This window comes from Emys orbicularis, chromosome 1 (assembly GCF_028017835.1).
Source record: "Emys orbicularis isolate rEmyOrb1 chromosome 1, rEmyOrb1.hap1, whole genome shotgun sequence".
Taxonomy (NCBI): domain Eukaryota; kingdom Metazoa; phylum Chordata; order Testudines; family Emydidae; genus Emys; species Emys orbicularis.
The window spans coordinates 113,426,562-113,714,919 of NC_088683.1; the positions used below are offsets into that span (position 1 = coordinate 113,426,562).

The 288,358-nt window shown below is 43.2% G+C and overlaps 2 protein-coding genes across 3 annotated transcripts; both read left to right on the plus strand.

The window, feature by feature from the left end:
• The first annotated feature begins 25,250 nt into the window (after positions 1 to 25,250).
• Positions 25,251 to 208,751, plus strand: TMTC1 (transmembrane O-mannosyltransferase targeting cadherins 1). Of its 2 annotated transcripts, XM_065417021.1 has the most exons (19): positions 25,251 to 25,427; positions 27,213 to 27,286; positions 28,332 to 28,508; positions 30,559 to 30,765; positions 82,679 to 82,760; positions 83,826 to 83,929; positions 98,424 to 98,613; positions 116,279 to 116,400; positions 136,277 to 136,444; positions 147,392 to 147,505; positions 171,565 to 171,708; positions 178,892 to 179,000; positions 198,568 to 198,670; positions 202,297 to 202,432; positions 204,925 to 205,069; positions 205,634 to 205,771; positions 206,404 to 206,526; positions 207,534 to 207,611; positions 208,611 to 208,751. In XM_065417021.1, the coding sequence occupies exons 1-19, from the start codon at positions 25,272 to 25,274 to the stop codon at positions 208,749 to 208,751; spliced, it is 2,511 nt and encodes an 836-aa protein (XP_065273093.1). In that variant the 5' UTR covers positions 25,251 to 25,271. The 2 variants fall into 2 exon arrangements, with proteins under 2 accessions (XP_065273093.1, XP_065273102.1); XM_065417030.1 differs by lacking the exons at positions 82,679 to 82,760; positions 83,826 to 83,929.
• Positions 208,752 to 228,216: 19,465 nt separating this feature from the next.
• Positions 228,217 to 284,676, plus strand: OVCH1 (ovochymase 1). The gene is made up of 31 exons (XM_065407460.1): positions 228,217 to 228,268; positions 236,764 to 236,882; positions 238,080 to 238,177; positions 241,202 to 241,374; positions 243,066 to 243,161; positions 244,856 to 245,007; positions 246,002 to 246,194; positions 247,622 to 247,748; positions 249,234 to 249,344; positions 250,151 to 250,284; positions 251,446 to 251,586; positions 251,754 to 251,884; positions 253,075 to 253,168; positions 255,398 to 255,526; positions 256,654 to 256,831; positions 257,248 to 257,320; positions 258,066 to 258,261; positions 259,138 to 259,295; positions 260,565 to 260,721; positions 271,470 to 271,505; positions 272,057 to 272,195; positions 272,984 to 273,123; positions 274,698 to 274,832; positions 276,093 to 276,128; positions 277,798 to 278,022; positions 279,044 to 279,217; positions 280,452 to 280,641; positions 281,688 to 281,851; positions 283,116 to 283,214; positions 284,142 to 284,275; positions 284,512 to 284,676. The coding sequence occupies exons 1-31, from the start codon at positions 228,217 to 228,219 to the stop codon at positions 284,674 to 284,676; spliced, it is 4,149 nt and encodes a 1,382-aa protein (XP_065263532.1).
• Positions 284,677 to 288,358: the final 3,682 nt, after the last annotated feature.

Sequence of the window (288,358 nt, forward strand, 5' to 3'; positions counted from 1 at the left end):
CCAGGAAGAGCACTGTGCCAGGGAGGAATCGCTCGAGAAGGACAGGCTGGAGCTGGACCCAGTATCACTGCTGCTCAGAGCTGCATGGGGCTGTGAGTACTGAGGCTTCTGACTCTGCACTGGGAATAAGGAGGGAGGCTGCTAGCTAGTTAAGTGGGGAGGTGGTTGCTCTGTGTGGCTTTGCAGAGAGCGGCAGAACAGGGCATCGGAGGGGTTTGTTGGGGGAAGTTCACTGGCGCTGAAGACGACCAGGAGCACCCAAGACTCACCACTGGACTGGAACTTTGCTCAGGATTCCTGAACTCTGTGTGCAGACACATTGTTCAGTGTCTGCCCTTCCAGACCGTGCTACCACTGGGCCTGTGGGGCCTTGGCTTGGATGCAACCCTGTTCTACTGCTCTCCCTATATTTCCCCTTGTTGTTTTTCTCCTCTCATCCCTCTGTAAATAAATATCTCCCTTTGTTATATCCATTGTACTTTTCCTGTTGGTGTTCACTCGGGGGGGGGGGGGAGGGTTGGAACAGGTGCCCTGGGGGTGGAAGGGATTTCTCCTGCTGCATTCCTGCACGCGCTTTCTCTTGGCCAGAGCTGCCTGCAGAGCAGACTCCATCTTGGTCACGAGGGTGCTAAAGTTACACAGGCATCAGGGCTGGCTCTAGGCACCAGCAAAACAAGCTGGTGCTTGGGGCGGCACATTTTTAGGGGCGGCATGGCCGGCGCCAGAATGCCGCCCCTAAAAATGTGCCCCGGCCGCCCTAGCTCACCTCCGCTGCCGCTCGCGCGCCGCTACTCGTCCTCCGTCCCAGACTTGAGAGCCTGGGAGGGAGGGGGAGAAGCGCTGCCCGCGCCGCGGCCACTCGGAGTCTCCCCCTCCCTCCCAGGTTTGAGAGCCTGGGAGGGAGGGGGAGACTCCGAGTGGCCACGGCGCGGGCGCCACTTCTCCCCCTCCCTCCCAGGCTCTCAAACCTGGGAGGGAGGGGGAGATCCCGAGAGGCCACGGCGCCCGAAACAACTGTTTCGCGCGCCGCTGCTCTCCCTCCCAGGCTTGAGAGCCTGGGGGGAGGAGGCAGGGCTGGGGATTTGGGGAAGGGGCGGAGTTGAGGCGGGGCCGGGGGTGGGGGTAATTAAAAAACGGGGGGGGGGGGCGGCCAAAATTGTTTTTGCCTTGGGCGGCAAAAATCCTAGAGCCGGCCCTGACAGGCATCACTCAGCGGGCAGGCGGAGTAGCTGAAGAGTCTGCAGGACTTTAAACAAGAGCAAGCAAATGTGCAGCAGCAAGTAGAAGACAATGTTCGGGGGGGTGGGGGAGGGGGCAGAGTTTGAGAGCCAGAGGCAAGAGAAATCTGGGAGTGAGAGATCTTCTCCCTCATCTATCACTGCTCCAAGGGGAGCATTTATTGTACCTAAGGTGCTGCACAGTGGTGTAAAGGTGATGGAGGAACACTGTAAGTAAACCACCTGTGGTGTTTACGAGTAGAATCTGCAAGTAGTCTGTGTGCACAGAGGATGACAGAAGTGCAGGGAGCACCCTGTTACAACCAGATAGCACCAAATGTCAAGTATTAGTGCAAAAATAAATAAATGAATCCTGCAGGAGGGTAGTTCTGGATGGCTCAGCAAAATCTCTTCATTCCTCCTCCCCACACACACACACTTTTCAAATTATACAAATTGAATGCTGTGGTATAGTCGTATATTTTTCAGCAACAAAAGCTTAAATATGTCCATGCATTTAATTTAACTTTGTTTTGCTACCTGGTATTGCTTGATTGTTTGTGATAGGAAAAGTGCCTTTGGTTAAATAAGAAAACAAATTAATAATTACTAGTGTTTTGCCTTGTGTGTCTGTCTCAGAGGCTAAGTGGGAGAATTTTAATAGGACCCCATCTTAAAATATTGTCAGCATATCACTGGTCTATTGAAAGAGTGCAGCTGTTCTATAGGATGACAATTTAAAAAGATATGGCAGGAGTTTTTTTTTTAAGATGATTTTTGGAATAGAAGAGATTGTCAATGGAACAAATTGATAAATACCGTAGTAATGTGTCACAGTGACTAGATGGCATTCACCCAAGTGTTCTGAAAGAACTCAAATATGAAATGACATACCACAGTTAATAATTCTGCAATGTGTTGCTTAAATCAGCCTCTGTACCAGATGCCTGGAGGATAGCTAATATAATGCTGATTTTTAAAGAGTGTCCAGAGGCCATTCTGCCAATTACAGGCCCATAAGCCTAACTTCAGTCCCAGGCAAATTGGCAGTAAATAACAGAATTATCAGAGACCTAGATAAACACAATAGGTTGGGGAAGAATCAACATGGCTTTTGTAAAGGGAAATTATGCCTCACCAATCTACTAGAATTATTTGGGGGTGTCAACATGCATATGGACAACGGTGATCCAGTTGATAGAGTGTACATAGACTTTCACAAGGTCCCATATCAAAGGCTCTTAAGGAAAGTAAGCAGTCGTGGGATCAGTAACTGGTTAAAAGATAGGCAACAAAGGGTAGGAATAAATGGTCAGCTTTCACAGTGGAGAGAAGTAAATAGTGGGGTCTCCTAAGGATCTGTACAATGTATTCATAAATGATCTGGAAAAGGGGGTTAAGAGTGAGATGACAAAATCTGCAGATAGCTTTGTACTTAACTATCTTGAGTAATTTTCTGACTGCAAGGAGTTACAAAAGTGGGTGACTTGGCAACAACTGGCAGATGAAATTCAATCTTGATAAGAGCAAAGCAATACATGTTGGAAAACCTAATCCCAACTGTACATACATAATGATGTGGTCTAATTTAGCTGTTACCACTCAAAGAGATCTTGGAGTCGGTGTGGATAGTTCTCTGAAAACATCAATGTGCAGCAACAGTTAAGCTAACAATGTGAGGAACCTTTAGGAAAGGGATAGATAAAACAGAAAATATCATAATGCCACTATATAAATTCAGAGTATATCTACACTTTGAATGCAGCGCTAGTCACCGTCTCAAAAATATATAGTAGAACTGGCAAAAGTGCAGAGAAGGGTAACAACAGTGATTAAAGGTATGGAACAACTTTTAGAGGAGGAGAGGTTAAAAAGACTGGGATTGTTCATCTTAGAAAGAGATAACTAAGTAGGGGAGGGGGGAAGGATATAGAAGTCTATAAAATCATGAATGGTGTGGAGAACGTGAGTAAGGAAGTATGATTCATCCCGTCACGTACCACAAGAACCAGGGGTAACAATGAAATTAGTAGGCAGTAGATTTAAAACACACATAAGGAAGTACTTCTTCACACAACACACATTCAATCTATGGAACTTGTTGCCATGGGATGGTGTGAAGGCCAAAAGTGTAACTGGGTTTGACAAAGAATTAGCCAAGTTCATGGAGGATAGATCCATCAGTGGCTATTAACTGGGATAGTCAGGGATGCATCCCAGTGCTCTGGATGTCTGTCTAAACCTACAACTGCAGAAGCTGGGACTGAACAACAGGGGATGGATCACTCAATAATTGCTCTGTTTTGTTCATTCCCTCTGAACCATCTGGTACTGGCCACTCTCGGAAGACAGGATACTGGGATAGATGGACCATTGGTCTGACCCTGTAGGGCTGTTCTTATGTTCAGAGGGATGGGCTGAAGCAGATGTCCAGTGAAAGCAAGTTCCATATGCTAGAAGCCATCACAACAGAAGATCATTCATCTGCCAACAAGAAACTATGGTGGAATTCCTTAAAAGGCAGATGGTGTCACAATGCAAATACCGGTCTACAAGGAGCTTTTGTATGTTGTTGTTCTTTAGTCAGGAGAAATTAGAAGAAATCCAATTAGCAGAAAATGCAGCAGAAAATGAGGCTTATCCCGGGCTGGGATACAACATGGCATCGTCATGACATAAAGAAAGGACCTCAGCAGCAGAGGAGGCTCCTGACATTGAAAAGTGTGAATTCAAGTATGGCCCAATGTAAGTGGGCCTTTTAAAGTGATGGATGTTGAAACACCAACTCATTGGCAGTATCCCATTGTACCTGTTACTGGGTTGTTGAGCTAGCTTGTGTAATTATACAGAAGAACCTAATATTTTATGATCGCCAATAGGGAGGGAGAATGGTGGGATCTCACATTTGACATGTTACCTTACAGGTTTCAATCTCTTGGGCTCTGTTCTTGTCCCAGGTGCTGAAAAGGTTCGATAACTGAAGCATGCCTTGCCTTTTGATACCTCCACCCTCTCATGTATCTTGCAGCTTGTTTGGGTTAAGGGAGATGTGAACATGCCAGCTGAGGAAGCTGATATCCAGACAGTGCTGTGCCTCTGCCCCGGGAGGGACATGGGAGAAGGTCATTATAGAGGTGGGTAAAGTGATAAAAAGATCAAGATGTGGGCAGCATTTCTAAAGGTTAGCGGATGGGGCTAGGATGGATCTGAGGCAGGTTCTCGTCCCAGCTCTGTTGACTTGCTGTGTGACCATGGTCCCTGGCCCAGGCCATGTCTCAGTTTCCCCATCAATAAAATGGGGGTAAGGATAGGAAGGTGCAGTACAGAGCACTGTTTGCGAAGCTCAAACGTTGTCTTCCTCCCCACTCAGGGCAGGCGGGCTGCAGCTGCTGCTTTTCCTTGGCAGGTTGACGCTGTTTCCCCCCCGCCCCAGAGAGGGGTGCAGCGGGCAGATGAACCCCGGGCCTCTGCCCCCTCCCTGGCAGCCGCTCCCCGGAGAACTCAGGTGCAGGGCTGGGGGGAGCGCAGCAAGGAGCATGCGTGCTGGGACGGCGGGAGGAGGCGGCGGCTGTTTATTTGCAGCTGGGCAGGCAGAGCAGCGACAGAGCGCGAGCAGCCAGCAGCGGCTCGGGCTCCTGCCTGCCCCGGCGGCACCATGCTAGCGCCGCTGCCTGCCCGCGCCCGGCAGGAGGAGGGTGCTCCGCGTCCGCGAGGAGCCAGCCCGGCAGGATGGTGACCGCCTCCGCCAGCGGCAGGAGCCGGGACCGAGCACTGCTGCCGCCGTCCCCTCCTCTCCCCGCAGCCTGGGCTGCTGCTGTTTCAGCCCGGCCCGGCTCCGGCAGCTGCGTGGCGGCGGCCGCGGCGCTGCTGCTGGCCGGGCTGTGCGCCCTGTGCTACGGCAACTCTCTGCGGGGCGAGTTCGTGCACGACGACGTGTGGGCGATCGTGAACAACCCGGACGTGCGGGCGGCGGCCCCCTGGGCGGGCGTCTTCGCCAACGACTTCTGGGGCAAGGGCATGGCCGAGAACACCAGCCACAAGTCCTACCGCCCCCTCTGCGTCCTCACCTTCAAGTAAGTGCCCCGGCCCGACCCGGCCGGGCGCCCACCGCAACCTCCCGGCGCGCCCGTGCCCGGCTGCAGCCTGGCGCCTCCTGCTGGCTCCCGGGGCGCGCAGAGCACCCGGGGTTAACCCTGCGGGCGTTGGGGGGGGCGGGAGACGGAGCGCGGCTGGGGCGCCAGCGGGATGGGAGCAGGCGGGTTAGCCGCGCATCCCCCGGCAGCAGCACCTGTGAACGCCCCCTTCCTACGCAGCTGCCGCGGTGACTCGCGGGGTGCAGCCGCCAGGGCGCCCCGAGGGGGGGGGGGCTGGTGGCTGCGCCCAGTTGGCGGGTTTCCCTGTGGGGCTATATGGGGGAAGGAGGGTTACTTGGCGGCTGGGGCAGAGCGGGGGCGCCTGTGGGTCAGCATTGGGTGGTGGTGGAGGAGGAAGCAAAGGGCTTTTCGGTGCTGCGCGGGGCTTGCCCCTAGCGAGAGAGCCGCGGACTGTGCGTGCCCCTCCTGGCTGCAGTGCTCCCGGCGGCGCTGGCCCGAGGCGGTCGAAGCCCGCCGTGCCCCGTGGGGCAGAGGGCGAGGCGGGGTTCTGGGGCACTAGAGCTGCCCGCCCTGGCCCGGGCATGTTTGGGGCTGGGAGGCGAGCTGCGTGAGTCAGCATTTCTGAAGGGAACGCGTGAGCAGTCCAGCCCCCGGTGGGGTGCGCAGAGAGGAGGCGAGCACGAGTCGAAGCCTAGCGGGCTGCCTTCCCCTGAGCACCGGGGCGAGGCTTGTGCAGCCCTTGTGCCCGGGGCTGTGGTGTCTCCAGTCCGCCTGGGGCGCGCGGAGGGGAAAACGCTGGGTTGGCATCAGAATCTGTTTGTGCTGAGGGGACTCGTTCTCTCCGAAAGACAGGCAGCTGTGGGGAAACAGCTTTTGCAGGAACTTCAGGGTGTCTTGGCAGGTGCACCAGCTATGGGGCTGGCTGGTTCCGCAGCATCTGCATACCCCCACCGTTATTCCTTGTTTGTTGGCTTTGTGTCCATACAAGAAGAATAGAATAGAAACAGCTTAGAAAGTGCTTTGTCTCTGAAATGATCATTTAAATGTTCTAATTCCTGTTCAACCCCCCCTTTCAAGAAATCAAACAAACTCCAGTGCCTTTTTGAAATCTCCTTTTCTGCAGTAAGGAAAGGAATGTAACATTTGTCTACTGATCACTTTCAGTTACACTTCTGAGAGGAATATATTAGCAACACTCTTTAAAAGAACCCTACTTAAAGGGTCCGCCTTAAATACTACATTTCTTACTGTCTGATAGCTGCAACTCTCATGTCAGTCACTGAATTCAGACTCAGACAGCTATTCTGCAGTAGATGGCCCTTATGCATCACATGCAGAATAGGCAGGGAACATTTTCTGTTACAAAACAAAAGACAAGTTGGGCAGCAGCAAAGTAATTGACAGTTGTGCCCCACTAATCTGGAAGGGAAAGCTGCCCCACTTTTTAAAAAAGGGCAGCAGATGGAGTTAGTATCAGTGCTTGTAATTAATCAATGTCCTGGTTATCTTATTCCTTTTTTTTTTTTTTACTGTGTTTTGATAAAACTCTTGATAATATAAAATATTTGATATATTGTAATAAAACGCATTTTAAAATTGGGGGTCATGAAGTCAGTATTGCTATGAGAAGACTTATGGTTACACTTTAAGGTTATGTTTATAAATAATAGATTTATAAGCATGTTACAGACAAGCAGTATGTGCTATAGATGGCTATAAGCACATCAGTGGAAGGTATTCTATACATGCTTATAATCAATTTATTGACCTGTTGGACTCTAACAAATAACCATTAATTAAATCAGCTAATAATCATTTATAAAAAAAATCTGCATAAAGTAGTTGAAAATGGTACCTTAATATAAATTAATGAAAACAAAATTTCCAGCTTTTTACAAATAAAAATAAGAAGTGTTCTTGGTATTTTACAGGCAGGTCTGAAGACAAGAACCCTGCCTTAAAGAGGCGCACTAGCTTTGCATAGACAAAACCACTTCTACATGGAGCCCCATTGACTTCACTGGTGCCAGGATCAGCATGCATGGATCTGATAGCAGCATAGGGCCTAAATTATAGGAGATAATTAGTGAAGTGCTTTTGAACTTTAACAGAGTACCTGAAAATAAATGTTTCAGTATGCATTTTTTGTCTTTGAATCTGAACTGGCATTTGCCTATACTGTTTAATTTAAAACATATTTAGGATGAAATCATGCTTGATTTACCTATGCAGGTAGTTCTTTTGACAGTTAGTTGGACTAGTTTCGTTTGCAGGATTTGATCCTGAAGTATATTCATTTCAAAGTGTTTACTGTACAGTTTTAATTTCATCAGTACCTGGGCTGGGTGTTGGATAGGGAAGGAATCATTTTACTTCTTTAATACCTGGCTGCAGAGTGAAGACTAATTCAGCTCAAAGAAGTCTCTGTGGGACCTTTGTGGGGTTTTTTTTTTTCCCCCTCACCATTGCCAGCAGTAGGGGAGGCGGAGGATGACGGGATCTGAGCAGAAGTGAGTCCTCTGGCCCCACTTCCTGAGAATTGTGTCTTAAGGGCTCTCTCGAAGTGGCACTCCACTCCATGTGCGGGATGCATGCTCCCTGCATAAACATCCAGTCTCCCCCTTGCTCAGCAGAACATCACTGGCTCCACTGTGTAGAGGCACACTTCCCCTCTGGAGGAAGGGATGGATTTACCCTATTGGCAATAAAAAGCTTAATAGAAATGGACTTTTTAGCAAAATTGAAATAAAAATAGCATCCTAATGCTGTCCAGAGATGAGAGCATCCACTTAGGATGCTTAAGAAAATGGTGCATTGTGTGTATTTGCAGATTAGATTGAAGATGGAATGTAATGGCTGAGCTACCCATTCAGCCATACTGTGTTGTCGAAGTGAAGATCAAGGGGTTTTAACAGTAGCAAGATCCTGTGTGAGGCACCATTCATTATCCTCCTCTGGAATAAAGTTATAATTCCAACCATGGAATTTGTTCTATGCACATAATTCAGAGACCCTATGGATTTTGGATCATACTATAGCAAGATTCAAAAGAAATCTTTTGGGATTATATCTGCAACTCTCATTTTATTCTATCTCTTATTCATTCTTTAATGGCCATGCCATTATTGTAACTATGAAATCAAGAGGAACAATTCGGGATGCCCTGTAGACTTTGAATTGACACTGAAACAAAGTCTATGACAGCGACTATCATGTTCTGAAAATGATTTTGCTTGAAAAACAACCTTCCCCCCCCACCCATCCATTAGAAGAATTTTAAAAGGACAGTCCTTAATACATTGGACTCAAGTGTTAAAACCAAGCAGTTAAAAACTTCAAAAAGTTATTTGACTTAATTCATATTATAGCAGAAAGACTAAAATAAAAATTTAAAATAAAAATCTTTAGTTACAGATTAATAAATACATATCATGGATATAATTTATTCTGTGTATGCTCTCAATATGAACAGTAAGAGGAGAGTTGAATGGCCTATGTTACTAGAACCTTGAGCTAAAAATAAAATAATCACACTGCATTGTCACTGGTAACAGAGGTTCTGTAGACCAGTTATGTCCTCAGTGGCACTTAAGCTACACACCCTCGCTTCTCATGGATTTGCACATTGTTGCTGATTTGGAACTTAGTAAACAATATTGTGGATGCAAAAGACAAAATAAAATCCTCAGCTCACTCTCTCTTAACTGTTTGTTCTGCAAAGCTAGTAACCAAAAAACAGTAGAACTTGCTTTTGTCACTCAGATGGGATATGACTGAGACAGCAAATCTGTGGAGTAATTAAGTAGCACTTTGATATAGTCGTCAGAGTAGAACTGCTCTTTAAGTAGCAGCAGTAACAGGCTTGGAAAGAAGTCTCTTCTAAATTCAAGAAATAACAAAAAACAAGTTTCAAAGGACATTAAACAGATGTCATCCTGTTTTAACTTTGGTTTGGTGAACACAGCCTGTAAGGAAAATGAAAGGCATGCCCCTAAAGCCCATTTGAGATCCCATCAAACTAACGAAAGGCTCACCCTCTCACAAGATGGAGAGGGGACACAGAAGTCAACAGATTATTTGGGACAAAAGATGGGGGGGAAAAAGGGATTGGAAGTGCAGTTCACAGGGTCCAAAAAAAAAAGGATCCAGAGGGGGACACCCAGCACAGAAACTTCAAAACACCCATTTCTCTTAGCAGGAGTTAGTGGAACTCTTCTCAGATGCATGAAGGAAACAGAAAAAGGCCCTGCAACTGCAGACAACCCCCTGTCCTGCTTCCTCCTTCTGGCCATCTTGGCTAATGCCAGGAGGAGATGGACAAGGAAGTCACGGGACTTTCTGGGTCCATGGATGAGGAGATTGAAGTTCTCTTCCCACAGAACTGGTGTAGAAGAAGGCAGTAGTGCATGCTTCCTTCACACCAACATGCCTTTATCCTGACTGTGATCACTTCCTTAGGTGGAAGAGCAGTTAAATCTTGGCTCATTCATTCACTGGTCTTTCTGCTGAGGTGCACCAACAAAAAGGCTAATAGTGTTGGCTTTTGGGACATGGACACTTGGGAGTTAGACTGAGAACATCCTCTCTTTTCACAAAGAACACTGTATTGCTGTCAGCAGCAGCTAGGAGGGCATGATCCAAGGCCCACTGAAGTCAATGAAAAGACTCCCATTGACTACAGTTTCCTTTGGATCAGACCTTTAGTGACTGTGAACCTCTGGGTTAAATTTAAACAACAGCCAAGAGGTAAGATGTTAAGTAATCCATTACCAGCCCCCCAGACTGTCCAGTTATCTACAGGTAAACCCTTCTGATTTCCAGGTGGATGGGTGGGGACAATGGCAGTGGGGTGGACTTTAAGGTTAGGGAGTTAAAAATAAAATGGAGTCCCCAGATTTGGTTTGATTTGTTTTACTTTTGTAACAATGTATTATTGTATTACAGTTTGACACCACACAGTAACACAGTGAGCTGTAATTTATAAGGCTAAATACTCAGGCTCTCAGATATTATGACTTGCTGTACAACCATTTCATAGCAGCGCTACTACACTTAGGATTATGTCCGTGTTCTCTTTACACATCCTATTTCGGTTGTTTTAAATTTGACTATAAAAATCAGTCTCTGTACTGAAACTTATTATACATGACCTGAAACTGATGCACATTTTAAACTGTTGTTCACCAACGGCTATACTGAGTCAGACCAAAGGTCCATCTAGCCCAGTATCCTGTCTTCCAACAGTGGCCAATGCCAGGAGCCCCAGAGGGAATGAACAGAACAAGTAATCATCAAGTGGTCCATCCCCTGTTGTCCATTCCCAGCTTCTGGCAAACAGAGGCTAGGGACACCATCCCTGCCCATCCTGGCTAAGAGCCACTGACAGACCTATGCTCCATGAACTTATCTAGTTCTTTTTTTATAGTCTTGGCCTTCACAACATCCTCTGGCAAAGAGTTCCACGGGTTGACTGTGCGTTGTGTGAAGAAATACTTCCTTTTGTTTGTTTTAAACCTGCTGCCTATTAATTTCATTTGGTGACCAGTGTTTCCTCTAATTTTTCCCACACATGTGCAGAATGAATTTTATGTGCACCAATATGGAGGTGATGTGTGACACATCACTTTCATATTGGTGTGCATAACAAAATTCATATGGTGGGGGTGGGGCTGAGGGGTTCAGAGTGTGGGAAGGGGCTCTGGGCTGGGGCAGAGGGTTGGGGTGGGACCGGGGATGAGGGGCTCAGGGCTGGGGCAGAGGGTTGGGGTGTGTGTGTGTGGGGGGGGGGGAGGGTGAGGGCCCTGGCTGGGGGTGTGGGATCTGGGGTGGGGCTGGGGATGAGGTGTTTGGGGTGCACAGAGTACTCCGGGGCTACGGTGGGGAGAGAAGGGTACTCCGGGGCTCCAGCTCTCTCTTCCTGCAGCAGCACCTGTGCTGGGGGGGAGAGGCGCCTCTCCCACTGCCACAGCTCTGGGGTGGGGGCTGCGGGATAGGTGCCCCTCCCCCGGCCGTGGCAGGTCCCAGCCAGGCAGGTTCGCTGAGTGCCTGCGCAGCGCTAAATAGGCTGCTGCATGGCCGCACAGCTTACAGGGAACTTAGTTGGTGACCCCTAGTTCTTGTGTTCTGAGAGGAAAATGAACCAGAGTGGAATGTTTAATATTTAGTAGCAGATATTTGGTGCTGTCTTCATTGGTGCGTTTTCTGGTTAGCTTTATTTTTCAGGTGTTTTCTCTGACCTCCCTGTCATTCCATTCCTTTCATACCAATTTCACCGATTATTTCCCTCTTCCTTCCTTTCCTTAAAAAGCTGAGCTTTGGACCAACCTTTTCTCCCAGCTGGAGGACCCCTGTCAATGCTTTTTGAGTACATTAAAATGAATTATGATTGGTGCTGTGATTGTCTAATGGCATTTCTTTGCATTTGGCCTCCTGTGTTTTGGACTGTTATGCCAGGGCTTCTTTTCCCCCTTTTAGTTTGTCTGGCTCTCACTTGTTACACTCTCACCACCAGGCTGAGACTGGAAGTCAGAGCTGAAAGATTATGTAATAAGTTATTCCAAATTCAATTAAAAATTCTAACATCCCTCTGGTTTGAAATCTATTCTTGATCATGCAGAATAACTCTAGTGTAATCTTCACTAGTGCTGTCTGCTGTTGCTGATGACTAAGTCCTTTGAATATGTTTTGATTCTGGTCCTCTTTCAAGTGAGTAGACAAGTAGCCTGATGGGGCTGGAAAGCATCTACTTTTGGAAGTCTCTCTACCAGTGCAGTGATATGTCCTGAAAGATAGAGAGCCTTTTGGTTAACAGCTTTGCTATACATGAATGTCCACTGCCATTTGTTGTGGTTTTGACCTTATTTGAGAATAATTTTAGAGGTAGCCTCTGATGTGTGTTGCCCGCTTCTTCATTGTTCAACACCTCTATAAAGTGTTCCACTGTATTGTCAATTTGTACATTGCCACAGTGGATCAATTTTTTTTAATTGCTAGGCCATTATGTGGAGTCAAAACTTGAAACCATGTGAATGTTGGTTGCATTAGTTTGGTGAATATCAAAAACAGTCCAAATTTTTTGCTGTTTTTGCCTGTGAAGACCTATAAACATTGCACATTCATATTTGTCACTCTTGATGAACCATACCTCCATAGCTTAGTAGAAACTTCTGTTCTTCTTCCCTAAAACAGAGTAGAGATGAAGGGGAAAGTGTTGTTTTCGTTGGAGTACAAACTTCAGTACCTGTCTGGTACATGGTAGCTGTTACATTCCAAGAGGATTAGTGTGGCTGCCTCCAGTTATAAAAGACTGAAAATGTGGTGGTGAAGAAGCCCTTTGGGGCTTACACTCCACTACACTCAAAGTAGAGTAGCACTAAAGAATTACTAATACAGAGTGTTCTACACTCGAAAAATGATACCTATCTTCCAACAATAGTGCAACTGCATCAGTGCTAGCCACAGTGTAAATCAGGGGCGGGCAAACTTTTTGGCCTGAGGGCTGTATCGGGTTTCGTAAATTGTGTGGAGGGCCGGTTAGGGGAGGGGGTCGTGGCTTGGCCCCCACCTCCTATCTGCCCCCCCCCCGGGACTCCTGCCCCATCCAACCCCCACTGTTCCCTGACAGCCCCTCTGGGACCCCTGCCCCATCCACACACCCCTACTCCCTGTCCCCTGACCGCCCCCGGACCCCAGCCGCTCCATCCAACCCCTCCTCTCATTCCTGACGGCCCCCCCCGAGACCCCTGCCCCATTCAACCACCTCTTCTCCCTGTCCCCTGACTGCCCCTGGAACCCCTGCCCCTGACTACCCTCTGCTGCCCCATCCAACCCCCCCTCCTTCCTGACTGCCCCACTGGGACCCCTACCCCCATTCAACCCCCTATTCCCCCCCCCGACTGCCCCGCCCCCTGACCACCACCCCGAACTCCCCTGCCCTCTATCCAACCCCCCCTGCCCCCTTACTGCGCTGCCTGGAGCACCAGTGGCTGCTGGCGCTACAGCCGCGCCACCCGGCTGGAGGCGGGCCACGCCGCGGCCGCCATGCAACACAGAGCACCGGGTCAGGCCGGGCTCTGCAGCTGTGCTGCCCCAGGAGCTCACAGCCCCGCCACTCAGAGCATTGCGCCGGCGGCAGGGCGAGCTGAGGCTGCGGGGGAGGAGGGACAGCAGGGGAGGGGCCGGGGGTGAGCCTCCTGGGCCAGGAGCTCAGGGGCGGGGCAGGACGGTCCCACGGGCCGGATGTGGCCCGCGGGCCGTAGTTTGCTCATCTCTGGTGTAAATGCTAGTAGGGCTTGGGCATTTTTTGGTTACTATGGGTTTTCATGGCATGCTGGAAGACAATATTTTAACCCTGTCTATTTAACACTTTAACAGTTGTTAGCACTGGTGAAGCTGGACCACTGTTGGAATACAGGTGCACATTTTTTTTAGCATATGGTAGATGCATTCTTAGAGTTCATTGTAAGCAGGCTCCACTTTATAGTATAGTGAAATCTTGCACTGGCATACCTAGTTGGCCATTTTCAGATATAACTTCATGATTTATGTGAAGATGTAAAGAAAATGGAAAACCAGAAAAAGCTTAATTGCTCAGTTGGCATCCCCTATTACATTAATTTGTACAAATATATAAAAGCCTGCATCTAAATCTCCGTCTCTCCAAGATTTGTAATGAGCTTTGGGATCCTATAACTGAGAATTTTCATTAAGAATTATTTGCTGTAACAAATTATCATCATTATGCTATGCATTGCCACTTCATACAGTGTTGTATTTTTGTCAGTCTGTTGAAAATAATAAAACAGATTAAACTAAACACAAGCTGTCCAGGGAAAATAACAAGGTCCATAAAAACACAAACTCTCCAATTATGGTTTACAATATCTTTAAATCATGAGAGTTTTAAAAAAAGAAAAGGCTGAATGGGTATTTGTGTGTGTCTAAATGTATGAAAAGCACTATATAAGTGCCAAATGGTGTTGGTGCTTATATATGACATAACTAGCTTTCTCAAACAAATTCCATTTTTAAGTCACTCTCAAGTCTCTATTAGATCTGTGTCAAAAAAAAAAAAAAGAAGCTAATCTGCTGAATTCTATTTAACTTTGCAATGTTTCATAGAGATCAAGGCTGAACACTGGGGTCAAAAGTTATGTGCAACTAGAGGGTTATGCAGATTTTTCTGTTTTTCCCCATGAAGTAAGGAGATGAACAGTAGGATTCATGCGCTTTCATCATTCTGCATGGGAAAGAATACCTTTTCCTGAGGGCAAGATTGTGCTCTTTCCAATTCCGCTGGACAGGGCCATAAGGACAAAGGTCCATCCACACCACACAGTAACATGGTGAGCTGTAACTTACCAGGCTCACTTACATGATAAGGGATCCTTTGGAAACTGTCCCCAAATCAAAGGGATACACCCTCTCTAATGTTGTTCTTGAACAGATTTTATTACACTAACACATCAAGGAATTTCAAAATTAAATGCTGCTTTTCCTTTTCCTTCTGTGCATGGGTTTGGCAATGGTTTCTGAGCAGTGTGTGATGCTGTGAACTATGTATGCTGCAATACTTAGACACAAAGGGATGAGTTGAGGTCAGAGTCTCTGCTTCAGCATGGAATTATCTTGGAGCTCAGCTCTCCTTGGTGGGGGAGTACCCACACCAGAGAGTTCCTACTCATGAATTTTCCAGTGAGTTCTCTCATTAGGGATGGGGTGGTTGGCCATTTCCCCCATAGAAGATTCTAGCAGTTACACCTCCTCATGCTTGTGGATTCTTCCCTCCCCCCCCCACCGCCCCCCAAAAATCTCCTGGAGGCCCTTTGTTCTTGAACTGCTGTTCACCAGTACCTGGATGGCATAATCCCCCACCTAACCCTTGGACCTCCTCTTCCATGAGGGGTACCCAGGTGTATTTCTGAATTGCAGAATGGGTAGCAGTGTAAACTATTGCAGTCTTTAGCTGTGATTCTGCTTCTATTTAGTAGACTGGCAAAGCACCATTGACTTCAGTGGTGAAGGATCAAGCCCTATGTTGCCAGTAACTTCCAGTGGGTTCTTCTATGTATTTCTTCAAGAGGGGATAAGGATTAGTCAGAGCTTTGCCAGATGAGCTGCTCTACTCCAGAGCCACAGGGTCAGGTAGTCCCAGAGATCCTACACAGGGTCTTCTGCAGGGTGGGAGGGATGATACCATGGTGATGGTACTCTTTTTGTGTACCCTCTTCATCCAGTCTGTCATTGGAATGCCATTAGGGGACACCTTCCTTGGCTGATAAGGAGGAAAAATTGGGAGGGTCTGGTTGGCCCGAAGACACAGTTTCCTTATTGGAGTTCCCTTACAGAGCTCAGCCTAGGAGAAGACAGTGTTGGAGATATATCTTTCTAAAAGATAGGCTTTAGCTCAACCACAGACGTTATGGTCTTGATGTAGGAATTCTACTGAGTCAGGTTCTCTGGCTTGTGATGTGCAGGATGGTCAGACTCTTAGACCCTAATGGTCTTTCCTAGCTTAAAAAAACTACGAAAGTATGAATGAAATCAAAGGTTTCTCAGTTGAAGGCCAGTCTACAATTGGATAAGTCAGAGAGAAAACCTCGCACACCTATATGCTACTGTTGATTGGGGGTTTCCAGATGCTGCTTTCCATTAAGCTGGGGTTGGAGAGCCCTTCATTTCAACTAGAAGTTAATTTCAAAGGACTACAAGGATCTGTCTCTTATTTTAACCCTCCCACCCCTTTTCTCTCCCACTTATTGAGCTATGCACAGTGGATACTTAATAGTGTAATAATGCCCAATGCCAAAAGTGAAGCGAGGACTGGACCCAGGCTAGGGCATGGTGGGTTGGGAGGGGAGGCACTTTTGTCAACTTCCCCATTCCTACTCTGCAGCACTCTGCTATGGAGTTTTTTGGCTTTACGTAGGAGGCTGCCCTTTCCCTTGGACAGTAGGTGACCCTACTGCGTAGCCTTGTGAAGCTTGTATGGCTTGGAAGGCCAGGGATGGATTTTTGGCTGATTGAAGTGCTATATTTGTGCACACATACTGTGTATAACCATCACAACCACTATCAACATTTCAAAAGATTTCTAGTGAAATTGTTTCAGGACAAAAGAATGTTTCCTTCACCATTTGGCCTAATTTGTTATGACAAATAATAGCCTTAGCAGAAATGAAGCAACACCTGCACATTTTCACATTTAATGTTCAGGGACCACCAAAGACGGCAAATTATATATAATATGTGCACACACACGTGCATACTCCTACTCAGATTTTACAGTTTAATGGAAGGCTTATCCTAGTAATGTTTTTTTTTTTTTTTTTAAAAAGGAATAGCCAGACTATTAGGTTACTGCTATTTCATACGTAGTAGCTACTCTAAGGAGACAACATCAGGTAAATCTCTCCTATTGTAGGCCAGTGATGCTTGGCCCTTCGCTGGGCATTCAATGGAATGGATACAAGGAGCATTCCCTCCCCAATGTGTTCTCTGCCTAATGGTCAGGTTCTGGTGTACTGTCTTTGCACTCCCCTCAGTGCAAGGACTACATTACCTACTCCCTTGGGGGCACATGGTTCCCACCACTAGCACTGTCTCATCGAGTGGGAATGACAGATGGTGGTGGGGGACAAATACCTCCCCATGAAGGCACACAAAGCAGGCTTGGGGATTTCAAGAAGACTGCCACTCTACAATAGAATGCTCCCTTGGGCCAGGGCAGGACTGCCCCTCACTCTGCTCTGTGCATTGCAAGTACCATTTAGCCCTGCGGAGCATGATGCTACTGTATATTTTAGACTGAAATTTGGTTTGAACGTATTGTTTACTTTTTTCTCATTTTGTGATGGTGGAAATGGGGGTGGGAGGGCAGCTTGTACCACAGGCGAAGCTCAGGGCGGACGTATCTCACAGGGGAGGGAAAAAAGCTTTATTCAAGAGTTCTTGATCATTCACATGAATTGAAGTCCTGTCAAAATATAGCTGAATAAAGCATTACTTCAAAGTCCAGGGTTAGGTTATGCCAAAGTTGTATTTTTCCCAAACTCCTTTAGCTCAGTGACTACCTCCAAAGTGTTCCTGTGGGAACAAAAATGGAATACACAAGTAAGACTCCTTCCCTATTAAAGTTAGATTGACTGGTCAAAATGCAGCCTAGGGTAGATAAAGTTCTATCCGTTGTAAACTGTAGAAAGTATTTATAAAAAACATGTCGTCTGGGCTTCACAAACTCGCCAATTCTCAGCTGATTTAGAAAAACCCAGGTGTTTACATAGTAATAACAAGTCAAGGGCATTGCTCTCAAGCCATGTAAACCATGGGGAACTGCAGTTTGAGCCTTAGTAAAAGCAAATATCGGGATTGTTGCCCCTTAATGTGTGGTTTCATAGAATATCAGGGTTGGAAGGGACCTCAGGAGGTCATCTAGTCCAACCCCCTGCTCAAAGCAGGACCAATCCCCAATTTTTGCCCCAGATCCCTAAATGGCCCCCTCAAGGATTGAACTCACAATCCTGGGTTTAGCAGGCCAATGCTCAAACCACTGAGTTATCCCTCTGCCCCATGGTTTAGTCTACATGCAAAATATTTGAACTGATTTTATTGGGTGTCATTTATTTTGTCATCTTTTTAATAATTTCCTTTAACATTTTAATTCCAACACTTTCTTGTTTGTAATGTGGCATCTAGGTCAGTGTTTCTTAACCTTTTTGATACCAGGGACTGGCTTGCTGCCTTCCTAAACTGTGTCAGGGAGATCTCAGGGACAGGCACCAGTCCGTGAACCAGTTGTTGAAACACTGATCTAGAAGACATAACCAAATGGACAAATATGATTAATTCTATTTTCAACTGTATGTAAAACAAATACTGTTAAAAACTATTAAATAAGTTGGCAGTAAGTACAGTGAGGAGACAAGTTTATGAATATCTTGTGAAAAGAAATTCTTAGCAATTAGTCACTATTTCCTTTTGTGGCAGCCACAAATAATGAGTAGTGCTGTTGTCTCATCAGGAGAGAACTTGAAGGGATAGCAACTAATGTGTCCTGTCGCTGAACATTCTGCAAAAACAATTTCTGATGGTAGAGTGGTTCCTATTGCATCTGGATTCCTGGTGTAGACCCTGATTCAGCAAAGCACATAAACTCAGGCTTAAAGTTAAACACGAGTATTCCTGTTTGACCTCAGTGATATGACTCACATGATTTAACGTGAAACAGGAAAGGTTGCTGAATCATGGCTTTAATTGGTCACAAGTGAAGATACCAGTTCTTCTTCGAGATGTGTTGCTCATATCAATTCCAGTTAGGTGTGTGCGCGCCGCGTGCACGGATGTGGGAAACTTTTTCCCTAGCAGTTACCCATCGGGCCAGCTGGGAGTCCCCTGGAGTGGCGCCGATATGGCGCTCTATATAAGATCCTGCCGGCCTGATCCCCCTTCGGTTCCTTCTTACCGCCCGTGACGGTTGTTGGAACAGTGGTCTCCTGTTATCAAGTGTTCCACTAATCCCTAGCTTTCTCTTATCTTAGTAGTTACCTTTGTTAGTTAATTGTTGAGAGTTACCTTAGTGTTAAGTGTAGTTGGGGGCAGTTCTGCCCTTCAACGACTGCCCTGTGGGGCTCTGGGGCATTTCGGCCCAGGGTTTCAAACCCTGCAGTTCTTGTAACAAGCCTATGCCCACGGGTGATCCTGCCTTAGGTGTCTGGGGGGGGGCCCATCAGGCTGACAAGTGTAAGATCTGCAAAGCGTTCAAGCCCCGAACAAGAAAAGAGAGGGAAATCCGACTCAAGCAACTCCTCGTGGAGTCCGCATTGCGTCCCTCCCAAGACGTGGGACCAAGCGCCTCGGTGCGCAGTGCTCCCCCAACGGTACTGGCCACAGCACCGCAGAAGATCCCGCACCCGCCTTGGGACCGACGATCTCCTGGGCCCCAAAGGCGTCCACCCTGGCACCGCTCCCACTCCCCGGTCGCTCGAAAAAAGCAAGCCTTGGGAGGACTCTCCATTGGGCCCAAAGTGATCGCTGCGGCCCCAACTGAGCAAACTTCGGACCAGGCCTCTAAACCTGACAAAGCCGCTAGGCCCCGGTTTGCTCAAGCCAGTCCTGCGCCACAAGGGACCTTACAAGTGGAGGAGGTTACACTGCCTTCCACTTCAGATAGCTTCGAGGCCGCCAGAGGGCTCATCGAAATGACGGCACCGGTGTCCCCATTCAAGCACCGTCTCCGGCCCAAGTCCCGGTACCGTCTATGGGTAAACTGGCGATGTTCGGACTGTCAGCTCCCAGACCAGCATCTCCAGGCCGCTCTGAGTCCCGGCGTCGTTCGGAGTCCCGGCACTGCTCCACATTCCGGTCTGACTCATGACACCGGTTAGACTCGCGGCGCTGGTCCCATAGCCCCGACCTTCGGAGCTGCTCACGCTCGAGGTCGCCATTCACTGCCAGAACATGGTCCCGCTTGAGGTCCAGATCGCGCTCGGCAACCTCGCGGCACCGTTCGGACCGGCACCGTTTGGGGCACTGATCCCCATGCCGGCTGTCGCCACAGCACCGACCCACGACTCATCGCTGATCCTCTTCACGGCACCGGTCCCCGATGCGGCACCGCTCTCCATCGCGGCATCGCTCACTGGCGCGGCACCGGTATCCACCGTGGCACCGCTCCCTGGCGCGGCACCTGTCTCCATAGCGGCACCGGTCGTGATCACGGTCAACATTACGACACCAATCACCGTACGACCCTCATCTGTCAAGGGACTCAGTGCCCCCCTCGCTCCATTCGTGCACTGCTCCCCCTTGACCATTACGCTCCCAATCCCCTTCCAGTAGATTGGGGAGAGCTTCAGGGGCTTCGGACATTCCCCAGTCGAGCCCGGGAAGCCTTGGTCATGACCCCTCGGCATCCCACTGGCAACCCCAGTGGCAATTTTGGACCCCCTGGGCATATCATCAAGCCCAAGGTGCCCCTTCCGTTGCCCGCCTGTCAACACGATCAGGCGCCCAGCCTCCTCAGGCGACCCTCAGCCACCCTCCTCCAGACTCTGAGCAACCCGTGGAGTCAGCCTCTGTGGTAGAAGCTACCCCAGGCGCCCAGGAAGATCTGGCCACAGCAGACCAAGGGCCACTTCCGATCTGACTCCCCCGGTGGCGTCGTCCTCGTCTTCCCCTGACGAGGCCGTGGCTGGCACGTCCACGTCTGGCCCACCCCCCATGGACTTTAGCGTCCTGCAAGAACTACTTAGGCACGTAGCCCTAAATATGAACCTCCAAGTTGAGGAGATTGTGGAGGAGGAGGATCCTATGGTGGACATCTTAGGCCCAGAAGGACCTTCCAGGGTGGCCCTCCCCATGAACAAAACCATCCAAACCAATGCCAAAGCTCTCTGGCAAACTCCAGCCTCCATCCCCCCCCCCCCCCCGCCAAAGGGGTGGAAAGAAAGTACTTTGTCCCCACCAGGGGATACAAATACCTTTTTACCCACCCCGCCCCATGTTTGCTTGTGGTAGACGCGGTGAACGCAAAAGAGAGACAGGGCCAACAAGGGCCCGCCCCCAAAATCAAAGGACGCCAAGTGGCTGGACCTTTTCGGAAGAAAAGTTTATTCTACCGGTGGCCTTTCGCTATGGATCGCGAACCAGCTGGCGATCCTCAGTAGATACAATTTCAACTTGTGGTCTGCGGTCCTTAAGTTCCAAGACTTTCTTCCAGCGGAGGCTCGTACAGAACTGGGGGCCATTGTCGAGGAGGGCAAGTTGGTAGCTTGAACCTCCCTTCAGGGTTCCCCCGATGCCGTGGACGCGGCTGCACGCACTCTGGCATCGCCAAGCGTCGAAACGCCTGGCTCCAGTCATCGGGTCTTCCGTCTGAGGTGCAACACACCATACAAGATTTCCCCTTTGATGGCCAGGGCCTGTTTGCAGAGCAAACCGATTCCCGCCTGCATACCCTGAAGGACACAAGAAATACTATTAAATCCTCTGGGCATGCATACCCTAGCTACTCAAAGGAAGCTGTTTAAACCCCAACAACCAGACCACCCAACAATGCCCCTGCTCACTTAGACCCAGGCAGGACTTCTCCTGTTGGAGAAGCAGGTACCCTTGATGTAGACCATCATGTCCCCGTCGTCCCCCCCGGCAGGGTCAAGGGCAATCCAAGCCACCTCCGGGCCCTAAGCATCCATTTTGAAGGTACGCTCGAGGACGGACTAACAGCTCACATCCCAGACAGTTATCCTTTTCTGAACCGTCTATCCCGTTTCTACCATGCCTGGTCCCTTATTACATCGGACCATTGGGTCCTTCGCATGGTAGAGGCGGGATATTTTATCCATTTCCATTCCACCTCGCCCTCCCATCCCCCTCCCCCGTCCCTCTTCAGGGACCCTTCTCACGAGCAACTCCTTATCCAGGAGGTACAAACCCTCCTTGCCCTAGGGGCAGTGGAGGAAGTGCCTCGAGAGCTCAGGGGCAAGGGGTTCTACTCCCGCTACTTCCTCGTCCCCAAGGCAAAAGGAGGCCTAAGGCCCATCTTGGACCTCAGGGAGCTCAACAAGTACATCGTCAACCTGAAGTTCCGCGTGGTCTCCTTGGCCACAATTATCCCCTCACTGGACCCGGGAGACTGGTATGCTGCCCTCGATATGAAAGAAGCTTACTTTCACATTTCAATTACCCCACCCCACAGATGTTTTCTCCGTTTCGTGGTGAACAAGACGCACTATCAGGTCACAGCCCTCCTATTCGGCTTGTGCACAGCCCCTCGCGTCTTCACCAAGTGCATGGCGGTCGTGGCAGCTTTTCTTCGCTGACATCACGTGCACGTCTTCCCGTACCTCGACGACTGGCTTATACAGGGCCAATCTCACCAACAAGTTCGGTCTCAAGTGCAGCTGGTCATGGACACGTTCAGTCGCTTGGGCATCATGCTGAACGTCCGCAAATCTGTCCTCTTCCCTACCCAGACAATAGAGTTCATCGGGGCAGTCCTGGACGCAAACCAAGCGTGGGCTTTCCTCCCGGAGGCCCGGCGCCTGGCTCTAGCAAACATAATCACCAACCTCTGCAGGTTTCCCACCACCACAGCGAGGCAGTGTCTCAGGTTGCTGGGCCACATGGCATCCTGCACCTACGTGGTGCAACATGCCAGACTAAGATCAGGCCTCTCCAGACGTGGCTAGCGTCGGTATATCGACCAGGCTGCGACAATCTAGATATGGTGCTCACAGTCCCAAGCCGCACACTCGACTCCCTGCGTTGGTGGCTGGATCCCCGTATGGTGGGTGCCGGGGTCCTGTTCCATCCCCCTCAACCCACCCTGACCCTGGTTACAGACGCATCTGCGCTGGGATGGGGGGCCCACCTCAGGAGCCTGACAACGCAGGGCCTATGGCACGAAAATGAGCTGTCCTTGCACATCAATATCAAGGAGCTCAGGGCAATTCGCCTTGCGTGCCAAGCGTTCCTTCCCCGCTTACAAGACCATTGTGTAGCAGTCCTAACAGACAACACCACGGCCATGATCTATCTGAACAAACAAGGTGGAGCCCGGTCATCGTCGCTCTGCCAAGAAGCCCTTCTTCTGTGGGAATTCTGTTTAGCCCACTCCATCACTCTTCAAGCCTCATACCGGCCAGGTGTCCAGAACGTACTGGAAGACAACTTGAGCAGGTGTTTTCTCGCGCACGAATGGTCGCTTCGCCTGGACATCATTCACTCTGTTTTCCGCATCTGGGGGTTTCCCCGAATCAACTTGTTCGCTTCACGGACCAACAGGTAGTGCCCAGCCTTCTGCTCCTTCCGGGGTCACAGCCCGGGATTGATCGCAGTCGCCTTCCTGATCACGTCGTCGGGCCAACTACTTTACGCCTTCCTGCCATTTCCGCTGGTCCACAAGGTGCTCCTCAAGATCCACTGGGACAAGGCGGACATCTGTGTTGGTACCCTATCCTGCTGGACCTGTCAATTCAGGCTCCTCTACGTCTACCTCTCAGCCCCGACCTCATCTTGCAGAACCACGGTTGTCTCCTACACCCGGACCTTCAGTCGCTCCACTTCACGGTCTGGAGGATCCGTGGTTGAACCAGGCTGAGCGTGCCTGTTCGGACTCGGTAAGGCGGGTGCTCCTGGAAAGTCGCAAGCCTTCGACTAGACTTACTTACGAAGCTAAATGGACAAGGTTTTCCAGCTGGTGCGCTCAGCAGCAGGTGCTCCCGCTCCAGGTTTCAATCCTGAGCATCCTAGACTACCTGATGTTTTTGAGGACCAGCACCTAGCTTTTGGATCCCTTAAAGTTCACCTCGCAGCCATTTCTGCGTTCCACACAGGAGCGGCCGGGCGCTCGGTGTTTGCACACCCGGTCGTGCGACGTTTCCTCAAAGGCTTGGAAAAAATCCATCCTCCAGCGAAGCAACCTGTGCCTACATGGGACCTTAACTTAGTTTTTTCCTGCCTTATGGGCCCTCCTTTCGAGCCGCTGGCTTCCTGCTCACTCTATCTTTCCTGGAAGGTCGCCTTCCTAGTGGCCATCACTTCGGCACATCGGGTGTCCGAGCTACGGGCTCTCACGTGTGAACCGCCTTATACCATATTCCATAAAGATAAAGTTCAACTGAGACCTCACCCAGCTTTCCTGCCAAAAGTGGTGTCCCACTTCCATGTAAGTCAGGACATTTTTCTACTGGTTTTTTACCCAAGACCACACCTCGACCTTCGGGAACAGCGCCTCCATTTGCTGGATATTAGGAGGGTGCTTGCCTTCTATATAGACCGAACAAAGCCATTCTGTAAGACAACCCAGTTGTTCATTGCCATCGCGGAGTGGATGAAAGGCGCACTGGTCTCCTCCCAATGGATATCTTCATGGATCACCACGTGTATCCGTACTTGGTACAAGTTGGCAAATGCCCCTCCACCTGTTGTCATGGCTCACTCCACGAGAGCTCAGGCATCGTCAGCGGCCTTTCTGGCAAACGTTCCCCTCCAGGAAATCTGCAGGGCTGCCACGTGGGCCTCAGTGCACACCTTCATGTCCCACTGCGCCATCGTCCAGCACTCTCGTGATGATGCGGCCTTTGGCAGAGCCATTCTTCAGTCCGAGGTAAGGCTTGGGAGTCACCTATCTGGAATTGATATGAGCAAGCACTCGAAGAAGAAAAAACGGTTACTCACCTTTCTGTAACTGTTGTTCTTCGAGATGTGTTACTCGTATCTATTCCATTTCCCCCCCCCCCCCACCTTCCCCTCTGTCGGAGTAGCCGGCAAGAAGGAACTGAAGGGGGGTCGGGCCGGCAGGGCCTTATATAGAGCGCCATATCGGCGCTACTCCAGGGGGCGCCCCAGCCGGCCTGACGGGTAGCTGCTAGGGAAAAAGTTTCCAACATCCGTGCACGTGGCACACGCATACACCTAACTGGAATTGATATGAGCAACACATCTCGAAGAACAACAGTTACAGAAAGGTGAGTAACCGTTTTTTTTTCCCTCCAAAAAATCAATCTTAGTGGATCCATATCATAAAACTACCACATAGTTTAGACTTCTGTGGAAAGTGTCAGTGTTGAAGGGGCACAAATGTCACAGCTTTCATGTTGAAGTGCACGATTTACCTTGGGGTAAGCATGTAAAGCACCGATCTATGAGATGCTTAGTTCAAGTCTGTGTTGTTAGCCTCTTACTTCATTTGCAGTGAAACTTGCCAAATTCAACCACACATTTCAAAAGGCAGTGGTGGGAGGAGGCTGCAGCAGGGAGTGGTTTCTTTTTATCAAGATTAATCAGATGTTCTGAGCAATTTTACCCTAATTAATTTAATAGCCTATACTCTAAATTACCTATTTCGTCTGGTTTTAATGTGTGTGAATGATGTTCTGCCATTGCAAGGATTCCATGGCCCAATTATATTTATTATGGTTCTGTTTTGTTTTCTTACAGGCTAAACATATTGTTGGCTGGTATGAACCCATTCTATTTCCATGCAGTGAATGTAATTTTACACTGTCTAGTGACTCTTGTCCTGATGTATACTTGTGACAAAGCTGTATTCAAGGATGGTCGACTGGCTTTTGTCACGGCTCTCTTCTTTGCTGTGCATCCTATTCACAGTGAGGCTGTAAGTACATGTGTAAAACTGAGATAGTACCTAAAAGAAATACATGTTTATAACTTTTTTAAAAAACAAACCTTTAATACAAAACATACCATTTGCTGTGACTCAATGTGGTGCTTGCTTTGAAGAGTCAACAGTAAAAAAACAAAAACGAAAAACAAACAAAAGAACCTCAAACCTTTTGCATTCAAAATAATAACATACATTAAGAGTAAACTTCATACTTGCTGTCTTTCCACTTCATATTAGCTGCAATTCCAATTAGCCATCCTAACCAGCAATGCTAAAAATAATTACACAATGTTTCGGTTGAAGAAAATGTGGATCCCCACCGTCTCTCAAAACCAGAAAACTTTGTGAGGCATTTGTCCTGCTGAGACATTGTTCTGTTTCTTAAATCTTTTTTACAGAGTCTTTAATTTCTAAACAGAAAAGGGCCCCTGTAATTCATAATGTAACTTGGTGTGCATTCTGGACAAGATAACAGAAAAATGCTGATACAGGTCGTAGGTCTATATTGACCCATGAATTTACTCACATAGCTCTTAATTAGAAACTATGGATTTTTTTTTTTAATCTAGGAAAAAAGCTTCTTTGAGTACACTTCATGGCAAAGTTGCAGTATATAAGCTTATGTTGCTTTTCTACTAATCACAGGAAAATGCAAGATATCAAAATATATAGATACCTTGTTTTAAAATGACGGCTATTTTAATTCCCATGTAGATAAAATGGTTGTGTGTTTTCTTTCAAATGGGGATGCAGTTTCTTCTGTTTCCAGGTAGACAACAAGTGTATGTCTAGTTAAGATATTGTCAGCATCGTATTTTGTTGTTATGACCTATTGTAAACTAGTGAGAGTGAAATGACTGCCAGTGCTGAGAACTTTTGAGGCGAGAGTGCCTTAATAACAAAAGAGCCATGAGCATTACAGTTACCTCTTGTGTTGTCTCTGTAAGCTAATCAGCCAGGCTCCTTTAGATAATGCTGCTTTATAATATAAGCGAGGTTTTAGAGGAGGCTGGCTTTGAATTTACTCTTGTCTAGATCAGAATTTGGGGAGCTTAAAGCAAATGCCAAAGCATTGAAGATTACATAATTAAGTTATCTTAAAACAGCAAAAGCTTCAAAGGGCCTTTAATTTCCTTTATGTGCAGTTTCTGAATCTTTATTAAGTGGAATGCTGAAATATTTTGTAATTTGAATAATTATAAAGAAACTTGCCAATTAGAGTTTGAAAAACTCTCATATGTACTAAGTTAGCAGTTGCAATTTATTGTCTGTCTGAACTGATTATTAACTAACATTTGAGTAATAAGCTTTCTTATTATGTAGGAGTGACTTTTAGTCTTTGGGGAGGATTCTTATCGAAAATCAGTTCTCACAGTATTAAAGACTATGATTAAACTTCACAGTTTAGTGAATCAGGCATACATTTCTCTTTTTGATCCCCATTTTCATTATTTCATAAAAATCCCAACCACAGTTATGTTTTTATTTTCTGAGCTGTTTCTATAAATGCTTTTTAAAATAATTTAACTTTGGTTTTAGTCAGTCTGTATATTGTTATTATTACACAAAATAGCTTAATTACTCTATATCTATATTAGAAAAACACCCAAATTCCTACTGATTAGGGTGCCAGGATGTGGGGAAGAAGAGAGAGACAGAAAGAAAGGAGGGGAAAAACCCATAAAGCAAAGGCAATTGGTATGGGTCATTGAAACAGTCTCTAAAGGGTTTTTTTAAAGTGTCATTTTCATGTCTTTCTTTTTTTTCTCCTCTTAGGTAACAGGTATTGTAGGCAGAGCGGATGTCCTAGCCTGTCTACTGTTTCTGTTGGCTTTTCTCTCCTATAATAGGTATGGATCTTTAATATTAAATGTTATGAGATGTTGTGAGACATGAGTTTTTTTGGGGGGAGGAATCCATATAAAATCCTAACTATTGTATTTTATTAAAAATTGACAAAGCAAGTCCTCTCAACCCATGCTGTTTTTTAAGTCACTCACTCTGTGTAAAAGTGCTTTTGGACCCTTCTTTCAGTCATGCACACAACTTGCAGGGATATTAATAAATATATGTATCAGAGGGGTAGCCGTGTTAGTCTGGATCTGTAAAAAGCGACAAAGAGTCCTGTGGCACCTTATAGACTAACAGATGTATTGGAGCATTAGCTTTCATGGGTGAATACCCACTTCGTCAGATTAATATAGTGGAAATTTCCAGAGGCAGGTATAAATACACCTCTACCTCGATATAACGCAGTCCTCGGGAGCCAAAAAATCTTACTGCGTTATAGGTGAAACTGCGTTATATCGAACTTGCTTTGATTCACCGGAGTGTGCAGCCCTGCCCCCCCGGAGCGCTGCTTTACTGCATTATATCCGAATTCGTGTTATATCGGGTCGCGTTATATCGAGGTAGAGGTGTATGCAGGCAAGAATCAGTCTAGAGATAACGAGGTTAGTTCAGTCAGGGAGGATGAGGCCCTCTTCTAGCAGTTGAGGTGTGAACACCAAGGGAGGAGAAACTGCTTTTGTAGTTGGCTAGCCATTCATAGTCTTTGTTTAATCCTGAGCTGCTGGTGTCAAATTTGCAAATGAACTGAAGCTCAGCAATTTCTCTTTGAAGTCTGCTCCTGAAGTTGTTTTGCTGCACGATGGCTACCTTTAAATCTGCTATTGTGTAGTAGCCAGTTGCTGCAGATCCTTACTCACAGTCGTTTCACTGAAATTAATGGGAGTGCTCACCCAAGTATGTGTTCGCAGCACTGGGTCCATGGTTATTGAGAATATTTTAATGTTTTAAGAATGATGGACATGCTCTTGGAAAATGTTTAATGAACTAATTAATAAATATGAAAATAACTTAAATTAAAATCTCTACATCAAATCTATTTTGCAGGAGTGTGGATCATTTTTATGTTGGGGAACATTTCCCTCCCACTGCCTCTCCATTCTTCTTGCTGCTTAGTTTATTTCTTGGGACCTGTGCAATGCTGGTGAAGGAAACTGGAGTCACTGTGTTTGGTGTGTGCTTGGTTTATGACTTGCTTTTCCTGTCCTACAATAGACTTACACTGTAAGTAACTTAATATATTCTTCAAACCTTGACACCTTTTATGTGCATAATATGGGGGGGAGGGATAGCTCAGTGGTTTGAGCATTGGCCTGCTAAACCCAGGGTTGTGAGTTCAATTCTTTAGGGGGGATCTGGGGCAAAATCAGTACTTAGTCCTGCTAGTGAAGGCAGGGGGCTGGACTCGATGCCCTTTCGGGGTCCCTTCCAGTTCTAGGAGATAGGATATCTCCATATATTATTATTATTATTTATTATTATATACAGTATGATGGATGGAATTCTGTCCCCATTGAAGTTAATGGGAAACTCCCATTGACTCCAGTAGAGCTAGGATTTCATCCTATATTATATTTTATTTTATGTTTTGCTTGATCCTGTTGCTGGGTGGGCAGCTAGCAAAGGGTGAAGAAATGATCTACGGAAACACAACTCAGTTATAGCTAACTTTGAAAGGGTTTGATTTTTATTTTTGGGTGGATTTTGACTGGTAGTATCAATGGTTTTTAAAACTTATTGGCTTAATTTCTGCAGTAGCAGCAAACTAAAACCCCATAACTGTTTGTTCAAAATGTGATGACATGTGAAGTTGTTTTATATCAGATTTAGTAATAAAATCAGATTTGTTCATTCATTTCTTAATATTTTATTTGTAACATGAATGATGCTTACATCGGAACTCTTCTGAGCCCTCAAGCAATATCTTTAAATGTTTTTTTTCTTTTCCCCCCCTCTGTAAATCTAAATTTGTTAAATATGGAAATATTTTTTTCATCTGTTTTTGGGTGGCTCAAGAATTCAGCAGTTATCAACACTTAGTTCAGAAAAATCAAATCCATTCAAGGGGACTTATCACAGTCTTAGTTCTGCCGGTAGCTATATGGCTCCTTACTTATAGTGTTAAGTTTTTCTCTTTTTGATAGGCACTAACAACATGTAGAGCCTGTTACATCCATCTCTCCCCCAAACATTCAGTGTTTTTACACTTTCTACATCCTTGTCCCCTCTCTCATATTTTATCTCTTTCCATTGACTTTAACGGGACTTAGATATGGTCCTATGAAAAAATCCCTCCCCCCACAAGTAGTACTAATCAGTGGTAAGCTATGATACATCACTAGAGCATTTCTTCTGTCTTGATTCTAATACATAACTTCACAAATGGTCTGCCAGTGGCAAGCTATGGACTTCTTTGGGGTTGGCCGTCAGAATGCTTGTAATGCGTACATTTACAATGGATTGTGTGGAGTTGCAGGAACTCTGTGGCTAAGGATAGCAGAAATCTTTAATTATTCAGGGCAACACCCATGCACTTATTTTATATCCCTCTTTTCCTTGGGTTCATGTTCCAGCAGTCTCTGAACATTCTGTTTCCTTGCTTCAGTGACATTAAGTAATGGTCATGCCTGGGCCAGAGACCTTACGGTAATGAGAGGCTCTGTGGCCCAGATGTGTTGCATTTCAATAGTCATTCTAATTTATTGTGCACTAGTGTAGCTGTTTATGGTGCTCAGAATTTTGTCTTTGTGTTTGCTTGATTTTAAGGGGTAGGAGAGAACCTGCAGCCAAGTGCTGCTGAGACTCCTTCCCGCACCCCCTGTTTGTTTGAACCAGACCTTCTTTCTTTTTTTTTAACAAGTGAGCTGCCACAAAGGATAATTGTCTAATGAAATATACTATGCAATTTCTCCCTCCTGACTCCCCATCATTCTCGCCACTGTAAGCCCTCTTGACGTCTGTAAGAAAGATTAGACTAATAATATACTGTGAGGTTCTTTTACATATTTTTAATACTGTAGTTTGTACAATAGCTAAGAATCCATTTATTCTGCCCTCCATCATGCCCAGTAGCGGTGAAGTAAATGTCAGATCTTTGCATGGAGAACTGAAGGAAATGTCATTTATTGTATTAAGATAGCAGTTCGGGATAACTTTCCAATACTCCTTTTTTTAATGAAGTAAACATGAAACAAAAGAACCATATCTTAAAAGGCCTCTTTCCCCCCTCCTACCCCCCCCCCCCCTTGTGCTTCTCAATTCAATGAGTAATTAGGAGAAATGGAGGGGTGCATCAGAGGTTCGCACGGCAGCCTGCGGCTTCTCCATCTGCTTCGCTGCAGTTTCCTCCATCCAGCAGGGAGAATGGGAAGCACCGGTTTGCTCACAAAGGGACCTGGAACTCATGCCACCCTGCATCACCTGAAGAGCAACGGAGCAGCAGTCTTTCTGTCTCAAACAAAGCCATGTGGGCTATTCTTAGGTACTATACAACCACAAGTGGTTCTGATTTTTTCTTCTTTTTTCTCAACAGGTTGTTTTATATCTTTGTATATTTTAATGACAAGAATCACTTTACTTTCTTTAAACGTTTTTATTTAAAAAAAAAACTAGTATAATTGTTGAGTGAGGAAAAAACAGGGTGGGGGGCCAGGACGGATTAAACGAGTACATTTCTGCTGCTTGAGAAGAAGAAAGGACTGATGTCACTTCACAGCTGAGAAGAATCAGTATTTTTAGAGAAGGCCAGGCATTAGAGAGAGGGCTTTGTCCCCCCGCCATCTTATCTGGTGGAATGGAGTGCTTCCTTGTGTTTCTTATCCTCCCCTTCCTCTTCCAGAGGTAGAAGATGGGGTTGTGATGTTGGTTTGAGAGGGGAGGCACAGATCCTTTTACCTCTAGAACCTGGTGGTGAGCACAGGTGCATAGTTTGGAGCAGAGCTGCCATATATAAACAATCTAAATATTAACTGCCAATTTTTGCCCTGCCTTGTGCCCAAGATTATATATAGGCTTGGCAGAATTCTATTTTTATTTTTTATAATTTCAAAAAGTAGTATCAGTTTTATTTGTAAGCATTTAAAAATGTATCTACTTAAATTTTCACAATTTGGGGAAATTATGGGGTCAGGGGTCAGACAATAATTATGTAATGACCAGTAGATGTTGTGATTCAAGTAGTTGAACCATTAAAACACAAATTGTCAATGTCACATGTACAAAATATCCTTAAATCAAAGGCTAATAATTTCTCAAGCAGCATTTTTCTTACTTAGCCTGTCTGTAAATTTTGATTATTACCAGTTGAAATATTTTTTCAATGGCTTGTGTCTGTGTATGGTGAAATCAACCTTTACAGAAATTTATCAATTAAAAATCTAATCCTTCCAAGCCTAATGATACATGGAGAAAGCAGGGGTGGTGGAATGATGGAACAGTTTTATATCCAGCACTAAGTGAGGTGGTCAGTGCACTACCAATGGACCTCTTCTGCAAGCCAAGCAGCTCCTTTAAGGCTGAACCACACTCTGACCTAGGGCCCGAGTCTGACATCCTTTGAACGGCAGTCAGACAGTAAGAGGGTATAGCAAGATGCATCTCAACGTCCTCTCTTAAATACTTAAGTGTGTCATTTTCTAAATGTCCCAGTCTCTAATAGCATTTAGAAACTTGTTTAATGGCTTTTCCTCCTTAGTAGGATACTGATACTGCCTAGCCATAGTTTTTTCTGATGTTATTACATGCTATATCATTGGTTTTAAGAATAATGCAAATGAGGTAATGTAGTAATGTTTATTTTCAGGCACATGAAACTCCAAAGCTGAAAATCTGAATAATTAGAGAGCCAGGCAGTGGTTTACTTTTGAAAGGAGTTTTTTTCCTGAATACAATTGTTTGAAGTGTTTTTTTTTTTCTTTTTCCCCAAACTGAACAGATGATGACTTCTGCAGTACCTTTTAATTGCAATCTTCTAAGGCAGAATGGCTTTTAAAAAAAGTCTGCTATAAAAAGCTTCTGCTTTTAGAAGCAGTATGTTGTGATTCTTGCTTTAATTGCAAAATATTCTCTGGGTTTTAAAATAAAAGCAAAAATAATTAGCAATTTATGCTTTTTAAATAAAGGATAAAATTTTCAAAGAGACTCGGTGACCTAGTCACCTGAGTGCCATCCAAAGTCAATGGGAGTTAGGCTGTTTTTGAAATAGTGCCCAAAAGCTTGAGACACAGGTAAGGCTTTTTGGTAGTACTTAGACCAGCAAGGGCCAGCCAGACTCTTCCAGCAGACAGTTCCTACATCAGATCATATGCCATCTAAGTCCTTTTGGCAACTTGTGTGCAAGCAATATTTCATAATTATGAAATGGCCCCAGAAAACAGGACACTAATGGAGACTTATGTTTGGCTGTCAGCAATATGTAAATCATGTCAGCAGTGCTCATTAATTGTATAGTCCACAACTATGTTTATATTTATTTGCAAATTCCATATCTTAATAGCAAAAATAGACTCCAGGGTATATGACCATAAGGGGGGCGGGGGAAGTATTTCAGGTCAGGTGACCAGTCTTTGCCTTTGATCTTGTGCCTTCTAATACCATTTATGTCCAGCTATAATTGCCCCAAAATACTCTGCCTGGATTACTAGAGTGTCTTATTGTTTGAAGATGATCTGTAAATGTCTCTCTTTTTTTGGTATTCTATATATTTCTGGTGTAATAGTGTCTAGAGACCCCAGTCAGAATCCGGAATCCCTATGGGGTAAACACTTAGTAAGACACAATCTGTGCTGCAAAGCGCCTACAATTAATTAATTAATTATAATTAATGTATATGTAATTTTAATTAATGGATAACATTAATGTATTTTTCCATTTGTTTTATGCTACAGAGGTAAAGAACTAAGGGCACATTCAACAAATACATTATTTTAAAATTACCTTTCCACCCCACTTGCCACCAGGTTGCCCAGAATGTCCTGGCTCCCTAGTTTACACTCAGAGGCATTATGATAGAGCCACAACTCACATATCTGGACTTCTGGGGAGGAGGATACATTTTAAAATAATTTTTGTATGGCATGCCCCTTTAACCCTTTCCTGCTTTGAGAATTCAATACAAATATATTTTGTCCACATTAACAAAATTACAGGTCACTTTAATTTGTACCCTACGCTGATCCAGATTATCAACTGGCGTAAATTGATTTAGCTCCACTGAAGTCAGTGGAGCGATGCTGATTTTTTCCCCTGGCTGAGGATCTGACCCTTTGAATGTAGCCCCTAACAACATGTGAAGAATCATGACCCAACACATACACTCAGCCACTTGACTGATTCACTTGCAGGAGAAAGCTTGTGTACCTGAAATTAAATAATTGATAGTGTTGTGTGAAGGACAATAGCAGAATGAAGATGAATTATTAAAGTCTCGCAATACAGTGCGGTACACCTGGAATGTGAAACCCTGCTGACTAGAAGTGATGATGGGTTGGAACTTGGGATGGAAGTCCTATGCGGACCATTTGTTGGAGAGAGTTTTGTGGAGTCACTGCTGGCTTTTATATGTTTTGCCTCCCTAAACTAGCTAGAAATTCTCTCTCCCAGTCCTTCAGTCACTAAACAGTTTGCTGCCACTGGCAACCGATCTGTATTTAGGGCAGAACTGATTCCATATAGAGGTTTCTGAAGCCTGTAAGAGAGGATACTGTTCATGGTGCCTCTCGTTGGGCATCCCTTATTAGCCAGTTCATTAAGCATCATTGACTTTTTTTTCTTGAGTGTTGTGTCAATATCCACTGTAAGTACAGGCTATTATATGCAAATCATTAATATGACAGTCCATGGTACCTCTGTGTCATAATCAATAGGGTAAATGGTCCCATACTAGAGAACTTATAGGATGCAGGTTGATACAGAGTCCTGATGGTCTACCTTGACAATGTGAATTTGCCTGTGGTTGTGTTTTGCTTTAAAGGGGGCGAGGGTTTGGTAATCTTGCATTTATGGAAACTAGTTAATTTCTTCCTTCTCTCAAGTGGAAATGCACTGAATCCCAGTTTCGTTTAGCATTGATCTTTCATGTGACAAAACCACAAAATAAATTAGTGCAGTTGGCCAGTCTCTGCTATTTCGGATCTGGCCATCTCTAGAGCAGAGGAGTTGCAGGAAAATAGAACTGTGAGGAAGACTCCAGGATTTTTGGTAAAGATGAGGCTAAATATTGGCCAAGTGCCAGGTGCTTTAAGGGACAGAAAATGTTGGTGGTGGGAAACTGCCTACAAAATTGGTTTATAAATTTAGTTTTTTTGCTGCATCCCAAAAGGTCTAGAACAACTAGTAAGCACAGGTGACCATAATGTCTTATGATATGGCAGGCTGATGGGCTGCCCAAATACACAGTCCGATATCCTGTCTTGGGACCTCCACTCTTTCTGTCCTCTGTTTTCTCCTTTTTTTTTTTTGGTCTGTCTTCTCCATCTGTGTTTGTCTATATTTCATCCTTTCTCTGTCAAATACTATGGTGAAAGCCACCAATGTAAGAAACCAGATAGATTTATTTCTTCTTTATTTCTCTCTCCTCTGTTTTGCTGTCTTTCCTCATTTCTTTATTCCCTGTGTTCTGTCTTTCTCTTTTGCTTCAACCTTTCTTGAACTCCAACTACCTCTCCCCTCCCCCAAAACATCCTTTTTGGAACATTTTTCCCTTCCATATGGGGGAAGCCTCTATTTTTCTCTTTCTCTGCAGGGGCAGCTGCAAAAGTCAAGCGGTGGTGCTCTACATAGAGAATGGATGCAGAGGGAATCTGTCCAGTATGTTAATTAGCATCAGTTTCCCTCAGCTGCCCTTTTGAGTGTTTAAAGTGTTTCTGTGCATAATGAATCAAGCTCTATGTACATAACCATTTTTAATGGAAAAACAGCTATGATTGCGTGACCCTTGCCAGCTTCCCTTTTTAGCCGGCTGTGTGTAAAGCTCTCAGGAGCTGACGCACAGTTTTGACCACTGAGGCTGGCCAGTTGTCTGCTGCTCATGGTACAGCCAGCCCGGTAGCTGAAAGCCTTATAGTATGCATTTGTGTGGTAGATCTATTATCTAAGAACTTCGGGAGAATGCACTGGAGCGGTCCGTGTAAGCTACTTTGATTCAATATATCCTAACATTTTATTATAAATTCCCCCATTCCCCTAATACACCTGTACACACCTAATCGTGAGCTTTCCCCCTCCATGTCACTTTGATACGTTACATGAAGAAGAGGCTCGTTTGCCCGAGACACCAGCTATATTCAGTTGTCCTACATGGGCAGTTTGGTATACTAAAGGCCTGATTCTCTCTTGCCTTGCACCTTTGTTAATTTTACACCAGTGCAAAGTGAGTGTAAAATGTTGCTAAATCAGAATGACAACATTTACATCCACTTTGCATTGACTATGCACTGGAGTTAATGACTGCACCACATTCAAGGCAAGGAGGGTCAGACTTTTTGTGTTTACTGTTCCTCCCCACTTCTGCATGGTGCTCTGTACAATTTGGGATGTCTGTGTCTAGGATTTGCTAGAGAGCTGGCCAGTCACATGGTACCAGCCTTTCTCTTTCTTGTTTCCAGTTGCTAAATCCCATTAAAAAGCAGATAAAATACATGAAATACTTCTCCATATAAGCAATTTTTCTTTAGTTGCCATAGGTACATTACATGACCATGACTAGGGAGGTGTCCATGAGACAGTGTATTAAAATGTTGTCTACACTGTGGAAAACATTGAAAATCCCTGTTATAAGTTAAAAAGATTTGAAGAATAAATTAACATTGTGCTTTTGACAGCACTTAGCATATAGCCAGTTCCATTGTTTCTCCTGTATAGTCATTGTCTGCTTTGGTTTGAATGGGTCTTTCACACAACAACAGGGAGAAGGAAAAGATTGTTGTGAAAAACACAAAAATTGTCAAGGGGAATTGGGCATAGATGTGGCACCTGAAGTTATTTTTAATTTATTCTTCAAAATGGGCTAGGTTTCTAGTTAGTGATGGCCCTTTCATGGAATAAAACAGCTTTGCACTGCTTATTGTGTACTGTAGTTAACTGTACATCAGTCAACTTTCTATTAATAGCTTTATCATATATATTACTGATAGAGCTGACTGAAAAATGCAGAAAAATTTTAGTGGTGAAATTTATGGGCAAAAGTATAATTAGCAATAACTAGAGCTAGTTATGTAAATCTCAGCACATAAAGAGAATAGATTCTTCATTTGCTCCTCTCTTCATCTATCTCAGTGGTTTTAAAACTTATTTGATCGTGTTCCCCCTTCTTTGTGTCTGTAATAGTTTATGCTTCTCCCCCCCCCCTCCCCCAGGCACCCAGTCAGCAGCCACTGCTCTCTGGCTGCCCAGCTCTGAAGGCAGAGTGGAGAATGGCGGCTGCTGGCTGAGTGCCCAGCTCTGAAGACAGCGCCACTGCCAGCAGCAGCAAAGTACGGGTGACATGGCATGGCATTGCCACCCTTTCTTCTCCATTGCTGCTGGCATCAGTGCTGCCTTCAGAGCTGGGCACCCGGCTAGCAGCCACTGCTCTCCAGCTGCCCAGCTCTGAATGTGCGCAGTAAGTTTGTTTTCCCACCCCCCCCAAAGCTTTTCCCGCTCCCCCTCCCGCCCCCCAAAATACATTCCATGCCCAGTACTGGCCTTAGAGTTAGGTGACCGCTGAGGGTGCCATGGTTGGAAGGTGGGGGTGCTGTCCAAGTGCTGCAAACTGGTGGGCCTGGGCTGCCGGAGTGGAGGTGAGTGCTGGCGAGCCTGGGGCTAGAGCCCTGCCCGGCCAGCTGGGTGGAGGGCAGGTAATACCGCCCAGAGCTGCCAGCCTGGCAGAGAGGCACAGGCAGTAGGGCTTACCCTTGCGGAGCCAGTGGGCCAGTCCCTGGGTCGCCCCCTTCCAGCGGGCATAGTGGTCAGGTGATGTATGGCTGGGGGAGCCCCTGGGCTCAGAAAGTCTTCCTTGTACATGCTGCTGTGGGTGGCTGGAGAGCATACCATGCCACCCTTACATCTGCGCTGCTGCTGGTGGCGGCTCTGCCTTCAGAGCTGGGCTCCCGCAGAGTGGCAGCTGCTGGCCGGGAGCCCGTGCAAGAGCTATGAACCTCTAGGCTTGGCAGTTCATATTCCCAGCACCTCTGTGCTCCAAGGTTGGTCAAACTTCGGATCAGACAGATAGTGTTCATTTAGAGTTGCTGAATGTGTGTGCTTTAGCTCACTTCTCAGTGCTGGGGGATCCAGGAACAAAAAAGACGGGTCCAAATTCAATTAAGTCAATGTGATTACTCCAGAGATGCATTTGAGCTAATAAATAAACTGTCAGCAGTGCTGTTCGCTCTTGCGGTACCATGTAAGCAAACTGGGAACAGGCTTTAGTGTATTGTGTATACCAGGCAGTGTTAGTGTATCAATCAGCAGTCCTACCTATCAAGAAAAGTATGATGAGGTCATACTGTATTTTCCTTTATAGCCCAGTGAAGCTTGCAGTTTCTGTTTCAATTCAAACAGATGCCGATCTCCAGCATGCAGCAAGAAGGAAGGGAGAGGGAAACCAGTGACAGTGCGCGTAAAGGTGTATCAGTTGCTTGTGGTTATTTTGGCCTTTCCTAATTAGGTACAAAAGTGGTATTTCTCTTTGCAGTTCATATGTAGCCATAGTTCATCTCAAGTAAGACTCTATAACATGTTTCTACTTAAACATAAAATTCTTGCTTACATTCATTTTGAAAAATAGAAACCTCACTTACTATTCACTATTTTATTACTTGCATTGAAAACCAGTGTTACAATTAGAGCTGTGCGAATAAGTGATTTTTCAGTTTGCTGGCAATTCCAAAAATTGGGGGGGGGAATGGTTCAGACTGAACCAAAACCAAAACTTTTCTGAATTTTTCATGAATTGAAAAAGTTGGGAAAATTTTGTTTCGGATTGAACAGAATGAAATGTTTTATTTCCAGGCATTTTTTTTAACTGCTCTTGCAATTTTTAAAATTTCTTTAAAAATGAAATTCCTTTATGTCAGAAAGCAATTTTATAGCAAGGTTTGGATTAGAACGTCTGACTGTCATGTTTTAGCACAAACAGATGGGACCATAAAATAGCCCATATTGATCAATGAATAGTGATTATGAAAGTGCTTGGAATATAATTACTGCTAGGCTCCCTTTTATATAAAATTATATCTGTTCTATAGTTCTCCCCTCCCTGCCCTCCTCCCTCCCCCCAATTCCACTGAGTTCAATGGGAGCAAATGGAATTTGGTTATTTTAGTTTACATCAGTGTTTCTCAAACTGGGGTCGCCACTTGTGTAGGGAAAGCCCAGTTTGAGAAACACTGGTTTACATGATGAGATGCACTATACACTGTGCTTTTTTATTTAAAGTGTTCATTGTTTTTGGTGCCCAGCATACAACTAAAAAGAAAAACCCGAATGTGTGACTCTACCCTCGAAAGCATTTTGGGTTTTTGCCCATGCAACAACAAAATAGCAGAGGAGGGAATTGAAAATGATATGGAAAGTATGTAACTACATGTTTGTAAGTAGCTATACAGCTGCATATTTTTCTATAATTGAGGCTTCAAGATTCAGCATTTCTTGTGAAATACCTATCTGCCATAACTGTAAGTTATGGGAATAATAACAACCTTGTATGAAGCAAAGGTCCTAGCTCTTAAGTGAATACATTTGGGAAAGGTGTTGCCAGAGTGTTATTCATAACTTGTTCCTAGTGCCCTTGCTACAGTGATTATATGATATTTTTGTGGATGTTTAACTACAAAAATACCTACACAGTTTAAAGAGACCCTGTCAAGGTTGTTGGGTTCAAATTTTAACTTTTTATAGGCCCAGATGACCGCTGTTTTCCTAGTCCATGTGGATCAAATTCTGGGAGTGAGGCCTATCGCAGTAACTGATTTATGTCCTAATACAGGACATTTTTATATAAGAAAATAAAACTGAAAAAACAACATAGATATTGAACCTGCCAAACACTTATGAACACTCATAACTTTGCTCTTTTCAATAGTCCCACTGAAGTCAATTGAATTATTCATGTGAGCCAAGTTTTGCATGTGTTAAATGCTTTGCAGGAGCAGGGTCATAGTATACAATGGCTGTTGTTCATTTTAGCCCGCTGTCTGTAAAGTTACGTGGGGCTCAGGGACAGCTGTATAAAAGTAAATTGTGCCTCTGCCCTATACTTGGCTTCAACACTTTTATACATTGTGATGGACATGGAGCTGCTATGTAATCCGAGTAATGAGATAATTTTATGAATACTGTATATGACCTGGTCAGCGAGATGAAGTTACTGTATGAAATATACTGCTCCAGTTTAATAGGGGGGCTGCATGAAAAACAAGAAGAAAAGCAACATGATGGATCTAGATAAGAAACATCTGAGCAAACACTTGGGAGAGTGGGGGGAATCAATTACAGAACAAGGCCCTATTTCTAGGCCCCAGCCCAAAGTGACACAGCTGTTTTGCCAGGCTAGGAGCCTAGCGATCAAAAGGACATTCAACAATTAAAAAGCCCACTCCTCTGGAGAAAAAGGGGAGTCCGTTGTCAGGGCTGTCCAGGTGGGACAGTTTGACCCAGAGAGAGGCTCTGCAGAGAGAGTTTGAGTCTCCCTTCACCAGACCCAGGGAATGGTAAGCCTCAGGGAGAGGCAATCATACATATACTCTGGCGTATTGTTTTGAGATCTGTTTTCTCCTGGATGGTTTGACTCTAAATAAATAATACTTTGCTTAACAAAGGCTGTTTGATTACTGTTTATCACTGTCATTGCTCCCAGATGGAGCAGAACTGCAGGCACTGAAGGTAAGTCAGGCCTGCTTAGGTAATCACAGTTGATCATAGGGGACTGCAGACCTAGACCCTGTCTGAGGGTGGGAGAATCGCATGATTCCACCCCAGGAGAGGTGATGGCTTGAGGGCCAAGACCAGAGGGGGGATGCCCTCAGAGATCAGGAGAGGTCAGAAGTGCAGTTAGCCTTGAAATCATGACATGTTTCTCCTGTTGTGTTATGTAATCCTCTTACAGTAGCTAGGTTGCAGTAGCACTGCTCTTCTTTCCATTTTAGTGACTGCTGAGGGCTTGCCTACATGGAGATATAGTGCACTGCAAACTGGGGTGTAAATCTATAGTGCAGTAGCTTGCTGCACGCTAACTGGCCGTGCGGACCCTGCTACCACTCACCAAGCGTTCTGTGTTTTGACCTACTGCTGTTTGAAATAGCAATAGGCTGAAGAGCACTGCAGAACTTTAGTGTGCAATAACAGAGTCCACACGGTGACTTAGTGCATTGGTGATTTATACCCTGGCTTGCCAGGCACTTACTCAGGCTCTGAGTCAGGTTCAACCTCCCTCAGTGATCTCTATGCGAATCTCTTCTCTGACCCTGGCTACTGACACTCGCACCTGATCTGTCTTTTTATAGTCCATATTCAGGAAGGAATGGTGCACTAGGAATAACATCTGAATCTAGTTCTCATTTTTTTGCCCTTCAAAAAATGGTGTCTGTTTTTATCCTTGTTATGCTGAGACAATAGAAAGGATTGAGCATTACCATAGTCTAGAAAGATGAGATGAAGGATGATTTTATGATTAAAATGTAGGATTGGGACTCTGAGAGCTGGACTCAATTGCTGGCTCTGCCACAGACGCTCTGTGAGACTTGGACAAGTCACTTAATCTTTGTACCTCAGTTCCTGCTCTGTAAAATGGGAATAATATAATAATTCCTTTCTCCCACCATTTGTCTTGTGTTTTTTAAGACTAATTTCTTCTGTCTTGCTATCTGAATATACAGTATATAGAACAATGGGTGTCGATCTTTGGAGCCTCTAGTTGCTACTTCAGTACAACTAAAATGAAATAATTGATTGCTAATTAAAGTTTGGCAAAAATAATACTGATGTCTGGAAACCTAGATAAGCAATTTTTTTTTGTTTCAGCGTCACTTTGTTTCAGCATTTTCAGTATGAAGATGAGATATTTTAGACAAAACAAGTGCATTAAAAGAATACTATTAAAGTTGCAACATCAGCAGTCCAAAGTTAGGAAATGCCAGAAATGAGGTTGATGGTACAACCTTAATTTGGACCTCTTGTGTGTACACATTATGTAGGGTGACCAGATGTCCCGATTTTATAGAGACAGTCCCGATTTTCGGGTTTTTTTTTTCTTATATTGGCTCCTATTACCCCTCACCCCCATCCCAATTTTTCACACTTGATGTCCGGTCACCCTAACATTATGGTACAGTGTTAATTACACAGTCACATACTATTTATTCCACAGGACCCCTGCCTCATTCAGTCCATGAGATGTATGATGCTCACTTAATGAGCTCCCATTCTCCTCACTTAGCCAATCTTATTCTCTACTTCTCAAGATTTTTCATTTCAGTCTTAACTGCCCTGCCCAGCAGGTCATAGTCTTATCCCTCCTGACTTCACACCCATTCGTTTGTCCTTGCCCAGACAGCTGCTCCTCTGATTTGTCTCTCTTCACCCTCCTACTCTCCAGTCATTTCTTGCCTTAGACACGTTCCCCATCCCCACTGGCTCTCAGTCCCAGTCTCCCTCTCTGAGCTTCTTCTCCAATTTGTGTGCCCGCTGCCTCTTTGTCTCTGGCTCTTTGCCAAGCCAGTCCCAATTCTTCTCTTGCACTCGGCTCATCATCAGATCTGTCTTCCTTCTCCCCGCCCCACTGGTTCCTGGTCCCAGACATTCCCAGTCTCTCCCCTTGTTCTTCATCTGGTCTGTCTGTCCCCACCCTGGTTTCACTCCCAGTTCTAATTTCTTTGCACAGCCAGCCCCAGACTTAGATTCCCACTCCCCTGCTTTCCCCAGGCCCTTTGTCCCAATCTATTCCCCCAGGCCAGGCTCTTGTCCCTTCTGCTTTTGAATCAGGCAGCTTCCTCCTCCCAGCTGCCTGGGTATAGGGGGAGGGGTGTTTATTGAGAGCCCAGGACAGACAGACGCTTTGCTCTCAGTTCTGATGCTTGTCCCCAGCCTGGCGCACAGCAGCCCAGAGATACAATTGCAGGGAAAAAGGCATTTGCTAAGTCTCTGACTGAATCAGAGCCTTAGTAAAGATCTTACAATCATAGGCCTGGTCTACACTAGGGGGGAGGATCGATCTAAGTTACGCAACTTCAGCTACGTGAATACGTAGCTGAAGTCGACGTACTTAGACCTAGACACCGCGGTGAGTCGACTGCTGCCGCTCTCCCATCGACTCTGCCTGCGCCTCTTGCGGCGCTGGAGTGCAGGAGTCAACGGGAGAGCACTTGGGGGTCGATTTATCGCGTCTAGACTAGACGCGATAAATTGATCCCCGCTGGATCGATCGCTGCCTGCCAATCTGGCGGGTAGTGTAGACATACGCTGAGGCTTGATGCTTCACTCTCTTCCACTGTTTTTATGTTGATGTAACACCAATAGGGTATCAAAACTGGTTTAACAGGAGAGAATCAGGGCCATAGCTTTTCTGTGCTCTTAAGGAATGGGAGCTATATCAGTATAACAGTTTAAAAAGAGACCAGCATAACTACAGTTATTTCATTGTTTTATTGGCTATTTTTAATGCTGGCAGTTTATTTTAATTAGAAACAGAGCAGGTAAATCCTGCCCTAAGCTTGACAGCTATAATAATATTAACGTCAACAGCCAAAATCTGTTGCTGATGGAATTATCTCTTCTACTTCTGCTCCTCTTGGCCATGCATTTGCTTAGGCAGTTTACAGTATTTGCACATTTGGATTTGAATTGCTAACCCAATTGGCCTATTTGCGTGCACAAACCCAAGAACTTGTGCATGCAAATGTTCCAGCATAAGGAATTCAATGAAAATGTGCCCCTCTAGTGCTAGGTAATTTGCATTGGCTTTTAGGATAATTATTTTATCTTTATTTGCAGAGATTAAAACATTTTTTTTTTCAGGAAGAGGTGGAAAGTAAATAACATACTCATTGGTCAGCCATGAGTGACAGGGTCCAGAGGCCCTGTTTTTTTCCAGTTAGCAGCAAGTGAACTAATCAGGCCTCACACAGGTGTATATGCCAGGATAACAGGGCAGCACTGGGATTGGTATTAGTTTACCTACCTGTTGATGGTTCATTAGCTAACTTTTAAAATATCATTATACTCAAAGAAACAAAATCTAGGGAAAAGCCTCACGTTGAACAAAACGGCATGAGAAGGCAAAGGTAGTCAAGTGTAGGGAATTTTTTCTTTCCCCCTCCTGAAGGATGTTGATCACCAAGGGTAAAATTCACTCCATTCAGAGGACCAATACAAGTCCTGTACGCCACTGAAGTCCCACTTAAAACCTTGAGTTGCAGGCATTTACTGTATAATGTTACTAAGTGAAAATCTCTAACTTGTAAGTGCAATCTGTGTGTTCCAGTGTTGATTTGTGGGAGGCTGTATGTATTCCATCCACTTCACAGCACTGCCTGCCTTTTCATTGTACATGACAGTCTCATTAAATTGATATGGAAATAGATTCAATGTCCATTTTCATTGGGCTTCACTAGACGTACTGAAATTCAGTGTCAAGGAATGAATGGTGTCTGAGAAATATAAATGCTTGAATAGCATGGAGAGAGGAGTTATCTTTTGAGTGAACTGGGCCAGTTTTGTGTAGGGGTTAAAGTAAGGATTGGAGAGGACTGTCCCCCTCTCTCAGAAAATAAAGATCCGACAGGGATAAGTGGCACCCAAATTATTATGGGCTACATCTCTGTTTCTAGTCAAGTTGTCCAACTTTGCCTTTCCATGCTTGTCTATTAGTCACCTTTTTGGGACACCTGGCAAAAACATTGGCACTGCTCTCACTAGTGGAAGAATCCAGGTATAGCTTCCCACTTCATTGATGGCTGTTGTTCTGGAAACTGTTTAATAACTCCATTGTGTGCCTAATAGCCATAGGGTTGTTTCGGGTGGAGAATGATGGTCTCTGAGGGTTAAGCAGCACAGATTTGGGTTTCTTCTGGATGATTTAAATGATCCCCCCCCCCCCCAAACCAGAAGGGCATCAATCTCCTCAACCATGTCTTTAGACAGATGGCTGGAGTCACATGACATGAAATATTTAGGGTTTTACTGTAATGCAGCAACTGAGGCCTTGTCTATGCTACCAGGGTAAGTCGACCTAAGTTATACTACTCCAGCTCCGTGAATAACATAACTGGAGTCGACATGGCTTAGGTCGACTTACTGCGGTGGCTACACCGTGCCACATCGACGGGAGACGCTCTCCCATCGACTTACTTTACTCTTCTCATTCCGGTGGAGTACCGGAGTCAACCGGAGAGTGCTCTGCAATCAATTTAGCAGGTCTTCACTAGACCTGCTAAATTGATCCCTGCTGCACTGATCACAGCAGCATTGATCTCTGGTAAGTGTAGACATAGCCTGAGACTTTAAATTTATTTTACAAAGGCAAAATCTATTAGTATGCCTAATGCCTCTCCCATCTTTTTCTGTATGAGTTTTACAAGGTACATAGATTCTCCCTTTGGCTATACATTTAATTTGCATCTTGACTTGAGGAGAAAGAACAGTAAACCCAATTTCAGATTTCTAATTCAGTTGCACCAATATCCTCTTCCAACTAATGCATTAAAAGCCTTAATCTTATGCGGTCTTTGAAAATGTTGGAAGACAAATTTAACTCTCAACAGCAGACACTTGAAATGAAGCTTTTGTGACTGTGAATGTCCAGAAGGCTGGGGTGCAGAAGGGAATCTGGTAAATGCGTTCCACGTTCCCAACATCTGCATGGAAATTCAGATAATGACCCAAGTGAGCCTTGAAAGACAACATTTGGGCTCATGCTGTTGGAACACTACTATCAATTGTTTGCTCTCCAAGTCTGACAGGTCTCCTAGCATCTGGCAACACTTTGCTTTGCCTTATGAATTCTCATTACCTGTCACAACTGATCACCAGACAGCTTTAAAAAAGCTGTCTCTTAAAATACGTTGTAATTAATTTTTAACCTCCCCTTTTATGCTAGGTTAAACAGTTTCAGAAAAGCAGCATCACTTACCATCTGAACAATACAGAGTTCCCTCTGTATAAAGCTTCCACTATAAAGTCATTTTATGATGTTTGCTATAGAGCCTCCATTCTGTGGCTGTGTGCTAAAATCTACTAAAATCTCTCCTTTTATGAGCTGTTAATTCCCTGTCTTTGCAAACCAGCTGTGGAGTTAAGGGCATATTAAACCTAGACTGTGTTCTCTAATGAAAGGGGATTGTCCGTTAATTGCCCTAGTACAGCATATATGAAAAAAACACTTCCCTCTATTCTTTAAAAGATGCCAACAAACCTCTCAGGCACTGGCTTTGGAAAGAGAACATAAGGAGCAGGTCTTTCTATTTTCTTTTTCTTTTTCTTTTTTTTAAAACAGGAACATAAAATACAGGGAGAGAATAATCATCAGTCCGTGGGGAACAAAATGTTGGCATTTTTTTTTCATTCAGTATTGCTTTGATCAGGCAACACCACTACATATATCCTACTTGGTAAACTATGCAAGGAATTTCTGCAAATACAGGGTTGCTGTTAAGTTATGTCCTATGGTTCCCTTACGATATTTTGACACTGTTTGATTTTAACTGCATTTAACACTAATCTCTGCCTAATCTGTGCATGGTAGCAGTTTATATCCCTGCTGTGCCCAGTGATACGTTTGGAGTGTTGTGAAGTAGAGTTGTTTCTTCTGTATTTTGTTAATAAGTTCAATTCAATATTGTTGTCTCCTCTCCACCCCAATCCCCTTTCCAGTGCTAATTACAAGTCATATAGATTCTTCTACAAGATAAATCGGTGTAAAGAGCAAATTTTATTTGATAGGAGGAGAAGGGATTTTCATCTTTTAGAAAGCTTTTTATCTGGCCTGTGATGTCTTAAATGGCTTTCAGTGCCCGTCTTTCTAGTCAAAACGAGGAGTCCTTGTGGCACTTTAAAGAATAATAAATTTATTTGGGCATAAGCTTTCGTGGGCTATAACCCACACATCTGATGCAGTGGGTTATAGCCCACGAAAGCTTATGTCCAAATAAATTTGTTAGTCTCTAAGGTGCCACAAGGACTCCTCGTTGTTTTTGCTGAGACAGACTAACACGGCTACCCCTCTGAAATCTTTCTAGTCAATTATAGATTAGCAGTTTTTCTGTCCTTGGGCCCTGATGACTTCCTGCAGATTTCCTACCAGTCCCCTTTAAAGAACACAAATTGTATGTCCTTCATGGCTGTGTGGAACACCGAAGGCCATATCCACTGCACATATAAACCCCTGCATTTGCTTAGGCAGATCAGGTAATTGCACATTCAAATTTGCATTTGCTCAGGCATCTGGTTTAGTGGCATGTACGAACACCGGAATTTTTGCATGCCACTACTGCAGTATAAAGGGCTCTTTCAAAAAAATTTCCATCACGTGATCATTGAATGGGCGTTTTCGATAATCCATTTTAATTCATGCTTCATCTTTTTTCTTTGCAATAAGATTTGTCCATTAAATATTTTCACACAAATATAACAGGCCAGTTTTACACCACTTGAGAATTTGCCTCTGCATTTTTTTGGGGGGGGATCCTGAATGCAAGTATGCTTTGAACATGTACAAAGGAGAGAGACAGCAAAAACTGGATGGAAGGTGGTGGTTGTGGGGGTTTATTTGTTTTTTTTTGGCATGTGGGTGCTGGCTTTGGCTGAAGAATGCCATTGGGGTGGCTAGTCTCTTGGGCCTCAGCTTCAGGGAAGGAGTTGGAAGAGAGGCTGACCTACCTTGAAATGTGCACTTCAAGGCTGATATTACCAGAGCCAAAGAAAACCATTGAGCTGATATTGTACCCGGTGCCTGTTGGCCTTTTAACAAATACCTGGAGAAGGATTCTACACACTTTTTTAAATAGCCAAATTTTGTGGTACGTGTTCCAATGCTGAGGCAGTCTGTTCGCTTAACGCAAGGCCCTGACCAGTAAGGATGGAGTCCAGAGGCTTTTGCCCACTGTTTTGTTAGGTTGCTCTTCTTCCCCGGAAAAAATGCCACCCTCTTCGTTAACATAAGAACGGCCATACTGGATCAGAACAAAGGTCCATCTAGCTCAGTGTCCTGTCTTCCGACAGTGGCCAATGCCAGGTGCCCCAGAGGGAATGATCAAGGTAATCATCAAGTGATCCATCCCCTGTTGCCCATTCCCAGCTTCTGGCAAACAGAGGCTAGGAACACCATCCCTGCCCATTCTGGCTAGTAGCCGCTGATGGACCTATTCTCTAGAAGCAGCTATGATTGCTGTGGTCACCTTATGCTCTCTCCGTCATAGTTATATGACCCCATTACCATAGTATCTAAGTATCAAACAGTTGTGAATGTATTTATCCTCAGAACATGTCTGTGAGATAGGGAAGTGCTATTATCCCCATTTACAGACAAGGAACTAAAGAAGCAGAGAGAGAGACCAAGGGACTTGCCCAGGGTTACACAGGAAGTCTGTCATGGAGCAGGAACTTGAACTCAGATTTCCAAGCCCTCGCTCGTGTACTTAACCCCACTGGACCATCCCTCCCTAGGACCTCAGAAGAGGCACTGACTGCAACATTCCTCCCTAAACAGCTGCTAGAAATGCATGCTGTGCATTTCCCCAGAAGCTGAGCGCTTCACCACCCCTCATGTTTTAGCACCTCAATCCTGACAACCCAAGCCATGATAATCTTTAGCTCCTTCCTTATCCCAGGTCTTTCACATAATAGCTGGTTACATTATTTACTGTGATCTGACTTGATCTTTTCACTCCAGAAAAAACAGCTTTTTAATGTGAATTAGTTAAAAGAACAGTGTTTACTTCCTTTAACTGCACATTTAGGTACTGTGACAGACCCAGACCAGTGGGGTACAGGAGTCTGGTAGAGGGCAAATATCCTGGTCACTGGATGAGTAGTTTTCTGTTCCCTAAGTGACCAGAGAAGGGGCTGCACTAGAGTAATCAGGAACCTGCTAGAACCAGTTAAGGCAGGCAGGCTAATTAGGACACCTGGAGCCAATTAAGAAGAAGCTGCTAGAATCAATTAAGGCAGGCTAATCAGGGCACCTGGGTTCTAAAAAAGGAGCTCACTTCAGTTTGTGGTGCAAGTGTGAGGAGCTGGGAGCAAGAGGCGCAAGGAGCTGAGAGTGAGAGGGTGTGCTGCTGGAGGACTAAAGAGCACAAGTGTTATCAGACACCAGGAGGAAGGTCCTGTGGTGAGAATAAGGAAGGTGTTTGGAGGAGGCAATGGGGAAGTAGCCCAGGGAGTTGTAGCTGTCATGCAGCTGTTACAGGAGGCACTATAGACAACTGCAGTCCACAGAGCCCTGGGCTGGAACCCGGAGTAGAGGGTGGGCCAAAACCTCCCAATTGACCTGGACTGTGGGTTCTTCCAAAGGGGAAGGTCTCTGGGCTGTTCCCCAACCCACATGGTGAATCTCTGAGGCAAGAAAATCCGCCAATAAGCGCAGGACCCACCAAGATAGAGAAGGAACTTTGTCACAGTACCCTTTTAAAAAAAAAAAAAAAAAAAAAAAAGTTCCCATGTAGCAATCTAGCAATCAAGAGGTGAGATGGTTTTCTTGAAAATTGTACTTTTAAAATAGTCCAGAGATACTCTGTACCTTTTTTCCCCCCTTTGGAAATCCATTTTATTACAATTCTGATTTCTGTAAAATGCCAGACTCCAATAAGAGCCGTCAGCCACCCAGGACCACGTGAACAGTTTTCTAATAATAAAGAAAAATTTAATACTGCAACATCCTGTCTCTGTATGGTAGTCAGTGATGAGGTGTGAATACAGAATATAGCAGTTTTCTGAGCTTGCTGATCCATAAACAAGATTATTGCCTAATAGTCCTTCTGCTCTCTGCCATTATTACATGACAATATTCAACCTTAAATTAAAAATGACCAATTTTTAAAGTTTCTTTTTCAAGTAATGTCCCTATGAGTGCTCCACTGTAGGTGTATGTGCGCCCCTGCACCTCTAATCGGAGATTTTTGGTAGCAGTGTCCATTGAGCCTGCACATGTGCTCTCTCTCCCTCCCTCATGGTCTGCCTCGAGGCTATCTAGCACTGCGCGGGCGAACCCTGCTCACTACCTTCTCAACCGCCTTTGGCCTCAAATGGAGCGAGCAGTCGTCCCCCCATCACAAGGTGATGATTTTAAGAACTTTCTGGATCTTACCAAGAGGGTGGCAGATGAGCTGCAGATTCCCCTACAGGACGTGGCAGATACACATCACAAGTTGGTGGATATTCTGCACACCACCTCCTCATCCAGAATTGCCCTCCCAATTAATGAGGTAATTCTAGATCCTACCAGAGTCATCTGGCAGACACCAGCCGCCATTGCACCAACCAGCAACAGAGCCAAAAATAAATAAATAAAAATACTACATCCCTCCCAAAGAGGCAGACTTTGTTTCAACATCCGCAACCCAACTCCATCATAGTGGATGTGGTTAACGCACAAAGTAAGCAACAAATACAATTTTATTAATTATGGGGAAACTCAGTGCGTTTTTAGAACATTTACTGGAGACACAAAAGGAACAGTTTCAGACCTCAAGAGGTCAAAACTCTCACTCAGCTCCCGTAAGGTACATCTTGCAGTGAAAACTGTTTTCCACTGCCAGGTAGATGGATACTTGGTGTTTGCTGACGCGTAGATTCCTTAAGGGCATCGGGAATCTCTTCCTGCATGTGACACCACCCGCTCCAGCCTGGGACCTTAATCTAGTTCTCAGGGCTTTGACTAGACCTCCCGTTGAGTCCATGGCAACTTGCTCTCTCTTACACCTGTCCATGAATACAGCATTTCTAATTGCCAGCATCTCAGCTAGTCACATAGGAGAAATAGCGGTCCTGATGGCACACCCACCATTCATGGCTTTGTCTTTTAAAAAAAAAAGTAAATATAAAGCAGGGGTGGGCAAACTATGGCCCAGGGACCATATCTGGCCCTCCAGCCTGTTTAATCCGGCCCTCGAGTTCTCGCTGGGGAGTGGGGTCTGAGGCTTGCCCTATTCCTGTGCTCCAGCTAGGGAGTGGGCTTGGCAAGGGTCCCGGAAGCAGCAGCATGTCCCCCCTCTGGCTCCTATGTTTAAGGGTAGCCGGGGGGCTCTGCACGCTGCCCCTGCACCAAGTGCCACCCCCGCGGCTCCCATTGGCTGGGAACTGCAGCTAATGGGAGCTGCAGGGGGCGGTGCCTGCAGATGGGGCAGCGCGCGCAGAGCCGCCTGGCCACACCTCCGCATAGGAGCCAGAGGGGGGACATGCCACTGCTTCCAAGAGCTGCTTGAGGTAAGTGCTGCCAGGAGTCTGCACCCCTGACTCCCTCCCATGCCCCAACTCCCTGCCCTAGCCCTGATCCCTCTCCCACACCCCAACCCCCTGCCCAGCCTGGAGCCTCCTCCCGCACCCTGAACTCCTCATTTCTGGCCCAACCCCAGAGCCCGCACCCCCAGCCAGAGCCCTCACCCCCTTCTTCACCCCAACCCCAATTTTGTGAGCATTCATGGCCCACCATACAATATCCATACCCAGATGTGGCTCTCAGGCCAAAAAGTTCTCCCACCCCGCTCTGAAGCCATATCCTAAGTTTCTCCATACTTTCTCTGCACTTTCCATATGAATCAACAGATCCATCTTCCTTTTTTCCCCCAAAGCCACATTGTGACAACAGGAAGACAATTCTGCATATGCTAGATGTTTAGAAGGATACTAGCATTCTACTTGGACAGGAATAAGGACTTTAGGAAATCCCCTAAACCCTTCCTTTCGTCCACCACAGAAAGATCCAAAAGCTCTGTGATATCGGCTATCCAAATGGGTCTCTGGTTGCATTAATCACTGTTATCAAGGGCGCAACCTGCTTCCGTCCAGAGTCCATACGCACTTCACGAGGTCAATTTCTACCTCGGTCCCATTCCTTAAAGATATCCCTATCTCAGTAATCTGTAGAGCAACAACTTGGGCCTCAGCCCATACTTTCGCAGAACATTATGCGATCACTGAAGATTTGGCCCCCAACGCCATCTTTGACTCCACAGTACTCTCTCTATAGTAACAGACTCCATTCTGAAGTCCCAGCCTCCAGTGGTGGGTACTGCTCGGGAGTCACAGGGGAGCCACCCATAGGGACACTACTCGAAGAAGAAGAGGAAGTTACTCACCTTGTGCAGTAATGATGGTTCTTCGAGATGTGTGTCCTGATTAGAAATAATAGAGTCAAATATGAGGGGAAATTTAAGAAGGCAGAATCTAGTTCTCAAAGATGGTGTTTGGATAGAACACGATCCCTATTCCTATGAACACTGTCATGGAATCTTTAATGACTGCAAGTGTTCAGAGCCTCCATTTGATTTTTTTCATCTGAAAGACTGCACCTTCGCCTGCACAGTGCTTCCTAACATCCTACTTGACCCTCGTTGACTAAAATAGAGCCTGAGAAGATAGTGATGGAAAAGTCCTGCTAGATCATCTAGTCCATTTCCTCTCCAATATAGGATTGTTCCCCATGGTACATTTTCTAGGTTGTCATCAGCCGAGTTTTAAAAACAGCGATGGATGTGGCTTGGTAGCTTATTTTTTCACATTGTAATATATCTCTTTATCAGGAAGTATTGTCTCAGAGGAAAGAAAATCATGTCCTGAATCACAAGCAGCACTCACTAGAATATCTAAATGGTCCTTGGGAGTCTCCCATCCAAATATTGACTTAACTCAGCCTTGCTTAGTTTTGTGAGCTCTTACTGGATCATAGCACAAGGAAGTATGTCTGTAACTTTAGTTACAGCTTTAATGAAGTTTTTTTTTAAAAGTATGTTTTTGGACATCCTGGGCCAAATCCTCAGCTGGTATAAATTGGCATAACTCAACTGAAGCTGATTTACACCAGCTAGAGATCTGGCCCAATTAGCAGACTACTTTGTCAGCAGCGTGATATTTCATGTAACAGGTTTCACTTAATTGCATTTCTTTTTATATCATTACCTCCTCGTAAACCCCTTACAAATTTGAGGTGCAATTTGCAAAACTGAGGAGAACAATTGTTGTTCCATTACCGACTAATGAAGTGTACATGTTTGTGGAAAGAATTATAAATCCAAATATGATAAAACGTAGTGAGAATCTCAGAATAATTGCAAAAGAAGTACTTGTGACTTGTAAATTTATATTTAATAGATGGCAAATCTTACTGCTAATGCCTTGTTTAAAAATGTAGGGCAAGAAAACAAAATTAACTCTTAAAGGTGATTGGTGTGTTTTTCAAATCTGAGGTAGGTATTCAGCACCATAAACCACAAAAAACTTGCCATCATCATCACCACTCAATGTGGGGTGTCATTGGCTCCTGCTCTCATAATACCATTGTTATGTCATCAACTGTCAAGTAGTCCTGCTTAGGGCATGGAGCAGGCTTCAGGGAAGGTGGCAAGTCAGGTAAGTCCAGGGTTTTTAGTTTATTGTATTATCTCCCTCCCCACCCCCCAAGTTACTTTAGAATAGTGCCAAAAAAGTCTAATGATTTGGGATGACTCAGGTTCTTTGGGGTTTTAGTTTTTATGCTCAGCCTAGTGCCTGATTTTCAGAGGTTCTGAGTGCCAGCAGCTCCAATTAAAGCTGTGTGGAGTTGTGGGTGCTCAGCACCTCTGAAAACCAGGCACTCTGTATCTTAACTTGGGCACCTAAAAATTGAAGTGCCCAAAAATAACGTTTTTTCCCGAACATTGGAGGCTAATTTTTTAATGCCCTTTGAGTACGACTAACCTGATGATCATGATCCGGCTTTAGTAGAGTTCCATAGTAACAGGGACACATCATCATGATGCATTGCAACAGAGCAGGGATCAGATCCTCAGCTGGTGTGAACTGTCATAGTTCCATTGAAGTCAATGCAGCTGTAAAGATCTACGCCCATGAGACAGTCACTTGCAAATTTATGGAAAAAGGAAGGATAATACTAAAGTTTTAATTATTCATGATCTGGATTCCCCCACGCTTAGTCTGATTCGGGATATTCAGCAGATAAAGGCTGACAACAATGTAATTTTTTTATTTAACTTTTTTAAATTGTTGTTTTGATTTTTATATTATTAAACATTGATATAAAAATTGTTTTTCAGTGCGTTTGAGGTATATCCTCTTCCTCAGCTCGTGCAATGAGAGTTTATGTGCATGTACAAGAGGCGATTTATACTGTCCAAATTATAATATAATATATTTGGAAAATAAGCTACAGTGGTGACTTTTAAAAGTAGTGTTTCTGTCCGCATATCTCATTCTTTTCTTTTGGGGTGTGTGTCTGTGTATGTATATATATATATATATAAACACACTCTTGGTAAGAGAATCAAGCCAGATGTAAAAGTCACATTAAAGCATCAGAATTTAGCAGTAAGTCTTTGTGATATTTTCTTACATACGGTATTGTAAAAATAAATAATTCAGTGACTGGTTATGGCAATTCTCTAATATTCTTCTTGTTACCATTTCATTAAAGGCCTGACTGCATCTCATTTAAGAAGGGTGGAGCCTCTCAAGAGAAGGTTCTTTGCAGTTTGCCAGCAGGAAGGGTATTGTTTGAAGAATTTTTGCTTTTTGCGCCAAATAATACCACAAGAGTTACAGCCTCTCCAATATAACTTTTATGCTTTGCCTGCTGACCCAGAGCCTTTATAGAAAGCTGTGAAGACTGGAATCTAAAATATCTGCAATCTTAATTATATAGCAGTTAAAAATGTCCCCATTCAATGTATTTAAGTTCTATCAATGGAAAGTTCTAGATTTCTCTACTGAAGGAAGAGTGTAGGGCTGGATTCTGCTCTCTCACACCAGTACAAAAACAGTGTGAGACCAGAATAAAGCCTCTAACCCTCACTCCAGAATTCTTAAGATTTTCCTCAACTATTTTATGTTTTCAAGTCAAGATATTTACTTGCTTTTGTTCCCTTTCCACCTCTAATCCCCAGAGGTATTTATTCACCACAGTGCCAAACCTTTCAGAGATTACAATTCTTCTTTTAATGAGGGTGCCGTGGGCTTGGCTTTGCTTATTCATGGAATGCTTTTTATCCATTGCCTCTAAGACTTGATATTGGTGTGAAAGTGATTTGCTTTGTAGGTAGATTATAGAAATTACAGGTGAAAAAGGCCTATTAGGTCATCTTATTCCCCTCCCCCCACGGCATGAAACAGCATGGTAAAGACAGACTGGCGTGAAGTCAAATAGACTCTGTGCCTAGGCCCAGCATGACTTATAAGGATCCTGCTGTTTTGCTAAACGTCTTACAGGATTTTTACAATCTCTGGCAAAATGGTGTGGACCTCCACCATTCCTCTCAATTCCTGTTAGAACTCTGTGAATCCTTTCCCTCCTTGTGGCTTGATACGCTGCCATTTTAGAGGTCCCAAACTGTGGCTACTGTTTTTTCAGCTGAGAATATGTCTACACTGCTATGAAAAACCTGTGGCTGACCTGTGCCAGCTGACTTGGGTTTGCAGGGCTCTGGTTGCGAGGCTGTTTCATTGTTGTATAGTCATGGGCAATTAAACAGCCCCGCAGCCCAAGCCCTGTTAGCTAGAATCAGCTGGCACGGGCCAGCCATGGGTGTCCAATTGCAGTGTAGACATAACCCTGAGGAAGAGGTGTCACTTCTCTTTAGCGTCCATCAAAGTTGTTTCTTAATAGGCTATAGCCTAGGCTGTTACTGAATGAGGAAAGGCACTTCCCTTGCTGCAGGGGCTGAGATGTTGCCACTATAGTGTTTCCAACTCCTACTATCCGGGGAAGCAAAAGACTGGGAGGACTAGCTGTGAAACATGAGTCTCACTTGGCAGTGCAGAGCATTAATTGCTCAGCCACTGTGCTGGACACCTTTTTAAAAAATAAAATAACTTTGGTGTTGTATAAGTTAATACCCTTAAGGGCTACAATCCAGAGGAGACACACTACGTTTCCTTCAAGAACCTGATTCTGAGCCCCTTCAACATTCTTTGACTCCAGTGAGAACTGGAAGTGCTCAGCACCTTGCGGGATTGGGGCCCGTGAGGAGAAGTGGCTTCTCTGCAACTCCCAGGCCTGTAACCATAATTTCCTGGGTGGGGGAAGGGAAGGTTGTTCCCTCCCCCTCCCTCCTTGGCAATCTTTTGTAAAAGGAACTTCTCTTTTAGAAAGGAAATTGGATTTTTAAAATGAGTTTTGAAATGTTCTTTTTCATAACAAAAAGAGGTGATATGGTAGAACCTTGTGTGCCCGTGGCGTTAGTAGATAAGGGGCTCCATGCGTATTGTGCTAGTAACTCAAGGTGGGATCCATTTTGTCCTGAATAGCGGTTACTGGTAAAATACCCTGCCAGTTCATGTGTCAGGATTCAGCCAAGCTGGAAATGCATGCGTGAATGGTTTCAGGCTGTTCTCTTTAGCTTTCTACTTTCCCAGTTCCATGGAAGTATTATACAATTTTCCATTATGGTAAGAAAGAGGGACAGATGGGGGCTTACGTGGGTTAAGGCAAGCTATGGATTTATGCTTCCTTACCTAGTCTGAGCTCCTTCTCTCTCTCACTTACAGGCAGTTGTATGCCTCCAGACTGTTCAGATCAGAACGATCTTTCCTCAAAACATTTGTCACCCTTGTAAAGAAAACTTCTTGTAAAGATAAGCATTGTGCTCTGTATCATGAATCTCAGCTATTTGTAACTTTCAAGGGCCTTCCTGTTGAATGGGTTGAAATACTGTCACTCTCTCTTCTCCCTGTCGGTAAAGTAGTGTTCCCCTAGTACTGAAGCCAGAGCTTTTCAGATGTTTTTTTTCCATTTCTAAAATCTTGATCGATTGACGCTTACATTGGGTTTTATTGCGGGTATTTTTTAATTGATGTAACTGTGTATAAAAAGAGTAAGCATGTCCTCTCTGAATGTTAGTGCCTCATCTTTACTATTTAGCCTTGCCACTTGATTTGTCTCAAAAGTTCACCTGGATAGGATATGCTTTTTATGTTGCTATTTAGCAGAAATTAAATTGGCGATGCAGTTCCCTGTTCCGGTTCCTAGACCCAGTAAACAAAAGGATGTATGTTTATGCATGGTGTGCCCAAAGTAAGGAAATGTTCTCAGAGGATTGTAAAAACTGATATCTACACTACCATGTACGTCGGCAAAACTTTTGTCACTCAGGAGTGTGAAAAAAAAACACCCCCCCTGTGCAATATAAGTTTTGTTGGCATAAGCGCTCATGTGCACAACGCTGTGTTGAGGGGGAGTAACATAGCTACCACCACTCGTTGAGCTGGTTTTATTATGTCCATGGGAGAGCTCTCTCCCTTCGGCATACCACGGCTACACGCGCTTTCTTACCGCTGTGTCGGTACAGCTGTGCCGCTGGCCGCTTGTAAGTGTAGACACATATAGACTGTATTACAAATAGCATTTTAAGAGCTCCATAACTATTGCCTTCACTTTCCCACAACTGAGTGGGAAACCATCCTGGGAAACTGGTGAAAATAATTATTCTAGCATAAATAGACATACAAATGAAACACCCAGATAATGAGGTACAGCAATTAGTAACAGCTTTGTTTAGGGCAAGGCTGGTGGTATGCGTCTTAGCCACTTTGATGTGGTGCTAATGTAGATGTGTTGGGGGAGGCCCAGAACTGGGAGAGCTGGCTTCTAGATCTCCCTGCTTTAAGGAGTTGATAGTCTAATCCTGAAAAGCATTGCACAGTAGGTGTGTTATCTTGGTGGTTATAGCATGGAATGGGAATTGGTATTACTGGGTTTTGTTCCTGACTCTGCTACTGATTTGGGGCGAGTTACTGAACCTCCTTTTGTTGTTTGTTTCCTTATCTATAAAATGGGGATAAGCACTTGCCTGCCTCTCGTTGGTGTTGTGAGGTTTGCGCAATGTTTTTGTAACATGTTAAGATCCTGGGAGGCAGGGCACTATAAAAGTGCAAACTTTATTATTATTTATTACAGTGATCCAATCTCCTAGGGGAAAGGCTTACACGCTATAGAGTCTACAAGCATCAGAGCATAATAGATTTGACATAAAAGTATTTAACGGGGGAAGAGATTTTTTTTCCCCCCTCAACAAAAATAAATTTCTGTGAAACCTGTACTCTGAGGTTCTAGAAACAGAACCGTATCACTTAAATAAATGGAGTGTTTTTCCCCAAAGTTGGTAATCATCCAAATCCCTATTGGAGTCCTGAGAGCCATCCTCATTTTAGCACTGCTTTCGCTCCCACCCAACCCCAGCCCTGGTTGCCTCACAGGGTATGTCTACACTGCAGTTCAGCACCCATGGCTGGCCCATGCCAGCTGGCTCGGGCTGCCCGGCTGTTTAATTGAGGTGTAGACGTTCGGGCTCAGGCTGGAACCCAGGTTCTAGGACCTTGCGAGGTGGGAGGGTCCCAGAGCTCGGTCGGAAGTGCAAGCTGGAATGTCTATACCACAATTAAACAGCCCCACAGCCCGAGCCCCATGTGCCCGTGTCGGCTGGCATAGGTTTTTAATTGCAGTGTAGACATACCCACAGTGTGCCTTTCAGTTTTATGGATGAGGGCTGGAAAAGTCTCCCCTTTGAAGCTTGTCAGTCGTGTTCCTGAGTTGGCCAGAAGTCATCCTTCTTAAGTAATCAAAGGCACTCCCTCCACAGGATTAGCATGATGCCTCTGGAACACTGTCAACCCAAGAGGGAAAAAGATGCAAAAATTGACCCAACTATCATGTGAGAGTACGGGGCTAGACCTCTAGAGTAGGCCCCTTATCTTTTTTTCCTCATGAATGTGTTACTGTTTCCTAAACAGTCCTTCCCTTCAAAGATTCCACCACTGTGGTGAGTGTATTCAATTGTTGTATCAAAACCAGAAATCACCACCAGTTTTGTGATTTAAATAATCCAGATTTACAAAAAGGGTTAAATTGCACAACCGGTGAGTGATTGGAATGTCCTGGAATTTCAGAAAGCAGAGGCTGCTGCAATCCCACAGCCAAAAAATAACCTTGGTAATGTGAGTGCAGGACGATGCAGCAATGTCACTACAGTAGGGGGGGGGAAAGTAAATAGTTATCTATTGTTGCAGGATTCTGTAATATTAATCTTAAAAATTCTGTGCAAATGAATGTATAGACAGCTAGATCTTGGAGAAATGTCATCTGTTGTGGTGCAGTTTTTTTCAGAAGCTTTTCATTTATCTAGTGAAATTATGTTCACTACCTGAATTTTTTTGACTTGAATCAATTTTTAGGGGCAAAGCTGCTGCCTACAAAATATACTTATGACGGGTTGGATCACAGAACCCCCCTGGGAGCTGCCACCTGATGTGCCCAGACTACTTCTGCCCCTGCTTTCCTGCCCTGTCAGCTTAGGACTTCAGTGCCCTGCCTGGTTTGAGCCAGACTCGCTAGCCTGCTGCAAACCCAGACCCAGGTCTGAATCACGTCCCCTAACAGCCGTAGGCTTACCTGAAAGCAACTAATAGAAGTGTTCCTGCCTTTAACACTCAGATGCCCAACTCCCAATGGGGTCTAAACCCAAATAAATCCGTTTTACCCTGTATAACGCTTATACAGGGTAAACTCATAAATTGTTCGCTCTCTATAACACTGATAGAGAGATATGCACAGCTGTTTGCCCACCCAGGTATTAACACATACTCTGAGTTAATTAATAAGTAAAAAGTGATTTTATTAAATACAGAAAATAGGATTTAAGTGGTTTCAAGTAGTAACAGACAGAACAAAGTAAGTCACCAAGCAAAATAAAATAAAACACGCAAAGCTATGTCTAATCAAATTGAATACAGATAAGATCCTCACCAGTTCCAGAATGCTTCCTTTTACAGACTAATCTCCTGTTAGTCTGGGTCCAGCAATCACTCACACCCCTTTGTTCCAGTTTCTTTCAGGTATCTTTGGGGGTGGAGAGGCTCTCTCTTTAGCCAGCTAAAGACAAAATGGAGGGGTCTCCCCTGGGCTTAAATAGACTTTCTCTTGTGGGTGGAGACCCCCTCCTCTCTCCTATGCAAAGTCCAGCTACAAAATGGAGTTTTGGAGTCACCTGGGCAAGTCACATGTCCATGCATGACTGAGTTCCTTACCAGCCAAACCACATTCCTGGGAAGGCCCAGATGTGGATTGGTGTTTCCAAGTTCATTGTTGGCTTAAGTGTTTCTTGATCGGGCATTTACTCAGAATAGTTTTTTCTCAGGAAGCTGACCAACTGCTTCACTACAGCCTACTTAGAATCAAACAAGTATGCAGCCAATATTCATAACTTCGAATACAAAAATGATACATGCATACAAATAGGATTAGAGTAGATCATGACCTTTACAGAGATATGTTACATGGCATGTGTAGCTTAAAACACATTCTAGTTATGTTACATATATATATACATACATAAGAATATTTCCATAAAGCCTTATGGGTGGCACCGTCACAATACTCATGCAAGAAAGCAAAATAATTAGGGGAGTCAAATATTAGGGGTCAGATCCTCAACTAGTGTCAATTTGGCTTAGCTCCATTGACACTAATTAGGGCTCTGTCCCCAGATGCCATATTTGCTGCAAAAACTGGCTGTGAAGCAGCAGAGATATTCTTGTGTCCATGACTCGTCTAGTGAAGTGTGAGGTTTTTGAAAATGGGGGAAGTCACTTGGGACAGAAGGCTTTATATTGTAGTTAAATAAAATGTTAATGTATGTTGGGAAAGGTTCACTGTACCAAACCTAATCACCAGCAAAGAAGTGTGGGGAAGTTTGCATCGTAGATATTTCCTCCCCACTCCCAGCACTGATGCCACTGGGAAATTATTATGTGTTGGGCAGATGGATGCATTACTATGAATTTATTGGTAGAGTGGATTAAATCTGTCCAGAGGCCAGGTTGTTGACACCTCTGATGAAGGGTGTATGATCATGGTGTGAGTCCACAGAGATCCATCCATCTGATGATTACCTTTTGCTGCAAGGCACAAGGCTTGTCTATACATTAAGGGATATGGATAAATGCTTATCTCAACATTTTTGTCTTCAAGAAAAAGCCTTTGTTCAGTGGTGATTAGAGAGAAATGAGTCTCCTAATGAAATTCTGTAGCTGGGAATAGCTGGGACCTCTTGTCTCATGCCTGAGTTGCTCAATGTAGCAATGCCTCATGAGCTGTATCTGTCTGAATTCAACTTCACAGTAACTCTTGGTATTTGGGCTCCTGCTAGAGTAGATGACTGATGCAGGGCTTCGTGTGAGTGAGGCACATGGACAGTCACAAAGCAGATGTCCCTACCTTGTTTTCCCACTGCGTGCCTTTGTCTAAGTGCGTAAGTCAACTGGCAATTCAGTCTCTGAATTAACTCTACCATGGCTTTCTCCTCGATGGCCTTAAACAAGCATTACTATAGCAACGTTATTGGTAGTGCCCTTTTTCAGACAGAGACAAGCTGTCCACATACAGCAATGGCAAGACTACAGATTCCATTATATTGAAGAGTTTGGATCCACCTTGACTTATGGGCAACAAATGAAAGGGCTAGCCCTTCTGTTTCCTGAGCCCACCCAACACTCCTTTCAATCAAAGCCAACATCGACTACTTTATACTGAAGGGCAGGATTGTTTCTGGATGACAGTGTCCTGTACTTGCTGTACCCTTCTGCCCAGAAAATACCGGACACAGAAGGAGGTGTACTTCATGCTACCAGCACGGTTTTCTTTAATAGCCAGTGAAGCTTATCCCTATGCTGTAGTTGTTAAGGACAGGAGCTATGGAAATACTCTCCTTCCACTTATTTCCAGTCGTTTGTCGTGACGATTTTAGTTCACTAGTGGTTTCAAGTTCTTTATTTTAATAAAGTGGAAAGAGAATCTGTCAGGTTTACAGATATCCGTTATACGTGTGATACACATATATGCAAAGAGTAAGGGAGGTGTGGAATAAAATATGCCCTGAGTTATTTTTTTATTGGTGTGAACTTACTTGATATGAACAATGAGTTTCAAGAAGGCAGTTGAAACAAGCAGAGAATGGGCACCTGACGCTCTAGAGTTCCAAAGTGGCTTTGTGTACATCCGTTCTCCTTCTGGCTGTGATTATTTGAGGGTAATACAATTGTCCTCACGCTACACATTGACAGAGGTACACCTACAGGACCCCAATCAGTCATGCGTGTGTGCACGTTATCTGATGGAAACTATGGACTCAATCATGAGTCTTGCTGTATGCCCATGCAGAGAAGCCCCCTTGCTACCGACACTGCTGTAGCAATAGTTGCTGCTTTTGCAGACTGTTAATCTTGTTCTTACGCCGATCATCAGGCAGTGGTTGGAGGCTTAGTTCTGTCCCCCTTCAGTGTGCCAGCTAGCACACGAGATCTGGCTAACAGGGGGAAGTAATCTGTGTCAGACGAAGAACTAGTGCCAATTACTTCCCTCTGATCCCAGAACAAAGGGGAACAGGGACCAGATTGTAATGTTCAGAATTGCTGTCTGCTTCCTGCACTGCTCCTGAGGCTGCTCAGCTATGTGCTGCCCTTCCTGGGGCTGGATCACAGGGTTAAAATCCAGCCCTAGATGGTGAAATAGAAATTTATTTTTTCTTTTTTAACGAAGCTGCTGAAACTCCCCATCTTCCTCAGAGGAGTAAGGGCACAGCCAGAGCTGTGACAAATGAAACCAAGCACAATTCTATTCCAAGACCACAGAACTTACGAACATAAGAGCAGCCATACTGGGTCAGACTAGCCCAGTATCCTGTCTTCCGACAATGGCCAGCAACAGATGCTTCAGAGGGAATGAACAGAATAGGGCAATTATCAAGTGATCCATCCGCTGTCATCCAGTCTAGCATCTGGCAGTCAAGAGGGTTAGGGACACCCAGAGGATGGCATTGCATCCTTGACCATTTTAGCTAATAGCCATTGATGGCTCTATCCTCCATGAACTGCTATAGTTCTTTTTTGAACACAGTTATAGTTTTGGCATTCAAAGCATCCCCTGGCAGTGAGTTCCACAGTTTGTGCGTTGTGTGGAGAAGTACTTCCTTATGTTTGGTTTAAATCTGCTGCCTATTAATTTCATTTCGTGAATCCTGCTTCTTGTGTTGTGTATTCACTTTTGCCACACTATTCATGATTTTATAGATCTCTATCATCTCTATCATGCCTTAGTCATCTCTTTTCCAAGATGAACAATCCCAATCTTTTTAACCTCTCCTCATATGAAAGCTGTTTCATACCCTTAATCTTTTTTGTTGTTGCCTTTTTCTGTACTTTTTCCATTTCTAATATATCTTTTGAGATTGGGCAACCAGAATAGCACGCGGTATTCAAGATGTGGGCACACCGTAGATTTATATAGTGGCATTATGACCATTACTGTCTTATCTATCCCTTTCCTAATGGTTAGCTTTTTTTGACTGGTGATCCATATAGAACAGATGTTTTCAGAGAATTATCCACAATGACTCCAAGATCTCTTTCTTGAGTGGTAACTGCTAATGTAAACCCCATCATTTTGTATGTATATTTGGGATTTTGTTTTCTAATATGCATTACTTTGCATTTATCCACATTGAATTTCATCTACCATTCTGTTGCCCAATCACCCAGTTTTGTGAGATTCCTTTGTAACTATTGGCAGTCTGATTTGCACTTAACTAACTTGAGTAATTTTGTCTCCTCTGCAAACTTTGCCACCTCATTGGTTACCTCTTTTTTCCAGATCATTTACAAATATGTTGAACAGCACTGGTCCCACTACAGATCCTTAGGGGACACCAACCATTTATTCCTACTCTTTGTTTCCTGTCTTTTAACCAGTTACTGATCCATGAGAGGATCCCTCTTATCCCATGATAGCTTAGTTTGCTTAAGAGCCTTTGGTGAGGAACCTTGTCAATGGCTTTCTGAAAGTTCAAATACACTATATCCACTGGATCACCCTTGTCCACTTGCTTGTTGACACCCTCTGATAATTCTAATAGGTTGGTGAGGCAGGATTTCCCTTTTTACAAAAGCCGTGATAACCTTTCCCCCAAACAAATTGTGTTCATCTATGTGGCTGATAATTCTGTTCGTTACTAGTTTCAAAAAGATCTCCATCTTGATACTGAAGTTAGATTTACCAGCCTATAATTGCCAAGATTGCCTCTGGAGCCTTTATTAAAAATTGGCATCCCATTAGCTATTCTCCAGTCATCCGGTACAGAAGCTGATGTAAATGATAGAGGAAGTGTATCATGTAACCTATTTGGGAAGTGTATTATGTAACCTAAGGCCCTGATTCAGGAAAGCACTTCAGCATATCCTGAAGTGATTTCATGAATGAGAATGGTTCCCTGAATTGGGTGCTAAATGAGCAAATTATGCCTTCGCAATGTACAAGTTATATGACACTTAAAATAATAGCCAGAAAAGACTTTGTATTCATACCTTTAATCAGTGCTTAATTACGGATGCAATAAAATACCCCCTCCAAAAGTAATGTGTTTGGGAATAAACTGGGATTTCTACTTCATACATTGTAGCATTCATGGCCAGATCTTCAGGATCCCTCCTCCTCCTTCCCCCACCCCAGTAGTGCTGGTAAAAAAGCCAAAGCATTTAAAATGACTGCAAGATCCTCCAACTGCCACAGTTCTCTAATTGCTTCCCTCCAAACTTGTAAAACTGGTTCTCTCCAGTTTTCTTCCAGCCCCTTTCATTGCAGATTGAGAGAGGGGAAAAAAAAATAAAAGGTCTCCAAGGACCATATGCTTCCCAACTCCCAGAGATGGATTGGATCAGTTTGCCTCAGCATGTTTCAAAGCCTCCATCCTTATCCTGGAGACACTCTCTCTGGCACGCTGTCAGGGAACTGTTTTTAAAGGGCTCTCAAGAAATGGAGACTTCTGGGTCTGATCAGGTTATTAAAATAAGCTCATTAGAGGTGGAAAAGTTGTGGATTACTAGACTATGATAGGTGCCATTCAATTTGGCAGATTCTTTTTACCTGAGGCATACAGCCTATAGGGGTAATGTAGCATGTATGGTTCATTAAGGGTTTTAAGCTTGTGTAGAGGATTTGCAGTTTGTTAATGTTCCCTGAGGCACAGCATGTTCACCATCATTTTTCTTTTGGTGCATGGCAACTATTCAAAACGTTTTCTGGGTCTGTGGATTTTCTGTGCACTACCTGAAAACTGCTCCCTCCGTTATATCCCCGAGTGATCAGTTTAACAGCAAAAGGAGTAAGAGTTGAGAATGCCAGAGGGAAGTAGACTTGTCTCTCTGTAGGAAGCTTCTGTCTGAGCAGCAGCCACTTGTGTGGATTTTCACTCTATCTACTATTTCACTGTTCTTTGTAAAGTATCGTTATATTAGCCCCTGCACTGAGGACGCTTTATCAGCAAACTATGTAACTTTGTTTTAGAAGCTGCCAGTCCTGAACAAGAGCAGCTTCTAAAACAGCTTCATTTAGTAACTGTCTTTACCCTAAAAACCCCAGAAGGAGAGGGACGACCTAAACATAACAAGTTGCTATTGTTTTTGAAGTCATTCCTCATTTAAAGACACAGGGATTAATAATTTAAACTTAATTGAAACCCTGGTTTATATATGAAGGTGTATGCTGGGTCCTCTTCCAAAATGGAGGCTTCCATTCTTTAATGGGTGAGACGTGCTGTACATGGTACAGGACATGCTACATTGCCTGATTGTGGTATCCACACCCACCATTGTATGTAGGGTCCACTATCTTACATACCATTACCTTCCAAAAGTCCCACATTGTTCCAGTTGGTATTGCTGTTGCTTCTGCCAAAGGTTGGACATTCTCAGAAATGCTGGCATTTCCTGGTGAGCATGCAGTAGTCACTGCTTTTGTTGATACTGTAGAACCTCAGTTACGAACACCAGAGTTACGAACTGACCAGTCAACCACACACCTCATTTGGAACCAGAAGTACGCAATCAGGAAGCAGAGACCAAAATAAATAAATAAATAGTGTACCGTACTGTGTTAAACGTAAACTACTTTAAAAAGGGGAAATTTAAAAAGAGAGAGTTGACAAGGTAAGGAAACTGTTTCTGTGCTTGTTTAATTTAAATTAAGATGGTTAAAAGAAGCATTTTTCTTCTGCATAATAAAATTTCAAAGCTGTATTAAGTCACTGTTCAACTGTAAATTTTTGAAAAACCCACCATAACGTTTTGTTCAGAGTTATGAACATTTCTGATGTATTCGTAACTCTGAGGTTCTACTGTACTGTCATTTCTGGTGATCATTCTTGTTGGACTACTCAACAAGTAGAAATGATTGATATTTTTCTTAATCTCTACATTTTTCACAACAATTTTCATTTCACAGGTTTTGAAGAGAAAATTGGTTTTTTTTGTTGTTGTTCAAAAATTTCCCTCCACCCACCAACACTTCCTTTTTTCATTTTGCCACTGAAACAGAGAAAACCAAGAACCAAATGTTTTGGGGGTGGAGGGTGTTGGAATCAAAATCAGCACATTTTGGGAAAAATGAAAAGATTTCACAAACATTTCTGATTTTGAAAAAAAGGCCTTTTCTATAAGCAAACATTCATTCGAAAAATGTTGACCAGCTTTACAAACAAGCAGCCCATACTGACACTTTCATGTCGAATTATAGTTTGAAATATTGTCTCTACTGTCTCCCCACAGTTCAGGTTGCTATAATTTATTTTTGTTTGGCTTGTGGGTATATTGGATGCTTTTCTTGTTTAATTGCGTTTAAACCACTACAGGATATATGACTGGCACTTGGACTAAGCAAGGCTTTATTTCTCCAAGAATGTTAATGGAATAGCAACTCAGATCACTACTTCACAGATGTAACACTTCATCAGTAACTCAACAGCTGTCTGTTTCCAATCCTAGCTGGACATGTAGCCTACTGTGGTTGACTTTCATTATTCAGCCTGCAAGGGCCCATGAAACAAGGCTGCTTAGAAACTCAATACAATAATATGCACAAATGCACTTTGTAGTTAACAAGATACTGTCAGCCCATTTATTTCATACTAGCGTTAAAAATTGCAAAGTACAAATATTTAGCTCATCCATCTTTTTTTAAAATTGGTCTATCTTTGGTGTAAAATTTAATAGGAATATGTGCAATGCCTTTGGATTGCACTTTTTAGCCTGTTATACAGTGGGCACAGTGTAGAACCCATGTGTGCAGGGATACCTTTACAACTAAATTTGGTAGAAACAAGCGCAATTTATTTTTTTAAAAGCTGACTGGATTGAATTGCTATGAAACTGCGGGACAAATAGTACTGGCTGAAGTGGAGTATAATGAGGACAAGCATTCTGCAAACTTCAGCCACATATCTCTGCCAATCTGCCTCATGCCAGATAGGCAACATGCAGAAGAGAGGCTGCCAGTTATGCAAAGCTGTGTGTTCATGTGGAAAAACGTTTGCTAAAATGAATCCAAGCTCCTCTATCTGTGATCTTTCCGTAAATGGTTCGGTGTCCTCAAAGGATGCCCTACAGAAGGTATTTTTTGTCAAGGTCCAAATTTCTTGGTCAAGGTATAGTCAAGGTCCAGACTCAGAGAAATTTTTTTCACACCGCAATAACAATAATGATGATAATAACAAAATAAAAAGATTTCGGGGTCCATCCAAAAGCATCTGGCAGGCCAGATTTGACCCGTGGTCTGCCTATTGATTACCCCTGTTACTAAATCCCCAAACCGGAAAATATACTTGTTGATTTGTCTGATTTCAAACTTGTGTGATAAGCTTTTATGGGGCTAGATGTGCAGGCTCCTTCATGTCTGTCGTACTTTTAAATGTCTGAATTCATACTCAGATTCACTGAGGTGCAAGACTACCTTGATGATCCACTGGCTTTTCTCCCTCTAGTATAGTCCAAGAATCAATCTGAGATCATGAACAGTAATTTTTTTATTCACACATCTGTGAAATAATATGCAGATTCAAAATGATGTAAAGGAAGATTTCAAAAAGGTCTTACTCACTTTAGACAATATTGGAGGATATGTGGCTTTGCTTCTCTGACAATAGATGAGACTGAACTGTGGTCAAAACAGGATTAAGTGTAATTATTTTTAGGGTTTTTTTAATGTAACCCAGTTTTTTAATTATTCTTTTTTGATGTTGCTATTGTCTTTACCATATATTATCTATTTAGGTGATTATATAGAGGATGGCTTTGTAAATAAAATCATCTAAAGTGAGCTCTAATCTTTTACCTGTCATTGCAGATTCTAGTTTATAATTTTTAAAAGTTACCCTGTCATAATGAAACTATGATTAACTGTGATGAAAGAACTGGTACACTTTTAAATCGGAGAACTTGGGGATCTGTGTGTGTGTGTGTGAGAGAGAGAGAGAGTGAAAGAGATAAACAGTTGTTGGAAATGTATTGTTTGGTTCTTCATGCCAAAACTAACAGCACAAATAGAATTGACTCAAAGTGCTGCTGATAAAAGGCCAATTTTTGGATTGTTTTCTTTCAGCTCAGTTGTTACCATGTTTCAATGTAACATTGGTGCAGGGCTGTATTTTATTGTAAATATAGAGAAGCTTCAGTGAAAAGATATGATCTCTTTACCAAGAAATAATAATTGTTACAACTCTGTTGGCAATCTGGGAAGTGTTATCTGTCATTTAAAAGAGAACAAGCCATTACTGAGACTCTGTTAAAAATAGCACAGAACTTCCAAACAAGAAAGAGAGAGGAAACTTGTTACCCTTTATTTTTGTATTTAGATATTGCTGTGGCGTGTCCATGGGCTGCTTTATTTAACCTGACAGAAACAAGGGATCTAGGAGCACAGTAGATCAGAATGTCAGATTAAGATTTTTCCGGAGAGGAAATAACTTTTCCTGATGGGTTTAACATTATTGGCATTCATTTAACTAATTTGAAATGACTTGTAGGTGGGTATTATTTTGATAAAGGAAATGTTTGTGGAAAACAGGCAGGCCCTTCATTTTAAACAATACAAGTGAATGTGGGGCCACTACTACTTTTGTTGGTCATTTTTGGCAGTCATGTCTGGAGCCAAACAATGTGATTTCACCCTCCCTCCCCTGAATGTAAATCTGATGACATCCTTTGGTGAGGTAATATTTCATTTGACGTAAACATTGGTCAGGAGAATTCACACAAACTTTTCTGCATTTCACATTGGATTTTTTTTTAAATAAACAAATGAATATTACTATTTTATCAGTGCTGAGTGGGCACTGCTATGGCATCAGCTGGAATATTGGGTCCAGTTGGGGAAAGATGTGGACAAATTGGCGAAAGTCCAGAGAAGAGCAACAAAAATGATTAAAGGTCTAGAAAACATGACCTATGAGGAAAGATTGAAAAAACTGGGTTTATTTAGTCTGGAGAAGAGACAACTGAGGGGGGACATGATAACAGTCTTCAAGTACATAAAAGGTTGTTATAAAGAGGAGGGTGATAAATTGTTCTCCTTAACCACTGAATACAGGACAAGAAGCAATGGGCATAAATTGCAGCAAGGAGATTTAGATTAGACCTTAGGAAAAACTTCCTAACTGTAAGAGTAGTTAAGCACTGAAACGAATTACGGAGGAGGTTGTGGAATCTCTGTCATTGAAGGCTTTTAAGAACAGGTTAGACAAACACTTTTCAGGGATGGTCTAGATGATACTTAGTCCTGCCTCAGTGCAGGGAACTGGACTAGATGACCTATTGAGGTTCCTTCCTGTCCTACATTTCTATGATTCTATGAAATGCACTGGCTACTGCACAGATGTATTTGTACAGTGCCTAGCACAATGGGGCCTCAATCTTGGCTGGGGCCCAGGGCTGTTACTGTAATACTAAGAGCCATAATAATAATATAGAAAGACATAGTCCTGCCCTGCAGAGCTTACTATCTACAAGGATAGAAGAGGAGGGAAGGGGATACAATAGACAAATGAATGCACACCTACCCCTCTAGTTAACCATTGCTTGTTGGTTTGTTTGTGGCTACTATTTTGTTGTTACTTGTTTTCAATTCCTGCCTGGTTTTTGTTTTTTTAATTATACCTGTTGCCAACTTTGAATTGTTAAGTAAATTTTAACTCTTGCCTATTAAGCCTCGTGAAGTTCACTTTACACACACTTCCCTCTTATTGTTCACCCAGGAAGCCCAGCCTACCTGCTGCTCTGGGATAACTGCTCCTCTCTCCACCCTGCCCAGCCACATAAGAGATTCAGACTCAGTGGCGAGGCAATGGGCTGAAATTCTCTGTGCCAGAGCTGAGCTTCATACAGGGGTCCAATGTGTGGACTGGAATATGCAGAGTTTGCAGATCAGGATTAATGCACACTGATGGAAAGGACTTTATGGGGGAAGCTTGTAGAATAACCATTGTGGTTAGGCATTTAAAAATAGTCTCTCTACTTATGAACAGCTAGCCTAGTCTCCTACTTTCTGTAAACATTCGGGAGTATATTTTCTGGTCACGCACAGTGCTACCATTACTGTGAATGGAATTTATGTAGGTGCCACTACTGTGAGACAACTCTCCAACTAAATATTTATAAACAAGATAAATAGTACTGAAAATGTCTGGGCTTACTGCATTTGTTTTTTGTTGCTTTTCATAAAGTCCACAAAGTACTGTGACTGAATCAAGCTATTGGATCATATTCTGCCCTCTTTTATGCACAGGTAACCCCAAGGACTTAAAAGCAAGTAGTCGGCATTTGGTTAATAATGATTTTGGTATTTTTTCCTATCCCGAGCTCAGATCCAAACAGGCAAAGCTTTTTTTAAAAAATGCATATAGAGAAATTTGTGGTTGTTTCAGCATGGGGGGAATCCCCCCTCAACAGTCTGAAATGCCATAATAAAGCTACCAAAATCAGTGGCTGTGAAGGCTTCATTGTGTTTAGAGTTAGCCCCCCGTGCACAGTGTAAGAGAGGAAAGATATAGTGGTATAAATAGGAAATAATACACTAAACCTCTAATAGCACTCAACCATCCAGGATATAAATTGAGTGCCACAAAAGAATGGGAGGGAAAAAAATCTGTCATATTTCAACAGCCTGCTTATTCCTATGGACAAATAAATGGTGCTGTGCGGGCACCACTTTTCTTGCATGCAGAACCATTTTGGGTAGGGACTGAGTGAATAGTAACACGTTCCATCAATAAATACGTCTAGCAAAGGAAGGCTCCTTAACAACCCAATCCATGGGTAGGAGAGGGAGTGTGTGCGCACATGCACATCAGGAGCTGCTAGAAACCACAGGGAGCAGATGAGGCCATGCAGGTCCCCTGCCCTACCAAACACAGGGAGCCCATGAGAGAAAAGAATCTCTGGCTTCTTCTACAGACTGAGCATAGCTATTTGCTGACAGCAGAGGAGTGTAGAGACTTGGGGATCCTGAGTTCAATTTCAAGTTCTGGAGGGGAGTGGGCTCTAGTGGTTATAGGCCCTTCTTCCCTTGTCTCTGTCCCTCTCTGTTCCTGCCCTCCTCCTCCTATTCACCCCACCCTTCCTGGCTCCCCGCTGCTCCTTTCCTACACCGCACCCCCTGGACCCTGCTTCCCACTCACCCCTCCAGCTCCTGACCCCTCCCTCCTTTTTTAGTTCCGAAACACCCCGCCCCATCCTTTGGATACTACCCCTTCTGCTCCTCCGCACCCTCTGGCTCCTGCACCCTACTCTCCCCCCCTCCAACCGTAATTTCTCAGCTCTCTGCCCTCTAGTCTGGCAACTTCCTCCATCTCTTCTACGCTGCCTGGGTGCCAGCAGGGGAACACAGAGCACAGGAGACAATCTCCCTGCTCTCCGTTCCTGTGCCTAGTGCAGTGCCACAGTGGTCCCGAGTAGCCAGGAGCAGCAATTGTAGTGAAAGCCCTACTCAGCCCCTCCAGACCCAAGTTGGAGCATGCTCACTGCACATGGAATCTTTGGAGGATTTATCTGCCAAACTCTAAGTCTCTACTGAGCATGTGTGACCTGAGATTTTGTCAGAGGTTTGTAACTTGACCAAAGTTAGGTGAATTTTCTTGGGAAACAGTCAAAGGCGCATCCATGATGCCCCGGGCAACCTCCCTGCCAAATTTCAAGTCTCTGCTCCAAAAACTGGAGGTACTGGAGTGGCTCAGCCAAATGGTTCCAAGAATTATTTTAGCATGGATGAAACAATGTATTTTTCCCAAATCTGTTCTTGGAAATGGCTGAATAGTTTAAACTGAAACATTAAAAAAAAATCAAAAATAAAAATTCAGTTAGAGACAAACATCCAACATGGAAAAATTTCAGCCCAAATGATCAAAGTTTGACAAAGTTATAAGCAACTGGAAACCGGGACTACTTATGGAAAATGTCAGACAGCCTTAACTATAGGCAACACTACCTGCGCCACCTATAATACACCCATTTTAAATGTCTTTAAGAGCCCTTAATTGTCCCGTGACAAGGGATCACCAGTTCTTAATAGATGCTAGTAGATTTCCTCTCTTCAGTGGAATATAAGTGTCTGCGTGGTGGGAGTTTATTTTTCCTCTTAACTATCCTCCTCCTTGTCTACTCATCATGTCTATGATATGTCTGGTATGAAGGGAACTTATTCATCCTCTGCCCATCTTTGGCTTATATGTCTGTCTCTCTCTCTCTTTCTCTCTCTCTCTCCCCCCCTTCAAATCTCCTTCCTTCCCCTTCTTCCATACACACCCTGAGGGCCTTTGCAAGAAATGGAATTTATACAAAGTATCATAGAATGGTCATGGGTAAAGGGGGAAAGTCTCCATGTGGCAATGCAGTTTGTTTTCAGACCTTGTGCGAGGGCTGTTTTGGATGTCTTCTATTTGCTGTAGCTGCTGAGCTCTAGTTTGAACCTGTGTTATGTGAGTAGCTGGAGGAGAGCGAGTATGTGCAGTGCTGAAGAGCAGCCTACTGGTTAGGACATTTCCAGGTGATGTAGGCACTGGTGGCTTGATTTCCAGAGGTTCTGAGAACCCCCAAATCTCTGAGATGCCATTGGGAATTAGAAGTGCTCAGTATCCTTGTATATCAGGACACATTTAGTTTTCATGTTTTTTTTTTAAACTTTTCTATTAATATTAGATGTTGAGAGGGTTATTTGCAATGTTTTCAAGAATTAAAAACAAATCAGTGATAAGTTTTCAAACTTTAAAGGGTTCTCTTTCAATATTGATATCCCAAAGATTGCATTAGTGAATGAGAGTCACCAGTAAAAGTTAAACAGAAACTGTAACGGACAAGTTTCATTTTGCAAGCTGAGTTAAGATGCAATTTTGAAAGGGTCTGATTTTCAGAAAGTGCTGAGCACCCACCCTCTAAAAATCAGGGCTCTTTAAGGTGTCTCACGCTGAGGACCCCAGAACCGAGGCACTCAGAATCACTAGTAACTTCTGAAAATTGAGTTCTAGCTGTTAGTAAGACAACGGAGTAAAAATAATTGTGAATTTTTTAAAAGCTGACCATGTCCCTTTAAATTGCCAACAATGACTTTCTGTGTACCTGCCTGTGTGTGTGTGGTGGTGATTGGGGTTTAACAGTCTCCAGAGAGGTAAGGAGCAGGGATACAACACATGTGCTGCAAGGAATGTCAAGTCTAAAGAGGAAAGCAGGAGACCTTTCTTTTCCCCCTCATTAAATTTGTAGCTGTGATTGATATTTTATTTCCCGGCACTGACAGGTATTTTAAGTGAGTTGAAAACCTGCAGGCGTCTGGAATATATTTGTTTATTTTTCAACTTCACTCTGTGTCTGTGTTTGGTTCTTGTTTTCTCACTGGAATGTCATTTACAGCCTGTCCCACAATGGCTCTCTTCATACAGGAAAAATAAGGCAGACTAGGGTGCAAAGATACTTCTTGTATACAAAATTCAGTTGACTGGGTAGATTATGATAAAGATGTGAATAGGTAGAAAAGTAGACAATGTTTTTTTACTGAAGGAATATTGACCATCCCCACAAGAAAACTGCATTTTGAAAGGATGGATTTGTCACTGGATATAAACTTCCCACCCGTTTCCTAATAGTGCTCTTATTTTGCTCTTTGGTATATGTGGGTTTTCATAGTGTTGTGATTGTTTTGCCTCCCCTGCAATTGGGCGAGAGGGGGTTTGGTTTGACAGAGAGGCTGTGGGAATGGAAATGGAAAACAGTGTTCTTCTGGGGATGGAGTCTCCTCTCTCCAGCTCTAGAAGAATAAGACACTAAAGGTGTGTGTGTGTGTGTGTGTGTGTGTGTGTGTGTGTGTGTGTGTGTGTGTGTGTGTGTGTATTTAGCAATGTGTTCTCACCTCATTCCTTCTGGGATCCCTGATGTTACAGTATTTTTTTAATGTTTTAACTGTTTACTGTATTTCTGTAGTGCCCAGTGTGATGGGGAGGAGAGAAGGAGTTGATGTTTTATACAGAAAATAATTACTTTACAGATTGGGGCTGATCCTCAGCTGGTGTCAATTATCATAGTGTCATGACAACTTGGGATGCCTCAAATGTTAAAGGAAAAGAAAAAAGGTCTGTTCCTTAGAGCAGTGTTTTTCAACCTTTTTTTGGGCAAAGGCACACTTGTTTCATGAAAAAAATCACGAGGCACACCACCATTAGAAAATGTTAAAAAATTTAACTCTGTGCCTATATTGACTATATATAAAGTAATTCTCTTGAATAGGAATCAAATAAACACAAAGAAAGTATTTTATAATTACTTTATTATGAAATAGTAAGTAAACAGAAATATGAAAAATTATAAAATACTTTATTCAGTGCGCAACCTGGGCCTGTTTGGCTGAACACAAAGCTGATATTCTGGCTGGAATCGAAGAAAGACACACACGTAGCTCTTCGTCAACAGCTCTCAGTCTCTCTCTGTATTTAGTTTTTATAGCAATCATGCTTGAAAAGCTCATCTCACACAGATATGTAGTGGAAAATGGGAGCAATGTCAAAATAGCTTTGTTTGCCAGAAGGGGGAACTCCTTGGCAGTATCCAACCAAAAACTGTCCAAAGGTAGATCAGCAAATCTTAGCTTGAAACCACGATTTTGTCTCAGTTCAGTTAGTTCCTCCTGCTCCTGTAAAGTCATGTCCTTTCCACCAACTGATGCTGAGCTATAAGGGTCCCTAACCCAGTCAAGGCATTCAGTGGAGACTGAAGAGAAATAAAATGACAACTTCTCCTTGAGAGTTTTAAAATGTTTAACTATTATCTCACACAGTGCAGCAGTGTGAACACCTTGCCATTGCTTGGTGAGTGTGAACATTTCAAGATTGCCACTTTCCACGTGTTGATGCCAGAGTTGCACCTTTGAACGGAATCCATTTATTTTATCTGTACTTGTAAGCAGGTTTTCATTTCGGCCTTGCATTCGTGTGTTCAGTTCATTCAGATGATGAAATATATCTGCCAGGTATGCCAGCCTTGCACACCACTACTTGCAAGCAGCTTTGCGTAATCTGACCTCTCATTTGTCAGAAATACTTTAAGTTCCTCCCGCAGCTCATACACACGAACCAAGACCTTGCCACGCGACAACCACCGGACCTCCGTATGAAACAGCAAGGTTTTATGCTTCGCTCCCATCTCCTCACACAAAGCTGCAAATATGCGACTTTTCACGGGTCGTGACTTTACAAAGTTTACCATGCGCACAACATCATCCAACACATGAACTAGGTCTGCTGGTAAAGTCTTGGCTACGAGGGCCTCACGGTGTAAAAAACAATGCGTAACAATCACATCTGGATTTCTTTCCTTCACTCTGCTTACAAAGCCTTTGGTGCGCCCAACCATGGCTGCAGCTCCATCGGTGCAGACACTTGTGCAGTTTTCCCACTTAAGTCCTCCTTGTTCAAGGTATTCTGATGTGACCCGAAAAATTTCTTCTCCTGTTGTTTTTTCTGGCAATGCCTTGCAAAAAAAGAAGTTTTCTCTAATTGCATCACCATCAACAAAACGCACATTGGCCAAGAGTTGAGCATGTCCACTGATATCAGTAGACTCGTCAAGTTGCAATGCAAATTTCTCACTGATACGGATCTTTTCCAAAACCACACTTTCGATGTCTGCAGACATGTCATTAATACGTCTGGAAATTGTGTTGTCTGAGAGAGGGACTTTGGCTATTTCCTTAGCTGCTTCAGGTCCGAGCATCTCCTCTACAATAGCTTTGCAGGCGGGAAGTATTAATGTCTCTGCCACAGTGTGCGACTTTTTTGACTTGGCTATAAGTTCAGCAACTTGATAGCTAGCTTTAAGAGCTCTTTCATTTACCTTTGTGGTTTTTCTCATGAAAGTTGCCTGTTTCTCCGTGTTTTCACGCAGGCGAACAAAATAGTCCGCATTCTTGTTTTGAAGCGAAGGGTGTTTCGTTTGGAGATGGCGTTTAAGTTTGCTTGGGACCATAGCACTGTTAGCTAGCTTTTCACCACACACCACGCACAGTGGAGTTGGTTTGTTTGCATCTCCGGTGAAAGTAAATCCAAATGAAATATAGCTTTCGCTATATTGCCTTGTGCCAGAGAATTTGCTTGAGCTAACCATCTTTGCTTTCTTTTGATCCCCACTCATACTTGGGCTCTCATCTGGCTCCAAATTTTGTTCAGAGTCCAGTTCTTTCCTTTTCAAAAACTTGTCCATCACTGCAGTATCTCACTGTCACTCAGTACTTACTGCGCTTGTCTCCTCCAGATAGCCGCTGTCCGTCACACTCAGCACTCTTCTGCGCATGTCTCCATCCAGATCCATCAGTCAGCGCTCTTCTGCTCATGTTTCCTCCAAATCCAGATCCATTGGCGCTCTTCTGCTCATCGGCGATCTACTGCGATGTCTCCTCCTGTCCTCCTCCTGTTAGTGTAACAGTGACACCGGAGCTATTTATAGTCCTTAACATCAGTGGTGGGATTCAAAAATTTTAGTAACCAGTTCCGACATTCAAGCATGGTTTAATATTTTTTTCCCACGGCACACCAGGCAACATCTCGCGGCACACTAGTGTGCCGCGGAACAGTGGTTGAAAAACACTGCCTTAGAGAACTTTGTTTTGATTAAAACAAAGTCCATCTGGTACCAGCAATTTTGATGTTGCTATAAACTGCACGGTTTTGCGTTTTACTAGGCTACCTACCCTGCTGTCCTCAGTTATAAAATCTCTGAATGCTGTGATAACGGAATTGATTTTGGGATGAGCTGTACTTTTCAGGAAGCCAAAACTGCCAAATATCTGTCTTGGCCTCTGTTCGAAGTGTGTAAGAGAAATCCTCGCATTATTAAACATTTTTGGATTTATAGTGTGTTTGTGTTGCTTCAGGGAGTATTCCTCTCAGGCTTTTAAAAGACAGCAAGTAGCCAGTTATGCAGTGGATTTTGCTATGTGGGAGAGTTGGCATGAAGGCAAGTTGAAACCTCTGTCCAAATGTTCTTTTTTCACACGTGGTTAGCAGAATTGGCAATCTGGATTTCCTGCTCCAATTTGCTCTGTTCATTCAAATCAGTGAGATCCACATCTTGAAATGTTTACCATATTGTTATGATGAGGCACTAATATTTTGTGAGAACATATTTTTTGTTGCACAGGGGCTACTGGCAATATACAGTTTTCTTCTTCTCTGTGTCCCACCCCGACTCCGGTATGGGGTGTGCATGAGCACTGAGGATCTGTGTTCTTGTGCATATGTGGATGGAGCTGATGATGGGGAGTGATCCTTCTGAACAGAGAGGTGTCTGAGGGTATGTCTACACTGCAATTAAAAACCCATAGCTGGCATGTGCCTGCTGACTTGGGCTCGCGGAGCCGTTTAACTGTGATGCTGGAGCCCAGGCTCTTGGACCTTGCGAGGTGGACAGATCCCACAGGTCGGGCTGCAGCCCAAGCCGGAACATCTACTCCCCAGTAAACAGCCTCTTATCCACAGCTCCAAAAGCGCAAGTCAACTGGCATGGGCCAGCCATGGGTGTCTAATTGCAGTGCAGACATACTCTTAGATGTTTGACGGGGCTGTGTGGCTTGCAAATGAACAGAATTCTGATCTGGGACTGACTCAGTATAAAAGGCAGTTGTTTTTATAAAGGTACAAAACTGTGAAACCTTGCAAAAGTGCAAAATAATTACATTTATTACTTTAAATATCCTGGTTAGCTTACCAAATAAGAATCATTAGCAACTTACAAACCAAACAAGCAAGCTGCACTAGAAAAACAAACCTGATCCAGGTTGTGTCTCTAAGCTGGAATTTTACCTTGTATATGTTGCAAGCTGTGCATGACTACTATTTAGGAAACATACTTTTCCTGCTCTATCTGCAGCTCACTGGAATTTGAGACAGGAGCGCTGAATTGTCCTTTGCTCACATTGGCCACATGTAAGATGTCTTCCTAGTTAGTCTTTCTGAGACCAGTAATACCACCCATAAGACATCCAGAATATACCAGGATTCTGGCAAAACAACATTTTGATGAGCTGAGTTACCCATATGCTTACCCATGGGTTTGTATTTCATATATGCCACCTCTCTAGCTTGGATGGATTGGATGGCCAGGACAGCTGGATCAACAAGCAGAGTATGATGTTATCTTTCATGGTTTTCCTTGTAGATTTCATAGCACAAGCTCTTTTTAAGTCAGAAAAACATATTTCCAAATGGAATCTGCATGAAAAGAAAATTTCTCTGCCTCAGCTGTAAAATGCCAAAAACATTTGGAAAAGAGATTATGAAGTTCAGAAACCCTTGAACTCCTCTGGATTTGCCCATCCCCAGTTGTCCCTCTCATCCCTTCTGGTGCATCCTGGCTTGATGCTAAATCTGTTCTGCAGGTTACAGTGCTGACCACAACCAGGCTCAATACATAGGTTACTTTTCTTTGGGTGTGTTAGTGCTGAATGACTTAAATGCTGCATGAAGGCACATCAGGAAGATGGGGTTTGGTAAAATGCCATGATAAGGCTTGCTCTGTGGTGGGCTGGGCCTCTCATAACGTTGTGGGGCACTTGTAATTAATTCCTGCTTTTAAACAGTGATGCATTGACACAACACTGGATAAAATGTTTGATTATGCTTGGCATGATGAAGATGGGAATGAGAGTGTGGGTTGTAAAGTGCATTTTAATTATACATGTTACAGGCCAAAATGTCAAAATCAATAAGCTTAAAAAGTATGTGGGATATCTTGAAAGGAGAAGAAAGGAGCTTTAAACCATTAATACTAGATAGAAGTAGGATTTGGGCCCTCCAGCATGGGACAGATCAAGCACTTTTCATTTTCTTCCATCTTACTATGATCATCTTAAAACACATCCAGAATATTATAGAAGTGGACAGACTAACGTACTCCTTTCAAAAAAGTTGAATCATTGTTATACTCAACAGACTCCCATACGGTGTACTTTGGAACATCCACCACCAGAAGGGACCAATAATCAAAGACAACTGTCACCTTTCTTGAAATTTCAGGATCTAGTTCCTATTTTAAAAATATTTATCCTTAGACTGTAACTGAGACGGAACAAGTGGATGGTAGGTGGTGGTTGGTTGGTTGCAGCTAAAGACCTTGATCGGGACCATATTGTACTAGGCACTGAAGAAAAAACACAAAAACAGCTCTTGCTCCAGACAATCCACAGTCCAAGATTAGGTTATGCTTTTCCTTGTTTTTAATTAGTATATTGTTTCTAAGGCCATGTCTACAGTATGGATGCTACAGTGGCACAGGTACAGCATTGCAGCTATGCTGCTGCAGAGCCAATGGATAGACGCTTTCCGCAGCAGCAGAAGGGACCTTTCTGTCAGCGCAGGTCATCCACTCTCCACGCCGCGGTAGCTAGGTCAATAGAAGAATTCTTCCATCCGCTTAGCTACTGTGCTCTGGGGCATGAATTTTTCACACCTCTGAATCCCGTACCCATGGCAACTTAACTTTTAAGTGCAGAGCACGCCTAATAGTTATTCCAGACTGGAGCATGCATAGTGTAGATGGAATCTTTGGAGATCAGGAGATTTTATCAGTAGACTCTAAATAGTCTCTACTGAGCATGTGCCAACTGTGATTTCCCCCCTCCCCCCAAAGTTTTATAACTTGGTCAAATTTGGTTGGATTTTCATGGGGACAACAAAAGGTACATCCCTAACACAAAGACCCCCCTTTTGCCATATTTCAATTTCCTGCTTCAGAAGCTGGTGGTGCTTGAGCTTTTGAGAGAAAAGGTCACCAGAATTTTTTAAATGGATAAAACAACATATTTTTTTTCTCTAGTTTCGTTCTCAGAAACAGCTGAACCATTTTGGCTGAAATTTCCCAGAAAAATATCAGTCTAAAGCAGACACTGGGCATGGAAAACTTCAACCAAAATGGTTAAAGTCTGTCAAAATTATAAGCAAGCGTAAACTAGGGTTACCATATTCAAACATTTAAAAAAGAGGACACTCCACGGGGCCCCGGTCCTGCCCCCAGCCCCGCCCCAACTCTGCCCCTTCCCCACCCCCGGCCCCACCCCCGGTCCCGTCCAACTCCGCCCCTTCCCCACCCCCATTCCAACCCTTTCCCCAAAGTCCCTGCCCCAACTCTGCCCCCTCCTCTGAGCACCCCACATTCCCCCTCCTCCCTCCCGCTCTGATCTTGGTTGGGGGTTGCTAAGTGCTTCCCTGCTCCCCACTCGCCCTGCAGCCCCCGCCCCTGCAGCCTCTGCGCCCCCCTGCCCTGCTCCTCCTCGCCCTGCAGCCTCTGCACCCCACCGCCTGCTGCCTGCCCTGCTCCTCCTCGCCCTACAGCCCCTGCACGCCCCCGCCCCTGCAGCCTCTGTGCCCCCTGCTCCCCACTCACCCTGCAGCCCCTGCACCCACCCCGCCCCTGCAGCCTCTATGTCCCTGCCTGCCCTGCTCCTCCTCGCCCTGCAGCCTCTGCACCCCCCCGCCTGCCCTGCTCCCCCGGCAGCCTCTGCCTGGCGGGGGCTTCGGATGCTCAGCGGCGACCGGGTCAGCGCGGGTCCCTGCAGCCCCGGCACACGCCGCACTCCCTGCCCCGCGCTGCAGCCTCCTTCCTGCCGCGCGGGGTGATGGGGCCGCAGGAAGGGTCCCCCAGTGGCCGGGGAGTCCCCGCCCGTGAGGGAAGCCCGAGCCGTTGGCTGGGCCCGGCCTCCCCGTGGTCCTGCGGGCTCGGCTGGGGCGCTGCTGCCCGGCCTGCGGGGCAGCAGCGGCCCCTTCGCCGCCTTCTGCGGCTGCGCCCTCCCTTCCCCTGCCCGAGCTCGCTACAATGTATCTGGGCGGCTGGGCTGCGCTGCGGACCCGGCGGGTCGTGCTGGGGCCAGGCGGACCCTGGCTTATGCTGCCTCCCTATTTCCCCGGACATGTCCGGCTTTTTGGCAGTTCCCCCCGGACGGGGATTTGAGTACCAAAAAGCCGGACATGTCCGGGGAAATCCGGACGTATGGTAACCCTACGTAAACAGGCTCTTATAATGGGAAGTATTAGGCGACCTTAATAGTAGGCTGCGTTACCGGCCCTGTCTATAATAATGTAAACAAAATACAACCAACCACTTCTGTTGCTTACTAAAAAGCATAAGAGGTTTGAATTTCATGAGACATTCCAACTGGCACAAAAGTCCAGGGCCTGATCCAAACCCTGTTGAAGTCACTGGGAGTCTTTCCCTTGGCTTCAGTGGGCCTTGAATCAGGGCCATAGTGAAAACTTGAAGGCCAGTCTGACCTTTCATGAAGTATAAAACCTGAAGACTAGTCTGAGCTTCCTTGTTCTGGGAAGTTGGGGCCTGATTAAAATCAGTGGGAGTTCAGAAAACTTTTCACCTTGCAGGATTGCGGTCTTGAAGACCAGTCTGACATTTAAGTCACCTCCTACTCTTAAATGTCAACATTTATAAATAGGTAGATGACAAGGGCCTGAGGTTATCCAGCTTTCTCTACCGTACATAGTTTGGGTTACTATGTTTTAGGCACGATGCTTACAGAAGATTTTTTTAAAGAGATTCCATTTTCTAGAGTGCATCCAGCTGCACTCACTTTTCTTTGTTGTTGTTAAACTCTAATTCCTTCTCATACAGGTTTTGGTTCTGTTGCTTTTGTCAGCAGTGAAAGCTTTTCTTCTTATTTCAAAGGTGCCTAGCATCACTAACTTCCTGCTATGGAAAAGTTGAACAAAAAGCCACAAATTAAGAATCTCTCTTTCTTGCGGAAGTGTTGTGACCTCATTTTTACAGTGACTTGAAGGGCTAAAGGTAGTTAGAGGATCTTGTGTATTGAGAGATTTGGAGAGGAAATCAAAATTAAATTTCTATACTAGATGTTCACAGGAAAAAGTGTGACTCTTTCCTTGCATGGAGTGCTGACTTGAATACAAGCATTGTAACCTGTTTCATAATCTTTGGAGACTGTATAAACTGAATTTTTTTTTATTCCTTATTTTTAACACATTCTCAAAAGCTCAGCGATAATGTTTCTTCTATTTTCTCCAAGTTAAAAACATTCTTCACCTCCTACATATCCCCCTCAACTATCTTCTCCTGTGTTTAACTGGTTTTTCTTCCTCAGAAAAACGAAAAGTTTGTAGGGCCCTATATAAGCATATTTAGTATTTAGTTACTTTAGTGCCATAGTGACGGTCATTAATTATTTTAAAATGGGTATTAGAATTTGGAGAACACTTCGCTGTTCTCTTTACTGGATTTCTCTACAAATAATTTAGAGAGATCCAGTTTTTGAGCTTTATAATGCTTGACCTCAAGCCTTTAATTTTACCTGCCTGTGGAGCAGGGAGGGTTTGCACAGACAAAGGGCATCCTGTACGTTTGACGCACTTCAATTAATAATCATAACTAACTAGTCAAGTGACTTGTTGTGAACTCTACTTAAAAAGAGAGATGCTTTAAAGAAGCTCAGTTCTTCCTGATTATGCCTCCCTCTCTAGTTTTTGAGCACAGAATTGGATTAAGGAGCTTCTCAGTTTTAATCATGGCCTGATACTGACTTCTTCTGTGCTGGGAAAGTCATACATGGAGATTTGTGAGCATTAAGTAGTTGGTGGTTGTAAATAGAGCTGGCTGGGGAAACAATTATGATAATTTCTGCAATTTTTTTCATTTGAAATTTTTTTAAATTTTAGAAATAAAATGTTGACTAATTCTAATTAGAAAATGCTTTGAAAATGGAAAATGATACAAATGCTTATCATTATAGCTTTAATGTTAACACATTAATAGACATAGGATGGTTAGAGCATTGTGCCAGTGATTTTTCAGTGTGAAAAACAAGCTACTTTCCACTAAGTATTTAAGCAAGTGTTTGTTCATTTGCATTTCAGCTACCTGACTGCAAGTAACAACCAGAATTTCTTGTATACTGCAAGGCCATTTTTGAAGAGGGCTGCTTTAGTAATAAGTTATGTAAGTATGAGTGATTTTAAAAATGTGGTGGTGTACATCTAAATAATATTAACATAAATGTTGCTGAATAGTATCACCAACAGAACTAGAAAGCTGAAATTGCAGCTGAAATTCTATTTTAAGTGGTTTGATTAGATGGTATTAACTCACAGTTAATCTTGAAAGATAGTCCAATAAAATTTCAGCTGGACAGTTAGATGAAAATGCTGCTGTTTTCCACCTCAAATTCTCTTTTAGTTTACATAGGGCGTCATTTAAAAATCAACATTTGCAAATATCCCACCTTTTCTAAATAGTGGGGAAATCTCCAGAGTAAAATATACCACTGTGGGTTAACTGGAAAATACTGACTTTTCAATGGCAATCACTGCAAGTGTAAAGAATGAACCCCATCTCCAGAAAGCAGTTGACCACGCTGCTCCAGCCAGCGGGACAGGTAGTAAGAAGAAATCAAAAGGTTGCTCATTTTAAAGCATAACTTCCCTGTTGCCCCCTACAGGCCAGATTCTGTTTCCCTTACCTGGAACAGTAGTTAATGACACTAGTAATCCCCTTGAAACCAGCTCAAAAATAAATCAGTGGAACTCTCTCAGTATGAGGTATCACTCAGCATGAGGAAAGGTATTAACACATTCATACTCACAAACATTGTCTCTGTTTTGAGAGGGCTTAATATCCCATACAGTCCATGGCAGTAGTACACACTTACACTCTGGCGGAACACTCTGACAGAAAAGGCTAGAAAATTATCCAGATAAATATTTGTGAAATTCCTTTTATGTATATTCATAACGTGGTTTATTTTTTAGTGGATGTTCAAGGATTAACACCCTGTTATGCCACTGTTACTAATAGGAATTGATTCCATAATTGCCCTGGAAATTGATTCGACATCAAGCCCTAGTTTGTGTTGATTTCCCTGCAGTGTTTGCTAAATCTTAAAGAGCCATCTTAAAAAAAATAAAAAATTAAGAGTCTGCACGTTAAAGATTTGGATTTCCATGTACGGTATAATATTGCTCAAATGGTGGTAACCATTTCAATAGATGTTGTTCTTCTCTGAAGGTGATTCTTGTTTTATATTTCCGTTTCTGGATAATGGGAGGTTCCATGCCAATGTTTTCAGAACAGGACAATCCAGCTTCATTCTCACCTTACTTACTTACAAGGTACAGTACCAATAACTGCACAAACTTTATTAACTACATGTAGTTTTCTTGAATGAAAATGTTTTAGTCAGGGAACGAACAGATCTTTGTTTTGTTGGTTAACGTCTACACATAACTACGTTTCCTTATTGCTCTCCCAAGATTAGAAAACAGTTTGCATTATTTGAATCACTGAAGCATGCAACAATGCCTGTGGTATTATGCTGTTGTTGTTGTTTATGCTTTTTTTGTTGAAACTAATGAGCTTATCTTTATAAGGGTAAGGTTTGTAGCCTAGTGGTTTAAGCACAGTAGTGGGAGTCCAGGTATCCCAGCTCTGATGCTAACTTTCTCTGTGATGTGGGGCAAATCACTTGACCTTTTCGTCTCAGATGCAGAGTCTGTAAACTGGAAATAATGGTGCTTAATAATCCCTCTGGCGTGCTAATGAACAGTTAGCACTTTGAAGATATAAGGCAAGATAGGGGTATCAGGTATTATTCTTTTTGCTCTTACAAAGATATGTCTCTAGGTGGTGGGCCTGGCTGCCAGGGATTAATTAAAAGTAAGTAATGGTCTGAAACTTGCAGTTTATGTTATCATTAGATTCATTGGTGAAATAGCATAAAGAAGCTGATATAGCAGCGATGATGTTTCATTGCCCCCACAGTCAAACCAAGGCTGGGGTGTTGTCACTTTCCACAACCTAATTTGGGCTAAGTCAGTACTTGGATTTGAGGTCACACTGGAGCTTCAGGAAGTATTGTTATGATGCAGAAAATGACATTCTTCCCTCTGAGTCTGACCAAACCAGTATTTTAGGATGATGATGGGGAGCTGATTTATACTCAGGGGCTTTGCTTTAATTGATAAAACAAAGAACATGCATGGCTTGATAATGCAAGAAGGATCATAGTTGTGGGGATGTTGTTTTGAAGAGAGGATGTGAAAGTAATTGAAAGGTTTTTGTTCCAATGTCCCCATTGATTCCAAATGAAAGGGGTAGCAGTCCTGTTTGATACCATTTTCCTGGAATGCTGATTTGTTGTTTTTAAAGACTAAAGCTCAAACACAGCTGAGACTAGCAGACTGAGATCAAGAAGCTGTTGTCCAACATCTGGTGCAAAATTGAACTGGATCTCATTTGAGAAACCACTCTAATAATGTGCCAAGAGCTTCCTATTACTAGCAATACTAAAATTGCTTCCAGGGAACATGCTAGCTAATTTGGAAAGTTCTAAATTGTTACATATGATACATGTTTAGAATTTACATTGAAGTGTCTAATAATAACATTTCTTAAATCATAGTATAAAAGACTTAGCTGTTTGTTCCTCTATTTAATGTTTATCCTAAGAGTAAGGTTATATAATATAAACCAACCCAGTATGACTCCAGTTATTAATTATTCTGTAACTGAAAATGTTTTATTATATTTGCAATTAACATTTTACATTTTTTGCAATGACTGGGATAGCTTTTAAAAGAAAAACTAAATTATTTGGTATAACAGTGAATATTTACCTGATAATAGTACAGGGCTTTTTTTAGTGGCATGCTTCTGAAAGGCAACTAATTGATAGTACTGCAGACTGAGCTCCTCTTTCTCTGAAGGACAGGTATGGTACAGAGAGCAGGACGACCTTCCCTGTGCTGTCCCACTGATATGTGTCAGCCCTGACTTGAAGTAACTATCCTTAGAAGGAAAGAAGAGTTCATTGTCCAGGGCCCATTCTGTTCTTAGCCTATGCTATAGCTGCCAACAAGAGTACCCGTTGTAAACATGTTTGGTTTGTAGAGCTATGCAAGAACCAGAATTTCATTCCCACAGAAAATTTTGTGTTTCAGATTCCCCCCCCCCCTGCAAATCAGAAATACACAATTTTTTTGTGGGATGGAAATTTTTGAAAGTTTGGAAGAACCAAAATGGAGGTTTTTTTGAAAATTTCTGGATTGGCAAGCTGGCTGCCCCGCTGGGGAGCCAAGCAGACCGCTTGCTTGTTGTGTAGCCCATCAGTCTGGAGCCCAGAGAGCCAGCCAACCTGCCTGTCTGGTTTCCACCTAAAGTTTTGTTGCAATCGACACATTCTTATGGAACATTTTAATATTTGAATCAGCGTTTTCCAATGGAAAATTTCCATTGGAAAATTTTTGTTAAGCTCTAGATTTTTGTAATGTGATCCACTGTGAGCTGGACATGGACCATAAACTAATTCACCAGAGCCTAATATTTATTGTGTGACTGGTGTGGCTTTCCCAGTCTTCAATAACACAAGCATGTGCATTAACCTCAGTTAAAAATATATTTCCACATTTCCTGATCGTCAGAAGTAGATGCATCCTGTAATTGTGACAATTTTTGAAATCTTTTAAAAATGAATCTGTTGTTTGTTCAACCTCCTAATAAAGTTTCTGCAATTCTGTTGCATGTGCAGGGGTACAAACAAGTAGTTCAAAGGTCAGAGTATGGGCTTCTCTATGTGGTAATCTACAGTGCCCCAGCTTGCTGCGCACTAACTCGCCGTGTGGAGCCTGCTACAGGGCAGGGAAAGTCCCGGAGTGCAGCTTACCATACTGCACTTCGAAGCAGTATTACTCTAAATCACACTCTGGGTCTTTCACTGCACTGTATCACTGCCCACATGGGACATTACTGCACAGAAAACTGGTGCACAGTAGATTCTCACTCTGGCTTGCCACATAGTAACTTGCTGTGTAGACAAGTCCTATGAATTCTTTAATTGGCAGACCCTGCTGTACAGTCTGTCTTCCAGTGTCACCAAAAGAATTTAAACTTACAGTGAGATCTGCAGCATGCTCCATTATGATGACCTGTGCCTCTAACAATGGCCTCCAGTAGAGGTAATGCTAGAATGACAGAATAGGCCTGTTATGTCATCGAGTCCATCTTTCAGCCAAGGCAGAAAATAAAAGGTATGGGAAATCCTACTCTTCTTGAAGACTCACTAGAGGTGGGAAATGGGACCTCTTGTATCCCACACAAGGAACCCCTGTCTAATGAACCACTGGTTATAAAATTCATAAACTTGAGTTCAAGTCGGTGCAAGTTGCTGTCACAAGTTTTGCTATGGATAAGCAACTGCAGCACAATGAACCTCAGCCAAGCCTCTGTGACAACATGCTTAATGGGATTAGGATGAAATAGAGGAAAGTTGTAATAATTATAAAGGTATTGAGCGATACAAAGCTTGATGTAAACATTTTACTGAAGTGCAGTTAGTCTTAGCAGGGCATTCAGCAGTAGGCTTGTTATGCTTCAGACATTCTGCACAACGTTTCTTTATTCTGCTGTTCTTGAGGAAAAATATTTCAGTCCTCTGAATAACGATGAGTACATATTGTATTACGAACACCTTGTTAAGACTGAGGAAAAATATCCAACATACAGTATGTCTCACAGATAGTGTAAGAGACAGATAACAGCAGCAATCTTACCAGTAAGTTCCAAATACAAATATTTTAAAAAATAAGTCTCTCTCCAAGTGTAACTGTATATTAACAATTGCTGGCATTGGCTGTGTGACAGCCATAAATCCATCTGTTGAAGCCATGAATGAGCCCTAATTCTGTCTTTTAATTTGCTTTACAATATGACTGCTTTGATAGCAAGCATTTTTTATGCGGTCAAACTATTCTTTTTGTAATTTGGCTTTTGTGTGTTAAGTGTTTCAATCAGGTATATGAGAATTCAACACAGTGGAAATTCAGAAACCCAAAGAAACACTCATCCACCAAAGTTTACTTCTTTTACACTTAATTTGGATTTATGTTTGTTTTCTAAGTGATGCATTTAATTGTGACTGTTGAGACTTCAAAGGGAATAGAGCTATTGAGCTCAAGGGGCAAACCTCTGCTGTGGAAGCAGATCACTGCGCCAGCTAGATCTGGCAAGGCAAGGGAAGTCAGTTGCAACAATCCCTGTGGGATTTGCACTAGACCCTAGGCTAGTAAAGCAGTATTAAAACCAACCTCTGCAATATACCAGCCCATTAATTAGCCAAACAGAGCATTCTGATTCTTGGCCACACTTTCTGAGTTTAGGAGCTCTTGCTGCTTTCTCAGTGTGTTTCATTTCATCTGCATTTCAGTGTAATATATACAGTAGACTTTTTACTTCAGTGCTCACTTTTGGGTAAGGCAGGAAAATGCAGAGACAGCAAGAAGTCCTGGCTTACTAACATGGGGACCCCCCAGTCCATATACTAAATTTTGAAATATATTTTCATTTCAAAAACGGGGGGAGGAACCCTAAAGGTAAAATTACAAAGCACAGGTCTCTCTTCTGAAGTGGGAAGTTGCTATCCTGAAATATTGGTTGTTAACAGGTATTTATAATGGGGCTGTGGAACCAATTACAAACACTGCTTGTGAAACAGAATATCCTGTGAATGCAAATACCTGGCACCCAAAAGATAGCTTTGGGAAAAGAGGCACAGCTTAAACATTAGCACATTAGCATCGGACATTTATTCCTCTGAGCCATGTGTGTTTCACTTTTTAAATCCATTGCTAACACAGGGCTGGAGAAAGTAGCTTGACCCCTTGAGGCAAACAGCCAGTATCCTTTTGGTATTCATTCCACTTTCTGTTGGCACTGGATAGGTAAAGATAAAGCTGTTTTCTCTGGGGTCACATGGACTTTTTAGATCATTTAAGAATTTCTATCTTGACTGATTTCCAAGAGATCTATGTTTTTAACTTCCTGGGGAGCAGTAATCCATATGTCAATCGTTGCCCAAGGGGCTCACCATTTCCCCCCTACAGTAAACCTTGGTTGAAGCCCTGGTGTGTAGCCACCAACCTGTTAGATTGGCTTACGGTGCCCCTTGAAATCCATTGCTACCATTTTTTAGCTAGGAAAATGGATCACATTTGAACACAAAACTCTCAGGGACTTACAGGTGTGGGGAGAACAAGAACAGCCCCAGGGTTTTGCGTATTGCAACATTATCAGGATGATCCCCAAGAGCTCAGGTTTTATTGGCAGGTCAGTCTGTTTGAATGTCTCATTTGAATGTGCCTCATTCTTAAAAATCTGATATTTTCAACTACTTAGCAGCAAATTTTAGGAGGAGACTTGGAAACAGACCTACTGGATTCAGGAATAGAAAGATCAGTACAGTTTATACAGCATCCTCCTCCACCTTGTAGTAGAAGGTACATCTTACTATTCAGCAAGCTGCAGTTGCTTGTATAGCTCTGTATTTCTGTACTCTGTGTACCCAGCACTGTATTAATAGGCAGCTTTTCTTCTAGTTGCCCCAGCTCTGTGATGATGAAAGGGAATATATAGAGCCATTATATTTTTTGCAGTTGAGAGGGCTTTTTCCCCTCCATTAATGTTTATGCTTACATTTGGATCTTGTCTTCTACTGATGATGTGAAATTGGACTTTGTGAGACCAATCTATCATTTTATTTATTTAAACAAATGTGATTTTACTCTATGTACACAGAATGTACTGGGCAGAGAAAGAACATATTATTTTATGGTTACACTGCTCTACAGCCAAAATGCTTCTGAAATAAATGTAGTCAAACTTTACTAATTCTGGGTCACTGAGAATGAAAATGATGCTTAAAATTGTTGATTGGCTCTAGCTTTCAAGATATGCTATTGGGTCAGTATATACGACCCTTGACTTGGGAATGGCGGAGGATAAGTGAGTTATAAAGGGAAGGGATCTCAATTTAAACCAGAAATGACTAAAATACATCTTTGACTGGATCTATGAATAAATCTATGACTGTGTTTTGACGGTACTTGCTTTTTAGGCAAAACAATGAATGATGCAATCTGAAGCTGGTATTGCGTCACACATGATATGAATTGCATCATGTTATTCCTAGAAGTCATGGATGATGCAATCATAACGAAGCTTACATCACTCTGCTGAACAAATTGCCCTATATCAGCTCTAGAAATCATACAGTGTCGTGCTCTCTTATTTGTCAGTGTTTGATTTTGCAAAGGGACACATTTCTGTTTAGCCAAAGTGAGCAGAGATGCCTCGTACTTGTGTGAACAGTGCAGATAACTTCTGCTATGTTTGTGGTGAAGTGACTTTTGCATCACAAAAGCGCAGTATAAGCACTATGGTTAAGAAAGCCCATCACCTTTATTTTGGCTGCAAAATTGGAGATCAGGACAAGAGGTGGGCCCCACACATCTGCTGCAACACTTGTGCAACAAATCTTCGCCAGTGGTTGAACAGGAAAAGGAAATCTATGCCTTTTGCAGTGCCAATGATTTGGAGAGAGCCAACAGATCATCCCAGCAATTGTTACTTCTGCATGGTGCCTCCAGTTGGGAAAGGTGTGTCAAAGAAGAAAAAGTGGACTGTGCATTATCCAAACATTCCATCAGCTATACGCCCAGTACCCCACGGAGAAGGACTGCCGGTTCCTGATGCACCAGAATCATTCTCACTTGAGTCAGATGAGGAAGAGGATGAAACTTCTGGTCCTGAACCATCAATGTCACAGGACCCACATTTTTTCCCATCCTCCTCCTCTGAACCACACCTCATAACACAAGGTGAACTGAATGACCTTGTCAGGGATTTGGAACTACCCAAGAGTAAGGCAGAGCTGTTGGGCTCCAGACTACAGCAGTGGAATCTCCTGGCAGGTGATGTTAGGGTTTCCATGTTCCGTGACCGTCAAAAGGATCTTGTCCCATTCTTCTTCATGGAAGGTGATCTTGTAGCCTGCAACAACATCGATGGTGTGATGGCAGCCCTCAACATCGTTCACGATCCAGATGAGTGGAGACTGTTCATTGATTCATCGAAGACGAGTCTTAAAGCTGTTTTACTGCATAATAGCAATGTTTTGCCATCAATTCCAGTTGGTCATGCAGTCCATATGAAGGAAACCTATGACAACATGAAACAACTTTTGAGGTGCAACATCAGTGGCAGCTTTGTGGCGATTTGAAGGTTGTTGCTCTCTTGCTTATTCTGCAGACTGGATACACAAAGTACTGCTGTTTTCTCTGCGAATGGGATAGTCGTGCAAGAGATTCCCACTACATCAAGAAAGATTGGCCACTCCGACAGTCATTGGAGCCTGGGAGGAAAAGTGTTCAGCATCCACCACTTGTTGAATCAAGGAAGCTTTTGTTACCACCCTTACACATCAAGCTGGGTCTGATGAAGAACTTTGTCAAGGCCATTGACAAAACACAAGCAGCTTTCAAGTACCTCCGTGGAAAATTTCCAAGGTTAAGTGAAGCTAAGATAAAGGAAGGTGTCTTTGTTGGTCCTCAGATTCGTGAACTTCTTCAAGGTGATGCATTTGACCATGCACTGCGTGGCAAGGAAAAGACGGCATGGAAAGCCTTCCAGTTAGTGGCAATAAATTTTCTCGGAAACAACAAGGCAGACAACTACAGGTTGTTGGTGGAAAACCTCCTCAAGGCATACAAAAGCCTTGGTTGCAACATGTCACTAAAGATACATTTTTTGCACTCTCATCTAGATTTTTTTCCACCCAACTGCGGAGCAGTGAGCGACGAGCACGGCGAGCGATTTCACCAGGACATTGCAACAATGGAGAAACGCTATCAGGGCAAATGGAGCCCATCAATGCTTGCAGACTATTGCTGGACAGTGACAAGAGATGCTCCATTTAATGAATACAAGAGACAAGCCAAGAAGCGCCGAGAAGATACTGAATAGGACTAAACTATGTACAGAATAGTTTTTTGCCTTTTGTTTCATAATAAATTTTATTTATATAACCCTTTTGCTGATTTTTAAAGTGTTACATAAACAGGACAGGTGAAATATTATCATGTAAAGCAACCATAAACACATGAAAAGACCTAGGTTTACAATTTATGATTAAAACTCTACTATCTACACAATATACATAGACATAAAATGTAAAACCTTAAATATCGTAGAAACAGTAGCCAATCAGTTGTTTTAATTGACATATTTGAATTCAGCACATCAAAATACATAATAAATAGCACATTTTATCTCTGAAGCAGACGACTTCTCAAAAATTGTAGACCAGTGTTATCGTAAGAAAATGGCATAGGCTGACAAGATGCAAGTAAATTCCTGCAGAAGATATGACTGGACTGATAAGCTGCTTGAAATATGTGCCTTAGAGGATATGCAAATAAATATAACTAAAATACAATACCCTTAAATAACATCACCTGGTTATAATTGCAGCAGCATGTGTTTTACAACATTATCATGAAGCGGCTCATTATCCACGCTTGATTTAGGGCTTTGCAAACGGTGGAAAGAGCCTAGAGCTGAAATGAGTTCTGCTGTTAATACGTGAGTGAGAAACTCTTCTCCTAATAAAGGACATAAATGAATTCTTGTCACCATTAGAAAGAACTAAAACCCACTTGAGTACCAGGCAAAGCGCAGGGGTTATTTAAACAAGGGAGTGATGAGCTACAGGGTTCCCTGAAATGGCAGCAACCCTCCTCTATGCTTCTGTTTTCTACACCCTCCCTTCCCTGAGAGGAGCCTCTTGTTTTTTTCTTTCCCCAACCCCAGGTTCATCTGAGATGATATAAAAATAAACTATTTATTGCCATTCTTCCAGACATTTCCCGTTTTTGGTGCCCTTTATGAGACCATTTCTCCCCCGACCCTTCTGCTAAAATGTAGGGATAAAGGGTACTTCTATTCCTAGGCCCCCAGGCCCAACGGCTTCTGGGAGCCATAACAAAAGTAACCCATAGGATTAAATTGTGCCACTTAACAATGTTCCAGTTTGTTACACCATCCCTTTGGGGGCTGGCGTGGGGGAATAAACTGCACAATCCCCTGTGACAGAAAGAAGGGGGGTCATGCCCTACCTTCTTCCCATACCCTTTGTAGGGGGGTGCCTGGAGAGAGCAATCCTTGCACTTTCCAGCTGCAGGCACGGAGACTGTCCCTGGCCTTCATGCACTGCCTGCAATAGTGGGCGAGGCTGTAGGGAGGGGGACAGCTACAGTCGGAAACACGCCTGAGTGAACTTCAGAGGAGTCAAGTCAGAGGGGCAGAAATCAACAAAATTTACAAACAGAAGAAATCCTGAGCCTAGCCTAGGGTTGCCAACTGTCTAATCACACAAACCCAAATACCCTTGCCCTGCCCTGCCCTGCCTTGCCCCTCCTCCGGGACCCCGCCACGCTCCATCCCCCCTCCCTCCGTCACTCGCTCTCCCCCACCCTCACTCACTTTTACTGGGCTGGAGCGGGGGTGCAGGAGGGGGTGCGGGCTCTGGGAGGGGGCTCAGGGCGGGGGCAGGGAGGGATTGGGGTGGGGATGGGGTGAGAAGTGCAGGCTCTGGGAAGGAGTTTGGGTGTAGGAGGGGGCTCTGGGCTGGGACAGAGTGTTGGGGTGTAGGAGGGAGTGTGGGCTCCGGGAGGGGGCTCAGGGCTGGGGGAGGGGATTGGGGAGGGGAGAGGATGAGCAGTGCAGGCTCTGGGAAGGAGTTTGGATGCAGGAGGGGGCTCTGGGCTGTGTCAGGGGGTTGGGGTGCAGGGGGGGGTTTGAGGTGCTGGCTGTGGGAGGGGGCTCAGGCTGGGCTCAGGGTGCTGGCTTGGCTGGGCTGCGCTTACCTCAGGGCAGGGAGCCTGCCTTAGCCCCGCTGCACCGTCGGACTTTTAGCGGCCTAAAATCTCCCGGTTTGGCTTCAGTAGCTTCCGGGAAATAGAGCCCAATTCCGGGAGACTTCTGGCGAAACCGGGAGGGTTGGCAACCCTAGCCTAACCCCATGGGTGTTGTTGGGTGTCCTTTTGCATCTGTAGGGGAGAGGAGAGCATTCAAGTGCAGCAGGCTCTTAGCAGAGAAGGCCTTCTCAGGATTCAGGGTTGCCAACTCACAATTTTATCATGTCTCACAATATTTGGTGTTTTTCTTAAAGCCACACCCCCGGCGCATGTGACTAGGCAAGGAGAGCAGCCTTCTCTCTCTCTCTTTTTTTTTTAAATGAAAGTCATTGTTGCAAAGAAAAGCCTGAAAACTTGAACCCTAGAGGTTCACAAGCCAGTCCAGAAGGCAGATTACACCCACCCACGCATGATTTTTTTTAGCAGACTCAATGATTTCTGCATGGTTGGGGTTGGCAATACTGAGATTGTGACTTTTCCATTCTAAATCATTCTCAGTTACTGCCTGGGGTAACCGACAATTCTTCAAGTATTTGTGTCCTATATTGTTTGAGTTTAAACAGTGGCCTAAAATAACACTCTCTGCACTAAAGGCAACCTGTTTAGATAGCGGAATCATGCTCCTGTTTTCTGCAACAGATGCAATAAATGTTGTGCCAAATAAAGCACATGACATTAAATCTAGCCTTAGAGGATTTGAAAGTATGGGTCACCATGACGACGTCTCAGAGCTAAAGAAAGCTTGCAACTTCTGAATATTTCAGAGACTGGGGGACTGGGAAAGCCACATTTGACAACTGCTGAAACTTGTATTTCCATGTTCAATGCGCAATTAAAAATTGATCTCCGCTTCAATGCAAACCCAGTTAACTGACTTGGTGAAGGTGGGAGGGACATGTCAATTGACACTAAGTGATGCCAATTAAGAGGCAAATTCCTCCAGTTGTCTCCTCACCATGACAAGTTACCCTGTTATCTGGGCTGAAATGCAGCAGGCCTGACAGAAAATGTTTTAAGCACTGTACTTTTTCCCCCTCTTGAAATTCCAGCAGAAATGAGTAGTAATACAGGGGCGATGATTACTTTAAAATGTAATTTATTGTCAGCTAATTAAAAGGAAATACTTTAGTTGCTGACTATGGCTAGGCCCCTAAAATGTAACTAGCTCTTGGAATAATTCCAGGAGGTTTCATTTCTGTTTAAAATTGCAAATTATTTCTATCCTATGTCAGCTTTTGAAATAATATTTTTGAAAGGTTGTGCCTGCACTGAACTTTTGTCTTTATTCAAGCATGCTAGGTAAGAGATGCAATTCTGGATTTACAGGAAATCATATGGGTGCCTGAATGTGGCTCCTGCCCACCCCCTCTATTTTTTGCTTCCATTATTTAAATATAAGAAAATTCAAAGTCAGTTCAAGAGATTTATATTTTGATCAGTCATCTCCGGACGCACAGAGCCTGTTCATCGAAAGAATGAGTTGTTGAGGTCTTCATCGATAACGATGGACGAACATCATATTTTATCTAAGACCTGTAGCATATTTAGTCCCTACCTTCCAATACATTTTGCTGGGGTACAGGTTCATACATTGTAAAATTTGTTTGCTTAACATAACAGAGAATGCTGCACTATTCCTTTCTATCTTGATAATTCTCTCGCCTCATTGGTCTGTCTGCAGGCTTTGGAGAAAAGTTTTGAATCCTACATTGCTCTTACAGAAACATTTGCTTTTATAGTCTGAGAGATCACATTGAAGTACAGAGGATAAAACAGCTATCCACTATTTGTGGAAAACAAATCTTTTAGGCCTGGATATTCTGCAGAGTTTCATGCATATTCATGTAGGGTTTCATGGATATTCTGCAGTTTTGCAAAAACTATAAATTTTCCAGTTTCAATATAAAAATTGAAAACCACCAACGTTTTTAGGTACACAACTGACAGAACATTCAAGATTACCAAAATTGAAAGACTGTCCAAATTGTTGGTGATAAGAAACATCACTAGTAGAATTTTTACAATTCAAAAAGGCTTGCTGGAAAATCAATCAGTTTTTTTCTGTTTTGCCATTCTGGGATACGTGGTGCATGCATTCTAAACCAAGTAAGTTAAGTGAGAGCTCTCAGGACTGACAACAGGAGGAATGGCCAACCGTTTTCTATTCTGATGTACGGAGACGTGGGCCAGTCAACTATGTATGGTACATAATGTTTTTTGTAGGCTTTGAAATAGTTCACTGCTGTTGGCAGATTGCATTTAAGGAACCTGAGTGTTGCCATAACTGAACGGAATAATTGCCTACTTTGGTAACCTGCCTCCAGAAGTGGACTGTGCCTGAGGGTTGTGGGGAAGGCAAAAACACTTCAGTGAGGGGGGAAATGGATCCATTCACAAAACCCTTCATCATCAGCACTGAACTAACTTCCCAGCAGAGTGTAGAGCTTTGTATTACACTTGCCTATATATGTATTTGGAATTCCTTTTTAAATCACATTAAATTGCTGTAACAACAAATTCCACATATTTGTTACATGCTGCATAAAGTTTTATCACCTCTTGTATCCTGGAGAGTGGATGCTGAAGGCCAACCTGTCTGTTATCTAAACCCTTTAGCATTTTGCTCGTTTGTATCAAGTCGTTTCTCTCTTCCTCTCTGGAAGATAAATAGTCGAAGTGTGATGAGACTTCAGAATTGCCTGGTAAATTGATGCATCTTCCATCTGGGATGACTGTTGAGATGCTTTTTGAACATACCAATACACAAGTTGCACTAAGGGCCCTTTTATTAACTCCGATAACTCATCCTCTGAAAATTTAAGACATTTCAAGTTGGATACCCAAAATTTCTCTTCACTTCTGAAAATCTTAGCCACGTTTATAACAGTATTATAGACTGACACTATTCACTGAGTGATGTGAATGGTTTTCATTTGGAAATATGGCAAGTCATGCCATACGACATTGTGCTGTATAAACCCATCAGCTCCCGCATGCTGATCAAGGCTGAGCTACATCATTTTTTGAATTGGTGAATCTCTGAGGAACCCCCATATACTGCAGGAAGTGATTTTGCTGGCTTAGAAGGTGGCATTCCTCATTGAGAGTAACGAGCCAATGGCCCAGTGTGACGATGGGTAGAACTGATCAAAATTTTTTATTCAAAACTTTTTCAGATGAAAAACTGGCTTTTTCATATTTTTTTTCCTATGGGAGGAAAAAAATCCCCTTCCTTATACTCTTTTCCTTTCCTTTTCTTTCCCTTTACAATGGTAAAATGAAAAAAGGAGGAAAACAATTGGGGAAAAACCTAAAAATTGTGGGATTTACAATTTTTATATCAAAATTGGAAAAACTACTTTGAAAAACTATCCTGAAAAGGAAATTTTCCCAGTGAAACAGCCTTACGACTTTTTGATCAGCTCGGGTGTTGGGACACTATGCTGCTGGAGATAGTGTCTTTGGGATGAGAAGTAAAATCAAGATCCCAACCACTTGTGGTTATTACATTTTTTTCCACACAAAAGTTAGGGTTGTTAGTCCCTGGGTCTTAGCCAAATTCCAATATGAGTCATTCTATACTGCCTGCCTAAGGTCATTGTTAGATACAGTGTCCTGTACCTCCTGTCCTAAAATTCTGTATAGTATTCTGCATACTGCTGAGTAATTGCTCTGTTTTCACAGTAAGTGGTGGATGAAATGATCTTTTATATATGTTTGTACATGTCTTGGGAGTCCTTTGGGATCACTTTAATAAATCTGTAAGCTACCAGAGTGTAATATACAAAAACCGAGGCAGACACAGATGAAAAAGTGCTATATTGTATACATTTATTATTTATATGCAAATCTCTGTGCTTTCTGGTTTTAAACCAATGAAAATTTATAGTCTATGAATCTCACAGTTCCCCTCAATGGACTTTGTGAGCACTCGACCAATTTCAGCAGCTCACAGAGAAATGTATTTAAACTCTTCTGTAAACATAGTTTGAGAGAGCAGCTTTCCGGTTTGAAAATAAGTAGCTGCCAAGTGGCTAAGGGTCAAATTATTTACTTGGATGCATTCATATTGCTCCTGTTCCAGTCCATAGACGCTTTCACGTGTCCCAAAAAGTAGCATGTTTCCTATGCGCCCACCTCCCAATCCCCTCTGCATTACAAATACCAAATTACAAAGTTAGAAGACTCTTTCCCCCTCCACTTTTGCAGTTCATGCCAACTGCTCATGCCCCCCAAGGGCTATGATGGGAGCCAGGAATCACCTACTTTGGTCTGGGCTTCTTGCCCCCTATGCCAGAGAGCAGGGAGGGGGTCTGATGTAGGAACTGCTGCAGCAGCTCTAAGCTACCCATGAATTCCTCTGCACAGAGGGAATCTTCAGATGGCTGGTTAAGCCAGCGTTAGGGTTGCTTTGCATCGCAGGAGTCCAGCAATACTGCCGTAAGAGACTGATGGGTGGGTCTCTCTTTTATGTATATAATTTTAACTTTTAATTACTTTTTTTGTAGGAATAAAACATTACATAGAATTAAAGCAGGTAAAAAAATAATTAATCACCTCAAAAATATAACATTCCAATAATACATGCAGAACAGTCAAGCCACTCAAAAGTTGATGTACAATTCTCATATAGAGATAATAGATTTAAAGTTTTATGGTGTTTATAAATAACACATGTTGAAGACTTATTTATAGAACAATGTGTTGCTATCTTCATATATATATATTTTTTTCTCTAGTATAAGGGACAATAATTGACTATATCCTGGATCAGCGTGAACTCACTCTGCTCTCAACATAAGAAGAAATTTGCATGGAATCGAGAACATTCTAAGTATTGTATTTCCATTTCATCTTTCAGATTTCTAACTTATTCGTACCTCCTGGCCTTCAATTCCTGGCTTCTGCTAGCACCAATTACTCTGTGCTATGACTGGCAGGTTGGGAGTATTCCTTTAATTGAGTCGATATGGGATGTGAGGAATTTAGCTACAGTTCTCCTGGTGGTGGTTATGATATTACTCAGCTTACATTGCATAACAGCATTCAAGGTAATTTTAAAAAAGTACACTAAAATCTTATCGTTCATATGCTATTTTTGTTACCTAATCTTTGAGGAAATGACCAATAAAAACAATTGAGGTGGTTTTTTTTTTTCTTTTTTTTTTTCCAAACAGAATAGACAGTAAGAGGAAAAATTCTTCCCTATAACTCTCACAGGCAAATCCAAAAGGCTAAATTCTGCCATCGGATGTATGCATGCTGCTCCCATTCGTTTGGTCTGAGACCAGAAGTTAGCCAAAAGTGCTGTATTAAATTACTATTAATGACCCAAAGCCCATTGAAGTCAATTGAAAAGCTCTCCTTGATTTCCATGAGCTTTGGATCATGATCCAAGGGCCCAATTCAATTGCCATTAGTCAATGGGATCTTTGCCATTGGCTTCAAGTGTCGGTCACTAGCTTTTGAGGGTTAAATTGATGTTTTTATCTATTCCTCTAAACCAACTAAAACATACATAGGAGACACAATAAAAGGGACAAATTTGAGTGTAATAAGTTGAAAATGATCTGGGAATCATTATTTAGCATAAATGACATGTTGTTTAAATACAAGTTGGTCCAATAAAAGATGTTATCTCACCGCTGTCTCTCTAATATCCTGGGACAACATGACCACAACCATACTGTGGACAATGTTATTTAAATCCACTTTCACAGATCAGTATTGCAGATACACGTTACTTGCACTGCAAATGTGTAAATGAGATTATACTGGATTTGTGTGGGACAGAGATGAAATAAATGTCTAAAATAAGAGGCACCCCCAGTAATAAGGGGTAGTTACAACCAGTGAAGTCATATCTTATGATAAAAGTGAGAAGAAATAATTACCTGGTTTGTTGATCATTTTTAAAAGAGTTCCTTCCTTAAGTGTACAGATAACTAAGCCAAAAAACCATTATATGGTAACAGACAGCTCTTGAATTATGCTAAAAAGTGCGGGTCCCGCTCATACTGCCTGCATGCCAAGAGTTCTGTATGTGCTCTTGATAAGAGGATAAAAATGACAAAGACTTTTGGACTGTTGAGTTCTTAATTTGGATTCTTTAAAATGTCAACTGATGCCATATGGAAATCATGGGAAATCAGTCTATTTAGTGATGCTGTAGTTCTGGCTACAGGTCATATGTCTTGTGTATTTTTTATTGCTAGCTACTTTGATGTAAAATCAGAATCTTTGGAGAGGATTTTCAAAAGGGCTCTGCTTTGATCTAACTCTGCTCCAATTGAAGGCAATAATAAAATTTCCCATTTGCTCAACACTGAGCACTTCTGAAATCCCACCCTTTATTCCTTGAGGTTTCACTAGCTTCTTATCTTTTACCAGTTGTCAAAATTAGGGTTGTGTGCAATGCAGTGATTTCATTTCCCAGGAATTTGCTTGTTTGCTACTTTGAGCCTTGTGTAGTTGGTTCCCCTTCCACCCCCCACCCCCCGGTACCCCTATTTTTGCTTGGAGTTCCTGGTTCAAATGAACAACAAAACACAAAGTAAAATGCATCTCAAACTATCTGGTTTCATGTCCAACCTCTGTTAAACCGTAAATGTCAGAGGTTTGACATGGAACAAGGTTTACCAGCCTTATAGCAAACCTGCTCTGAACTTGGCGTTAGTAATGAATCCTGGATTAAGGGGCGCCACATGTGAATTTGTTTTATTGTGAATGCTTCACACAGTTCTAGTCATAATTAGAGAAGGCTGAAATATTCTGAATTTCAGTAAGAAAAAAGGATTTTTTGATAAACAATTTTCCCGTTTTTTTTTACTGGCTTTTGCAAAAATTTGCATCATTACATGCTGTGGAGAGGATTATGATGTCCCAGGCAGTAAGAGTTAAGGTGGGGAACAAACAATAAGAGCAGATGAATTTTGTAGAAACAAATTATCCTGTTTTCATTTGTATGTTACTATTTATAAAGGCAGAGAGGTGGGAAAGGAGTACAGAGAACATGACTTGCAGGCGCAATTTCTTTTTATTAGACTTTAAAAAATCGCATTTCTAAATGAGAAATCAGTGATTTTTTAAGATGACACTACTCACTTGTAAAGGCAAAGACCATCGTTCTACCAGACAAATGGCAGGCTGTCCGGGCTAGTTTGCTTATGCTATTTAGCATGAGGCATATCAAGTTATTTCACATTGAATCAAATCTTCGGTTTTCTTTTTGAAATAGTTCCATGAATTCACATTTTAATTATCTGTTGCCCTTTCTCCTCTTCCCATAACACAGTATAACCTGGAAGTGATCATTTACAATTTTGCTAAGGAATGGGTTTAACGTTAATAAGGCAAGGATTATATATATGCTCTATTAATCTCTAGAAAGACAAGGTGGGCGAGGTAATATGTTTTATTAGATCAACTTTTGTTGGTGGAAAAATACAAGCTTTCAAGCTTACACAGAGCTCTTCTTCAGGTCTCCGTGTAAGCTCAAAAGCTTGTCTTTTACACCAACAGAAATTGGCCCAATAAAAGATATTACCTCGCCCACCTTGTCTCTCTAATATCTTGGGACCAACACGGCTACAACAATGCTGAAAGCTGCTATTCTCTTATCACATGTGCAAACACACATATATACACTCTGGTTGCCAGTAGCATTTTCTGTTCTGTGGTACTAAGAATAGAAAATCCTGTGTGCAAATGATTGTGGCAGAATCAAAGATATCAGCACAGTAAATGTTGAATTGTTTTCCGTGGTGGTGGTGGGGGTGTGTGTGTGTGTGTCTGTAGGGGTGCGTGCTCATGTGGCATGCACACACGGAGAATTATAAAATATATTACATGGACTGTAATTACAGAATGCGTGTGTTGGATTGATGGCTTTGTTGCCACTAAATTTTAAACAGGACTAATTTGTTGTTGATGCTTGTGATTAGGGTAATCACACTGTTGGAATATATGTGCTCTGCTGATAAAGGACATCTAAGCCATGATGGTTGATTGTTCCATTTAATTTTATAAATGCTCTATATTTATACCCCAGAAAGAGCATAGACTGATAGCTCTGAGGTTTCTTCTCACTAGTTTTGCATATGCCAAGCTTGGAACAGGGCCACACATTTCATTGGAGAGAGTTTTACAATGAAAACTGCACGAATTGGAAAGGCAGCTGTCCAGTGTTTGATTGTTTAGTAGAATGAGTGTCACTGCTTCTTTCTCTTTTCCTTTGCTCCTGTTGGTTTCAACTTTGCTACTCTTCTTGCATAACAAGGAAATGCATCAGTAAACTCTATTTCCTAATAACCTGTTTAATAGCCTTGATTAAATGGGTTCACATAAGGTCTCCAGTTTTCTGCGCATCTGTAACCTACTGGTGACTCTGTTACACACTGACCATAGTTCCTCTTTCTGGAAAGCATGCTGTCTAGGCCTCCAAGGACAGAAAGAACTGCACCACCACCTGAGTAGACTTGCCATTCCATCTATACCCTTTATATCTGCAGGCTCATTTTTCAGCTGTCACAATCTGCCCCATTACACTCAGCTGCCAATGACTATAGTAAATAATGCCTGATGGGATTTAATAAGCTTGTCTCCTGTAGTACTTCTGGATTCCCCTGTACTGCGAGTGAAGAAAGACTCAGCTACAATCGCAGGCCAAGGTTTTCAATAGTGACTAGTGATTTGAGGTGCATCTGTTTGGGGGTGCCCAGTTTGAGACTGCTTAATGAGGCCTAGTTTTCAGAAGGGAGGTGGTTAACTTTTTCTGAAAATCTGGCTCTTTTCAGGTGTCTCAAACTGGACACCCCGAATTGCTAGTCACTATTGAAAATCTTGGCCCCAAACTCCAGTCCCCAATGTGGAAGTGTCCTGAGTGGCTGTTAGAGAGAAGAACTTTGTATAAACAAGCAGACTAATTAAAAAGGGTATTGAAACTGATTGAGGTCTGTGTGTACGGGAAGGGGAGGAGAGGCAGAGGGGAAGGGTAGAGAGACAGAAACACTATTGTTAACCCCTATATTTTATATAAAACGTAATGAAAAGAGACAGGGGCAGGAATAGAACACTGTAAACCCAACCTTAGCGACAAAGAAAGGAGCTGCTATATTTTCTAGATTTGGGGCTAGGTGAATTACAAGAGAGTCACTGAAAGTAATTATCCAGTTTTAAATTCTGGCTACCAGCTAAATTAGTCAAAGCATACTGTCCCTCTGATGCTAGAAATGGTCAGTAGCAAAAGCAACTACTTATAGTTCCTGGTTTTCCATGCAGAAGGGAACTGTACCTGCTGAGACAGTGGGGAGAAAAGAAGCCTGGCATACTGTCAGGATGACAACTTTTTCATTGGTGTATCACAATTATTCAGGGAGCATGAAAGGAATACCCTTTACATGGTTGATCTGCCACTCTCCTTGGCATTTTAAGGCCATTGTTTTATTAGTAGTATGATTAAATTGCAACTTGTCCTCTACTTCTAACTGTAAAATTTGCAGAGCATACAGTGGGTCAGATTCCATGCTCCTTATGCAAGCAAAACTCTTGTGTGCTTAGCCTGAATAAAGTCTAGGATTGGGCCTATGTTGATGTGGGGGAAGAACCGGGTAGGGGCGTCATTCACAAAATGAATGTGCAAAAATAACAGGAGTACTTGTGGCACCTTAGAGACTAACAAATTTATTAGAGCATAAGCTTTCGTGGGCTACAACCCACTTCTTCGGATGCATATAGAGTGAACCATATATTGAGGAGATATATATACACACACATACAGAGAGCATGAACAGGTGGGAGTTGTCTTACCAACTCTGAGAGGCCAATTAAGTAAGAGGAAAAAAACTTTTGAAGTGATAATCAAGATGGCTCAGTACAGACAGTTTGATAAGAAGCAAGTGTGAAAATACTTACAAGGGGAGATAGATTCAATGTTTGTAATGGCTCAGCCATTCCCAATCCCTATTTAGCCCTGAATTGATTGTGTCTAGTTTGCATATCAATTCCAGCTCAGCAGTCTCTCGTTGGAGTCCCATCATCTCAGGCATTGGCACCCTAACATCAGGCTTGTCTGGTTATGTGGACTCTCTCCTCAGACCCTACGCTACCAGCACTCCTAGCTATCTTCGAGATACTACTGACTTCCTGAGGAAACTAGAATCCATCGGTGATCTTCCAGAAAACACCATCCTGGCCACTATGGACGTAGAAGCCCTCTACACCAATATTCCACACACAGATGGACTACAAGCTATCAGGAACAGTATCCCCGATAATGTCACAGCTAACCTGGTGGCTGAACTCTGTGACTTTGTCCTCACCCACAACTATTTCACATTTGGGGACAATATATACCTTCAAGTCAGCGGCACTGCTATGGGTACCCGCATGGCCCCACAGTATGCCAACATTTTTATGGCTGACTTAGAACAACGCTTCCTTAGCTCTCGTCCCCTAACGCCCCTACTCTACTTGCGCTACATTGATGACATCTTCATCATCTGGACCCATGGAAAAGAAGCCCTTGAGGAATTCCACCATGATTTCAATAATTTCCATCCCACCATCAACCTCAGCCTAGATCAATCCACACAAGCAGTCCATTTCCTGGACACTACTGTGCTAATAAGCGATGGTCACATAAATACCACCCTGTACCGGAAACCTACTGACCGCTACACTTACCTACATGCCTCCAGCTTCCATCCAGGACACACCACACGATCCATTGTCTACAGCCAAGCTCTAAGATATAACCGCATTTGCTCCAATCCCTCAGATAGAGACAAGCACCTACAAGATCTCTATCAAGCATTCTTAAAACTACAATACCCACCTGCTGAAGTGAAAAAACAGATTGACAGAGCCAGACGAGTACCCAGAAGTCACCTCCTACAAGACAGGGCCAACAAAGAAAATAACAGAACACCACTAGCTGTCACCTTCAGCCCCCAACTAAAACCTCTCCAGCGCATCATCAGAGATCTACAACCTATCCTGAAAGATGATCCTTTACTCTCACAGATCTTGGGAGACAGACCTGTCCTCGCTTACAGACAACCCCCCAACCTAAAGCAAATACTCACCAGCAACCACACATCACTGAACAAAAACACTGACCCAGGAACCTATCCTTGTAACAAAGCCCGATGCCAACTCTGTCCACATATCTATTCAAGTGACACCATCATAGGGCCTAATCACATCAGCCATACCATCTGTGGCTCGTTCACCTGCACATCTACCAATGTGATATATGCCATCATGTGCCAGCAATGCCCCTCTGCCATGTACATTGGCCAAACCGGACAGTCTCTACGCAAAAGAATTAATGGACACAAATCTGACATCAGGAATCATAATACTCAAAAACCAGTGGGAGAACACTTTAACCTGTCTGGCCATTCTTTGACAGACCTGCGGGTGGCTATCTTAAAACAGAAAAACTTCAAAAACAGACTCCAACGAGAGACTGCTGATCTGGAATTGATATGCAAACTAGACACAATCAACTCAGGGCTAAATAGGGATTGGGAATGGCTGAGCCATTACAAACATTGAATCTATCTCCCCTTGTAAGTATTTTCACACTTGCTTCTTATCAAACTGTCTGTACTGAGCCATCTTGATTATCACTTCAAAAGTTTTTTTCCTCTTACTTAATTGGCCTCTCAGAGTTGGTAAGACAACTCCCACCTGTTCATGCTCTCTGTATGTGTGTGTATATATATCTCCTCAATATATGGTTCACTCTATATGCATCCGAAGAAGTGGGTTGTAGCCCACGAAAGCTTATGCTCTAATAAATTTGTTAGTCTCTAAGGTGCCACAAGTACTCCTGTTATTTTTGCGGATACAGACTAACACGGCTGCTACTCTGAAAATGAATGTGGACAGCAGAATCACAAAACTGAGGATACCATACCTGAAAGAGTTGGCGGTCATTTTAGTGTAAGCGGGGGAATGGTCCCGCTATTGTGGGGAACTTTCCTGGCTTCTGCACTACCCCGGTGAAGTGGGCTAGCGAAAGGATCCGAGTCCTCGCTCCCACTTCCTTTACCCAGAGGCCTCCCTGCCCTTGAGGACTCCCCTTCCACTCTCCTGTCTGGCAGAGTCCTCGTAAACCCCGACAAGGCTGGGCCCAGGATTCCTGGGGGGCTTGACCCCCAACCCTGCTGTGGTCACCTAGGACAGGGGCTAGGGTGTCCCCACTCCGGGGTACTCTCTCTGCACTGGGCACCTCCCTGACCCACTGATCATTTTATACAATTTAAAGCAAATACAAGTTGTTTAATTAACAATTACTTTTAAAAAAGAATAAGGAAAAATGGAAAAGGTTAAAGGAAACACATCACCCTGCTCTGAGGCAGGGAATATCACAAGCAGTGTCTCTGGAACGTCAGGGCAGTTCACAGTCTGTTCCTTGTAGGTCCCGGGCCTCCTTCTCAGGCCCTGGCTGTGCTGCAGAGACGCTGTGGGTTGGACACTTGCTCTGGCGGTGGCCACACGCTCTCAGGCTCTAGGTGGCAGGACCCTTCTTCCCAGCGTCGCCCCCACCCTGTCAGGGTTACGATCCCCCTCCAAGTCTGGCCTGCAAGGCCTCTTGGCTGAGGTATCTCCCTGCGCTGGGCCCACTGCCAGGGTCCCCCTCACTCTCCCCAGCTGCTCACCGCACCCAGCTCCGGACTGCTCCAGCCCCAGCTCCAGCTCCACTCTGCCTCAGCACGGCTGCTGCTGCTGCTCTGCCTCCAGCTCCCTGGGCTGCTTCTCTGGCCTCTCTGGCTCTGGTTGCTACAGCTCTGCCCCCAGGACAGGTCTGCTCTGCAGGCTGCTTCTGTAACTCTGCTTTGGGGCTGCAGCTCTGCTCCCAGCAACTTAGCTCAGGCCCCTGCTCTCTCCTGGCTGTGCTCTGGCTTTGGGGCTGCAGCTCTGCTCCCAGCAACTTAGCTCAGGCCCCTCTCTGTCCTGGCTGTGCTCTGGCTCTGTGGCTGCGCCTCTGGCCCCTCTGGATCTGGCACGGTTCTGCTCTCCAGCTCAGCTTGGGCCCCTGCTTTCTCCTTAGCTCAGCCCCACTCAGTCTGACCCAGGCAATTCCAGCTCACACGGAGGACGGGACCTCCCTGGCCTCCTGACCCTCTGATTAGCCTGGCCGCCCTGTCAATCAGGCTGATCTGGAGCATTGGCCTCTCCCCATTGTTCCTGGGGACTGTCAGTCTCAGGCTCCTGATTTGCCATCGACCCTTCCCCTTTTAGTACTGGGAGCAAGCCAATCAAAACACCCCCACTGAATGTTAGTAAGGGGGCAACAGTCCCCTTACATTAGGGTGAATTCAACGTGCCTTGTCACTGACTTTATTCCCTCTGCCTTACCACTGAATTCTCCTTGGCCTTTGTACTCATGACCAACATTGCCAAAGCACCTTATGGCAGTTTCTGCTGCAAACAAGCATAAAGTGTTATAAATATTAGCTAAAGAGTAAACCCCCTTTTTTGTGCCTGGCTGAGAAGGAAGCATTATTTATGTTTTTAAAACCTAAACATCTCTCATGGTCTATGTGTTGCTTTTAGAGTATTTGAAGTGCTGCTATATGTAATATAGCTACATATGACGCAGGAGGGTTTGATGCTTTTCAGATTGTAAGTACTGTAAGCAATTAAGGCAAAGTATTATTATCAAACCATTTTATTATATATAGTTGTCCGGTGGCTTTTACTTCACATCTAATCTTAAAATAGAGCTGGTTCTCACATTTCTGTATGTATGTTCCTTAGTTATGGCAAGATATTTAATACAGAATTATTTATTTCTTCCAGTAAATTGCATGATATTGCCCTTTACACAGTGGTTTATAGGTAGGGAGAAAAGCCAGGGAGATTCCTCAGTCATCCCACAAACTATGAATTCCCTGGCTCTAAATGTTTAATAACTTCATATTTTATATATATATATTTTCTATGATTTTCACCGGCACTTGTTGAGTATATTCTGTTGTGCTATTTATCTTAGTCTACAGGTTTTGAGGCCTTTTCATGGTTTCCCATGCTTGGCATCTCATTAGTAAATCACTGTCTGCAGATCTTTCTCAGAGCAATTACCTTTTAAAATATCCTCTAATGCTAACAGCACAGTCTTTGAAAGTATGTCTAGCAAAATTCTTCTGCCTCAACCCTCCAGAACAATGCTTTTGTTCCCAAGTGCTTCAAAGACACTGCAAGGTGAATAAGGCTATTTATCGACTGCATATATCTGACTAGCTGGAAACCACAGTCATTTTCATAAAAGGTCCATTTAAAATAAATCTTGCTTTCACTTTCCTGAGGGCCCCCATGAATTCGTAACACCAAGTTAAGGTCAGTACTGATGTTCTTAATGTTTAGCAATGAGGTTTTCTGTGCCTCATCTGTTGTTAACTTTTGCTTCAGGGAGGGAGCAATAAGCCATAAAGACCTTGCTTAGCTAAAAATGAAGGAAAGGGAAGAAAAAAAAGCACTTGGAGGAACTCTGCATGTCTTGCTGTCTGACTTCTAGGAGTATGGAAAGCTGCAGGCTGATCAGCTAAGTATCCTTGCTGTTGATGGAAAATACCATAGAACCCTTCCTGAGGTTATAGGTATGTCAACCAGAAAATGCAAGCAAAAGAAGAAAATGACTGTAATCTCTCTGTATGCAGCTGCCAAACTTGTAAAAATACTTTCTGTCCATGTTCTTTTATGCATGGTGGTAGCTTTAGTTGAAAGGAAAAGCAGGCTTGACATGTGCTAGGTAGATATAGCCCAAATTAATTTTCATACATATGAGCATACTCAGCACGTCACAGCACAGAATCCTTAGCTCCTGCAGGATTTTTTCATGCATGTAAATAGTTTTGGCATTTCCGTCCTTTTTTGCACTCAGGAATTATGTTTTAGGGGTCTTCTCTTTGTTTATTAACCTGAAGAAAAAAAATGTAGACTGTCAAGGCCCATTTAAAGTGACTGGAAAGACTACTCTTGACTTCTGTGGGCCTTGGATCAGGGCCTCAGACAGTGAATGAAATCAATAAAACAGATGGATTAATGATTAAGAAATGTCCAGGCTAATGGGATAATGTTTCCCGTTTTGAGTTGGTTTGCGATATGGTTTCAGGGTCTGTCTCATTATTTTTATTGGGATTCCCCTTCTCACTCGTTTAGGGGGAAAACGATTCCACCCTATATTGAGAACAGTGTCAGTTCTCCAAACCAGATTACCTGTATACATATAACAAACACTGTCTAGGCTAAGTTTTACCTTCCTTCTTTCTTCATGTACTATAGCAACTTGGGGTCTGAATTAAAAAATAAATTCATAAAGGTCAACGTTTATTTTTTTATTTTTTTTAATTCTTGGAGCCAAATTCGTTTGGATTTCCTTTCAGAATGCTCCAGGCTATTTAAAGGATGCACACCCTCTTGCATCCTGGTCAGAGAAGGCCATGAAGTGTGCAACTCAAGGATATAGGGGTTGAGGCAGATAAAATGAACCCATTGCTTCAGAGAGCCATTGGAAGACTTAATAATGAAGACTCAGATGTGATGGATTGCCCTGAGTTTGAATGTGCCTTTATAGTTAGGGTTACCATATTCAAACATTTAAAAAAGAGGACACTCCACGGGGCCCCGGTCCCGCCCCCGGCCCTGCCCCAACTCCGCCCCTTCCCCGCCCCCGGCCCAACCCCACCCCTTCTCCGCCCCCATTCCAACCCCTTCCCCAAAGTCCCTGCCCCAACTCTGCCCCCTCCTCTGAGCACCCCACATTCCCCCTCCTCCTTCCCGCTCTGATCTTGGTTGGGGGTTGCTAAGTGCTTCCCTGCTCCCCACTCGCCCCCCCGCCCCTGCAGCCTCTGCGCCCCCTGCTCCCCACTCGCCCTGCAGCCTCTGCACCCCCTGCCTGCCCTGCTCCCCACTCGCCCTGCAGCCTCTGCACCCCCTGCCTGCCCTGCCCCTGCAGCCTCTGCACCCCCCCGCCCCTGCAGCCTCTGCGCCCCCCTGCCCCTGCAGCCTCTACACACACACACACACCCCCGCCCCCGCCGCCTGCCCTGCTCACCCGGCAGAGGGAGAGCTGCGGGCTCCACGTGGACTCTAACACTGCCAGCTGCTCTGTGGGGGAAGAGGGAGCGGGGGAGGGGGAGGGACTCTGGTTGCTAGAGGCCCTAGTGGCTGGGAGCGGCTTTCAATCAGGTCAGGCGTCCAATCAGCCGCGCCGCACTCCGCAGGAGGGGAAATCCTGGACATTTCTTCTTGATTAGAAATCCCCCCCGACGGCCATTTAACACTGAAAAACCCGGACATGTCCGGGGAAATCCGGACGGATGGTAACCCTACTTTATAGTTAGCTATAAGAAAACACATTTGGCTGTGTAAAAATGAAAGGGAAGCTGATAGATATAGCCTATTGGGGGAAAAAAACCAATATTAAAATAAAAATAAATCTCAGTAAGTTAAATTTCTGCCTCTTTGTTGGGTCATTGAATTGTAAATGCTCTGCATACTGTTTTGTTCCATACTGAAGACCCTAACTTTCAGAGGTGCTATGCAGCCACATCTCCCATTTACTTCAGTAGCAGTTGTACTTACTTAGCACTTCTGAAAATCAGGCCCTAGTTTCCATTATGGCGTATTAATTCCCCTTTCTTAAAGCAGAAAGTGAATAGCAACAGACTAGTTCCCAGTGGCTGTGATCAGTGCTGAAGATTTCCTGAGGGGCACTCCCTGGTCAGGTAGCCAATGAGGCTGGATTGATTCCAGCTTTATATGTGTACTTGTTCTGCTGAAATACAGGGAAGTAGTTTTTTGGTGCTGCTCAGTGCTACTGAATGCTAGGAACAGGGACAGACACTACTAGGCAGTTAAAGCGCACTGAATAGCGACTGTAAAAAGACAACTGTGTGGTTCCATACATATGGTTTCTCAGTGGTTCCATGTCAGATTTGCCCACATCTAGTCAATAAAAAATATTGATGTTTTTATTAGTACTTAGAAGGGAGATAGTCAGAGAGAGCCTAATTATTGAAGGCGGGTGTTGCTAGTGACTTGCTGAACCGAGGACTGGTATTTAAGGGGCATTGTGCTCTTTGGATGGAAAGTAAAACAGAGTTCCTGACCGGAGATTAAAGAACTCATGCTGCTTTCTGTAAATGTAGGGCTGTTAGAACTTGGCTAGGACACCAAGCTTAACTTGGGTAACTACATTTTCACTGAAAATTTCACTTGCAGTTTCAACTGGATTGTACTATTTTCTTTACTGTTGCATATGGAAGGTGCAGTTAGACATTTGCAAATCTTGCCCCCTTGCAATATGCAATGTGATGAAATGTTAAGGAGTGTGATGTTGACAGTGACTTGGCATAGGCCTGGTGAATAGTGAAGTTAAAAGATTGTTGAGAATTGTGATGAGCAACCAGTATTATAAGCACATGTGAAGTTACCTTCTGAGTTTGTATATGGTTTAGAGGTCTAAACACATCCATGGGTGCCAAAAATAAACTGCAGAGTTGTAATCCTGTCCTGTCTTTGACTGATTCCTTTTGTGGTCACTTAACCTCTCTGTACCTCACTCTGCTCATAGATAGATTATTTACTTACCTCTTAGGATTGTAAGCACTTTGAAGATGAATAGCATTTATTGCTACAGTCATATGCATCCATCCTCCTAATGGTACTAACTTCTCTGTGCCTGAAGTCAGATGCTTGAAACATGGGCCATCTGAGACTCACTGACAGAGAATGATTCAGGTCTTTGTTAAGACGGCACAGATTGTTAAAAAGGAGGCGAGATGGTTCTTGTCTTGTCCCTGTAATAGAGTGGAGAAAGAGACATCCATTTAATAGCCACAGGCGAATCTTGAGTTTCAAATAAGCAAACATGGGTAAACAACTCAGGAAATGTTCGAAGAAAGAAAGAAAGGAAAACCTCTTGCAGTTGCTAACCAGCCGCTATCTTATTGCCAACTCTAGCTGTGCATGCCCAGAAAGGGGTTCTAAAGAGTTTTCTCAGTGAAGGGATGTGGACTTTCAAAGTGCAATACTTACGCCAGGACACAGATTCATCATGCTGTGTCTTATGACAGGTAGCTCAAGCTCAGTTTAGAGAGACCCTACTTTTTTCCTCTGAGGTCTCGCTTTGAGAAGAGTATTGTGATTTAATAGCTCAGGAATCTGAGGATACAGAGTATGTCCTTCTGGAAGTTCAGTCTCAGGAGTAAACCTAGTAGTTTCTGCCCCTCCCTCTTTTTTTTTTTTTTAAAGTTGCCAGACTAGCAATTTAATAAACTTATTTCTCCTTTCATATATTTTGGCCTCGGAATGAGTCAGAGAATTCTCTTCAATTTTGTTTGATAGAGTGTGACTAATTCTTGTCTCGCTTATACGAAAAGAGCTTAAATCTTTTGAATCTTTGATAAGAGAGTGAAGCTTTGCAGATTTTTAAAATCCTTCTTTATTGATTTTTGATTAGAGTAAAGGAGACCAAACCTTCAAGTAGCAATAATAGGCAGACATATGAAGAATAATAAATCACATTGGATAAATGATATTACTTTCATTCAAAGAAATCTGGCGTGTTGTCAACAAACCAGGGAGTTCTAAGGTTAATTCAAAGGTCTCTTCCATGCAAAGAAAGTCATTTGGAGTGCCTATAAAGACCTCAGCATTATATTTCCAAACGGATGAAATGTCTTTATCCCGGCAGAAAGAGCTGGCTCTTGTTAGAACGAAGTGATTACTAATGTCCAGCCCAAAGTTTGCATTTTAAGAAAACAGGAAAAATAAAGAATCACATATCTGCCCTTTTCTGAAGCTTCAAATAGTGCTCTAGGGACATGGGTGAAGCTGGGGGTTCTACCATGTTCTGCAGCCCAGTTTGTCCCTAAATTGGCCCATGCTACAGAGTAATAAAAACTGTGTGTTCTAAACAAACCGTCAGCCAAATAAATGGTCTAAATATCTGAAGTCTCCCACCTCAGAAATGTAACAAATGCCTTGTTCTTTTGCAATTCATTATGTTTTGGGGGCAATTTCTTAAGAACTGTTCTTGAAATAAGGTCCCTCTCTTCCTACTTTCTAAAGATCTGCAGTGTTGATTTCTGAATCCTCTGACTCAGTTCTGTCTTCAGTTGTTGATTCACCAATAAATCTGGCAGCCTCTCCTGAGGAAGAGAGGATGACGGTTGGGCATACTAAACAAACTTGCTTGGAAAAGAGAGAGAGGCTGAAATTCTGGCCCTGTTGAAATCAGTGAGAGTTTTCCAATTAACTTAATTAGGGCCAGGATATCACCCATAGTACATAAGCTCCTTTCAAGTTCTTTAGTTATTTGTGTTCCTTCTCTTTCTCTTTCCTCTTTCATTTTTCCTTAAGTCTGTAAGAGAATTTTAGTGCTCATTAAAGTCATCTAAAGACACCTAAATTCTCAGCTTTTAAATAGTGAGTTTGTTTTAAGATAGACCGAGTACAGCCGGGCAATGAGTCCTGTGCTTAGCCCACACAAAGCTAACGCATGTCAGATGGCGTGCAGCCACACCAACTATTCCAATATTTGGCAATCTGGTTTCTAGACAGGACCATCACATCAAACTTTGGACCCTGATTCAGGATTTGAACCAAAATTTCCCAAAGTGAAAAGCCAGTGCTGTAACCCATTAGATCACCTTAAGTCTACTCTGACTTATCCCTCTTATTTGCTTTTGTTGTTTTTTTAAATTAGTGCCATGCTGACAGAGAGATAAAAATGTTCTTCGGTTCCTCTGCAGAAAAGTAGACTGATTCATTACTGCCTTTGGGGTGTTATTCCACAACACTAGGGTAGAACAAGTGAGTAGAAGAGTTTAAAAGAGTTTTGACCCTATGTTTTGCCTTGTAAAGAGAGTGTTCAGATGGAGTCAAATAGCATTGACTCGAATACTTTCAGACCTAAAGGCCTTCAGGAACCAGCCTCTCAATGAGCTCTTCAGCCTGAGCTGACTTCCTTAAAAAGGGCACTGTCAGCTGTCGAATAATGTTGTTTATTTTAGAAGTAATTAGCATCATGGTGTTTTCATGATATTAATGCTAGTGTCACTGGGTTCTTTTGCACATGTGCTGTGCCCCTCTGTGATGGTAGATGCTTGTTTTGCCACTCTTTGTGAACCCTGCCAGAGGAATTGAATGACCAAAGCTCTGTGGCATCTGGATAGTGCTGCGATACTTTATACAGAGAAGTGAGGAGATTAGATCCCCCACTTCAGCCTAACTGATTTATGTATCTTAACCTTTTCGGTTCAACGTACGTTTGATTTATTTGTTTTCTTCTTCCTGTGGTTTGAATGGAATTCGATTGTTCTTGTAATTCCATGTCCTTACAATACATCTCTTTGTTCATCAACTTTATGGACTGATCTCAGTCTGAGCTCTGTGAACAGTCTATCTTACTTTGCTGCTTGGCTGCAAAGAAAATTCATAATGTTTTATTGTGGGCCCTATGCAAAGTTCTTTCAGGATGGTGGTGGTGTCTGTTTAAGTGTATTAAAGAGAGGGTAAGATGAGTGTGCACTTTAGTTTTTAGAGATTATTTTTACAGCTGAGGCCAGGGATATGAGTTGTACTCTGAAATTTGCCTTTGGCTTCCTTTCTGAACCTGGGCAAGTCACTTCACCTCTCTGTGTCTTATCTGTTCAATGAGGATAACAAGATTTCCCTTCCCTACAACGAAGTTGCGAACCTTAATTCAGTGGTTCTCGAACGTTTTTCATAATTGAAAAATCTTGATGGAGAGGTTCTCATGGACCACCTTCCATCCTGTGGACAACTGCACAGACCACTTCCCCTCCCATTTGTGATTGTACAACATCCTTGTGGCAACTGCTGCTGGTTGGCGTTTTTCAAACAAAAAGTTTTATTGTTGATAAATGGACTTTTTGCTAATATGAAAAATTTTACAAAAAAACTTGATTTTTTTTTTTAAAAGTAGTGATATTGTACTGCTTTCTCTTGCATCTGTGGCAAGGAAAAGTGTATAATTCAGACTCCTCATCTTCCTCTTGGTTACTTATTTAGACAGTATTTATTTTTTTCCTCCTGCATTGCACAATGCATGCTAGTCCTGTGGGGGTTCTTTCTTCAGAGATTTCTCACCAGTTTTGCGAAGCGTGGTAACTGCAAATTTCATGAATCTAAATTTTTTGTAAAAGGTAGAGTCTGTGGGAAGTGTAATCAGTATTGTGCTTGACGTGGTGTTTACTTCTACTTGCTAGTATTGTTGTATATGGGAGCTTAGGCACTTAACATAAGGAACCGTTGTTAAGTGCCTAATTTATTTGTAGCTCTGCAAGTGTTATACACGCAATAAAGATACTTATAATGCATATGTGGTGAAATCTAGCAGTTACTGTTATGCTGTGGACCAATGTCTGTTACAGCAGTGCAGTGCCAAAGCAGATTGCACTGGTGTCAGTGAGAGCAGAATTTGGCCTTACATCTTTTGCTGGGCTGCATACTGCTACCTATGCCTTGTTTGATATTTCCATTTTTAGATCCCTTCATGTAAAGCTTTGTAAGGCAAATAGGCTCTCCAGCACTGAGAAATAGACCAAAATGATTAGAAAAGCCGAAAAGATTAAGTGAGTCAATTTGCATCTGCCTTTAAATGTTACAAAGCTAGACCTCTCAAAATGAATTCCCCATCATTTAGGTATGGTACAACAAGGACTGATTAAACTAGGGTATTATTGGCCAGCACAAGAAAGCACAAATGTCTAGGCTGGATGATTTAACAAACTAAATGCTGTTCTTTCATCTAAAGAAACCTAAATTCTCAGGTTTTAAATGGTGAGTTTGATTACCTTAATTTGATCTGTAGTGAGCAACAGCAGACATTACAAACTGATTCATCCAGTTGGACTGGAGCTAGTAGAGAAATGGAATTAGCTTTCATCTCTAAAGGCTGTGGTCCCTCCAGATGAGGACTGAGGCCTTTGCAGTCTGGCAATATTTGGAGCAGCTGTGCAAATCACAATAGTTTTGACAAAATCACGTGACAATTTCATTTCTCCTCTCATAGCAAGCAAACATTATAAACAGCAATATGGACCAAAGACATTATATATTAATGTATGGAATGCCTCAAATGTTGAACACTGTATTGGACATAAGTATCTTGTGTGATAAAGTATAATTTAAATTTTAGATATTTTCTACAAAGGGATAAAAAGACTATATTAATGTGCAGTTTTTAGTTAATTTTCTTCATATAGAACATCGCAGATTTAGCTGCTGCTTCTTAATTGTAAAGACTTGAGACTGAACACAGACATGTGTGTCTGTGTGTACACCCACACTATTTTTATATATAATACTTCAGTTGCAGATTGCCTGTAAATTACCTCAGATAGTTACAATCTTAAGTATCTATGTACAGTAAAACTGACCTCAGAAAAGTTGCCAAGAGTAATACACACTGTGTTGTATCTGATGCTTGTGTAATTCAAACAATAAACATGTGTTATGGGTATGTCAGATGTACAATACACAAACAATATGTAAATGCAGAGGAACTGCAGTGTGGAATAATTCCTGTTTTCAATGCAGTATATTGATCAATCATTAATCTGAGTAATTTATTTCATTAATAAAAATCTGAAAATGGAAGAGGGGCAACTTAATGTTGATTGGAAGTTGGATTTCTTTTTCATTCACATGCGTTTCACTATTGTGTTGTTGCAGAAACTCGAACATAGAGAAGTTTTAGTTGGCTTGTTGTTCCTGGTTTTCCCATTTATCCCAGCCAGCAACCTCTTCTTCAGGGTGGGGTTTGTGGTGGCAGAGCGAGTCCTTTACATGCCAAGGTAATTATTGCAATTGAATTCCTTTATAATGAGACCCTCTCACCCATTTTGTAAAAGCAGGTAAGATTTTTTTATTTTTTGCCTGTTATTGTGATTCAGACATTATATTTTATTTATTTTTCGTCCAAACACAATATGCCTTTGAATTTTTGAGCAGCAACATCAGAAAAAGTATAGCTTGTCAAGGCAGGCTACTTGGCAGAATCAAAGCTAGTTCCATTCCATTGTTATGAATTTTTTTGAATGTGGTTGAAAGTATCTGTATAAAGGGAAGCAGCGTGTTGTTTCTTGTACATTGTCCTTTTGTGTTTGTACGAATCTTGCTGTTTCCCTAAGCAATATTGTCAACATAAATTGTCCATGTTCTCTAATTTAAGCACAGTATTTATAGGGTTAACCATTATTATTACTGTTTATCTATTATTAATAGCCAAGGGGGGTCCATTGTGCTAGATTCAGTACAATCACAAAGGAAGACAAGGTCCATCTCCTAAAAAGTTGACAAGTCTCTGATTCTGCAAGTGGACTGTTTCACCCACACAGTCCCATTGCCCGTGCACTATCAATTGCAGGATCAAGGCCTATGAAAGAGTTTATAGTCTAGTTGGTGGGGGTGGGGAAAGACTCCCACACGTTCCTCAACTGTAACTCTAAATTTGAGTTCACCCTAGTTTCCACCTAGATACCATTTACATTCTGGACTGACTAGCTGCTAGGGGGTTCTGGTGCTTCTTGCTGCTCTTGCAAGCAGCATAGTTTTGAACTGCTCCTTGTATCTCCATCATATCCAGCTCTAAGGCTGAAGCAGTAGGAAAGGCCAACCATCCAAGATTCAACTGGTGATTGCCTGCTTGATCCAGCCATAAATATAATTACATTTTCATAGCACTGTAGCCATGTTTCCATTCTAAGAACTAAGTTTTGCCATCAGGTGCATACTCAGTTCCCATTATCTTTCATGATGATTGAACTTAGAGCTGATGGCCCTAAGCTTCACCCCAAATTGCTTTATGCTGTCTGAAATAACTGCTCTATTCCCCCTACTTTTTAAAATTAGATTGCTGAAAAAGCAAACAAAAACAGAAAACCTAGAAAAATATTCTCTGTGGTCCTGATCCTACAAAGGCTCATGTTTCTACTTAATTTTATGCCCGTAAGTAGTCCCATGGACTTCAATAGGCCTACTCTCTGGTCTTCGCTAGACTGGGACCAGAGTCTATAGTTTTACATAGCTGAGATGTATTCCTGCCTCCTATTATATCAGTTTGTTTTATGGGCCAAATCCTGCTTACCTTATTCACAGAAGTAACCCCCTTGAGTTCGATGAGACTGTTCACGTGAGTAAGGTGAGTGAGATTTGGCCCTCTGAGTTATTCTGAGAATCATCACCACAGCTCGTGATTCTCATTACTGTCCATCATTTTAAATGGAGAAACACAGCAAAGCTGTTAAAATAGATATTGAGAAACAGCCAGCCCAGCTTCTAACACACTGCTTGCTGTTCTCTCACTTTTCTGGCTGTGGAAAGAGCAAAGACTTGGAGTGCTGCAGACGCCAGCATCTAGCTCTTCTCCAGATGAGATTACCGATATCACGACATGCCTTTTGAAGTTGGTGGTAATGAAGGAGGAAAAATGGGCAATGCTCCAGGAGGACTTTGTGGAAGGAATATTAACATATTTAATATGTGCATAGGAACACTGCTTATATAATGTTTTTCATCCTTCTATGGGCTTTACAAACATACAACCTGTGAAATAGGTAATGAAAGTGACTCCCTTTTTTAGGAGGAGATACTGAGGCAGAGAGGTTAAATGGTAAATGCTAAGAGTGAGTATGTGTCAGAGTCCCTGGGTCCTGTTCTGTTTTCAGACCACTAGACCATTCATTTCCTCATTCATGACCTTTTTTCACCCCAAGGTGGCAGGCCACTGAACTGAAATTTAAAATTAAAAACTAACATGGCCATTAATTCTCATGTCAAAGAAAGTGTGTGGACAGCTCTCACTCTCTGTCACCAGGTTCTTTGTAGGAGAAGGAGGGACACTCAAAAAATTATATACACAAGAGTGTTGAGAACTAAATTTACTGCTTGCAAAGTTATTGAATGCCAATGAGCACTCTTTCTGTCTCTCTCTATAAAACAGATTGGGTGGGGGAGTGTTAGCCTTCCATGAGCATTCATAACTATTGTGAAACCACAATGACATCTCTTTATTCCCCCCCATCTCCACCCCCCTGAGGAACTTGGCACATAATATTGAGGATATAAGAGAAGGAGGGGCAGTGTTCTTTATTTGGAACATTCTTTAGCAACTGTTTCATTGCTTGCATTTTGCCAAATGCAATATACTTTTCTTGAGTTTTGTTCTATTTTTGCTCTAACATCAATTACTAAATTGGAATATTTCACTCCATTTGAAAGATTTTTTTGAGGTGAGAAAGCTGACTCAATGTGTGGAAAACACATTGATGACTGTATTATTCTTGGTTATATTTAAAGGTGCTCTTCCACCCCCTTTTGAAATGAAAGCCTTTTATAAATATTTGTGTGCATGTCACAGTTGTGCACATTGCAATCTGTGGATCACATCCTGAACTCCTTACTCCATTTTATTCAGTCCTTACATGGGCAAAATTTCAAGTGTAGTGAATAAAGACCTGAGGATTTAAGTAAAAGGTTTGTAAACCAAAAAGGAAATGTTTTAGGATTTTTACCCCCACATTAATTTAATTTGACTTAGAAAAATAGGGAATTGTACAACCTTTTGATCATGCACTAGTTGTAGAACTTGACCCTGCCTTCCAGGACTTTGTGTACATCTTCAAAAGCCTGAAAAAAATCAAAAAGATTTTTTAAATTTTTGTTAAAAATTTTCACAGGATAATAGTTTCCCAACCAGCTGTAAACATAAGTGGAGATTGGGGCAGGATAGAATTCATAGGACAGATTTTCAAAAAAGCTCCGCTCCCATTTAGGCACCAAAATAAGTGACCAGATTCTCAGAAGATTCAGGACACTGAATGCTGACCTCTTTTGGAAATCTGGCTCTAACTGCAGGTGCTGGTCACTTTGAAAATCTGGTCCACTTAGTGCAAAACATCACAATTGCATTTAAAATGAAAAGAACAGTTAATCTTATTGTTCCTAGAACCTAACTGAACATAACCGGGATCTTTAGCTCCTGACTGCAATTGCTCCTCAGGGGAACAATTAGACACACAAAGTGTGACGGTGACCACCTCTGATGCAATGCTAAACACTCTGACCTCCCATTTACTGTAATGGGAGTTGGGGGTTCTCTGGACCTCTCAGGACTGGACCCTTATTGTAGGAGCTATTTCTCTGGTTTGCTCAACTTTTTGCACAACTCCCATTTCAGTGGCTCCTGCCTGAGGGATAGCTCAGTGGTTTGAGCATTGGCCTGCTAAACCCAGGGTTGTGAGTTCAATCCTTGAGGGGGCCACTTGGGGATCTGGGGCAAAATCAGTACTTGGCCCTGCTAGTGAAGGCAGGGGGCTGGACTTGATGACCTTTCAAGGTCCCTTCCAGTTCTAGGAGATGGGATATCTCCATTAATTATTATTATTATTATTTACTACGCATTTGTTTTCTAATTTGCTTCCAGATTTTTAGAGAACCGCCCTGCTAAAAATAGCCAACCACCTGAGCCTGCTAAGTGCATGCACAGTTTCCGGATCAAGTGCCTGTGTGTTAAATATTACAATGTTTAAACTCCAGAAGCAATCAGTTATTCTTCCTGGCTCAGATAGTTATGTCACTGCTTATTTTTACCTTTTTACCTTATTTAAACCTTCCCAGTTTAACAGTCCATGGATTTTGCAACCATGACTGACAAAAACAAAGATGAAATTAAATGAAAGTTGCACATATTTATTGCAGAGAGTGTGATATGATCAACTAAGGGTCAATCAGGTCACCACTAGTTCCTGAATATGTGCTTTGCTTTCAGACATATATTTGCAGAAATTTAAGTGATGAAAGTTCTGTTAGAAGTAAACATATAGCCAGTCAGGAGGAATGCAGATGATAGGACAGGAAACTGACCTTTTACATCAAAGGGAGAAGTCCTATGACCTGATGCATCAATTATAATAACAGTGTCCTGTGTGCAGATTTTGATTACATCACTGATTCAGTACATTCCCAGGCAACTTTTGATAGTGGAGTTCTGTGTGTTGGGGTCCTAGGGAGCCCAAGATGAAAATAAAAGCTGCTGTCCAATGGTTGAACCTCAGCAGCACAGTGGCAGAATTACTGCCATCTGACTATGCATCCCTCTATGCGTCCCTCCGTCCATTGCAAATACCACCTTAGGCCCAGCAGGGAGTAAACTGTACCCCCTTATAAATAAATGCCCAGCAGGGAGTAAACTATACCCCCTTATCCCTGTAGCGGTGAATCAATATGATGCTGTCTGTTAAAGAGCAGCACTCTCTGCCTTGCAGGTTACGTGTTTCTGCCAGAGCCTGTGCATTGCTTTTAGCCACGTTTGTTTAGTGAATCAGAAGTACACCATGGTAAGTTGTAAGATCAATACTTGTAAATGTCTCTGCCACCTTACTTGATTTCTAAATAGGAATCAGTAAGAAAGTCAGTATCTAGACAGAATGCTCTAGGTTTCTCAAAAGGATCAATCTCTTTGTATCAGCTTCTTCTTAAAAATTCATACAAGACCAAGTGCCCCACGAAGCTTTTGTTTTTACATGCTGTACTTTAAACAACAAAACAGCAAATTGCTGCCTATCCTTGCTAATGTGTCCACTTCACTTAGTATAACCCCATCCATTAACATTTGCAATATACTAATTAAACACTAGAAACTGATCCATATTATGGTAATGAAGTCTGCAATTTTCATGAGATTGTGACCCTGAATAATTCTGAAGAGAACTTACCTTCCTCCACAAAGCAATAATTTGAAGAGAGGGTTTTATAATATGCCTGCCTTTGGCATTATTCATTTTTCACTGGATGTAATGTTATGCATTTTCACTCCCCCTGCCACCCTTTTTCACTTTTTTTAAACCTATATGTCAATCAAGCTTGAGGATCTGAATTCCCACTTACCTGTCTCACATTCCTTTAATACTAGATCAGATACTGTGGGTGTTGATATAACTTCTGCTAATAGAAGATCTTTCCCCCTCCCCCCCACAATTAGAGTCAAATCCTGGCCCCAATGAAATCAGTGGCAAAATTCCCATTAACTTCAATGGGGCCAGAGTTTCACCCAACTGATTCAGCAAAGCAGTTAAGCATTTCAGTGCCTAAAGTGAAGCAAATGCCTGCGTGCTTTGCTGAGTCAGAGGGCACGTCTTCACTACGGAGCTAAATCAGTGCTGCTGCAATCAATGCGGTGGTCTGGTGAAGACATGGAGAGCACTCGCCCGTTGATTTCTGTTCTCCACCTCCCTGAGAAGCGTAAGGTAAGTCGGCGGGAGAGCATCTCCCATTGACACAGCGCAGTGTAGACACCGCAGTAAGTGGATCTAGCTATGTCGACTTCAGCTATGTTGTTCATGTAACTGGAGTAGCATAGCTTAGATCAATTTAAATTAAACAGATACAGTTGGGAATACACACTACCGCGGTAAATTGATCTAAGCTATGCTATATGTGCTTGCTTCGGCAGCACATATAGCATAGCTTAGATCAATTTACCACGGTAGTGTGTATTCCCAACTGTATCTGTTTAATTTACTTACTTAAAAAAACGTTTTTAGTGCTTTTATGCTCCTGTTAGCTGTACGGAGCTGATAAAGTTAAGAGGGAGTGAGCTGGATTCTATTCCTTGTGATTCATCAGTCAACATGATTACAAGGGCCAGTCAGATACACCTCTCTATACCCTGTGAAGGCAGTGGCATTGCACAGGTGTCACTGACAGCAGGTAATCTGAAAATGGGCCAGATCCTCAGTCTCAATTGGTGTATCTCCATTGACTTTAATGGAGCAATGCTAACTGCTCCAGGATTTCAGCGGAGGCTGTGATCTGGAGGAATACGCACAGGGTTGGGATTTTGATGGTCCTGAATTCTAATCCTGACTCTGCCAGTGACTCTGTATGTAGCTGTGGGCAAGTCACTCCAGCTTTCTTTCTCATTTTCCCCATCTGTCAGATGTCGATAATACTTACCATCTACCTCAAAAGGGTGTTGTATTAATTACTTCACGTCTTTACAGTGCTTTGGGTGAATAAGGTACTATAAAATGCTAAATATTGTAAGCATTCAACCTTTCAGATGTGTGTCCAAATCTGGACTCCTAACTTTCGGGGTTTGCCCATTACTATTAAACATTCTGACGAGAAATCAAAATAACACAAGCAAGAAATGATGAGATGCTAGTGCCAAATATTTTGGTGAAAGCCAATAAATATATAGGAATAAGAGCCAAGTAATTTTGCAAAGATGAAAAAGATTACCTCATGGTGCTTTTGGTCTAGACTGCAGTCTTAGCTGCTTTAACTGAATATGAAACATGCCTTTGAAAAACACATTGCACTTTGGCCACACACAGATGGTTTCAGGGAAAGGCTGAACTTACTATGATTACTACCACTTGCATGTTAACTTTAATGGGAAAGCTAAAAAGCGTTATTTTATTGTTATTGTGCTAAATTAGGTTAAAGAAACAAATCTTAAAAAAAACATTTATTGTGATCAAAGATGATTTTTAAATAAAATAATCTGGAGGTCCAAATTATGTATGGAAATTTTAAGTGAGGTGGAAAAAAAGTCAGAATTTTTTTTAAAAAGTGTAATTTAATAGAAATAATCCACTCAGGGCTTGTCTACACGTATAGTGCTGCAGCGGCGCAGCTGCACCAATGCATCCGTGCTGCTGCAGCGCTTCTGGTGAAGACACTCTATGCCAGGAGTGGGCAAACTTTTTGGACCGAGGGTCACAGCGGGGAATAGAAATTGTATGGCGGGCCATGAATTCTCACAAAATTGGGGTTGGGGTGCGAGCTCTGGGGTGTGGCTGGGGATGAGGAGTTTGGGGTGTAGAAGGGTGCTCTGGGCTGGGACCAAGGGATTTGGAGGACGGGAGGGGGACCAGGGGTGTGGGAAGGGGTGCAGGTTCCGGCTGGGGGTGTGGGCTCTGGGGTGGGGCTGGGGATGAGAGGTTTGGGGTGCAGGAGGGTGCTCCGGGCTGGAATCGAGGATGTTTGGAGGACGGGAGGAGGATCAGCACTGGGGCAGGGGGTTGGGGCGTGGGGAGAGGCTCAGGGGGTGCAGGCTCCAAGCGGCGCTTACCTCAAGTGGCTCCCAGAAGCAGTGGCATGTCCCTTCTCTGGCTCCTACGCGGAGGCGCGCCCCAGGCGGCTCTGCACGCTGCCCCATCCACAGGCACTGCCCCTGCAGCTCCCATTGGAGCGCGTAGGAGTTGGAGCGGGGCCATGCCGTGGCTTCCGGGAGTCTCATGGTGCAGCCCCCGACCCTGCGCCCCGGCCGTAGCGGGGCCCTGCCGCGTGGTGCAGTCCCCGACCCTGTGCCCCATCTAGAGTGGGGCCCAGCCGCATGGTCTGGCCCCCGACCCTGCACCCCGGACGGAGCGCTGGAGCACGGCTGAGCCGCATGGTGCAGCTCGCGGGCCGGCTTAAAACGGCTCGGCCTGCAGGCCGTAGTTTGCCCACCCCTGCTCTATGCTGACACGTGAGAGCTCTCCCATCAGCATAATAAAACCATCTCTGCAAGAGGTGGTAGCTATGTCAGCAGGAAAAGTTCTCTCACCAATATAGCGCTGTCCACACCAGTACGTATGTTGGTGTAACTTATTTCGCTGTGGGGGTGGTTTATTTACACCCCGGAGTGATATAGGCTGTAGTGTAGACATAGCCTCAGTCAAATTGATTGGAATTGGAATTTTTATTTGTAAAGGAATATAAAATTAATATAGAATGATCTCCGTTTTGTTTCTTTTTGAACCTTCTTATAACATTTAATGTAAAATTATATCCTTACTATAGAATTCTACAAGGTGGTTATAAAAAAAAATAGAAATAATAATTACCTGCCAAATTATGTAATATTTTAGAGTAATTTCTATGAAACCCTGCTGATTTAATCCCTATTAAATTCTGTAGGCCTTTTTTCTTTATAATGCTAAATAATAAACACATAACTGTTTCCTTTCCAAAATATCTGTAATGAAGGCATGCAAAAGTCCATGTTATCTGGAAGCACTTCAGATAGGAATCTGCTCAAAATGAAGTCTTGGAATCAAAAAGTGTAATGAAGTGAATCTGTACAGTACATTATTTTTATGGTGACAGCAAGGGAGAGAAGGAAAATGGACCCAAATGTTAACCAACCATTGAATGATTAGCTGAATCACTTATTTCAAAGTTAACACATTTTCTGTCAAAGAAAATAGAGTTTTTGAGCTCATTAAATTTTATCTAGTTGTCTCATATTGTGAATAGAGAACCAGATGCTTAGCTAATGTAAATTGGCTTAACTCATAAACCTGACCCAGTGCCTTTGGGGGTCCCTTAATGTAGCCTGAAATAAGAAACCAGCTTTTCATTTGGAAATAAAGACCAATTATGTCATCAATCACCTGCTCAGAAGGTCCCTTTTCAAATTAGGTCTGTCCTGCTGGAGTTTGGGATTCTCTTTGTACTACTCCCTGCAGTTCTTACTCAGGGACTGCTCCTGTTGACTTCAAAGGCAAAACTCTTTGTGGAAACATATTAGTTTTGAAGTTTAATCAGTCGGGAAGGTTTCTCATATCCAGGATGGGATTTCTGGTCAACATGAGGGAGAGTGATACACACACACACACACATGCGTGCCAAGTGGTTAGGACAAGCTGGGATGTAGGAGACCCATGTTCAAGTCCCTACTTTCCCTGATTCAGAGCAGGGACTTGAACCTGGCTGTCCTACATCCCAAGTGAGTTCTTCTGGGGTGGATCTCTTTCTCACACATTGTTTGTGAAAAAAATTCAAAAAGTCAAGTTTTGGTCTGACGTGAAATGAAAACAAATTTTAAAACCTCAATTTTTTTCACAAAATGGAACTCTAGTTTTTCCAGCCCACCCTTCTGCTCATGACAATTCAGCAACCCAGGCCTGGTCTACACTAAAAATTTAGATTGATATAACTACGTTGCTCAAGGGTGTTGATAATTCAGACCCCCAAGTGCCAAAACTGTGCCATACTAACCCCAATGTAGACGCAGCTAAGTTGATGGAAGAAGGCTTCTGTCAATCTAGCGACCTTTGCTCAGGCAGTTCCTGCAGCGATGGAAAAACCCTTCCCGTCACCATAGGATGTCTACGCTATGGGGTTACAGCGTGCTGCTTTGGCCCCTGTAGTACAGACACGCTCCCAGTCAGGTGTTTTCAAAGCCTCTCTAGCAGAGTGAATCCATTCTTGGGGCTTGTCTACACTTAAAATGCGACAGCTGCATCGCTGTTGCACTTCACTGTAGACACTACCTACGCCGATGAGAGGGGTAGCTAGGTTGACGGAAGAATGCCTCCGTTCACCTAGTGGTGTCTGCACTGGGGGTTAGATCAGTATAGCTGTGCCTTCCAGTGGTGTGGATTTTTAACTATACAGATATAAAATCCTAGTGTAGACCAGGCCTTGGTGTGCTTCTGTTTCCCAGTCCTTCCACCTTCTGTGTCTGAATTAGTGCATACTGAAGGAGAAGTAGTTCAAAAGACATGCCAAGCCCTCTTTCTACAATCAGTTGCTTCCCATTAGAAAAGTGATAGTACAGCCATTTATGTCAATACGGATGAAGTGACTTTAAAGGTCCCCCCCCACACACACACACACAGCTGCTGTGCCTGTGAACAGAGTGTTTTAAATCATTTTGATTCTTCTTGTCAGTGTGTGTTACATAGAATGTCAGCTCAGTCTCTAGAACTAGGAGAGGAGTTTGTCTATGTTGTATTTGGAATAGCAAAGAGGTTTTTTCAAGACCGGGTTGGTGGACCCTGGCTCAAATGTAGGCTTGATGTCCATGCTCAAGTCTGTTAGGCCCTGATCCAGCAAAGCACTTTAAGTCTTTGACTGGTCTCCTTGATCTCAGTGGCACCACTCAACAGGTACATCTACATTGCAAAGACAAACCTGCAGCACTGACTCTCAAAGCCCGGGTCAATTGACTCAGGTTCGCAGGGTGCAGTCTAAAATTAGCAGTGCTCCATGACCCTCCTTCCTCGCTGGATTTGAGAGCCCGGGCTCCAGCCAGAGCAGGAACATCTGCACGGCTGTTTTTAGCCCTGCAGCCTGGGTTCTGAGATTTTTTTGTCACCGTTTTTTCTTTACAGTGTAAGCATCCCAAAGGCTTTAGGTTAAGCACACACTAAAGTGCTTTATTTGATTTTGGGCCTTATTCCTTAGGCTGGGCAGGCCATGTGAATGCTTGAGGTTTGTGGGACTTTTTGGAGGACTGATGTGTGCACCCTGTGTATTTAAAATAAAATATAATGTATATGTACAGCACCTTGATGCATGTTACAGGTGCTTACTAAAAATCCAGTAAAACTGCAATAATCTCAAATAACTAGGAAATCTGAAAACATATGTTGCCTAGCAACGAATATGTGCAGCTGAGACTTGGAAACTTGTAATAAGTTTTTAAAAGCAGAGAATTTTAAAAATTCATGCTCATGTTGTCAGTCAATACTGACCTCAGACTCCATCCTTTCACAATACTATTCTCACTACTCTCTGAAGGGTAGCAAAATAAAAATGTGTAGTTAATTGATGTGATGCACAAAGTGGTTAAACTTAATTTGGAGTAGCTTCAGTGCAAGGTTTAATAGAACAAAATGGAGTCATCTAAACTAAGTGCTGAAAATCAGCAAGGTTAGTAGCCATAGAAAAATCCTCCTGGGTGAAATGTCAATGTTAACTGCAGTTTCTGTTCTCAATATGATTTTAAAATAATCCCTTTGTTCTGCTTATAGCAATGGGTCTCAAACTTTTTTACTGGCGACCCCTTTCTCACAGCAAGCTTCTGAGTGCGACCCCCGCTGATAAATTAAACACACTTTTTTATATATTTAACGCCATTATAAATGCTGGAGGCAAGCGGGGTTTGGGGTGGAGGTTGACAGCTCGCGACCCCCCATGTAATAGCCTCCCGACCTCCTGAAGGGGCCAAACCCCCAGTTTGACAACCCCTGGCTTATAGACACTATACTGATCCAGTAGCCCTCACATGTCCTGACATACTGTTTTCAGATGGAACTTTTCCTAATTAATATGTATGGGTCAAAATTCTTATCTCAGTTCCACTGGTTTACATCTGGAGTAACTCCATTGAAAGTCAGTGGATTAACTCCAGATTTACACCTATGTAATCTAGATTAGAATCCACAGGAAAAGGAAACACAACAATTTTAAGATCCTGAAAATTCTTCCAAAAAAAATTTGGGGGTGGGGTGGGGGGGGTCATCTTTTACAGATAGTTTCTTCCACTCAGTTTACAATCCAGCCTCCACTGGTTAAAAGCATATCAATACTTCTAGATTGTCCAGAAAGATGGGACTTGCCTACCCCTTCCCCAAGTTTTTTTATTTTGTGTCCCAAATAGTTCTAATATTAATGGAACCACCTTTGACCAATTTGCCGAGACTAATAGAAGTATATTCAAACTTATTATTTATTAAATACCTAGCTCTTTAGATCAGTAGATCTCAATGTGCTTTACAAAGGAGGTAACTCATACAGGGTACTCACAAACGTGCAGCTTGCTATAACAGAATGTAATGACGCTCTAGCGTTGGGGTGGGGCAACAGCTACCCTGTCTCAAAGGAAGCAACGTAATCAAGAAACCAGTGCAGCAAAACCACTCCTAATGTTTGATGTAAACTGGTGCAGTGTGATGCCACACATCGGGGGAAAATGTTTAAAATGTTTTCAGTAGTAAGTAGCTCTGGCTTCTGAAATTAGACACAGTGGTTAAAGAAAAGACTGAGAGTTATTAGATATAATTACTGAACACTGAATAAGTAGGCTGCAAATATTACATATCTGCACTCTGGCTCTTATTTAAACCCTGCAATTTGTCTGTTACACCCTGGGAAATGTGGCCTTCCTGTCATCTCATTCCTCTCTTGTTTGTGCCTCACTGCAGTGCACTTGCTCACAAGGGAAGTGCTGTTAACAAATTGCAGAAATTATAGAAGAAAATCATTCATCCCACATCCCTCTGAGTGAATTCTGCCAAAATACACATGTGAATGGTGCACAACAGTTGCCTACTAAGTGTAGCCCTGACTTCGTTATAATTCAGGACATTCCTAAGATACCACTTTTGTACAGCAAGAGACCACAGCGCTAGGAGTCAGGAAACTGTCAACATGTTGATGCATGTGCCAAATAGGAAGCTCGTATGTATACCCCCCTGCAGGGCTGAGGAATTTGTGTAGCCGCTGGTTCTCCCATAATGAATGTTCTCATCCTGAACCTGTGGAAAAGCTATTAAACATTAAATTGTGTTCCTACTTAGGGGGCTGCTTCACATTTGAGTCTGCGTACAGGATTGTGGTGGGGCTTTCACAGTTGGAAATGGTCACTGTTCCATTATCCCAAAGAGAAAGCAAAATCTGTTTTGGTTTGGTTTTTAAATAATCCGATTGGAAACTAGGGCTGGGTGGGAGAAGGGAAATTACCTTCAAAATAAAAACAGCTGGTGCTTTTCTCTTAAATAACTGTTTTGGAAAACCACAGTTTGATCCAAATGATTATGGTCAGCACAAAGATCCATTAAGATAAAGACAAAAGCTGGCAAAAAACATTAGAATGGCGGTGAGGGGTGGATCGTATCTGTATGTGTGTGCATGTCAAGAGAGAGATTTTTTTCTTCAGAAGCAGGAATACTAAAAAAAAAAAAAATCTGCCAATGTCTTTTTGAGGAAAGAGATTTTTGTGAAAAGTCCATTTTTTCCTCAAAACATTTTTGTGAGGGAGGAAAAAATATTCCCAACCAGCTTTAATGTTAAGGGCAAAATTATCCCCTCTGACAAAGTGAGGAGCCAGGTTAGTATGTGTGAGGGGGAAAGAGCACAGGGAACCACTAACTTACCCTCTCACTGTCCCCTCAGCACCCATCCCCAGGCCAGAATTAGGGCAGAGCTCCTCCATAGTGCTTAAGGCACAGCTGAAAGTTATATCCATATGTGCTGTCTTGCACATAAGGGGCAAAATTTTCCAACTTGAAAGTATAACGTCAGTTGCCTGAATTAGTAACCTGATGTTTTCTCAGCTCCAGTTGAAGATAATGTGAGCTGGGAATGTTCAGCATCTCTTTTAAGCAGGATCAGGAGTCTAATTTTGGATTTAAGGGCAAAATTTTCAAAATCACTTAAGTGAAACAGAAGCTTAAGTCTCATTGCTTTTCTGTGTGTACCTAAGTTTGAAGTATTTTTCCAGAGGTTGGATCTGTGTGGGTGTAGGAGCATACCTGCTCATGGTGGTGCTACCCTCATAATAAATTACAGAGCCCCTTGATATATTATATTCATCAAGAACCGTAAGCCGCTTCACCTGTACTCTGCTTAGCAATTCATCTCTGCCTGGACAGTTTCTAACATTCCAAAACTCTGAACACTGTCAAACAACTCCCATACATTTAAAAAAAAATCTGAAAAATGTTTCCTTCTGTCCTCACTAACTGGAATTCCCACTCTACCCTCCCCAGGTTCCATTGTCCTGAAGTACAAGACAGGCAATATTCAATCCAGGACTAGGGACAGGTTTGATATCTCATGATGAGCAATCAGTGCTCATTTCCATTACAGTATGCAGTGTTATTGTAGCCATGTTGGTCCCAGGCTATTACAGAGGCAAGGTGGGTGAGGTAATATATTTTAGGTGGCCTAAAGACGAGCTCTTTATAAGCTGTTAGCGAAAGAGACATATTTCAAGAAGTTGGTCCAACAGAAGTTATTACCTCACTCACCTTGTCCCTCTATTTCCATTACAGTAACCAGGTTGGGAATTCTCATTGTGCTAGCACTGTACAAACATATTAAAACAAACCCCAGCATCAGGAGCTTTCGGTTTAATTTAAGATGAGACATAACTGGTGGAACAAACAAGTATGTGTTTGTGAGAAATGCAGTGGCGGGGGGGAGGAGAATGGTTAACAGTAGTACAAGCATTGCTTTTGGTAGGATAGCTGTGTGCACAGATTGTAGAAGTTTGTTTGTTTTGTTTTGTTTTTAATGGAGACAAATAACCAGATTACTAATAGTAGTCTCAGCTCCCCACCTGCTTCCCTATTAACTTCTGGCAGGGTGCCGTAGGCATCACAGTGGAAATTAATCTTAAGGAGGGATGTGCAAAAGGCTAAAGGTAGTGGGGTTAAGTATTAGTCGGAAGGGATGTTTCACAAATAAAAGGTGGCATAGGAGAAAATATAAAATTGCTTATGGCGAGAATGGATTTGTTAGTGTTCAAAGGTATTTCATACTCATTGCTCTGTAAAGAACCTGGAGTTAGAAACTTTAAATCAAACCCCTGAAATAAGCAATACTGGGTATGAAATAACCACTAAGAAAAGCTGTGTGATGAGATGTGACTGTAACAGACAGCCCCAATGAAAACTCTCTGACAAGATAATGGGAGCTCATCTTTCTCCAGCCGTTTTTGTTGTTGTTGTTTGTTTGGTGAACAGAGACAGAGCATTGTTGTCTGTAATTTTATGTCAAACTCTTACGATTTTTGTACTATAAAAGCCTCAAGTAAATAAATGCTCTGTTTAAAAAAACATTTTTTTTTTTGGATACACTTCCTAACACAGATACATTAATTACAGTGTAGTTACAGAACAGTCCTAGTTTGTTACAGTTGCCACTAATTCATTTAACTGGAAGCTATACTTAAAGCCTACATTACTTAGTATTACCCCTTTTAGTCTCATACTTAATACATGTATTATTTTGTAGAATTCTGGTACATAGCCACATTGTTGTTATAGTGTAATTACTATGAAGTTCTACTTTGTGATATATGTATTTGTAACAAAAAGCTACAATCAGAAGTTAAATTATATGGGTGCACTTGATTTATAGTGTAGCTTTGAATTACCTTCTGACTGCATTTTCATGGAGTTACAAGGAATTTTTAGGTAGATAATTCAAAGTCCTGATGAAAGTTCAATGTATGTCTCTGGAACTCTCTATGTAGTGATTAGGGCACTTGGCTGTGGCTCAGGAGACTTGGTTTCTAGTCCAAGTTCTGCCACTGGCGTGCTAGATGACCTTGGGCAAGTCACTTCCCTTCCCAGTGCCTCAGTCTCCCTATCTGTAAAATGAAAATAATCATGCTGACCTCCCTTGTAATGTACTTTGAGATCTATGAATGAAAAGCACTATTCAAGAACTACTTGGAGGTGTTATGATGTAACTACCCCTGTAGTTCCCTCAGATGTGTACTGTATTTTGAAATGAACCCTTATTTCTGTGTAATACCACATTTATCCATGTAACTACCATGAAGCTTAATCAAAAGTATATAAAAAAAGCCTCTTCCCAGCAGCTGTATAAACTGTAATACAACTGTATCTGTATTCAGCACAAGCATACTGAATACTGCTGGTGAGAACAAGAGTATATTAGCAATTCCCAACAGCTGGGAACTGGGTCCGTCCTGCTTCTCCCCTTCTGTAATATGAGCTATTGGAACTGTCTGAATATTTCCCAAATGTTTCCACTTGTTCTCTGGGCACGTGCAGTAGGCTGTTTGGAGAAGGTGTGTGCCTAAAACTGCAAAGGTGAAAGGATCTTCCTTTTGATACTGCTTTGTGATAAAGAAATTCACCTAAATAATGTTCACGTTAAATAGGTAATTCCTAGGGCAGGATTATACTGCTGAAAGACAATATATCAATCAGAGTGGAAACTGTCTGCAGGTTTTTTGAGGAGTTTCTTGTTGGCCTGATTATTGAGATTAACTTTTCAGAGACTTGAAAACGCAGTTCAGTCACCATATGGACTGGATGTTTTGGCTCAATAGAAGCACCAGATATTCAGTTTGTATCTGCAAATGTCTTTTTGCAATTAATGCAAACAGAAATAGTGTCAATTCAATAAACATAGTGCAAAAAGTTTGTGGAAAACGCAACTAAGAAAAGTAACAGTAATGTATCGCAACAAATTAGAGGCATAAATTAAGCATTCAAATCCACCTCTGAAAAGGGTAGGTATAACAAAAATATTGTATCCAGGGTATACTTGAATGCTAATATTGCAGCTGGCATTCTTTTTGTTTTTATTTGTTTTGCAGTGTTTGTGCAGAGCTATTGCAGTGCTTATATTTTGTGCTTTTGGGAGGTACTTTTTTTTTCTTTCTCTCGGTTTCTGAAAAAAGTTGCATTGTGAATTTCAATGCTAAATATTCTGTTTCCTAAATTCTTTTCCAGGGTTTTTCATTTTTAAGGAAATGTTTGACATTTAAAAAGCTATTTTAGACGACTTCTGTGTAATTTTATTTCAGAAGTGAATTTTTGGAAAAAAAAATTTGTTGCAGTTGCTAACAGTCTGATCCTGAAGATTTTATTACTCGCAATGCTACAGGTTAAATTATATCTGGAGACCTGGCTATAATGCATTTGTCCATTCTCAGACACAGTTAAAGCATCTTTCTAGTTTGTTATATAGAAAGGACCTTAACCATGTTTACAAACCATGCTATTTTCATTCTGGAACGTGGGAAGTTCATATCTGTGGAGTAAGGCTTGAATTCTGCAGACAGTGTACACATGCTTAATTTTAAGCACAGAAGTAATCCCACTGAGGCCAAACTTCAATTTAAGCATGTGTCTAAGTGCTGGCAGCACCAAGGTACATTGGAACAATCACGTTGTAATTGCATCCCCTGCCACAGTTATGCTTGTAGTGTAGACAAGCCCACGGTCATGTTAATGGGTCTATGCACATGAGTAAGAATTACTGATATGACATGGGCGCCTCTATACTAAAAGCCCTAGCAGTGTAAGTTGGCATAACGAGGAGTGTCTATTTTGAGATGGTTTTTTGTTTGTACCCATAGCCCACAGCACTGCTCCGTAACAATGATCCAGGGATACATTGGCAGGGGGGAAGCGGGAGAGAGGAAAACACTTGTATCTTCTGAGTGCTGATGAGGCAAACTTGCTTCACTCACAAATAAAGCTCCACCCACTGGAGATGCCAAAAAACCCAGAGAAGAGCAGAGAGGGCCCTCCACATCCTGTAAAAAGCAGAATTCAGATAGCCGAGAGACAGCCCCCTGGGCATTCAAGCCTCACTAAAAGGGAGCTAAGTCAAAGCACCCAGCAGAGCTCTTACGTGTATCCAAATCCCACAGAAAGGGAGCCAAGTCCACAGAGCTCAGCAGATCACACGTAGTCATATTTAGGACATCTGCACGATGTATGGTGCCTGGCATCTCAAGAGGGCAGAGCTTGAGAAATCTGAAATGAAACACATTAGGAACTCCTCAGAGAGCTGCATGTTCCATTCTGATTTATATATTGATGTTTGCCATCCTATTTCTTCCACTGGGATTACAAAGGATGAATTTTTTACGTGATTTCCCTCACCATAAAGCAGTTTAAAAGGGATGCTCCTTTCCTCTTAAGCATTCTAGGCACAATCCATGTGGGTATTGCTCTCTGGGCTGCCTGGAAAACAAGAAGGGGAGAGTTCTCAGAGCTGTAGTTTTCCTGTGTTCCCAGGTAAACATACTTAATTGTGATGGGTGAGAGTGAGGATGTGGTAGCTACTGGGAACAGCTTTGCTTCCCTTTATGGATAGACTATAACTATAGTTCCAGAATGCTCTACTTTGTTTTCTCTTCTGAGAAGCTACATGGGCTTGGACAGAGTAGAGGGGTCTTCATTATTAAATTATTTCTTTTCATGTGTCATTACATGTGCAGGTCCATGAATATATGTGTGTGTGGGGGGAGGGGATTTCTGAAAATTCCATGTAATCACCAGAATGTTAAGAAAGCAATTAAAGATGCTCCATTCCCAGCTCAGAAATATATAGCATAATACAGTCTAATTGCATACTTAAGTACTTGAATCAGTTTGGTAGTACACAGGAATAAGGGTTCACTTGAAAATATGGGAGCTATTTGACCATTGCATATACAAATCCATGTAAGCACACAGGAAAGTGAACCTGAAAATTCCATGAGATAGCAGTGGTCAGGCAATTCAAAGATGTTATAGTATGAACTATGTAATTAAACTTCAGAGTCTTGGATTTTATAGTAAGTATGTGTATCAAAAAGTATATCTTCATAGTTGTTACATTAGTGTTACCATGGAGTTTGTGTACCAGGATTCTTTTAAAAAAAAAAAGAGTGGTAATTACATGTAAAAAATGAGAACTGTACTGTAAATACAGTGTAACCACACTGTAGTTAATATATGTGCATGATGAAGCATATCTCACGTCTCTACTTTTGCAATTAGCACTTTTTTTAGCAATTCTAAACATTATGGGCCCAGTTATTATCATTATTTGTGTGAAGAGGCTGCAGTCAAGATTGGGGCACTATTGTGCTAGGGGCTATACAAACACATAGTAAGAGACAGTCTTTGCCTCCAGGTTCTGCCACCTTTAGGCTGAATAGCACCTTACTTAGGGCTTGTCTACACTGGCAATTTACAGCACTGCAATGAAAGTGAAAAAACACTCCCCTGAGCGCAGCAAGTTTCAGCACTGTAAAGCGCCAGTGTAGACAGTGCACCAGCGCTGGGCAAGCCCCCTGTGAAGGTGGGTTTTTTTCAGAGCGCTGCACTGCGACCACACAAGGCACGTTAAAGCGCTGCTGTGGCAGTGCTTTAGCATTGCTAGTGTAGACTAGCCCTTAGTTACTCTGATTCTTACAGAGTAAGATACTACTTAAGGCCTTGTTTATACTACAGGGGTAAATCGACCTAAATTATGCTACTCCAGCTACGTGAATAACATAGCTGGAGTCGACGTAGCTTAGGTCGACTTACAGCAGTGTCTACGCCACGCTCTCCCATTGACTTACCTTACTCTTCTAATTCCAGTGGAGTACCGGAGTCGATGAGAGAGCGCTCTGCGGTCAATTTAGCGGGTCTTCACTAGACCCACTAAATCGACTTCTGCTGCATCAATCGCAGCAACGCCGATCCCTGGTAAGTGTAGACATGGCCTTAGTGAGAGAAGGTGGCAGCATGGACTTTATATATGTTGTTGTTCTCAATTTCAACCATAATCTGGTATCATTAATGTTACAGCACTCTTACGGTATCACTCACATTATACTTCTGTAATTTATGTAAGCTTCCAAAATAATAATTACATTTAAATTCCTACATGTAAGAGGGAAATAATCTGTGCACAGGACCTTAAAACTGTGAACTCCTGACTTCTAATCCTGCAGTGGCCTTGGATAAATTACTCAATCTCTCTTGCTCAATTGTAAAATGGGCATGAAAAAAGCTACCTAGCAGAGGTGTTTTGAGAATTCATTAGTTTGTGAAGCACTTTTCAGTTGTAATCGGCTGTATTCTTGCTGAGTATTATTATGTTATGCTTTCTTAGATTTTTGGTTAAGAAAAATAACCTGCCTTTCACATATAGTGCCATGTACACATACGAACTGTTATGCTATATGGTACTATGGTTACTACTATATTTATAGTAGATGGGTGTATAATTTAGAGCTTGTCAATTCATAGAAGCTGTAAATTGATTTCAGGAGGAGAAAGAGTTTGAATTTGTTTACCTGAAAAATGAAGTTAGCTTAAAACCTTATTGTGCAAGAGATAAAAATGCTGAGATAATCTTGTACATGAAGTACATACAATACTGGAAATAGCAACTTTTCCCCCCTCCTGTTTGTTTTTCCAGTATGGGGTACCTTATCCTTTTTGTCCATGGTTTGAAAAAGCTCTGTGCCTGGTTAAATAGATGGGGAGCTACTGCCCTGACCCTCTCTGCTTTGCTGCTGCTGCTGCTGTTCTCTTGGAAAACTGTGAAACAGAATGAAATCTGGTTGTCAAGAGAATCCCTCTTCAGGTATGATCAGCCACACGAAAATATTTGCTATATCTTTGTCTTTAAATTTATTTATAAAGAAACAAGAAACACATGGCATGTTATTGTTGCATGGAACAAATCATTTTTATTAAGTAAAAGGAATAATTCTACTATTATTGTATTATTATGTTGTGGCTTGCCATGATATAGTGCCAAAAAGTGCATGCTTTTTTATAGGGAGAAGGAAGACAAGGTTCCTGCCCTGAGGATCTAGTACAGTGGTTCAGATTATACATTTTAAATATCATAATATGTGTTTAAAAGAGAAGGGTGGATAGAGGAATTTTACATAAAACTAACATAAACAGCAATATTTTAATGAAATTATTACCAACAAAAAAAGTCAAAGCCGTTTTTGTGGGTAGATTTGAACATTCCCCTGCACCACCATGCCTCAAACTGGATTATGTTAAAGCAGGGGGTCTCAACCAGGTCTGGGAGGTGTGTGTCCTGAAACTTTTTTCAGTTATGAGGTTGCAGTCTGGAAGATATTGAGAACCACTGTGCTACGGTGTGAGAACCAGAAGGTGAAACTGCCTGGAAATAAAAGTGACATGAACTCTTCAAGCTGAGTGAAATGCAAAATGTAAACAAAAGGAATACTGAGAAGGAAATGTGATCTTTAACATTCTTTCTGGTTAAGTAGGCTACATTTCTCTTAGTAACACAGGTAAAGAAATATGTCCTTGTGGGATTGTTTTGTTTTTGTTTCTCAAATAAAGTAAATGGAACACTGCTGAGGAGACTGAAAGGTTTTATAAAAGAAGAAAGTGACTTAATTTTCTCTCCTAATGTCTGAAATCATTGTGCAAACACGGATACCAACACTGTATCTGCATATGAACAAACTTTGATTTTGGCAATATGACTATTTTTTTAGAAGTTTTAGTTAAAAAAAAAACCAACAAAATCTTTGACTCAATGATAATTATTGCTGTGCCTTTATTTAAAAAATACTATCATATGCTATAGGTATGATTCAAAACATGGTAGTAGCACAATTGGAAAGATGTAGAATGTATTTTAGCAACATTTTTATAATGGTAGGAACTAGGACTGTCAATTTAATTGCAGTTAACTCACTCAATTAACTCTAAAAAAATTAATGATGATTTTAAAAATTAATCGCAATTAATCGCAGTTTTAATTGCACTGTTAAACAATAGAATACCAATTGAAATTTATTAAATATTTTTGGATGTTTCTCTACATTTTCAAATATATTGATTTCAGTTATAACAGTATACTTTATATTGTTATTTTTATTACAAATATTTGCACTGTCAAAATGATAAATAAAAGAAATAGTATTTTTCAATTCACCTCATACAAGTACTGTAGTGCAATCTCTTTATGGTGAAAGTGCAGCTTACAAATGTAGATTTATTTATTTATTTATTTTGTTACATAACTGCACTCAAACACAAAACAATGTAAAACTTTATAGCCTACAGGTCCACTCAGTCCTACTTCTTGTTCAGCCAGTCATTAAGACAAACAAGTTTGTTTACATTTACGGCAGACAATGCTGCCCGCTTCTTATTTACAATGTCACCTGAAAGTGAGAACAGGTGTTCGCATGGCACTTTTGTAGCCGGCATTGCAAGGTATTTACATGCCAGATATGCTAAACATCTGTATGCCCCTTCATGCTTCGGCCACCATTCTAGAGGACATGCTTCCATGCTGATGATGCTCGTTTAAAAAAAATACATTAATTAAATTTGTGGCCGAACTCCTTGGGGGAGTATTGAATGTCTCCTGTTCTGGTTTACTCGCATTCAGCCATATATTTCATGTTGTAGCAGTCTCGGATGATGACCCAATACATGTTGTTCCTTTTAAGAACCCTTTCACTGCAGATTTGACAAAATGCAAAGAAGGTACCCATGTGAGATTTCTAAAGATAGCTACAGCACTCAACCCAAGGTTTAAGCATCTGAAGTGCCTTCCAAAATCTGAGAGGGACGAGGTGTAGAGCATGCTTTTAGAAGTCTTAAAAGAGCAACACTCCAATGCGGAAACTACAGAACCCAAACCACCAAAAAAGAAAATCCTTCTGCTGATGGCATCTGACTCAGATGATGAAAATACACATGCGTCGGTCCGCACTGCTTTGGATCGTTATCGAGCAGAACCCATCATCAGCATGGATGCATGTCCTCTGGAATGGTGGTTGAAACATGAAGGGACATAAGAATCTTTAGTGCATCTGGCACATAAATATCTTGTGATGCCGGCTACAACAGTGCCATGTGAATGCCTGTTTACTTTCAAGTGACATTGTAAACAAGGAGCGGGCAGCATTATCTCCTGCAACAGTAAACAAACTTTTGTTTGTCTGAGTGATTGGCTGAACAAGAAGTAGGACGGAGTGGATTTGTATGACATGAAGCGTCAAAGACTTAATGTTCTACTTGACTACTGTTTGCAAATCTGTCTCTTTTACAGCCTTATTTATATATTTTTCATTGAAACAGACCAGTTTGCATTCAGTTTTGTTGGCAAACTTATTAAATTTATTTCCTGATGCTTTTTCAGCAATTGTCTAGTTGAGGTCATCAGGGTAATGCAGGTGATTTGTACATCAATTGTTTAACTTGATTTCCAAAGCTATTCACCAAAGCAAAGTTTCCTTTTCTCATTATTAATGGGGATGACATTACTGCTAAGTCTTTTTATATATGCCTTTAAATCAGTCCCATGCTATAGAAGCAGATGGAGCTCTGGTAGAGAGATATTTTTGAAAGATATGGAATAGGAGTTGCTTCAGTATAACACAATTCATTGCCTATCTCCTAAAACATGTTTACTTCTTAAACAATGGAAACCATGGTGATGAGATCCTGGGCTCAGATGCCAACTCATTTTAAGAGCTGGATTTCAGTCCAAACCTTCCAGGGTTAATGCCAACAATTCAAAAGAAAGCCCTGGCCTTGCAGTTTGGAAGACTCCCTTCCTTTTGAAGGTGGGGGGAGATTGTAATTGCTTGTTTGGTGCTCAAAAAACACCTGGTAGCAACTGCACATGAGATGGATTCAAGAGATATTGTTGACTGGATAAACAGTTTCGCCCCCACCCCTTCTGAAAAACAAAGAACTCCTGGACTATTTCATATGCAGAATTAATGAGCTGAATTCATTCCTAGTTTAACTGGATTGAACTCATTGGGGTTACATTAGCATTGAGACATCTATTCCTGCCTGACAGTCTTCCAGTTTGTAATATTTGCTCATAGAACACATATAACCATCCTATCAGTGTGGTTTCAGCAGCCCAATGACTTGTGGTTTATATACTCTCTCTTCAAAACTGCACTGTTCCAATCTGCTGAGTAGACCGTGGTGCACATGCTCCTGGCATCTGCACCCCTTTGAGTGGAAATGCAAGCACGAGTTTCGGCTTTTCTTTCATTGTGATCATGAGTATGACCATATGTGCAGAGATGGCTGGTCCTGGAGAGACATTGCCAACCTTGATTTGGGTGCCAAAGCAGATCTACCATTGGCAACATTTGGAAGAGGCAAAGAAAACCAGAAGAACTTAAGATAATGGGGACCTGGCCCCCTACCATCTTATTCTCAAAGAAAATGCTGTTTTAGTAGTCTGAGAAGGTGGAAGATCAAGTCTCCTGCCTCCTAAATTCTTGTGATTTATGTTGCCTCTTTCCCTTGCTCTCAGTGGCCTAGGGAGCAGACTCAGTGCCTCTTCCTCCCTATTGAATCTGCAGGCCAGCATAAGCAAGCAGGTTTGAGACAACAAAGGCTCCCTCCCTGCTGCCTGCCAGAACTCCTCCGTCATCTCCCTTCATGTGGGAGGCAATCTTATGGATATGGGGTCTACTCTGGAGCTGGAGGTGTTTGGTAGCTGCTCCCTGGTGCTAGGGTGCTGGAGGGATATCTTTGTGCTGAGGCTTGGTGAGCAGGGGCACACAGTAGCATTAATAGGGAATGGGACTCTGGGATAAGAGTTCAGATTGGGCTTTTAGGGAGCAGGCACTGGGAGGGAAGTGAGAAAGGTGCATTGACAGGGAAATTCTGTCCTAGGAGAAAGGGGGGAAAGGACTCTTGACTAGGGTAGGTGAAGGGGAGACTTGTGGCTGGCAGAGCCCTCTGGGAACGGACCGCAGGGGAGCCTTCCCAGCACACAGCCCCTAGATACCCCCTTTCTTGCACCCTGAGCTGCACTCATGCCCGCACACAGCCCCTAGCTACCCCATCTGCGCCCTGAGCTACCCCCTGCCCGCACACAGACCCAGCAACCCCCTCCCTGCACCTTGAACTACCCCCTGCCTGCACACAGTCCTGAGCTACCCCCTGCCCGCACACAGCCCCTAGCCATCCCCTCCTTGCACCTTAAGCTGTTTTCAAAATTTTTGAGCTAAGCCCCCACCTTTGAGTTATAATTTTTGGTTGCACACCACCGCCCCAAAACCCAGACAGGCTGGGTGGCCTTCTGAGGTGAGTCAGGGGGCGGAGGTGGCACTCTCTCCCTGGACCCCACCATGCGGAGTTGGCGCGAACCCCGCTGGCCCCTGCTCCCCCACAAATAGAAGTCAAACTACATCTATGCCCAAGGCCCCTGTCCCGAGTCGACTCCCCCCCCCCCGCCCCCCCACACTGGATCCTGGAGTTTTTATAGCATGTCGAGGGGGGCCTCAAAGAGAGAAAGGTTGAGAACCCCTGCTCTAGAAAGTGTTTCCACATCATCCACAACTTGGGACAGTGCTTTAAATTGGAGGTCTACCCTGAAAAGCATCTATGTAAAAATGGCACTTTTTTTTAAACAAGCAAATCTTTGTCCTGAGATTTTGAAAATCTTTAAATCACTTTAGTCAGGTAAAAAAGAAGAAGAAGGACAAAGCAATTTGTTTTACTCCTGTTAATTCTGCAAAGAGTGAGTTGGCTTCTGTTCCATTTGTGCATCATCAACTGCATGTTTTAAGTTCCAAGCATTTACGCTTTTGAAAATCAATGGGCTAGGGCTGCACATGTGTCACTGAGGGAATAATTGGCCTGGAGATCCTTTATTAGTGGTGACGATTCAGAAAGCAGAAAGAACTCAGCACAGCTTGCCTCCCAGAGCCCAGGTTGGGTGTGCAGGACTGATAGTAGAAAATCTTTTTGCTTATAAACTGAGCACAATTGATGTGGGCATCACTGAAAAGCATTAAAATGGTGCCCCAGAGAGACTGACTTGTAAGAATAGAACCTGTGCTTTAGGACACAATGGAGGCTACTGAGAGGAAGTTGTTTCCAAGCATTGGCCAAGTAGGATTTGGCTAACGATGATATTTGAAGTTGGGAGTGCTACTGGTAGTTAACAGGGTGTTATATCCCACCAGGATGACTTATAGCTTTATCTCAGAGAGGAAATATGTGCAAAATGGCTTGCATACATTTATCTTTTATTTATGGCAGTTAAAGGTACCAGAGTAGTCAGTAGGGAAGAAAATCCTTCTGAGAAGTGAATTTCATGCTCAGTGGATCTGTTTCTTTCTGAAGTTGGCTCGGTTACAATAAATTTTGAGAAGGGAAAAAAAAGAGAGAGTGTTTGGAAATGCATATCGGAAAAATGTGTGTGCAGTGGTGGGAGAGGGGCTTGGTGGGAACAGAAATGGAAAAACATTGTGTGCTGCTTTGTTATTTATACTCCACCCTTTCCCACTTGGCTTTGGTTATGAACATGATTGTTTCCTCTTTCAGTTAGAGAACAGTGTCCTGTTCTAATCAAGAACCATGTTTCAGAAGTGTTATTTATTTACCTAGGCTCTCATCCTACAAGTATCTGATGTAGTGTCTGTTCTTGAGGCATTCAGTGAAACTACTTATACTGTGTCATAAGTATTTGCAGGATCAGCCCATCAGTTTCTATATGAGAAAAATAAATAGGTCAACAAGAATTATTGGCTGAGCACAGAGGAATAAAAAACAAAAAACCAGCACCAATACAAATATCCTTCCTTCCTATTCAACACACACACACACACAGAATGTTTATTTAGGGAGGTCTTAATAAATGGAACTATAGTGATTGATTAATTATACTTAAAGGGAAACTGTCAAAAGAAAAATACTATTTAAAAAATGCCTGTCTCACTAATAAAACTGTGGTTCATTAGAACTGAAATATCATAGAATACACTGCTCTACAGCCAAAATGCTTCTGAAATAAATGTAGTCAAACTTTACTAATTCTGGGTCACTGAGAACGAAAATGATGCTTAAAATTGTTGATTGGCTCTAGTTTTCAAGATATGCTATTGGGTCAGTATATACGACCCTTGACTTGGGAATGGCGGAGGATAAGTGAGTTATAAAGGGAAGGGATCTCAATTTAAACCAGAAATGACTAAAATACATCTTTGACTGGATCTATGAATAAATCTATGACTGGGTTTGGACAGTACTTGCTTTTTAGGCAAAACAATGAATGATGCAATCTGAAGCTGGTATTGCATCATACATGATATGAATTGCAAAATGTTATTCCTAGAAGTCATGGATGATGCAATCATAACGAAGCTTACATCACTCTGCTGAACAAATTGCCCTATATCAGCTCTAGAAATCATACAGTGTCGTGCTCTCTTATTTGTCAGTGTTTGATTTTGCAAAGGGACACATTTCTGTTTAGCCAAAGTGAGCAGAGATGCCTCGTACTTGTGTGAACAGTGCAGATAACTTCTGCTATGTTTGTGGTGAAGTGACTTTTGCATCACAAAAGCGCAGTATAACCACTATGGTTAAGAAAGCCTATCACCTTTATTTTGGCTGCAAAATTGGAGATCAGGACAAGAGGTGGGCCCCACACATCTGCTGCAACACTTGTGCAACAAATCTTTGCCAGTGGTTGAACAGGAAAAGGAAATCTATGCCTTTTGCAGTGCCAATGATTTGGAGAGAGCCAACAGATCATACCAGCAATTGTTACTTCTGCATGGTGCCTCCAGTTGGGAAAGGTGTGTCATTATCCAAACATTCCATCAGCTATACGCCCAGTACCCCACGGAGAAGGACTGCTGGTTCCTGATGCACCAGAATCATTCTCACTTGAGTCAGACGAGGAAGAGGAAGAGGATGAAACTTCTGGTCCTGAACCATCAATGTCACAGGACCCACATTTTCTCCCATCCTCCTCCTCTGAACCACACCTCATAACACAAGGTGAACTGAATGACCTTGTCAGGGATTTGGAACTACCCAAGAGTAAGGCAGAGCTGTTGGGCTCCAGACTACAGCAGTGGAATCTCCTGGCAGGTGATGTTAGGGTTTCCATGTTCCGTGACCGTCAAAAGGATCTTGTCCCATTCTTCTTCATGGAAGGTGATCTTGTAGCCTGCAACAACATCGATGGTGTGATGGCAGCCCTCAACATCGTTCACGATCCAGATGAGTGGAGACTGTTCATTGATTCATCGAAGACGAGTCTTAAAGCTGTTTTACTGCATAATGGCAATGGTTTGCCATCAATTCCAGTTGGTCATGCAGTCCATATGAAGGAAACCTATGACAACATGAAACAACTTTTGAGGTGCATAAACTATGACCAACATCAGTGGCAGCTTTGTGGCGATTTGAAGGTTGTTGCTCTCTTGCTTGGTCTGCAGACTGGATACACAAAGTACTGCTGTTTTCTCTGCGAATGGGATAGTCGTGCAAGAGATTCCCACTACATCAAGAAAGATTGGCCACTCCGATAGTCATTGGAGCCTGGGAGGAAAAGTGTTCAGCATCCACCACTTGTTGAATCAAGGAAGCTTTTGTTACCACCCTTACACATCAAGCTGGGTCTGATGAAGAACTTTGTCAAGGCCATTGACAAAACACAAGCAGCTTTCAAGTACCTCCGTGGAAAATTTCCAAGGTTAAGTGAAGCTAAGATAAAGGAAGGTGTCTTTGTTGGTCCTCAGATTCGTGAACTTCTTCGAGATGATGCATTTGACCATGCACTGCGTGGCAAGGAAAAGACGGCATGGAAAGCCCTCCAGATAGTGGCAATAAATTTTCTCGGAAACAGTAAGGCAGACAATTACAGGTTGTTGGTGGAAAACTTCCTCGAGGCATACAAAAGCCTTGGTTGCAACATGTCACTAAAGATACATTTTTTGCACTCTCATCTAGATTTTTTTCCACCGAACTGCGGAGCAGTGAGCGACGAGCACAGCGAGTGATTTCACCAGGACATTGCAACAATGGAGAAACGCTATCAGGGCAAATGGAGCCCATCAATGCTTGCAGACTATTGCTGGACAGTGACAAGAGATGCTCCATTTAATGAATACAAGAGACAAGCCAAGAAGCGCCCAGTAGACACTGAATAGGACTAAACTATGTACAGAATAGTTTTTTGCCTTTTGTTTCATAATAAATTTTATTTATATAACCCTTTTGCTGATTTTTAAAGTGTTACATAAACAGGACAGGTGAAATATTCTCATGTAAAGCAACCATAAACACATGAAAAGACCTAGGTTTACAATTTATGATTAAAACTCTACTATCTACACAATATACATAGACATAAAATGTAAAAACTTAAATATCTTAGAAACAGTAGCCAATCAGTTGTTTTAATTGTCATATTTGAATTCAGCACATCAAAATACATAATAAATAGCACATTTTATCTCTGAAGCAGACGACTTCTCAAAAATTGTAGACCAGTCATATCAGGGTTGGAAGGAGGTCATCTAGTCCAACCCACTGCTCAAAGCAGGATCAATCCCCAGACAGATTTTTACCCCGGTTCCCTAAATGGCCCCTTCAAGGATTGAACTCACAACCCTGGGCTTAGCAGGCCAATGCTCAAACCACTGACTTCTCACCACTTACTCATTTTGTTGTGTTCGGGCCGGGACTATAATGAGATCAACAACACATTAGAGTTAGGCCACTGAATAGCTCTGAGATGGTAACAGTTTTGAGTCACTACCTATGTTTTCACATAAAACATAGTCATTGATGTAATGATACAATTACCATATAAGAATTAATATTCCATTAATGCCCAGAGGGTTGTAAGTGGGTAGTTAATAGCTTCCAAGGCTAATGGAAATTAACGTAGCCATAGCATTCACACATTACTTGCTGCTGGTGTACAATATCTTTATAAAAACTAATATAGAGAATCATTCTCTTAAGAATAGCATCAATTAACTGATTTAGTTCAATGATTAGTCACAGAATGGCTTGTGCCCTAGTGCCTCCTGATAAATAATTTAGAAATACCTTATGGTTAGGAAAACAAACAAGTAGTCATTTCTAACTCCTATAGGCAAAGCACAGATCTGTTGTGCTGAACACTAAGTTACGGTGGATAAACCTAGGTTTCTCCTTCCTACCATGCATGCACATCCGTCTGCATTTCCTTTTCTCACCTCCACACACGCTGATGTCATACTGCCGCATCCTCATTCCCACCAACGCCCAATATGTCTTCTTCCCCTTCTTATCCAGGCCTCCTATGAGACATCTACATCTGCTTCTCTCCCAGTCCCATCCTGGCCTAATCCCAGTGTGGGTGTGGGTCTCAGAAGTAGCTCTTTAGTCTCTCAGATGGGCCAAGACTTGGCTTCTTCTTTGGAAACTAATATGTCAGCACGCTCTAAGATTGGAAAGGAGGAACAAGCCAAAGCCTGGCAGAAAGGCTGGAAATGTGCTGATCTGTGCAATTGCTTACTATAGATAGGAGGGTCTGATCTGGTGGATGGGAAGGAGGAAGCAACAGTGAAACAAGTGTACCTTAACCAAATTGTGTGAAAAGAAATAGGGCTGAGGTTTGAGCCAGTTCTTATTCTTTATGACATGAACCAATTCGCCCATCTCTACTCCTGATAACCCTTAGAGATCCTCTGGATATCTGGAAGCTGTGTTTCTCTGCTTTATGTGACAACGAGAGCGTGCCTAAGTCTCTAGGTCTTTGTAGGAGAAATGATCTATGATGCATCTTCTGTTATTTCTTTTAGTGTCCAGCATCATTACAGCATTTCTCTTAGGGCATGTCTCCACTTACCGGGGGATTGACGCACAGCGATCGATCCACCAGGGATCGATTTAGCAGGCCTAGTGAAGACCTGCTAAATCGACCGCCAATCGCTCACCCGTCGACTCCGGTACTCCACCGGAACAAGAAACATAAAGTAAGTCAACAGGAGAGTTTCTCCTGTCAACCCAGTGCGGTATAGACACCACAATAAATCGATCTAAGGTACATCGACTTATTCCTGTAGTGTAGACCTAGCCTTAGAGTTGCACAGTTTTGCACTCTCTTATGTAAATCTGGTCATCAAACAGCTGCTGCATTTTATTGATTTGGCAATGGGTGGGCATTTGTGTGTGTTTTTCTTCCTGTGTTCTAAGTGATAATGCCAATAGTTCAGCTCCTTTTCAGCCCCATGTACCCTCCATTCAGTTTTTCTGCTATTTATAAATACCTGTGTAACCCACAGTGCAGTGTGCATCATGCATCCCCCTCTAGTGGCTGATTCAGACAGACTACCTACCTACTGCCACTTCCAGCTAATGGACTTAGGTCAAGATGTTTAAAAGTGACTAGTGATTTTGATGCCTCGGTCTTTGGGTGCCCAACTTGAGAAGCCTTAAAGGGGCCCAATTTTCAAAAGTTGCTAAGTGCCTGCCCTCTGCAAATCAGGCCCCTTCAGATGCTATAAATTGGGCATCCAAAAGTTGGTGCACCTAAAATCACTAGTCATTTTTGAAAATGTAAGCATTAGTCCTTCAGCTCCAGCGGCAGAGGTCTTTGGTGCTAGAAACCCCATGCTCAATCCCTGGTGCTAGCCTGTGATGAGGGTGTTGCGTCTACACATTGATGTCTGTACAAAACTGTGACTGATTTGAAGCTCTGAATCTGTGGGGACCTGTCTTAACAGTTAACCTCTTTCCATTTTTTATTTCTCATTTGTAGCTCAGGTGTGCAGACTCTGCCCCATAATGCCAAGGTGCACTACAACTATGCCAATTTTCTGAAAGACCAGGGTCGTAACAGTGAAGCCATCTATCACTACAAAACTGCCCTCAAGTAAGTTCCTTGAAACACCTATTAAGATTGTTTACTTAAACTTTCCTCTTCTGGCACATGAAGTGCTCTGTTTTCTCTTTTCCTAACAATAGACAGCTCCCTGGTAGCAGTTATAGCTTAACTTGAAAGCTCTTTGGCTTAGTGTTTCTATGTCATTAAATGAGGTAATTTGGCATCTCTCCCACAGTGTGTGTGTTAGTTAAGTATGTGGCATTCAAAAGTTTCCATAGCTACACATTGAGCAGTGAGGTGTCATTTACTTGGCTGAATGTACACTGGTAAATGGGAGGGAGTTGCCATAGCTGTATTTGCAGGTGCTCAGGCCATTTATATTAATAAATTATTAATTGTGCATGTATGAAAAATATCAAGTCTGTAACCACCAAGGTAGAGTAGTGATAATACTTAACACTTATACAAAGCTTTATATCTTCAAAGCACCATACAAACACTCGCTATTAATTTATCCTCAGAACATCCCAGCCTGATAGGTGGGTAAATAGTATTATCCCCATTTTACAGATGGAGAAACTAAAACAGCAAGATGAGTTGACTTGGCCAAAGCCACACAGTAAATTTGTATCAGAGCCAGGATTATAACCCATGGCCTCATGACACCCAATCCAACACTTACTCCTACAGACCACGCTGCCCATAGGTATGGGTGCAGCAGCGCAGCATCACTGTGGTTTAGGTTGCATCCTGAATTCTGTTTAAAGATTCATCTTTCTAAATCCTCTAAAACTGGCATGCTTGATCAGATTCCTTTGAAATTTGGTGTGCCTCAGCATCGTGGCTGGGTCATGGGTGTCCAGACCTAGTAGTCAGAGCCAGACTCTGCAGTCACGAGACAGGAGTCAGCTGGGTCAAGATACCAGGAGGTTAGAAGTAGGAGACAAACTGGAGATCACGACAAATCAGATGCCATGAGTGAAGCCAGAGCAGGTAGCAGGACTTGGGGAGGGAGCAGAAGGCACACAGAGCAAAGTGGAGCCCAGCTATTCAGACAGCTTCCTGTTCCTGCTGCCGGCTTAAGTAGGGACAGCAGGCCAATCGGCTGTTCTGGGATTCCACCAATTGGACCTCAGGGGGTGGAGCCTCACACTGGGGCTGGGCTTTGTGGATCCCAGGTAAGCTATTGTCAGCAGGTTGCCAGGTGGAGGGCTGGAGCGTGGCTGCTCCCATGAACTGTAGTCATCTTGGGATTGAGACCTGTGTGGGTCAAGACACTCAGGAGGGTGAAGGATAGGGTTATTGACCCAAATTTGGGGTCATTTGAGCTAGGGATTGTGGAAATATGCTTCCCCTTCTCCAGATAGCCAATTTTCAAAAAGTTTCTCAGGTGTATGTAGTTTTTTTTTGTGCTCAGAGCTAGAGATCAGGCTATTGATAAGATGACGGTCAGAATAGTCTCAATCTGTCAAGTTTTACCAAAGGTAGTTCGTGGTGCCCGCTAAATCTTTTGGGGACCCAAACTAAGAACAGTATTTAAGAAAAGGTATGTTTTTACAGTGCATGTGCACTAATCCAGAAAAATGGATAGAGGGCTTCCATTCCCACCAATTTTTACATTCTTGTCAAGCTAGACTGTTGTTAGTGCTCTAAAATCTGAATAAAGAACAGGAGTACTTGTGGCACCTTAGAGACTAACAAATTTATTAGAGCATAAGCTTTCGTGGGCTACAGCCCACTTCTTCGGATGATTTGTTAGTCTCTAAGGTGCCACAAGTACTCCTGTTCTTTTTGCGGATACAGACTAACACGGCTGCTACTCTAAAATCTGAATGGTTACTTGGATTGCTTGGAAATTTGTTGTGCCCCGTGGAGGCCTGGGGTAGTGTTCATGATCCAAATTTGTGGTCAATTGATCAATGGGTTCCTGAATTTCAGAACTCCCCAAAACAATTTCCTTCTGTTGCCTTGTGCAGCCTGGCCCTACAGCTCAATGAATGGGCACCCTTGCAGCATGTAGCCTCCTTCTGAGTTGTAGAAATGGGGAAAGGGAGCCTCTCCTAGAGGAGCGAACACAAGAAAAAGAACAACAATAAAAGACTGAGAGAAAAACAGAAAGCAAAAGCCAAAGATACAAAAAAAAAAAAAAAAATCCCACCAGAGAGGAAAGAGACAAAGACAGAAAAAGAGAAAAGGTGGACAGAAAAAAGGGACAGAAGAAAGGCATGTAGGACATAGCTTGGTGCAAGGGAACATGTGCATATAGAGGGTATCATCCCTTGCAAACTAGGGGTTCTGACAGAAAAATGGCTGGGAACTTTTTCTTATTGATCTGCAGCTGGCTTAGTCCCTAAATGTGGGGGAAGGACAGAAATTACCTCAGTCCAATTAGATTGTGTCTGTGCTAATACCCTCTGGCCAACTAAGGAATAATATTGATGGCTCTGAAACGGAGCCCCACCCAGTCATGATTAGCTGGAAGGATGGTGTTTGCTGCCACCCACCATGTCTGGAAAATGGATGTGAGAGGCATTGGACAGCATTTTGGATATGAACAGGGATACTGAGGACATCACAGTTTTTTTTTTTTAAAAAGTATTAGCAAACGCTACCCTTCTGTAAAAGTGAACTTACTGGTACCCATGACTGCTTAGCCCCTCCCTCCTCCCCACGTTGACACTGCCACTAGTGCAGGCATCTGCTTGTGTGTTACTCAGAGTTTATAGTATTTGCTGACTAGATTTTGCTCAGCTGTGTCTCTAGCTCAGCAGCACCCATTTATCATAATTATGGTGCTATCTTCTGCTCTGCAGTAGTTCAAATATACAGGAGGCTATTTTAGAATTGATTACAGGCCATGTTTATTAAACTTTATTAGCTATGTAGCCTGTGATGAGGATGATATCTGTAGTACTTGTGCCATGTAAAAGACTGGATTTTCAAAGGAGCTGGGTAGCTTCAGCTCCCTTTGACTTCAGTGGGAGCTGGGTTTGCTTGGCACCTTAGAAAATTGAGCTGCAGGTGCTCATCCTGAGGAGTTAACATTCTAATCCTGCTAAATAAGATACCTAGGAAAACAAGTGTTGTCTAGTGCTTGGAGCTCAAACTAAGAGTAGGCTCTCATAGGTTCTGCTTCTGATTTTCCCACTGACTAGAAATGTGACCTTGATCAAATCATTTAATCTCTCTGTGCCTCAGTTTTCCACATCTGTAAAATGGGGATATTAATATTTATCTATATAGTGCCACTCCTACTCCACTTCTCTGTCCATCTTCTCTCTTCTCCTATCTCTTTTTCCTCCATGTTGTCTCTTCTGCCCCAGCACCCGCTCCCTGACTGTATGTCACAGAATGTTGGGGGCCTATATACTAAAATATAAAGCGGTGTAGGTTCAAAATTGTAAATCTACTTTCTTTGCATAAGGAGCAGTGTTGGTGGCCCATTGATCATTTTAGCTTGCTTTCAAAGTTTTATGGCAAATTGTAATTGATGTAGTTTTTGTTGCATTTCTAATGAATATGAGATTAAGTATAAAAATTTGCTAAACAAAAATTATCATGATGTCACAGTGTACTTGGCTGTCTTAACTACTCACAAAATTACTATTAATAATAATAATAATAATTAATAATAAAACTTGGCACTTACAACACCTTTCAGCCAATGTCTAATTACTGTGCAACCATTTAGTTAAGTACCATAATACCCCGGTGAGGTAAGTAATATTATAACTGTTATGCAGATGAGTTGATTGAAGGGCACCTGGGAGACACAGTAAATTGATGGCAGTCAGGACTAGGTCTCAGGAATCCTAGCTCTCAGTGCTTTAACTATTTGTTTACATTCCTATTATTCCCAGATCCTCAGCTGGCATAAATTGGTGTTGCTCCATTGATTTCAATGCAACTAATCAATGACCCAGAAGAATGTATTTTCTGATAATAAACCTGCAGGACACTATATTTCCAAAGAACAGAAGTCCCATTGATCACCTCTTAAAATGAATGTTTGTTTGAAATGGTGGCAGATCACCCTTTAGAAAACTCTTTAAGCACTCAATGTGGAGGACCCAATCATGAAACGTTCTGGTTTATCTTGGCTTTGTGAATTAGTGTGTAGCCTAATTATATACAGTGCTAGGGCTGGGGAACATGAAAACTGAGACCAAATGTAAAAATATAGAGGAACATGATCATTTTAAAGAAAAGCTTAACTCTGTGTGTGCATAAGTGTGCAAAAGTCTCTCCTTTATGTCCGGTTCGGAAATGAACATTAAATCTAAACTGGAAGCACAGCCTTTTGGGGGTGCAAACTAAACTATGTATAAACCAGATTTCATGAATCGTTGGCATTCTGGAATTGTAGTAGTGGGTGTTAAACCTTTTAGCTGACCTGCAATGGAACAATAAACACATCACTGTAATCGACCTCTTTGGTAGTTTCTCAGTCATGCCATAGTGGCCCCAGAAGAAACGTGTTGCTTCACAAAATAAAAAAAATTAAGGTAATAAAAATGCTATATGGTAATAGGGTAGAGAAAATTATCTCTTAAGGCTAGTCTAAAGGCTTGCTGTTGTTGCTGATTTTCTACTTCCGCTAGTTCTGCTTGAGAACCCTGTTGACAGAAATCAAAAAATATTAGTCTTACATGAAATAAATCTTGTCTTATCACCTGCGTGAGAGAGAGAGAATATCAGGACACTTAATTTCATGCTGATGTGATGAATATTTACAATGTGCTAATGAATATTTCTTGTTGTTGTTGATGGCTGTTGAATTTTGGTGTTTTTCCATTCTTCCTAAGCCTTGTGTTGCTGAGGAGACCTTTTTATTATTCATCAGGAATGAATGTAAGCTGATGCGCATGGATGAATATAGCAGAGTTTTAAAAATCAATTCCAGCAAAATGGTATTATCGCTTTAATATGCGTTCTGGCAACAGAGGAAAAAATGCAAACTTGAAAAATTGTGGTAATTCAAAACTAAATTTTCAAAGTGGCCTCATCCCATCTGCTGTATTTCCAGGGCTAAAATTGTGGACACAAGTTTTTAGGCATGAAGTTTTTGTTGGCTGAGTTTTGCCTCCCCTGAATCTTCGGGTTGTGTGTATCAACACATTTGTGTTAAGGAATTGTTATGTAATTAGAGGCTTTGCTCAATTTGGTTGCACAAATTACATTTTGTGCAGCCCAAGCTAAGTTTTGAGGTAGGCAACAATTTTGGCACCCAAAATTGAACACCAAAATTTTGGGGCATTCAGATTTGGAGGCTGTCTCTGAAATTTGGTCCTTACCCTTTTTTAACAGAGTATATTGTTGTTTTCAAATTAAGTTATAGACACAGGAGAGAATTATCTTTGGGTCAGAGACGATACAATGATCTGGAAACGGACAAAAATAATTTATTTATAATTGAATGCATTATTTATAACTAATTTTTGCTGCTGGGTGAATACTCACAAAAATGAAATGGGGGAAGAAAATGGGGAGGGAGGGACAGAGATGATATTAGCAGGCATAGGGAGTTAGGCATCCTGAAGCAATCCAGAGCTGCTATCTCCCATGGGAAACGTGGACAAAGAAGTGAATTGGTTCCTGTTTCCAATCTGAACTTTAATTTTATATATATGTATGTATATGAAATATTTGGTATTTGATATTATATAATACAACATAACAAGGGTGGCCAAACTTACTAGCCCTCCAAGCCGTATCTGACAATCTTCAGAAGTTTGAGAGCCAGGGCACACCTGCCAGGGGCCAGGGCTCAGGGCATCAGCCCCGCAGGAGGGCCTGACAGGGCTTGGGGCTTTAGCCCAGCTCCTGCCGAAGCCCAGAAACCCCCTCTCCACTGGGCAAACGCCCTTACCCCACCACCCTGCTGAAGGGCAGAGGTCCTGAGCCTCCCCCTCCAGTCTGATAGGTGGAGAATGGGGAGGGGAGGAGCGGGGGGGACTCCGCGAGCCACAGTTTGGCCACCCCTGCAATATAAAGTATTTATATCTATATACATAGTGTGTGTGTGTGTGTATACAATAATTATTTTTGTCCATTTGCAGATCATTTCAAGCTTGTCCCCCTCCCGGGAGGGGTGTATGTGTGTGTGTGTGTGTATACATAAATGTAAAATGGGGAATATACACACATACACATATGGGGTGTGTGTGTGGGGGGGGTGTGGGTGTGTGTGTGAGAGAGAGAGAGAGAGAGAGAGAGAGTCAGACAGCCCTTTTGGGCTTTCTTTTCTGATCTCCTCCCATCAAGTGAAGCACCTAGGGAACATCTGGGGAGCAAAGAGGTCTCCTGAGGCAGTTGTCCCATAGGCCTTTGGGAGAACGTCTGCCCCGGGGGGAGAGTTCCCGGCGGAGGAAGAGCTAGGAGGCAAACAGGCTGGTTTACTGGTTGGAAATACTAGTATTGCAGGGGAGGAAGAATCTGGGCCTTGCAGAACACAAGTGCAGTCACTTAAGGCTTCATTCACATAATGGAAGCTGGAAGTTTCAGTAGAAATACTGACTTGCATTACCATGAGATCTTGCAGGAGAGAAGCTCAAACAAAGGGGGCATAGGTATATGTGGCATAGCCACATTTCCTGCTGCCCCATGTTGAGAAAAAGCTGTGCCATAACATCATTTGTGATGGGTTGACATTAACCAGTCACACGACTCTATTCCCTCCCCCACTTAAAAATAAAACCCTAGGGAGTGTTAATGACACTGTTTTTTTTAGCTAAGCTTTCCCACAGTCTTACCGACTGACTTTTTATATATTTAAATCAACAGTATCTGGGGTTGTTTAAATGGTGTTTAAATTGCACTCTCTGTGTATTAAAACAAAATCTTGTTCGCATGACCTTTTATTTTAAATATAATATGTATATAGAAGAACTCTTTTCAGCACAAACTGCAGGTGGCCTGGAACACCAGCTGCGCTTTATTTTTGGAATGATTTACAATACCAACACCGTTTGTTAGCTTGTTTTTACAATGAGTTAGAATTTACACTGCTACCCTGTTATAGACATGGTTGTGTTCACTCCTGATGCTTTGAATGTCCTTATGACACCCAGAGTAGTCACTTGTGGCGATCCCTTTCATTTGGGGTTTGATGAAGCCATATTTGGACAGAATAAACTAATAGACTGCATTAGTAAATGTAGATAACTTGAGATAATTGCTGAGTGATGTAATAACATTTGCTGGCTGAAAAGGATGCCTGATAAAAACCTGAGCCATAGACTTAACGGATGTCACAATAAAGTGCAATGGAGTGTTAGGCACATTGCTTTAACCAAGGGAGTTTATTTTAAAATGTATTTTGTGGAAAGCGTGCAATACAGTATATTCCACCTCCACACTCTTGCTCTGCTTCGTACTGGCCAAGTATCAAGCAAGGCCATAGTTTTATTTATTCAGAACAAAGGGATATACATGGGACCATGAACAACAACACAAAAGATCCTTCTGCAGGGCCCTGTAAGAGGATATGTAGCGTTCCAAACACCTCTGCTATGGCAAGGCCCCATCTGGTACAGGAATGGCCTGTTGCCTTGTGGCAGTGCAATAAAAACTAAAATGTCACTGCTCTATTGATTTTATTTTCAGTGGAGTAAACATCTCTACATATTAGGACTTGGTGCTTAAAGACCATTCCATTCTCCCGGCGTCTTATTATAAAACAGTCTCTCTCTGTGCAATAATTTGATTTTAAATACAGTGTGCAGGCAATGGGAAATAAGAGAATCATTGAAATGTAGGGCTGAAAGGGACCCCGAGAGGTCATCTAGTCCATCCCCCTGCTGTGAGGCACGACCAAGTATACCTAGACCATCCCTGACAGTGATGGTGGATTCCACAACCTCCCTTGGAAACCTATTCCAGTATTTAACTATCCTTGTGGTTAGAAAGTTTTTTCCTTAATCTCCCTTTCTGCAGATTAAGCCAATTGCTTCTTGTCCTATCTAATTAGATATAGAGAACAATTGAACCCCATTGTCTTTATAACGACCCTTATCATATTAGAAGACTGTTATCCGGTCCTCCTTCTGTCATCGTTTTTCAAGACTGATGTCCAGTTTTTTTAACTTTTCCTCATAGGTCAGATTTTCTAAACCTTTCATCGTTTTTGTTGCTCTCTTCTGGACTGTCTCCAATTTATCCACATCTTTCTTGTGGTGCCCAGAACTAGAGAGAGTACTCCAGCTGAGGCCTCACCAATGCTGAATAGAGTGGGACAATTGCCTCCCAGGGCATAGATGAGACACTCTTGTTAATGCACCCTAGAATGATATTAACCTTTTTTGCAACTGGATCACATTGTTGGCTCATATTCAATTTCTGATCCACTATAGTCCCCACATCCTTTTCAGCAGTACTACCACTTTGCCAGTTATTCCTCATTTTGTATTTGTGCATTTGATTTTTTTTCTTCCCACATGTTGTAGTTTGCACTTGTCTTTATTGAATTTCATCTTGTTGTGTTCAGACCAATTCTCCAATTTATTAAGGTCCTTTTGAATTCTAATCCTGTCCTCCAAAATGCTTACAACCCCTCTGAGGTTGGTGGTGTTCACAGATTTTTGTAAGCATACTCTCCACTCCATTATCCAAGTCATTAATGAAAATGTTAAATAGTGCTGGACCCAAGATAGACCCCTGCGGGCCCCGCTGGGTATGTCCTCCCGTCTTGACAGCGAACCATTGATAACTACTATTTCAGTATGGTCTTTTAACCTGTTGCAAGTTATTTCATAATTACTTATAGTAATTTCGTCTGGACCATATTTCCCTAGTTCGCTTATGAGAACGTCATGTGGGACTATGTCAAAAGCCTTACTAAAATCAAGTTAAATCACGTCTACAGCTTCCCTATCATACACTAGGCGCAATAAGCCTGTCAAAGAAGGAAATGAGGTTGATTTGGCATGATTTGTTTTTGACAAATCCATGTTGGTTATTACTTATCACCCTATTATCCTCTAGGTGCTTACAAATGGATTGTTTACAAATTTGTTCCAGTATCTTTGTATGTATTGAAATTAGGCTGACTGATTTATAATCCCCAGGGTTCTCTTTGTTCCTCTTTTTAAAGATAGGATGTCTGTCCTTCTCCGGTCCTCTGAAACTGCACCTGTTATCCATGAGTTCTTGAAGATTATTGCCAATGGATAACAATTATTTTGGAGAGACTCAAGTTCATTTGTGATTTTGGGTTCACATGCGTTTCCCCTGCTCCCCACAATCATATTTTCCCCCCTCAACAATCCATGAGACTTCTGTGTTTTACCTTATGAAGTTTTTTGGATCACTCCCAGTAACGTCTTTGAGTGGACACTCCCTCTTCAGGAGTCACTGGGTGGCCATGGATTCATACTATATCATCATAGAAGATGTTTGCTTCCTCCAATCTTACCAAGGCTCCTCTAGGGACAATGGAAGACTTGCTTCCTGTCCAGCTTTTGTCTTGTGAGGACATGGGGCCAGGACTTTTGAACACAGTTGGCAGTATTAAGCAGATACTTGGCTCAGTCTGCAACCCTGGCTATTTCCAGGTTAGGGTTACGGTCTCATGGAGATGTATGTATCATAGAGTAGCCCCAGGGCTGCTCCAACATATTCTAACTCATGCTAAGGGCTGGGGAGGACCCCAGTCAGCCCCAGAATATGGGAAGGTGCATAAGTGGCTTACCTTTCTCTCCTCTTCCTTCCTCTTCTGTTCCAGCACTGACTGTAGGCTGGCCAGAACAGATAGGCAGGATCACTTGACTGACAGACCACTTGTCTGTCAAGTTGAACTAATTCTGTCTGTGTATAGGATTCCTACCCTATTGGGTCTGTTTGGTGTAAGAGCTGGACCAGTGCCAGATAGGTTGGATGCCCACACTAACGCCACAGAGATGAAGTGGGTGCAGAATAACTGATAGAATAGGAGTGTGGATGGGACTATGCTATGTTCTAACCAAAGTTACAAAACTGTGCTACAGTCCAAGTCTTTCCAGGACTTCATCACGTGAAGTCACATGAGTTTCATAACATGACAGTCATGATTTGGTTGTGTCTACACAGGCAAGATGCAAGGAGCTAGATTTGGAAAACCATTAATCCTATTGGGATCCAGGAAGTGGGCGGGCAAAGCCTGCCCACTACTAAAGGATCCCCCCCCCAGCCTAAGGGGGGGACCCACAGGACCTGGAAACCAAATGATTACGGGGGACAACTAATGAAATAATAGGGGCAGGAGTGCAGTCAAAGGGTCAAACAAAGGGAACCAGATGGGGAACCATTAATGCACTGTGATTAAAGAGACAGAAGATAGGTTACATACCACAGTTAGTATAATTATCATTTAAATCAGCTGACTGGAGGATAGCTAATGTAAAGCCAATTTTTAAAAAAAGGCTCCAGAGGCGATCCTGACATTACAGGCTGGTAAGCCTAACTTCAGTACCAAGCAAATTGGTTGAAACTATAGTAAAGAACAGAATTGTCAGACACATAGATAAACATTATTTGTTGGGGAAGAGTCAAAATTATTTTTGTAAAGGGAAATCATGCCTCACCAATCTACTAGAATTCTTTGAGGGGGTCAACAAGCATGCGGATAAAGGTGATCCAGTGGATATAGTGTACTTAGTTTTTAAGAAAGCCTTTGACAAGCTTTCACCAAAGGCTCTTAAGCAAAGTAAGCTGTCATGGGATAAGAGGGAAGTCCTCTCATGGATCAGTAACTGGTTAAAACATAGGAAACAAAGGGTAGGAATAAATGGTCAGTTTTCAGAATGGAGAGAGGTAAATAGTGGCGTCCCCCACAGGTCAGTACTGGGACCAGTCCTATTCAACATATTCATAAATGATCTGAAAAAAAGGGTAAACAGTGAGGTTGCAAAAGTTGCAGATGATACAAAACTACTCAAGATAGTTAAGTCCAAAACAGACTGCAAAGAGTTACAAAGGGATCTCACAAAACTAGGTGACTGGGCAACAAAATGGTAGATGAAATTCAATGTAGATAAATGCAAAGTAATGCATATTGGAAAACATAATCCCAACTATACATGCAAAATGATGGGGTATACATTAGCTGTTACCACTCAAGAAAGAGATCTTGGAGTCGTGAATAGTTCTCTGAAAACGTCCACTCAATGTGCAGCAGCAGTCAAAAAAGCTAACAGAATGTTGAGAATCATTAGGAAAAAGATAATAAGACAGAAAATGTCATATTGCCTCTATATAAATCCATGGTACACCCACATCTTGAATACTGCTTGCAGATGTGGTCGCCCCATCTCAAAAAAGGTATATTGGAATGGGAAAAGGTACAGAGAAGGGCAACAAAAATGATTAGGGGAATGGAATGGCTTCCATATGAGGAGAGATTAATAAGACTGGGACTTTTCAGCTTGGAAAAAAATGACTAAGGGAAGATATGATAGATGTCTATAAAATCATGACTGGTGTGGAGAAAGTAAATAAGGAAGTGTTATTTACTCTTTCTCATAACACAAGAACTAGGGGTCACCCAATGAAATTAATAGGCAGCAGGTTGAAAACAAACAAAAGGAAGTATTTTTTCACACAACACACAGTCAACATGTGGAACTCTTTGCCAGAGGATGTTGTGAAGGCCAAGACTATAACAGGGTTAAGAAAAGAACTAGACACATTCATGAAGGACAGGTCCATCAATGGCTATTAGCCAGGATGGGCCGGGATGGTGTCCCTAGCCTCTGTTTGCCAGAAGCTGGGAATGGGCAACAGGGGATGGATCATTTGATGATTACACTGCTCTACAGCCAAAATGCTTCTGAAATAAATGTAGTCAAACTTTACTAATTCTGGGTCACTGAGAACGAAAATGATGCTTAAAATTGGCTCTAGTTTTCAAGATATGCTATTGGGTCAGTATATACGACCCTTGACTTGGGAATGGCGGAGGATAAGTGAGTTATAAAGGGAAGGGATCTCAATTTAAACCAGAAATGACTAAAATACATCTTTGACTGGATCTATGAATAAATCTATGACTGGGTTTGGACAGTACTTGCTTTTTAGGCAAAACAATGAATGATGCAATCTGAAGCTGGTATTGCGTCATATATGATATGAATTGCATCATGTTATTCCTAGAAGTCATGGATGATGCAATCATAACGAAGCTTACATCACTCTGCTGAACAAATTGCCCTATATCAGCTCTAGAAATCATACAGTGTCGTGCTCTCTTATTTGTCAGTGTTTGATTTTGCAAAGGGACACATTTCTGTTTAGCCAAAGTGAGCAGAGATGCCTCGTACTTGTGCGAACAGTGCAGATAACTTCTGCTATGTTTGTGGTGAAGTGACTTTTGCATCACAAAAGCGCAGTATAACCACTATGGTTAAGAAAGCCTATCACCTTTATTTTGGCTGCAAAATTGGAGATCAGGACAAGAATGAACTGAATGACCTTGTCAGGGATTTGGAACTACCCAAGAGTAAGGCAGAGCTGTTGGGCTCCAGACTACAGCAGTGGAATCTCCTGGCAGGTGATGTTAGGGTTTCCATGTTCCGTGACCGTCAAAAGGATCTTGTCCCATTCTTCTTCATGGAAGGTGATCTTGTAGCCTGCAACAACATCGATGGTGTGATGGCAGCCCTCAACATCGTTCACAATCCAGATGAGTGGAGACTGTTCATTGATTCATCGAAGACGAGTCTTAAAGCTGTTTTACTGCATAATGGCAATGTTTTGCCATCAATTCCAGTTGGTCATGCAGTCCATATGAAGGAAACCTATGACAACATGAAACAACTTTTGAGGTGCATAAACTATGACCAACATCAGTGGCAGCTTTGTGGCGATTTGAAGGTTGTTGCTCTCTTGCTTGGTCTGCAGACTGGATACACAAAGTACTGCTGTTTTCTCTGCGAATGGGATAGTCGTGCAAGAGATTCCCACTACATCAAGAAAGATTGGCCACTCCGACAGTCATTGGAGCCTGGGAGGAAAAGTGTTCAGCATCCACCACTTGTTGAATCAAGGAAGCTTTTGTTACCACCCTTACACATCAAGCTGGGTCTGATGAAGAACTTTGTCAAGGCCATTGACAAAACACAAGCAGCTTTCAAGTACCTCCGTGGAAAATTTCCAAGGTTAAGTGAAGCTAAGATAAAGGAAGGTGTCTTTGTTGGTCCTCAGATTCGTGAACTTATTCGAGATGATGCATTTGACCATGCACTGCGTGGCAAGGAAAAGACGGCATGGAAAGCCTTCCAGTTAGTGGCAATAAATTTTCTCGGAAACAACAAGGCAGACAACTACAGGTTGTTGGTGGAAAACCTCCTCAAGGCATACAAAAGCCTTGGTTGCAACATGTCACTAAAGATAAATTTTTTGCACTCTCATCTAGATTTTTTTCCACCGAACTGCGGAGCAGTGAGCGATGAGCACGGCGAGTGATTTCACCAGGACATTGCAACAATGGAGAAACGCTATCAGGGCAAATGGAGCCCATCAATGCTTGCAGACTATTGCTGGACAGTGACAAGAGATGCTCCATTTAATGAATACAAGAGACAAGCCAAGAAGCGCCGAGTAGACACTGAATAGGACTAAACTATGTACAGAATAGTTTTTTGCCTTTTGTTTCATAATAAAATTTATTTATATAACCCTTTTGCTGATTTTTAAAGTGTTCCATAAACAGGACAGGTGAAATATTATCATGTAAAGCAACCATAAACACATGAAAAGACCTAGGTTTACAATTTATGATTAAAACTCTACTATCTACACAATATACATAGACATAAAATGTAAAAACTTAAATATCTTAGAAACAGTAGCCAATCAGTTATTTTAATTATCATATTTGAATTCAGCACATCAAAATACATAATAAATAGCACATTTTATCTCTGAAGCAGACGACTTCTCAAAAATTGTAGACCAGTGTTACCTGTTCTGTTCATTGCCTCTGGGGCACCTGGCATTGGACACTGTCAGAAGACAGGATACTGGGCTAGATAGACCATTGTTCTGACTCAGTATGGCCGTTCTTATGTTCTTACATTTTGTTATATAGTCCCCAATAATTTGGCTGTGTAGCTGAGCCTATAATGTCCTGCACTTCATTGTATTTGTATAGTTTTCTTGGATTACATAGTGATACCTAAACTGTTCTCGCTTTGTATTAGGCATATCATGGCTGCACAGCCTTTTGTTAGAGCTCAATTTTTTAGAAGTTTTGTATGGATTCTTCAGGAGCTGGAAATGATCAAAAATGCATTTTCATTCATGTAGTGGATTACTTTGTTTAAAAAGGGGGCTAGAAAAAAGTTAGACGTGCTCCTAGGATTGTCAGTGGGCAAGTGTGATGTGTCTGCATTCTTGTTGTTTATGTACAAATGAGAGGACCTGAAGAACTGTTCTTATTACAGCACATACCTAACAGCTCAACATCACTGGGAACTTAGAGTTTAGCAAATTCGTTTTTATTTTTAGCCTCAGCGCTGTTTGACGTAAAACCCTTCTTTTTTATCTCCTCTGTACTCAGTCTGCAAGTTCTTTTTCCCCAGCAGGTTCTTAGAATGTCATGAAAATTCATAAAGTGAAATGGGGTTTAGTGTAGTACACACTTGTTTGTGTCATTTAATGCTCTCGGAGATGCTTGTCATGGATGCCAAGCTTGAAGAATCATGCTGCTGCTGCCTAATTTAGATGACATCTATTTTGCTTCTCTCTTCTTCTCTTTTCTTTCTTTTGGGAAAAACATTCCCCTGGATATTGGGGTGCAGTATGGCTGTTCTGTGCTGGCTGCTGGCAGGCTCTGCCAATAAATGTGGTATAGCCAGACATGAAAGGATCATTCCAGGAAAAGAAGAATTTTCTGGTGGCATAGAGCCAGTGTAGATATTCCTACACCACCCCCACTTCCTGCTGCTGGCATAGCAGAGGATAGTTGGGGGGTGGAGGGAGGCAGCATGGCCATGGCTTCTCTACACCCCACTGATCCCTGGCTATAGGGTGACCAGACAGCAAATGTGAAAAATCGGGACGGGTTGGGGGGTAATAGGAGTCTATATAAGAAAAAAACCCAATGATCGGGACTGTCCCTATAAAATCGGGACATCTGGTCACCCTATCCGGCTACCATGTTGGCACTTAATTAAATTTAACACAACAGCACATAGAAGTCCCAACTGCTATCAGAATCCCATTGTATAGGACACTGTACAATACACAGACAATCCCTGCCCTGAAGAGCTTGAACTCTACATAGAGAGACAAAAGGTGGGAGAAAGATGAGGAACCAAGACAGAGAGTAATGACTTATCCAAGGTCACACAGGAAACCTGTGGCAGTTGAACAGAGATCTGCACTAGCTGAGTTCAGTTCCTTACCTACAGAGCCTTTTTCCCTTGCAACTGCCAGCGGCTGGTGTAACTTACACCTGAGAATGGACCAGTGCATGGCTTAGGATCAAGCGAGCAGACAGGCCACCTTTGCACACACAGTTGCTGCAGCCAAGGATCTGACAGATTTAATACATCCACTGAAAAGAACTATGGCTGGAATTTCCAAAGGAGCCTAAGTGTGTTAGACACCCAGCTAACAATCATCAGTGGGGTTTGCGTGCCTAATTCCCTTAGACTCCTTTGAGAATACTGGTCTGCAGTGATTTTTTTTTTTAAAGCTGGAAGGAACTAGATTTGGAAAACCATTAATGCACTGGGGTTAAAGAGACAGAAGATACCTCTGAATATTTCAATATATGCCTTTGTCCTTTACAAAAATATTAAAATGTTCCTAGAAGACAAAATTGGAAAAGACCCTGATCCTGTGAATTGCAAACTTCTGTGCCCATGTGACAGTCTGTTGGGTTGAGACCATACTGGTGTTAGGTCATACTTAAGGCTACGATTTAGTCATTGAGGTTGTGGAAGCCATGGAATCCGTGCCTTCCAGTGACCTCCGTGATTTCAGCCTGCGGAGGTTGGGAGCTGCAGGGTCCCCCCACCGCCAGCGGGGGCCAGGAGCTGTCAGGTATCCCCGCCGCTTCTGGTGGACCCACAGCTCCCGGCCCCCGCAGTCAGAGGGGGTACCGCACAGCTCCCAGCCACTGTGGGGGAACCCAGCAGTTCCTGGTCCCTGCAGCTGGTGGGGGACCTTGGGAGCTGCAGGCAGCAGGGGCCCCCTCAGCTCCCAGCCGTGGGCGGCGGGGGACCCTGGAGCTCCAACGCCCAACCCATGGTGGGGGCTCCCGGAGCTCCTAGTCACCCCGCAACTGCCCCACTGCAGGCTGTGTGGGGACCTGCAGATCCCCATTTTGTCACAGATATTTTTAGTAAAAGTCATGGACAGGTCACGGATTCCATTAATTTTTCTTTATTGCCCATGACATGTCTGACATTGCCTAAAAATATTCGTGACAAAATCTTAGCCTTAGTCATATAGCATCTCCTTGCCAGAAGAGGATTGTTCCATGTAGTACCCTTGCTCCTCAGATTTTATCCAGTATAGTTTTAAATCAATCTGTCACACAGTTTTAATAAGAAATTACTTAGGTGCATGGAAGTGAATGTGATGTAATAGAATTGGTTTGAAATAATATGCTGGTGTGTATATAAATGTGTAATGTAAAAATTTGGCACGATTGATATATTAATGTAACATTTTTACTTTTGTTGGCACAATGATGTCAATAAAATATTAAGGTGAGTATAGGGAGAGGGGGGGAAGCATGTTTAAAAAGACTTGCCATCCTCCCAGCAAATGTTTTTGCTTATTTAACTAAGGCCTGATTCTACCACACTAAAGCACGTTGAAGTCAGTGGTACTCCCTCCATTCTTACTTGTGCTGAGTGTTGACTTCAAGGAGGTTATGTGTGGATTGGAAGAATCCAGTCCAGTGAACTGGGAGAGAAGATACAAAGGGACATCCTGCAAATCTAAGACGTGACCTGCCACCGGCTGTCCCTTAAACTCTACCTCAGTTTCCCTATCTGTAAAATAAGGGTAATAATACTTAGTTACCTCGCAAGAGTGTTGTGGTGATCCATTAATCATGGCTGTTTTGAAGATGAAAAGTTCAAGTTTTTGCTAAGTTCCTTAGTCAAAAGGAGCATATAAAACAGGGCAACCCAGAATTAGCCAATGAAATTAGTTGCTGATTTCTCCCACTGCCTATCATGATAAATGGCTGAATCTGAAATCCACTGAAATATTTTTTGTGACAACACAAATAGGCTTCACACAATCACTAGTGCTCTAGAGCAGTGGTGGGCAACCTGCGGCCCGTGGGCTGCACGCGGCCCATCAGTGTAATCCACTAGCGGTCCATGAGACAGTGTTTACATTGACCATCCGCAGGCATGGCCGCTCGCAGTGGCGTTCCCAGCCAATGGGAGCTGCGGGAAGTGGTGGCCAGCACGTCCCTGTGACCCACGCCGCTTCCCGCAATGTAAACATTGTCTCACAGCCCACCAGCGGATTACCCTGATAGGCCGCAGGTTGCCCACCACTGCTCTAGAGTCACCTGTAGGCTCATCAGGTCCATGTTGGCCAACAATTTAAAATGTTTTCAAGAAATATTTTTTGTAAATAAGTTGGTAAATGGAAAAGCACTAGGACTCCAGGTGCCCCAGAGGGTTTTCTGTGAACTCGATTGAATTTTAGCTTGGGGGGGGGCAGTTAGATATTGAAAGGAAAGGGTGGAACCCAGGGTCTCCACAGGGCTATCAGCAGGTGCTTCTGAAGAAAGCTGAAATGGCCAGCAGAGAGGTGTGGCTAGAGTTGCAGCTGAAAGACACTTAACTAGGTAGTTGGGACCACTGATCACCTGGAAGAGGCACTGCAGTCCCCTATTGCAACAGCATTGCAGGGCCAGGTTATTGTTTGGGACCGAAATTATCTTAGACTCTGATCTCCTATGACAGGTCTCTTTGTCATACTTGAGGCCACTGGCAGCTGTGAGATCACTGAGACCCTTGTGCTTCTGCCTTACCATTCCCCTAGCTGCCCTTAACTCATTGTCTGTTTCCTTGGGCAATTGTGAATAGTCACATTTCCTTTTGTTTTCTCCCCTTTCAGGCTTATGGCCATGGAAAAATATAAAGAACTCAGTAGAAGCGGGTAGGGAGTTGTCAAGCTAATGCCCTTTCCCCCTTTAATACCTTTGGTGCCAGATCAAGAGCCCTTTAAATGCAGTACCATGAACAGGACTTGTCATTTGTTTAACTGGTTTCCCAATATTCAAATTAAAAGTTAAATTAAAATTCTTGGTGGATTATAGATTGTATCCATGATAACAAACTCCATTTTCCCCCTTCCCTTTCAGAACTGCCTTTTACCACAGAAGTAAGTGAGTCACTGAACAGTTTTTAATAATATGCTAGGTAATAACTACATTAAATCAAAATTAAATGGTCATTGGTATTTAAAGATTGAAAATCTGTTTGCGTTTTATGCTCTGTGTCTTCTGTGTGAAAGTAGAAATCTCTTGTCTACGCCAGTCAATGAGGCTTTTGTTCGACTGTATTAGAGGGAATATTGCTAGCCTAAAAGAACTGGAGGATAATTACTAGCAGGAGTTTTATGTAGTGTATACCTGTAATAGTTAAAGGCACGGCTGCTTAAATTTATTCTGACAATTGCAGCAGCAGCACTGGAGGAGCTATCTGAATTATTCATTTTGCCACAAGAAAACATCCCACTTGTTTTTTCTTCAGAAATCAAAGCCCAACCTTATTTAAAGTATACTTTTATGGGGAAGGTTTAAAGTGAATTGTGCTGTTTCAGGACTTCTGCTGTAATTGCCAACGAAAGCAGATTCTTAAAGAAAATACTTAGGGTTTCTAAAAGAAGGGGAAAATTGATTTTTCACTTGAGCTGCTTGTTGTAGGGAGAAGTTTAATGAAATCAGCTTTCTTTCATAAATAATGCAGCACTTGCATTTGATTATGTGAAGCCTAGAGGAATTTCTGCCTAATCAGATACATCGCAAGAGGGATGTTGCCTGCAGACTGTTGCCATTACCGATGACGTGTGGGTAGAGGGGTCCATCCAGATGGAACGCTCCGTTTCATAAAAGAAGCTATGGGACAGTGTGTAAATTTGAACCATTGACTCTCTGCATCTCAAACTGCGATAGCTATTTATAAAACAAAGTCTGTGTTCTGTGCGTTATTACTACTACTGGAGCACTGAGAGGCCCCAACTGAGAGTAGGCACCGTACAACCATTGTAGGCCTTGTATAAACACCTGGGACGAGAAAGCCGCTGCCAGGAATAACTTACATTCTAAACAAGACAGACAGACAAAGGGTGACATTGGGCTACATTTTGAAAATCTTCTTTTTTAAGAAATGCAAAATGTGCAGGTGTCTGTTTAATTTAAAAAAACAACAACACCCCAGCCTAGAACCCTTTTGTACATGCAAATGATTTGCAAACTTTGTGGGAATGTTTTTAAAGGCCTTTAATCGATTAAGCCATAAGGTGTAACCTGAGTGCAGGCTTATTGTGTTCTGTCAGTCTAGCTCAGGGCTATGTTCTAACCTCTCTTTTACTCCCCTAACATTGATACTGACAACATTGGAGTTCATGCACAGAAGTCAGATGGAGTGAGACCACGGTCCCCTTAGGGCCTGATCGTGTCCCTCCCTGCCCCCTTATTGCATTGAGTAGCACCTTACTCCTTGACTTCAATGGCACTACTTGCCGAGTAAGGTATTCAACATAACTAAGAGTGGCAGGATCAGACCCTTTCTCATGAACCCATTGAATACCATGTCATCTCACTACACGTTGGTTTTTCTCTGCTGCTGCCTCTTCTCCTAATGATTGTTTGCATGTGGTGTGTGTGACAGTTCTTGTTTTCTATTGCTGGTAACATTACAAATGGCTTCGACAAAAGTGCTTTAAATTTAGGACCAAATCCTCAGCTGGTATAAATTGGTAAAGCTCCATTGACTTTAATGGGGCTAAATCAATTCACACTGGCTCAGGAGCTGGTCCTCAGGGTATATTATTTTTTGTAAAGGGTCATATGACCATAAGTAAATCTAAAGCACATGAAGTACAGCACAGAACAGCTGGAAGAAGTGTATGCATACTGTAATTTACTTCATTTGATGGCAGAGGCTTTAACGCAGAGTTCAAGTCCTTTATTTATGGAGCCGCTGGTAGGAGTTAAAGAGTTTAAGGATGAAACCAGCTCTGTATTTTTAACTTGGGTTTTCATTCCCTTCTAAATTTCCCCAGAAAATTCCCTTGGGGCTAAAATTTCATGTGAACACTCCTAGGCCAGAGGAGAATTTATTTCTGAAAGTTTGAGGGAAAAACACTAGTTAAAGGGCTGTAAAATGTTAATATATTTCTGACTTTTCCAATAATTGTCTTAAGTGCTTTTGCCCACTCATAACGCAAACACAACTTGGTGTCAGGCGTTAAAACCGCCTCATGCTTCGTGAGTACTGACTGTAAAGTAATGCACAGGTTTGTTTTGAAGCAGAAATCGAAAAAAAAAAAAAATTGAGACAGAAAGTCCCTGAACTTTTTTCCAATGAAATCAATGGCAAAATTCCCATGGACCCGTATGGAAACAAAACTGAGCTCTAAAATGTCTGTCTGTTTGGTGGCTACCTTGAACCTTATCCCAGAGCCCCCTGTATGGAGTGGCAGCATAGCTGTGCCATCCCTGAAGCAGCCCAAGAAAATTGCTGTGACTTGATTCATCCCTACTGCCCCATAGTTCCTGGTGCGAGGAATTTCCTACAGCATCTATCATCTTGTGTCCGTTCAGTTCTGCTGGCCAGTGCATTTGGGGGATGGACTCAGGGCTTCACTCGTTTTCCCCCTCCCCCCCCCATCCCTGCCCACCTGCTCATGGGGTGGATGTAGCAGCTCGGTGGAGCCTGCCCTTCCTCCCACACCCAGAGGGGGACTCCAGGCTGGTTGTGTGGGGAGATAGAATCATAGAAAATCAGGGTTGGAAGGGACCTCAGGAGATCATCTAGTCCAACCCCCTGCTCAAAGCAGGACCAATTCCCAACTAAATCATCCCAGCCAGGGCTTTGTCAAGCCGGGCCTTAAAAACCTCCAAGGAAGGAGACTCCACCACCTCCCTAGGTAACGCATTCCAGTGCTTCACCACCCTCCTAGTGAAATAGTGTTTCCTAATATCCAACCTAGACCTCCCCCACTGCAACTTGAGACCATTGCTCCTTGTTCTGTCATCTGCCACCATTGAGAACAGCCGAGTTCCATCCTCTTTGGAACCCCGCTTCAGGTAGTTGAAGGCTGCTATCAAATCCCCCCTCATTCTTCTCTTCTGGAGACTAAACAATCCCAGTTCCCTCAGCCTCTCCTCATAAGTCATGCGCTCCAGACCCCTAATCATTTTTGTTGCCCTCCGCTGGACTCTTTCCAATTTTTCCACATCCTTCTTGTAGTGTGGGGCCCAAAACTGGACACAGTACTCCAGATGAGGCCTCACCAATGTCGAATAAAGGGGAACGATCACGTCCCTCGATCTGCTGGCAATGCCCCTACTTATACAGCCCAAAATGCCGTTAGCCTTCTTGGCAACAAGAGCACACTGTTGACTCATATCCAGCTTCTCGTCCACTGTGACCCCTAGGTCCTTTTCTGCAGAACTGCTACCTAGCCATTCGGTCCCTAGTTTGTAGCTGTGCATGGGATTCTTCCGTCCTAAGTGCAGGACTCTGCACTTGTCCTTGTTGAACCTCATCAGGTTTCTTTTGGCCCAATCCTCTAATTTGTCTAGGTCCCTCTGTATCCGATCCCTACCCTCTAGTGTATCTACCACGCCTCCTAGTTTAGTGACATCGGCAAACTTGCTGAGAGTGCAGTCCACACCATCCGCCAGATCATTAATAAAGATATTAAACAAAACCGGCCCCAGGACCGACCCTTGGGGCACTCCGCTTGAAACTGGCTGCCAACTAGACATGGAGCCATTGATCACTACCCGTTGAGCCCGACGATCTAGCCAGCTTTCTGTCCACCTTACAGTCCATTCATCCAGCCCATACTTCTTTAACTTGGCAGCAAGAATACTGTGGGAGACCGTATCAAAAGCTTTGCTAAAGTCAAGGAATAACACATCCACTGCTTTCCCCTCATCCACAGAGCCAGTTATCTCATCATAGAAGGCAATTAGGTTAGTCAGGCACGACTTCCCCTTGATGGGCTTCCATGCCCCAGTTCAGCTGTGTTAGGGCCAGCCACAATTAGATCCTTCATTTGTAACTCATTGTTTATACACCTCTACCCCGATATAACGCTGTCCTCGGGAGCCAAAAAATCTTACCGCATTATAGGTGAAACCGCATTATATTGAACTTGCTTTGATCCGCCAGAGTGCGCAGCCCCCCCCCCCCCCCCCGGAGCACTGCTTTACCGCGTTATATCCGAAGTCGTGTTATATCGGGTCGCGTTATATCGAGGTAGCGGTGTATGTTAGAAGAAGCATTAGGGAAAAAGCCAACTGAATGAGAGGTAAATAAATGTACTGTTGGTGAATGGTGGTGCTGATGGACTATTTAGCTGTGCAAGATATAAGGGCTTATACATCCATGAACTGTCAAGTAAACTTTCGCAACTGAGTAGTTGCAGCAACCAAAGTCTCTCATGGATGAACACAAGATGCTGATCCGAACATGAGGAATGGTGACAGAATATTTAGCCATCAGTTATAGTATGGCGGCAGTTAAATGACAGACTACGTTTTAAAAATGCATATGGTTGCGTCCAGGAAATACTTAGAGATCAATTACACAGCTATTAGTACCTGTACATTAGGGATTGTGGTGAAGGAATAAAATGATTTTGAGACATTTGATGATGCTTATTCGTAGAAAGTTACCTGTGTTTTCCACCAGAACCGCATCCCTAGTTGTTTGAGTTCCCTCATACCTTTCCAGATCCTCCCACAAACAGGCCCCTTGCCAGAACTGTTCATATGCCATAGACCCAGAAGAGACTGGTGTAAAACTAGAATATAAAATCAGTGACAAAATACAAAAATGTTCCTGGTACTTAAGAAAAGAAAATCCCTGGGCTGTCATTCATGACATCATGAGAAAAGATGGGGTGAAAAATAGCACTCCTGTGAAGTTAGAGAGTAGTATTACCCCTATTTTACAGATAGGGAACTGAGTCACAAAGAGACTAACCACTGTGCCCAAGGTCATGTTGGAAGTCTGTGGTGGAACTTAGAATTCGAGCTGGGTCCCAGGCCAGCATCCTCACCCTTGGACCATCCTTCCTCCTTAGGGTTCATAACAGGGTTACCATATGTCCGAGTTTTCCCTGATATTATCTCTTTTTGGATTCTCTGATCTCCATCCAGGAGAATTTTTGAAACATGAACAAATGTCTGTGATTTTGAGCTGGGTGGCTGGAGAGCGGTGTCTGCTGTCAAGCCACCCAGCTCTGAAGGCAGCACCACTGCCAGCAGCAGCGCAGAAGTAAGGGTGGCATGGTATGGTATTGCTGTACCTTCTCCTTTCCCGCTCACCCTCCCTCCAGCAGCGTCCTCTATTTTGGGAACTTGAAATATGAAAACCCTGGTTCATAAGTGATACCCCACTAGCAAAATCAGTTGTGAAAGAACTAGAGAGGGCAGGGCTGGAGAAGCAGCTGTGCATTGTTTAAACTAAACTTCAGTTTATCTGGATTAAAGCTCCCAAATCAGATTCTTATGAATTCAGGCAAAAAGGTGAGAGGAGGTAAGCAGAAAAAATAGTCAGAGATGAGAGAAAAAAACTATCTGGAAGAACTGTGCCCAGCACAATAGGGCCCTGAAGTTCTATAAGAATAGGTCAGATTTGCATTTTTCTCTGGAGACTGAGCACATTTCCCCCCATCCCTTCTTTAGAACGACTATCTTGCACATGATGATTTTGCTCCAAGACTCCCAACTCTTTCTCAGCTGCTGCAGGGGAGGAGAAATACATCAGCATGGTTCAGAGGTTTATTTTCACTTACAGAAAGAAGAATAACTGCAATAACCTCGTCTGGTGTTGGGAAGAGAGAGTATTAAAGCTGATAGCAATGTTTGTCAGTATCTGAATGACTGTGATTTGAAATGTCCCCTTTCCCAGATTGTATCCTCGTCATGCGAGTGCTCTGAACAACCTCGGCACGTTGACCAAAGACTTGGTGGAAGCAAAGGAATACTATAAAAGAGCTCTTCAGTTAAACCCACAGCATAATCGAGCTCTCTTCAATCTTGGAAATCTGCTCAAGTAAGTTTAACATTGAGGTCAAATGGCTTCAATAAAATTAAAATACTTCCCCCCCGCTTCTCCCTACTGCCCTGTTACAGCAGCAGATTGTCTACCCAATGGTAATGAAGAGTGATGTTAAGTTCTCACCGGCAGGCAGGACCTCTTTGGGTTTTAGGGCAGGGGTGGTGGCTGTTTTTTGGTTCTGATGTGCTGTTTACTTTTTTTGCTAGCTGTGAGTTTACTTTTTGGGAAAACATGCCACTTTGGCTCAGACAGTCTTGCAAAGAAGCTAGCCAAAGAAAGAAAGTTAGCGATATTAGGCCAGATCCTCAGCTCCGTTAAGACGCCTTTACACCAGCCTGCTGGCCTAGAGGTGCTCGAAACCCAGTGTCTCCATCCATCTGGTGACAGAGTGACAGTTGTGATCTGTATGTCACTCAGTCCCCCCACTCCCATCTTTGTGGTCAGCAAGTTGTGGGGGACATGACTGGTGGGAGGAGGCATGGTTGGGACTTCCTTGGCTGCTGGGGCAGCTCAGTAGGGCTATCAGCTGCTTGTACAACTTAATACAGCCCCTAGGCTGTTCTAAATTGCACCAGGGAACTGGGGATCCAGAATCAAGGGAGCAAAGTTGGCTTAAGGCCATTTTTTGCCCCATTTGTTGCACCAAATGCTCCTCAGCCACAGCTCAGAGTCTGGCCCCTTGTTATGTTTTACATAACCCAAAAAGAGAGTGAGAACTGTGTTTTTCTCTGACACATTAGAACATAGGCTAGGAACAAAGAGGCCAACACTAGAAACTTTTGCTAATATAGTAACGTCAGTTAATAGTGTGACTCTTTTTTAACAGCATTTCTATACCAGCAAAAGCTCTGGTGTAGCTGTTGTTTATACTAGCAGAAAAGTGCTTTTGTCAGTATAGCTTGTGTCACTTGGGGAACCAGTATAAACTATAGTGGCAAAAGCATTATTTTTTTTCTCCGTGTAAGTTGCATCTACAGTATGAAGGTTTGCCAGTATAGCTATACCAGCAAACCTTTTCTAGTGTAGACCTGGCCTTAGTATTGGGTTGGTTACAAAACATCATCATCTTACCAAAACGTATTTTAGCTGTACTGTTCTAAATGTTTCTTTGAATAAGGCTCTGTATCAAAGGTAACAAAAGGCTACAGTACTTAAATTCTGCCTTGTACCGGCTGCACGTTATTGGTAATGGAGAATTCACTATGATAACCTTACCAGTCAGTGCCATTGGTTTGGACTGATATATGGAGAACAAGTCATTCCTGAGAAATAAAAGAGTAGGTCAATATTATATAGAACCATAGAAAGCACAAATTTGATCCAAAAGGCAAAAAGAGTTCTTGCATTATTCATTACAGTTGGCTGAAGTGCTCCTGAACTTCTCTGATCCCCAATTAGTGGGGACCATTCCTAAACATCCTAACATAGAGAAGCGCAAATCAGCCTCTAAGATCAAAGGGGGTGCATAAAGCCACATTTGCCCCCCCACCCTCAAATGCCCTAAGTCAGCCCATTATCTCCTATATCCTGACCAAGTTCTAACATGGGTAATTACATTCTTTCTGTTGTGGTTCACATCCCCTCTTAAAAACCATTGCACCGTGCAGCTGTTAAACAGGTGCTGTGTTCCATCCCAAAGGCAGCTGCTTTAAAGCAGTGGCTATGTGAGTTCTGTAAAGTGCTTTTGAATCCTTCAGGTTAAGAAGTGCTATAAAAAGACAATTATTACTAAGACCATAGCCTTAGAGATATTGCAGCCTGTAATAAAGTTGCACTTAGATACACAGACTGATTCTCTGCTGCCTTGCACAAAGTACAGACATTTAAACCTGTGCAAAGTGGGTACAAAAGTCTGCCGCTGGTATAATGGAGAACTCCGATTTGGTAACATTTTCTGCCCACTTTGCACAGGCAGAAATGACTACACCAGGGAAGATCGGTGGAGAACCAGGCCTGCAATATTTAAAACATGGCCGTTAATAGTATTATTTACACTAGGACATTTGAAAAATGATTCTGGGGGAAGTCCGAGTCAATTCTACAGAATTCCTTACGTTTATATCTACTTGTTTTGGAGGAATCCTGCTGTGCACTTCATTAGATTGCACTCCCGCTGGAGTTTTGAGAAAAGGGAACTTCAGCATTTTGGAGGAATAAATTTGCTGTTAACATGTGGGAATCTGCCTCCCCTTCCCCTTTGTCTGGATAAACAGGTTATTTCCAGCTGTTCCTAGTGACCTGGACTTGAGTAAATTTGTTTTGGAATCCACAAGATGGAATCTTTTGGTTTTTCACAGTGGTCCCATTTAAAAAAAAACTTTCCATTTTCCGTTTTGGCCAGAAGATGAATTTTCACAGGAAGCACTGCATGATAACAATGAGTTAATGAACCCCTGGTTTTGTTTACATACTCTAAAAGAAACTTGAATGGCATCATTTTCTTGCCTTGTATAAATATCAGACAGAGGATAGCTAAACCGTGCAAACAGCTTTCTCAGTAAAAAAGCAATCACTAATAGACTCCCCTCCAATGAAAAAATCACATCCCCATCCTTTTGTAGCTCAAAATGCCTCTTCCTTTGGGCTTAATATTTCTTTTAAAGCTCTGCATCATGTAAATATTTAACTCGTGTCTATGGATTCAGAACTGGTGAGATTTAACTTGAAAAATCAGAATAATATGTATGGATTATTCATACCAGAATTTCTTATACAGATTTTATGAAGAATTCAGATAAAAAAGGATATAAAAAATTGGTAAATATATCAGAGAAGTGAATATGCATGAACACACATGTGCACACATAACCTGAGTTTGTTGCAGCAGGAAGAATAGGAGAGATTGTCCTCTTTGCTGTATCCCTTCAAATGTAAGGATTTATAACAGGCAGTACGGCACTTCTGTCTAATAAACACTTCCATACTCTGTGCACTGTAAGTATGTTATGGCTACACTTTCAAAGAAAAGATTGAATGCCTTGAGGCCTGTTAACTGAAATCTAATGTTTATTCCCAGGTCAGACTACACAGTACATAGAGGAGCATACAAGATGTCTAGTACAGTTATTGCAATGATTTAGCCCAAGTTTGCCAAGACCACCTATCCTGAGGAGGGAGAGATGTCAGTCTGCCCTCTCTTCTGAATTTCTCAGATTCAGACTGTGGGTCATAGGTGTGAATGTGCTGAAATAGCTCTGTGTGTTTGTCTGAAAGAGGCAGAGAGTATCATGGAAAAGTTAAACTCATCAGAAACTTTGCAATATTAATACCTTTTGGAGACTAAAACATTTCCCCTTCCCACCAAACAACCAAACGAAATGCTGCTACATCTTAGGGACATCAGTCCAGAGTTTGGGTAGGGTCTCTGATTTGAAACTCTACATTATACATAGTGCTGACACTATAACCATGCTTCTTGAACCAAGTTTCATATATTACTTGTTGGCTACAGTACTGTGTACATAGTTTTACCCCTTTCAGAAAAATATAGCTATTTTAAAACTGGAAACAGGAAGATTCTGTATTGTAGATGGATGCCAAAGGAGTAAGTTGTCCATATTCATTTTAACACACATCGTCCAATTTGTTTAGTTATTTATTTACAGATGAGGACAGCTAGAGACAGTAAATGTCTTTTGCTTATGATGCTAAACCAAGATCCTTTCTCCTGGCTTTTGGTAGCTATCCAAGTAGAAGTTAAAAGATTCCGTGGCATTTTGTTGGTGAGAAGAGCATAACCCCTGTGGCTTGGCTGGTATATTTTCTATTGAGGAAAACCGGTTACTCTGTTAAGGTTGTGTGTGAGCCCCTACTGAGCGCACAATGGATCCAGTGTTTGTGCAGACATTGTTCTACCAGTATCTAATGCTTTACTTTATAAAGTCATTTGGGATATTTTGAAAGTAAAAAGTGCTATAGAAAACCAAACCCTCTGCTATTCTTTTCTCTGCCGGTGAAATTTATCCCAGTGCAGAGACCCCTCACAAGGCCCTATGAATCACTTACCCTCCATCTTATGGGTTTACGTGGTACCTCGGCCACTGTGTGGGATGAATTTCACCCTCTCTGTATAGCAGTGAAGGTGTCCATTCATCTGGCTTTTGCCGTGATAGATAACGAATGCGTAGAAAATAAGCATATCAAAAAATCCTCCCTTTGCACCGTACAACATGAGATTAAACAAATCATTTTTAAAATTAAAAAATTCATATGGCCTCCATCCTGTAAGAGTCTGATCACTTTGGCTCTGAGCCAGGAAAGCATTTCAACACATCATTGACTTTCTACTCATGTGCTTAAAGTTAAGCAGGTGTAAATGCTTGGCTGCATCGGGGCCAGAGTACGCTGCTTCTTGCGGGGTTGAGCCCTGTTAGAGGTTGTTGTATCTGTTCTTTTAATGTAATTCGGTCTGTCACAATAAAAAGATTCTGTAATCTTTTCCTCCTCCCCTATAAGGAGACGCATTGTTCTGGGATCAAACAAAAAAGGGCTATTCAGAAAAAAAGAGTAATTAAGAGTGCATGCTTGCGGTTAATGGGGACTTTTTACTGCTGTCAAGTGGATCACTTAATCCTTTTATTTCTGTATCTGGCATTTCCTACATTCCTGCCAAACCGTTGATAACTTTACAAAGCAGTCGTCTGTTTTCAATTTATATAAATGTGTCACGAAACTCCAGCCAAAGAATCCAAAAGTTTTCTAAATTGACAAACTACCTAGCCTTTAATTAGTAAGAGGGAAAGTGGTTCTTTATTTGGTTTTGCTTATTTGGGTAATTTAGATTGAGTACCACTTTAAGAAGGAAAAGACTAGCCCAACTGTTTTTACTTAACTTAAAGCACAGGGAAAATATTCTCTCAGTTATATAACTAGAAAGGAAAAAAAAATCTGAAAGGCCACAAATATTATCAGCTGAAATTTGCACCTTATAAACAAGATCTGGTTTCTTGGCCATGTCGCCCAGATGAAATCCAAGGCTAAGGTTGCAAGCTTTTCACATATTTCCCATACTTCAGAGTCCTTTGTTTCTTTTCAAAGGCTATGATGTTCATATTACTTTGTGCACCCAACACAAAGAAAGCTTGTTGGCTCAGTCCATAGCACTCACCCAGGGAAGCTGCTCCCTTTTCCAAGGCGAGAAATACAGTAAACCCCTCCACTGCAACATTAGGCTTTCCACAACCATCTCTGGCCATGCCCTTCCTAGGAGCAGAATCAGGGACTCTCCCCAGCCCAGCAATGGTCAAGATGCTTGAGAATGGAGTTAGTGATATTGGGCCGTCAAAAACATGAAAATATATTCCACTTAAAATGTATACGTTGTTTAATTAAATCGTGACACTGTGCCCATATAACACATTTTTATCGAAGGATCTCAAAGCACAAACAGCTTTAAGTTCGTAAAGCCCATATGGAATATGTAAGTTTTATTGTCCCCATTTTGTGGATGGGGGAAACAGAAGCAGAGAGAGGTTTCCCATAAGTGACCTATTCCAGGTGAGTCAGCGACAGACATGGGAATAGATCCCAAGAGTCCTGACTAGCAGCCCACTGTTCTAACCCTAGACATTTCTTCCCATAAGGCAAGTGACTTCCTAATGGCTTCTGTGGGAGAATCCCATGTCAGGGGTAGTTCATTGGGCTCTGATGAAATTTTCATTAGCTTGCCTTTGACTTATATCTAACTCGTGACCAGGGTTCTGCTGGATGAGTCAGAGTTTCACAGATTTGTCCTCTTCATAGACTCCAGAATTAAAGACAAATGTGGCTGGAGTTCCATAATTTTATAAACAATTATGTTTGTAGTTTTGCAAGTTGAGAATCTGGCATGTACTGATCACTGTGTAGACAGAGTGAAATGTTTTCATGCCATGTAGAGTACTGCAGGGTTGGCTATCTGCAGTATGACTTATCTGTTTTGCCTTCATCTGAAGCATCAGATAATGGCCACCACTGTAAGCCAGACTACCACAGTAATGGAGCCAAAGGTCTGATCCATTAAGGAAAATCCTGTTATATGAGAGTAACCTGCATCGGAGAGAGGAGACGCTGTGAGTTGAAACTCTCAGAATTTCCGGGAATATTTTTGTCCATAGTGGGCAGATTTTCTGCTCCCACAGAAGAAACCAGAGGTTGGGTTCCCTTAACCTAAAGATCTTGAGACCTACACATGATGTAAAGGATATCTGAGTGGATGCCTCTTGCCTCCTCTCTACCACATGGCCTCACTGGATTATTGGCCCTTATAGAGCTGACTCCTGAAGAGTCAAAGTCGTGTTTTGCGTGGCTTCCTCAATCATGGCTGGTTCTAGAACCTTCCCTGGCCACCCCACCTAAAGAGAGAAGGCAGTTTTATACCATGGAAGGGGAAACAGCACAAATTAACAAAGCATCATGCTGTATTTTGGTTTACTCCACACCTGTCAAGAGGGGAATAACCAGAGGAGCTCAGCCAACTCTCATGCCCCTCCCTGCCAACTCCAGAGCTGGAATGCTGCAGGAGTTGCCAGTGAAGGGCTGCTGCAGAGGTGAGACCCTATATTTCCATTTCTTAAAGTGATTCTCTTATCTCTTCTCAAATCCCTCGGAGAGTTTCCTGGTAGGTTTGTCCAGTTGATGTCAGCAATTACTGTGAAAACAGGCCCTACTAAAGACAACGTGTTTGGGGGGGGGGGGCATGCAGGGTCATGTGCCCCCACTTTTGCTGCTCACACAGACTGAGCGTGCTCAGTAACATCTTGTGAAGTCACTGCCCTCATTCTGCCCCCCCACCCCCAACGGCACGTACGAGTTGTCTCCCCCCTTCTCCCCTGCCTCCCCCCACCCCAGATATATAGAGAAGTGCTGTAGGCGGAGAAGAATCTTTGTGTTGAACTTGTATATTTCCCAGCAAGCTATAGAAATCCATACAAGGAATCTGCAGGTGCCAAGGTACAAACTTACCATGTCGCCGATAACTTCAGTACTTCACTTCTCCTCCCGCTGACAGAGAGGCTATGGAATTCTATATTGCCTCGGGAGATTCTGGTTACCGAGACTGTGGCTAGAAGCCAGAGTTAATTAGTTAGTCTTTGTTGAAAAGAACAAGACAGGGACTTTCAAGTCTCTTTAAAGTATTTAATCAATAGGTGACCTAAACATGTTGTTAAAAGAACTTTGTTTCTTTTATGACTTGCAGGTCCCAAGGGAAGAAAGAGGAAGCTGTGTTCTTATTGAGAGATTCCATTAAATACGGTCCAGAGTTTGCAGATGCTTACTCAAGCCTTGCTTCCCTGTTGGCTGAACAGGTAACCAGTAACATTTAGACTTGGGTAGCTCATTCCTTCTATGCACGATGCATTGATGTTACCTTTTGACATGTCTAATTCTCCTCTGAATACAATAAAAACTCTCTCACCAATACATGAGCACGGCCATTCTGGGTCGGACCAATGGTCCATCCAGCCCAGCATCCTGTCTTCTGATGGTGGTCAATGCCAGATGCTTCAGAGGGAATGAACAGAACAGGGCAATTTCAAGTGATCCATCCTCTGTCATCCTGTCCCAGATTCTGGCAGCTGAAGGTTTAGGGACATCCAGAGCATGGGTTTGCATCCCGGATCTATCCCATCCCTATCATATATCTATTTTAAAAAAATGTATTCTTCTTCGAGTGATTGTTCACATCCATTACACATTAGGTGTGCGCGCGTCGCGTGCACGGACGTCGGAAACTTTTTCCCTCAGCGGCTCCCGTCGGGCCGGCAGGGTCCCCCCTCCCGCCAGAGCGGCGCCCCGCTCTAGCGTATATATATCCCTGCGGGCCCGACCCTCCCTCAGTTCCTTCTTACTGTCCGTGGCGGCGTTGGAACAACTCTGTCTCTCGTCTGAGAGTGTCCCTTAGCGTAGTAGTTAGTGTTAATCTTAGCAGTTATCAGATCTTTAGAAATACTTAAGCTCCTCTGTCACGAGGCGCTCCTCCTATGGGACTTCTGTATAGCCCATTCAGTCCACCTACTCGCAGCATATCTCCCAGGGGTCCAAAACGGGTTAGCGGACCGCCTCAGCCGGTCCTACCACATGCACGAATGGACGCTGAGAGAGGACGTCCTGCATTCAATCTTCCAGAGGTGGGGGTTTCCCCAGGTGGATCTCTTTGCCACCAAGGACAACAGCCAATGCCCTCAGTTTTGTTCATTCCAGAACCTCAGCCCGGGCTCAGTAGCAGATGCCTTCGCGATTCCGTGGAGCGGGAGCCTGAGGTATGCCTTCCCACCATTCCCGCTCATCCACAGGGTCCTGCTCAAGACCCGCAGGGACAAGGCGACAGTCATCCTCATCGCACCGGCGTGGCCACGCCAGCACTGGTTCACGACCCTGCTGGAGCTGTCCGTGACCGCCCCGATCGCCCTCCCCCTCCATCGCGACCTCATCACACAGGACCAGGGTCGCCTACTCCACCCGAACCTACCGTCGCTACATCTCACGGTGTGGTATCTCTCTGGCTAAACGATACGGAGCACAGGTGCTCCCACCAGGTCCAGCAAATTCTTCTAGGTAGTAGGAAGCCCTCCACAAGAGCGACCTACCTTGCCAAATGGAAGAGGTTCTCCCACTGGTGTGAGCCTCATCACATACAGCCTCTGCAGGCCTCCGTCCCATCAATTCTGGACTACTTGTTGCACCTCAAGCATCAAGGGCTCGCCCCGCCTCGCCTCAATTAAAGTGCATCTGGCTGCCATATCGGCGTTCCACCCTGGAGAGTTGGGAGTTTCGGTGTTCTCCAACCCCACAGTAGTCCGATTCCTCAAGGGGCTGGAGAGGGTGTTTCCCTACTTGCGCCCGCCGGTCCCTGCATGCAATCTTAACCTGGTCCTAACTAAACTCATGGGGCCGCCCTTTGAACCCCTAGCCTCTTGCTCCCTCATGCATCTCTCATGGAAGGTAGCGTTCCTAGTGGCCATCACATCGGCTAGGAGGGTATCGGAATTAAGAGCCCTCACTTCAGAACCTCCTTATACGGTTTTTTATAAGGATACGGTGCAACTGAGGCCGCACCCCAAATTCCTTCCTAAGGTGGTCACGCAATTCCATATGGGACAGGACATTTGTTTACCGGTGTTCTTCCCTAAGCCCCATACGGACCCAAGCCACTGCAGCCTACATACCCTCAATGTCCGTAGAGCCTTGGCATTTTATCTAGAACGGACCAGGCCATTCCGCAAGTCGACGCAACTGTTCATTGCCATTGCGGAGAGAATGAAAGACCAGCCTATCTCGGCGCAACGCTTGTCAGCATGGATTGTGCTTTGCATACGCACATGCTATGAGCTAGCCAACGTACCAGCCCCGGAGGTCAGGGCTCACTCGACTAGGGCCCAAGCGTCCTCGGCGGTTTTCTTGGCGCAGGTTCCACTCCAGGAAATCTGTAAAGCGGCCACCTGGTCGTCAGTGCATACGTTCACAGCCCACTACGCGATCCATCATCAGACCAGAGAGGACACGGTGGTCGGTTGGGCTGTGCTTCAATCAATTGTTCCTTGACTCCTACCCTCCTCCTATGGTAAGCTTGTGAGTCACCTAATGTGTAATGGATGTGAACAATCACTCGAAGAAGAAAAAATGGTTACCTACCTTCTGTAACTGTTGTTCTTCGAGATGCGTTGTTCATGTCCATTACACTCCCCACCCTCCTTCCCCTCTGTCGGAGTCACCGGCAAGAAGGAACCGAGGGAGGGTCGGGCCCGCAGGGATATATGTACGCTAGAGCGGGGCGCCGCTCTGGCGGGAGGGGGGACCCTGCCGGCCCGACGGGAGCCGCTGAGGGGAAAAGTTTCCGACGTCCGTGCACGCAACGCGCGCACACCTAATGTGTAATTGACGTGAACAACACATCTCGAAGAGCAACAGTTACAGAAGGTAGGTAACCGTTTTATTCTGTGAATATCTGGGTATGACAGCTGGTGTATTCTAGAATAAATTGCTTCAGTATGGCAAACCCACTTTGAGATAGTAATTTGATTGAGCTGATTTGAGGTTATGTTAGTACAATGTGAACTCTTTTAATGTAATTTGAAAGCTTTCCAAGTTATTGAAGTTATAGAGAAATCATGATCTATTACATAGTGCATCTAGAGTGTGATAATAGGCAAACTATATAATACATTACATACAAAAAACCACAGCATTTAAAAGAACATTATTAAGGGTGCAAAGTCAAGCACTCAAAAGTTAGGAAGTGTCAGAATTAAGGTTGCCTGGGCAACCTTAATTCGGTCCCCCTTCTTCATCTGTATTATGATTCAGTCTTTAAATACATGATCACGTACTGTTTTACACAAGACCCCTGCCTCAGGGTGCATGGTCCTCACTTAATGCGCAGCTGTTCAGTGTTTTGTTTTCTCCCCAATGCGTGGTCCTAGGCCTGCTTATTGCACATTGTTCAAACCCCGTTTCGAAGACAGAATTATTAATTTCCTCCTGGGCTTTTCTACTGCGCTCATCACTATAATATCTGAGTGTTTCACAAATATTTACTTTTTTTTTTGCAAAATACTCCTATGACATGAGTGGGTTTTATCCCCATTTTACATATGGGGAGCTGAGGCACAAAGAGATTAAGGTCAAAAGTATCCACTAATTTTGGGTGCCGAATCTGAGACTTTCAGTACCTGATTTTTTAGAGAACATAGCATCATATATCACTTTATATGTTCAAAATGCTGCTCCCATTGATTTCACTTGCAACTGAGAGTGCTCAGTGCTTCTGCAAATCAGATCCCAGGATCTTAAGTTGGACACTCTGAAAATGAGAACACGCAATTAGTGCCCATCTGTGAAAAGTTGAGTTTCAGTGACTTCAGCATCACATATGAACTCTGTGGCAGAGACAGGACTAGAATATAATTCCCCAAGGCAGCATTCAGCTGCCTTAACCATGAGCTTGTCCTTTGTCTTCCTACAATCCCTTGCCTCATTCACTACACACCTTCCAACTTTTGCAACAAATAAGGCAAGGGTACAACAGACAACAATTTCCTTCTCTCTACAGTCCTCATTCATCCCTAGGGCAGGTCCATCCTGTGCACTGAATAAAGCAGGGGTCCTGTGGAAAAAGTAGCTTGTGACCATGCAATTAAAGACGGTCTCATAATGTGTACAGAAAAGGGGGCCAAATTAAGGTTGAAAGGGCAGCCTTAATTCAGGCATTTCCTGACTTTTGAGTGATTGACTTTGCAGCTTTAATGATGTTCTTTTAACAGAGCTTTTTGTGTGCAATTTTCTAGTTTTGTTTTTTTTAAGCAAACTGAAAAAAACAAAAATTCTATCATGTGGCATCATATTGACACCCACCTGGGTCGTTGTCATTGTTGGAAACTTTACATCCACAGAACAGAGCTCCGCCATCTGAGTTAATGGAGTAACTGATAGCAGTAGTATATTGTTGTCCTCTACGTGGACCAAGAATAGAGGGAAATGAAACACACACTTTGTCAGTGGGTTTTGCAGAGATTTGCTGACAGCAGAGGAATGGTGAGACTCAGGAATCTTGGGTTCTGTTCCTCTCTGGAAGGAAGTGTTCTCTAGTGGGCACAGACTCTTCTGCTCATTCTCTCTGAGCTTGACCCAGTCTGCTCTGTTCCCTCTAGCCTTTCCCGGCTTTGACCAGCCATTCCCACCCACCAGTACCTTGTCCCCAGTCTCTTTGCCCATCCAGTCTCAGTTCACCCCCTCCAGGCTCTTATCTGATCTATCTCTTCCCCCTGTCTCAGGTCTTCAGTTGCCCTCACCTCTCCTCCCCCCATTCCCCAGCCTCACTGATTTCCAGCCCCAGTCTCCTTCCCTGGGCTGCTCGTCCAATCTCCTCTCTGTGCCCCCTGCTCCCGTTTCCCACCAGCTCTATCTCCCAGTCTCTTTGCCCAGTCAGACCCAACTCTGTCCCCCCAAACTTCTCATTAGATTTGTCCCCTCCCTCCATTTCATTTCTCCTGCCCAACTGGTTCCCAGTTCTAGTCTCCCACACCAGCTCCTGTCCTGGTTCTTCTCTCCCTCCCTCCTCCTCACTTTTCCCTCTCTTTCTCCCAGTGCTGGTCTCCTTTGAGGTCAGACTAGATCAGGGGTAGGCAACTTATGGCTTGCGTGCCAAAGGCAGCACGCGAGCTGATTTTCAGTGGCACTCACACTGCCCGGATCCTGGCCACTGGTCCAGGGGGCTCTGCATTTTAATTTAATTTTAAATTAAGCTTCTTAAACATTTAAAAAATCTTATTTACTTTACATACAACAATAGTTTAGTTATATATTAAAGACTTATAGAAAGAGGCCTTCTAAAAACGTTAAAATGTATTACTGGCACGCGAAACCTTAAATTACAGTGAATAAATGAAGACTCGGCACACCACTTCTGAAAGGTTGCCGAACCCTGGACTAGATGATCCAATGGTCACTTCTGGTGTTAAAATCTATGAGTCTATAAAAATCCTCCCCCCCTGTCCTGGCTCCCAGTCTCCACACACACACCCCAGATCCCAGCCCCTGCCTTCTTGCCCAGCCACTCCCCCCTCCCTCCCACCCCACAGCTACCAGTCCCAGTTGTTCCCCTCTCCCCTTGCCCTGGCAGCCTCCAGTTCCAGTCATGTCTCCTCCAGGCTCCTTGACCCAATCTACTCCACCTGCATCCCTCCCCCAGGATTGGCTCTTGTCCTCTCTGCATTTGAATCAGGCAACTTCCTCCTCCACATTACCTGGGCTTGGGTGGGTGGGGGAATCACTGAGAGCACAGGAGATATAAATTCCCTTCTCTCAGTTCCAGTGCCCAGCCTCAACCTGTCCCACAGCAGCCCAGAGCTGCAATTGCAGGGAAAGTCCTACTCAGCCCTCTGCAGATACAAGCAGCAGCATGTTCTGAGCATGTGCAAACTGTTTTTACAGAGGCTTATAACTTGGACAAATTTGGGAGGATTTTCTTGGGCACAGCACAAGGCACATCCCTGACACAAAAGCAACCCCGTGCCAAATTTCAAGTCCCTGTGACAAAGCATGGGGGCGCTACAGCTTTTCGAAGAAAAGATCATCCAAATTCTTTACCATGGGCCAAAAAATATATTTTTCACTAGTTTTGTTCTTGAAAACATCTGAACCATTTTAGCTGAAATTTTCCAAAAAGAGTCATCTTGAGGCAGACATCCAGCATGGAAAATTTCAGCCAAAATGGTTAAAGTTTGAAAGTTAACTGCAAATAAAAAGAGGGTCTTATAATGGGAAGGGTCAGGCAGTCTTAATATGTGCTGTTACCAGCCCCATCAATAATAAATATCAGTTGCTAAAATGTATTTTGCTATTTTATTTTCTTCTCCTTCCATCTATGGGTGAGAGTAAAATGTTACCAGATCTGTTCAGGTAGATGAAAATCTCTATTATGTCTGATATGATAGGAATTTCAAGGCATGGCCTTTAGATTTCTATTAGCAATATATTTGCATATACACACATACAGTGGGTTTGTTGCATTGAAACTGTGTTTTGAATAAGCCCCTCAATGGGCACAAGAGCAAACTATCCCACTGCATAGGAAAAATAGGAAGTACGGCAAGAGACCACCCTGGCTTAACCAGGAGACCTTCAATGATCTGAAACTCAAAAAAGAGTCCTACAAAAAGTAGAAACGAGGTCAAATTACAAATGATGAATATAAACAAATAACACAAGTATTTAGGGACAAAATTAGAAGGGCCAAGGCAAAAAATGAGATTAAACTAGCTAGAGACATAAAGAGTAACAAGAAAACATTCTACAAATACATTAGAAATAAGAGGAAGGCCAAGGACAGGGTAGGCCCATTACTCAATGAGGGCAGAAAAACAATAACAAGAAAATGTGGAAATGGCAGAAGTGCTAAATGACGTTTTTCTTTTAGTTTTCACCGAAAAGGTTAGTAGTGATTGGACATTTAACATAGTGAATGCCAGTAAAAATGAGGTAGGATCAGAAGCTAAAATAGGGAAAGAACAAGTTAAAAATTACTTAGACAAGTTAGATTTCTTCAAGTCACCAGGGCCTGATGAAATGCATCCTAGAATAGTCAAGGAGCTGACTGAGGAGATACCTGAGCCATTATTGATTACACTGCTCTACAGCCAAAATGCTTCTGAAATAAATGTAGTCAAACTTTACTAATTCTGGGTCACTGAGAATGAAAATGATGCTTAAAATTGTTGATTGGCTCTAGTTTTCAAGATATGCTACTGGGTCAGTATATACGACCCTTGACTTGGGAATGGCAGAGGATAAGTGAGTTATAAAGGGAAGGGATCTCAATTTAAACCAGAAATGACTAAAATACATCTTTGACTGGATCTATGAATAAATCTATGACTGTGTTTGGACAGTACTTGCTTTTTAGGCAAAACAACGAATGATGCAATCTGAAGCTGGTATTGCGTCATACATGATATGAATTGCATCATGTTATTCCTAGAAGTCATGGATGATGCAATCATAACGAAGCTTACATCACTCTGCTGAACAAATTGCCCTATATCAGCTCTAGAAATCATACAGTGTCGTGCTCTCTTATTTGTCAGTGTTTGATTTTGCAAAGGGACACATTTCTGTTTAGCCAAAGTGAGCAGAGATGCCTCGTACTTGTGTGAACAGTGCAGATAACTTCTGCTATGTTTGTGGTGAAGTGACTTTTGCATCACAAAAGCGCAGTATAACCACTATGGTTAAGAAAGCCTATCACCTTTATTTTGGCTGCAAAATTGGAGATCAGGACAAGAGGTGGGCCCCACACATCTGCTGCAACACTTGTGCAACAAATCTTCGCCAGTGGTTGAACAGGAAAAGGAAATCTATGCCTTTTGCAGTGCCAATGATTTGGAGAGAGCCAACAGATCATACCAGCAATTGTTACTTCTGCATGGTGCCTCCAGTTGGGAAAGGTGTGTCAAAGAAGAAAAAGTGGACTGTGCATTATCCAAACATTCCATCAGCTATATGCCCAGTACCCCACGGAGAAGGACTGCCGGTTCCTGATGCACCAGAATCATTCTCACTTGAGTCAGACGAGGAAGAGGATGAAACTTCTGGTCCTGAACCATCAATGTCACAGAACCCACATTTTCTCCCATCCTCCTCCTCTGAACCACACCTCATAACACAAGGTGAACTGAATGACCTTGTCGGGGATTTGGAACTACCCAAGAGTAAGGCAGAGCAGTTGAGCTCCAGACTATAGCAGTGGAATCTCCTGGCAGGTGATGTTAGGGTTTCCATGTTCCGTGACCGTCAAAAGGATCTTGTCCCATTCTTCTTCATGGAAGGTGATCTTGTAGCCTGCAACAACATCGATGGTGTGATGGCAGCCCTCAACATCGTTCACGATCCAGATGAGTGGAGACTGTTCATTGATTCATCGAAGACGAGTCTTAAAGCTGTTTTACTGCATAATGGCAATGTTTTGCCATCAATTCCAGTTGGTCATGCAGTCCATAGGAAGGAAACCTATGACAACATGAAACAACTTTTGAGGTGCATAAACTATGACCAACATCAGTGGCAGCTTTGTGGCGATTTGAAGGTTGTTGCTCTCTTGCTTGGTCTGCAGACTGGATACACAAAGTACTGCTGTTTTCTCTGCGAATGGGATAGTCGTGCAAGAGATTCCCACTACATCAAGAAAGATTGGCCACTCCGACAGTCATTGGAGCCTGGGAGGAAGAGTGTTCAGCATCCACCACTTGTTGAATCAAGGAAGCTTTTGTTACCACCCTTACACATCAAGCTGGGTCTGATGAAGAACTTTGTCAAGGCCGTTGACAAAACACAAGCAGCTTTCAAGTACCTCCGTGGAAAATTTCCAAGGTTAAGTGAAGCTAAGATAAAGGAAGGTGTCTTTGTTGGTCCTCAGATTCGTGAACTTCTTCGAGATGATGCATTTGACCATGCACTGCGTGGCAAGGAAAAGACGGCATGGAATGTTAGTGGCAATAAATTTTCTCGGAAACAACAAGGCAGACAACTACAGGTTGTTGGTGGAAAACCTCCTCAAGGCATACAAAAGCCTTGGTTGCAACATGTCACTAAAGATACATTTTTTGCACTCTCATCTAGATTTTTTTCCACAGAACTGTGGAGCAGTGAGCGACGAGCACGGCGAGCGATTTCACCAGGACATTGCAACAATGGAGAAACGCTATCAGGGCAAATGGAGCCCATCAATGCTTGCAGACTATTGCTGGACAGTGACAAGAGATGCTCCATTTAATGAATACAAGAGACAAGCCAAGAAACGCTGAGTAGACACTGAATAGGACTAAACTATGTACAGAATAGTTTTTTGCCTTTTTTTTCATAATAAATTTTATTTATATAACCCTTTTGCTGATTTTTAAAGTGTTCCATAAACAGGACAGGTGAAATATTCTCATGTAAAACAACCATAAACACATGAAAAGACCTAGGTTTACAATTTATGATTAAAACTCTACTATCTACACAATATACATAGACATAAAATGTAAAAACTTAAATATCTTAGAAACAGTAGCCAATCAGTTGTTTTAATTGTCATATTTGAATTCAGCACATCAAAATACATAATAAATAGCACATTTTATCTCTGAAGCAGACGACTTCTCAAAAATTGTAGATCAGTGTTATCTTTGAAAAGTCATGGAAAACGGGAGAGATTTCAGAGGACTGGGAAAGGGAAAATATAGTGCCAATCTATAAAAGGGGGAATAAGAACAACCTGGGGAATTACAGACCAGTCAGCTTAACTTTAGTACCCAGAAAGATAATGGAGCAAATAATTGAGCAATCAATTTGCAAACATCTAGAAGATAATAAGGTGATAAGTAACAGTCAGCATGGATTTATCAAGAACAAATCATATCAAACCAACCTAATAGCTTCTTAGACAGGGTAACAAGCCTTGTGCATAGAGAGGGAGCGGTAGATGTGGTATATCTTGACTTTAGTAAGGCTTTTGATACTGTCTCGCATGATCTTCTCATAAACAAACTAGGGAAATACAACCTAGATGGAGCTACTATAAGGTGGGTGCATAACTGATTAGAAAACCATTCGCAGAGAGTAGTTATCAATGGTTCACAGTCAAGCACAAGGAAGGGCACATCAAAAGAGGTCCCACAGGGATCAGTTCTGGGTCTAGTTCTGTACAATATCTTCATCAATAAGAACATAAGAATGGCTATACTGGGTCAGACCAAAGGTCCATCCAGCCCAGTGTCCTGTCTACCAACAGTGGCCAATGCCAGGCATCCAGGAGAGAGTGAATCTAACAGGTAATGATCAAGTGATCTCTCTCCTGCCATCCATCTCCACCCTCTGACAAACAGAGACTAGGGACACCCTTCCTTACCCATCCTGGCTAATAGCCATTAATGGACTTAACCTCCATGAATTTATCTAGTTCTCTTTTAAACCCTGTTATAGTCCTAGCCTTCACAACCTCCTCCGGCAAGGAGTTCCACAGGTTGACTGTGCGCTGTGTGAAGAAGAATTTCCTTTTATTTGTTTTAAACCTGCTGCCCATTAATTTCATTTGGTGGCCCCTAGTTCTTATATTATGGGAACAAATAAATAACTTTTCCTTATTCACTTTCTCCACACCACTCATGATTTTATATACCTCTATTATATCCCCCCTTAGTCTCCTCTTTTCCAAGCTGAAAAGTCCTAGCCTCTTTAATTTCTCCTCGTATGGGACCTGTTCCAAACCCCTAATTATTTTAGTTGCCCTTTTCTGAACTTTTTCTAATGCCAGTATATCTTTTTTGAGATGAGGAGACCACATCTGTACTCAGTATTCAAGATGTGGGCGTACCATGAATCATAGAATATCAGGGTTGGAAGAGACCTCAGGAGGTCATCTAGTCCAACCCTCTGCTCAAAGCAGGACCAATTCCCAACTAAATCATCCCAGCCAGGGCTTTGTCAAGCCTGGCCTTAAAAACCTCTAAGGAAGGAGGTTCCACCACCTCCTTAGGTAACCCATTCCAGTGCTTCACCACCCTCCTAGTGAAAAAGTTTTTCCTAATATCCAACCTAAACCTCCCCCACTGCAACTTGAGACCATTACTCCTTGTTCTGTCATCTGCTACCACTGAGAACAGTCTAGATCCATCCTCTTTGGAACCCCCTTTCAGGTATTTGAAAGCAGCTATCAAATCCCCCCTCATTCTTCTCTTCTGCAGACAACTGAACAATCCCAGTTCCCTCAGCCTCTCCTCATAAGTCATGTGCTCCAGCCCCCTAATCATTTTTGTTGCCCTCCTCTGGACTCTTTCCAATTTTTCCACATCCTTCTTGTAGTGTGGGGCCCAAAACTGGACACAGTAGTCCAGATGAGGCCTCACCAATGTTGAATAGAGGGGAATGATCAGTCCCTCGATCTGCTGGCATATATAAGGGCAATAAGATATTCTTTGTCTTGTTCGCTATCCCTTTTTTAATGATTCCTAACACCCTGTTTGCTTTTTTGACTGCCGCTGCACACTGCATGGACATCTTCAGAGAACTATCCATGATAACTCCAAGATCTCTTTCCTGATTAGTTGTAGCGAAATTTAAAGCCCCCATCATATTGTATGTATAGTTGGGGTTATTTTTTCCAATGTGCATTACTTTACTTTACATTTATCCACATTAAATTTCATTTGCCATTTTGTTGCCCAATCACTTAGTTTTGTGAGATCTTTTTGAAGTTCTTCACAATCTGCTTTGGTCTTAACTATCTTGAGCAGTTTAGTATCATCTGCAAACTTTGCCACCTCCCTGTTTACCCCTTTCTCCAGATCATTTATGAATAAGTTGAATAGGATTGGTCCTAGGACTGACCCTTGGGGAACACCACTAGTTACCCCTCTCCATTCTGAAAATTTACCATTTATTCCTACCCTTTGTTCCCTGTCTTTTAATCAGTTCTCAATCCATGAAAGGATCTTCTCTCTTATCCCATGACAACTTAATTTACGTAAGCGCCTTTGGTGAGGGACCTTGTCAAAGGCTTTCTGGAAATCTAAGTAGACTATGTCCACTGGATCCCCCTTGTCCACATGTTTTTTGACCCCTTCAAAGAACTCTAATAGATTAGTAAGACATGATTTCCCTTTACAGAAACCATGTTGACTTTTGCCCAACAAATTATGTTCTTCTATATGTCTGACAATTTTATTCTTTACTATTGTGTTTCAACTAATTTGCCCGGTACTGACATTAGACTTACCGGTCTGTAATTGCCGGGATCTCTTCTAGAGCCCTTTTTAAATATTGGCATTACATTAGCTATCTTCCAGTCATTGGGTACAGAAGCTGATTTAAAGGACAGGTTACAAACCACAGTTAATAGTTCTGCAATTTCACATTTCAGTTCTTTCAGAACTCTTGGGTGAATGCCATCTGGTCCCGGTGACTTGTTACTGTTAAGTTTATCAATTAATTCCAAAACCTCCTCTAGTGACACTTCAATCTGTGACAATTCCTCAGATTTGTCACCTACAAAGGATGGCTCACGTTTGGGAATCTCCCTAACATCCTCAGCCTTGAAGACTGAAGCAAAGAATTCATGTAGTTTCTCCGCAATTACTTTATCGTCTTTAAGTGCCCCTTTTGTATCTCGATGGTCCAGGGGCCCCACTGGTTGTTTAGCAGGCTTCCTGCTTCTGATGTACTTAAAAAACATTTTGTTATTACCTTTTGAGGTAATGATTTACATAATGGCATAGAGAGTACACTTAAAAAGTTTGTGGATGATACCAAGGTGGGAGGGGTTGCAAATGCTTTGGAGGATAGGATTAAAATTCAAAATGATCTGGACAAACTGAAGAAATGGTCTGAAGTAAACAGGATGAAATTCAATAAGGACAAATGCAAAGTACTCCACTTAGGAAGGAACAATTAGTTGCACACATACAAAATGGGAAATGACTGCCTAGGAAGGAGTACTGCAGAAAGGGGTCTGCAGGTCATAGTGGATCACAAGCTAAATATGAGTGAAACAGTGTAACACTGTTGCCAAAAAAAAAAGGAAACATTCTGGGATGTATTAACAGGAATGTTGTAAGCAAGACACAAGAAGTAATTCTTCGGCTCCACTCCACGCTGATTAAGCCTCAACTGGAGTATTGGGTCCAGTTCTGGCCACCACATTTCAGGAAAGATGTGGACAAATTGGAGAAAGTCCAGAGAAGAGCAACAAAAATGATTTAAGGGTCTAGAAAACATGACCTATGAGGGAAGATTGAAAATAATTGGTTTGTTTAGACTAGAGAAGAGAAGACTGAGAGGGGGCATGATAACAGTTTTCAAGTACATGAAAGGTTGTTACAAGGAGGAGGGAGAAAAAATGTTCTCCTTAACCTCTGAGGAGAGGACAAGAAGCAATGGGCTTAAATTGCAGCAAGGGCGGTTTAGGTTGGACATTAGGAAAGACTTTCTAATTGACAGGATAGTTAGGCACTGGAATAGCTTGCCTAGGGAGGTTGTGAAATCTCCATCATTGGAGATTTTTAAGAGCAGGTTAGACAAACAACTGGTCTAGATAATACTTAGTCCTGCCTTGAGTGCAGGGAACTGGACTAGATGACCTCTCAAGGTCCCTTCCAGTCCTATGATTCTATGGTGACAGCTGGTTTTAATATTAATTAATTTTCAATAATTAGAAGTACTGGTCATAAGATTGTCAGGACAATTAAACAGTATAGTGGTGTAAGGCCATATGTCCAAAGGAAATGTCCTTAGCTGTAGTTCTCTTGACTTAGAAATGCTAAGTCCACTAATAATTGATCTACTCCGCACACAGTTTGTCCATCCTCTTGTGGGTTGACTAAGTGGAGGGGGAAAAAATGGTCTATACAGTTTCCCCAGATGGTAACAACTTCCTTTAGCTTTTTAACACCTCCACATTTCAAACCACACAAGATTAATAGTTGACTCTGCAGCCCTTGTACTGCATACCACTTACACAAACAGACCTGTTGACTTCCATGGGACCACTCATGCAAGTAAGCACTATTCCACATGATTAAGGGCTGCAGAGCCAGACCCTAAACGTGCAAAGCTCCTTGAGGAATACATTACAGGAAATTCTGCCAGCATTGGCCTGATGATATATGTGTGGGAAGGAGAAACTAGATCTCATTTTTCAGTTGCAGTCTGATTTCTTCCTTTTAAAGAAATGTATTATTTGTAGTTCTTAAAAGGAATTAAGTTCATGGCCTTTGTTCTTTCTATTGGAGCATAGTTTGGATCACACATTTTTGCATTGTTGGATACTTTTAACACACAATATGCAAAACTTATCCCAGTAACAGTTTTTTTTTTTAAACTGTGTGTAGCTGTGGGGGAGCGACTATTTCAAGAATTTTATCTCGCACATGTCTGAAAAGGGGGCTGGAGTTGCTAGAACTTGCACACTTAATTAGCTCTCATGAAGTTACCATGCTTATGACAAACTGCTGTGTCTGAGGTTGTGTGTGATGGCTAAAGAAGGAGAGAGCAGGTGGGAGTGACACAAAGAGATGGCATCTTGATTGCCTTGGTCCTACACAGTATGTTCCCCAGTAATTTGAGAGCTGTGAATCTGAAATAGGGCTTAAAGTTCCTTTGCTCCTGGCTTTGTAAAAGATGCTCTTAAGAAGAAAGTCTCATGCTCAAGGGAATTAGTACAGACTTCTGTAATTCAGTGTCTTCTAGTCCCTTGCAAGGTGACTTTCAAACCAGAGCAGACTCAATAAGAGAACACTTCTACAACACACAGTTTCACTCAGTCAAAGCTTCCTATGTTCCCTTTGCTGTTTATGAAGATATTTGCGCCTTTAAGCAAGGATGCCTCTCTCACTGGGAGCCCAACTCCTCCCTCTGCTTGGTCTCAGCTGCAGCTCGGTGTTTGTGCCATGATATGTTGCCATGGAAATGTATGTGATATCAGAAAGTGTGATATCACCAGTTTTACAGTGATGCAACTCTACTGCTTTCACTGGAGTTTGTCCTGATTTACTCCAGTCTGAGCAGGGTTGCCAACTCTCATGGTTTTATCCTGTGACTCATGATATTTGGTGTTTCTTCTTCAAACTTCAGCTTCCGGAGTCAAGTTGTTTTGTGAGAATCTCAGCTTTTATCTTTTTTACAAGGAGATTAGCTCTTGTGGTTGCAGAGAAAAGCCAGAAAATGTGACCTGAACGTACCCTAAAGGCTCAGAAGGCAAATAAAAAGCTCCCAGAAATTTTTTGTTTAAATCTCATAAAAATCTTGACAAATTTATCAGTTAATCTCCTGAGTTTGCGGGGCCTGCCTCATGATTTTTGAAGGGTTGGGGTTGGCAATATGGAGTGCTATAGGACAATCAGGCTCCTGTGACTGCACTGCAGTACCATTTAGGAGAAGATAAGCGGTGTGGGAGAAAGTTCTGCATAATGCCCTGGGCATACCCTTCCAGATTCCTGACCAGGACTTTGGAACTGCCAAAGAGGTCTTACCAGAGAACTGTGCAGTGAACCCAGCGCACGCTGGGACAGGACTCTGCGAGTTGTCAATGCTTTATGGATACCTGTGTAGTACAGACATGATAACATCCCATAGTCGTATATGTCATTGAGTTTGATTGATTTGAGACCCCATTAATCCAGCATAACATAACCGCTTCTTGGTTTAAACACAGCTTCTATGATCAATAAACTCAACAAGGAAAACTTGCCCCACTCAAAAAGAAAACAAAAGTTATAGTCAGTTGAGACAAAAAACAAGCATGTCTCTCTGAGGCCTGGTCTGCACTAGAAAATTAGGTTGGTTTAACTACGTTGGTCAGAGATATGAAAAAATCTGTTAAGCTGACCTAAATTCCTGTGTAGACAGTGCTAGGTCAACAGAAAAATTTGCCTCTTGGGAGGAAGTGGATTACCTGTGCCGCTGGAGAACCACTCCCATCGGCGTAAGGAGTGTCTATACTGAACTGACACTAAACTGGGAGGAGTGGTAGATACGCTGGAGAGTAGGGATAGGATACAGAGGGACCTAGACAAATTAGAGGATTGGGCCAAAAGAAACCTGATGAGGTTCAACAAGGACAAGTGCAGAGTCCTGCACTTAGGACGGAAGAATCCCATGCACTGCTACAGACTAGGGACCGAATGGCTAGGAAGCAGTTCTGCACAAAAGAACCTAGGGGTTACAATGGACGAGAAGCTGGATATGAGTCAACAGTGTGCCCTTGTTGCCAAGAAGGCTAACGGCATTTTGGGCTGTATAAGTAGGGGCATTGCCAGCAGATCAAGGGACGTGATCGTTCCCCTCTATTCGACATTGGTGAGGCCTCATCTGGACTACTGTGTCCAGTTTTGGGCCCCACACTACAAGAAGGATGTGGAAAAATTGGAGGGAGTCCAGCGCAGGGCAACAAAAATGATTAGGGGGCTGGAGCACATGACTTATGAGGAGAGGCTGAGGGAACTGGGATTGTTTAGTCTTCAGAAGAGAAGAATGAGGGGGGATTTGATAGCTGCTTTCAACTATCTGAAAGGGGGTTCCAAATAAGATGGATCTAGACTGTTCTCAGCGGTACCAGATGATAGAACAAGGAGTAATGGTCTCAAGTTGCAGTGGGGGAGGTTTTAGGTTGGATATTAGGAAAAACTTTTTCACTAGGGGGGTGGTGAAGCACTGGAATGGGTTACCTAAGGAGGTGGTGGAATCTCCTTCCTTAGAGGTTTTTAAGGTCAGGCTTGACAAAGCCCTGGCTGGGATGATTTAGTTGGGAATTGGTCCTGCTTTGAGCAGGGGGTTGGACTAGATGACCTCCTGTGGTCCCTTCTAACCCTGATATTCTATGATTCTATGAAGCACTGCAGCAGTGCTGCTGTAGCATTTTAAGGGTAGGCAAGCCCTGACACAGGATTTTCTCCAAAAGTTGCCCTTTGTTTTAGTTAAGAATTCATGATGCTAACTGTGCTCCTTATTTTCCCTGGTAGAATACAAGGGGGTGGTAATTCCATAGAGGGATATGCAAACTGTCCAAACGGAACATTTTTAAGAGTGTTTGTGTGTTATCACACCCTATCTTTTCTGCTGGCTGACCTTTATCATGTAAATGTGAAAGCACTTAACCATGACAGTCATTTGCTTTCAAGTCATATTTTTTCAAATGCCATGAATTTCAGCTTCCCATTTCTTAAATGAATATGAAGAGGAGAGCTGGTGCATTTAAAAAAAATTAATGGGCCATATTCTACTCTCAGTTACACCACTCTAGATCCAGAGTAAGTCCAGTGAATAAGCTCTGGGATTCACTGGTGTAATGACTGAGAGCAGAATTTGAATCCGTGTTAAGAAGCAAAACCATTCTGGTCCACTCCAGGTATTAGGAAATTCCTCTGTAAGAAGATACTACAGCCAACATTTTTCAGTGCCCAGCTTGGCACCCTACAGCAGCCTCATTTTGAAAAGTCCTGAGCACCCAAAATGAGGCCCCTTTTAGAGTGTATCAACTGGGGCACCCAAAATGGCTGGTCACTTATGAGTATCTTGGTTTAAAGATCCTTGTAACAAAGCATAATCAGTTATTTGCAATATATATATATATATAAAATTGGGACTAAAGTGGTGCAATGGGTTAATAGCCTTTTGCTATTTTAAACTTGGATTCAAATCCTGGTTGTGAAAATCCCTCTTGGTGGTCTCACAAGATTATCAAACAGCTGATCTCATTTGGGAGTCTCAGGAAAAGGCCGTGGTCTGTCATTGCAGTGTTGTTCCAGATCATTAAGGTGCAGGAACAGCAACAGAGTTGGGTGGTAGAAATTTGCACAGCATCTGCCTGCACCATGTTTGGCTCTCACCATTAAAATACCTCCCTTTCACAAGCATTAAATAATATCACCCACAGCAAATGTATGAACTGAGAGGGGAGAGAAAAAACAGTAATTCTTTAACACTCTTATGTATGAGCAAGCAGGTAGTTTTCTCATGCCAGCTGGACTGCTGTGGGAAGTGGAAAACCTTATAATTGCTGTTCGATCAGAATTACAGACCCTATTCCCCTCATAGTGTCTGGCTGCATACTCATGAAATTCACACTAGCTAGAATGTGGGCAATAGAGTGCCTTTCGTACGCAGTATGTCGCCAGGTGCATTACAAAACAAAGAGTTATAGCCTGATTTTCCAGAAATGCTGAATACCTACCCACAGATCCCACTGAAATCTATGGGGAGCTACAAATGCTCCTTCAGGTCATTTGATATTGGTAATGTAGTTACAGGGGTGTGCAGACGGAATAGCAGCATGTATTCAACAATGACATAGAGCAGCCTTAGGGTGTGTCTACCTACAATAAAGAGGCTGCAGCAGCGCAGCTACGGTGCTCTAGTTGTGCCACTATAGTGCAGACACTTCCTGCGTCGATGGAAGGGGTTTTTCAGTTGATGTAAGTAGTCTGACTCTCCTAGAGGCAGTAGCTAGGTCGATGGAAAAATTCTTCCATCGATCTAGCTGCATCTACAGTGGAGGTTAGGTCGACCTCACTACATCACACAGGGTGTGAATTGTTTCACAGCCCTGAGCAATGTAGCTACAGCAACCTAAATTTGAGGGATAGACCATGCCTTAGACCAGTGATACTCAGACTGCGACTCACGAGCCGCAAGTGGCTCTTTAATGTGTCTCCTGTGGCTCTTTGCAGCACATGATATTAAAACAGTGTGTGATTTAATTATTAACCAGTCTAAGTTATTAACCAACCAGGATGCTTTTACTATGTTATTAACCAATTAAGTTATCAACTTGCACTAAGTTATTCACTTATTTGCTGTGAGAATTCTATCTATGTACAAAAACTAAATATTTCCCCTGTCCTGCTGTTGAAATATGAATTGTACTGTAGTAAATTAATTCACACTATTGTGGCTCTTTGGGGTAATATTGATCGCTAATTTGTCTCCTGAACCACTGAGGTCAGAGTATCACTGCCTTAGACCCCATTTTATTCAACAATCCACACCAGGCACTGCAGGGATTTCAATTTGAATACTTTTGGAGGGGCACGTTAAACACACACAAATGAAAGTTTCATGTGCCCCGCCCCCATTTCTCTGGAGACCTCTGGCGGGGACACCCAGCAGCAAGGAGGCAACAACTCCCCCAGCAGCTGCCCTCTCCATGTCCCTGCAGCCCAGGGAAGGGAGGAAGCAGCAGGGTGGCTGGCTGCAGGGTCCTTCCCCCACCCTATAGCTGCAGCCTGCGGCTTCTCCTTCCCTACTGCTGGAGTCCCAGCGCTACTGCCTGCTTTGCAGGTGAGGTGAATCAGGGGCTGGAGGCAGAGGCAACACCTGGGACTCCCAACAGCAGGGAAGGAGAAGCTGTAGCTGTCGGGGGAGGAGGAGCTCGGCTGGCAGCCAGCTGCCCGGTTGCTTCCTCCCTCCCCGGGGCTGCAGGAACACATGGGGGCAGTGCCCCTGGTTCCCCCCCGCCCGCCCCTTTGTGCATGCCCCTGACACCAGGAAACCATTCAGGACTGGAACTGAGTGAATAATTGATTTTTGGCAACATTTACCACAACTACCTCCTGTTGTGACTGTATGGGGAAGTGGAGGTAATTGCTAGTACCCCTGTGAGGTAACAGTTGGGAAACATTGACTCTGTGGGTGAAATCCTAGCCCCACTGAAGTCAATGGAATAACTCCCATTGCCTTTAATAGGGGACAAGAGTTCACCCTATGTGCACAGCTCCCTGAATACTGAGATGAAATGACATGGACTGTTGAAGTTCTGTGTGATGATAACAAGGCATTTCCATGAAATATCTGTATGCAGTAACAAAGCTGGTATTACCACTAATAACAAATCTTTGTTTGTTTAAGGAACAATTTAAAGAAGCCCAGGAGGTTTATCAGGCTGGGATAGAGAATTGTCCAGAGAGCTCTGATCTGCATAATAACTATGGTGTTTTCTTAGTTGATACTGGTAAGTGAGATGGAGCTGGCAGATTTATGTTGCTGGCTTATTTGCTGTGTTGAGTGGGTCTGGTTTATTTAGTAGGGTATTTTTTAAAGATTGTCAAGGGCTCCCAGAGCAGAGGATGGACACACTTACATTGTAGTTTGTAAAACTCCAAATAAATAAATACAGACTGTCCCTGCTCTCTTGAGACTGACCACAGTGCTGCGGTTTGAAGAGATTTGTAACAAATGCTAACACTGTACAGCAGTGCTTCTCAGTGTGTTTCCTGCCACATTTGTCTCACCATACCAGTGCCTGCAGCTATATTCTCGAGGATGAGCAATGCATCACACAGTGGCCTGACGACCGTGTGATAATTTCCCCAAGAACGCATGACCACTCAAAGCCAAAGAGAGACAGACAGACACACCCATGTCACTTTCATGGCTGTTTGTGACTCTGCTCAGTGACAAAGTTGCTCTATGAGAAGCTGAATGCCACTGCTGTAAAATAAACAAAGCTTTGAAACTACAATCATTTGGCAAAACAAAAACGTACGACTCTTGTGGGGAGAATGGATTTCTCAGCGGATTGGTAATGGGATACAGAGCCTTTCACTTCTATGCTATTGGTTCAAATCCAGCTTCCATGGCCCCAGGCAGTTCCTGGCATCCACATAATAAAAATCACCACCCCAACTGGATCTTTTATTGACAGTTTTAGAAGCAAGGCCAAGTTTAGACAGACACAGAGACTAAACTACCCTCTCGCTACTAGAGGTGGTCCCTGCAGAACCGGGTTGAGACATTGATGAAGTACTGCAGCCTAAGCTGGCATAGCCGACACCCATTCTGTGCTTCAGGCTATGCTGTTTTCACAACTCAAAGTTAAAGAGGGGCAGACTCAGTTAATACTTGGAAGGGAGTCCTTGGAAAGCCAGGATCTGGCAAGAAGTGGTGTTCGTGATTCTGGCATTCTTCCCTCTGAGTTAGTACTGACTCCTCACTCTTGTCTGATGGTAGTGGGCACTGTGCTGCTGCCAGTAGAAAACAAAAGTGCTGAGTATGTGGGGCCATGAAAGAAATCAGGGTGTTAGGTGCAGAAGTAAAGATTTTACCCTTGTGTCTTGGCAAAGTTCAAACTTCCCTTCCAGTCCTAAACTGTTGTGTGAAGCTGCCAAAATGCCCTATTCCATCCTTGAGGTTCCATTTCAATTTAGCATAAATCCATTTCTCTTTGCACTTGTTCATTCTGCAAGGGGAAAGGGTAACTTGTCCCTGTTCTGTACACACACACACACACACACACACCTACCTACCTACCTACCTTAAAAAAAAGGGCTGAATTTTGAAACTTGAAATGTAAATCATTCTGTTGAGGATATGACCAAGTCTGAAGACAACTGGACAATAAAGTTATGAATGTTTGAAAAATGGCTACTGCACTTATGCAATGGAAAATTCTGTTAAGTCACAGGTTGTGTCCTCACTGAGAGTTAATTTGAGCAATCTACCCTCACGTTTACTCCTCTCCAAATACCCTACCTTGAGTGAGAGTAGCCAGGCTGCAAATAACATGCGAGCTGTATAGAGTGATTGGATTAGCAGCTGATGAGATGCGCTAATTTGAATTCTCCTTCTCGGGCCAGCCAATTCAAATTAGAAGCACCACTGGCCTTAAACTACAGGTTTTTGTGTGTGGGTAGGGCTCAAGTTAGGGACAACACTAAAGTTAAAACTCACATTATCTCTGCAGTGAAGACAAGCCCTCAGTGGGGACACCGATAATGAGATGCACTCCTCCCTCCTGTGTAAGTGTGTACCTATTAAATGTGCACCTAATATGTAGGCATTAATTGGCCTTAAAGACTTAAGTTCTCTCACTAGCTGTGGCTTAAGTACTTATGCCACTGTAAATATTAAGGCACTTTGAAGATGGTCATCTGCTCATCAATGGGGGCAGAGCTAGGCCATCACTGAATATTCTATCCTGAAGGGCTATGTCCTCTTCTGGCTTTGAAGTATTTTAAGTGCTTATGATTCTCACTATGGATTTCTTTCTTGCTTTCCTTTAAAAATTCAAGGAAATACATTAACATTTTTTTCTGTTCTAAGTTTTATGTGGTACAGATAGGTATTCCCTACCTTTTTGTGACTAAGTTTAGGTTCTAGCCCTGTTGCACATGTGTACTGTTTTTGATTCCTGTTGTTTTTTTTTCTGGCTAAAAATGCAGTTTAATATAGTGCTGTTCATTGTGAAATGGTTTGTCATAAAACATGTGAAGGGACAGAGCTTCAGCAGCTGCAAATAGACATAGTTCCTCTACAGTGATTTACACTAGCTGAGAATCTGGCCCAAGATATGCAACATAGCTGAGTTAACATCTACTGAAGTTTTCATATTTGCATTGCTGGGATGTTGGTGATTTCAACTATGCCTATGCTTATTTTGTAGTTAATATGCAGTGTGTATGTACATAAAGTATGGTGAGATCCTTCAGTATGAAAGGCTAGACATAAAATTATTATAAATACAAATTCACTCCCCAGGATTAGCAATCTGGCACCTTTCTTCAGCACAAAATGAACTTCAGCATTTTTTTTTAAACATAAGGCACAGAAGAATGATTATAGTTTTTCAAGTAACTTGCACAATATTTTGTTTTGTATTTGTGTTTGATCTAGTGGATTTCAGAATCGCATTTGTTATTTCGTGTGTAGATAGGTAAAATACAGTGACACAGTGCCACCCAATGGTTCCTCTGAAACATAGACATCTTGATGATATTCTACAAAACAAGCATTTTCTACCAATACATTCTAAACCCTGGAAATAACTGCAGCAGATCACTAATCTGTTGGAGTCTGCCTCAGGTGCCTTTTGAGTCCTGAGTGCAAAGGCTGTGCGTGCCCTCAGCCACCCAAAAGGGAATCAGTAGCCTACCGTTGTTGCAAACTGCGGGGTAGGTTATTGTTATTTGTGTATGGCTGCTGGATTTGAATCTTTTTTGCCAAATATTAAAAATGTGTGTTTGTCCCATGTAGCCTTCACAACAGTAATTCTGAGTGGAAAGAAGCGATAACACTTTAGGGGAAGGATTGAAATACCCTTTCTCTAAGTTTTGACTATATTTATTGTCAAATTAGTTTTTAGTTACTGTTTTTCTTTTTCCAGATTACCTGGATTTGAGAGACGACTTCTCTCTGTTCCCATCCTATGAGCCTAACTGTCCTTTCAACTGCTGCTTGTAACCCAGTAGCCACTTGCTGCTCCCACTTTCTATCAGAAAAAAATTATTTCCCTCAGTAGCCAAATTCATTTTAAAACTGGAGCTGTTTGTCCTGTCTACATTTGTTTGCAGCCTCTGTCTTTTACAGCTGGCTAAATTTGTGCCTAAAGTTAACTCCTAAATCTCATTTCCCCCTTACTCTTTTATTTGAATGGCAATTTCCCTTTGTGCATAATTTCAAGAAGAGCTGAGACAGGATTTCTCTCTCATGATGGTTCCCACCTTCCAAGTGCACTGAAGACTGATGAAAGGAGCATTTTGCAACTGATGATGATGATTCTAAAGAATCAGAAGCCTGATTTAGTGCTGAAACTTTTGAGACTTCCATAAGGAAGCAGCCTAACAGCCTTTTGCTTTGCAGGGGCTCCTGAGAGAGCAGTGTCCCACTACCAGCAGGCCATCTGGCTCAGCCCAAACCATTACGTGGCCATGGTGAACCTGGGCAGGCTCTACCGCTCTCTGGGGCAGAACAAAGAGGCTGAAGCTTGGTACAAACGGTAGGTAATAGAAATAGGATGAAACTTAATAGTGCAAAGTGGTCATGCACTTAGGGACTAACAACAAGAATTTTCCCTCTAAGCTCGGGATGTATCAGTTGGAAGCAACAGAGGAGGAAAAAGACCTAGGTGTACTGCGCGATCACAGGATGACTATGAGCTGCCAATGTGCTGCGGCCATGAAAAAGGCTAATGCAGTCCTAGGATGCATCAGGCGAGGTATTTCCAGTAGAGACAGGGAAGTGTTATTTACATAATACAAGGCACTGGTGAGACCTCCTCTGGAATACTGGGTGCAATTCTGGTCTCCCACGTTTATGAAAGATGAGTTCAAACTGGAGCAGGTGCAGAGAAGGGCTACTAGGATGATCTGAGGAATGGAAAACCTACCTTATGAGAGGAGACTTAAGGAGCTTAGCTTGTTTAGCCTAACCAACCAAAGGCTATGGGGAGATATGATTGCTCTCTCTAAATAAACATCAAAGGAAAAACACTAGGAAGGGAGAGAGTTCTTTAAATTAAGAGCCATTATTGGCCCAGGTACAAATGGATATAAATTGGCCATCAATAAGTTTAGGCTTGAAATTAGATGAAGGTTTTTAACCATCAGGTGAGTGAAATTCTAGAGCAACTTTCCAAGGGGAGTAGTGGGGACAAAAAACCTAACTTGTTTTAAGACTGAGCTTGATAAGTTTATGGAGGGGATGGTATGATGGGGTTGCCTAAAATGGCATATGGCTCATCCATGACAGCTATTAGCAAATGTCTCCAATGGTGGGAGATGCAACACTAGAGGGGGAGGGCTGAGTTACTACAGAGAATTCTTTCCCTGGTGTCTGGTGGTGGGTCTCACCCACATGCTTAGGTTCTAACGGATCACCATATTTGGGGTCAGGAAGGAATTTTCCCCAGGTCAGATTGGCAGAGACCCTGCGGGGGTTTCACCTTCATCTGCAGCATGGGGCAGGGGTCACTTTCTGGTTTGAACTAGAGTAAATGGTGGATGCTCTGCATCTTGAAGTCTTTAAATCAAGATTTGAGGTCGTCAGTAACTCAGCCAAAGGTTAGGTACCTAGTACAGGAGTGGGTGAGTGAGGTTCTGTGGCCTGTCATGTGCAGGAGGTCAGACTAGTTGAATACGATGGCCCCTTCTGGCCTTAAAGTCTATGGGTACATCTACACTGTGATAAAAGACCTGCTGCATGGCCGCAGCTGGCCCAAGTCAAGTGACTTGGGTTGCAGAGCTATACAATTGCAGTGTAGAGGTTTGAGCTCAGGCTGGAGACCGGGCTCTGAGACCCTGTGAATGGGGAGGGTCTCAGATCCTGGGCTCCCGGCAAAGCCCTAACATCTACACTGCTATTTTTGGTCCCGCAGCCCCAACCCCGCATGTCCGAGCCAGCTGACCCCAGGCTCTAAGACTTGGTGCTACGGGTATTTTATCGCAGCGTAGATGTACCCTTTGAGTCCGTGATTCAGGACGGGAGGCTAACTCCTCACTTGTCTCCACCCACATCCAGTCTTTGTTACAAGACCTTACGAAGATTGGTTAGCCTTTTAATCTTCCAGTGCAATGTTGGGTTCTTCTGTCACTCAGCTGGAGGGAGTGAATATGTTCACCATTGTTGCTGCGTCTGGCTGGTTTTTTGAGAGTGCGCAGAGCCCTATAATTCAGTTGACGATCAGCCAGCCTGGACTGTTCAGCAAGTGCCTTGCTATGCTCCTCTTGAGCCCAGCCCCAGGACATCCTCTGCTACCTTCAGCTGCAGGGGTGTTCTGTTTATGAGCTCAGTGGTTTCTGGTTGTTATCAGTAATCCGTTAATGCCGTTCACATGACACTAAAAGCATTCCAGGGAGGGACGGTCACATCTGTATTAGAGTATGTCACTGCCAGGCAATCCAGGAATCCAGGCCCTCTTCAGGGAATCTCCTGTTCTGCAATACAGCACTGCACTGTGTGCTGAACAAACAGCTTCTTGGAGATTTTCCTCCCAATGGGTCAGAGGGGATGGACTTTCTTTTGCCTCCTTGTTGGAACACCCTCCCTTTTCTTACCTGCATTGCCACCCTCATCCCACAGCCAGTGGTGCTGGAACAATTTTTATAGTGTGGGTGCTGAAGGCGGAAACTATGTATTGGGGTTGATAACACTACTTCAAGCCAGGGGCTCTGGCAGCACCCTTAGTTCCAGCACCACAGCTGCAGATTTCCATTCCCTTCAGAGCCTGTCCCTTCTGTTCATTAACAGGCCAGCGGGATTGCTGTTGGGGGCACTCCCTCCTCCCATCAGGGACTATGAATGCTGCCTCTACCGCTCTTCCCTTCTGGGCTGGCTTGGAGCAAAAGGTCAGAATGGGACCAACCCTCAGGCTCTGGTCTGGCAGTGCAGAGCACTAACCTTTCCAAGGCAAATCCCACAGCCAATCCCACTCTTGTTTTACGCTCTGATCCCAGCATCATCTGAAGACATTTCCTTCTTCCCAACATGTAGAGCGTTGAAAGTATCGCGGAAGGCGGAAATTCTGTCCCCACTGGGAGCTCTCTACTACAACACGGGGCGGTATGAAGAAGCTTTACAGGTTTACAGGGAAGCCGCAGCACTGCAGCCTTCAAACAAGGAGATTCGACTGGCCCTGGTGAGTGTATGACGAGAATGTTGGTATGTTAGTATTTAGAAATATTATCCAAGGCGTGGAGGTTTGAGGGCGTTCAGCCTCAGCCTGGCTCTCTTTCCACGTGGATGATAATTACTGTGAGCTTTCCCTAGAACAGGCAACTGAGCATGTCTTGGTTTTAATTTTGTCCTGAGGCAGGAAGGGGTCTTCCCCATCTGTGTCAAAGCCCAGAAAATTGGCCTCCAACTCTTTTTTCTTCTCACACTGTTAGGCCCCACATTCTAGCTGAGGAGGACCAGAAGTGACTTGCTCCAGAGCCAGCCAGTCATTCCTTCTGTCCTCCAGGTGCTGCTGAACCATTGCCTGTTAGCACTCCCACCTCCTGCCTTGCCAGAAAGCAGGAGGCCAGGACTAGACGCTGGGTCCCGGGCTTAGTAGTGCATGCTAGCTGGGCCACTGTATTGACTCTGATCTTACCAGCCAAGCAGGCTAGCCTAAGTTTTCACAGCTCTTTTGACATCAGTGTGTGACGAGAGAAGAGTGTCATAAAAAGGGATGAAAACTCTGTTTTCCATTGATCTCTAGGCACAGGTTTTAGCAATGATGGGACAAACAAAGGAAGCTGAAAAAATGACTAACCATATTGTGACAGAAGAGGCCGAGTGCCTAGAATGCTACCGCCTTTTATCAGCAATCTACAGCAAGCAGGAGCGTTACAGCAAGGTACCGTGAACTCCGTGTGCTGCTGTCCCACACACACACACAATCAAAGGTCTTGGGATGAATTTTAATCTCTGTACAGCCAAAGGCTAGATCCTGTCCTGAGACGTGTGTAGCAAGGGGCGTGTAGCCACATCATGACTGATACAGTTTGTGCAAGCACAATAGCTGGATTGCTTTATACGATGCTTCCGTTCAGCTAGGTCAGTGTTTCTTAAACTTTTTGATCCCAGGGACTGGTTTGCTGCCTTTCTAAACTGTGTCAGGAAAATCTCATGGACCGGCGCCAATCCACAGATGGGTGTTGAGAAACACTGGTCTAGGAAATAGGATTGAAGGCCAAAGGCTTGATTTTTTTTTTTTTTCCAGAGGTGTTGAGTACTCAGTTCCTACTGACTCCAGCTGCTGGGGTCTGGTCAGCATCTCGGAAAATCAGGCTGTGAGGTGCTAGAATTTAGGTTTCTGAATGTGGTAAAGGTCCACGAGCAAACAGCAATTTGGGGAGCAGGGTGGTGATGCTGTGTATTGCTCAGTGGCTCATGTGCTCCAATATCATAGTGATGGGCACAGCATAAGAACCTGGATAGAATAGAATATTGTGTCCCCTCTCTCTCTCTCTCTCTCTCTTTCTGCAGGCCCTTGAAGTTATAGATAAAGCTCTGCAGCTAAAACCAAAGGATCCAAAAGTCATATCGGAGCTCTTTTTTACTAAAGGAAATCAGCTAAGAGAACAAAACCTTCTTGACAAGGCTTTTGAGGTATAACAAGTAACCGCTCTAAAGCACATGGCTAAGTTTATAGTTCAAGAACTGAGCTCACTAGCTGTAATTAATAATCTGCAGAGAGCATACATGGTGCTTGTTCACTTATATAGCTCATCTGGTCACCATATAGGACAGCTGGGATTATGGAAGGGTAGTATCAATTCCATAGTTAAAGTTATAACAGTGTTCTCTCCCCCTCCTTTCCTTTTTGAAATACTCCTACACAAAAAATCTCCCTCCAATTTGGTAGATTACTTATGGAACCAGGGATAGCTCTCTAGCTATTTGAGATCATAAGTTTAAGTCCTGAATCATAAGGTTTAACACCCTGTCCAAATATTCTGTTATAATTAATTAGAACTCTGAGTATACTTGTTATCCATATAAATGTCCAGACGCTCTTTGAATCCTCCTCAGTTATGATGTCCCAAAAATAGAGGTGATCCTCAGAGTCCAGAAATTCTTTTAATGATTTCCCCCCACCTTTGTAGAAGCAAAATAAAGGGGTAAGGGGGAAGCTACCTACAGTCCTTGTTAAATCTGCACACAGGTATCCATGTTGTAAGAAAGACTGCAGCCATTCAGATGTTAAAACCTTGCCAATGTTCTCTCCCTCCCTGCACATACATGCTGATGTGGAGTTATGGAGATGCTTTTCTTATAAGGTAAATACTGTGTGCAGAAGGTAGCTGTGAAGCGCAGAGCATCCCTGCAGGTCAGGATCAGCAGAAGAGAATGCACTGTCCTGGAAGTTGCCTTGATTCCCTGCGGGATTCTGCAAACAAAGCAAATTCCCCCAAATAGGCCCTTTTGGGGAAATGGTCGCTTCATTTGTCTCCACTTAAGACTCTGAAACAACGCACATTTTGTATGTAAGAAAAATCAAGAAAGAAGACAACAGTCTTTTAAAGGGATTGGTGTGGGGAGTCATTTCCTCCCTAATGTGGCTTTTAGACAGGGACACAAGCATCTTAACCTGAAGACATTTCATATTTATTTAGAGCTATAAAGTGGCTGTGGAGCTGAATCCAGATCAAGCTCAGGCATGGATGAACATGGGAGGGATTGAGCATATCAAGGTAGGAAAATCTCTTGCTTTTCTGCAGGCTGTCAAGTAAAGGGACTATTTCTGTCCTTCGAATACATTGCTGAACTTGCTCTCAGGCAGCTAAGAAGTGCGTGTTCAGTGTGTCTTTTTTTGTCGCCCGCTGAGTTGGATCCAAAGAGGGTGCGAGTCTGTTACAGCCCCAGCTAGAGATCCTGGCTCTAACTCAAGTTGTAGAGATTTGTGCCTTTAACTCTGGAAATCTCTAGTTCAGTCCCTAGTGTGTTGGTCAAAATGGCTGTCATCACACAAGTATCAAGTAGATCTAGACACGACATGCGGGGGGGGGGGGAGGGCACCTGGACTGAGCAATACATCAGAGGGAAAAGCAGCAGCAATATGGAACCCTGAAGGGCTGTCTCCCTTCAGAGAAAGGTTGATAATTCAAGAAGTGGTCAGGAAAACGTTGGAGGTGGAAAGGCTGGGAGCATAGTCTGTCTTTTGAAAGGGGCGCGCCTTCATTAGCGAAGCTGTGCTTAGCCCATAATCTACAATGTGTGTTTTTAAACTGGTGGATAAGTATTCCCAGTCTATGCAGTTGAGAATCAGCCCTTTAAATTCCGCCTTACCTAATCCACTTGATGATAGTGTCTAATGCATAATACTGACACCAGTTGATGGAAATATGGTGACAAGACATGTGATTTCATACTTGATGATTACTGTAGTATAATTATTCTGAATGTCCTAAAGATATTAGTTTAACTCATATTATACATATCTTCTACTTGGACATTATAGCCTTCTTTAAATCTGCTTCTTGCCATGTCCCTGTTGATCTAATTTAGGCACAGAGTGAGTTCTTCTGAAATACCAGTTGACCAATTTAATAATGAGTGGAGTGTTGCTGTTTCAAAACATGTCAAACGCACTTTATAAATTGCTTTCTCCATCCATTATGGAGCTTGCCGGTCTCAGGCAATGATGTTTCAATGTCAGAGAATATGAATGACTCTTTTTCCCCCTTTTATAGGGAGACTACATCAATGCACGTAGCTATTACAAGAAAGCTTTACAGCTGGTTCCAAACAGCAAGCTGCTGAAGGAGAATCTGGCTAAACTGGATCGCTTAGAGAAACGATTGCAGGAAGTCCAGGAGAAAGATCAGACGTAGCTAGTGGAAGGAGCTTCGTGCCCCTTGCAGAAGAAAGAGAAGTGGAAGCCCATTGGCAGAAGTGACACAGAAGGAGCTATGATGTGACTCAGAATTCAGGAGGGCAAATTTGAGGCGCACATTTGTGCATCACCAAAGTTTCTGGAGACCCTTCATTTCTATAGGGTATGCTGAAGAATGAGTGAAACCCCTGTTTTAATCAAGATTTATGTTTGGGTTGGATGCATATCACTGCCATTAGTGCTGTAAGTGGGAGATGCACCTTTGATGTCCTGGTCTCTCACTTCCCAAGCTGGGTGGGCTGTAGAGGCAAAGTTCTCATCCACTGGCAAGGGATGGAGCAGTGCCTCTTGTTAGTCAACATTCACCCACTTAAGGAGTACTATTAATGGTCTCTAAAGCGTGCCCCATAAAGTCCTCCTCAGCCAGGACGATAGTGACAATGATCAGCAGAGAGAGTCAAAAGTCGTTACAGGGTTAAAGCTGGGAGAACTGGTGGCCATTTTTAGGTCTCCAGCGATGACTTGAAAATGATCCCAAGGAAATGGAGAATTATGTCTGGACATGGCTGTCTCTGAAAGTGATGATTCTCTGTCTAGGGCTGCTAGTCCTTTGAGGAAAAACCTCAGTTGAATGTTTTACTCAGAAGATAATCATTTTTGTAACTATTCAAATTCATGATATCACAGAATTGTCAGAAATCACATGACTTTTTTCACCCAATCAGAATTATAATTTCTATGAAAAAATTGGAACTGTCCGATGGAAATGTGGAATTCTTTAATGGGTCCACCTCCTCCCCCTCCCCATAAAAAAATCTATATTTTTAAATATTGAGTGGAAAGGCAAGTTTGCTTCAGAATATGGACATTTATTTTTGAGTGTTATTTATTTTTAACTTATAATAAAATGTTTAATATATTTTACTCTGTTTATAAGAGTTGGACAACATCCCTCACAGTTAGCAATGTGGCCTGTGATTGTTGCTTTTATTGTATAAAGTTAGAAAATACGGCACCACAAGGTTGTGTTTGAATAATTCTCCCTGCTGATATTTCTAAAGCAATTAGATGTTGGACCAAATTTTCATTACAGCAGTGCCACGCCCATTGATATGTAGGGTTGCACCAGTTCAGCTGAGATGAGCATTTGATCTGTTGTCAATAGTAGAGGTAGCTGAGAAGGTTGGATGGGGCAGTGTAGTGATATCCTGCCCTTTCACCCTGGACAGCAGCTCATCTCACAAGTTTATTGTTTTCATCTTAGCCCCCATCATGAAACCATCATACAGTTTGATTGCCATGTCTTTGCTGAAGAGAAGCCCAGGTCATGGAATTAATAGCGGGTGGTTCAGGTTGGGACTGAAGTGCATTGATACAGCTCTGTCAGGGAAATCTTGCATGGCAATGGCCCATGGCTTTAACCAGTGCTAATAGGGTGTCACTATCGTGAGCTCTAAATGCACTCAGCAGTAAATTAAAGAAGTCTCCATAGTTAAGCATAATCATGTGATGATGTTGTGGGTCTGTCTGCTTTATTTAAGGGGGTTGATTTCTAATTGCCACTTTTTGTAGGTAAAATCACAGACAAAAAATAAGAGTCTAGAAATCAACAGGGTACCACCCAAGCACAGGGCGGGTTCAGTGGATCCAATGGCAGGATTGAAGCATAACCACATAGGGTTCTATTCAGTACCCAGGTGATGCTGAAGAGTATTAATTTGGTTTCTGCACGTAGCCAGGTGATTCTTTTTTGAGTTCTTGCTCATGTACATTCCACGTTAGATTTTTCCCTCAGTGGTATCTGTTGGGCCAGCTCTAGTGCCCTCTGGTGCCACACCCTCTCAGTTCCTTCTTACCACCCATGATGGTTGCTGGAACAACTCCTCTTGCTTCGGCAAGGCATTTTTCAATGGTTTCTTCTCTGTATCCTTGTTTATTAGTCTTAGTATAGTTGTAGTGTAAATAATACTAATGTAGATAGTTAGAACCGCTCCTTTATCGTTGAGGGGCTCCCTTCGCCCCGGGCATGCCCCTGTCCTTGGGCTTCAAACCTTGTGCATCCTGTGGCAAGCCTATGCCTGTGAGAAACCCCACTCCAGTTGTCTGAAGTGTCTGGGAGAGGCTCAGATAAGAGATTTGTCAGAACTTTAAGCCTTGTATGAAGAAAGACAGGCTAGACTGAGGACTATCCTAATGGAAGCCACTCTAAGACCGGCTTCGGAGCCAAGCTGCTCAGATTCGGCACTAACCACTTTGGCCTTGGTGCTGCGTGTATCCCGGCAACATTCTCCATCTCCAGTGCCAAGGAAGAAACATAAAAAGCAGTGCTCCAAGAGAGGGCGTTTGCCAGTGCCAAAGAAAGGCAAGCAAGGGGAAGGCAGTGGAGTGCGACCCAGGTTGGGCCACTCCTCCACCCCCGGTTCCATGGCAGAACCATCAACTCCGCGCAGAAGGTTGAGTCTAGTACGGGACTCCCCGCCGACACCAAGAAGTCATTGTGGCACCAGCAGAATCACAGTACCTTCAACCCAGGAGGCCTTTGCAGCGGCCAGGGACTTATCATTCCCAGTACCGCTGACTCTGATGGGACAACCACTGGCGGCTGGGACAATGGCCTCTGCAATGGCCATGAGGCGACGCTCTTGGCTGCAGTCCTCGAGGCTACCTCAGGAGGTCCAGCAGTCGATTCAGGACCTCCCTTTCGAAGGCTCCTTGTTTTTTTCGGAGCAAATGGACACAAAGCTCCATGGCCTGAATGACTCAAGGGCTACCCTCAGGTCCCAGGGCCTCTGTGCTCCGTCTACTTCAAGGAAGCACTTCAGGCCTCAACAGCCAGCCCACTTTTTGGTTCCACCACCAAGACACAGGACTTGTTCAAATGAAGAAACAGAGGTTACAAGTGCCTTCAACTGCTTTCATCCACTCAATACCAGGGTTGCATAGGTACTCCAGTGGACCCAAGCAGGCCTTTTGAAGGTGTGCCTGAGGGCGCTATACCAGTTCCCGCTTCGGATCCTTCCTACCCTTTGTTTTTGGACTGACTTTCCATCTTCAGCCCGGCGTGGTCCCGCATCACATCAGACCAGTGGGTGCTAAATACATTGGTGTATGGTTATACTCTTCAGTTTTCATCCACCGTTCCTTCCTGCCCCCTATCCTGTCCCTCTTCAGGGACCCTTCTCACGAGCAACTCCTAGCCCAGGAGGTGCAGACCCTCCTACGGGTGAGGGCTGTGGAAGAGGTACCTCAAAAATTGAAAGGGAAAGGGTTTTACTCCCAATATTTCTTAATCCCAAAGGCCAAAGGGGCCTTCGTCCCATCCTGGACCTGCGTCGCCTCAACAATTATCTCAAGAGACTGAGGTTCCACATGGTCTGCCTGCCTCCATCATCCCCTTCTTGGATTCAGGGGACTGGTATGCTCCCATCGACTTAAAAGACGCTTACTTTCACATTTCCTTCTTCCATGTCCTCAGAAGATTCCTGAAGTTTATAATAAACCAGACTCATTACCAATTCACCATTCTCCCTTTTGGCCTGTCCGCAGCCCCCTGGGTTTTTATGAAAAGTATGGTGGTGGTAGCAGCCTTCCTCAGAAGGTGAGACATTCAAGTCAGTATCTCGGGACTGGCTGATCAAAGGTCGCTCAGAGGCCCAAATAAAGAACAGCTGGTTTGCTGGTTTGAGATACATAGGCCGAGCACTTGGCCTGTTGATAAACAAACAAAAGCCGACTCTCATTCCAGTATAGAGAATACAGTTGATATGGGGCAGTGCTCAACTCAACCCAGACCAGAGCCTTCCTTCCAGAGGCTCAATTCCAGAGAGTGTTGGAATTGATATCCAAGGTCAGGACCCACCCAATCACAACAAACTGGATTTGCCTCAAGCTCCGGGGACACATGGCCATGTTCACTTATGTGGTCTGGCAGGGGTGCCGACTCCATGGGTGCTCCAGGGGTGGAGTACCCATGGAAAAAAATTAGTGGGTGCTTAGCACCCACCGGTAATGGTGGTGCTGCAGCCCCAGCCATGGATCAGCAGTTCCTGAGCAGCCCTGTCTCCACCGATCAGCTGGTAGGCTGCTGCACTAATCAGCTGTTTGGCAGGCTCCCCTGCCTATCAGCTGTTCTGCGACCCCTGGGCTGGCTGCAGCAGAGGCTGACCCAGTCCTACTTCAGCCCTCAGTAGAGGGTGGGGCCCCTCCTCCAGCAGTCTCAGGGAGCTTCTCCAGCCAGGGTTAGGGGTGGATGAGGGTGGGGAGCGCAGGGCTCCCTCTGGTCTGCAGAAGCCCAGCCTGATCAGCAGCGGTGAGACCCTGCTCATCTGGGTCGCCCCGCCTCCTACGTAGATCTCCTGGGCAAGTTCCAGCTCCCAGCTGGCTCCACTAGGTGAGTTCAGGCAGAGGGAGCCTGGCTGGGGGTGGGAGGGGCCCACTGCAGTGTCGGGGGGGGGGAGGGGAGTCCACCATGGGCACAGTTTGGGGGGTAGGCTGGCATGTGGCGTCACTGCCACTGCCTTCCCCCATTTCTGCCAGTGCTGAGCTGCTCTGCTCCGCCTGGGTGGGGAAGTGTCTGTCCTCAGGGGTGCCATTTGGGGGTGGGAGGGAAGGGAGGCTGTCCTGGCCCCCCAGGATAGTAAAAATCCGGGGGCAAATTTGTCTCTCTCATCCCTCCCTTGCACCCATGCATCTTTCAGTGCCAAATGAGTATTTTGGATAAAGTTAAATAGGCGTTGACAAAATCAGACAAAACAGAGTTTTTCGATGTTTGATTTAAAATCCCTTCCCCTCTCCATTGCTCAGTTTTCTGTCTCTTGACCCTTGTGATGTCATCATTTCACTAGTTCTCCTGTTATCGTAGGCTTTGTCTGGACTAGCATTTGTCCTCCTGTTTAACTGATTGCCAATTGCTTGTTACGTGACTGTAAATGCTAATCTAGACGCAAACATGTGCAGAGTATCAGGACATGGGGGCTCAGCCTCAGGCAAACCACAAAATTGTGCGCTCCAGAACAAACATTTCTGGAGAGCCTCAGTTAACATAATTAGCATTTATGATCAATTAGCTCAAATTATAAGAGGACAACCAAGTCTAGTCTAGACAAAGACAAAGCATGAGCCCCAGGCTAGACAGGACCTGGATTTTTAATATAAAAGGAGGCAACATAAATGTATCTTCCCTCCCCAAAACAAACAAACATATAAACAAACAAAAAACACCTAGGCCCCCAAATCGTCATGCCTTCTTTACACATCAGAAGAAAATCAAACAAAGGCACAGTCTCAATTATTGCCCCTTTACGAATGACCCTTAAAAATGAAATGATCCTTTACATTCCTAATTCCCCCAAATCAGGGTAACTGCCGACTAGGTGGGGCTGAAAGACTGGATCTGGATGTGAAAATTTGTCCCTTTCCACTGTTGCATGTACATATAGAACAGAGAGCTGGGAGCACAACAGAATAGGTTAGGGTAAGAGAAAGCTGATTAGGGGAAAGAGGCCCTCAAAAAAACCTTGTCTTGAAAATAGCCACAGGGTTAATCAAGATTTTTGTGGTCGTTTAAGTGAGATACAGTCTGACTGAAAAAATAATGTAACATCCAAATTTTACACTTCTTAGAACTTTTTTTTTTTTTTTTTTTTACACATACGTGGGGCTCAAACTATGGCTCTGATGCTGATATTATTCTCTCGGGGTCAATCGTGGATAATTTCCACCACCCATTTCCCTTTTGGGGAAGCAATAATTAAAAATCTATTCAAGGACTGGGGTGCAAATTTAGGCCATTTGATCAAGAGGCTCCCAATATATGTCCCTCCCCTGCATTATGAGCTTCTTTTAATTTTCATAGTACTCTAAAATCCACATGCATAATGAGATTATCTAAGATATTGGTACGCCACAACAGGGGCAATGGTGCAAGTTTGGAATAATTTGGTTCAGGCATTACTCAGATACTGTCCCCCCTCCCCCCCAATAAGAAGAAGATTTTAATATTCCAGTTGCTCTAAAACTGACATGCATAGTGAGATTACCTTGAACAATGGTATTCCACAACCGAAACTGAGGTAGAGGGGAACTCCCATTGAGAGGAATGGGTCATTTCACACACCCAGAGCTATTGTGTTAGACTATTCATCTCTTTGGAGAATCCTAATTCATCTGAGTATACCCCACTGAGGTGAATGGTCCATTCCACACATGAACAGTACTCCTGTACTGCAGAGGGCTGTGCAGAGCCCCTTCGTTTACACTAGCTCCCTGAAGTAGATACAAAATCTGGGGCTCCCTGCTATTCCTCTTGCTGCCTCCAGCTGGTAGATGTGCTCCTCACAGCCCATCAGTTACCATCCTCCTTTCTTCCCATGTCCCTTCCAGCCCTACCAGGGGCATGGTGGGGCCAGGAGAGCTGGTAGCTAAAGTGGCAGATCATTCCCCTCCCACAGGTGCCCTCCAATCATGCCCCCTCACTAAAACCTCTTCCTCAAGAAACAAGGGAAATGAACTGCCCAAAAACGTGGTTAATGCAGGCCTTGTTTACCCTACAGTGCCTTTGCCAGTATAGCTATGCCAGCTAGACTCACCCCTGCTTTGTACCCTTTCAATTCAAGAAGTGCGTTTCAGATTCTTACTGGCACTGCCAGTCTGACGTGCATTCTCTGGCTTGTCAGATTGGGTTTACATCTGCTGGTGAACCACAGCGCCACTCATTAGACTGCTTCCCAGGCTGGGGACCCACCTGTGGTTCATTAATTTTATACCAGTGTAACTCCACTGATTTCATTGGTGTTGCTCCTGATTTACACTGCTACAAGTGAGGAGACAATCAAGCGAGGCACTGATTCCAAGCACCCATGGAAAAAAATAGTGGGGATGGTCAGCATCCACCAACCACAGCCGTTCAGCTGGGCTGCCATTCAGCTGTTAGGCAGCTGGCATGAGACCTTGAGGGAAGGGGCAGAGCAGGGACAGAAAGAGGTGGAGCGAGGGTGGGGCTTCGGGGGAGGAGGTGGAGTGGGGCAGGGCCTTGGGGCGGAGTGGGGGTGGAGCACCCACCAGGAAAAATGTCAGCGCCTATGTGGTATGGCATGCAAGGCTGCGCCTCCGATCCCCGGAAGGCGTGGTTAACTTCAGTGTACTCACTGAACAGATGCCACTTAGACTCCGTACTTACAGTTCCACCCTGGTCCTCGCCTCCCTCGACTGGTGGAAGGATCCCCGGTTGGCAATGGCAGGTGTTCCCTTGGTCACCCCCCAGCCATCAGTGTCCCTAGTGTTGGATGCTTCAGACCTAGGTTGGGGAGCCTACCTCAATCCCCTCAGGACACAGGGCCTGTGGTCACAAGAAGAACTCTCCCTGCATATGAATGTCCGGGAGCTCAGAGTGGTCCACTTAGCTTACCAAGTGTTTCTTCCCCAGATCATAGGCAAGGTAGTTCAAGTACTGACAGACAACACCATGGCCATGTTCTACATCAACAAGCAGGGAGGAGCAGGCTCCTCCCCCCATGTCAGGCCATGTCTACACTACCGGATAAATCGTCACTGCTGCAATCAATGCAGTGGTGTCAAATTTAGCGGGTCTGGTGAAGACATACTAAGTCGATGGCAGAGCGTTCTCCTGTTGATATCTGTACTCCACCTCCCCAAGAGGTGGAAGCTGTGTCGACGGGAGAGCATCTCCTCTTGATATAGCGCAGTGTAGACACCACTGTAAGTCAACCTAAGTTATGTCAACTTCAGTTCTGGAACTTACGTAACTGAACTAGCGTAATTTAATTCGACTTACAATGTTTGTGTAGACCAGCCCTCAGAAGGCCACCCATCTATGGGACTTCTGCATGAAGCACTACATCCACCTCAAGGCTTCCCATCTTCCAGGAGCGTGGAACACCATGGCAGATCACCTCAGCAGGTCTTTTTCCTCTCATCACGAATGGTCCTTTCACCCAGAGGTCACCAGTTTCATCTTCCAAAGATGGGAATCTCCCCAGGTGGACCTGTTCGTGACCAAGCAGAATACGAAATGCCATCAATTTTGCTCACTATGCCGGCATAGCCCACACATCTTCCTGCTCCATGGACAGAGCTCCTATTCTATGCATTTCCTCCAGTTCCTCTGGTACACAAGGCCCTTCTAAAAATCAAGCGAGACAAGGCGAGAGTTATTATAGCCCTGGCATGGCCACGCCAACTCTTGTTTGGCACACTGCTAGACTTATCAGTAGCACCCCCGCTATCGCTCCCACTTCGCCCAGGCCTGATCTCACAAGACCATGGCTGTTGATTCCTCCCAAACTTCGGGTCCCTTCATCGACTGCATACAAGCTCCATGGCTGAACCCGGAGGAGCAAGCCTCTTTGGAACAAGTTTGACAGGTCTTGCTGGGTAGTAGGAAGTCATCCACTAGGGCTACCTACCTCACCAAATGGAAGCGTTTATCAATATGGTCGTCCTAACAAGGCCTTTCTCCAACTCAGTCTATTCTGGACTACTTGCCCCACCTAAAACAACAAGGTCTGGCCCTTGCATCTATCAAGGTGCACCTAACAGCAATTTCAGCCTACCACCCGCCAGTGGGCAGTAAGCCAGTTTTCTCTCACAAGATGACAATCCACTTTCTTAAGGGTTTAGAGAGACTTTACCCTCAAGTTCGTGAACCAATTTCCCCATGGGATTTGAACTTGGTCCTATCGAAACTCACGGTCCCTCCCTTTGAGCCACTAGCATCATGTCCTGTGCTGTTTCTCTCCTGGAAAGTCGCCTTCCTGATAGCGATTACTTCAGCCAGAAGGGTCTCTGAAATCCGGGCCCTTATGTCAGAACCACCATACATGGTGTTCTTCAAGGACGTGGTTCAACTATGCCCCCAACCAGCCTTCCTGCCAAAGGTGGTCTCGCAGTTCCGTACCAAACAAGCCATTTTCCTCGCAGTCTTCTTCCCAAAGCCACACAAGAATTCAGAAGAGTGGCGGCTTCACTCATTGGATGTTAGGCATGCCCTCACCTTCTACATCGAGAGGACTAAACCATTTCACAGCTCCACGCAACTCTGTGGTACTAGCAGAGAGGATGAAAGGCCTACTGGTTTCAGCCCAGAGAATCTCATCCTGGATAACCTCCTGTGTTCAGGCATGCTACGAGCAGGCGAATGTTCCACCACGTGCCATTTTGACAGCTCGTTCCATGAGAGCTCAGGCCCCGTTTCTGGCCCAGGTTCTGATCCAAGACATCTGCAGGGTCGCAACCTGGTCGTCAATGCATACCTTTTCATCCCACTGTACCAACAACGAGGAGTCTGGTGCCACCTTAAAGACTAACAGATTTATTTGAGCATCAGCTTTCATGGGTAAAAAAACCCACTTCTTCAGATGCATGGAAGAAGTGGGATGCATCTGAAGAAGTGGGTTTTTTTACCCACGAAAGCTTATGCCCAAATAAATCTGTTAGTCTTTAAGGTGCCACCAGACTCCTCATTGTTTTTGTGGATACAGATTAACACGGCTACCCCTCTGATACTTGATCCCACTATACCATCACCCAACAGGCTTGAGATGACATCAAGTTTGAGAGAGCAATGTTACAGAATGCATGTCTATGAACTCCGAGCCCACCTCCTTGGGTACTGCTTGTGAGTCATCTAACGTGGAATGGACATGAGCAAGCACTCAAAGAAGAAAAAACAGCTACTGATCTTCCGTAACTGTTGTTCTTCGAGATGTGTTGCTCATGTCTGTTCCACAACCCACCCTGCTACCCCAGCACCAAATGGTGCTAGAGCCCACTGAGGGGAAAATCTCTGGCAACAGTACATGTGGTGCATGCACACAGCTAACATGGAATGGACATGAGTAACACATTTCGAAGAACAGTAGTTATGGAAGATCAGTAAGCGTTTTTATTTTTTCCAGGAGCTCAGTCGGACTGTGGAGATGTCCAGGGGCTTGCCTCTAACAGCTGGATGGGGACTGATGGAGACTTCACATTCCTGTGCTTCTACCTCCTGATCATCTTCACTTTATAAAGTGAACAGTTCAAACCAGGGCCAAGTAAACTGCAAGTGTGTGTCTGGGTTCGCATTTGGGGACCCATTCACACCTGGTAATAATATAATTTTGCCATTCTATCTCCTCTACCTGCGTTCTTGCTCATACTTGTCTTTTAGGGACAGATCAGCAGCAGTTCTCTTGTCACTCATCCTTGGATGATTCTGCTCCCCAGCCTGGTCCTGGCTGTAGACTCATTTAGCATGTGACTTCTGGGTTTCCTCCAAGACATCTTCCACTTGGTTCCCCAAGAATCAGTCCGACTCCAGTCTTGTCACTCAGGTTTCTTTATTTGGCAGCAAAGCTATGCTGAGTTGATCAGACTCAAGCGTATGGCATGGGTATAGGACATAGCACACATCCAATAAGTTACACAGCAAGCCTCTTCCTTTATATACATTTACTATACATTTTGGGATTGACTTGGTCACTTTGTAGGAACCAATACCTGTACAACCAAGCGCTGTCCACGCACTGTCCATGCACGACTGACTCTTTACCTAATCTTCCAGGCTTATCTTGCCCATTGTAGATGGTTCCCTAGGTGTTGCTCCCTATCTTAGCTTATTCTGCTTCCATCCTGCTGATCCATTTGCCTCCCTAATCCTTTCTCCCAAGAAATGAGGCCTCACCCATATCCAGTTACTCATGTCAAGGCAGGCCTACATGGTGGATTCCTAGTGAAATTGTTATTCTGAGGCTATTTGCATGAAGTAGCTACAGCGTGTCAGGCTTTCCCTAACATAGTGAAGGAATTGCCAGGCTCTCCGACTTAGAGTTGCCATGGGACAGCCAAAATTTTTGGTACAAAGTCAGAATTGGCCTGCCTGGGAATCAGGCTGGCAAAGCCCCATGGAAGGCTATGCAGGCAAAATGAGTGCTAAAGTGGTCTTTGAGGCCTACCAGTTCTCCCACAGTAGAATTATAGTTAGTTCATAACAAAGTTTCAGAGCTCAGACAACGTGCATATACCCATAGAAGCCCATAGTACTTTAAACCATTGGAAGACTACCATTTAGTGAGAACCACTGGTTTTCCATCGATATGTATCATGGAGGGAGTGACTCCATTATAGTGGGGGTATGTGAAAGAGTTGAACAGGAGGCATAATACAGGTGAAGCTTTCTCCCCTTTGCCCTGCAGAACCTAATTTCTTGGCACCAGCACCAAGGTTTCCCGTTAGAAGTGCAACTTTTCAAAGCAGAGCACGGAGATTAACCCACTCAACTCCCCTTCAAGCTCAATCACGCCCTGATCCTGCAAAGGGAAGATCCTTAAAAGAAACGACTAAGGGGGGAAATGATAAAGGTCTATAAAATCATGACTGATGTGGAAAGTAAATAAGGAAGTGTTATTTACTCCTTCTCATACACAAAAACTAGGGGTCACCCAATGAAATTAATAGGCAGCAGGTTTAAAACAAAGGGAAGTATTTTGTCACACAACACACAGTCAATCTGTGGAACTCCTTGCCAAAGGATGTTGTGAAGGCCAAGACTATAACAGGGTTGCAAAAAGAACTAGATAAGTTCATGGAGGATAAGTCCATCAATGGCTGTTAACCAGGATGGACAGGGATGGTGTCCCTAACCTCTGTTTGCCAGAAGCTGGGAATGGGCAACCGGGAATGGATCACTTGATGATTACCTGTTCTGTTCATTCCCTCTGGGGCACCTGGCATTGGCCACTGTCAGAAGACAGGATACTGGGCTAGATGGACCATTGGTCTGACCCAGTATTTCCATTCTTATGCCCACACAGAGACTCACTGAAGTCACTGGGGCTCAGGATGAGGGGCAACGGGCTGCTATGTGGATAACTTTGTAGAACTGGGGTCTTAGCGCCCAATCCTGTGAGGTGTTTGGCACCCTCAATTAACTTCCACTGAAATTAAGGAGGGTACTCAGCATCTCACAGGAAGGGCCCTTTGCGCGTGGCATGCTAGGGTCCTGAGTGAGAAAGATACTATTGAACAGTATCACGTACTGCACGTTGGCAGAGCTATTGTTTATAAAGATGCTTGTATCAATGCTGCAAGCTATCCCATGAGCCAAAGCTTTCCGAGATGAGTTTCCTGTAGCCCAACAGTACTTTGAGACCTAGCCGAAGACAGCTGAGAATGCAGGCAGGAAGGTGTTAGGGGGAGGGTGGATGGGAGAATCTTTTGTTTTTAAAAATAGTATAAAATAGACACTGAGCCTCAGAAAAGTAAGCCAGACAGAAATAAAGACTATATATTCTCCATGCCCCGCACATGTGTGGCTTTAAAATGTGACCAATTATATTATTTTTCAAATGAAAAAAAAAAGTTTATTTTTTTAAACAATACTTTGAGAGGGGAAGGGAGTTTGTTTAGCTGAAAGTTTTGTGTGTCCTTTCTGATTGACCTAATAGGAGGGCTGTATCATTATCACAATAGCATTCAATCAAGGCCATCCCATCCTGCTAAAACTTGTACTTGTGTAAATGTAGAATAGATTTCTCATGTCCCTCCCTGATCCAGGAAAAGATATTGGCCCTGACCAATAGGAGACATGCAGTACTGTTACAATGCTAGCTTCTCAGATGGGCAGCCCAGGGAAACCAGCCCAGCATGAGATGGTTGGTTTGGCTAGAGGGCATGTTTGTGCTCATTGTATTGTCATCTCTGCCTGTCTTCCGTCTTGTAAATTTCAGGTCCCTGCCAACGCACAAGAATAATGCTCTTGTAAATTTGGCTGGCAACATGTTGATATGCAAAGCGGTTTAACCCCAGCCTATCACAGCTATGAAAGGTTGTGTCATAAAACAGGTTTAAGGCAACCTTTGGGAGAGGAGGAGCTCATTTAAATAATCCCTCTTTCCCTAACCAGCACTTTATGGCCCAAACCCATGCCAAATAATAGTGTAGAAACTGTGTATTCTGCATCCTGGCAGAGTTCTTGGGGAATTGACTAAAGCCCTGATGCTGCAAAGCAGTTAAGCATGTGCGTAGCTCTAAGCCCACGAGTAATCCTATTGGCTTCAATGGGACTACTTCCATAAAGTGCTTTGCTGGATCAAGTATCTTGTGAAAGGCTTACCGTAGGTAAGGAACAATAATGGCCCAATAATATGCAATAGGTTACCTCAGCCAAAAGGAAATTTTACTGTGAAGACAAATAGAGCAAGTTAACCTGTGATGAAATGGATCTTATTCGAATTAATAGTAGAAAACATCCTCTCCCTTTGGTTTTATGTAGTTCATAAAATAAACTATGAATACTTTGGTTTCTGCCTACTGCAGTACTCAGCATGCTTACTACAAATTATGAATGCATATTTTGCTGAAAACCTTAACAGGTGGTGGCTAGCTCTTTCCCTTATGAAGTGGCATTATCTAAACACACCTCTAAAGATGCACATCAGCTTAATCCAAAGTGGAGAATTAACCCAGAGCTGGAAAGATAGGACTTTTGTGCTAACTACATTTCAATCTCAAATGGCAAACTAAAAAGCTGTCATTATGTTTTGTTGGGGGGAGGGGTTGGTTGTATTTTCTCACCCAGAATAATGTTCTGAACTAATGGGTCTTTTGGAAGTTTGGAGTTTTTTTATTACATCTTATTTAAAATCCAGCACTCTTTGCTCCTCCCCGACTGCCGTCTCTCAAAAGAAAGGATTTAGGAAGGACACTTTTATATTTCACTTGGACATTTTGGGCTAGATTTTTATAAAAATGTGTAGGGAAGTCATTTTGGCCAAGCAACACGTATGTGCATCAGATAAAATGGCTTTCATTTCAGACTGAAATAGACCACAAATAAAAGATGAGAGAGCGAGGGATCACACAGACGCCCACGCAAAGTCATGCCCGCTCTCATGCATATAAACTCTAACATTCAGAGATTCTGAGCACCTACAACTTTACCTAAAATGAACAGGAACTGTAGCTGCTCAGCACCTTTGAAAATCAGGCCAATATTGTGTAAACAATTTTTCTCGTGATTTAAGACACACGTTTTAGTTACTAGCTCATACTTTGAGCTGTTTTATATATGCTCCATAAGCCCCTGGTTCAGCACTTAGTGCATGCTGAAATTCTATTGAAGTCAATGTGTGTGTTTGCTCCTGCTTGAAATTTCTGTGCGTTTTATTGCACACCCTATTCCTGCTTTTCACGTGTGAAGATGACAACCTTTTGAAAATCTAGCCCTAAGGGATTTTTGCTTTATGGGGACTCATGCAATAGTTTTATAATGTTGGAGTTTTCTTTCATGTACACTTCAACGGAGCAGCAAAAAGAAAAATTGCTTGGTCTACAATAGTGTTTTAATGTGGCAAAGCTGCGTAAGGTGACCTTTATAACTTTGTGCAAAACTTCCTTGCCATGTTTATACTGACTTGCTGAAAACTTTTCTTCTGGGAAATTTGCCCCAGCAGCATCCTCTGCGAAAGTTACAGCTTCTACAAATTTATTACTATAGAAATCTCTTTGCCTGAAGTGGCTGTCATGCTGCTTTCTCCTTCTGTCATGTGGGAGTTATTTGCATTGACTGTTGTTCATATGGTTCTTATTTCCGTACCTCTGTTTGTATCAATTATGCATATCTTATTTTTTAAAAGCCCACCAATTAGAAATGTTTGAAAATTAAATTCACACTTTTAAGCAGCTGGATGTATGTCAGTAGTACAGTATTTTGAAAAACCTTTGCTTTTTCACTGTGGGATACATTTTTGCCTACTGGAGTTATGATCGGAGAAGTCTTTCCAAAAGAAAATGTATGTAAATGTCTATTTTATATAAAAGTGAGAAAACAAACTACTGTGTCTGGTTTTGTTCTATCAGGTGGGGTTCGCCTACGTCCTACGATAACCCACCAATGGATTCTTTTACTTAGGATCGTGTTCTACCCCCTTACTCTGCTGAGTAGCACCTTACTGCACAAATAGTACCATTAACTTCAATGGGACTGCTTATAGAGGAGCATGCTCTTCAGTAGAAGTATCAGGATCTGGTCCATAATAAATAGCAAATGGGACAACAATCAAAGGCTGCATGTGGGAAAATGGCAACAGCTGGTATGTACTTAAGCAACATCATCAACAATTAATCTGTTAATAAACACATTACTACAAGTGATAGGTTTATGTATTAGGAGATACCTGGAGGAAATGTATCCGATTGGCTTAGGACTACAGAATAGAAAGAAAAAGAGATGGAGGAGGGGAAAACAGGAAATAAAATCTCATCTCATCTAAACTTCTTGCCTGAGGTTGTCCGCTTTTCAGGGCAATGGCCAGGCCATTGCATATGTTTGTAGAGCACCTAGCACTATGGGACCCCTTGCTAACGAGCACCTCTGGGCACTATCACAATACAGATGATAATAGGCATCTTTGCTGAAAGCCTATTTCCAATCAGCCCAAAAATCTAAAGCCATGTGCACAAGCTATGCTGTGTTCTGCCCTCATTGTGTGTGTGAATCCCCTTTAGGGAACTTGCATGTGCATTGTGAAGTCGGAATGTACCCCTTTACATTCTTCAGTCCTTAGGTGGCAAAATATTTATTAATGGAGCTTGTTGGCTAAACCACTCAAGAAGTCAACATTGTGCCTATAGACCTTCCTGGCTCACTGCACAGCACTACACTTCAGAGAAAACATGCTCCAGATCCTCCCAAGTGTATCTGTGTGTGACTTTCCCCCTTTAGCACAGGAATGTCTTCCCTCTGTTTTCTGACAGGGGTCTGAGGCTCCATAGACTTCACGTGGCAAAACCAGAATGGGAGGACGTTGAAAAGGGCACAGAGCTGTTTCACCTCCCTTTGTATCCCTTTCATGGCCACTGCAGAGCAGCCACTGATGAACCCATCCAGTGGTATTGCTGCTTCTGCTGATGTCATACCACCATAGATGGAAGGGGTTGGGGGGAGCACTAAAGCAACAGCCATCTTGTCAGGATTGCTCCTGTCCCTTCACACACAACTGCTGGGTTGAGGGACATGGCCTCCAAAATCCACAGCCCCCTTAACTCCTCCCACCAAAGGGGACACTTCCAGGTAAAACTCCACAAGAGTAACTTCTGAGACCTTTTTTCCACAGAATGTTCAAGCTCCATGTGCAAGTCTAAATATATAATTCCTACTCTGCTGAGTGGTAGCAGATATTGGGGCCTTGCAGATTGACTTCCTGTTGGAGACATCAGTGATGTGGAGTATGGGTATTCTTTTTTTAATGCAGTTTATTTTATGCTAACTACATCAGTCCTGGAACAGAGGTGGTCACAGACAGCATGCACACAAACTCTCCTTTCAAGAATCTCAGCCCAAACGTGAATGCCCAGTTCCCAGAGAATGACTCTCTCCCCAGAATTGGCTCCAGTTAGAGATTGAGGCAGAGAGCAAAACTCCCTTGCCATAGCCCACCTAAGAAGAAACTACATCACAAAACTAACAATTCACACATTTCCTCAACAATTGTATACTGCTCACATGCTAAGGCACACGTATAACAGCATTCCCTGGTGACTGCTGCCATAACTAATAGGCCACTTCCTACCTCCCCCCCCGCCCTTTACTAACGTTAAAGTAGTACCTTACTCTGCAAGTACCCAAGTGAAATCAAGGATACTATTTAGCAGGAGGAGTGAGAATGGCAGCAGAATCCAGCCCATTTAGAGCAAAATATATTTTCTTTGTCCTTTAAATGCTTATTGTAAAACAGATGAGCATTTCAAAGCCCCCTACTTTTGCAGCTCCTCTTTGTAAAGGTGCCTCAGCACATAAACTAGGGAAGCCAAAGGCTTCCGGGATGGGTAAGCCAATGCTGGGGAAGCACATGTTATTTCTGGATAATGAGCTGCAGGTGTGTCTGTATGCTGACTAACCTACACTAATTTCTAGATTTACTATGCACAACTGTGGACAGATTATATCTGAATCCCAGGGTGCTGTGCAGTTAGGTCTGTTGTTTGTTGCTATCCCAGAGCTATTATCCAAAACAGAGAATTGACTCGCCACACCTGCACAATATATTATTTTCTTTCTACATATACTGTTGCTTAAGGCATGAGATTATTAGTCTCGCAACGATAGTTGTTCTGACGTGGGCAGATAAAATACAGCACCTATTTCCATAGTCTGGAAAGTTTACTCAGAGCCTGAGATAATAGGTCCTGAGTACACCTCGTAGAACTAACTACCAGACTCTCCCAAGGGTTGGGTACGATGGGATCCAGATCCAACCCATGCCTGCTCTTGATTTATTTAACACAAATCAAAGCCAGCTCTAGCATTCTCTCTGTATCTGCTGAAGCAATGCATTTTTAATCTGCAGTTACGCAGAGGGGTGACAAGATGGGATTTTCAAATAAGGAAACATGGAAGTGAAACAGCATTGTAACTCTCACAGACTGAAATGAATTAGGGACTATAAATCTGAAAATGGCCCAGGAAGGGAACTGAATCAACTTTCTGACTCCATCAAGTCTGGGGGGGAGGTGTCAGTGTCACACTGTGGTGTTGACATGTGGGTTGTCTCTGGTACAACCAGGGACAAGATGTTAATAAACCCCCTGTTCACTGTTACAACTGTTCAATAGTTTAGTGTGGTCTGGGCTTTATGTTATCACTGGCTTACTTCGACAGTAACAGCCACCATTCCAAATCTATTAACCTTTTTATTAAATACACAAAAATAGATTTGAAGCATTTGAAATGCATTAAGTAAGGCATTCATTTTAACACTATCCCCTATTCCCTTTAGTTATGTAATGTCTTTGCAGGGGAACAGCCCCCCGCCCTCCGTTTGACAGGGTTTTAGATGGTATTAAAGATGTCCTTTAATGTACACTTCATGTATTACCTGGCCTTTTATGGGGAGGAAATAGAAAAAGTTAGTTGCACTGGCCTGGAGCTGATGTGGTGGTTGTATCCTATTTTCTTTGGCCATTCTTCAAAATGAGGCAAACGCACACAAGGGGAGGGGAAAGAATAGCAAAATTAGAAAGTGCAGCATCTGTGTCTTGTGCTTTCACTTGCAGCATCACTGCTGGAGACACACAGGCCCAGCACACAATCTTATCAGCACAGCAGACCTGGCAGACTTTTATCAGTTTTGGGCTGTTTAAGGTATTATACCTCTACCCCGATATAAAGCTGTCCTCGGGTGCCAAAATCTTACAGCGTTATAGGTGAAACCGCATTATATCGAACTTGCTTTGATCCGCCGGAGTGCACAGCCCCCCCGGAGCGCTGCTTTACCGTGTTATATCAGAATTTGTGTTATATCGGGGTAGAGGTGTACCTTGAATGCCTTTCTGGTCACAGGCTCACAGCAGATCTTCAAAGGTTGTCTTGGCCAGGTAAGCCAGACTCTTCTTAGAAGACAAAAGGCCTGAGCTAGGCAAGAGACGAAATAAGTTATTGAAGGAAAACAACATGAGGGAAGGCTTATGACCTATGGGTCACATCCTGGATGTTGTTCAGAATTTAGCTGAAGCCAATGGAGGTGGTGATATTAGCTGATTCCCTCTTGCTGGCCTGGTCTGGTAAAGATGCCTTTCAGGATCAGAATAACGAAGGCCCAAGGGTGTCATGGTGAATCCTGGTGTTCCAGGAGACCGTGCATGTGCAGCCCTTATGGTAAAGCTTGCGTCTTCCAGCCCAAACATCCCATTTAGTGACACCTGGACAAACAGTGTCCAAGAAGGGAGGGGACAATCTCAGCCCATTAAAAAGAATCAAGCAAACTACATTTTGCTGACTTTAACTCTACACATTTCTTCCCATTTCTAGAACTGTTCAGCTTATTTGTTATGCCAGCCAATGATTTTATCAGGGGCCTGGAATAGCCCTTATCACAGGTTCTTCTAACTTAAACAATCTAGCTTGCCCCAGTCTGATTGTTTCCAGCATTCACTGACTTTCATAAACAATGCTATGGAAGCCGAGTTGGCTTTTTGTTACCCTCTGGTCTCTGCACAATAACGACAGACAGACACCCACATAAAATTATAGGGCCAGATCTTTAGCAGGTGTAAACTGACATAGCTCCATCAACTTATCAGAGTGGAGGGAGGTTACTAGTGGAGTCCCTTAGTGATCAGTCTTGGAACCAATCTTACTCCACATTTTGATTAATGACCTTGGCACAACAAGTAGGAGGGTGCTAATGAAATTTGCTGATGCTACTAAGTTGGGGAGGCATCATCAAAACAGAGGAGAAGCAGAACATTACGCTGGCAGAGCTGGCTGGCCTTGAAGACTGGAGTGACAGAAATGGGATGAAATGCAATAGTACAAAGTCTATTGGGGTCAATAATAAGAATTTCCAAGCTGAGGATTCACCAGTTGGCAGTAACAGGAGGAGGAGAGAGAACTAGGGGTGTGGGATGATCACAGGATGATTCTGAGCTACCTATGCGGCTGTGAAAAAGGCCAATACAATCCTAGGATGTATCAGGGCGAGGCATTTCCAGTAGTGAAGCATAATGCCATTGTGCAAGGTACTGGGAAGACCTCATCTGGCATCCTGTGTACAGTTCTGGTCACCCATGTTCAACGATGAATTTAAACTGGAGCAGATGCAGAGAAGAGCTATTATAATGATCAGGGGAATGGAGGGCCTGTCTTCTGAGGGGAGACTGGAAGAGCTTGGCTTGTTTAGTCTAGCAAAAAGCAGGCTGAGAGTGTCTATCAATAAATTAGGGTGATAAATACCAGGGAGGGTGAAGAGCTATTTAAGCTAAGGGCCAAATGAGAACTAAGCTGGCCATGAACAAATCCAGGATGGACATTAGACAAAGGTTTCTAAGACTGAGGGTCTGGAACAGCTTCCCAATAGGTGTTCTGGGAGTAAACTGTGACGGGTTGGATCACAGAAACCCCCTTGGGAGCTGCCACCTGATGTGCAAAGACTACCCCTGCTTCTGTTTTCCCTGCCAGCTCAGGACTCCAGTACCCTGTCTTGCTGAACCAGATACTCCTGTCTGGCTCCAGACACAAACCCAGGGTCTGAATCACTTGTCCCAAAGCTGCTAGTTTACCTGAAAACAGCTCATAGAAGTGTGCTTGTCTTTAGCACTCAGATGCCCAACTCCCAATGGGGTCTAAACCCAGATAAATCCGTTTTACCCTGCATAAAGCTTATGCAGAGTAAACTCATAAATTGTTCGCCCTCTATAACACTGATAGAGAGATATGCACAGTTGTTTGCTCCCCCAGGTATTAATACATACTCTGAGTAAATTACTAAATAAAAAGTGATTTTATTAAATACAGACAGTAGGATTTAAGTGGTTCCAAGTAGTAACAGACAGAACAAAGTAAGTCACAAGCAAAATAAAATAAAATGCGCAAATCTATGCCTAATCAAACTGAATACAGATAATCTCACCCTCAGAGATGCTTCAGTAAGTTTTTCTCAGACTGGACACCTTCCAGGCCTGGGCACAATTCTTTCCCCTGGTACAGCTCTTGTTCCAGCTCAGGTGATAGCTAGGGGATTCTTCATGATGGCTTCTCTCCCTCTCTGTTCTCTTCCACCCCTTTATATATCTTTTGCATAAGGCGGGAACCCTTTGTCCCTCTGGGTTTCCACCCCCCCCCCCCTCACCGGAAAAGCACCAGGTTAAAGATGGATTCCAGTTCAGGTGACATGATCACATGTCACTGCAAGACTTCATTACTCACTTGCCAGCACACACATATACAGGGAGACTCACAGGTAAACAGCCATCTGCAGACAATGGGAGTCATCAAGATTCCAAACCATCATTAATGGCCCACACTTTACATAATTACAATAGGCCCTCAGAGTTACATTTTATATTTCTAGTTTTAGATACAAGAGTGGTACATTTCTACAAATAGGATGATCACACTCAGTAGATTATAAGCTTTGTAATGATACCTTACAAGAGACCTTTTGCATGAAGCATATCCCAGTTACGTTACATTCACTTATTACCGTATTTTCTCTAAAACTATCCCAGTTACATTATATTGACTTATTATCAAGTTTTTATAAAACCATATAGACTGTACAACGTCACATAAACAACTCACTTTTAAGAGCAAGCTGAACAAATTTATGAGTGCAGTTGTCTGATGGTGGTGTATCTGATGGTAGGGGGCAGGGCTCAATAGCCCTGTGGCTCACTATTATGTTCTGTAACCCACACGTCAGGGTTTCAGCTAGCCACCGTCCAGGGAAAGAAAGGGATTTTCCCCCTGGGTATTCTGGGAGGGTTTTTTAAAAAACCCCTTCCTCTGACACCACAGGGATGGCCATGGTTGGAGATGGGACAATGGGGGGAGGGCCAGGGATCCGAGATGGTACCGAGCAGGCTCTCTCTCTCAGGTGCTTGGCTGGTTGGTTCTTGCTCACATGCTCAGGGTCTAACTGAAAGTCATAGAGGGGGTTGGGAAGGAATTTTCCCCCAGGTCAGATTGTCAGGGACCTTGGGGTGTTTTCACCTCCCTCTGCAGCGTGTGGGTGCAAGTCACTTGCCAGGATTATCTGGGTACAGCTCACTTAATCATTTCCCTGCCATTGCAGGGGCCTTGGGCACTGGTGCACCTCAGTCCCTCCTATTCTCTGCCTGTGGCACATCATAGTAGGGCTGTAATACTTTGGTCTCATTTCGTGTGCTGGGTGGTATTGTTGGCCTGTGCTATATAGGAGGTCAGAGTAGATGAGCTAGTGGTCCCGTCTGGCTTTAAGCTTTTTGACTCTGTGATTTAAATGGAACTATTTAGACTGACGCTTGATGCAGATTAGGCCCATAGTGTTACTGTGCTTCATGAGGTGGAGAGAAGGTGAGGGGTTGAAAGAGTTTGCTTCTATTTTCTTTGCTTGCTGCTTCTCTAGGCATTCACCTCCTCCCAGACTCACGTGGGAGGAGGTGAATGCCTAGAGACAGGCAGCCTTGCGAGGCTACTTGGCAATCCTGATTAACACAATGTTGGACACCATCCTCCACCTTCAGTCCAATTTAAACCAGTGGAAGATGGGTACAGCGAAGGCCAGCTGAGGTGAAGATGAGACTGATGACAGCCTCCCAGACTCTGCAATCGGAGTTAGGAGCCTAAATACCTTTGAGGATCTGGGGATGATGGTGTTTCTACAGCAGTAGCACCCAGAGGACCAAGGTGTATGTCAGACTGGATGCTGTACAAACACATAACAAGAACAGTCCTGTCGCTGCGTGCCTCTGTTTCCCCTGTAAAAGGTGGATAGTTATGCCCACCTTTATACAACCCTTAATGATTCTCAGCTGAAACATTCTCAACACCATCCTCAGAGCTGGAATTCAAAAACTACCCATGGAGCTCTTAATTTGTGTCATGAACAGGTAAGTTGTGTAAAAAGGTTAGTTTTCAAAAAGATCATTTCCTGTTCTTCCAGAAGGGCGGGCTAAAGCCACCCCGATGCCTTCATACCTTCCAGGTAGCTGTGAGTAAAGGAGGTAACTTCGTTAGAAAGTGCCACATCCCCACGCTGCACCGTTGCCCCACACCCCTTCCCACCGAGCAAATGGTGACTAGCATCATTAGGGGATTAGGGCACAGGGTTATTGGAGTCCTGGGAGCTAAATTATTTCTCAGTCTGCTACTTAGCATGAAAAGGTAAAGAAGGGGCATATTTCAAAATAGGAGGGCTAGTGCCTGGGGGTGATAATGACAGGGAGAAAGAGGGGGATAGATGCAGAAAGCAGTCACTACTGCTTACAGTGCAATCTCTGTAGAGGGGCATAGATCCTGCAGGAGTATTCTGCTACTGCTAATGGGGTCACCTACTTAATAGGGCTTCCCATGAGGCCTAATGGAGAGGGAGAAATGGAGGGAAAGGGGGCAGGCCTGAGAGAGGAGGGTGGAGTCTAGATAGAAATTGATTGGGACCTTCTCTACAGGTGGCTGGTTTGCAGCCCTGGGACTCCACCTGCTGAGGCTGATTCATCCCCTCATCTATTAAGGAATCCTGGCATTGGAGCTGCAGCTGTGGGAAGGTATGGACTTTTTATAGGGGGGCAGTGAAAAGCAAAACAGTGTAGAGGGGAAAGACTAGTTGTGGTAGAGTCTCTTTTTCTACACCCCCCCCCCTTTTTCTTCTTTGGTTTTTGCTGGATGGGGGTGGCAACTTGGCTTTAGTGTACTTTCATGTGGCCATGGGAGCAACTGTGCAATTCCTCCTGTTTGTTTTTCTCTTCACTCAATGTGGTAAGTGAGTCCCTCCTTGTTCCAGCTCAAGGGCATGAAAGCAGAGACTGTAAGAAGCCGTGGTGCTGGGCTAGGCAGAGCTCTGCCCAGGAGGCTGTACTGGGATTCTCATTGAGCCCCTGCATAAGGCCAGAGTGGAGTTGAAGGACTTTAGAGGGTTATTTTCTCAGTCTAGAGAAGAGGCAAGAACCCCATGCCCCTCTGCATGGACCAATTTATGCCTCAGAACATAGGGTTGTGCCATGTGACTTTATAACTTGTGAGCCAAGTTCCAAATGAAGTGAGAAACTTGGTCAAAGCTTAAAGTTTGTGCTACCAAATGTCAGACCATGAAGCAGACACCACTTAAAAATCCCCTCTGGGTGGTTTGCTTCACAATTGTTCCCCTTTCCCTGCCCCTTATAACTTTGTCTCTTGGTGGCTGATATCAGTGATGAAATGTAGTCAAGTGTAATAGGAGTGGGCTGTATACTGTGTGTCTTCTTGGCATCTCAACCACGTCAGTCCCTGATCTCCATGTGCAATGGTTAACTAGAGCAGGGGTTCTCAAACTTCATTGCACTGTGACCCCCTTCTGGCAACAAAAATTAGTACATGACCCCAGGAGGGGGGACCAAGGCCTGAGCTTGCCCAAGCCCTGCTGTCCTGGGTGGTGGGGCCAAAGCCCCACGGGCTTCAGCCCCAGGCAGGGGGCCTGTAACCTGAGCCCCATCACCCAGGGCTGAAGCCCTCAGGCTTCCGCCCTGAGTGGTGGGGCTTGGGCTTCCACCCCGGGTGGTGGGGCTTGGGTTTCAACTTCGGCCCTGGGCCCCAGCAACTCTAAGCCAGTCCTGGAGACTCTGTTAAAATGGAGCTATGACCCACTTTGGGGTCCTGACCCACAGTTTGAGAACTGCTGAGCTAGAGAAATTCTGCATGATCAATTATATAAACTGCTGTAATTTGAGCAGGAGCAGCTGTTACCCCTTCCCTGTACTACTTATCTGCTACAACACCTGTTCTTTTTCTTCTTTCTTCAGGAGAGCTCCCCAGTCAAGTTAAACTGTAATGTGTACAAATGATGATAAATAGGCTGAATCCACTAAACTTAAACTGGAGACCTAAGAAAGCTCTGAACGAGCTGGGGCTCAGAGCAATGTTATTGTTTGTGTTCATAAAGCCTTCCTACCTGTCCTCCTTTATTAGTTAAAATACTAATGAACCTATGCCTTGACTCCCAAGACCGTCACTAGATTATAAGGGACTCTTCTTCCCAGAAACACTTCCGGGGGAGAAGGGTAAAATGGTGCATGTTGGAAGCACAGTAAATTCTCCAGAGCAGAGGATGTCAGGAAGGTAACATTGTACAGGGGAACCCCGTGGCCCTCAGAGCAACTTACAAATGTTTTTCACATAAAGATCACAATAAATAAGCTTGGAAGGATTAGATGTTGGTTTCACTGTACACACACAAATAATGAAAAATATTTCCATCAATAACTTAAATTTACAGATAGGCAAAATAAGAAAAATGCTCTTTGAGAGCTGAGTTTGATTTGATATTTACTTCGTATATTTTGACATGGGACGATTTGTGTTTTTAATGGTTATAAAGCTTTAGTTTTTGAATCTGGTCTACTGTCCTCAAATAATTATCTGACTTCCCTGATAATTTTGGGAAACTGAAAATTTTAAATGGATAAAAATTAAAAATATATTTTCTGTTGAAATCATAAAAAAAAATATCAAATTCTGCCAAATCTAACACTAAAAAGCCTGGCTGGAAATGATGTAATTAGCTGTGAGACTGTCTAGCATAGCTAATTCTCTATGGTGCTTGCTATTCCTCCCTTGTTAGCATTGCCTCTCTCCCCACCTAGCTCAATGGTCATCTCCCATGAAAGCCTGTTTATTTTCCACTGCTTACAACAGTCCTGACATGTTGCTAAGACAACAGTGCTCTTAGGCATATGCATCCAGGAGTCCCTTATCTATACATCCGACCCACCAAGCATGGGCCTAGTTCTAAATAAGAGGGATTTACCCCAATCAGAAGGCTTTGAATGCTGCTACCTCTTTCTGAGCTTTCTGGGGTCATTCAGGGCCTTTAGCCTAGTGGTGGCAGGAAGCGGAAAACATTTTTCTGGAGACTCAGTGGTAACAAAATTCAGTTTAAAAGCAAGAAGAAAATATTTTTATGCTCTGGGTAGGGACTCCAGCTTGTTTCTCTGTAGAAAACATTGTGGGAATGGAAGCTTCTTCTGGAGAGATGCTGATTCCCAACTATTTACTATCCTAGTCTCAATTCCACAGGACAAGTTCTCTATATGGCTCACCACAAAAGTCATAGATGAGGAAATGTGGGGCTTTAATTTGGTTTGAACTCATACAAAGCTTTCTAAAACCTCCATGGCGTGATCCTTCATTTCTGATGCCGATGGTGATTAGCCAAATTAAAGAATGAGCAAACACAACCCCTTCAGGTTTGTGTGGAACCAAGATAAATATGGGGTCTCCAATGAGTGACATTCGTCCACATTGCAGGGCAGTGTTAGGGCTAAAGGAGTATAGAACCCTGTTCCATAGCATCTGCTTGTGAAAGAGCCAATGACATTTAGTAACAAGATTCTGGTCTCTGTTGGACCAGCATTGATTGGGAATGACTTCCAAGGAGTTACTTCAGGCTGATGCCAGTGAAAATGAGATCAGAATCCAGCCTTTAATGTGTGTGTGTATATATATATATAAGCACAAAGCTGTGGCAACTTGGCATTCTGTCTAGGCTAGAACTGAACAACTATCCGGTACTTTTAGGTTTCACTTTGCATGTGTTTCATTTGTGGTGGTGGTGGGGAAATTCCACCTGTCAGGTGTTCCTGTGGGAAGTGTGTTGGCCTTGAACTAATGATGTAGTGCTTACAGCCCACTCAGGTGCAGGAACAGACCAGCTGAGTGGTGCAGAAGAATTGCTGTTGTCCCATCAGGGGAGGAGCCAGAATGCTGAAGATCTATCTGTCTCTGAACCATCCAGCCTGGGGATACGGGACCCTGGTATGAGGAGTTACCATTCAGTAGCTCTTTTCTTTGTGTCTCAGATCTTTACAATCACTTGTGTATACTGTTAACTGTGATTAATAACTTTCTGCAGTGGATAAGGTGAAGAGGGGTTTCTTCAGGCCCCAGCATGTCTTCTGCCAGGTCTGTGAAACAAGTACGTTATTTTCTGCTGGGTGATTTCCTTCCTCTCCCCCCCCCCCCAAAAAAAAACATAAATGAGATTGCAACAGATTTATTTTGAACTTCCTGGTTTATTACAGTACCTAAAAGCAAACCAGACACAACTGGCCACAATCCTATTTTCCCTCTGTTTGTCCCTCAAGTTTCAAAGGTACAATCGCTTCTCAAATGGTTTCAGGGAATATATGTCTCTTTGGACTGCTTGTCAACCTGAAGCAAAAGATTGCAAGCTGAGCCTGTTCAATTCAGCCAGAGAGAGAGGATCTTTCATAACTGACTCTAGCTGGCCCCTTTGTGTACTGCACAAGGGGCTTTTAAAACTTGAAAGTAGTAAATACTCAATTAAATATTTAATATTGCAGAGCCCTCTTGAGTACTGAAAAAATAGATTAAACAGGCCAGCACTATATCCCATAGCACTTGTTAGGTAACTTTACAAGTGCCAATAACATTTGATCAGTAATAGTTTTGTCATCTTTATTCTTTCTTCAACTGCTGAGTGACTGAATAGCTTTGATAAATTTGATGGCAGCTGAATTAACTATTAAGCACCATCACACTTAAGACAAATTGACTTCAGTCTCTCGCACATTCTGATTTATTCTCTAGACACACCATTCCTGTGCACTCTATGTATTCTACACCTGAGTTCGCTTCATTTTGGAAGTCAAACTTAGTACAGTAGAACCTCAGAGTTACGAACACCTCGGGAATGGAGGTTGTTCGCAACTCTGAAATGTCTGTAGCTCGGAACAAAACGTTATGGTTGTTCTTTCAAAAGTTTACAACTGAACATTGACTTCATACAGCTTTGAAACTTTACTATGCAGAAGAAGAAATGGTGCTTTCCTTTTTAAAAAAAAGTAGTTTACATTTAACACAGTACTCTACTCTATTTGCTTTTTTGGTCTCTGCTGCTGCCTGATTGCGCACTTCCAGTTCCAAATGAGGTGTGTGGTTGAGTGCTCAGTTCATAACTCTGGTGTTCATAACTCTGAGGTTCTACTGTTGAAGGCAGTCGTTCTCAACCTTTCCAGACTACTGTACGCCCCTGATTCGTCTTGCATACCCCCAAGTTTCACCTCAGTTAAAAACTACTTGCTTACAAAATCAGACATAAAAATACAAAAGTGTCACAGCCACACTATTACTGAAAATTTTCTTACTTTCTCATTCTTACTGTATAATTATACAATAAATCAATTGGAATATAAATATTGTACTTAGAGCAGTATACACAAGTCATTGTCTGTATGAAATCATAGTTTGTACTGACTTCACTAGTGCTTTTTATGTAGCCTATTCTAAATCTAGGCAAATATCTAGATAGGTTGACGTATCCCGGGGGGGGGGGGGGGGAGAGTGTACCCCTGATTGAGAACCACTGGTTTAAGGCTTTGTAATCCAATACTTAAACATGCAATACCCAGTATTGGCCACTAGGGATTCTGTTAGAGGTTGATTACAAAATCAGCTTTATGTCCTACTGAGACTCCCGAGGCTATACACTCGTATGTATCAATGTCGTTTCAGTGCATAACATTTTCCTTTCTGTCTGGTGTAGGATTGAAATGTGGAGTTCGTCCTGTTGACTTGGAGAACCAGAAAAGTTTCCTGCTGTCTGGATTCTTTTCTAGAATTGTTGGAGGCAGAAATTCAGTGGCTGGGGGGCAACCCTGGCAGGTCTGTGACACAAATACAGTAACTTCTTGAGGGAGAGGTGATTTTTTTCCCCCCAAGGCATAGACGATAACTGAGAGGATGCCTTCATTCAGTAAGGAGCCAAATACCCTTTCTCAACCTGTATCTTAATTTAAAATCCCTCTTCTCCCTTAATCCCTGAAGTTACTAAAGTACAAGTTGCTCACAGTTTTGGGGACCAGAGTTTTAGGTGGAGTAAATTCACTGAATTCAGTGGTGCTATGCTGAGTTACATCAGCTGAAGATCTAGTCCTGAATGTTTAATGTACATAGTATTTTTGTGTCTGAACTGGTCCCCAAAAGCACATCCCTGTCACAAAGGATTTGGATGTAATCTGTGGGGTGGATTAGTTTGAGGGATTTTTCCCCTATAACTGATAACTCTGAGGTTATGTCTGACCTTCAGGGAATAAGTTCCGAACTGTTATGCCTCTAACATACAAAAATTGTCCCGTTCATATAAGGAAACAGCCCACATTTTAATAACAGCATTGCGTACTGGCCTTCTGTTGGCTGTAAGAGTCCTAACGTTCATCTGTCGCTTCTCCATAGTAGCTCAAAATGCTGGATTAGCTGTATTTGTGGTGGAGGAATTCTTGCCTAATTGGTTCTTCTGTTGGCAAAGTCAGGGAAGTCTTACTTCACAGAAATGTTCTCACTCTGCAAACTTAAATTCATGTAATAAAAGGACTGGGTCACTGCTTCCAGACTTTCATTTTGAAGCAAATTAGCAATTTTTGACACTGTAACATTACTACTTCCTGTTACTATGGTCCTATCTTCACCCCATGAAACAATTTCTGGTGTTACATAACAGTAAGAAGGAAGAACAAAATTCTCCCTCTAGGCACTTCTGCATTTCAGGGAATTCCAAGTTTCGATCCACACTCTGCTTCTTCAGCTCTTCCCAAATATCTGTGAAATTAGGGATAGCTATCAAGGGTGAGTCCACAATTTAGACAACATTTCTCTGGACACCAGTCATCTGGGAATCCTTGTCTAGAAATGAGAGGGTTCAAAACCTCCCTTTTTTTTTTTTTTTTTTTTGAGCACTGCCATCTGTCGTGATCTGGGGGAGGGTGAAGAACTTCCTCAGATCTTTGTGAGATTTCAGATGCTCTTTTGGAGGGCAGTATAACTAGCTCCACCTTAAATGTGTGTGACTTTCTTTTTGTAAAGGTATCTCTCAAGTTGGGTCGTTTCCACTTCTGTGGTGGCAGTTTAATACAAGAAGATGTGGTTGTAACTGCAGCTCACTGCGTATTCACCCTTGAGCAGTAAGTTAGAGAATGCTGTTTTTGTCGTTAGCCTTTAAGTTACTTCGTTAAAGCCCCTGTCTATTAGTAAGGAAAGCTCCATAATGTTAGTGTGTGCTGCTTCCCAGCTGGAGAAGAAAATGGCATTAGAATATCTGAAGTAGGGCCGTGCTATGCTACACTCACGTTCTCTTTGTGGAGCAATAGCGTCTAATCCAGGGGTCCTCAAACTGGGGGTCAGGACCCCTCAGAGGGTCGTGGGGTTATTACATGGGGGGGTCGCGAGCTGTCAGCCTCCACCCCAACCCCGCTTTGCCTCCAGCATTTACAATGGTGTTAAATATATTAAAAAATGTTTTTAATTTATGGGGGGGGCGGGGGTGTCTCACTCAGAGGCTTGCTATGAGAAAGGGATCACCTGTACAAAAGTTTGAGAACCACTGGTCTAATCCATTGGGTTTTTCCAACTGTTTCATTCTGCAAGCTACTTCAGGAGCTATAGATCTTAATGGCTCTTCTGCATGGCTTAATTTGTGCTGGGGCTTGCAAGGGCAGTTCATAGTCCCAGCACCTCTGGGCTCGCTGAACCTTTTATGAAAGTAAAAAAAAAAAAAAAATTGCTTGAGCCCTGGCGCCTCTTTCATTACAAATTAAGCCCTGCTCTTCACCCCTCCCTAAACCCTAGCTGCCCACTCCATGGTTCTCAGAATATTTCACCTGATTACTGGTGGTTTACAGATGGCAATTTAAAACCTTCACCATTCTCTACATGGATTAAATAGTAGTAGAGCTCATGATGGCTGGGACTCTGACTTTGCTAGCTGAGTATTGTACTTTGAGTGAACATACTCTGTCCAAAGAAGGAGCTTTTACTGAGGGCTTGTCTACACTCCCCGCCAGATTGGCGGGCAGCAATCGATCCAGCAGGGGTCGATTTATCGCTGCGCCTGATCTGTGACTAAATGGGGGATTTCACTCTCCGGGATTGGAAACCTGGTACCTTTCAGCAGCACTAAATCCACACAAAATAGGAGGGAGTTAAATGCTGCACTGCAAGGGAAAGCACCTATATGATTAGCTGTTGTCGTCTGCTGTACTTCTCTGCCGCACTTTAAAACATTCTTCCATGCTGAAAGTAACTGTAAAAGGTCAGTTGTTAAAACCCAGCAGAGGGAGAGGGGTTTGAACCCCTTAGTTAATGGTTCTGAAATCCTTCAGCACTGAGTCGGGGGTGGGGATGGGGAGTAGTTAGGAACGATGATAGCTATAGATATGAGAACTGATGACTGTAGGAAACAATCAACAGTGGAACCTACTGTGGTTTCTCCTTTTTTCCTCACCTATTCAGTATTTGAGCTAGAAAGAATTTTTTGAGCTTCCCAAAAAATTTAACTTATTTCTGGAGATTGCCTAAAAGATTGGGTGGGGGAATTTGTGAAAACATCCTTGACGTTTTTTCTTTATTGAAATTGTGACAAATCTTTATCAAAGTTGAAATTTAGAAAACTTTAGTCAGCTCTACTCATCTCCTAAGAGAGACGCACAATCTCCATAGTTCTGAATCATTTCTCTGTGGTATTGAGAGACAGTTAACATCAGGAAGAGGAAAGGACATTGTTTGCACAACCTGCTTATGGGAGACCTGCTGAATATATCAAATCTTGTTCACTTGTGTATCTATAAAACAGACATACTTTGGAGTGGGAGAAAGGCAGTATTAGGGTTCCTATGGATAGGTTAAGCAATTCCCCTGAAGTCATACAGGGGATGTCTACACAGGAAAAAAACCTCCACGGCTGGCCCGAGCCAGTCAACTCATGCTCGTGGGGTTCGGGCTGCAGGGCTATTTCATTGTTGTGTAGACTTCTGGCCTCAGGCTTGAGCCCAAGTTCTGGGACCCTCCCATCCCGTAGGGTCCTCCAGCCCGAGCCCAGAAGTCTACTCAGCAGTGGAATAGCCCCACAGCCGAGCCCAGTGAGTCTGAGTCAGCCGGCGCAAGCCATCTGCAGGTTTTTCTTTGCTGTGTAGAGATGGAGCTGGGGATTGAATCCAGACTTCCAGAGTCTTAGTCCAGTGAAAAACCATCCTACCCCTCTGTCTATAACTTCCTGATCCATTACCCTCCTGTACAGACTAGATCAGGTTTGTACACAACTTGGATACTACTTGTCCTTCTCAAGAGAATATAGTAAATACATTGCAAGTAAAAATAAGGGGATCACTTGTAAGTTTAGTGTACGATAAAGATTAAATGTAGCTTACTAATTAACATGGTAAATGCTAAAAGAAGTAACCCAGTGTGATTGATTGTCCCAGGCAGCACCGAAATACCTGAGTTCATTAAGCACAATGCCACATTGCTGTGTTCATAAACTGCCAAGAGCTGTACCAGAGACATGACTGTTTCCAAATAAATATTAAACATTCGTCTCAAGTATATGTAACCTCCTAAAGCCCCCTCAAAGGTTTTATTCTCTTGGGCTCTCCTCCTCCTCCAAATCTTCTCCTCTAGGTGCCCCCTTCTCCCAAACATGATGAATTAAAAACAAGCAGGGGATTTTTTTTAAAGGGCCCTAAAGAACTTAGGCACTCATCTCCCACTGATTTAAGGTGCCTTGGAACTCTCTAAAGATCCTAGTCTAAAGGCTGCAGATGATCCATCATTGCAAGCAGAATCCAGGCCAAAGCTTATGAGTCCTTGTATTACTGAGTGGGAGGTAGAACAAAAAGCCAGTCAATTAAGAAATAAAATCTCACAACAGTATTCTAGCACTCTGACTCTGAGGCAATGCGGCCCCTTCAGGCGTAAGGCCAAGAGAAAGTAGCATAGCTGGAAAAAGCCTGCTATTGAAGGCTAGATTCAGGTCCTCAGCAGGGAAGGATGTGGTAAGGTCACATTTTCCATGTGTTGAACTTCTCAGTAATGAGAGAATTGCTTGTACATAGCTGTTTCTTATAGGAAATTATCAGCCTTGGCTCCATGCATAACAGGCTGAAGTGTGTTGGCAAACCTCTCCGTCATTAATCTTGCCCTTTGTTTGTCAGGAAACTAGTGAAGAATCTCATTGTGACTGTTGGAGAACATAACCTCAGAAAGGCAGACGAGCAAGAACAGAACATTCCTGTCTCACAAGTCATTGTTCACCCTGACTTCAACAGACTTGGCTACATGCATTCTGATATCGCTCTGCTATATCTGAAATACAGAGTAAAGTACGGTAAGGGAGGAGACTGAGTGAAAGTGCTTCAGAGCGGATCCTTCACTATATATAACTTGCTAGTTTAGAGCAACCTTTTATTCTCCTATCTCTCTGTAATGCTCTTTCCAGCATATAAAACACCATCCTGGTAGTGTCTTTACTCCTGCCCACGTAGGTTACCCATGCTAAATCCAGTCTAGTCTTAGTGACCTTGTCCAAATAATTGTCCCTCAAGTCAAGTCTTTGTTCTGGGGCTTCTCATGTTTTGTTCATACTACTGATCTTTGCAACACTAGAGAGCACAAAAAGTCAAATTGTCTTCCGGTTGTAGTAATTCTATATTTTCTTTACCTCTCGGAAAGTTCTCTCCTCGCTAATTAGCTTGCCCCTCTTGTCCGCTTCATTCAGCACCACCAGTCTCCACTGTTTGTGATAGTGGAACTTTTCACTGTAGGAAGAGATGTGATGCCACAAACAGCAGATTGTTCCATCATTGAATGGATCTGGCAAAATGAGAAGATGGCTTAAATTTAAATGCACATCACCCTGTTTTAAACACACATAATCCAATATCTGTCATAGTGGCAAAGGTGAACACAAGGGAAATTTTAAAGCCATTTTAAAAGGCTTTCTGGAGTGTGGCTTTTTGCATACAGATTCATAGAGGGTCAGGAGACCACATGGGATACGTAGATCCTTTCACTGCTTTATCAAATCCCACCCAAGTCGGCTGTGATTAGCTACCTGATGGTAACAATTCCAATCAGTGGCTCTTCTAAAATGACTTTGGTCTTAGTCTAGCTCCCAGTGGACAGGTGTCTGCGTCACAAAATCATTGTGATAAATAGCACTAAAGTTGCACCTGTTTGCTGCTCTGAGTGGAGAGGATTGAATGGGTATGGAAAACCAAACTACGCTTGTTAGCCAGGAAGTGATCGGTTGAGGCCTGTTGATGGGGCAGTGAGAGGAAGCTTGCTTTACTACTACCTATGTACCTATTTTGTGGATAAAGAAACTTAAGTCTCCAGTCATAATGCTTGAAAACAGCTTTTGAGTCATCTGGATGATCCCTCCAGGAGAAGGTGGGCCTGTCTTCTACACTGGTAAGTGTTCTTTAAGGTTTGTCAATAAATGAATTAGGCCATGACAAGTCAAGTAGCTTTGATCCCTTTCTCCTCTGATCCCCAAAAAGAAACCTACAAAGGTATTCGCCTAGTTCGAGAACAGAGCTGAGCATTTGAGTTTTGAATGTCCTGTGTAAATCAGAACTCCACTTCTTTTGACACATGGTCAGCATTCTTGTCTTCAGAGAATAGAATGCTCAACAGGATCTACAACTGGACACGATTGCAGGCTGTATGAGAATTGTACATAGGACAGTTCTCTTCCCCCACCCCCCCGGTCTCTTTCCTCTAGTCTTGTTCTTGCTGCTTACGTTTCACTTGAATATGGCCGGCCAAAACATTGTTCACATTAGTTTCTCTAAAACAATGTGATGTCTCAAGATTACCTCAATTTAAAAGTGATTGACTTGACTTATTTTTAGCCGTTTGATTGAATTGCTTTAGAAAAATGTATAGTTCAAAGGTCCTTGATCCATTCTGTTCACACAAAGGACATTGTTGCTTTTATCTGGTTGGTGCAGAGAGAATCGCTTCCGAACAGCCTGGAGTTGATGTACTCACATTTGTGTGCACTTTCCTTCTTAGGACATAGGGTTCAGCCAATTTGCCTTCCCCACAAAGATGATAAATTTGAGGCCGGGACTCTTTGTGTTGCTAGTGGCTGGGGCAGAGTGTCTGAGGGTAAGTAAAATGTCAGGTTCTTACGATGACAACATTGATGTGTGGGTAATGAGATAAAGAAAAGGGAGCCGCCTTGTTTCTGCAACAGAAATGCAACATCTGCCAAAGGGAAAAGCCAATCCGTGGTTCTCTATTTTGCTGATACCATGACGAACCATCCTATGCTCTGGAAGTCTCTTCCAGACATGATGTGCAAAGGACCAGTGTGCCAGAAGCGCTGTCCTAGGCAGAGCCTTGGAATCTCCATACCTGTTACTCTGCAGCTCCATAGCGCTAGTCCTCCACCCATCTCACAACTTTTTGTAAACAATTAATTAAGCTCCATAACACCCTTGTGAAGTAGAGAAGTATCCTCCTCTCCCCTCGCCCCATCCCAATCATGTGGATGGCGAAACTGAAGCACAAAGATGACTTGGTGAAGGGCTAGATATAAAACCCAATCTTCTGATGCCCAAGTTCCATGATCTAGTTGTAATCTTTGTGCGTTACATAACCACTAGATGATGCATCTCTGCCTTCTTCCTAGGTTTTTTTAAGATATATAATGGGATCACTTGGGCCTTAATGTTCTTTTAACAGTTTGTGTGTGTAAATTATTAAGGTTGCAAAGTCAAGCACTCAAAAATTAATCAATGCTAGAAGTAAGGTTGCTTGTGCATAGCATTATGTAGCCCTTTATATGTTCAAAGCAAAAATCCCATAGACTTTGCTGCAGCACAGAGAAACAGGCCTTCTGATCTCAATTCCAGTGCCCAGAATCAACCGTACTCAGGCCAGTTCTAATGGTGAGTGAGCAGGGCTGTCATCCTGGGTGCCAACTACCAGGGGGTTCTGTACCAGTGTGCTGCTTGGCTCTTTTTTGCTCCATTCTCCTTGGCTGGCCATTTTTGTTCTGCTGATTGCCTGGCCTTTTTTTGACTCCGCTGCTTGGGAGCACCAGAAACATTTTCCATCCTGGACGGCAAAATAGGTAGGGCAGTAGCAGCCCTACCCGAATCAGCCATTACAGGAAATGTCCTTCTGAGCCCGCATAGCCCTGGGCTGGAGGGAACATGCTCAATCACTGTGCATGCATAATCCAGTTGCATGGAGAAATTGTGAGGGGATGGAGGATGCAATCATCAGAAAGTTTATGTGGAGAAATAAAAAAAAGTCTCTACTGAGCATCTGGAAGCTGCAGTTCCCCCCCCCCCCCAAGACTGCCTAAATTTGTTATAAGACTTTCATGAGGACAGTAAAAGGCACATCCCTGATACCAAGGCCATCCCCCTGCTAAATTACAGGTCCCTGCTCCAAAGCTGGGAGCACCAGAGCAGTTAAGAGAAAATGTCACTAGAATGATTTTACCTGGGAAAATCAGTGTATTTTTTTTCCCCTAGCCTTGTTCGTGGATATGGTCGAACCATTTCGGCTGAAACTTTGCCTCAGGCTGAATTGTTTCCACCAACGTGGAAAATGTTAGCTCAAAGGGTTCTAGTTTGGTGAAATTGTACAAACCTGAAAACAAGGTCTGTTAACGAGAGGTCTCAGCTAATCGAAATAAGAGGCGGCATTGCCAGCCCTGCCTGTGTGATACTGAATGAAATCATGGTAGCTAGGATATGGCTATAGATCTGCAGCGTAACTTCCTGCTCTGTGCAGCAAGGAGGGGGGTTCTAGAATGTCTGATGTTGCCTGTTTCCTTCCTTCTGCAGCTGGTGAACTATCTAATGTTCTACAGGAGGTGGAGCTCCCCATCATTGATAGGGGAACCTGCAGTGCCCTGTTAAAGCAAATGAATCTGCCTCCAGTAGCAAGCTCCATGCTGTGTGCTGGCTTTCCTGATGGTGGGAAGGATGCTTGCAAGGTAAAAGGTCATCATTCCGCAGGGGCTTCCTGTATAGTGAGTTCTGCAAATGGAGGCAGACTCCAATCCTTCCCACCAGCCACTCCTGTATTCTTGCTTACCAGAATGGCCACCTGCCCTAAAGAGGGAAGGGAGGAGGAGGAAGGAAAGGAAACTTGACCATTACTACTAGCACATTCCTACTGAACTGAGGCCTTAAAAGGAGGTTTAGGCTAATGAAGGCCTTGTCTATCCTAGCCTTTGGGGGGAATTTTCCCACTGGTAGGAGTGCTGCTATAGACAAGGAACTGGTGTGTTTAACCACCTTTTTGTCTAGACCTGGCCTGAATGGGATTAAATGACATGGTGAATGATATGCCTGATCCCTGTCTAAGCTACTGTTGCTACCACTGGTGAAATTGCACAGATGGGAGCACAGTGGCGGCAGGCGGCCCAAGAGGCTACAGGAGACACAGCCTAAGGGGTATGTGATACCACTGTACTGGGAGAGAGGAGGCTGAAGTGAGTTTTTTTGCCTTCTCTTTAGGTTTTAAAAAACATACCTTGACCATTTCTACTTGGTGTATTCATTTCTCTTGTAGTCACCTCTCCTCCCCATATCTATCAAGCTGCTGGCAGCTGTGTCCATCAGAACACCAGCCTTTCCCATGCTTTCTCTGGTAGAAGGGTGCTTCTACTGCCAGGAGACCAAGTCATTCTCCCCTGCCCCCTGCAGTGCACACACAGTCCACTGTGCTACCGTTGCGGGAGGGCCAGGTGTATTCCGCTGGTTGAGGTACTGCCGCAATGCGGACGTTAACATCTTAGTGCGAAGGGGGCAGAAATGGTTAACAGACGTATAGTGACGCTGAACCTTTCTGTCAATCTTCCAAAGAGCGGCAGCTTCTTCTCTGAGAGGTGAAACCATGAGGTGATTCACTGAATCTGTATCATCGCATTTGAACAAATATCTGCTCTTTTTTCCTGTCTCCTCCCCCAACCCGTGCTGGGCAAGGGCGATTCTGGAGGTCCTCTCGTGTGTAGAAGAGCCAGTGGCATCTGGACTCTGGCCGGCGTCACATCATGGGGAGTTGGCTGTGCAAGAGGCTGGGATGTCCTTGAGAAAAGCATCAGTAAAAGGGGTTCCCCAGGCATCTTTTCCAATGTAGCTGAACTGATGGACTTCATCACCCAGAACATTATCCCTGGTGGGTACATTTACCAGCAATTTTTCTCTTTTCCTGCTTGTTTATCATGAGGTTCTAGAAGATACCTGCCATGTGCCCCACGGACCCGGTTAGGCTCTAGAGTGTTTCTATCAAGGTGCACATAGTGTGAAGCATTTCTCATTTTAGAGCAGGAAGTGGGGAAATGAAGGTTAAACCAGAACTACCACCTCTCTTGGAACAGCATCTGTATCTAGGTCCCTCTGCCATAATGCTTTGAGGGCAGCTTTGATCCACATGCCCCACTAAATGGAATGTTGATGGCCAATCCAGCTAGCATTTCCGGGTGCATGTGGTTTTGTTGATTTAGAGAAGCACTTCTCTGGCCTAGAACACTTGTCCAGTTCCAATAAATTACATTTTCTAATCCTTGTCAACTGGGAATCTGTAAATTGCTATTGTAGAATCCCTGAAATGGTCCACACTATTGATTTGGAGCAAATATGACTTTAAACACACACACGGAGCAGATCTGTGGAATAAGCTTGCCCTTTTTTTTTTTTTTTTTTAGTTGATTATCAGAACTACACATTTAAAGCTATAAACAGATCTATGAATTCCCTATCGTCCAACCATACACTTAAAACTGCAGTTCAACTAGAACCTATTGAATAGAGGGCATTATTTATGACCTACACTTCACCTGTGCTGTTACTTATTTGCCACAATATCTTGTTGGGGCTGATCTCCTCATAAAGGGAAGAACCAGTCTGCAACCATACAGTGCCTCTTACTCTGGAATAATATTAAGTAGAAGCAGAATAAAAAATGTTCACATGAACCCTGCAGAGCAGAACTTGGAAGATTCCTGCAACTCAAACTATGAGCATAGTTGGAGAATGAGCAGAATTAAACCGTAAACCATAGAAATAGCATTAATAAAATAGTGCATTTAGAGCCTCAACTGGAGTAAATCTGTGTAGCTCTATTGACTTTGATTCACACTTGCAAAGGATTTTGGCTCATTTAGAAGTAGGACTCTAAGGGCAGGCCTACACTTTAAAGGCTGCACTAATGCAGCTGCGCCGCTGTAGTACTTAAGATGCTCCTATGCGTCTCCCGTCAGTGTAATTAATCCACCTCCCCAAGAGGCAGTAGCTATGTTGATGAGAGAAGCTCTCCGCAAACATAGCATTGTGAACATCAAGGATTAGATCGGTATAATGACGTCACTCGGGGTTGTGGATTTTTCCCACCCCTGAGCGACAGTTATACCGATAATAGTGTCTAGTGTTGACCTGGCCTCAGAAGAAGTGTGGTTACCACCTGAGACCCATCTCTGGGTCTTTCTCAAGCACTCAGGGTGTGAAGTGGCATTAATCGAATGGCTTCACGAACTGTAGACCTGCCTCTCCCAAACAATGCCAGTGTCAGAATTGTATTTTACCTTTTTGTTCTTCTCTTTCTAGCTGCAGAGCCAGATCACCTTCTCCCGCACTTTCCTGAAGGATGCAGCTCCCATGGAATGCTGGTCTTTGGAGAAAGTGGCCGTATTCAGTATCCCCAACCCAGTGAGAGTAACTACCTAGATAACAGGTATTCACGGTACATCATCAAAAACACCTGTCCTTTTGTGAAGGGCCACTTTTCAGAGGGCATTTTGTTTGTGTCTGTAAGGTCAGAAGGGGTGACTATCTCCTCTGACCACATGCATCGCTCTAGCCATAGGACTTCAGCCTGCAAATACATGAATTCTTACTCCTGACTTAGTCAGTGAACGCAATCAAGTCAATAGTTTGTGGCTGAACTTGCGGGTATGTATCAACCTTAAAAATTAGTATCTAGAGTTAAACATCTCTGTAGTGATGTTTGCTTGTGTGGGATTGGTACTGGGCAACAATAGTTACCCAGAAATAGCACGTTAGAATGAGAAACACAACTCTTGTTGGTCTAGTTCTTATATGAACTGTGCTCATAAAATTGATGCCCTTGGATTAAGCCTGTGAATTAGCTTAATATTAAAATTCTTAAACTGTTCTAATGTCAGGTTCTGCAACCAGTGAAGTCTTTAGGACTTTCAGTGGGAACAGATCCATCCCTTAATGTCTTCTGAAGATGCTTGAGAGCTGGAGATGTGCCAAAAGAAACCTCCAGATGAGATGTGCCTATTGCAGATCCTACTGGCCTGGCCTAACAAGGAGATGCCATTTTGTCTCTATTACTGGTGCCTGTGTGTCTATCCACAGTAGGATAAAAGGTGGTTTTGTTTTCAAAATGTGTGAACTCCAGTATATACCTGGCAAGTTGTTCTTTAACATGTTCATGGGTTGAATAACGAACTTGTTCTGTATACTGTAAAGCAGGGGTCGGCAACCTTTCAGAAGTAGTGTGCCGAGTCTTCATTTATTCACTCTAATGTAAGGTTTCATGTGCCAGTCATACATTTTAACATTTTTAGAAGATCTTTCTATAAGTCTATAATATATAACTAAACTATTGTTGCATGTAAAGTAAATAAGGTTTTTAAAATGTTTAAGAAACTTCATTTAAAATTAAATTAAAATGCAGAGCCCCATGGACTGGTGGCCAGGACCCGGGCAGTGAGAGTGCCACTGAAAATCAGCTTGTGTGCCGCCTTTGGCATGCGTGCCATAGGTTGCCTACCCCTGCTCTAAAGTTTTGAGTTGTTTGCTAACAGATATTAAAAGATCATGTTTTGTCCTAATGCGGATATGTCCTGTAGGTCCCTGTATAAGTTTTAGCTTTGCAATGTGGAGGTTGTGCATAGAATGGGCCAAATTCAGTGCCAGAATAACTATTGACTTGATTGGATTTATCCTGGGCATGAATTTAGCCCAGTGAGCCCAGACACTGGTTGGGGAATGCTAATGGTTAAGGTCTCAGTAACACTGGCCATAGGCGCCGACTTCCCTTCTTTCTAGTGGGTGCTCGGCCCCACCCCCACACCACCCCTTCCATGAGGTCCTGCCCCCATTCTGACTCCTTCCCCAAATCCCCACCCCAGTCCCACCTTCTCCCCTGAGTGTGCCACATTCCCACTCCTCCCCCTCCCTCCTGGAGCGTGCTAATGCTGCCAAACAGCTGTTTGGCGGCGGCGGCCGAGCGGGAAGCGTTGGAAGGTAGGCGGAGGAGCGGAGACATGGCGCACTTAGAGGAAGAGGAGAAGGTGGGGTGAGGGGAGCTTGGCTGCCAGTGGGTGCAGAGCACCCACTAATTTTTCCCTGTGGGTGCTCCTGCCCCGGAGCACCCACAGTGTCGGCGCCTATGACACTGGCCATAAGCTGGTAGAGGCTTTTGCATGTGTGAGTATTTTCCTGGCTTCCTCTCTTGCCATGAATTGCCTGGGGACACAATCCATTTGGCAGCACAGCACTGATCCAAAGTCTGAGCACAAAGGAGAGAACTGACAGTTATCTCTTGCAATAAAGCACTTTGTGTTGTGCTAACCACTATTAAAAACCCAGCATATGTTTCTTATTACTTCTTAGCTGGAGCTGGTGACATCCTAGCTTGAGCTGATCTGGCTATGACTGTGAGCTGATGGATATAGGGTTGTAAATGCACACACACCTGGTTTAATCCATGCATTCTACATTCTCCATCCGTAGATGGAGAAAGAGTATTGTCAACCATCTGAATTTCCCTACATTAGAGTCGTGGAAACACATCTGGAGTGAGCTGGAGGGCTTTAAGAACACTTAATGCTGAGGCCAGACCAAGTTAAAGTGGGTGGATAGGTGGTGGTGCAGAGTGAAGGAGGAAGGTGATAGTTCTGGGAAGAAGCTAAGCCCCTCTCTGATGAAGCATAAACTACTTTGCTTTATGATAATGTGCTCTGTCCTTGGTGTCTTTTAAACTCCCTCTAGCACTCCAGCATGCACCCCCGCCCCTTGGAGCTGCTTGGGAGGGAAGGGTGCAGTCACACAAATTTCACTCTAGCCCTGATTCTGTTGTCTGACTTGTTTCTTTGTTTTGAGCCTGTGCGTGTGGAATATAATTGTGCCAGAAGACAAGATTATATTGATACAGTTCACCAGATTAGACCTAGAGAGCCAGATCACGTGTGACCATGACTACGTGTCCTTCTATTCAGACAAAAGAGAGCTAATCGGTACGTAGAATGCCTTAATCTCTTATATCAATACTTGGCATGGCGGGCAATTAGCAATCTGAAACGTGAACATTGATGATGTTCGAGCCCTTTCGTGTCTTATTACAAATCAAGGAACCTTTCACTGTCATCTGCCCTGCGGGGCCAGCTCCAGGCACCAGCTTGCCAAGCAGGTGCTTGGGGCGGCCACTCCGGAGAGGGGCGGCAGGTCCAGCTATTCGGCGGCAATTCGGTGGACGGTCCCTCACTCCCGCTCGGAGCGAAGGACCTTCCGCTGAATTGCCGCCGCAGATCGCGATCGCGGCTTTTTTTTTTCCCCCTTTTTCTTTTTTGGGCTGCTTGGGGCGGCCAAAACCCTGGAGCCGGCCCTGCTGCCCTGGCACTGAAGCTGTCAAAGCAAAGCTAAGTAAGGGAGGTGGGGGGGGGGGAAGGTAGATATTCATGTCCATTCTGACGGCTAGTGCGCGACTATAGTCTGAAAACTGTCTGTGTAAAAAAAGTCTCTCCACTGTGTTTTTCAAACTCCTATTTCTGCCTTGTATAAAAAACAAGTTTTTACTCCTACTAGCCCCATATAGCTGAACTGTCATCTAATTTGCCTCGTACATCAACAAAACTGCCAGCCAGTTTCTGATGCTGGAGTCCTTACTGAAGGATGGTCAATGACAATAGTACAACACAGAACATGCAAGATAAAGACATAATTCTGCCTATCTGAAAAATCTTGTTGACTCAAACTTTTTACTTATACAGCACAATAAATATGTCTGTTTTATGGATAAATGATGACAGGGGACTTTTCCCTTGCAGTCTAAATTTATTATCCATTCTTGAGACTGAATTGCTAAAGAATAAATATTTCATGCAAATCTTTGCTCCTTCTCTATTCTGAACAGTACTAGTGGCTATGTGCCAGTACTAGCCCACCATGAAACCTTGAGCTGAATCGCCTCTGGTTGTTTTGGATGCAGTTCTGTCTCCAAACATTTTACCTTATAGGCAACCGAAACTGATGCTGGAGTAGTCTTTGCAGAGTCTGCCCTGGAATATGTGACTTTCCAATATTGTATACAGTTTAGTGAATCTGAAAAAGTAAGCTGTCTGACAAAGTGTGTGTGTATGCTACCACCCTAAACAATAAGTCTAATCTTTTCCCTGTAGGTAAAATCTGTGGAGATGTGTTACCAACCCCCCTGCTGATAGACTCTAACCGAGCAATGGTTACTCTCGTTTCTGATGGAAGCAACACCGGCAGTGGCTTTGAATTCACCTTCACAGCTATACATAAGGAATCGGAAGCAGGTGACTTCAGACATACCATTTGTACATACTTCTCTGCCACCTGACCCCCTTTAAAACCAAAGAAACCATCCCTGGTGCACGTGGTGGTAGTAGTTTGTTTTTTTGTGTTTTTTTTTTTTTAATTTAGCTATTAAATCTGACTTTTTCTTCTTAACCCAATGTGATAGGTTCTGGTTGTGGAAGTGTTGCAGTGCTGGTGGAAGAGGGAAAGATTGATACTGCTAATTACCCTGGCTTGTATCCCAGTAACGTGAAGTGCCATTGGTTCATTGAAGCCCCAGTAGAGAATGTCATAAAGGTAATCATAGAAGATTAGGGTTGGAAGAGATCTCAGGAGGTCATCTAGTCCAACCCCCTGCTCAAAGCAGGGCCAACCCCAACCATCTCCCCAGTGAAGGGAGATGCTGCTTTTAAACCTCTGCCATTGACTGCTCAGGGAAGCAATTCAATAAAATCCTGCTGGAAACATCTACAATGCACAAGCCTGTAAGATGTAAGGTTTTCAGCTTAGGCTTCTCACAGGGTGTGTTTTAACCAGTTTAGATGGTGTGTATAGCCCTGTATGAACTGGCATACTGAACTGCTGCTGCTGTAGATGCTTGAAGCTGGTTGGTATCAGCCCTTCCAATTAATGTAACTGCATCTTGGGCAGGGGTGGCTCTAGCTTTTTTGCCGCCCCAAGCACGGCAGGCAGGCTGCCTTCGGTGGCATGCCTGCGGGAGGTCCCCGGTCCCGCGGATTCGGCGGCATGCCTGCGGGAGGTCTGCGGATTCGGCGTACCCGCCGCCAAATTACCGCCTAATCTGCGGGACCGGCGGACCTCCCGCAGGCATGCTGCCGAAGGGTGCCTGACTGCCACCCTCGCAGGGACCAGCAGGCCGCCCTCTTTGGCTTGCTGCCCCAGGCATGCGCTTGGAGCGCTGGTTCCTGGAGCTGCCACTGATCTTGGGAAAGATAGTGCAAGGTTTCAGTAGGGTGGGGTGGGGATGTGGAGGACAGAACCTGACCACCTGCCCTCCTTGCTCTCTATCTAGTCCCCTTCTTCCACCAGAGTGTTAAACATGCAGAAATGGTACTGAGCTAAGCAAGCAGTAGCTAGGACCGACACATGTGATGACTGTTCCTACTGGGGGTGCTGGAAGTGACATTTTGCTGTTGCGGTTTGATGCCTGCCCTTCCTCCTGTTGTCATTGCAATTGTGCCAGCTAAAGTGAGGTTACCTGTTGGATTAACCTCACCCAAAGATAAAAATAAAGCTACTGTATTGTACCGTCCAAGGCAATGTCTGTCCACTGCTGCCTTTGTGTAAAAGCAAAGAATCATTAAACCCATGTCTGTCTAAGTGCATGCAGGTTTGTTGCTCATGGGCTGGCCTCTCACTAATGCTCATACAGTTCTGTAATCTGCTGTTTGTATTAAGACACTGAATACAAAGGGGGTAAAAAGAGAGACCCCCAGTTATTAATTTTGTCTCTCTTCTCTTTCCAGCTGGAATTTGAAGACTTTGCTGTTGAATTCAGCGAGGGCTGTATCTATGATGCAGTTGTCCTTTACAGCGACACACAAGATGAGCACCAGCTGGGTATTTGTTCAGTCTCACATGCAGAATCCATTACAGAAATGAAGACTTCAATAGCTTGCTGCCAAAAGAGTACAAGCTACATTAGTGACACTTCGGTGGTAGAATTAAACCACTTTAGTCAGAAAATGCAAAATTAAGGTTCCTACAACCGCCTTAACTCCGCCTCCTTGCACATCTCAGTACAGCAGGGTGTTCCAGTGCCATCGGGGTTCCCAAACCATTGGAGTTCTTGCTGGTGGACTGCAGAGATCTGACTGCTCATGTTGGGCTTAATCCTGCCCGGTGCCGAGCACTGTGCTGCTGATCCAGCAAAGCACTGAAGTATGTGCTCCCGTGCTCTGTGGGATGGGGACAGAGTGCTTGGCACCTTGCAGTCCATAGTGCTGGTTCTCCACTTTGTTTCTAGCTGCTTTGTTGCATTCAAAGAAGGTAAAAATTAAAGCTGGTCAGGGAGACTGACAGAACCATAGTCTGCTGGACTATGCAGGTCTGTCAAAATTGAAACACTTCATGAAATCTAACCAATTTTGCTGGACTTTGTTTCATAACAAAATCGGGGGCATATAGGGGAGGGGGGGGCAAATCTACCAATGTCGAAATGAAACATTTTGTTTACAAACATTTTTGTTTAGAATCTTGATTTTATATGATATAAAATTCTAAAAGTCTCTAAATCAAAATAATACCTACCTTATCTTTCAGGGTGAAATGTGAGGGGATATAATTTATTGAACCAACTTCTGTTGGTGAAAGAGAGAAGCTTTCAAGTTACACAGAGCTCTTCAGCTGGAAAGCATCTCTTTTTCTCCAATAAAAGATACTACCTCACCCATCTTGGTCCCAGGATAGCGGAGAGACAGCACAGCTGTAACAATACCGCGAACAACATTTCACTCTCAAATTTTCAGTTCAGAATATTCCCTTGAGAATTTTGAAATTTGGGGCTTTTGTTCCAAGTAGAAATGAAGCCAGACTTCAAAATCGCAATCCTTTGTGACATGGAACTTCTTTCCTCCACACAGTGTGAGTTAAAACACAATTCACTGAGTCACATTTCCATTCTGAAGAAAAATAACTCTGTACTCAAAGTGGGAGACGCTTATTACAAAATTTCAGGACAACTTTTGGACAGCAGACTTGTACTTGACTCAAGGGGGAGGAGGGGAAACCAGTACAATGCGGAGGAATGAGAGGCAAGAAATTCTGAATTCTGATCCTGGCTTTGACACTTGGCCTTGGCCAAGCCACTTCCCTTCTGTTTGTCCATCTGCAACCTGATGGTCATCGTACTTCATGTCTTTAGGGTTTTTAAAAATAAATATTAGCACTAGAGTGGACCAGAAAACAGATGTTAGTTACCACACAAAAATTGTGAACTCTTGAAAACGTTTTCATTCTGAATCAGAACAAAGTCACAGATTAAAATACATTTTTATGGGAGCTAAATTCTATATTTTTTTTAAAAAGTCCATTTGGGGAGAACCAAAACAGAACTTTTCAGCTTTTTCCCCAGACTGCCAGTCTCCTCCTACAGTGATCCTTGCAGCTCAAAGAGCTCTCATTTAGATTTTCCTGAGGAAAATCCAAATTTTCCAGCAAACTTTTTTGGGGTTTTTTTTATTTATCTATTTTTTTTTATTTATTTTTTTCAGAATCCACATGTTCTGTTGGAATATCATTCTGGTGGAAAATTTCCTAGCAGCCGGGCAGTAGGGAGACTGGGTGCTTTATATAGGCAGAGAGAGAGAGAGAGAGAGAGAGAGAAGGGGAGCTGCCCGTTGTGCTCCAGATCCTCAAAATGGTGGCTGACGTGTGTGTGCAGGTTTAAGAGGCATTGAATGCCCATCGTATATAGATGGCAAATGCAACTTTTTTAAGAGGCTCTCTTGGTGGGAGGCACTTACGCAGCTAACTTGTTTTTTATTAATTTTTCCACTATAGGAACTAAACTAGGACGTTGTCTAATTCCTGAGAGTATATAGTAGCTTAATTTAGGCCACTACTTCCTTCTCCTTGGATACCCTTCGATTGTACCTGGCCAAAGTGTTTGTTTCAAATTAAAAAAAAAAAAAAAAGTCCCCCACAAAATGGCTTTTTGAGCCAAGTGAAAATGACAAGTCCCTGTTTGGTTTTTCCCTCCTATGGACAAAGTTTAGCAAAGCTGGAGATGAGTTTAAAGTGATATTCTGAATTTTAAAAGCAAGGGGGTTTCCTTGTTTTTTCTTACAGCCAATCTGTGTGGGTTCTCAACCCCCAGCCCAATTCTGAGCCCTGGCAATGAAATGTTGATACATTTTGAAAGCGATGGGGAGAACAACTTCAGAGGGTTTAAGGCCAGATTCACCTTTGTTCCTTCAGGTTGGTGGAAAGACCTTTGGTATGTGTTCTGAACTCTTGATCTTATTTTTGAAATAATCCCCTATCACTATGCTGGGGGAGTTCAAGATGGAACAGTTTCTACTGGGAGAATTCAGTTCTTTCAACAATGGTAAGGAATCAGAATTCCCACACTGGGAACACCGATAGGACACTGACACTTTTTTGATACCTGAAACTTGCAGACTCTGTGGCATTCTGAACTACTTCTAGAAGTATCCCATCCAGGGACTGCTGCCCTATTACAGCAGTGGGCGTGGGAAATTGGGGTAACAGTCCCCTGAATGACTGCTGTTGCTTCGCTCTCTTATATGCCAGCTGCTAACATTGAAGGATCTGGCCTTCACTTGTAGGAGTTCCTCCTACAGGATTGGGGCTTTGGTGGAGAGGAGGAGGAAGTGGGGCTATGACTGATGCCTTGAGAGTAAAATAGGTTCCATTCATTCTGTCTTCAGCAGAAGAAGCTGAATCAGTAGTTGCAGAACCAATTGTTCTACAGACGACCACTCCAAAGAATATCCCCTTAGGTAAGTTGGTAACAAACTCATTGTAATGGGCTGTGTCAATAGTTCTTCCTGTCTTATAACCAGAGGATCCTTAGGAAATAGACTTCAGTGGTGCAGGTGCACATGGGCTGTAAGGTATACACAGTAAGGAGGTATAAAACATATTCAGAGTGAAGAAATGGGGAGAAATGCCCACTTATCTTTCAGGGGTTGTGCCCATCCAGTGCCACATTATCCATCTAGTTTAATCCTTTCTAACCTGGATTGGGGGAGGAAAACTTGAAATTGATCCATGTATTTATAGGGTGGGAGAAAGATACAAGCATCTGTCTGGGCTTTATTTGTTCTTTTGAGGTATAATATGGAACCTCTGTCCAGGATTCAAGTTCTCAGCCACCTACATCAAGCTTGCATTTCTTCTGCTCAAAATAAGTAACCACACCAGCTGCTACCCCTCTGAAGGGAGCCTGCTGTACTGCATCTCTTTGGGGTGTATCTGCTTTATAGTCTTCATTGCAAACAAAACTAATGTGATAGGTGCAAAGGAAGAGAGTCTCGGAAGTCAGTATGTCACTCACTAGCTTTCTGGCTGTTGTGTTGCAGATGTCTGTGGCTTTCCCCCATTTAGTCCACAGTGGCTGTCCAGACGTGTTGTCGGGGGAGAAGAAGCATGTCCCCATTGCTGGCCTTGGCAGGCAGGCTTGCAATTTTTAGGTGACCATCAGTGTGGCGGTGTCGTCATCAGTCCAACATGGGTACTCACAGCAGCCCACTGTATACAGTCGTGAGTAAACCTCTCTGGCAAATGCTTCCCTGTGCTTCTATGTGCACAGATATTCCTTTTGGGACAGTGTATGTCCCCTCCTCTAGGATAGAGAAACAATGCTGAAAAGTACCCGCACTCCCACTTATAAAACTCTCCTTTGCTTGTTTCCAAGGCTGTATTTTAGCCTTTTCCTGTGGAAAACATTGTCTCAGTGGGGGAGAGGGGGTTCACATAAAATTAGACCTGGTGTATTTCAGCAACTTCCACTTGTAGAAGACTTGGTCATGGTGAAACTCTGACTCGTCACTCTGGGGGATAGGTGACTAATTAAACTGGCATTGAAGACCAAGCAAAAGATGGTCAGTATGCTGAATAAGGAATACATAAGGCTGGTTATACACAGATCCAGTGCAGTTATTTCTATTTTACAGAACAAACAGACCACTGCATTGGACTGTCATCGTGGGAGACCATGATAGAATCCTGAAGGAGTCAACAGAACAGGTAGAGACTAAACAAAACAAGCTAAAATGTGGATTGTGTTGATTCCTCTTCCCTGCTTCTTTGTAATAGATCCATGTGCACTAAATAAAACCCGGTGCTAACAAATAAGATGAAATAACCAAAGAAAGGTGGGTGTCTTGGGTGACCAAAGGGAAGAAGAGCATTTGAAACAATATAGTCTGTGGACTTGCATGGCAAACCTAATCCTTGATGATGCCTTTTAAGGCTTTCTCTTGTTAGTATCATTTTTTTTTTTTTAAGTTTAGTAGTTGGCAAAACACAAGCTGTAGTGCTTTCAGCATCTTGCTGTCTTAATGTTGGGCAATACATCTTCCTACAGAATCACTTGTTGACCAGTGCCTTTCTATGCATTAAGTTGAGTCAAGGGAGCAAAATCATAGGGGTAGTTTATGTTGGTCTTCTGCAAAAACATATCCGCTTAGATTAGCAAAAGGAAATAGAATCCTCGCTCCTAAATTCAGGGGATTTTAATATAGTCTCTTCCATTTGTGGCCCATCTGTAACCAAGAGTTGGGGGATATACTGAGGTGACCTCCAGAGTCCTGAATCTTCCCTCTTTTAATCTGTTTTGACTCTTCTCCAGCCTGACCCCGATTTGTGTCTCTTCCAAAATATACTTTAAACCCATCTCCCTTTAATGTCCATTTTCAGTTGTATCTTCCCTGGGCCAACCTCTTTGATCTCATCATTTTGCTTTATTAACGTTTGATCCTGTTTGGTACAGGTGAGAAGGGTGAAAACTATTGTGGTGCACCCTGACTTTGATACAGTGAGCTATGACTCTGATATTGCACTGATCCAACTGGATGTCCCTCTGGAGTATAACACTGTTGTGAGGCCAATATGTTTGCCCAACAGCACACAACCGTTCTCTTCCTCTGTTCTGTGCACCATGACTGGCTGGGGGAGCACCCAAGAAGGTATGTAGTATGTTCTTCTTCTCTAAATGGGCAAACAAGATGGAAATGTCTGTGAAGATTCTACCTCTGTCCTGCATCTCTTAGTATCCTTGTCGGGTGTGCTGAGCACTATGCTAGGTGGGGAGTGGATGGCAGGATCCACAGCTCTTCCTACGCACAGGTGATTTTAGCATTTAGGAGCTTTCTGCTATCTCTGTACAAATAGATGTATTTCTTACATGTTGCTTATGGGCTGGCTGATTTGCAGCTGTCTAGCTATAATTAGAATCGTGTCCAGGATTGCAGGCCTAGCAGTTGCTCTTGAGTAAAGCTCCCGTGCTTTTGCTTTTATGTTCTGGATCTTACTTTCTGGTTTGTAGGGAGTGGGAAGCCTCACAAACCATCAAAGGGTTAAAATGATCAGGGCACTGAGGAGAGGCTCCTCAACAAGAGGTATGTTCATTCGGAGACAAACTTGGGGTAGGCTGGGGAGACACTAGCTAAAACCTTGGCTTTTTCCAGCAGGAGCTGGGTTTGAATCCATTTGCTGAACAAAGCCAAACTGAGCATCTGCTTCTGCTCTGAAATAGCTATACTGTACTGTTGGCAAAGGGGATCCTCCACAGTCTGACATAATGTGTACAGGCACCAGCCTGTATTATTACATAACCAGAAGGTTCAGATAACCTGGAGGAAAGTTCAGTTCCCATACTCAGCTGCCTGGTTGGATTAGAATTGTGGCTGTTAGCAAGGGGACATGAGGAAACGTTTGTGTGTTTTTAGCCGACGTCTCTTTCTGTTGGTTTCCGTCTCCAGTTTTGCATTCTCAGCAGGTTCTTTAACCCTGCAAATAGCTTGCAATGTGATAAATGTTCCTCTGCCAATTTCTCCTCCCAGCAGATGGGAGCCTTGCTAGTCGACTGCAGCAGACACAAGTACCCATACTTGAGAGTGAAGTCTGTGAGAAAAATTACTATTTTAATCACCCCGGAGGGATCACAGCTAGGATGCTTTGTGCTGGTTTTGCTTCCTCTGGAGGGCAGGATTCCTGCCAGGTGAGTTGCTACTAAATGCAAGTACCATTGAAGATGAGTCTTGGTGATTGTTTTTCTGCTGTATTTTAATGTGGTAGAAAGCGTTGGGAAAACTGTGGTAGACCAAATCCTACCAACAAGGCAGCCGCCCCCGATAACTGTCTACAGCAGGAATGGGCAATGCACAGAGCATCAAAAAACAATAAACACAATTAGCCCAAACTAGAACTGAATTCAAAACATGGAGCTGGAGAAGCTTAGTGGCAAAAACAACCAGTGGTGTATTTGAGCTTTCAGCTGTAACTGTGATCGGGCCTGAGTAACTCTGGGCGAGGGGAACGTTCTTCCTTTTATGTTTCTTGAATCCCACCCAGTGAATAGATGACAAAGCCAGGTTAGAATATTGGGTTGCATGTTTTATATTAGTTATATGAGAGAGTAATGTTTAATAATTGTTCTAGAATCCAACTGGTCAATAGGTTGCTTATAACCGTCTGTAACACCTACTGGTGTGCTTATCTCTAGAATACAAAATATTCATGCCTGTAACACATTTCATTTCTATTTACCTTTATTAACCCTTGATAAACTAGTAGCTGAAGGCCTGTTCTGTTGCATGGTTATGGCAGTTGAGCCAAGTAATATACTATCTGTGCAGTCTCCCTTGCACAACCAATGAAATCGATGCATGCAAATTAGCTGTGGAGTAAGAGTGGTGGTTGGTTATCTATATCACAGTGGTCTAGGAGTCCTGGCAGGGCATAGATGCATGTCTTATGGTCGCTGACACTGCACAGGTGTCATTTGTAAAGTCAGAATGGCTGAGAACTTTAAAAAATGGACGGTAACAGACTGCAAAACCCAGTGATGATTGAATCTGGTGGTACTTTAAACACACAGAGCTACAACCATTGTTGTTGCTGTTTACATCACTTCACACTGATTCTACAGGTGTGCAACATTTCAGAGTGACAAGCTTGGAATCTAATACAGATTATAAATGGAATATTTATATAAAATGTGACTGAATTTAGTACCTCCTGATTCCCAACCCTGTATTCAGTCTTCCAGACCACTTTGTTAGTAAGGCAATCTGATTTATTGAATTAGCCATCCCAGTCCATGACTAAGAAACCAGGAGCATGAGCTGGGCACACTCAGTTCTCCTATTCAAACTTTTCCCCTTAACTATGGTCTGTGACTGCTCTTCACTTCTGTGACTAAGATTGTAGAAGATGAATGTAGGAAGTTTCTACTAATATTCTAAGAAGTCCCTCTGTGTGCTTTCAGGGTGATTCTGGTGGCCCATTGGTTTGCTATAATGAAAAAGAGCCATTTATTCTTTATGGCATCATCAGCTGGGGTGTTGGTTGTGCCAGGCCAAAGAAACCAGGAGTTTATACAAGGGTGAGGGTCTTCCTGGATTGGATCAAATCCACAATTAGAGGTAAATATCTTCTTTCTTCTAAGCAGTGTGTGTCCTAAAGGAAGAGCTTGCTGGAAATATTCAAAGTATTTTGTGGACAGCAGATAGAACATTTTTCATCCAAAAACAAAAATCTTTTTTTTTTAACCACTTTATTTGATTTTGAACCAACAAAAAAAAAATCAGAAAAAAACCCCAAACTTTTTTAAACCAAAAATTTTCCAGTTTTCAGGGAGGGGTGTGTGTGTGTGAGAGAGAGAGAGAGAGAGTGAGAGAAACCTTACAGGAAATTTCAGACAAAACACTTTTGTGCATTTTTTTCCACATTTCTCATAGAAAAATACCATTATTTTTCCATCAGCCCAATTTTAGAGATGCAGAACTTCCGGAATAATCTGAAATGAAGTACAGTGCACCAGTACACACCAAACTCTAGACAAGTGCATTTTGAACACTTCCGAGTATGTACTATCGAAAGAGTAATCAATAACACAGCTCACTAGAGAATGACTAAAATACAGTCTGTGCCTCTTAAAAGGAAGTGGACCATGTTCTTTACAATGCAAGGAATACTTAGAGATGACAGGAAGAATGTTTTAAGGCAGTGTGTGTGGTCTCCGAGTCCTACTTAGTATCCTCACAAACCGCCATGCCTGTGGAATTGGGATGTCTTCCTAACTGAAGTAGAGCAAACCACTTATTTCTTCCCCACAGCAATTTCACTGCTGATGTGGCTGCCATCCATCCCAAGGGATATTCCTAATTCTCCATCCTGTATCTTGTCAAGCTAGTTCAGGAGGATGCAAAACTAAAACCTACTCTGGTTAGCAAAAAAATCCTTTTGATATTCTAGCTATGTGTGACTCCGCATAATGCTTTTATATATAGATATATTTTTAAAAAATTGTCTACCAGCAGAACTGCAGTGGTGGCAAATGCAGCTCTGTTCCCCATCCTGATTTCTGGCATAAGGGGTTAAAACTATTCACTTGTTGGCCTGCTTAGAGCAGTTGTTATCCAGTGCCTTTTCATAGATTAAGCATGACTTTTAGACCTGCTCTTAACTCAAATGAGGAAGAAGAAATGAATTTCAACATAGTCCGGGACTCAGCGTGAGCTTTTTTTTAAAGCCTTTTTACAATGGTCATTACTAATGCAGGATTGCTAAGTGCGGTTCATGAGGGTAGCAGTCTCAGTCATCTCCCCCAGATGAATTAGGTGGCTAGAGGTCTCTTCCATATTGGAAGATCTAGTATCGATGGTTGTTGGGCATTAGCTTTCTATAGTTTCGCTTTTTCATGAGTTTACCCTAAGATAACCAATCTCAGGAAGAGAAGTGCACAGATCTTTACCTGTAAATCAGTTTCTATGGTGGAGGTTTTACTATCGCTTGCTCATGTTCACTTCTGCCTCTATAGATGGCTTCATTTGAAAGGTTTAGCGTTCCATTATCACTTCACAAGCAAGGCTATGGTCAATCTGACTCTTGGTGGGATGTCTTAATCCTGTGGATGGGTACTGTCTGGTTTCCCACAAAGCTGTCTCTCTACAGATTATACATAGCCCAGGACATCTTTATTAAACTGTCCTAGTAATAGACATGTTGTATCTCTCTCTACAGAGATTGAACCAAATGCGCTTCAGGTAAGTAATAATGGACATGAAACCTTAACACAGACACCAATGAAACGGCCTACAAAACTAACAGGAGCTGCATACAGACAAGGTAAAAACTCTCCTGCAGCTACTTTCAGTTAATAGTGCTGCTGGTCTGTCTCTTGCATACCCTTGTATCCTGTGTAAGGTGGTGGGCCAAGATTCAGCTTGGTAGTACCGTACAGGGTGCCAAGCTAGGCAACTGTTGTCAAAGTGTGTAAAGGCCAAAAACTTTGTAATTACAGTGGATTTCTTGGAATTGCCTATTGATAAGAGATCTTAGGGTTAGATACAAATAATCCTCTTTTAACCCCCAGACTAGTGCAGACAAGCTAAGAGAATCTATAGTTGTAGGAGTCTAAACTGGGGGCAACAAACAAAATTACTTGTTTTCTTTTGAATTCCATCAACCATAAGCTATTTTCCTCAGTGACTGTTTTTTTGTTTCTTTTTTAAAACAAACAACCTTCTTGCTGTTAGTTTTTCCTTACATTGCCCCCACACTACAATCTTAAGCCATTTGATACCAGCCACCATGTTCTCGTGCCCTTCCCAGCCCCATACTACTAGCATAACTGCCAATCAGAAAACAATTTCCATCCTCTTTTTTAATATTGCTTGAACTGTTGGCCAAGGGATTCAATATATTTTGATTATTGGCTAGAGAATAATTCTCCATCGTCTACTTTCATAAGAATTTGGCCCTTAACTAGCAGGTTTTCTCACAGGATTATGACTCGCTTGACTTAAAATATTAATTAACCCTCATCCTTGTAAGTTAGGGAAATGTCAGAATGCCCTTTTCACAAACTGGTAAACTAGGGAGTAACCAGCCCTGCTTGGGCCAAGAGCAGGGACTGAACCGGATCCTCTCGGAGCTAAAGGCACGGAATGCGGCCACTTGAGTTGACGGACCAAGTCCCTACCTGAAAGTGGTAGCAGACTTTCATAACTCTTATATGGACCAGCCTCTACTAGAATGACCAGTTTCTAACGTAGGTTACCTACTTTCCTTAATGGAACTTACTCAGTACTGTAGGTGGTCTGAAAAGTAAGTGACAGCACTGGGACTAACACTTGGCACTCCTGAGTCAGCAAGGATTTCAGAAAGGGGCAGGCGGGTAATAGGTGCCCATATAAGAAAAAGCCCCAAATATAGGGACTGTCCCTATAAAATTGGGACATCTGGTCACCCTATAACTAGCACCCGTGCTGATAATTTCAGCAGAGGTCAGGGATTTGAATGGTCATCGAGACTGAAATATCCCTACAGAATGATGCCTCCAGGACAGTGTGGGGGACTAAGGGAGGATATAATAGAAGTGTATAAAATCATGACTGGTGTGGAGACAGTGAATAAGGAAGTGTTATTTACTCCTTCACATAACACAAGAACTAGGGGGTCACCAAATGAAATTAATAGGCAGCAGGTTTAAAAACAAACAAAAGGAAGTATTTTTTTTCACACAATGTACAGTCAACCTGTGGAACTCCTTGCCAGAGGATGTTGTGAAGGCCAAGACTATAACAGGGTTCCAAAAAGAAGTAGATAAGTTCATGGAGGATAGGTCCATCAATGGCTATTAGCCAGGATGGGCAGGGATGGTATCCCTAGCCTCTGTTTGCCAGAAGCTGTGAATGGGCGACAGGGGTTGGATCACTTGATTACCTGTTCTTTTCATTCCCTCTGGGGCACCTGGCATTGGCCACTGTCAGAAGACAGGATACTGGGCTAGATGGACCTTTGGTCTGATCCATTATGGTCGTTCTTATGTAGTGGGTGGGGATGCTCACACAGTTGTTAGCAATGCTGTACCTCTTCCATACAGAGAGCATCAGTTACCAGCAGAGCAACCTCCGCATAGGATTCATTTAATTTGCTTACATATAGAATAGAGATGGGGTACACACTCCTTCCTTCGGGTTCCTAGCCTAACCACCCAGCCTACTAAACTGTGAACTGCAGGCTTTTCCCCGTTGTCAGCATCCCGTGCTCATGCATAATGTCTGGGGTGAGGGGTGGTGAGGTCAATGCTAGCTTTAGCAGGGATTTCACAAATTTCAGTGGTGGAGGAAATGACTTGCAAAGTACTAACGCTATTACAGAGAGATTATGGCTTTTAAAAGATACTGCTGTGGTATGCAAAAAGCCCTATTGTATACAGGATTAAAGGGGGACACAGATCTCACTAGCAGTTTTGTTTTCTCTCCTCCTGCTTACAACACTCACACAGATGCTTCAAAATATTTCCCTATTGATTTAGTCTCTTTCCACTTGGGAAATGCTGCATTTGATTCCCCTCTGTGTGCATGGAGCACAAGCCAACACAGCTCTGTTCTTCTTGTGCCCTTATCTGTGTGTTTTCTAAGCAGGGAAAGCATTCTTTGCTTTCCCAGAAAACATCCACTAACTTGCTGAGCCTGTTGCCTAAGCCTGGACAGGTTGGTAAGAGACCAGTGTCAGATAAAGAATAAATCATCACACTGGAAAATTGTCCAGATTAATGTACATGTGAAAGCTTGAGCTGGATAGCTTTGTTAGGTTTCTCCCCATTGAATACCCAGTTCACTCTGGAACTGTCCAGGGTCATTGGCTGTTTGGATGGGCTGTCAGGCCAGTTTTACAAACTCTTTTTTGGTCTCTCCTCTTAAAAGCCTGGCAGACTGGGCACTCGGTCACTTTGGGGATGTTGCCCATCTTGCTTCCAGTAGCTGGATTGCTGGGGCTTTCTCAAAGCACTGTGCTTGCCTTTTAGCACTGGAAACTCATCCTCTGTCTGTACTGGAGTATTTCACTTCTATCATTCCAGGCACTGGAGACCTGGGGATTGCTTAAATACTAAATTATGGGAACTATACCATATCTTTATTAGGGAGAAGCAAAAGTTTGCCCTCGGTTACACCTGTGCATTTCAGAGGACTGCACATTTGTAACTGAGGGCAAACTTTTGCTCTTTGTCTTACTAGAGAGACATTTAGTGCCCTGGGTCTCAGTGATGACTGAAGCAGTTACATGCAGTACTAACAAGCTATTTCCCATTGGCCATATTGTCCTCTTAGGATCTCTGATCTAAGACTTAATTAATAGGCATTGTAGAGCAGTAAAAGCTCTTTCCCAATGCTTCTGTGACCAGCATGTGCTCTTCTGTGCAGAATGTCCATCGGAAGTGGAGTTAACAGAGCCCAGAGGTTTCTTCTCATCCCCTTGCTCATCAGGCTACATGGGAAGCTTGAATTGCTCTTGGGTGCTCAGAATGTCCCCCAGAGGCATGGCAAAGCTCACAGTAAAGCATCTGTCAATACCAGCCTCACGGAACTGCCAAGTGGAGCTCCTAGGGATATATGAAGAGAGCCAAAGAGGAAGAAAAGTAGTAGGTAATCAATAATCTAACTGAAGCTTTTCAGCACTTACTTTCTCCTCTGTGTGTTGAATTTTTTTTAAAACTGGCCAGTGTCCATAGAGTGACTGTGCCATACTGCAGGCTGAATTTACTTTAAGCTACATTTTAAGGCCAGATTCTCTGAGTGTATATTTGACTTAGTTCTGTTGACATCAGTGCATCTGTTTAAAGCAGCAGAGTCAGGCCCTTAATCAAATTGTATGAATGGCAAGGGAGGGTGTGTGGAAATCATGGTGTAGTATTTGGATAGATATGCAGGTACTATACATTAGACATTCTGGCCTAAATCAGTGTTTCTTGACCCTTTTTTCAGGCGATGTACCCCTTACCTGACGTAAAAACATTTTACAGTCCCCCTTACAGGTCACCTTTTCAATGCTAATGATAGGGTTATATATATAAATAAATAAAATATGGCTTCTGATTATAGTTTTTAACTGATAAAACACCCCTGATTTAAAAACAAAAAAAGCCCAGTGATTTCATTATTCAACAAACATGGGAAATGGCTACCTGTATCTAAAGGTTTGTCTATACTGAGCAGTAAATTACTCCTGGGAGAATTCTGTGCCACTGCATATGCACAGAATTTGTCCCTTGAAGAATTTTTTTGCTTCCCTGCAGAAAAATGACTTTCTGATGGGGAAGCAAAAGGAAGCCACAAGATTAGTCATGTCACCCTCCCCAGCAGTATGTTTTGGGTGCCCAGGGCAGCCAGCAAAGAGGGAAATCACTGTGGGGCAGGAGGTGGGACTGGGGAAGATGCAGCTGGTGGCTCCTACCCTGCACCGAGCTCAGCTGCTAGTCCCAGCTGGGCTGAGGAGGACGGAACTTCCTCTTCCCCTGCACAGAATCCGGGGTCAGGTCAGACCCACCCCCAGATTTCTCCCCCGGTTGTAGGAAGCTCTGCAAACTACCCCCACCCCCCATGCTTCCTGCACCCATCACTCCTCAGATGCAAGCGGAGGGATCACTGTGCAGGGAGGTGCTCCCCCATCTGCCCAACCCCTGTGCATCCAGGTACCCCATCATACCCAGACCCTTCCGCTGAGCCTCACCCCCTCCCCTGCACTCACTACCCCCCAATGAGCCCCACTCCCTGTCCGTGGAGCCTGCCACTGAGCCCCCTCCTGCTGAGCCCCCAACTACCTTCACCTAGACCCCCCCCGCAGAGTCCCATTGCACCCCACCCCCACCCCAACAAGCCCCTGTGCATTCAGATCCCGCCCCCCCACTCAGATCCCCCACTGAGCCGCCTGCACCCAGCTTGCCCCACACAGAACCCTCTCAACCCACACCTGGATCCTGCCACACTAAGCCCCTTCACACTGGGATCCTGCCTTGCTGAGCCTGTCTGCCCACACCTGGTGCAGAGGGGCAGGGCCCTGGTGTGCTTCTGGGGCAGGCCCAGTCCTTGGATTGTGTCAGAGTTGGGTGCAGCCTTGTCGCTGAGTCCATGTCCTGGGGGGAAGCTGCGCAGTGATTTCCCACCTCTGTGCAGCCAGTGGCCTGTGCTCCCCAATGCCATGCTGGAGCCTCCATGTTTATTTGACAAATAAAATTTGCAGAATTTTAAAATATTGTGTGCAGAATGTTTAATTTTTTGGCACAGAATGCCCTCAGGAGTAAGGGCAGACTACAGGGATTTGATGTGTGGTGTTTATCCATGTAGACCCGCTGGTGCATGCTAAAAGTTTCCTACTGCACTTCAATGTAGTGCTGTTTGAGGCAGTACTATGTTAACACCCATAAGGGAACATTGCAAAGAGATCACTTGTTTCAGTGTATACTAGTGTAATGAGTAAGACTGTCTACACTACAAATTACTTCGGTATAACTTATGTCGCTCTGGGGTATGAATAATCCACACTCTGAGCAACATAAATTACTGACCTGAGCACCAGTATGGACAGCACTACGTCAGCGAGAGAGCTTCTCCCAGTGACCTAGCTACTGCCTCTCGTGGAGGCAGGAGTTCAGTTGATTGGAGAGCTCTCTCTCATTGGCTTAGAGCGTCTTCACCAGAAGTGCTACAGTGGCATAGCTGTGGTGTGGACAGTATAGACTGTCCTATAATATACTGTTACCCTTTTGGCCCAAGCAGCTACTAAAAAATTTGAGGTCTAGTAGGCTGTTCCAGTTGGAAGTAGAAATTGATGGAATCTTGTAATTTTCTCTTTGAAGCAGTTTTGGTGGGGGGGGGGGGGGGAGGGTTGTGTGTTTGGTTTGGTTTTTTTACAAAGAATGTACTAAGTCCTGTGCCTCTGAACACAGAGGGAATCCAAATAGCAGAAAACAGTTTCTTTTGTGCAAAGCACCAAGAACACACTTTTTTTTTTTTTTTTTTTTTTTTTTTTTTTTTAGCCTGCATCTTGACCCAAAAACCTCCCCAGGTTTCTTCCAGGGTCAACCACTGTGCTTTCAGCTGCTCCTTCGGGCAGTCTTCCCCCTCTGTGTGTTCTTGTCTGGCCTCTGTTTCTGTGTGATTTCTTTCCCCATTACCCCTCCCCCCACTTACCCAAAAGAACACTCTGCCAAAAGTTCCTGGGTAGGTTCTCAAGTACCTTCTTGTCTTAGTCATGTTAATAGAAGGGAGAGCTCACGCCTGCCCATTTCAATGGGGTTTTAACTCAACCCATAAAAAGGTTTCACCCAGCTCCTTACACATTACGTTATACAAAAAGAAGGCCCTGAAAAACCTATTTTTTGGCATCTACATAACTCAAAAATTCCTAAAAATACCCCCCCCGCCCCAAATTTAATAAAGCCCCCCAAAAACCCAGAAGACCTAAATATATTTAAGTGGTTGTTTTGAGAGGTTGACAGAGACCCTGGAAGTGTAAGGGAGCATGGGGATGGAAAAGGGAAACTTTTTTTTGCTTTAGATTTTAACAAAATTTTCAATTCCTCATGACCCCACAATTGTCTTTTGCAACCCTCTGAACCCACCAGTTGAGAGAAAGGGGTCTACATAAACAAATGAGATAATATTGTGCCTATATTTAAAATAGGCAGAAACTATGGAATAGGGTTGGAGAGAGGGGTCAGAAAGAAAGTAAGGTGCCAGCTCCAACATCGTCTTATTTATTTCATGCAGATTTACAGATTCGTAGACTTAAACACCATAAAGGACCATCATGATCATCTAGTCTGACCTCCTGCACATTGCAGGCCACAGAACTCACCCACCCACTTCTATAGTTCAGGTGCACAACATTCTGTATTATACAACCATAAATAAAATAGAACTGGAGCTGCTATGTGCAGAGGAAAAGGGAAAATCAAGATAAGAACCTTGGAATCCCTGTGAGGAAATGGGTGGGGGAAATGGCTTTTTCTTCTGTATTTAAAAGCGCTGTGCTGATGGTGGGGTGAGGGGTCAAGAAGAGGCAAATGACTAGATAGCAGCATGCTCCCGTTGCTGCTTGAATGCCAGCTCCATCCCCAAAGAGCTTTATTAGCATTCTCCTTCCTATTCCGTATGTGCTATGAGTAGAACAGGAAGTGGAGTGAATTGTAAGTGTTTCAGGAGAGGGCTTGGTGTGCGCTTGGGGAGAAACGAGGCCTTTCTAATTGTTTAAAACAAAACAATGCCCAGACTGTTTCTGGGGAAAAGGAGGGGCTAAAAGCCACAAGGAGGAAATAGTGGTAGCAGCTGATGTAGTTAATCATAATAGAACAAAGAGTGCAGGGAAACAGACCTGAGATGGGGGGACTTTCTACTGTCCTTGAGACCTGCAGTTCCCTTGGCAGTCTGCATTTACCATTGGAGGATAGGATTAAAATTCAAAATGATCTGGAGAAATGGTCTGAAGTAAATAGGATGAAATTCAATAAGGACAAATGCAAAGTACTCCACTTAGGAAGGAACAATCAGTTGCACACGTACATAATGGGAAATGAGTGCCTAGGAAGGAGTACTACGGAAAGGGATCTGAGGGTCATAGTAGCTCACAAGCTAAATGAGTCAACAGTGTAACACTGTTGCAAAAAAGCAAACATCATTCTGGGATGTATTAGCAGTAGTGTTGTAAGCAAGACATGAGAAGTAATTCTTCCGCTCTACTCCGCGCTGATTAGGCCTCAACTGGAGTATTGTGTCCGGTTCTGGGTGCCACCTTTCAGGAAAGATGTGGACAAATTGGAGAAAGTCCAGTGAAGAGCAACAAAAATGATTAAAAGTCTAGAAAACATGACCTATGAGGGAAAATTGAAAAAATTGGGTTTGTTTAGTCTGGAAAAGAGAAGACTGAGAGGGGACATCAGTTTTCAAGTACATAAAATGTTGTTACAAGAAGGAGGGAGAAGAATTGTTGTTCTTAACCTCTGAGGCTAGGACAAGAAGCAATGGGCTTAAATTTCAGCAAGGAAGGTTTAGGTTGGATGTTAGGAAAAACTTCCTAACTGTCAGGGTGGTTAAGCACTGGAATAAATTGCCTGGGGAGGTTGTGGAATCTCCATCATTGGGGATTTTTAAGAGCAGGTTAGACAAACAACTGTCAGGGATGGTCTAGATAATACTTAGTTCTGCCATGAGTGCAGGGGACTGGACTAGATGACCTCTCAAGGTCCCTTCCAGCCCTATGATTCAGTGATTCACACTCATTGTAAACAATGCTCTGCTTCTGATATGCCTAAAGGAAAAGCTATTTTCAGACCTCTATCCAGCTTCTTGCATTGAGCAGGCAGAGCTGAGACATTCCTTTAGCCCCACCTGCATTTATTCGGAAAAGCTGGAGACAAGGGAAATCAAAAAATTGGAAATCAGAGGATCCAAACAGGATAGAGTGCAACAGGGGTCTTGGAAACAATTTCAGATTCAGAGGCCCACACATAGGGTGTCCCACAGCAGAGGCCCACATTTTAATCCAAACTGGCCCTCTGGATGGCAAGCAAACAGTCCATCTGATCTCAACTATCTGTGGGTCATAGGATGACCAACAGTTCTGTTTCCTACCTTGTCCTTAAGTTATTGCATAATAATGGAGTTCTGCTCTATAAATTATATGTAAGCTTGGAAGGATTATGTTATCAGTAAATATTGATTTGACTGTGTACACACAAACCGACAAAGTATTTCCATCGATGATGATCAAAATATACAGATAAGCAAAATAAGAGAAATGTTGCTTGAGAACTTCTTAGTTCAATTTAAGGATATTTACTTTGTATGTTTTGATGTGATGTTGACAATTTTGTTTTTAATGGCTAATAAAGCTTTAACTCTTTGAATTTCCATGTCCGTTGTCATTAGTCTGACCTCTCCATAATTTTCGCCCTGTGAACATTTTAACTGATAAAAATTAAAATGCTTAAAAATCATATCCAAAATTAATTTTAAAAAATCAATCATTAGGCTTGGCAGAAGTTGGGCTTTTTTTATTTTCATCAAGAAAGACACTGAAAAATACAAACAGATAAATGACTTACAGCCAGTATATGTTTCCAAATACTGCATGTATTAGGCTTTATTTCCTCTTCCCCTTAGTTTTTCAACTTCCCCCAGAGAGATCTTTGTATTAATTTTGTAACTATGATGCAACTAAATGTTGCACTTCCAGGATTGGTCTCCAGAGCAGTTTCTAATATTTCTCCTTTTGCTTGGGTTTGTTTTTCTCCTAGCTGAACTATGTGGTGTCCTGCAGTCGCCTAGGACCTTTCTGAGTCCTGGCCCTGTGGTGAAAGTGGTGTTCCATTCTCTTACCCTTGCAGCCTTTGGCATTGAGTACATGGTCTTCAGAGTCCAAGGTATGGTAAGGTGACACCCCCATTGCTAGAGAGAGAGAGAGAGAGAGAGATGGCTGGTAGAGAGTGAGCTGAACCATTTGACCTCCAATTCAAACTAACCTGTAAAATTTCAGGACTCTGCTTGCTTCCAGAAGGCAGTGGGGTGCATATATAATAAGGGACTCTCTTCTGGAGGAACCAATTGAGTTCTTATTTTACTGAGCCCTACATGGGAAATTAGAAAAACACAGGATGAAGAAAGCTGGAATGACCCTAAAATGAGCCTTGATATTTCTTTTTACAGAGAACTTAAATAACAAGCAGAAATGTCTTGAATAATGGAAAATAATCACTATTGGTATCAAATTAGTTGGCAGCCCAACTGTTTTGTTTTACAGATAATTTTAATTTTAAAATGAGGCATTTTAATTTTCAGCTTTCTTTAGATGGACTTTAGCTTAGGGACCATCTTCTAGAGGCACTCATGTGGTATTGTCTTGGCCATTGGTAGAAGTGTATTTAAAAGACAGTAGCAAATTGAATCCCAAATTTTACATCCAGTTTCTTTCTAGGGCCAAAGATTGGAAAGATAGTGAAACGTCCCAAGGATGTGAACCAAGAATTGTCACGCTGCAGGGATGTCATTCTCACCGACCCGGAAGGATTGATCCAGTCACCAGGCTATCCCCATGGCTATCCTAATGCCACCAGGTGAGAGTGAACTTGTTTAATCCCGTTTCTTGGAACTCTTAAACTAGGTTCTACAAAACTGTGGATGATCTGGGATGAACGAATGATTTTTTCCACATCTAACTTTTGTATTTCATTTACACATCTTTTGAAAAACTCAACAGGTGCCACAGAAGGCAATTGTGGAACCTGTCTGCCTCTCACATAGAAACATGGTGATCAGAAGGGCTAATGCTGCTACACCCTTTCTAACAATTAGTGGCCAATTCTGGCATCGTTCTGGTAAAATCATTCATCATGTTGTCAGATGGAATGCTGAAAGGGACTCTCCCTCCCCCTCCTCTGGCATAGAATAACTCAGCAAGGTGGTAAAAAGGGCACTCTTGATCAGTTTTATCCCAACCCTTTTTGCAAGGCTTGTCTAGTTCCTAGCCCTTTCTTCCCCCAGCTTTTCCCATTAAGAGGGAGCGGTGAGTAGGAGTGGTTGCTCAGTGAAGTGTTAGGCAGCTAGGAAGCTTCATTGGCACTGGTCCATCTTGTTTCTGAATAAGTGTCATCATTTTATGTACACTTTCATCAACTGGCTGATAGTTCATTTTATTCATAATTTCTATACCAAAATGGATTCAAACCAACATCCCAGCCTGGATTAGAATCTCCATTTTGTTGTTTGGGGTTCGTTTTTTAAAACAGACTCAAATTCTTTTCTTTCCTTGTTCCTTCCACCCCATTTTAGTAACAATCCCGTGAAAATGTGAGCCAGTTGTAGGGTGCATGTGATTGGGTGTTAATTTGTTCTTGCCCTGCAGCTGCCACTGGCGAATTGTAGCCCCGTTAAAATCCATTATTCGGCTTGATTTCCTGGCCTTCTGGACTGAAAAGACTCTGTCTGGTTGCCATGGACAACTGATGGTGTATGAAGGATTTGAGCCAAGCAAGGAGTTAATAGGTGAGAGATTTGCTTGTGGTGCTGCTGGAAGAGGAAGAGGGGAACCTCTTCCAGTTTTCTTAGCAGACCATTGGGCAATTTACCACACGAAAAGAGAAATTCCAACTTTGTTTCTATTTATACTGACTTTAGGGGAGTGTCTTCTAGCTAGTTCATCATCATTTCTATTTCTAGGAACCATTTCTGTAGTTCTATTGTAGAGATGGGATTGGTTGGTTGTTTCACTGTTCATGATAAATTTGCCTTAAAGGCAGATGTCAGTCACCAAATTGTTGGCCATTCAATACCTTAGGAACAAATGCACGTTAGCATGTGGAGTGCTTTCTATGATGCTTCTCTCAACACTGCTGTGCATGACAGTAAGCAAGTGACAGTTGAACTGGAAATAAATTGCAGCAGATACTATTATGGGGCCCTCAAGGAATTTCTACTAATTATTTATACATTGTCTCAAACAGTTCTGGCCTACAGGGCACCGAAGTGGCTCATTCTCCAATGAACGTGATGCCCTGTGATCGATCCATTGGTCTCCACATTAAAATGTGTCTTTTATGAAAACTGTGAAACAACAAAATAACTTCCAAAGAGACTGTTCCCTCCCTTGTGTGTAACCCTAACAGTCCAAACAGTTAAATAGAAAAGTAACTAAAATCTCATTAGTGCCATAGCATATGACCTCTATGTGTAAGATTATAGGATCAGTCAATTTTCAACCATCAGAGATGTCTGTCTGAAAGCATTATCTTCCCCAACCCAACCACCACACCCTAATGCTTTTAATGGTTACAGCAAATGTGTTTTTACCTTTTTGGTTTTGGTTTGTTTTAGTCAAAGTGCACTTTCTCTGTTGTGAGAAGGACACTGTCTTGTTTATAAGAAGTGTGTACAATAACCTTTGAAATTCTGCTCTATCTTGGCACTGGTCTACACTACAAACATAGGTCGGTATAACTATGTCACTCAGGAGTGTGGACTTTCCATACCCCCTGAATGACATAGTTATACCTACCTAACCCTCGGTGTAAACAGCACTATGTGGATGGGAGGGCTTTTCCCGCTGACATAGCTACCGCTTCTCAGGGCAGTGGAGTACCTATGTCAACCGGAGAAGGTCTCCCGTCGGCGTAGGTAGTGTCTCCACTAAAGCTGCACCAGTGCAGCTGCAGCTCTGTAAGTGTAGACAAGCCCCTCAGTCTGTTAATCAGAGTAGAATGAACTCAAGGTGGCTCAACAGACTGAGGTTTCATTTCTCACTGATACATGAAGGATTTTTACAGGTATAGTTTAAGGTTTTCATTTTTCTGAGGTGCGGTGGGGGGGAGGGATAGCCCAGTGGTTTGAGCATTGGCCTGCTAAACCCAGGGCTGAGAGTTCAATCCTTGAGGGGGCCATTTAGGGATCTGGGGCAAAAATTTGTCTGGGGATTGGTCCTGCTTTGAGCAGGGGGGTTGGACTAGATGACCTCCTGAGGTCCCTTCCAATTGTGATATTCTATGATAACAGGTCTGGGTAAAATACAATAGCCTAGCATTGTGCCTTTCATGGTTATCAACTGGAATCCTACTACCTGGCAGGTAACTTCTGTGGTGAAATTTCACCTTCTCCTTTAAAGTCTGATGGTCCAGTGGTGACGCTGACCTTCACGTCCAGTGCTGAAGTGGCTACAAAAGGGTTTGTTCTGACCTACTCTTTCCATGATCTACAACCTGGTAAGTTGATTACAGATTTGGTTTTGAGTGGAGTATAGAGGAAGGTTATACAAAATGTAAGAGAAAAATACATAGCAGGAGAGTCTCATGACCATTTATAAAAAGAAAACAAACCTAAAGAAGAAGCTTTAATAAATGTTCAGACAATATCTGGAAGGTGTAAAGCACTACGAGAGAGAGAGAGGCTCCCAACCTATCCATTCCAGAGAGGAGGCTTATTGACAGTCAGAAATCTGGTTCTAACCTAGTCTCTATTATTTACTAGGTATTGAAGCAATTCACCAAACTTCTGCATCTTCTTTTCCCATCTGTGAAATGAAGGTCACTAATTAACAGCCTGACCAAAGTACTGTATATTCCGGTGGCCCCACCCATTCTGCTCTGCGTAAACTACTAACCCCTATCACCATCCCTCCTTGTTGACTTCTTTCATGACCATTCTTTTCCTTTCCCTCTCTTCTTATGCACTGAACTCCCTCCCTGAGCTAGTATGCAAGTTCATAGCTTTCCTCCTTCAAACGCCTCCCCGCACCCCAAAGACTCACTTCTGCTGCACCTACAAGAAACCAGCTAACTCATACAGCAGTTAAGGTTGGTCAGTTTTTAAAAAGTGATAGATTTAAAAAATTGATTTTTTTTTCTTCATCACTCATCACCTTTCTCTTGTAGCCCTGGATTGGAAGCCCTTTGGGGCAGGGACTGTCATCTTTGTGAGGATAACACCTAGCACATAGTGGGTGCTACTGTCATACTACGAAGTAACTTTTGATACCCTGGGATCAAAGACATCATAGATGTGAAAAATTATTGCTTTGTCCCTTAGGATACTACTACTGTTTTTCATGAAAGCAAATCACTTTGTGACCACAGCAACCTAATCCATCAATTCTCTCCCCTCCCCCACCCGCCCATTTGTTATGCCACATAACAAAACAAGCAGAACATTTTGTCCATGTAAAAGGTCTATCCAATATAAATATACTGTCAGTTCTGGTAAATGAGTTTATCCTTGTAAATTAACAAAACACAATCATATCTTTAAAACTTCTCCTTTTTTTTTTTGAATATTACATATTTGGAAACCATACAGACCTTTTAATGTACATATAGGGGAACTACCTGTCCCTGTGTCAGAGTATGGTTCTTAATGCCTAATCGCTCAAGAGTTCGTGTCTACCCATTGAGGCATTCAGAATCCCTAGTTTATTTGTATGGTGAATTTAACCATTAACGATGAATATGGGAACTCTCTCATTTTAGGTTCTGCATTAGGAAAATTGAAAGCTGCTGAAAAAGGTAAGATCAGTTCTAGCTCTCTCTGCCAGCTGTGCGGGGAGGGGAGACGCAAACAATCAAACCATAAATAGCTTTTCTAAATGTCTCCTGGATTTTATTTGGAGGAGGGGCTCTGTGGTGGTTAACTTCAATACTAGAACGTAGCCTGTAATATAGCCAGCTTAGTGCCTTAACAGTTGCCCTTCACTCAGTCTGGGTGATGCTTCCACAGTTCTGTTTCTTTAATATCAGCTGGCTGCTGCTTTGTTTCTGTTCCTGCATCATGAGTTTCCACACAGGACCAGAGAAGTGTGTTGGTAGCTGGAACATAAAGGAATTCTTAGCTAATCTCAAAGTCCGCCTCAACTCCCTCAGATTTTGAGTGATGGGAAAGGAAAAGCAGATAGAGTTCCCCCTTTGCCCTTGCATCCTGGAGTTGTAGCTAAAATGGCTAGGCTGTCATGCCATATGTGACACATCTGGGGGAAGGAACACACTTTTTTTTAAAGCTTGAAAATGTGAACCCTAGTGTGACATCCCGTTTTTCCAGACCCTTCCCCATGTCATTCCCAATAGCCTGCAGTTCTCCCTCCCTCACTGCCCCACCAAATGTACCCAGCATTCACTATCCGCTTCATGCCCACCTTAGTCTTCATCTAAATGTGTGTGATGTCAAATTGCTAGTGGTGAAAGAACTGAAAGTGACTGTCCTTTCACAACCTACGTAAATGAAATGTACAAGCAAAAGGACGTTGGAGAAGCCTGGAGTAAATAAAGAGTAAAATTTATTTTAAAAATAAGTGAATTCCAGCCCTGCAGCCTGCTCTACTCTACTAAATAAAACTGAGGAAATACATCCATTGGCTTCAATGGGCTTAGCCCAGGGATGTTTTTCCAGGTATGAATTTGTCTAATTAGAAATGTTACTCCTATTGCTGAATTGTACTGGTCGTAGGATCTCCGATAGCTTGGCCTTTGGCTCTTCCAGAGTTCAACACACTTCCCAAATGATGGATCCCTTTTCCTCCTTCTAGAACAGCTCTCCTATTTTAAATATACCTGTTAAGGACACTGTATCAAGCTGTGTGGAGAACTACGTTTGCTGTGCAGGTAGACCTTAGTATCAACAGGAGCTTTGTTCAAGCAGAAACTAATAGAATTTAAGTTCCACTCATAAGTATGCTTGCTTTTGTTGTTAGAAAATCATAGGGGATCAGGATTTTTCCAAAGCTGGGTGGACATTTTTGAATGAAACTGTTTTTTTCACACCCCTCCCCTCCAGCAAAAAAAAAAAAACAGATTCAGGTTGACTGAGCCCTTTTGTAAACTTTTGTATAGAATTAATTGAATTGTTTCAGTGGAGATGGGGGAGGGAGAGAATTGAAAAAAATCAGAGCGTTTTGTTTCGACATTGAAAATGACTTCATTTTGAATTTTGGTTCAATTTTTGCTTTTGATACGCCAAACTTAAAGAAAATGTTTTTCCTTTTGGGTCTAACAAAATGCTTCCATTGACTTAAAAAAAAATTTCTCTTCACATCTCCCAGTTATGCCAGTGATCCAAAAAAAACCCCAATCAGTTGTTTGTACAGCTCTAGCATTTTCAGACCATTTTTAATGGATGTTAGAGAAGACAGATTTCTGTCAGGGCAAAATCTCAACCACTGAAACTCTCATTTTTATCTTTAAGGGTGTCCAGTCTTGGATCTAATTCCAGTTGGATCTGCTGAGATAACATCTCCTAATTACCCCAACACTTATCCCAACATGCTGAACTGCACCTGGACAGTTTATTCCACTTCAGGAAATAGGTTGAAAGCTGTGATCAGAGACTTGGTAACAGAGAATGCAAGAGACTGCATTTGGGACTCTTTGAACATTTATGATGGCCCAAATCACTCTTCAGGGCTGCTCGGTAGGTTGATCTCTCTCTCCTGCCTTGTCTCAGGGAAGTTGGCCAACATATGATGTGGGGACAATCTCTCTATGTGGGGAACTAAACAAGGTGAAGGAGAGGAAAATGTGAGTTACTGTAGGTTTTCTAAAGGTAATGAGTGCTTCCCGAATTGTTCTACAATTCTTATTGGGTGCGGACTGGGATGGACTCTGAAGACATTTTGAACTCAGGGACTTCTCTCTTGAACTATTTGTGGGGGTAACAGTAAGAGGGAGCTGCTGTCTCATACTATCTTTCTCTTTCCACTGTTCCTTTCCTCAGTCTTGTGTATCTTATGACCTGCTGCACTATATTCTATTTGTGCATCTGATCTAATATTCAATTCATGGACAGATACTACTCCTTTGTTTTGAATAGTGAAGGTAGTCTTACTGTTTGGGCATAAACAGAGTAGGATTGCTTTAGAATGTAAGAGTCTCCTTTTCTTGAGTATGGCTTTTTTTTTTTTTTTTTTTTTTTTTTTTTTTTTTAATTCTGTGGCTTTGACAGAGGACCTTTAAAGGCTGAAGCTGATAGTTTGATAATTAAGGAAGCACTGTGTCTTGTGAAACACAACTATATGGAGGACTTTGTCAAAGCTTTTCCTCAGACAGTTTACTAACAAATGGCCCAGAGCATCTCACAACTGAATATTCTTGGGAGGAGAAAAATATTTTCACCCTCTTCAGGAAGGATATTAAAATACTCCTGTACTTAAAGTATTATCCCCACATACTGTAGCAGTAGACTTAGCCCGGAGCACTCAGACATTGGGTGACTTTGGGCAAATCATTTAAGATCCTAGCAAAGCTAGCAAAAGAGCTGTAAGTGGACCCCTGCCCCAGGAATCTTCATTGTCATTATAACGTTTTGACATATATCTAATTGGCCTGGGTTTTATTTTTAAAAAATGTGGCTGCCCTAGGAATAAGTTTAGCACAATTTGACAAACAAATTTGCTTTGTCACTCTGTAAGTGTTCACCTCTTTGTAATTTGCAGCTAGTTTATGTGGCCAAAAAAAGTCTCTCAGCCTGTTATCAAGCAGCAGCTACCTGACTCTACATTTCAAGACGGACAGGTCTGTGGGGAACAGAGGCTTTAAAATTCTGTTTGAAGAGATGAATCAGTGGCCAGCACAGAAGAGTAGGAGTGGCATAGAACTTGAAAGCAAATGTAAGTAATGTTGTAGGTCTTTCTCTCTCCCAGTCCAAATAGCCTTCTTGTGCCTAAATAGTAGTAGAGGTCTCAAGGAAGGGAAACTTGAATGTACACAACTCTGTTGAGGTGACCTGTCTCCTGAAGGAATTGTCCTACACTCAGCTGAGGATGCCATGATGGCCAGTTTTCATTCTCAGCTATGGACTTGGTTGTTAATTGTACTACTAGAGGTATGTTGCTGGGGTGTTGATTTTCAGGCCTCTGCGTAATTCCAGTCATGAGTGGATCAAATAGCAATATTCTTCCTGAATTAATGTACGAGGTAGAACACTGGATCATACCTTAGTGGAGGGAGAATGTGGTTAACATACCTAATTGGACTTTTGTATGGTTCTGACCACCGCACCAAAGGCTTAACTGAAAGAATGGTTCTCTAGATGCTGATTGCACCCACAAGAACCAATAAACTCTTCCATGACTGCTCATGTCTCTTTGACGAGAACTCCTCCAACAATTCTTACTAAAAGGATGTGTCCTCTCCTGTGGCTCTGGACGCAGGCCAGAGGTGTCTGTCACAAAGCTGTGTGACCTAAAGGTTAGTTCCATAGGTGCTGGAACTAGGGGTGCTGGGAGTGCAGTAGCACCCCCTTGCTTGAAGTGGTTTCCATCATATACAGGGTTTACAGTTTTGTTCAATGGCTTTCAGCACCTCCTCTATAAAAATGGTTCCAGCACTACTGACCTGTGGAATGTTCCAGAATATCTTCCATAGAGATCCAAAAAGAGTCTCTAATGCACCTTGTCCATTACTGTTCTTGATAATTTCCTCCACTACACTTGCACTGCCAATGAAAACAGCTTGACAAGGAATTTTTTAATTAACTGTCTTTCCCTTCAATTTCTCACAGGTCCACCTACTAAGTTAACAGCGTCTGAGGAAAGTAAATATTGTTCATTTAAGGTTTCAACTATCTCGTCTCTCTCACACCTATTGGAAAATTAATGGTGTGGGAAGCAGATGATTCACCCAGTTTTTCAGGCTCTCCCCTCTTAATCCTACCAGATGTACTTTGGGGATCTTGGAACTCTTGATAGGGTTGTTTCTTCTGTTTGAGCACATGTCTGATATTTCACTGTCTGGATTTTTATGCATGTTTAGCTTTGTCAAGCTATGACCAGTAAAATATGACTAACAAAATTAAACCAATTCCAGACAAATGTGGCGTTCCAGTGGTGGATCCATTCCCAGTGGACAAGTCTGAGATGAATGTGAAAGCAGTCAGTGAAGAGCCAGGCAAGCCAAGGGTGGTTGGTGGCAGCCCAGCACTTCAAATGTCCTGGCCCTGGCTGGTCAGTCTACAATACGAGAATGAGCACTTCTGCGGAGGCTCTCTGATTGCTGAGAAGTGGGTCCTAACAGCTGGACACTGTAACTTCAGGTGGGCAAAGTCTTTAACCCTTACACCACCACCACCACAGTGGAGCATGCTAGCCTGCAGATTTTGGCAGCCTCCAAATCATTGTTGCTCCCTGACAAGCAAAACCACTTCATACTTCTTGCTTCACAACTGTCCCAGAAGTGTGTATTTACCACCTCCTCCTCCCTGCTGCTACAGCCCTTTTGAAAACCCCCAGACAGACACACATTCCTCCTTCTCCTCAAAACGTACAATTTCCAGGGGTCTTCCATCAGGGCACTTGGTGGATACTAAGGTTTAATTCATCTTGGTTATTGGGTGACCAGTGTAATCACCCCCACTATCAGTGAAAATATCCTCCTAAAATAACTTCTACTGGCACTAATAGGTCTCTACACAGGTTTGCTTCTACATATATTATAGTATGACTAGCCTAATGTGGTGCCTCTACCAGCCCAAGCCAAAGAGTTAATTATTACACTACATTTGAGGGTTAACTTAACTTGATGTATGCCCTGGTATCTCTTCGCTATTCAGTGGTAGTGAGATTGTGGCAGTTGCACCAGTATTTCATACAAAAGCATTGAGCTGAATTGTCTGACATGACTCCGTAACAGAGAGAGATGCAGAATGATTCTTGGAAAGGTTTGGCACACTTGTTGTGTGGCCTGAATATTTGTGTCAATGTAGACTTCAGCAGAACTAGAATCCAGTTCCTGCTATAGTGATTAGTGTCACAAAACTGAGTTTCGAGAATACTGGACTGCCTTGTTTAAAAGTACACGTGAACAGTAATGCAAACATTTTGGAAATTGAAGGTTGATCTCTCCATTTTTTTATTTTTTTATTTTTGTTTACAATATGGTAACTTCTGATTGTTTTGGGTAGAATTTTCAAAAGCATCTGTGTGACTTAGAAGCAGAAGTCCCATTGAAAACCAATCAGATTTATGCTTCAAAGTCACACAGGTCTTTTGAAAATCTCACCCATTATCTTAAGTAGAATTTTATGCCAGTTTTGTTTTCTTAACTGAACTGAAAATGTGTGTTCTGTTTTTCCTTGCCCAGTGCTCAGACAGACAGGATAGTTCTGGGGAAAACGTATTTGTTGCCAAACATAAAAGGCAACAACCCTGTCCTTGTGAAAGCTGTGCACACGCACTATAACTTCAGTGGATTTCCTTCCAGCAATGATCTCTCTCTCTTGGAACTGGAGAAACCCATCAAACTCGGTATTATCTGGAGTCCAGTTTTTGTACTACAACTCTAGCTGTGTCTAAGTATGTGGTGCGGGATTGGCATGCTCCCTTGAAAAGGTTCTGATCCAAGACATGCTGTCTGATAAATATATGTAATAATATAACTCTGTTCTCTTCAGTAGCCATTAGGACACCACTACTATCTGGATAAGCTCATGCGGAGCCTGATCCAAAGCCCAGGAAAGTCCGTAGAAAGTCTCCCGTATTTAAAATAGTATTTAAAATACTAAATTTAGAAGAACCAAGAGTAGGTACATAATTTCCATTATGAGGCCCTTCCTTTTTTTCACTGCATAAAGATTTGTGTGTATAACTCTCTGGCACTGACAGGCACATATACCTCTTTCTTGAAGCAAAGTATATTGCTTTGAACAAAGTATCTTGTTTGACAAAGCAAGTTAGCCGTGTTCAGAATTTAAAGGAATAGTGTGTTTCTTTACCACTCTACAAAATATCATCTTAGCTGTGTATATAGAGACAGTCAGAGAATATCCATCCATGGTTAAACTTAGATTTAATTCATGAGTAGGGGTGTTTGTTCCAAAAAATACTAGTGTTACAGCTTGGTCAACAACATATTGGTGGAATAGAAATGTGGTGTAAACGGAGTTAGTGCCCGCTAATACTGAACTTTGAGTGAGTGAACTGTAGACACTGCTGTACACCCTCTTTGTGTGCTGTTGCTAATGCAGATTAAGCACCTCTTTCCCTCAATCCATTGAATCACTGTGTAGCTAGGGGGAGATTGGTCCACTGGTGAAGGTTTTTTGTGACTTGCTTGCATGACAGGATTAATTGTGACTGACTTAGGAGTGTGCCCTTGCTTGAGTTCTGCAGGAAGCCTAATTAAAAGTCTCCAACTTGGTTTCTCTGTCACAGTGTTTCAGAAGTCTCCCTCCCTCCCTCCCTCCCACCTTCTTTATCAGACCAAAGTAAAGTGATGTCAGCCATATTGTGGTATGGTCACTAGGCAGAGACTTAAATATTGTGAAAGACCCACATTTCATGTAATTGTGACTCTTTTTAAAATGGTTCTCTCAGGCATTCAAACAGTCTGTGGGGAAAACCTAAACAATACTAGAGCCCATATGGTGCTCTGATTTGTTTCATGGGATACTGGGTTGTTTGGTTTTGGGGGAAGTGGTGACTAGGAGAAAGGGGGTTAGAAAAACTGGAGATGTGTTAAATAAAAAAAGGGAAGCTATACCAAATACTGACCTGATTCTCTTCTACTCAGGAGACTCTATAGCAATAATTTGCTTACCAGATAGAGATGAGGAAATAAGCATTGATGCAAGATGCTTAACAGCAGGATGGGGAACAACAGAACCGGGCAGTAAGTACATGTTACTTTTCTAATATTAAAGAAAACCTATGAAGTCCAGAGCCTTGTGAGAGCTTAGCTGCTTGTTGCCTTCTAAACTCAGTTCACTTTTTGTTTCCAGTATTGCCCCGATGTGTGACACATTTTCCAAACAGAAAAGAAGGTGTAGTGACTTTCCTAAAAAAGCTCACTCTATTAAAACATAGGATAGGGAAAGGGTAACAACAAACTTTAATGTGGTGAGACAACTTTCATGGTATCTAGATACCTCTTTGATCTCCTTGACCCTTGTCAATTGGTACGTTGGTTGTGTTAGATGATCTCCACTTGGGGGTGGAGGAGCTGGTGTTAAACCCCTAATTACTCTTGAATGATAGTACAAGAGGACCAGGAAAGTTGTTTGATTTTTTGTGGGGGGTTTTCCACTGACTTTACCCTGGCAAGGGTTTATTAACATACTCAGTGTTCTGTTGGCTCACTGCATGCATGTGTAACTGAGCTACAGGAGAGTGGGGCTTTGTCCCCATTCATAGACTGGTCCATATAGTGCTTCCAGTGAATGGACTTAATTCATGCTTTAGCTCAGCTGACCCTCAGCTATAATTTTAGCTCTCAGGGTCCAGGGTTCAAACCCTGCTGATGACACAGGTGCAGTGAGTGGCTGTGTGAATGGTGGGGAATTCTTTTTCTCTGAAGACGCACATGGAATCTCATTCTATGCAATGTGTTGAATGTTCATATGAAATGATGCAAGGTTCTAAAATTGTGTGTAAATGGAAATAATTTCTGCAATAGTAATCCCCAAATTGTAGTGTCAAGAGATGCCTGGCATGGCTGAAGAGGTTAGAGGATAACTGACATAGTACACGTCTTAAATATGTAACCTCTTGTCATCCTGCCTCAATGGCACATCTCCATGCATTCCTTTGTTTTCACTAGAGGATGAATACTCCATCAGGCTGCAGCAGACAAATATACCTCTCCTCTCCAACGAGGCCTGTGTGAGCTACTGGGGACAGGATATTAAAAATACCAACATTTGTGGTGGAGCTGCTGGAGCAACTGCTTGCTCGGTACGGACCTGGAGGGGGGATATGAATACTTGCTTTCCAAGCTACTACTGGTGGCAAAAATGTAGCTACATAATGGGCTCCTGGGCACTATGGTAATACTACTAATATATCATTGAAGGTCAGAGTTTGAAACAGGACCCTTGTAACTCAGCTGATCTAAATATTTGTGAGCTGATTAAAAAACCCTTTTTACTCTCTAGTAGCAGCAAGTAACTTTTTTTCTTTCCTCTTTACAGGGAGATTCTGGAGGGCCACTGATATGCATAATAAATGGTGGTTATAAGCTGATCGGCGTTGTGAGCTGGGGCAGTGATAATTGCCATCCAAAGTCACCAACGGTTTATACCAGAATTTCTGCCTACAGGGACTGGATTTCCTCAGTCACTAATGGAAAAGTGTGATTGCTGAACTGAACTCTTACTTATTCCTTTTTAAATGGGGAGGAATGTGTGAAATATGCCTGGTAAAAATACCCAATAAATATGGCAGCATCTGTCACATACCCTGATTTTTCTTTAAACATCTAAAGTGACTCTGCTAATGCTCAATCTCAGCTGTCTTCTTCTAATGGTAAATCTAACACTCTGGCAACTCTAGCATGAAAAATCCATCTCCCAAAAGGTGTATGTACGTGAATACACATCTCTCCTTACATGGTTAGCATTGCCATTATTAGGGCCAAATTCTGTGCTGGTCTAAATTAGTGCAGTTCTTCTGAAGTCAAAAGAGCTGCATTAATGTACAAACAAAATGTGTTTAAAAAATTTATTTAGCATGGCAATGTTCAGCTGTTGTTCCGTTGACCACTCCCATAACTTTTAGATCCACTATTCCCAAAAGAATAGTACAGACCAGCTGTTCAGATTCAGTTCAGGATCACCACTGTACTTAACACACTGCACTTAGTCTTATTGAAACGAAGGGCCTTGTCTGGTAGAAGTAAAAGTGGAGATAATGAAGAACCATCTTGACCAGCTGTTCCAGGGTAAAGGTGCCAAGAAAAGGTGGGAAAAGCACAGACATGGAAGCTGGTGACCATGTCCCTTCCCAGTCATTACTATTCATGGGAAGATGATGTAAATGAAAACACTGTAGAAGGTAAACCTCAACAACCCAATGAGGAACTGAAATTGGAACAAGAGTTTGGTGTACCTCCTGCTGCTACTGCTCTTGTCTCCCATGACCTCCCACTTCAGTGGCCATTCTGGGCATGCTGGGTGGTGCAAGGTTGGTCTGGCAATTGGAGGGAATCAGTTGTCAGCAACTGTAACAGGATATGAGGTGCAGCTCTATGACTGTGGTTTTTTTTTTTTTGTTTGTTTTTTTAATTCTTCAAGTTGTAAGAGGATGGGGTGGATCTGCTCCATTTACCAGGGAGTTTTTCTCCTCTCATAAACACTTTATATAGGGGAGGGAAGGGGACTAAGAAAGAATTACCTTGGCAGGAAAGGATCTGTGAGGGAAGAGGATCCGGAGATCTCTAAAATACAAGCTTCCACCCCCTTCTCTGTGTTAAAGGTAAGGATGACTAGTTGGAAGAAATTACTGCAGGTAGATAGCATCAAGACACTTCATTTAGCTAACAGGCTTTTGTTTCTGTATTGAGAAGTCTGTTTCTTGCTTTATGTTAGTTTTAAGATTAAGTTAAATAGATTCATGAACTCGTGTTCTTGCATCAAACTTACATCTTCAGTGTGTTTTCTGTGCATGCCTCTTGTCTCTGATAGTGCATCTTCATTACCCCACACAGTGCTAAATGCTCATCCTGTCAGATGCTTCCAGCCATGCCATACATGCAGCCCTCCCACACCACTAAAAATAAGTATTAAAAACTACTACAGCTGAAAAGAGTAGTGTGTGAGTAAGACACAACTAGGCCTTTGTCTGACTGCTGTGTGTACCACCAATGCCAAACATTTAAAAAATCATGAGTCAGGCCCTCTCAAAATTGTGAGATTGGCTTAAAAAACCCAATACATTTAAGGCTTTTTATTTGCCTTGTGGTTTTTAGGATTCATGTTTTTAGCCCTTGTAGTTAGGGAGAAAAACTCGGGGGAAAAATTTCCCTTACAAAAGCTGAGATTCTCACAGTAACATGACTCTGGGGCATTAAGAAAAACCCCCAATAGGAAACTATCTCTAAAATCATGAGTAGACCATATTGTGTGCTCAGACACTACTAGAGGTCTCCTGTCTGTAGAGGCAGCTGCCATTTTGGGGACAAAAGGTGAGACGATGTGTTATAGAAGAAAAATGCCCTGTTCACACGCTCTAATGGAGATCTCCTGGAGACTTGACTTTTCTGTTTTGATTTCTTGTTTTCCCTTCACCTACAAGAAAGTAATTTAGACAAGTTACATGGTTGCTTTGTGTATATCAAAATAACACTGAACTTCAGAAGTTTCAGAGAGAGATTTCTGAATGACCGGTTTAGATTGATGCTTATTGATTGTGAAGTCAGATCACCTGCTTCCAAATACCAAAACATACTTAGAGAGCATGTGATTCTGACAAGGGGTCCATAAAGGACAGCAGCTTACACTCCTTTTTGCACAAAATTTTCAGATGCAAAGAGACCTGGTGTTAATCACTTCTACTGGAAGGGAGGGGATTTAATTTTTCTTTCACTTCAGCATATGTCCTGCTCCTTGGATCATTAAGTCATGTGACTTTACAGAAGTCCCTCTGAATACTTTCACTTGCTAGGAGGTAAGCCAGCGCTCCTTGGCCAGTGCTGAGCTCAGATGCCTTCTTGGCTGTTATCTGTAGCTGCAGTTTGAGGAAACAAGACACCTAGTATGGTGAGAGACTTCTTAGAAATACCTAACCAAATAGCTGTTTTCTCCTGAAGAAAGTAAATAGGAACAACTGGAAGCTGTGGAAGTGACCTACCAGATATTCAAGGTTCCTGCTCAATATTCAGGATCCTGGACCTGTTCCTTTTAATGTTCCAGGTGGCTTGCTCTGTGTGTGTGTGTGTGTGTGTTTGTATTTGTAAGACAAAGGCCTTACAGGACTGACTTTTTTTTAAAGACTCAGAATAATTTAAAAGAACACTGTATAGACCTAAAAATTAACAGATCGATATGTTTTTGAAACAAATTACTTGGAAAATAATTTATTCTTTTCCTTACTAGCCAGGACCTGAGTTCAGGACTCTAGATTTCCCCTACTTTAGCTGGTGACGTTACACCTAAAGGAAAGGTAAGGAAAAGACACAAATGATCTGATCTTCAGAGATGTTGAGCACCTACCACTCTCATTGAATTCAGTGGGATTATTCGCGTGAGTAACTTTTGGCCAGAAAAGAAGCTAGTGTGCTGAATTGGAAGTTGACATACGAGCGGGAGGTCTGGAGAGAACCCTCTTCTGTTTGTGAAAATAGCAAGTTTTTGGTTGAAAGGTTTGGTTTGGTGTCTGTATGCAAGACTGTGCATGATATATGTGTGTATTTATATATACACATACACACCCATTTCCTCCCTTGTTAACTATATTCAGATACACTTTTACCCTTCCTCTACTGGACAATCACTTTTAAAATTAGCCTGCGCTGATAGGACTTTGCTGTGGAAGATTTTATAGGGGATTGGTAACTATTTCTGAATCTACAGAGTGTAAGTTTTTGCTCTGCTTTCAAGTAATATGGCTTACTGCTGATTAGCAGGTCTTCAATTTCATGCGCTACCAGATGTAGTATAAATATTAAGATATTAGTTTTGGTTGGGATTAACTGAAGCACTGGCTGTATCACTAGGTAAATACTAGTTCCTATTCAGGAGTGACTAAAAAAACCATGGGCATTGACTGCACAAGGTACAGTTCAGTGGACAGTAACTTACATGTGTATGGAACAGGTGTAAAATGTTACCACGGTGTAAGAGCAGAGAATTCTGACTTGCACCCAAAATGTACTTTTAAAAACTGGAACTCTTTATTAATTGACAGGTTGTTATATTCTCGGTTAGTGGGATGAAGGTTTTGTGGTATGTTTTACCAGTTTCTGATCTCAGAATAGAATTTGGGTACAATCTCCTTACTTTTCATAGCATTCTCTTGATTTTTTTAAATTTGATCTTGGGA

Bases quoted from the DNA above. Each gene is read 5' to 3' on its own strand.
- TMTC1 (XM_065417021.1), top strand. From the start codon at position 25,272: ATGAACCCATTCTATTTCCATGCAGTGAATGTAATTTTACACTGTCTA. The intron at 205,070-205,633 runs GTGAGTGTATGA...ATTGATCTCTAG, and splicing joins AGGAGATTCGACTGGCCCTG to GCACAGGTTTTAGCAATGAT. The intron at 206,527-207,533 runs GTATAACAAGTA...ATATTTATTTAG, and splicing joins TTCTTGACAAGGCTTTTGAG to AGCTATAAAGTGGCTGTGGA.
- OVCH1 (XM_065407460.1), top strand. From the start codon at position 228,217: ATGTATCAGGGCGAGGCATTTCCAGTAGTGAAGCATAATGCCATTGTG. The intron at 280,642-281,687 runs GTGGGCAAAGTC...TTCCTTGCCCAG, and splicing joins GCTGGACACTGTAACTTCAG to TGCTCAGACAGACAGGATAG. The intron at 284,276-284,511 runs GTACGGACCTGG...TCCTCTTTACAG, and splicing joins CTGGAGCAACTGCTTGCTCG to GGAGATTCTGGAGGGCCACT.